The following is a 288,358-nucleotide window of genomic DNA, read 5'->3' on the forward strand; positions in this document are numbered from 1 at the left end:
GTGTGTTTGGCAGACCAGTACATCTCCCATGTGAACGCCAAATTCCCAGGCTCAGTGCATGACGCTTACATTTTGAGAAATAACAGCATCCCTTATGTGATGGGGCAACTCCAGAGGCACTGTGTGTGGCTATTAGGTGAGGACATGGACCCTATACAGTGTGACTAGGTGTCTGACAGTTGTCCCTCGACATTTGCAGGTGACTCTGGCTACCCCAACCTGTCATGGCTACTGACCCCTGTGAGGAATCCCAGGACAAGGGCAGAGGAACGCTACAATGAGGCCCATGGGCGAACTAGAAGGGTTATAGAGAGGCCCTTCAGCCTTCTGAAGGCCAGGTTCTAGTGCCTCCATATGACAGGTGGTTCCCTATTCTACTCACCAAAGAAGGTGTGCCAGATCATTGTGGCCTGCTGTATGCTTCACAACTTGGCTTTTCGACATCAGGTCTCTTTTCTGCAGGAGGATGGTCCAGATGGAGGTGTTGTGGCAGCTGTGGAGCCTGTGGACAGTGAAGACGATGAAGCTGAAGAAGAGGACATAGACAACAGGAACACGGTTATCCTGCAATACTTCCAGTGAGACACAGGTAAGAAGACAACACAGCCTGCTACATCTGATTTAATTCTACTACCTCTCATCTGTCTGTCATTTTCACCCAGTGTATGGTCACTGAGTTGTCACTTTCCCTTACGATTTCACAGATGTGGGTCCCACTGTGTGACATCTGCTTTGTTTCCACATGGACTAGTGCTGTGTGACATAGGTATGTTGACATTAAATTTGATATAGCATTTTGCCACTGTTATTGCAAGTACACATTTTCGAAAGCACAGACTGACTCCAGATTGTTTTTTGATTTAAGGGTGTTTATTTAAGTGCTCAATAGCGGAGGGGGTTGTAAAATGGTCAGGGGTGATGGTGGAGGAATGTCCATGGCAGAGTCCAGTCTATTAGTCTCACAGGTGCATTGTCCAAAGGGGCATAGGAAGTGGAGCTGGGGCAGTTAAGTATGGACGGGGTGACAAAGTGGGACAGAAGGATGACAATCAGGGTGGTCTCATTTCTTGGTGGGGGTCTTGGCATTGTTCTCTGTCTTTGTCCTGGATCTCAGGGACCGTTTGTGGGGTGGTTCTCCATCTGCAGGTGGTGGGGTGCTGGTGTGGTGGTCCTGTGGTGGTGCCTCTTGTCCACTAGCGCCGGCGGAGGTGGTGGGAAGTTCATCGTCCAGGCTAGTGTCAGGGGCCCCTTGTTGTGCCACAGTGTCCCTCCTGGTGTTGACGAGTTCCTTTAGCACCCCTACAATGGGGCCCAGGGTGGAATTGATGGATTTGAGTTCCTCCCTGAAGCCCAAATACTGTTCCTTCTGCAGCTGCTGGGTCTCCTGAAACTTGGCCAGTACCGTTGCCATTGTCTCCTGAGAATGGTGGTAGGCTCCCATGATGTTGGAGAGGGCCTCGTGGAGAGTGGGTTTCCTGGGCCTGTCCTCCCCCTGTCGCACAGCAGCCCTCCCAGTTCCCCTGTGTTCCTGGGCCTCTGTCCCCTGAACCGTGTGCCCACTACCACTGCCCCAGGTCCCTGGTGTCAGAGGTATGGGCCCGCGTGGTGGGTGCTGCGCTGGTGTTTCCAGAGGGGGCAAGCTCTGTAGTGGCCTGTGCCAGTGTGAGGGGAACCGACTGTCCCGAGGTCCCTGATGGGCCGGGCTGGTCGTCTAGATCCAGTTGGACAGAGCTGCTGTCATCACTGTGGGCCTCTTCTGTGGATGGAGTGGACATATCTGGACCCTCCTGTCCGGTGACATTGGGTAGGGGTCCTGCAGGGGTGTAAAGTCATGATTATTGCATCTGTGTGTGCCATGGTGTGCAATGGGTGGGTGATTGTGTACCCCAGTGCTTGCATTCCTGTGTAGGACCTTGTGTGATAATGGTTTAGGGGGGTGTATGGGTAGGTGTAGTGGCCATGCCTTGGTGATGGGTGTCCATGCTTTGGTGTTACATGCAGGGCTTGAGTTTGGGATGTGTGGTTTGTGATATTGGGACATACGTGAGGAGTTGGAGTGATGGGGGTGCAGGCGAGGGTGGGGGTATGTGATAGCATGCAAGTGGGTGGGGATGTAATATTTAAGATTTGACTTACCAGAGTCCATTCCTCCAGCTACTCCTGCGAGGCCCTCACGATGCAGTATAGCCAAGACCTGCTCCTCCCATGTTGTTAGTTGTGGGGGAGGAGGTAGGGGTCCGCCACCAGTCCTCTGTACCGCAATGTGGTGTCTTGAGACCACAGAACGCACCTTCCCCCGTAGGTCGTTCCACCTCTTCCTGATGTCATCCCTAGTTCTTGGGTGCTGTCCCACTGCGTTGACCCTGTCCACGATTCGTCGCCATAGCTCCATCTTCCTAGCTATGGTGGTGTGCTGCACCTGTGAACCGAATAGCTGTGGTTCTACCCGGATGACTTCCTCCACCATGACCCTGAGCTCCTCCTCAGAGAACCTGGGGTGTCTTTTAGGTGCCATGGGGTGGTGTGGGTGATGTGTGGGGTGGTGTGTGTTGTGATGTGTGGGGTGATATTTAGAGGTGTGTTGTGTGAGGTGCGTGGATGTTTTGTGAGTGATGGTGTTGAGCGCCTGTGGATGCTAGTTTGTAGATGGTGGTGTCTCTCTCTGGCCCTCAGTCGCAATTGTGGTTGTAAGGGTTTGTAGGTGATGTGGGTGTGTGTTTTATATTGTATTGGATGTGTGGGAGTGGTGTGTGTATGTGTATCAGGTGTGTGTATTTGGAATTGTCCAATGTGGTTGTGTTTTGTATATGTGTGTGTATTTTGAGCACGGCGGTGTGTACCGCTAATGGAATCGTGGATTTGTGGGTCGTGATAGTGTGGGAGTATTCCTGTTGCCATGATGGTGGAGGTTTTCTTATCACCAGTTAATCACTGACCTTTGGTGTGGCGGACTTGTGTGAGTGTCTGGCTTTTGGCGGATTCCGAGCTGTGGGTCATAATGACTGTGGCGGAATTCCGCAGCCACGGCGGTGTGTTGGCGGTCTGCTGCACGGCGGTAAGCAGCTTTTACCACCAATGTTGTAATGACCCCCTTAATCATTAAATACGCTAAAACAGAGCAAGTTAAGTAGGGTAAAAGTCACTAGGTGACAGGGGCACAAGTCTGCAAGCCAAAGGCTAAATTAACTCCTGTTTCCCATTAAAACAAACTAGGATTCCCTACACCCTCCCAATTGCCGTAACAAGAATGAAGTCTTAGTCATGACCCCACTGAAGGTGAATGAACCCAAATGCTAAAAATCGCTCTGGACTTAAGCTAAAAGCATAAAACAAGGTAAAAAAATCACATTTAAAAACGTGTTAAAACCCAAAGTAGCTAAAAAACATACAAAGAGACATAGGGGGGTCATTACAACCCTGGCGGTCCAAGACCGCCAGGGCTGTAACAACAACAGGGTGGCGGTGTTTCCCAGGTCATTACGACCGCGGCGGAAGTGCTGCGGTCGCTCCGCCGGGGCCGGCGTTTTCCCGGCTTCCCGCCACAATGGCTCCGGCGGTTGTAATCCAGGGGATTACGATTCCCCCTTCCGCCAGCCTTTTCCTGGCTGATAGAACCGCAAGGAAAAGGCAGGCAGTTCGGGGAGTCGCAGGGCCCCTGGGGGCCCCTGCACTGCCCATGCCACTGGCATGGGCATTGCAGGGGCCCCCTGACAGGGCCCCGTGCAGCTTTTCACTGTCTGCTAGGCAGACAGTGAAAAGCGCGACGGGTGCAACTGCACCCGTCGCACAGCCGCAACACCGCCAGCTCCATTTGGAGCCGGCTCCTGTGTTGTGCCCGAGATCCCCACTGGGCCGGCGGGCGGAATCCAGGTTTCTGCCTGCCGTCCCAGCAGGGATCTCCTGATGGCCGTGGCGGGAGTGCGCCGCATTGGCGGCCGCACGGTGGTCAGATCTTGGCGGGCAGCTTCAGCCGCCTGCCAAGATCATAATGAGGGCCATAATGTCGACCATGACAAGCACAGCAGGCCAAAGTAAGGGCAAGGGATGCAAATATTGAATTTGGTATTATAAGCCAATCATCAAATTTTCTAACAACAGTCATGATCTTGAAGAGCATCTTCAAAGCATTCGAATGGAAAGGACCTCAGGAAAGAGGTCACATCGTCAGATGTTAGAACGATCACAGGATAGGCAGACGGATCCACGGAGCAGTAGTGCGTAGTAGTCTCTTGTGCAGGTCCACCTGCAGGAGTGGCACTCTCCACAGTGCCAAAAAGAACCTGAACCATGCATTCATGGCACAGTTGAGCTGGTGGCAGTGGCTCCATTGCTTTGCGTAGCTGGAAAGACACAACCACTGTGAATCAGAAGAAATAGCAGCAGTATTCCACCAATCAATGCTAAAATTATAGGAAAGCTGCCAAACACACTTGAAAAGAGTGAATGGGTGGCCGATGGAATGACTCCTAAGACAGTCTGTAAGATGGACACAAATCCAGACCCAACAGCCTTAAAGAAATGGACAATCCCAGTAGTGCTCGAGGTGTTGAATATTCTGGATACCAGCTCTCCAAAGTGTCTTCGTGGAAGTTGGTATTTAATAGGGATTGAATCTCGGCTGATGATCTCGCAATCTGGAGAGCATACGACTCTCTAGCTGCTGTCAATGCGACTTTTACCTCACATGTGGGAGGGAATAAAACTAGTCCACAACACATAATTGCGGAGGCAATTCCTGGTTGAATACATCAACAGCTTTGGTCGCTTAGCACCACATAACTTCTATTCAAAAGTACATGAAATGCTCCCACTCTTCTTTAATTTAGCTATCACTCAGTCGCTCGCACCTGCCCAAGGAAAGATGTTTCAGGCATTTTGAAAAGCAAAGAGTGTAAATGGGCAGATGAATGATGTCATGTAGGAGCCATACTGTTGATGGACTTTCTACTACTGAGCGATGCCACTTTTCTAACTTCTCTATGTGAAGCATGGTGAAACTCACTTCCCTTTTAGCCATCACCTGTTGTTCCCTCGATAAATTGAAAGCAGTGAACAATTAACTACCGTTAATTTACTTCCATGGAACTCTGCCATTTTTCAAAGTCTGTAACGTCCAACCTAACTGCATGATGGAACGCAGCTGATTTTGCCCATGATATAAACGAGACATGTCTGTCTGAATGAAATCTATCGCAGACAACACTATGTTTGTCAGGGAGTAAATTCTATTAGACAGAGTATTTATACCGTTATCAAAAACAGCTAAAGCCTTTTCTAAGTTTTCCTTATCTATTTACCTTAAACACACAGCAGCTTCTATCTGAGAAAGCTTTCAGACCTCATTATACATAGCATAGATAAATCTTTTAAAGTGTGGCTTCCTAGGACCTAGCAAAATGTCCTGCAAGTCTATATCCCCAGAAAGACTGTTAAGATATTCTTTAACTGCAGCTAACGTGTAAAACTGTACCCATTGTTGGCACTGTTTACCCACACTGTATGTTGTAACTATACCTGTGTGTTGACCCTAGACAAAGTGAGGGCCTGGCCAGCTAATGTTGAAACCCCCTGAGGATTTCAAAAAACTTGCCTGACATCCATTGGTGTCTATTGGACAAATCAACCACCCTCCAGGACTGGAAAGTGAAGAGTTATAGGTACCAGCCGGAACCTTTGTATCTAGCTCTTCGTTGGTGACATTCAGGAAGAATTGCCAATTATTAAACTTTGGCAATGTGGGGATACTGGGAGTGTTCATTGTTTTTATTCTTGCTAACCCCAGACAGGATGTCTGTTGCAAGGTGAAAGATCATTTGCACAGGAACCAGGCATGCTCTAAATAAAGCTTCCCTACCTTGTATTTGCCAATCTTGTGTTCCCCATACACTTTGTAAATCAACAGTGTTCCTCCAGTATTTGCGTTAGACGCGTCTAGCGCCAAAGTCCATGGAGTTTGCGTCATTTTTTAGCGTGGACACCTACTTTGCGTTAATTATATGCAAGGTAGGCGTTCCCGTCTAAAAAATCGACTCCGAGGCATGAGCGTCGGATTTATACTCCCGGGCAAAAATCACGCCCGGGAGTGGGCGGGTCAAACAAAATGACGTACGGCCGCTTTTGCGCCGTTTTTTAGCGCCTGCAAAAGGCAGGCGTTAAGGGACCTGTGGGCTCTGAAGGAGCCCAGAGGTGCCCTCCCATGCCCCCAGGGACACCCCCTGTCACCCTTGCCCACCCCAGGAGGACACCCAAGGCTGGAGGGACCCATCCCAGGGACATTAAGGTAAGTTCAGGTAAGTATTTTTTTTATATTTTTTTGTGGCATAGGGGGGCCTGATTTGTGCCCCCCTACATGCCACTATGCCCAATGACCATGCCCAGGGGACATAAGTCCCCTGGGCATGGCCATTGGGCAAGGGGGCATGACTCCTGTCTTTGCTAAGACAGGAGTCATTTCTATGGGGGTTGGGAGTCGTAAAAAATGGCGCAAATCGGGTTGAGGCGAAAAAATTGCCTCAACCTGACTTGCCCCATTTCTTGATGCCCAAGCTCCATTTTCCCCTACGCCAGCGCTGCCTGGTGTACGTCGTTTTTTTTAACGCACACCAGACGGCGCCGGCGGCTAACGCCGGCTAACGTCATTCAATAAATACGGCGCCCGCATGGCGCTTCAGAATGGCTTTAGCCGGCGCTAATTTTTTTGACGCAAAACTGCGTTAGCGCAGTTTTGCGTCAAAAAGTATAAATATGGGCCTAGATCTTTTGTGTCATTCCCAGAAAAATAAGTAAATTTATCTGCATAACATTTTGGGCTCCCCACATGTGGTGTTGAGCAGTGTTCCCACTGTGTGTAGTTAAATATTGGTCTGGGTCTAGTGGCACAGTGCAGGTAGTAATGTCCCCAATTATTATAGCAGAACATTTCCCCATAATTCATTCTATGTCTATGTACATCATCACTTTCAAATACTGAATAGTCCTTCATTTCAGTTATCATAGAATCAACTGTCTGGACATCCCAAACATCAGACACAACAACAGGTGCAATTACATCAGTCATCTAAATTTTGAAGACATATGGAATTTGAATGACTTCAGTAGGCCCGTATATATCAAATGGAACGCTATCCCGCACAGTCCCATCAGGAATTGGTACAGCCGAAAAGTTCACAAGGAACAAGTCTTTTCAGACCTTATGTAAGGAAAGACAAATGGTTAAGACCTCATCCACAGATGCAACAGAGGAGCGTTCAGGAAGGAAATTACCATTTATGAGCAAAAAGAAAAGTGTCACCAAACCAATCCATAGAAAGAATGCAAAAAATGTCAAGCAGAACCATAAATAGTTCCATGGGTAGATTAAATAGTCATTTTTTAGCCATGGGTACAGCTTACGTGTCTTTGAAACATTTTCAATCACTGGAGTGGATGAATCTGAAGAAAAGTCATCAATATCGGTGAAATAACCATAAGCAGCCTCTGCAAATGCAGGAGCAGTTTCATTACCGGTGGATGGATCCATTTCGTGTGAAGGCTCATAGTAAACTGTGTTGTCTGTGTAATGTTGTTGTAGAAAACAGCCAAATATTGACAGGTGTTGTTGTGAAGTGGTAACTGGAATCAATAAGAGCTAATTTTCCCCCCTTCCCCCGATCGAGGAGGTATTTGTAGCATCGTTGGACATTGTTGTGTAACCCGAAGTAGTGTTGTTATTTCTACTTTGAAGAGGTATGTTCTGTTGGGTAGTGAGAGGGGACCGGGACCTACCCAAGGGACTTCTGGGTCTACTGTGCAGGATCAGCCACATGGTGAAGTTTGACGTCATCAACGGAAATCAATCTGTTCGTTTTTGAACCAGGCAGCGGTGGCAAGATGACAGCTCTAGTAACCTTGTACTCCCAGGACTGGGACAGGTGTTCTGTAGGTTGGGCTGAATTCCTTCTTCCCACAAACCAGATCCCCAGTAGAAGTTGTTGGTAAATCCCTTCTTCCTAAGGTGGCAGCAATGGCGGATGATTTATCATCACGAAATTGCTGAAGCTCCTGTAAAACAGTGAGATGTTCATTTGTGACTAAAGGTGTGTCTGCTGCCACCAAACCAGGGCCATCACGATCTGGGACATACATAGGTATCCCAAAGAGAACCTCATAGGGAGTGCGTCTCCCCAAGGACCGTCTTGGCAGATTATTCAGTGCTCTCTGGACACCAGTATAAGTGATGGAGCCAACTACAGCCAGAACCTAAGACTCTAGCTATCAAGGACTTCTTTAGATCACCGTCCACCTCTCCACGACCGAATTTCCCTTGGGATGGTATGATGAGGAGTAATGGAGTTCAACACCCATCGTCCCATGGTGTCCCTGAATGCCTTAGAGGCAAATGCAGGGCCCTTGTCCAAATGGAATGCTTCAACTGCATATGTACTGATAAAGATCAGCAAGTCTCTTATAACAGTTCAAGTGTCAGCTGACCACTGAGGCCATACCCACAGGGATCTAGAACAAGAATATTCAGCGTCTAAGATGTATTTGTATGCACCATCAGGTTGGAGTGGGTCATTTCAGGGCCCCCAATGGCACTTACATTTTTTTTTAAATACTTACCTATATTTACCCTACTTACCTGGGATGGGGTCCCCCATCCTCTGGTGTCCCTCTTGTGTGGGTGGGGTGTTCCTAGGGCTTGGGGTGGGCACCTGTGAGCTCTTTCCATGGTGTTTAACCATAGAAATGGTTCCACAGGTCCCCTAACGTCTGGTCTGACCTAGGCCTGAAATAATGGTGCTAAGCAGGCTTAGTGCCATTATTTTGGCCTGCCTCCCACCCGTGCACCTTTTTTGCACGGGGGATAAATAAGGCGCTGGGGGCTTTGAGTAATTCTTGGGACGGGAACGCCTACCTTGCATCTCATTGACGCAAGGTGGTTTCAAGCATGCAAAAAATGACGTTAACTCCAATATTTTGACGCTAGACGTGTCTAGCATCAAAATATAGATATGGTGTTAAGTTTGCACTGAATTTGCGTTAAGAAAATGACACAAATTCAGAGCAAACAGAGTATAAGTATGCCCCCAAGTTGGATAGTCACTATATTACATGCAATATGTTGCATGACAAAAATATTGCATCTACTATATCGACTACCATTACATCATCATTGCAAGTGGAAATGGAGTTAAGAATAGTTAAGAATAGAAAATATATACTTACCTTGACAATGTTAGGGCAGCCGAAGCAGTGGATGCAATGTTTTGTAAGTGCGCCATTGGCTTCAGACAGGCACAACTTAAAGCACTGCAGTTAAGATATAAGGATTGTGCTGGTCAAACACAAAGTCTTAAAAATGGCAAAAACATATTTATGAGTTACTATCATAAAAGCAAAATATGCAACAGATATTGAAGAAAAAACAACATTAGGTGTATAATTCATTAACTTATTCAACAACAACCAAAATAAATTTAGGTAAAACACCTGCTGACCATTTTAAATATTTTAAATAGACATGATAAAAAGAAACACCAACTATAGATTTTGAAAGAGGAGACAGTTAAAAAGGCTATAAAGGTCAGCTATTCCTTTCAGGTACAGTAGGCGTACTTATAGCATTTTGTGAGTGTGCAGACTTTCAACTCTGCATGCTATCACATATCCCTGCAACTGGTGGGATAAGTAACTTTCAAATAGTTCTGCTCACTAGCTAATGCTCAAGTGACGTTGGGATATTAAATGAAGCAGAGAGAGCATTCGGATAGCTGTGGAGCATGTCCGCACACTCGTTTGTCTGGCATTTTAAGTCAATGGGGGCTGCCAGCTTGTGCCATTCAAATGCTTGGCATAGTCGATGGGGGCTACAATTAAGAGGTCTGAATTTATTGACTTTTGTTTTAGGCTGGTCACCATTTGTCCAAGCCCCAAGCACACGTCTACTGTATGCAGAAGTCTCTTTCACTGCTTCGGTACACAGCCACACATAATAGTGAGGGGAAACAGCCTTAACAATGTGGGCTAAGCCACACGTGCCGTTTCCCCCCAAGTGGAACAATGCTTGCCTGAACCACGACTCTCCGGATCTCTACCTTAACCATGCATATCCCTAAACCACGCATATGCATGGTGAAGGCAGAGAGTAGACTGAGGTCTAGCTGTGCGGATGGGCGGAGAAAGACAGAACACTAAGGGGGTTATTCTAACTTTGGAGGAGTGTTAATCCGTCCCAAAAGTGACGGTAAAGTGACGGATATACCACCAGCCGTATTACGAGTTCCATAGGATATAATGGACTCATAATACGGCTGGTGGTAAATCCGTCACTTTTCCGTCACTTTTGGGACGGATTAACACCTCCTCCAAAGTTAGAATAACCCACTAAGACCCATATTTATACTTTTTTAGTGTCCCATTTGTGTCATTTTGTGACACAAAATTGGCACAAACTTCCAAAACACAATTGTATTTTGGAAGTTTGTGCTTCTTTTGCGTCAAAAAATGACGCAAATGTGGCGCTAACACATATAAATATGGGCCTAAGAATCTGAGGAGTTAAGTGGGACTGGAGCTGGGCTTGTGGGGGTAGTATTTAGTGGTGGGGTGGTTTTAGGGCTCAGGGTGTGTGGGGTGGTCAGGGTAGTTTTTAGACAGGGGGCAGGGTTTTAGGGTACAGGGTGGGGTGGTCGGTAGTTTTAAGGGTGTAGGGGCAGTTTTCAGGGGGGGCAGTTTTAGGAAGGGGCCAGAGAGCGGAGAGAGAAACAGGAAGGACTGGGAGAGGTAAGTGGGGCTGTGGCTGGGTTGGTGGGAACAGTTTTAAAGGGAGGAGTAGTTTTAGGGCCCCGGCGGGTGGGCAGTTTGGGGGAGTTTTTTGACAGGTGGCAGGGTTTTAGGGCTCAGGGCAGGGGGCTGTCAGGGTAGTTTTAAGGGTTGGGGCCAGGTTTTAGGGCTCAGGGCTGCAGAAGAAGTGGCAGGGGTGGAGGGGGGTCAGAGAGCGGGGGCTGAGGTCTAGGTAGTTTTTAGGAAGGGGCAGGGTTTTAGGCCTCAGGGCGGGGGGAAGGGAAGGAATAGTTTCAAGGGCAGGGCAGGTCGGTTGTAGGGCTTAGGACCGGGGGCTCGGGGTAGTTTTAAGGGCAGGGTGGGGTCAGTTTTAGGGCTCAGGGCAGGTGGGTCGGGTAGTTTTAAGAACAGAGCAGGGTCAGTTTTAGGGCTCAGGGCAGGGGGAGGGGCAGTTTTGAGGGCTGGGGTTGGGTGTATTGCAGGGCTGGTGTATCAGGCCTTAGGGGCAGGACAAGGGGGCAGCGGGTGCAATTTTTCAGGCATATTCCTTTACCAAACATGCTTTTACAACAGACTTTTCATTGTATAGGAATGAGTGGTAATTGCATGCATGGTAAAGATGCAGCCGTAGTTCCAACCCCGTTGTTTAGGCATGCATGGTTCAGGCCTGTGTGGTTGTGTCATACAACCAATAGTGAAGGCCAAAAGGCTCTGGTTTCTAGGAGTGTCAACTACTGCTTCTAGCTTTTTTGTTTTTCGTGGAAAATCATGTCAGAATAAAAGGCATTCTTTCTTACAGTAAAGATGAAATCTTGAGAAAGATTGAAAGGTTGATTCTCTAAAAAAAGTATGCAGTGAGACTTAGGTCCAGATGTATCAAACATTTTTGCGATCCCGTTTGCAATCACAAAAATGCATTTTGCAATGTATAAGGTCCAATTTGCGATTTGGTAACTTGTTACCGAATCCCAATTGGATTTGCGACTACATACCGATTCGGTATTAGGAAGGGGCGTGACAAGGGCGTCCCTTCTTAATACCGAATCGCAGAGGTATGTATGATTGTTTTGTGACCGTTAATGCGGTCACAAAACAATCGCAGTTAACATCAATTTCAAATTGGAGCTAACCCATTCGCAAAAAGCGAGGGGTCCCCGAGGGACCCCTTCCCCTTTGTGAATGCATGCAAAACACTGCCTACTCTTAAAAAATGGAAAGGAAACTTTTAATTTTTCTTTTTTAAATGCATCCTCTTTTCCTTTAAGGAAAACGGGCTACATTTAAAAAAAAAATTGCTTTATTTAAAAGCAATCACAGACATGGTGGTCTGCTGAGATCTGTGATTTTAGCCATTCGCAGTGGGTCACAAATTGCGACCTACCTCATGAATATTAATGATGTAGGTCCATTTCTGGGCCCTTGCAAATCGCTATATGAAACTCCTAGAGTTTCATACATTCCAATAGCGATTACTTAATTGTGATTCGCAATTAAGTAATCACCATTTGGTAATCGCTGTTGGAATTAATGATACATCTGGGCCTTAGAATCTTATCAAGGGTGTGATGGAGAGCGATATACAGAGGAATAGCATTGTGTAAATTTGCAAACACATTCTCTTCCAGTAATGGTCATTCTTCTATCAAGGAATGTTGAGGGTATGTGACAGGTAAAGGGGATCATGGGTTTAGGGGTTGGTCACTCGTATACTTTGCAAACCTGTTGCTATCCAAAATAATTTACAACATAATTTAAGAAGGAAATAGAAGTGTGCTTGCATTGTCTTTAGGAAAAGCTAGCATAATTAAAGGAAATTAAAATGCTAACAAGGATGTTTTTGTAAATTTAAAGATTTCAGATTGTTAAATTACCAATAATCTTCACAACTCAGATTTCCTTATTTCATTACCTGTATCCAACTCTCCCAACAGGCATCCTATTTCCAAAGACTCCAAAATCTAAAGAAAACACCTTCCACCCACAAACGTTGCTGTTATTCCTGGGAGATTCCATGAATGGAGGCCTCATCCTCAGTCCCTCCTGTGTAATTATGCATGAACTCTTGACGACAAGACCCTAAATTTATGAGAGAAAGTGACACCGAAAGGATTCAGATCAGGAAGAAGTACAGAACAAATGAAAATACTGATAAGAATTCCAAGCATTACCCAATGGTCCCTTTCTTTGTCCCATTTCTTACGTCTAGACCACACATCACAGCAATATGTTTTTGCCACTTTCTGACTAGATAAACAAAGAAACACACCACTGAGTTTTTGGCCGTGTGTTCAATTTGCTTGTGGGATTGCACAGTTAGGGCCTCATTAAGAGTTTGGTGGTCCCACCTTGGGACCGCCAAACTTGGAGAGAAGACACCACCACTATGGCGGTGGCATCACTCCCTGCCCTATTACAATGTTACCGCCAGTCTGACTGGCGGGAACATTGCAATGGAGCATTCCCACCAGTCAGACAAGCAGGAACAGTGCTACAAGATAGCACGTGGCTCCATTAAAGGACCCCCGTGGCCCCCGCACACCCTCACCACCAGCCTTTTCATGCCTTTCACACCACAATGGAAAGGGTGGCAGTGAGGGAAGTTGTAATCAGAGAGGTGGTGCTGAGTTCAGCGCAGCCCTGGCTGAGTACAACTCTGACTGCTGTCATGCTGGCGGGGACCATATTCTGGGTGGGGACATGTAGGAGGCTGGACTGGCTTGTAGTGAGTACCAAGGGGTACTTGCACCTTGCACCAGGCCCAGTTATCCCTTATTAGTGTATAGGGTGTCTAGCAGCTTAGGCTGATAGATAATGGTAGCTTAGCAGAGCAGCTTAGGCTGAACTAGGAGACGTGTGAAGCTACTACAGTACCACCTAGTGTCATATGCACAATATCATAAGAAAACACAATACACAGTTATACTAAAAATAAAGGTACTTTATTTTTATGACAATATGCCAAAGTATCTTAGAGTGTACCCTCAGTGAGAGGATAGGAAATATACACAAGATATATATACACAATAGCAAAAATATGCAGTATAGTCTTAGAAAACAGTGCAAACAATGTATAGTTACAATAGGATGCAATGGGGAAACATAGGGATAGGGGCAACACAAACCATATACTCCAAAAGTGGAATGCGAACCACGAATGGACCCCAAACCTATGTGACCTTGTAGAGGGTCGCTGGGACTATTAGAAAATAGTGAGAGTTAGAAAAATAACCCTCCCCAAGACCCTGAAAAGTGAGTGCAAAGTGCACTAAAGTTCCCCTAAGGACAAAGAAGTCGTGTTAGAGGAATAATGCAGGAAAGACACAAACCAACAATGCAACAACTGTGGATTTCCAATCTAGGTTACCTGTGGAACAAGGGGACCAAGTCCAAAAGTCACAAGCAAGTCGGAGATGGGCAAATGCCCAGGAAATGCCAGCTGCGGGTGCAAAGAAGCTTCTACTGAACAGAAGAAGCTGAGGTTTCTGCAGGAACAAAAAGGGCTAGAGACTTCCTCTTTGGTGGACGGATCCCGCTCGCCGTGGAGAGTCGTGTAAAAGTATTTTCCCGCCGAAAGAACGCCAACAAGCCTTGCTAGCTGCAAATCGTGCGGTTAGCGTTTTTGGACGCTGCTGAGGCCCAGGAGGGACCAGGAGGTCGCAAATTGGACCAGCAGAGAGAGGAGACGTCGAGCAAGACAAGGAGCCCTCTCTGAAGCCAGTAGAACCTGGAGAAGTGCCAGAAACAGGCACTATGAGGATGTGTGAAACGGTGCTCGCCGAAGTTGCACAAAGGAGTCCCACGTCGCCGGAGACCAACTTAGAAAGTCGTGCAATGCAGGTTAGAGTGCCGTGGACCCAGGCTTGGCTGTGCACAAAGGATTTCCGCCAGAAGTGCACAGGGGCCGGAGTAGCTGCAAAGTCACGGTTCCCAGCAATGCAGCCCAGCGAGGTGAGGCAAGGACTTACCTCCACCAAACTTGGACTGAAGAGTCACTGGACTGTGGGGGTCACTTAGACAGAGTCGCTGGATTCGAGGGACCTCGCTCGTCGTGCTGAGAGGAGACCCAAGGGACCGGTAATGCAGCTTTTTGGTGCCTGCGGTTGCAGGGGGAAGATTCCGTCGACCCACAGGAGATTTCTTCGGAGCTTCTGGTGCAGAGAGGAGGCAGACTACCCCCACAGCATGCACAAGCAGGAAAACAGTCGAGAAGGCGGCAGGATCAGCGTTACAGAGTTGCAGTAGTCGTCTTTGCTACTATGTTGCAGGTTTGCAGGCTTCCAGCGCGGTCAGCAGTCGATTCCTTGGCAGAAGGTGAAGAGAGAGATGCAGAGGAACTCGGATGAGCTCTTGCATTCGCTATCTAAAGTTTCCCCAGAGACAGAGACCCTAAATAGCCAGAAAAGAGGGTTTGGCGACCTAGGAGAGAGGATAGGCTACTAACACCTGAAGGAGCCTATCAGCAGGAGTCTCTGACGTCACCTGGTGGCACTGGCCACTCAGAGCAGTCCAGTGTGCCAGCAGCACCTCTGTTTCCAAGATGGCAGAGGTCTGGAGCACACTGGAGGAGCTCTGGACACCTCCCAGGGGAGGTGCAGGTCAGGGGAGTGGTCACTCCCCTTTCCTTTGTCCAGTTTCACGCCAGTGCAGGGCTAAGGGGTCCCCTGAACCGGTGTAGACTGGCTTATGCAGAATTGGGCACATCTGTGCCCAACAAAGCATTTCCAGCGGCTGGGGGAGGCTACTCCTCCCCTGCCTTCACACGATTTTCCAAAGGGAGAGGGTGTCACACCCTCTCTCAGAGGAAGTTCTTTGTTCTGCCATCCTGGGCCAGGCCTGGCTGGACCCCAGGAGGGCAGATGCCTGTCTGAGGGGTTGGCAGCAGCAGCAGCTGCAGTGAAACCCCAGGAAGGGCAGTTTGGCAGTACCAGGGTCTGTGCTACAGACCCCTGGGATCATGGGATTGTGCCAACTATGCCAGGATGGCATAGAGGGGGCAATTCCATGATCATAGACATGTTACATGGCCATATTCGGAGTTACCATTGTGAAGCTACATATAGGTAGTGACCTATATGTAGTGCACGCGTGTAATGGTGTCCCCGCACTCACAAAGTTCAGGGAATTGGCTCTGAACGATGTGGGGGCACTTTGGCTAGTGCCAGGGTGCCCTCACACTAAGTAACTTTGCACCTAACCTTTACCAGGTAAAGGTTAGACATATAGGTGACTTATAAGTTACTTAAGTGCAGTGTAAAATGGCTGTGAAATAATGTGGACGTTATTTCACTCAGGCTGCAGTGGCAGGCCTGTGTAAGAATTGTCAGAGCTCCCTATGGGTGGCAAAAGAAATGCTGCAGCCCATAGGGATCTCCTGGAACCCCAATACCCTGGGTACCTCAGTACCATATACTAGGGAATTATAAGGGTGTTCCAGTAAGCCAATGTAAATTGGTAAAAATGGTCACTAGCCTGTTAGTGACAATTTGGAAAGAAATGAGAGAGCATAACCACTGAGGTTCTGATTAGCAGAGCCTCAGTGAGACAGTTAGTCACTACACAGGTAACACATTCAGGCACACTTATGAGCACTGGGGCCCTGGGTTACCAGGGTCCCAGTGACACATACAACTAAAACAAGATATATGCAGTGAAAAATGGGGGTAACATGCCAGGCATGATGGTACTTTCCTACAGGACAGCAGTGTCCTGGTGAGTCTGCTCATCAGGGTTGTAATTGGGTGGTTGGACTACCTGGAGTGTGGCAGTCCAACTGTCAATGCAAGTGTGGTGGACCTCGGACTGCCAAACTTGCAATACGGCTCTTAGTTTTCCCTCTTCACATTTGCCAAATTGTCTTTCTTTTTATATGTAGAACCAAGGGTGGAACACAGGCCCCTCAACCATTCTGGGGACCCTCCACCTTCTAGGGAGACCACAATCAGTCCAAGGCCATCAAATATTTGTGAGATATGGGAGATCAGGTCACCTCCTCTCATTCTGGTGGGGGGTACTTCATTTACTATCATGCCACTGAGTACAGCCGAAGGTTTTATAGATTCTAGAGCTACTGACCTTCATGGCATCCAATCACAGATAGATAAAAAAAACATACAACTGCTGAAGTTTTACAGCTCTATGTTGCTTTTGCCTCTTTTAAAATGAACTATACGTGAATTTTGTGGTAAAGGAGCTCCAAATGCTCCTTAAACTAGAATCCATGTTTCCTCCTTCAACAGTTAGGGCGTGATTTAGATTCTGGCTGAGGGATTACTCCGTCACACACTTGATGGATATCCTCTCCGCTGTATTATGATCTCCACATTATGGAAGTGTAATACAGCAGACGGAATTTCCGCCACATTTGTGATTGAGTAATCCCACCGCCAGGATCTAAATCAGGCCCTTAATCAGCAGTGCATTGCTATGCCAAGGATGGCAGTTCGTTACATGTGATAATCCGGGTTCACAAACTGGTCTTTGAAGGCATTTTTAAAAACGTTGGTTTACTAGTACCATTGTGGCACAATTTCACAGGCCACTGGTGCAGTTTAAAGCACAGTGGGCCAGGAACATTGTCTAAAATTGACTAGACTATTAAATTATCTTTAAAATGATTATTGGAATTACACACTAAAGGTTTGTTTTGGGTAAAAAAAAATGCCCCATGCTAAGTCACATAAATAACCTTAATCCGCACAAAGGGGATATGCATGCTTGCGTATATCTATATGTGCTCATACATACACATGTGTGTGTTTGTGATTTACCTAAAGACAACTTGTCCATATGCAGCCTTCCTTGGTACTACACTCCCAGTAACTGCTCTGTTCATCAAACTCTACCTTTCAGAAGTTGTTCACTGACCTTCAAAACCAACCTACCTTGATCATAAAATAGCTTATATTGCTAAAAAGAGATCTTCCAATGCCTTTTTTGGGCCAGGCCTTCAGGTTCTTTGCTGCCTTTGCTGTTACCAGATTGGCTAGTCAAAGTTTGGCGAGTGCTATGATTCACACTATGGGCATAATTTAGAGTCTGGCTCAGCAAGGGCACTGTCTTAAATCAGCGTCCGACCTCCAAAACATTGGTCCCTACACTGTAGAATCAGGCATATTGCTGTGCTTGCACTGGCATAAGCCTTTGATCTGACATCCAATCTGTCGGATGGCCATCAGGCCAAAATGATGGTTACCCAGTCTTATTAGGGGCAGGTGATCATCATTCGTTTTCCCTCCCATAAGGCAACCATGCGAGACATGGTGGTCATGGGAAGGGAAAATGCAAAATGGTCTCAGCGTTGAAGGATAAAGCTCCTGTGGGTCAAAACTACTTTTTTCATTCAAGAAACAAATTCCTACCTTGGGAGGTTTTTGTCTTGAAAATATAAAGTAAAACTTTGCTGAACAGGTTCATCAAACAATGCCCTACTTAGCAAAGCACCGATGCATTCAATAAAGCTGCCTCAGCAGGTTCTCCACCTAAAACACAGGTATCCCCCTTTCCTAGTTGAGGGCTTTAAATATGAATTGCAGTGGCCATGGATGAGGCCACAGCCTCTACTTACCCGGAAGCTCTGCGGGCTACCTACCACTGTCTGAACGACTTTCATAGGATTTCCCGTAGCTATAATTAAAGTCAAAAGTAGCATGATTCATGAGTTGTTTCCCCACTTAGCGACCCTCCCCTCTACTAGGCAAGTGTGGTGCGTTTTAATTAATTTATTTCATTTACTATTTTATTTTGTTTATTAAAAAAAGATTATGTTAGAGAAGAAACATACACAGAATAATACTTTGCATACAGACGTTAAAATAGAGATAGAAAAGCTACGCAGTGTCTACTTTCCTCCTCATACAAATTTAATTACACATTAATGAAGGCTTCCATGCGTGTTTTAATGATGTACAAACACACGAATGTTGAGGTTGCACCAACGTCGATAAGGTTAGTTTCCAGGTGTTTTTTTTAGGCAGATAGCCACTGTACAGTATAAACGATTGACAGAATAATTTGCAGGAACTCATAAAACGATATCCATATGTCAAGTTTGCAGGATTATATTTGGAAAATATTATAAAATAGTCGTTGATAACTATAAGTATCTCCTCCAAAAATAATACCGTTTTAATCTAAACTCTAGTTAAAGGTTACACATTCTGGTATCTACAGTCCTGCAGCAGGAAGGGTTTTAAAAATCACCTGTCATAAATCCTTATCACTAATGCACAGCTTGAGATGGAATTAGATATTCAGCAAAACAGTCTGAAGAGAGCCAAGGTGAGCAATTTCAGTGTTCCGTTTTAGCCAGCTCTAAATGCAGGATAGAATTATAATGATCAGGTTTCCAAGTAGTATATGATCATCAGGGTGGTCTGGGAATAGTGACAATTTGGAGCACTGCTACTCAGCGACAGGCAATTTATTGTGAGAATTAGTGTTGTCTAAATCCTGAAAGGACACAGAAAATGGTACCACCGTTGCAAAGGCAGAGGTGCATCTCATTGGTAATATAGTTCAGTGGAGTTAAGCACTCATTGTAGGTACACATTTGCTGCCTGAAGTTTGCAGGTTCCAATTTTACAAGAGCTACTCCGACACTAATCCTTCAAAGTGTGGTTGTACCATTTTCTTTTTGCAAACGTGTACCATTTCTGCACAAAAATAGAACAAAAACATGCAAAAGTTGCGAATTTTCTATGAAGTTGAGGTGTCAGATAAAAATCCTGATTGACAGTTACTTTGTAAATGAGTGAAGTTGATGTTGAAGCAGTCATAAGGAAAATTTAAGCAACTCGCAAAAATTGCTTGTGAGTTACTGCAGCAACACAGCTTCATGGTACTAGTGAGAAAAAAAAAAAAAAACTAAACATGGTTTGCACTGGCACAAACATGTTTGGAAGTTTATCGGACCATATAAAACCCAGTAGAGAAAAGTATGTGAGCAAGTAAGAGTGAAAATAGTTGGAACTCAGTGAACTATGCGTCGGCATCTAAAGGAGAACCCCACGAGACCTTACAAAGTACTTCATCCGAGGTCAATGAAATGAGCACCAGTGGTTTAGAAAATAACGAACCTGCGGAAGCAACTTAACTAATAGTGAAGTACTCTGTAACACTTTATTAAAGCTTTTACAGACACCAGGCATTTTAAACATAGGGCCAGATTTACAAGGCCCTAGTGCATTAAGAAGCCCATCTCCTTCACCATACATTGCACCACTTTGCGCCCCCTTACACCACATTATGACTGCGGCAGGCATAATGCATGCAAGGGGGGCATTCTCCCATAGAGAGGACCATAAAAATGGTGCAGTGAAATTTACTTTTCACTGCTCCATTTGCAACATCATTTTCAACGCCTGCTCAGAGCAGGTGTTAAAATGATGTGGCCATTACTTTCAACGGGCCTCCCTTTCCTTTGTAGAATTAGCTCCACAATTTATGGTGTAATCCTGCAAAGTACCACAATGACGTCAGAAGTTTTGACGATATTGTCCTAATGTGCATATTGTAAATATGGTGTATACATGGTGTTGTTAATGGGCGCAAGGGGACGCAAGTAAAGTGGTGCATCACAGCTGATGTGCCACTTTCTTGTAAATCTGGCCCATAGTGCCCCTGGGGTACAAAGCATATTTGCCCCAGTGTTATGTTGTATTATGGTAGTCCTTATGCCTGAGAGCCTTAGGGTGGTCTTCCCCCCAAAAAATTGCCTGCCTCCCTCCATTTTTCTGATCTCATTTTTGCTGGTTTTAGGACTCTGTGCACTTTAGCATCTCTGACTAGTGCAAAAATGCTTGTGCTCTCTCCCCTAAACATGGTAACATTAGTAGAGACTGGGGCAGTGCACCTTTTATGTATAGCATGGCCCTATATGAGGTAAGTAGCAATGGCCTGAGATAAGGTCTTCAGAGAGAAGATCAAAACATTTGAAATACCCTTACTGTTTCAACAGTGATCTCTAATTATCATTTTTGCAGTGGAGCTAAACTTATTGCTTTCCATTGTTTTGGTGTTTTTTCAAAATAAAGGGTTAGGTATATGTCCTGGGGATACCAATGGAGCACAGTAAATCCTTGGCATTAGCCTTGGTGACCCATCAACATTAAATGTTTACTGCATAGGTGCCCTCAATTCCTTCCAGGAAGGCATAATTGTGGAGATAAACAAGTCTCTTGGAGCAGAGCCAAGATTTGCCTTCAATGCCAACAGTTCCTTGCATTTGAGTGTCACTCCAAAAACACATTACATCATTATAATACCTTGGCTCTGCAAGAAAAAGCCATGTGACTCTAATGTGCTCCAAGAAGGGACCACTTTTTGACCTTTAAGGGGTATCCTTCCCAAGTCATTTTGAGTCTGTGCTGGGATATTCCATTGTTTTTGCAATATGTGTTTTGCTGCTTTATTTGGAAAAGACAAATGCCTAGATGTAATATCCAGTACCACAAATATGCACTGAATAATTTGCATAGCAAATATTTTCACATAAAGCACATAATATGCCTGTTCTGCTTCCACAGACATGAACTATGTATTTTCACAGAGCGAAGTAGTCGCACACCATCCAGAACATGCCCAGCAGTGGCAGAGGGTGGACTTTGAAAGTGATTGAATGTAAATACATTCCTATAACTGGATTTAGCAAGTGAACAAAGCATACATTTCTTTCTATAAATGTTGAGAAAACATGTAAAAAGCAAGACCACCGGTACATTTTACAGCACAATTTGACATAAACTGAATGAAATAGCATTAGTGAGATATTCCAACACTTATGTGGCACGTATGTCCTCCATTCACCAAGGGTGTTGGGACTTACCTTCCCCCCAAAAAAAATGGAAGCAAAGGGGTAGTGGCTGTGTGTGTCAAGATGGTGGTGGGGATTCTCTGTGAAAGGCTGTATGTGGCCGGAGCTCCCATTAGGCACCCAGAGTCACTGGTGAGTGAGGCTGGAAGGTTTGTCACTGCTGCAGAGATGCTTATCAGCTGATCTGTTTATGTCATGAGGTTCCTTGGCTTCAAGGTAGCACGAGAATAGCAATCCAGAACTTCTGTATTTGGTGACATCAGGCTCGTGGTCACCACAATCTAGTTTGAGGCATAGAAGGCCTGGAGTCTTTGGCTGATGTGGAGTGATGTGGTGTCATATGGTGAAGCGTAGGCACTGAAGGAACAGTGCGACACTTCATAGATCATATTTCAAGAAAGGAAAGCTACACAAAACTATACATAGCAGCAAATTGTGGTGGAATAGCATTTTGCTTTATCCTGTGCTATACAATATCACTACAGCCTGTGAGATGTTCCCTGTCTGCCCAGTAAAAAGGTGAGGAGACGGTAGAGTTGCTACACTGTAGCATTTGTTAGTGACTAGCAGGCCTCATAAAAAGCTACTGTTTAATTGTTTTTTTCCTGGATTAATTGTTTTAAAATAATCATGGAGCTATCTTTACCAGAAGAGGGAGAAGACTCCAGTGTTTCATTAATATATCCTGGTGAACACGGTGAGACTTGAAATAAGTCAGCAGGCTGAGTCATAGAGTCTGGCTGTTGGGGATAAGGAATTAGTAAGTCTGCCTAATACACAAATCACTTGTGAACTGGTACCACAGTTCCTACTCTGTGCACACTTCCTATGCAGCTGGGGCAGGACTTGGGGCCCATGGGTAATTTGTGCCATCCAAAACAAGTGTCAGTAATCACAGTTATAGGCATGAAGACAAAATAGATTAGGACCAATAGAAATAGCCCCGACCTAGAATCAATGGCAGTGGAAAACCTGAGGTGTCTGGTGTGAGCTTTTGCAGGATGGGCAGGATGGATATGAACAGACAACAGGCTAAAGAAGACTTTGACATCCAATTAGTCCTAAAAAAGAGCTAAAATGATTAACTGGGCTACAACTGAAAATATCCAAATCTCAGTTGGGTTTCCTGCCACCAAAGGATGAGGAGGTGGGCCAAGCTGATCATTCTATGCTAACTAAAGAGATTTGCAGTGTGAATACTCAAATCCAGCAAATTGCAGGTGACAAGATCAACAAATGTACCAAAAAGCACTATGCAGGTTAGGGGCACACCATGAGCTTGGGGTATTTGCTGGTGGGTTGCACCCTCGCCCTTTCCAGTATGAAAAAGTTGTTCAGCAATATCCCTGACAAAGTGATTATTTGCAAGGATTCTGGTGAAACAGCTGCGAATGTGGAGGAAGAGCCTTAATCTAGCAGCAAGATGGTTGGGGGAGACTAAAGAATCTGCCCCAGTGGGGAATGCAGGATGTTATTCTCAAGAGGGAGGACACTCTAATGTGAGATCAACCGTGCAGCAGGATTTGGTTAGCTTGGGAGAGACTCTACGGTCAGGCATTGCTAACATTCCAAGCTTGATCACTATTAATTTGATTTCAATGCACCACTGCACCATTACAAGTATGCTCCTTTAGAAACTGTGAGCTTTGATCCTCAAGAAGTGGGTTCACTAGAGAATGGCTCAACCCCATGTAGTCTAAAAAATCCAAGAGAATTTCCAGCATCCAGTGGCTTGAGGCCCGACCCACAATCAGCTATGCCAATGGCTTCACCAGTGGCTGCACTTCAGGTTGGAGGTGAAGCAGGGAGGAGAGAGTCAGGCTAAGAGGCAGAGGCTGAGGCTGAGGTAGTGCTTGAGTGGGAAGATTTAGATGATAGTAAAGAGGATGTGTATAAATCACAGCCCACTAAAGAGCGGAGAGATTTGTTGCAACTAGTACATAAAGCTACACTGGATACTAACTGCAAACAACAGGCAATGGTACCAGAAATACAAGGTAGAGGAGCCAAATTGGAAGTTGTTGATGAAAGATTAGCAACATTTCACAATCGCTTGGAACAGTTAGAAGAGGAACTTCAAAGAAAGAATTAAGTTCTTGAGACTAGGTCACGCTGCTGCAACCTGCAGTTCATTGGAATACCAAAAGATACAGAATCCAAGTCTTCTCTACTGGATATTTTGAGTATACTGGTCATTGAGGTGTTTTTTCACATCAAGACCACTATTATAAGTGCACATTGTGTGCCATTCAAGAAGATTCAAAGTAACTCTACCCCACGCACTATGCTAGCCTGTTTTTCAGGCTATTTGATGAAAGAGAAGAGTCTTGCAAAGGCACAAAACAAACATAACTTTCAGGCCACAGCTAGGTTCATGTTTTCTCATTTTTAGGGCATGTCTTTTGCGACAGCTCAGTGGGGGCATATTATGCGTACTTTAATTTTAGAAATTAGGTTGCTGGGTCTAGGCACAAATTATTAAACTGACCAGTTTAAATGTCTTGTGGCAAGGGAGATACATGGTGCAGCGCACAGAGGAAGAAGCATAAGTTTTTCTTTCTAAGATGAAGAAGGATTCACCACTCAGTCTTTGCAGTAGTTATTTAAGGAGTCTGCTGGGTCCCTAACCAGGCAACACACTTACACCTGGTCATGCTTGGATGCATGCCATCACATCTGTGTGAAAGGGATGGGTCACCTTCCACTTGCAGGATGGGTTCTGCCCAGGGATCCTGGGGTTTAGCTGGGACCTCAGTAAGGGTGGGGTTTATTGTGGTGTAGAGGATTAGGCAAGGACAGAGGGGAATAAAAGAGAAAGTTGAGACATCCAGGACTGAATCATTTTGGGCTTTGACAATGAGGCCACTCTTCGTAACATTTTCATTGCGTTTGTTTCTTTTGGTAATAGTTTGTGATGTCATCATGTAAAATTTTAAGTTGGAACATCAATAGTTTGCATGCACGCAGTAAGTGCCAGCAGATCAGATCTGAACTGGACAGATTTGCTTGAAATTTTGTTTGTTTACAAGAGACACTTTTTCATTTGCAGACAAAGGGTCTGATTTAGGTCTTGGTGGAGGGGAATACACCGTCACAAATGAATATCCCATCTGCTGTATTATGATCCCATTGTATCCGATGGGGAGCGTAATACGGCGGAAGGGCTATCCATCCACCGAGATCTAAAACAGGCCCAGAGTCTGGTTTCAACAGTTAGGATTGACCTTGGCTGTATGTACTGCCCATTCCAGAAGCATGAAAGGGGTAGTTAATACTATTTAAAAAACACACACAAAGCGTGCGTTTTGGAAGGAACGTTGCTGATTAAAATGACCAATTGTCTATTTTATCAATAAAGCTTGCCCGTTGTAAATTTACTGTCTGTTCTGTGTATGGAACTAACAATATTGATATATCATTAATTAATTTTCTAATGTTGCAAATGTCTAGTTTGCCAAAACCATATATACTTTGTGGTCATCTTAATTGTCCAGTAGATAGATTTCATGGTGTCACCAATCCCTCTAAATATGATAGGCTTGTTAGGGGCTTTGGATAACAAAATGTCTGTCTGGCTAAGTGCACAGGAGGGTGTACTATTGGCTTTATATTCCTATCTGCATGTGCAATATTCTTGTACCCATTGTATCTTGGCCTCTGAGGAGCTTTAAGAGGTCCAAAGTAAGCATGCTCCTTGTGTCAGATGTGGGAGTGGAAGAGTAGAGTGAACCTCTCCCTGACGACCTCCGCTCTGCACAGGAACATGAGGAATCAGTGGACGGTGTCAATCTCTCCACCAGCCTGCCCTTCTCATCCAAGATGATCCTTTTGGATGTAGAAAAAGCATTTCATAAAGTGACCTGGATTTGTTTATAGCAGGTTATGAGACAAATGCATTTTGTCATAAATATGTCAATATGGTTCAGAAACTATATCAAAATCCCACCGCTTCTACTGGAAAGATTGACTGCTAATCTTCTGATTTTCTAAAACTGAGAGGCACATGCCAGGGGTGTGCTCTCTCATCTTTTTTATTTGCTTTATATTTAGATCCTTTTTTGGTCAAGATCAAAATGCAGGAACAGATACAAGCGACACGGCTATACTCAGTGGAGTTATGGGTAGCCACTTTATTGCTGTCCATTCTCAGGATGTCATCAATGTCATTGTTATATTTGAAAATATTGCTTTGCAAAAAGGTAGATCTCCTGAGCATGAGATGAATATTGCTAAAACTGAGGGTGCAGTAACTATGAAATTGATCACACCATTTGCAAAACAAAGGTGGCTGTCACATTTTTGGGTATTTCTATCTCTGCCAACTCACATTTGATTTTAGAGCTAAATTACAAAGCAGTTTTTGCAAGATCAGTCGCTGTAATGCCACAGTGGGATTGACTCCCAATTACCCTGGTTAGCAGGTGTCAATTTAATCAAGATGACCATTTTCCCTTAAGTATTTATTTGTTGAGATCCATGTTATATATGTTCCGCAGCCTTTTTTTCGTCATTTGGAAATGGCCATTTCTTCTCTCTTGTGGTGTTAAAAAAAAGACCGGATGAATGAGTAAATATCTATAAAATCCACATAAAATGGGTGGCTAGGCACTGCCGAGCTTCAAAACTCTACTATTGGGTAGTGATGGGGGTAAAAGAGTGGCCAAGTTGTTAAACCATTCAGCTGACTGCAGCACAGTTAGTCTATGTGAGCTCTGCCTGGGAGCAGAGGTGGTTGGTGGCTATTTTGGGTGTTTGTCCCAATTACTACAAAAAGGTCAGGTTTAAGGTAGTCTTAGATGCAAAAAGCCTTTGGGGTCAGTGGTGTAAATGGTTAGATATACCCAAGATACATCACTATCTTCCAAAAAGGTTGAGAATTATTCTACCACAAACATTTTAAGATACCAGTGTTACCTTATGGGTACACTCAGGAATTGTCCATATAAATATGCTATATGAAAATAACACCCTCCATTCTTATGAATATCTGTCTACAGCATGTTAACTTCATATGGGGGATTTTTTAAATACCTCAAAGTGTGTTGCTATCTTGCTCAGTCTACAATCTATACAGATAAAACGAGCTGTTGGAAATCTTAGGTATTCCCTCCTTGTGTAATATTAAGGTCTTATATAAATTATTTAGACAGTATCTACCCCATTGTAACGTTGCTCTGGTGGAAGGATGGACAAAGGCACTGGTTTTAACTCTCACTAGGGATACCAATATTAATAGTTTTGTGCTAATTGGCCGATATCTCCGGTGGGCGATTTCCTACTCCTGCATTTTAAGACTGTGCATCGACTTTGCCACACTCCACACTGTTTAAATAGCTGCAGTCATAAGATAGATCCTAGATGCCCCCAATGTTCAGTAGATAATGTCGATGGCGTACACATGTTCATGACGTACAATACCCTGAGGCCGTTATTGCGACATATTGTGCTTAAGAGTATTTCACTGGGAGAAAATACAGGCACCTTTGTTTAATCTGTTAGAATCCTGGAATGACACCTTGCCCCCAGAGTGTGTTTGGTTAAGTTTCATGGCAGTAACCATGGGACAGCTGCTATTGCCAAGTTAAGAAAGGATGCAAAACCACCTAGTCATGTGCTTTGGCGATGGATGATGTGCTCATTTTTAGAGACTGAGACCCAGATTTAAAAGAAAGCGGTGCATCAGTCCAGATGCAACACTTTTCTTGCATCGCCCCTACCTACCCCATCTAATGACACCATGGTTACTCTGTATTTACAATACGGCCCACCATGGGGGTCATTTCCACAATAGCATTATAATTTATGATGCTACTGTGCCGCTTTGCAGCATTAGTACCATAAATTATGGCGCTAGTGCAGCAAAGCACTAGGGAGGGCCCGTAGGTTACTATGGCCCTCATTACAACCCTGGCGGTCGGTGTTAAAGTGGCGGTAAGACCGACAACAGGCCGGCGGTAAAAAAAAATTGAATCACGACCATTGCGGAAACCGCCAAAATAGACAGCCACTTTAACACTCCGACCGCCACGGCGGTAGAAACAAACAATATACCGCCCACACTATTATAAGAGGCCAATTCGCCACCTTTTCCGGGGCGGAACCAATGTGAACAAAAACACGTCGGAAACAGGACTTGGAAGGGAAAACACTCACCTCTACACATTCCACGAGGAACCAGGACGCCATGGAGCCAGAACTCCAAATACTCCCTGCAATGGTATTCCTGCTCCTCTACCAGGAGCACGTAAGACGGTTGCGACGACCACGGTGAGTACTGCACCTACAACACAGGGGAGGGGGGAGGGAAAAGAGAGTGACACACACACGCAACCCGCAACACCCCCACCCCCACCCTCACCCACAACAACATACACACAAATACATGCTGCAACATTACATTTACAGCCCCCGCTTCAAGAACGCAAGGACAAAAGAAAATGAGTTGAAACATTGTAATAAATAAAAATCCATGAGTCAAAACTTGAAATACAGTATAAACAATTAGGTACACCAACTACAAAAGTCCAGATAGTGCACCATTCATAGTTCGTGGACCACTGGGCCCAAAATGCATGGGCGAGGCCCACATTCGATACCAGACTCCAAACGGAGAGAACACTGCAGGGGCATCATATCGAAATGAAACAGGCACCTCAGGGGGAAGGGAAAGGGGGGCACCTCAGCCGGATGAGTGCACGACACCAGCTCCACGAGGGGGCCCCATGCCCACTGCTGTATCCTGGGGAGTGCAAAGCCACAGTCTCTCAAGTCTCTCAAGTGGGTGGGTTGGCCACTGCACTATCCTGGGGAGTGCAACGCCACAGTCTCACAAGTCTCTCAGGAAGGTGGGTTGCCCACTGCTGTATCCTGGGGAGTGCAAGCCACAGTCTCTCAAGTGGATAACAGTCTCCACTGGTTCTGGAGGGGGCTTTGTGCCCAGAGTGTTTCATCCTGCCAAGGACAGAGGTAGTGGATGCTTTTCTCCACTGGTTCTGGAGGGGGCTTTGTGCCCAGAGTGCTTCATCCTGCCAAGGACTGAGGTAGTGGATGCCTTTCTCCACTGGTTCTGGAGGGGGCTTTGTGCCCAGAGTGCTTCATCCTGCCAAGGACTGAGGTAGTGGATGCCTTTCTCCACTGGTTCTGGAGGGGGCTTTGTGCCCAGAGTGCTTCATCCTGCCAAGGACTGAGGTAGTAGATGCCTTTCTCCACTGGTTCTGGAGGGGGCTTTGTGCCCAGAGTGTTTCATCCTGCCAAGGACAGAGGTAGTGGATGCCTTTCTCCGCTGGTTCTGAAGGGGGCTTTGTGCCCATAGAACTTCATCCTGCCAAGAACTGAGGTAGTGGATGTGATACTCCACTGGTTATGGAGGGGGCTTTGTGCCCAGAGTGCTTCATCCTGCCAAGGACTGAGGTAGTGGATCTGATACTCCACTGATGGTGGTGCAACATGCAAGCTGCCCAGGCTCCTGGAACTGACCACCAGCCTCGTACGACTGACCACTGGGGATGGCAGCCATGTCTGTGGAGGTGCCACTGGCTCAGGATGTCGCAGGGCTGCTGGCGGTGCTGGTGGCTGTGCCAGTGGAATCGGTGCTGGCGGCGGACTCTGTGGCATCCGTGCTGGCGGCGGGCTCTGTGGCATCGGTGCTGGCGGCGGGCTCTGTGGTAGAGGTGCTGGTGGCGGTCTTTGTGGCGGCAGTGCTGGTGGCGGTCTTTGTGGCGGCGGTGCTGGTGGCTGCCTTTGTGACGGCAGTGCAGGTGGTGGGCTCAGTGACTGCGGTGCTGGTGGCGGACTCAGTGACTGCGGTGCTGGTGGCAGTGCAGGTGGCGGTGCTGGTGGCGGTGCTGGTGGCGGTCTTGTCCGCCATGCAGGTTAGCGTCAACGTGGACCTGCCCTTGATTTTCTGGCCCTTCCCCACCTTGTATAGTGGTGCAGCTGTCTTGCCACTATCCACTTTTGTTTTGCCTGAGCCCTTGGTGGCAGGTGTTTTCGCCTTCTCCCTCCGGTATGTGGGCAACTTTTTTACTTTTGGAGGTGGCAGAATGTCCTTGCCCTCACTCCGTGGAACACTGGCAGCCCTGTTGCTTGGCCCACTCCAAAAGCCCGCAGTTGCTGGCACCACTGTGCCCGGTGATGTGGTGGCTGAGGTGCTGGGTTGGGACCTGGAAAGGTGGGCCCTAGGGGATGGTCAGGGTGGGAGGTGTAGGGAAGAGGTCAATATTAGAAAGCTTTTTAGACACATTGGGACAGGTAGATGGAGGGGGTTTGGGAGTGGAGGAAGAGGTAGTGGTTGTAGGAGGTGTACATTTGCTGACTTTGGGTGAAGGTGCATGGGCTGGAGGTGATGTGAGGTGGATGGTTGTTGGGTGGGTGTGTGGCTGCGTTTGTGTACTTTGGAAGGAGGGCTCACAGACACACTGGGAGAGGACACAGGGGATGTGTGAATGGTAGTGGGGGTGGTGAGTGCACGTGAGCGGTGTGTGGTGATGGGCGTGCTGGTGATGGAGGTAGTGGCTGAAAATGTAGTGCATGCAGGTGTGAGTGGAGACGAGACAAGGAGGGAGGAGGGAGACGTGGAGGAAAGGGACACAGGCAGTGGATGTTGGTGTGTTTGCATGGGTATGATGCTTGTGTGAGTGCCCGTGGGATGTGTGGTGTTTGTGTTTGCCAGAGCCACCCTTGTGTGTTGAGGTGTGTGCATGCTGGTCTGATGGTGTGCTTGGGATAGGCTGAGGTACAGGTACAGGGGATTGGGTCTGGGTGGAGGAAGTTGGAGGGGGGAGGCTGGACACAGGGACAATGGCTGCCATCAGTGCTGAGGCCAGAGCCTGAAATGCTCTCTGTTGGGCTGCGTGGCCAGAATGAATGCCCTCCAGGTATGCATTTGTTTGTTGCAACTTCTTCTCTACACCCTGGATGGCATTCAGAATGATAGACTGCCCAACAGTGAGGGATCCCACACAGATCAATAGCCTCCTCACTGAGGGCAGCAGGGCTGACTGGGGCAGGGCCTGAGGTGCCTGGGGCGAAGGAGATGCCCACCCTCCTGGGTGAGCGGCCACGGGACACACGCTGAGGGGCTGCTGGGAGGGCAGTGCTGGTGGGGGGGTGGCAGCTGTACCTGTTGATGCAGGGGGCACAGAGGGGCCCAACACCACAAGGTAGCTCCCGTCAGAGGAAGAGTCGCTGTCACTGATGTCACCTCCTGTCCCCACCGTGGAGCTCCCCTCGCCCTCCATCCCACTGGTGGCTTCAGACTCTGTTGTCTCACCCTCCAGGGTCATGTGGGATGCAGCTCCCTCCTGCTCCGGTGCCACTGCTCCTCCACCTGATGATGCTAATGCACACAAGAACAGGGAGACCACAAAAAGGGAGGGGGGAAGACAGAAGAAAGAAATGTTCAGTGCATGCAAAACCACTACCGTTGGCGGACACTACAGACACAGCAGCCCTCTGCACTACGCCATGCACTTAGAGTTCCCTTATTAATCACAGGGACATGGGGTACAAGGCCTATGCCCGATTGCTGCACACATGGAAGTCACAGAAGCCTGACTAGGTGTAGTTGGCTCTTACCACTGGTGGGGTTGGTGTGCCACATAGCCTGCCTCACGAAGGGACGCTCCTACAAACTCACCCAGGCCTAGGGGAACCCACAGCCCACCTCCCCCACCCAGACACCTCGCAATGCGCACAGAGTCAGATGGATGTGACTGTACTCACCCCTTGTGGCTGCTGTGATGCCCTCAAGCGCCCATCCAACTCCGGATAGGCCACTGCCAGGATCCGGAACATCAAGGGGGTCATGGTGCGACGGGCACCCCTCCCACGTTGGGAGGCCATCCCCCGCTGGGCCTCCGCCGTCTTCTTGTTCCAGTGGCGAATGTCCTCCCATCTTTTATGGCAGTGGGTGTTCCGTCTGTGGTGGACCCCCAGGGTCCGGACGTCCTTGGCGATGACAAGCCAAATATCCTTCTTCTGGTGGGCGCTGACCTAGAGGAATAGTACAGGGGAAAAGGAAAATCTTCAACCGTCTGGACCGTCACAGTCATCGACCCATGTTCCCATCCTTGCCCTGACGCACATACACTCACCGTCCACTCATGCAGGCCTCAGTCCCCCCCCCCTGTATCTTCCATCCACACCACTCCAAACAGCCATTGGCCATACAGCGTGCTCACAGAGTACTCACCTGTTTGTCTGGAGGACCGTAGAGTAGCGTGTACTGGGGGAGGACCCCATCCACTAAATTTTCCAACTCCTCCAAAATGAAAGCAGGGGCCCTTTCCCCAGACACATGAGCCATTGTCGCTTCCAAACTGAGGTCACAGCAGCACTTGCAGTGTAGGTCCTCTCCTGTCGAAGGTCAGGTATCAAGTGAGTGAACAGACAGAAAATGGTGGTCACGTCCGCGGCGGTGCGTACCGTCACTGCCCGCATACATCGTCATTGGCTCCTGGGACCCTTAGGGTCCAATGTTAACCACTGCAGGATTGTGCCGCGGTCTTCGACCGCCTACCATGACGGTGTACGCCAGCTCAGTTACCTCATATCCCCTCGTCCCACCTTACAGGTCAGGCAGCAGCCATTTCAGGGGGACACATGGCATTAATTTTAAATGCGTCACACCTATCTAGGCCTTGCATACACACAGTGACAGGCACATTGCGGATTGACATATGTGTGCAATAATAATTTTTTGAAAACCTCAGTGTTGGCGGACTCTCTGCTCGCTGTTCTCGTCCATAGGGCACGTCCGCTGAGGCAGGTGAGGAGATGGCGGCATCCTCCGGTGTACAGACTGCTGGTGGACCTGTCGACAATGGAAGAGAGATACGTAATAGTCACCTACAGACTTGATCGTGCAACAATCCATGAACTGTGTTCCCAGTTGGAGCCAGACCTGATGTCAGCAATCCACCATCCCACAGGAATCCCCCCTCTAGTGCAGGTCATGTCAGTACTCCATTTCCTGGCAAGTGGGTCCTTTCAAACTACAGTGACCATTGCATCAGGGATATCCCAGCCTATGTTCTCTAACGTGTTGTCCAGAGTGTTGTCTGCCCTGCTGAAATTCATGCGCAGCTACATTGTTTTCCCTCAGGTGGAGGATTTGCCCACAGTGAAAGGTGACTTCTATGACCTGGGACATATCCCCAACATCATAGGTGCCATTGATGGGACACATGTGGCATTGGTACCCCCCTGCAGGAGTGAATAGGTGTACAGAAACCGGAAGAGCTACCATTCAATGAATGTGCAGATGGTGTGTTTGGCCGACCAGTACATCCCTCATGTGAATGCCAAGTTTCCAGGCTCAGTGCATGACGCTTACATTTTGAGGAATAGCAGCATCCCTTATGTGATGGGGCAACTCCAGAGGCACCGTGTGTGGCTAATAGGTGAGGACAAGGACCCTATACCCTGTGAATAGTTGTCTGGGGTTGTCCCTAAGGGTTAGTGTGTGTCTAACAGTTGTCCCTCGACATTTGCAGGTGACTCTGGGTACCCCAACCTGTCATGGCTACTGACCCCAGTGAGAAATCCCAGGACAAGGATAGAGGAACGCTACAATGAGGCACATGGGCGAACTAGGAGAGTGATCGAAAGGACCTTCAGCCTCCTGAAGGCCAGGTTCCGGTGCCTCCATATGACAGGTGGTTCTCTCTACTACTCACCAAAGAAGGTGTGCCAGATCATCGTGGCCTGCTGTCTGCTGCACAACCTGGCTTTGCGATGACAGGTGCCTTTTCTGCACGAGGATGGTCCAAAAGGAGGTCTTGTAGCAGCTGTGGAGCCTGTGGACAGTGAAGAAGAGGAAGCAGAAGAAGAGGATATCGACAACAGAAACAACGTTATCCAGCAATACTTCCAGTGAGACACAGGTAAGAAGATGTCACTGGCTCACACATCTCATACAATTGTTAGACCTATCATATGTCTGTCACTTTCAGCCAGTGTATGGACCCTGACTTGTCACTTTGCCTCTCCATTTCACAGATGTGGGTCCCACTGTGTGACCTCTGCTATATTACCTCATGGACTAGAGCTGTGTGACATAGGTATGTTGACAATACAATCGACATTGCTATTTTCCTTAGTTATTGCAAATACACATTTGTGAAAGCACAGACTGACTCCAGATTGTTTTGTGATTCAAGGGTGTTTATTTCAGTGCAAATTAGTGGAGGGGGTTGTAAAATGGCTGGGGTGATGGTGGAGGATTGTCCATGGCAGAGTCCAGTCTATTTGTTTCACAGGTGCATTGTCGAAAGGGGCATAGGAAGTGGAGCTAGGGCAGTTGATAGATGGACAAGGTTGTAGAAGTGGGACAGAAGGATGACATTCAGGGTGGTCTCATTTCCTGACGGGGGTCTTGGCATTGTTCCCTGTCTTTGTCCTGGATCTCAGGGACCGTTTGCGGGGTGGTTCTCTATCTGCAGAGGGTGGGGTGCTGGTGTCGTGGTCCTGTGGCGGTGCCTCCTGTCCACTAGCGCCGGCAGAGGTGGTGGGCTGTTCATCATCCAGGCTAGTGTCAGGTGCCCCTTGTTGTGCCACAGTGTCCCTCCTGGTGTTCACAAGGTCCTTCAGCACCCCTACAATGGTGATCAGGGTGGTGTTGATGGACTTCAGTTCCTCCCTGATCCCCAAATAGTGTTCCTCCTGCAGCCTCTGGGTCTCCTGAAACTTGGCCAGTACTGTTGCCATCGTCTCCTGGGAATGATGGTACACTCCCATGATGTTGGAGAGGGCCTCGTGGAGAGTGGGTTCCCTGGGCCTGTCCTCCCCCTGTCGCACAGCAGTCCTCCCAGTTCCCCTGTTGTCCTGTTCCTCTGTCCCCTGAACAATGTGCCCACTGCCCCCAGGTCCCTGATTTTCTTGGGGTGGTGGGTTTGCATGGGTTTCCTGTAGTGGTGGACACACTGCTGCTTGACGTGTCATGGGGACAGAGGGATGGGCCCGCTGGGTGGGTGCTGTGCTGGTGTTTCCTGAGGGGGAGGCTCTGTGGTGGCATGTGCCAGTGTGAGGGGAACCGACTGTCCCGAGGTCCCAGATGGGCCGGGCTGGTCATCTTGATCCAGTTGGACAGAGCTGCTGTCATCAATGTGGGCCTCTTCTGTGGGGGGGTGGACATGTCTGGAACCTCCTGTCCAGTGACGTTGGGTAGGGGTCCTGCAGGGGTGTAAAGGCATGATTATTGCATGTGTGTGTGCCATCGTGTGCAATGGGTGGGTGACCCTGTACTCCAGTGCTTGCATTCTTGTCTAGGACCTTGTGTGATAGTTGGTTTGGGGATCTGTGTGGGTATCTGTAGTGGACATGCTTTGGTGATGGGTGTCCATGCTTTGTTGTTGCATGCAGGGCTTGGTATTGGGATGTGTGGGTTGTGATAGTGGGGCATATGTGAGGTGTTGGACTGATGGGGGTGAGGGTGAGGGGGGGTATGTAATTGATTGCAGGTAGGGTGGGGGATGTACAAGTTAAGATTAGACTTACCAGAGTCCATTCCTCCTGCTACTCCTGTGAGGCCCTCAGAATGCAGTATAGCCAAGATCTGCTCCTCCCATGTTGTTAGTTGTGGGGGAGGAGGTGGGGATCCGCCGCCAGTCCTCTGAACTGCAATCTGGTGTCTTGAGACCACGGAACGCACCTTCCCCTGTAGGTCGTTCCACCTCTTCCTGATGTCATCCTGTGTTCTTGGATGCTGACCCACTGCGTTGACCCTGTCTATGATTCTGCGCCATAGCTCCATCTTCCTAGCTCTGGAGGTGTGCTGCACCTGTGATCCAAATAGCTGCGGCTCTACCCGGAAGATTTCCTCCACCATGACCCTGAGCTCCTCCTCAGAGAACCTGGGGACCCTTTGCGGTGCCATGGTGTGGTGTGGGTGATGTGTGGGGTGGTGTGTGTTGTGAAGTTTGAGGGGATGTGTTTGTGTGTGTTGTCTAAGGTGCATGGATGTTGTGTGAGTGATGGTGTTGTGTGCCTGTAGATGCTAGTATTGTTGATGGAGGTGTCTCTCTCTGTGCTTCTTTCTCAATTTTTGTTGTAGGGGTTTGTGGATGATGTGGGTGTGTGTTTTATATTGTATTGAGTGTGTGGGAGTGGTGTGTGTATGTGTATCAGGTGTGTGTATTTCGAATTGTCCAATGTGGTTGTGTTTTGTACATGTGTGTGTATTTTGAGCGCAGCGGTGTGTATCGCCAATGGAATACCGTGGTTGAAAGACCGCTGCATGGATTCGTGGGTCGTGATAGTGTGGGCGTATTCATGTTGGCGTGACAGTGGAAGTTTAGTTATCGCCAGTTTATCACTGACCTTTGGTGTGGCGGACTTGTGTGGGTGTCTGGATTTTGGCAGATTCCGGCCTGTGGGTCGTAATAGCTGTCACGGAATTCCACCGCCGCAGCGGTGTGTTGGCGGTCTTCTGCACGGCGGTAAGCGGGATATACCACCAAAGTTGTAATGAGGGCCTATGTGTCTATTACTTTAATGCCTGCCCTGTGCAGGCATTAAAAATTGTGGAAAAAATGACACAGTGAAATCGTGTAGATTTCACTGGGCCACTTTTCTGGGCTTCCTAATGGGAGAACGCCCTCCTTGCATACATTATAACTGGTGCAGGCATAATGTGGCACACACGGTTACAAACTTTGTAATTATGGCGCTGGGGAATGTCCTCCTTAACACCACATCAGTGTAAAAAAAAAATGACGCTTGTGTGGCGCAAGGAAGCTCAAGGGCTTTGTAAATCTGGCCCTCATGGGTTTATCTACAATCCCCTTGTCCCACCATTGAGTCACTTTTTAGGGTTGAGCCTGCTTCGCTTGTGCTTGCGCATGCGCTTCGCTTGCGAGATGCTTTAGGAGTTAGAAAAGGGCTCGGAGCCCCATCCACGTCACGTCAGTGTCATTGGTTCGTGGGCTTGCTTGTTAAAATCTGCTTGCTTTCATTAGTGGAAGGCACGCACACGTCATGCATTTTCCAGTGGTTAGCCCTCTTCGAGCGCAGCAACCAAGTACTGAAAACATGCGAGGCTCGCTGTTTCCCATCAGGTTTGTGGACTACTTTTTATCTTTTGTTTGCAGCGCGATCTCGCTTGGCAGAAGTTGAGCGCTTTGCATAACATCGACCCTGTCACATAGTTAATTGCACTTTTAACGGTTACATTGCTAAATGCACTTTTGCTGATAGGTTTCATTACGAGTGAACTGTAGCAGCGCAATCGCGCAGTTTTTTTCCATTCAATGTGGGAAGAAAAATCCGGTTGGGAGTTTACAACTGCTAATAGCTCTAACTCGGAGAAATGCAACCTCGAGGAGCAGCAGAAGTAAGTGTTGTACACACTTGCCATACTGTGCGTTCTCATCCGTGTGCTTTTCTCCTCAACTTGTGCTGCTGATATTTCGGTGAGTTCTACATATCCGCTACTGTCCTTTTGTGCAACCTGGAGTCCGGTGCAAAAAGAAAGTTAGGCTGTGTTATGTATTTTGTCTTAGTGGTGACTGTTACACCCCTATTAACATTTTCATACGAACAACTGCATTTTCGTGTCATCTGAACTTTTCCCTCATGCACTACTGTTATACTATTTCATAGTTGTGTGATAAGCATAGACAACAAGGCCAACACACCTGAGATGACCTGATCTAATTATAGAGCTTCTGGCGGGGCTCCTCATGCGGGGTTCCAGTGCCATGTTCTGCAATCCTGGCATATGTAAGGAATCCTACTGACACGCCAGTAACCCTGTGCAGTCTCTGTTGTTACCGATCACTCTGAAACAAAGACACATATCTGTCCTAGTGGCTCACCCAAATAATTATTTGAGCATAATACACGTGCTGTGCATGTCCACTTTTATTGCTTGATAATTAGGCTAGACTCTTTCAAAGCGCTTTCAATGTTGTCAGATAAGGCAAGTATACACAAACACGACCCTGTCCGTTTTACATCTTCCTGCCTCACTCTATCTTGAACCGCAAAAGACATCTGCTGCAAATCATTTGGAACAGTCATCTAACCTCTCACGTACAACATTTATAGCAGGTGAGATGAGTACTCATTTAGAACAGCAATGAATTTAGGAAGGGAGTCTTCATTTTAACTCCAAAAAGTTGTATTATTTTCTATAGCTGCGCATATTTAAAGCACTCCGTTTTCGCATCCTTTCAGCTCTACATCCTAGAGCTTCTGGCGAGGCTCAGGGGCATCTTAGGCGGGTCTACAGTGCTGTGTTGTGCAATCCTGGCATGTGTAAGGAATGTCACTGACACGCTGTTAATTCTGCTCAGACACATATCTGCCCTAGTGGCTCACCCCTGTTCGAAAACAATTATTTGAGCAGAATACACGTGCTGTACAGGTCCAGTTTTATGGCTTGATAATTGTGCTAGCCTGTTTCAAAGCACTTTTAATGTTGTCAGATAAGGCAAGTATACACAAACACGACCCTGCCCGTTTTAAATCTTTCTCCCCCACCCCATTTTAAACCACATCCGCCGTAACTCATTTGGAACAGTCATCTAACCTCACGAGCAACCCTTATAGCAGGTTGGTGGGTAAGATGTGTACTCATTCAGAACAGCACTGAATTTAGGCGAGGAAGTCTTCATTTTTTTAGCCCGAAAAAGTTGTATTATTTTATCTAGCTGCGCATATTTAAAGCACTCCGTTATCGTATTGTCTCAGCTCTATGTGATTTTCTCTGAGTATACCTTCCTGCTTTTAGAAACCACCCTGGGGTATCCCTTTATGAACCACTTTTAACTCGTCCTGATTCAGTCTACTACTTGGTTGCAGGAAGTGGAAAAACCCCAACTCACAACAGTCATGATGTTGTGAAATAAACACAAAGGGCCAAAACAGGACTTCTCTCTGTTAAAATAGTGTCATCTGCTAGTGACAGCTAGATGTATGTTTTCAGGTCGAGCATTGCAGCGCACATGCGCTGCTTTTCTGACATGTTGGTATGTATCTGGGCTTTTAGCAACGCCCACCTCACGCCCATCACTATCACTCATTAGTGGGCTTGCCCTTCAAAAATCCTTTGATGACATTGGTAAATGGTTTATGTTTATCCCTCCTGGGGAGGTTTTGTGACCGCCTTGGCTATCACCCCTGTAAAGTGGCTAATTGCATTTTTGCCAATAAGTTTAACTGCGAGCGAACTTCTTTTTCCTTTTGTGTCTCTCCTTATGGCTGAGGCTCATGGCGGCCATAGCGCTGTGAATCGGCTTGCTTATATGAAACTGTTTTACTTTTGATTTTCAAGATATGTGGCTAGAAAAGTCTGGTTAGGAGTTTACAATGCTAATAGCTCTAACTCGAGCAAATGCGAGACCCATTGCATTGCAAATGCTTGTTTCTCATGTAAAAAGTGAGGAACTGGCGGCGCAAGGGACTTGTAAATCAGCCCCTAAGTCTGCAGTATACCGATTGAAGGCTAAAAGAGGGAAACAAGTTGATGTTGGAATATGGTGCTCGAATATGGAGCACGTTCCATTGACATTGTATGCATTGGTTTATTGGCAACAACTTAGCTACTAGCTATTACTTTTATTGTTTTTATATTTGTCTCTTCTCTCATGTAAAACGTGGGGGTAATGGTTACATGAACCTATATTTGAATATATCTAAAAAACAATAAAATAAATATGGAGGCAAAATAGTGGAACTTTCAATATAGTGCCAGACTGAGCTGCTACCTAAACATTAGAGATAATTCATGGAATGAGACAAACTTTACACTGGCATTGTTACAAAACCCACCGTTTTATGGATTGTATTGTTTATTTTGCCAAATTAACAGTGATGCTATTAATTTGTGAGGGAAAAACACATGATAATAAATCTCTATGTCAATGCAATAACGCAAAGAAAAAACGTATTTTTATTTTTCTTCACAATTTCCAAGTTCCTAGGAAGAAATAGCTACTTTCACTACTCTAAACATTTTGTATGCACAATTGAGATAACGCTGCATATGTTGTGTTCTTGTATATCAGCGGACAGAAAACTCGGAAGATAGGCAAATGCAAAAAGTTAATTATGTTTATACTGTAATGCCCACAGCATGTCATTAGTGGCACTTGTGGGTGCAAGACAGATGGGGACGGAAAGAGCAAGAAAGAGGGAATAATGTAGAGTAAAGGTGAATGAAGAGACGAAGAAGAAAGGGGATGATGGAGGAAAAGCGGAAGAATGAGCCAAGGTGAAGGAAGGAAAAAGAACGATTGTGACAATGGAGGAAGAGGGGGCGAAGTACAGAGAATGAAAGCCATTGCAAGAGCAGAGCAAGGGTAAATAATGGAAAAGAGAAAGTACAAAGGCACATGTACAGTGTGAAGGAATCACGAAGCACCCCTCCAGTTTCAGATTCCTAAATTGCTCAACAGTCCGAATCAGACCCCATTCACGCTGGACACTCTACAAAGACTGCCAGTTTGGTATTGACTCATATATATGGTACTTTGTCTTGCGGTATTTATCATTCTTAAGAGAATGAAAGGCACAGTGTGTTTGCCCGCGTAAGGACTTGTGACCTACAGGCCACAACAAGGGACAAGTTTACTAAAAAAATGGCGCATTGATGATGCTGTGCCAAAATTTACAGCGCTGCACCACTCTAGAAACCCTGTGTTTTACTAAAATACGACACGCCCCTGTGTTTCCCCCTGTGCCAGTGCTAAATTTAGCTGCCAATGCAAGCACCCTTGCATCATAGTGTAAGGGTGTCTGTGGTGAGGGGATTGATTGGTTATGTACAGGAAAGAGCTCTTCCTGCAAATAAGCAACCTACAATGGTGATTTGGCACTTCTATGTGTGCTGCAGAGTGCAGCACACATAGAAATAGTAAATCGTCATTTTTGAATGATTGTTTATGTGCAGAGATGGACATCTTCCTGCACATGAACATTAATTCATGGCTGTTTGCACCTTCTATGTGTGCTGCAAAATGCAGCACACATGGAAAAAGCAAAAATGAGGAGTAATAAAAGTATTCCTCCTTATTGTGCCATGCTAACACCACCCTGGTGAGATGTTAGTTTTTGCCAGAGATTTATACCTTCTCATAAATCTGGGGCAGCATCAAAAGCAATGGGGCTTACTGTGGAACAGCCACAGCAACACCACTTGCACACCCCTCTGATGCAGAAAACTATATCGGAGGGGCCCATATTTACAAGGTGAGGGTAAGCCACATAAAATGGCTTAGCGCTGCCTTGTAAATGTAATGCTCTGCACAGCATCACTGGAGCATCACAAAAGGTGTCCACAGATCAAACCCTGAGAAGCTTTTCTCCCAGCAGCAGCGATAATTTTAGTTCTCTGGCTCCAGATGGTATGAGCTCTATATTCCGTATACTACATTCCATTGTCCTCAATCTCAGCAGCACTTGGTGGAAGGGAGAAAGAGATGTAAGTCCCGATTCCCAAAGGTCCTCTGCACTCGTGGAGAAGCCCCACAGTCATATGAGGGGGACCTTGGGCGGGGCCCCGCACTAGTGAGAGGACCTCTGTACCACAGTTAGTCATCTTGAAGGTCCCACCACAAGTCCGGGGCCTCTGCCATGAGTGCAAAGGCCCTTTGTTCATTGGGCTTGTAGCCTTGGTGAGGCCTAGCTTCGTGGCAAACAGAGCTGGCCTGATTGAGAAGGCGGACAGTTGGGCATTGGTCGATGGGCAGACACCTAAGAGTCACCTGTGGGCCAGGTTTTTTTAAGCCCTCTGTCACCCAGCCCACAGAGCCTTAAAATCTTCATCAGTCCCCTAGCAAGGTCACTGTAATATGAGGCAGCCAGTCTGTCACGGCAGAGACTTGTGTCACAAGGCCTGCCATCTCAGACTTCAGATTGACCACTGTGGGGCCGAACAGACCACAAAGAGCAGTGTCCCTTCTCCCCTGAGGTGGGCTTGGAAACAGTAAAGCAACCTCTGTTGGGGGGGAGGGTGGTGGTGTCAGGTAATACAGAGGTCGTTGTGCCATCTTCACTTCAACCCCTATTGCACCCCCTCCTCCGAGGTCGGCCCAGAAACTTTGGCCCAGATTTAAGAGGGCCTAGCACCATATATCGCCACATTAGCGTAATTTTCTTTGCTAATGTGGCAATATTATGGCATAAATGGTGCATCATATTTACAAAGTGGCTCAATGCATGCGTTGCATCACTTTGTAACCCCTTGCACCACATTATGCCTCCACCAGGCATAATGTATGCATTAAGGGCATTCCCCCTATAGGGGCGTCAAAAAAATGGCGCAATGAAATCTAAAATATTTTTTTATGCCTGCACAGAGCAGGCGTCAAAAGGCGGCACACCATTGTTTTCAATGGGCCTCAATGTTCTTTGCAGGATTAGTGTAAATATTTTGGGTGCTAATCCTGCAAAGCGCCAAACTGGCATCAAAAATTTTGATGCTAGTTCCCTAACTACTGCCATGGTGCACCGTATGTTAAATACAGCGCAAACATGGTGGCGTTAGGGGGCGCTAAGGGGCATTATAAAAGTGGCACTGCATTGAATGCATCACCACCTTTCTTAAATTCAGCCCTTTGTTCTCTCCTTTTTTTCCAGGCCATAGGACTGAGGCTATAGTGGGCAGGGAGGGGTGAGTGAGAAGCGTTCACCCTGGGGCTGGTGTGTTTGCATAGGCCTAGCTTTGAGGCCACCTTGAGCAGAGCTGCCAGCTTTGGAACTCGGGAACCTAGCTGGAATTCCAGCGTTAGCTCAACATCCTGTGATTCTGAACAAATCACAATCTCTCAAGGCTTAAAACTAAAAAATAAAAATGTGATCCCCTGTAATGCAACTGATGCTCATACAAATCGCTCCAGTGCCCTTGGGAGAAGTTCACACTATAAAAAACTACAAAAAAAATAAAAAACAACTGCCCACTGTTAATGTTTTAAATGCAAAGGCCAGTCGTGATGATTAAAGAGGAATCTTTAATTATAAGAACCTTAATACCTGTCAGATCAGTTGTTGTGGGCCTTCGACCATTATGTTTCACCTCGCTCTTCTGTCCAAAATGCAGTGCTTCTAGGTTTTACCCATACTACTGGTTCTATAAGCCATAAAATTATAAACTTAGCAAACATTTCTATAAAATGAGTCCAATGACTCTAATCTATTGGTGCTTCATGAAAGGGCACATTCCGGGAATGAGGGCCACTTTTTTTCAGGAGTGCCCTGGCCTAATTGTGATCCCAATCCGACCCTGGCCTCAGTGGAAAATGAAAGAGTTCAGGGAAAGAAATGGAGGTCAAGTTGAAAGCACAGGAGAAGAGGTTGGGGGCTTAGAGTTGGACGATAGAGCTTAGGGGAGGAGGTTAGAGAATGGCAGCCAGAACCTTTCCTCTGGGACTCTGCTACACTAGAGGAGAAGGGAGGCCTCGGAGAAGGAGGCACAATGGGCTAGAGTATCCTCCTTCCCTGACCCCACCTGCTTCAAACTTGTACCAGGCTTCAATGTGGTCAGTGAACTTGGTGACTCTACCAGCCACTGACAGGTACTAATGGGTGGAGCAAGAGGCAATGATAACAGACAGACTTCCTGCTTCAGGCAGAGGTGTAAAGCCCAATGCCCAAAGCAGAACTGAAATCGTCAGCCATGGCTCCAGTGTTCCCTCTGTACTTGTGTGGGAACAGCTAAGGCTGCTCTAGACTCAGCCAAACACACATGCAGAGTGCATCTCTGCTTAAGGCCTGGAAAGGCTGAGGGGGATGTCAGAAGCTCTAAAAGACATCTCATTAGTAATGCATATACATTGCAAGGTTTTACTCAGAATTAATAAATAGTGCAAAGTGCTTGAATACAGCCCAGATACACAGAAGAGCCACTCTAACACCCTGGAGTTAAGCTTGTACCATCTTTTAAATAAATGTATACTTTGTTAGTGCCCAATCTTGATGTGATATACAGGTCAGCGCAGGATTAAAACCTCAAAAATATTCCATATTTTATTTGAAATTAGTATCCTTCATAGACCTTAGCACCCTTTGAAAATCAGAACCAGAGTTACAAATTTTGGAACTGCATTTATTTACAAAAATCTTACATCAGACAATTATTAACATGGATGATTTATACCACACTTCATCGTACACTGCCATTTATAAATGCTTTAAAGAATAACCATTTTTAGTCATGTTTTTAAGAAACATTACTTTAGCAACTAGGCCTGCCGCCTGTTCACTTTAGACCAGTTTAATTTTAGTATTTTAACATAGTTCACATTTGCGGTGCTGTTTTTTTTCTTTATCTAGGTGTTCTTTCACCTAGGAAAGCATTGCATTTCTAGCAAGACATTTTTTTCACTTTTTGCTATCCTCAAGGCTGCAGCCTGATAGAGTTGACGGCAAAGTGGTAGGCTGTGTCTCCAACATGCACAGAAACATGCACATCCTAATATGGGGACATTTTTTTCAGAACATCAGCTGTTTTATTATAAAAACACTTCTCTGTCCCAAACACGTTAGAGGGAGATTCCTGCCAGATGACCACAACAGCATGCTGATTGGTGATTACCTTCGCTACAGCTGCTTTCTTAGACTATCGGATCCCTGGCCTACATAGGGATGGTACCTTTCTAGACAACAGGCTTCCTTGCTCAGGTATGGGGGATGATGTCTTCCCACGTAGGATATCTGAAGTGGGGATTAGGGCTTATCATGCTGTGCTCTAACATAGCTTAGGTAGGAACCAGATATATTACTCCTAGTGACAGCATGGTGGAACTTTTTCTGTGTTTCACTTTTCTTGTCACCATTTTGCTTATAGCGTGTTTTATCATCCTAGTTATTGCAATTCATGCCATTTTATCTAAGATGCAGCTAATTCGATGAACCTCATTGAACCATTCTCTGTCTCTGGTTGTCTTTACATATGTGAGACTAATGTAACTGAGAGAAAAGGATGAGATCTGATCAACCACGATTTCCCTGAGAAGTCATTTCTGTCATGCAACTAGTTGCCACAATCATCCCTGCTCTTGGGCAGAGATGTGACACTGCTAGTTAGCCAGAAAAATGGATTAGGCCAACAGTTGTCACATGGTGTGGGATTGGACTCAGTTCCTCACAATTCAGGTGATTCTACCCCAGCCTCATTGGGATAATGAGAGCCTACACGACAAGCTGGCATGGGCCAATTTGAAACAGTTGACATGTCTATCACAGTAGATGTAAATGATGAACATTTAACCCACCAAACCATACTGCTTGTAAATATAAACACATTCTTCATTCACCAAGGGGCCAGCTGAAATGCTCACATAAAGCACATTCTCTTCCCGTTTCAATTTCCCTAGTGCCAGGCTACCATGTATGTGCAGATAGGGATCGGAGAGTAGCCCAGCATGCATGAAAGATCTCATACTCGGTCACTCATGAAATGCATGAATTGTGGAGTAGACGTTTACTTTTCAACTCCGAATTAGTTGGTGGTGGAAATGTAACCCAATGTATTAACTGATGTGTGAACTTTATGACCTGCAAATGTCAATGTGCTCTGATGGATTACGGGGCTGGAATTATATGAATCTGAACTTATGGTCATAAGTAAAGCCAAGAAGAGACGTGTTATTAGATACAATGACCATAATTGCAGATCTGGCAAGGCACCTTATCAGCCCACAACTTCCTCTATACCAGTGTGCACATCTTTTATATATTCAGGTTTACACCGTATAGTTATAACAATGATAAAGCCATTGCCACCTGTACTCACCATGTTTCAGACTCTTGGAATGATTGATGCCATATAAGAGCTCTCATGGTAACCGTGTGAGCTCAGTTCACTTAAAACTACAGTTACAGACAATTAAACTCCCATATACACTCCATGTAGAAGTGAGAGGTCTTGAACAGGAGAGAGACAAAAGGCGCTCTTTGAATATCATATGTAGCAAACTATTGATGAGAGACAGGTGCAAAGTCAGTGGCCTGGAGAAAAGGCAAGCACATGCAGGCAGACTGAAATAAAATAATTCTTGAAAGCTAGAAAAAACCTAGGCTTTGTAGGCCGTGCAGTATGGAACATATTGAGAACACAAAGCCTCAATTGATTATTGGACCCTAATTTGACAAAATAGATGTCACACTTGGTATTACTTTGTTCTCACATTATAGCCATCAGTGTATGGATCTCCTGATGTTTAATGGCTCAATTCCTTGGTTACATGCCTTTGTCGCAGGAGAGAGGCCTATAATGAGTTGGAGGGCCTTTAACGACTGAGGGCATATAATCCTATTACAAAATACCACCCACTGAAAATAGTCTTTATCAATTAACTTTGAAATGTTGGAACCAAAGGTATACACTAATTATTTTTTACTCTCTGCCTCTCCATTGCTTTCAACAGAGCTTTTAAAGTTCCAATATTCCACTCTGGGATCCTAGCACTTTGCCAAGGTACATTCTAGTTGTTAAAATCCCTGAACCAGACCCATAGATTGCACGTGAGGGCCTATAACAACAGAGATGGCCTTCTCAACCAATTTAGCTCAAGGAAGGAGTCCTATAGCAGTATCAGAACATTTTACACACTAAGGGCTAAATGTTCTAAAATCAAATGGAATATATATTGAAAGGATTCTTGTTACACCTGACATCCTTGATTTGGTATTTCCCCCAAACATTTAGCCTTCACTCCTCCTGTTTGATTAAATCATTTTTTTAGCTTTAGGACTCCACAGTTTACCACTGCTATTCAGTGTGCTGCAGAGCTTGTGCTCTCTCCTTTAAATATGGTAGCCTTGTCCTACGCATAATAGCCATAATTAATTTACTTGTACATCCTTAGTAAATGATACTACATGTAACTAGGGCCTGTTACCTAAATGCTGCTAGCAGACCTGCAACACTCATTGTGCCATCCGCTAAAGGATCTATTTAAAACATGTCTCAGACTTGCCATCGTAGCCTGTAGTGCAGTTTTATACTGCCATTTCCACCTGGATAAATAAACACTTTGCCAGGTCTAAGCCTTCCTTTTAAATACTTATAAGCCACCCTTAAGGTAGGCCCTTTATGTTCATAGAGAAGGGTGCACTGTATTTAAACAGTAGGGCATGTGTGCTAAATGTTATGAATGTCTTGGAAGTGAAAAACTCCTAAAGTCATTTGTCACTGTTGTAAAGTTAGGATGACCGGCCCTATTTACACTTCACTTGCCTCCTGCTCAGATGCAGAGATCTGACACCAAGCCTGCCCTACCTTTTGTCACTCCCAGGCATTTTGGTGGATTGACAGATGAAGAACATACTAGAACCAGATGTGAGAGTAGGACAGGGAGTCACCCTACATGAAGGCTGGCACCTGGTATAAATATTGGACCTTCAGACCTACTCCTAAAGAAAAGGTGAAAATTCTAAAGTTTGGTCCCCAGATCAACTCCTAAAAAAAGGGTGAAATCCTAAAGTTTGGTCCCCTCGTGATGCCGCCATTGATGACCACCATGTGAAGCTCCGATGAGACGTGCACTTTGCATTGATGACGTCCACCAGTGATGACTGGAAATGTGAAACCTGCACTTCTCATTATAGCAACAAGAGCCTGCGATGGCTGCCTACTCGAGGCTACAGCAATAACCATCCGCAATGCTTGACTGACTCTTTGTTCTACAGTAATCACCATCCATGATGCCCAACCTGCTTTTCGTGCTGCTGTGATGACCATCCACAACGATGTGCCTTCTCCACAAAGCCTCCTCCAACACAAATGGAACTCTTTAAACCAGATTTAGAATGTAACTTTTCAGATGGACTAACCTGGTCCCTATATCCAACCCACGTTCTATAACGGTCAGCCTGAACCAGTAATTTTCCCCTTGTCTAGTGCCACCAGATGACCATAAGTGACGCCTTGTGCTTTTAGATGCTATTTCCCATAAATATTTAAAACTGAGGGGCATATTTATACTCTGCTTGCGCCGAATGTGCGTCAAAAATGTTGACGCATATTCGGCGCAAACCCTGCCCCATATTTATACTTTGACGCCCGACCCAGCGGACGTCAAAATCCCACCATGTGTGTCATTTCTTGGAAGGGGGAACCAGCCTTGCGTTAATGATATGCAAGGTAGGCATTGCCTTCCAAAAAATGACTTTAAGGCCTGTGCGCCTTATTTATACTCTGGCGTCATTTTGACGCACAGGAGGTGGTTGGCCTTAAAAAACGGCCTGGGTCAGGGCAGGCGTTAAGGGACCTGTGGGCTCGGAAGGAGCCCAGAGGTGCCCTCCCCTGCCCCCAGGGACACCCCTGCCACCCTTGCCCACCCCAGGAGGACACCCAAGGATGGAGGGACCCATCCCAGGGAAGTTGAGGTAAGTTGGGGTAAGTATTTTTTTACGTTTATTTAAGTGGCATAGGGGGCTCTGATTTGGGGCCCCCTACATGCCACTATGCCCAATGACCATGCCCATGACATAAGTCCCCTGGGCATGGCCATTGGGCAAGGGGGCATGACTCCTGTCTTTGCTAAGACAGGAGTCATGTCAATGAAGGTTGGGCATAAAAAAAATGTCCTGATTTTTGCCTCAGACCTGACTTGAACTATTTTTTGACGCACAACCCCCTTTTTCCCATAAACCGGCGCTGCCTGGTGTGAGTCATTTTTTTTACACAGACCAGTCCGTAGAACCAGCTAACGTCATTCCATAAATAAGGCGCCCACATGGTGCGTTGGAATGGCGTTAGCCGGCGGTAAACATTTTAACGCACAACTGCGTTGGCGCAGTTGTGCGTCAAAAAGTATAAATATGGCCCTGAATGTCTCCAATTCTACTGATTGGATTTTTGATGTTCTGTTATAATTTTGTTTATTAAAATGTAGTCTATGGGGGTCATTACAACTTCAGCGGTCTTTTTACAAGGCCGCTGAGGGACCGCCGTGCTGAAGACCGCCAGTGGTGGCGGTTTTCCGCTCTGCGTATTATGACTGTTGGCAGCTCTCTGTCGTTTTTCCAACGGAGAGCCGCCAACAGCCATACTGACGGGCGGCGGGGAAGTGGAGGTTGCTCCACCTCCACCGCCACACCAACAGAACACCACCCACCGAATCACGTCCTGTGATTCGGCGCGGCGGTGTTCTGTTGGCGGTGTGGTGTCGGCGGAGCTGCCCCCATGGCTCCCGTTCCCCTGGAGGATCGACGGAACAGGTAAGTCGATCGTCCGTTAGGGGAGGGGGGTGGGGGGTGTTGTGTGGTGTGTGGGTGCATGGGGGTGTGCGTGGGTGTATGTAGAGGGAGTGTGTGGGTGCGTGTATGCTTGCGGGGTGTTGCGTGTTTTGGGAATGAGTGCGTGTATGTCTGTTGGTATGTCTGTATGGTTGTGTGCATGTATGTTTGAATGTGGGTGTGCGTGTCTGACTGTGTGTGTGGATGTTGGCATGTATGTCGGTGTGTGTGCATGTATGTGTGTTGGTGGTGCCTGCGTGCGTGTCGGGTGTGTATGTGTAAGGTAATGTCGGGGTCGGGTGGGGAGGGGGGTCCTGCCACCTTTGGGGGGTGGCAGGAGTGGTGGGGGGTGTAGGGGAGGGAGTCGGGTGGGGGTGGGGGGTGGAGGAGACCACTATCAGTGCCAGGGAGGGAATTCCCTGGCACTGATAGTGCTTACCGCCATGGATTTCATGGCGGTTCGTACCGCTGGAAATCCACGGTGGTAAGCCGGGTCAAAATACCGGCAGCGGTATTGTCACGGCCGCCGGGCTGGAGACCCAGGTCTCCAGCCCAGCGGTCGTCTCCGCCCTGGCGGCCGGAACGGAGAAGCGGCGGATGACCATGGCGGTAACCGCCATGGTCATAATCCTCAAAAAAAGACTGCCAGCCTGTTGGCGGTCTTACCGCCACTTTAACACCGTCCGCCAGGGTTGTAATGACCCCCAAAGTTTCTAAATTGGTTTGAGATTTTTCTTGTGTTGTGTTTCAAGTTTATTACAGTTTGTTTGCTGCACAAATACTTTACTCGTTGCCTCTAAGTTAAGCCTGACTGCTTTCTGACAAGCTACGCGAGGGTTAAGCATAGGTTATTTTATCGACTTTTATTGTTCACCCTGACAAGGATTGCGGCTGCTGCCTGAGTGGGGCTTGAAACCCGACTCAACCAATTACTCAATTTCTTACAAATGAAATGTTGGAGCAGCAGGTCTACACATGCTGTTATTGGAGCTGAACCACTCCATTATCTTAAATGAAGTGCTAAACATCCTGTGTTTTACCATAGCCTTGCAAAACACTGCCAAGGGACATCATTGTTTTCATATGCCCTTTGTCCTGATTGTAGGCCCAGGCTGAAGGTTAGGGCCTATAACATAGCAGGTGGGTTTATCTGACATTCTAGCCCAAGGCAGGAGAACTGTAATGCTAGTAGAACTTCGCATCAGCAATGGGTCAACTGTTAAAAAAGTAGAAGCAGATAGAAGAGCAGCAGAATGTTTAAGAAGAAACTCTATAGCAGTCATCATTGGCTTCAGCCACTTCATGGTCTTCAATGGAGCAAAGGAGAACATTCCAATTTTGTATTATTGTATTATGATATAAATGTATGTTTCCATTACCACAGGTCTTCCATAGCAATTTGTATGAATGTATGCATGAGATATGGATCTATAGAGTGTTGAACCAAAGGTTGTTACTATATATCTCAGTAGATTCAGGTCCATTAGTCCCTGCATTGCAGAGCATTACAATGTCACAAGAGGGCTTTTCCATTTAACCTAAATATACGTAACTGCTAGACGTTCTTAAAGGTCCCATTTTGGACTGTAACTATTGTCTGAACTTAGTTGCCTCAATTCTTTAAATAACAGAACCGGTTGGAAGTGGCCAACCCCTGCTGCAGGCAGCTATGTGCACCCTGGTCTGGATAGAGTCTTGGTCTTCAATAAAGCCCAGAGCTCAATCCACTGTGGCAGGACAACCCCTGTTCTGCATGTACTTCAGCACTTTGTAGCAGTGGATAGGCACAGGGTCTGGCCTGCAGCCAGACTGCTATAGGTGTCCAAATCACCACAGACACTGTTAAACTGCTGAACATGGGGCTTGATGGCTGAGCATGCCCTTTAGCCAGATCGTATTTTTCCTTTTCCTCTTTTTGTGGAGTTTGTGGACAATATAATAGGGTTTGAGAACTTTTGCTAACTCAAGGCCATTTCATGTTGTTTGTGGATTTGGTTTTGGGTCCAAGAAGCTCATCCAGTCGAAATCTCCCTGATGTGTAGTATGAATTGCAAAGGGAGACTGATTTGGCCCATCAACGCGGGAGGAGAAGCAAAAATCATTTGTTGCAATGCATTAGTATTTAGTACTTCAAAATGTAGTTTAGAAAATTAGGATAGGGCAATAGACCATCTGATTTAAAAAGTACAATGCTACTGCTTGTGCCTGTCAAAATATTTTGTTAGAGAGTAACTGCTATACCACTAATCTTTTTTAAACATCTTTATTTCTTACATCAGCATCCAGGGACAAGAGGGCTTCAGAGCAGAGTGAAGAGGCTGTCACCACCAGCAACAAAGTGGGTTGAACCACAACATATGGTTTTGCTGGCCTCAGTAAGTCCTGGTCAATGTTATTTCCCTACCTTTTGTCTCTCTCCACTAGTAAAATAATTTGGACTTTATTTCTGTACTGTCTACTTTGTTTTCAACTCCTCTATGTTTCCCTCTCCCCTTTATTGTATATCTTGTGGTACTGAAAGACAAAGAGAACAGGGTTTTGGTACGGTGAAGAAGATTACAGACCCAAATAAGCTATAATTCACCACACATGTTTGTTGAAAAGGCTTTCTTGCTCAAACAGTCAAAAAGAGAGAGTGGCCATAGTCAAGGACCTCTCAATTTGTTGTATTATTTATACAGTATAGCAGCAGTTTCCCTGACAGTGCAGCATGACAGGAATGAAAAGAGATCCCAGTCAATGAATAGCAAGGCCATTGGGATTAAAGTAAGTTAATAAATTATCCATTACAGCTGTCCCAAAAACATTCATGCGGTAGACTGTAGAGAGTAGCAGAGTAGACCTGGCAATAGCATGCCTTCAATAATGTTGCACATCACGAACACTACTATTAATTGTGCTGCATATAGGCCTTATTCATTAATGAGAGGTAATTTTTTCACACAAAGACTCTGTTTAGTTTTACTATCAAATCTTTCAAATGAAAACAAATCATTTTTTATTTTGGCTTAATTCCTTGCAATCAGGATGGTGTTATGGTATGCATGTGTGGGGAAAACCTGGCCCTATGACTAATCACATCAATTCTAAAGGCTGTAGGGGACCATCAATGTTCTGCAATGTTCTGCTACTGTGCCACTGTAAACAAGTATTTGCTACTACTGCTGCTGGAGCTCCACCATCCCAGCAGGAGATAGTTACCTGCATGCGGTGCCAGAAGATGAAGGCATTTTAAGCAGAATATCACCTGCTGGTGGCTTTGGAGGAGGAGGAGGAGGAGGAAGCACAATCCTCCAGTCCTTCTAACCAACTGACCCACCTTCAACTCACCCACTCCACTGGCAGAACTGCAAGCAGCTGGGATCCACCACTGCTACCACATCCCCTCCTTATCAACAATAGACCACCTCCTCTGATGCCTTCTACTTGAGCTGATGCAGATTCACGTGGGCCAACAGAATCTGGCTCTAAAGGTGGCATGCCTTCCTGCCTACCTAGATCCCCTCTGAAGCCCTTTTTTTTATTTACTTTTTGGTGGGAGGTAGTTTTGTTGTGGGTGGAGAGGGCAGGACTTGGTAATGGCAACTGTGAAACAGATTTTGGATGTACTTTTGGACATTTATGCTTGGGGTGATTTGTTTTTTGTCTGGGAAGAAGAGTGGGCTATTTATGGATGGAGAGAGCAGGTACTTCTTTGTAAAAAAATAAATGAGTAGATTAATGCATATCACTCACAATGTGTCATTTCTCTTTGCACTTCTTTATTGCAAACATTGTTTTTACAAAGCTGTCCCCTGAACAGTCACATACTATACACTGTCTTTTCCCTCTAGACTTTTCCTATCTGATTCTGAAGTCCTTTGTGATATACTTTTTGGTAGTGCTAGTTTACTTACGTTACTTATATTTAAACAATACCTTACTACCATAGTATAACAACATAGTATAGGTCAGTCCTATTGCTTGAGGAGGATAACATTTGCCACTTTTGCAGCACCCAGCCACTAATAGAAGCATATACCAATTAGCTATACCAATGTTCTCACTACACTCTGTAACTATATTGACCACTAGTGGGGTATGCCTATGCCTGTGGCCTACAACATAGACAACAACATCTTAATCTTCAGTAGAGGTTACTAACTAAACTAGTTCACTTCACTTCTCAGTTCTCTAGCCTGCAGAGATGAAGCAATGGGCTGCTACCTCTGTCAATCTTCCAAAACATCATTGCAGGGTTTCCCAAGCTGCTTTCTTACTTGTGGATGTAGTAATAGTGGACTAGCATGCTGAAAGGGAAGACATCACAAGCAAGGTCCCACTCCCACCTAGGTGAATTCTGACTGTCTGATTATTCAGAAAGATTATCCATCACAGGCAACTTGATTGAGAGAAAACACAGAGTTAGGGGGTTATTTCTTATCATAACTTATCAAAGACCGAGACCAGACCACCACCATGACACAGTGACCTGATATTACAAATCTACCAGTAGTAACTTCTGAGTAATGTGGGGCTAATATTTTATTCATTAAAACAATTAAAATGAAACTTACAAACTCCTCGAGTCAGGAGAGGACTCAGAGGAAGTTTAAGCATTTAAGCAACTCAGAGCCTGAACGATGTTCATGAATTATGATTGATGTTATATTTATCCATTGGGTGGGTAAGAGACACCTGCATGGGCAATTGGACAGGTAGGTAGATCCCACCAGGGGTCGGTGTTGCTTTCACCACATCCACCACTCTAAGTGTGTGATCAATTCATGGTGTAAATTCATAACTCACATATATCACACAACCTGGGGAAATAGTGTTTGGGGTTTGATGAATGAATGTGAATGTGGAGTTAGGTGAACGTGTGACAAATAAAAACATAACACAACAACAATATTTATCATGTTGATGAGCAGCATACTACCATCAAATCTGTTGTGGGAGGAAATGAAGGACTGTCAGTTCAATTAAATGCATTGCAAACAGTCCTTCAGCCACGGAGACCCAAGTTATCATGTTATATAGATAAATGGTCCGCCATCTAGGTTAGAAAAATACAAATTGTGGAGGAGTGAAGTGAACCCACACAGTTCTAAAAATTATGATTGCTAAAAGAAAATGATAATGTGTGCATTCCAAATTTTGAGTGCCTGGCTGAACCTGTCCAGTAAGGTAAGCAAGACTGTTATGTAGCTTTTCCCGTGTTTGTGCAGAAGAGAATGTCTATGGATGGTAAAACTGTACATGTCAATATTGTAAAGTCAAGGAGAAGATAAGCTTCATGAGGAGGGGACAAAAAGGCAGAGCAAGATTAACTGGGAAGTGAGAACATTTTTACAAACAACACTAGACACGTCAGTGCATGTACCTGGTTGATAAATCACACAAATGTCAACATTTAGCCAAGTGTGTTCATCATGTGACATCACATGTCTCTATCAAGTTACAGCTCCCCGATTACAACCACTTCATTAGAGGAGGCATTTGAATATTTCCTAAATCAATGCACCTCTCTCTAGTGAAGTCGACAGGGCTGAGCAGGTTTCTTTTAGTCATGTTAGTTTCCCTTTGAACTTGAAGTAGATTACATCCTTCATCTGGCTGCTGAGGTAGTCCCGGCCTGACTCTGTCTAACACCAAGTCGCGACTCTGTCTGACTCCAGAGTTCCGAGTCCTCCTTACCCAACGAGATTGAGAGAGAAAGACCTGTAGTAAACTGTTGTAGATGAACAAGAAGAGTAAAAGAACTTGAAAATGTTTGTGTACTAAACTGACTGGTCTCTGAACAATCAGAAAAAGGTACAGTAAAGAGTGACTCGTGCAAGTAAATTCAGCTAAATTTGAAAGAAATGTCCAACAATTACCTTTAGGCAGAATCACCCATCAGCCCCCAAACATTGCAAATATTAGAAATCAAGTTTACAAATATAAGTTGAACAACACCCTCACTGACTGCCACCACAATCAATCATCATCACCACTCACACTCACTCAATAACATCACTTATTTGTGCAGTAGTTAGTTACCTGTTTCAATCCAGGAATGGTGGTTCATAATTCTCTATTGTTGTCTCTCCTCTTTTTCCCATGGAAGCGATACAATGGCAGTCTTGAAAGTGAATGTTCTTTAGTGGGACAGGCCAGCTAAGAAATAAAAAAAGGATAGGATGTGACGAAGGCAGGCATTGTCTTCAAGTCCTTTAAATGAATGGGGAGGCTTCTTCTATGTGTACTGACCCAACTGTAATCCAGCCGTACACATGAATCAATTAGGGGGTGCATAATTCCAAAACCAAATATATAATAGTCATCTAGCTATATCCAATTTGTTGGCAAAGCAGTTCAACAACAATGTGAAAGTTCTTTCTGGCCTCCTCAGTCAGGGAAGTGGATTTTGTCTTCAAGCTCATGAGGTTCACCCAGAAGTTGGTCAGCCAGCGCCCTTGAGCCTGATCAATTACCCTCATCCTCCTCCAGGATCAGTATAATCTGAAATAAAATTTTGGAGGGACAGACCGGTCCTTGTGACTGTGACAACTGTGCAAGCTGCACTGTACACATGCTTAGCAGACCAACTGGCTACACAAAAAGCCAGATACCCTATTTCCAGCCTTTTGAGCTCTGGACATTGGCACATCTTCCCATACCAATAGACCAGAGGTTTTTGGTCCACGTTGTCCTTACATAGTCCTCTTTTGGGTCATCCAGATAGTCATCAGAGCTGCCACTTGCTCAACCTCATTTAGCTTGGCCTCTGCACTTGACTTAATGTCTGCTACTTGAAACTAAGCCTTTGCAGAGGTTGGCTCAGATTCTTTTGTTTCTGGTGTTGTTGTTGCTGGTGTTCTTACTGCTGGTGTTGGCTGCTGTGAGACAAAAGCACTGCCCCCTCTGGAAATTGAAGTCTGCATGCCAGAACTTCTGTGTGGGACTCAATCTTCCAGCCATTCTTCTTCCAGGTCTTTTGCTTGCTCAACAATCTACGACTTGTATAATGAAACGACTTCTTCTGAAAAAGGAATGGATGTGGCCAGTATTTCCGTACCATGGAACAAGTATTGTTACACAGATGTATTCTTTAAGGATATAATTTCTCTTTGCAGCCCTGGATTAACCGTCAAGCAAAGGATTAAGCTCTCAACCAACTCAAGCTCTCCTCTGAACCTTTGTGACACCTTTTTTAACTGGTCCTGTTGCAGATGTAATAATGGCATAGTTTGGCTCATTTACTGTACTCCTTGCTGACTTCCTGTGTGAAAACCTCAAAAGAAAGTAGCATTTGTGTCAGGCATTTCACTAGGCTCCATTTGTCTCTCCCCATGGTCATGCTTTTTCCAGCTACGTCCCCTCCTCTTTGAAGGTCATGGTCGGTGATGGGTCTGTACTACTCAAACAGACATTGCAACATGTAATAGGTAGAATTCCAACGTGTTGTCACCTCCTGTTTGAGGGCTTTAACTGATACTCTAATAGCATGTTGAATGATCCTCATCTGTTTCTTGGCTTTAAAAGAATGGTTGAAATGAGTGCAGATTCTTCTGCAGGTGGCCAGTATTTTGCTGACTATGGCCCTCATTACAACAAAAAATGTGATTACGACCGTGGCGGAAACCGCCCACATAGACAGCCACTTTAACACTCCGACCGCCACAGCGGTACAAACAAACAGCACGGCTGACACCGCCAATAGACAGGAGGAACACAATGTACCACCCACCCTATCACAACACGGCTATCCGCCACCTTTTCCGTGGCAGAACCAACGCGAATAAAAACACGGCGGAAACAGTACACAGAAGGGAAAACACTCACCTCTCCACACCTCACGAGGAACCAGGATGCCATGGAGCCCAAACTGTAGATCCTGCTGGTGATGGTCTTCCTGCTCCTCTATCAGGAGGTCCAACGACAGTGGCGACGACCACGGTGAGTACTGCACCTACAACACAGGGGAAAAGAGAGTGACACACACACGCAACACCGAACACCCCTACCCCCACCCTCACCCACAACACCATACACACAAACACATGCTGAAACGTTACACATACATCCCCACCCCTCCTTGAATAACGCAAGGAAAAAAGGAAATGATTGTAACGATTGTAATAAAAAAAATCCATCAGTGAAAACTCAAAATCCAGTATACACAATTATGTACACCAACTACACAAGTCCGGATAGTGCACCAATCATTGTCTGTGGACCACTGGGCCCAAAATGCATGGGCGAGGCCCACACATGATACCTGATTCCAAACGGAGAGAACACTGGAGGGGCATCACATAGAAAATATACAGGCACCTCAGGGGGAGGGGGGGCACCTCAGCCTGATGAACACACAACGCCACTGCTCCACGAGGGGGCTCCATGCCCATTGATGTATCCTGGGGAGTGCAAAGCCACAGTCTCTCAAGTCTTTCCAGTGGGTGGTTTGACCAACGCTTTATCCTGGGGAGATCAAAGCCACAGTCTCTCAGGTCTCTCCAGTGGGTGGTTTGCCCACTGCTTTATCCTGGGAGTGCAAAGCCACAGTCTCTCAAGTCTCTCCAGTGGGTGGTTTGCCCACTGCTGCATACTTGGGAGTGCAAAGCCACAGTCTCTCAAGTCTCTCCAGTGGGTGGTTTTCCCACTACTGCATCCTGGGGAGTGCAAAGCCACAGTCTCTCACGTCTCTCCAGTGGGTGGTTTGCCCACTGCTGCATCCTGGGGAGTGCAAAGCCACAGTCTCTCAAGTGGATAACAGTCTCCACTGGTTCTGGAGGGGGATTTGTGCCCAGAGTGCTTCATCCTGCCAAGGACTGAGGAAGTGGATGCCTTTCTCCACTGGTTCTGGAGGGGGCTTTGTGCCCAGCGTGCTTCATCCTGCCAAGGACTGAGGTAGTGGATGTGATACTCCACTGGTTCTGGAGGGGGCTTTGTGCCCAGAGTGCTTCATCCTGCCAAGGACTGAGGTAGTGGATGTGATACTCCACTGGTTCTAGAGGGGGCTTTGTGCCCAGAGTGTCTCATCCTGCCAAGGACTGAGGTAGTGGATGTGATACTCCACTGGTTCTGAAGGGGGCATTGTGCCCAGAGTGCTTCATCCTGCCAAGGACTGAGGTAGAGGATGTGAGACTCCACTGGTTCTCGAGGGGGCTTTGTGCCCAGAGTGCTTCATCCTGCCAAGGACTGAGGTAGTGGATGTGATACTCCACTGGTTCTGGAGGGAGCTTTGTGCCCAGAGTGCTCCACGTGCATTGTGGCCGCAACAATACACTCGCCTGGGTGTGTGTGCCACGAGATTGCCGAGGTACAGGTCGGTTGATACACCATGGAGGCAGAGACATACCCCACACTGCTGCGGCTTCGCATTCCATATGCAGGTGACAACTGTGATGACAGTGATGCTTCATGGAAGCTGCCCAGGCTCCTGGAACTCACCACCAGCCTCGGATGACTGACCACTGGGGATGGCAGCCATGTCTGCGGTGGTGCCAATGGCTCAGGATGTCGCAGGGCCTGTGGCAGCAGTGCTTGCGGCGGGCTCTGTGGCGGCGGTGCTAGCAGTGGGCTCTGTGGCGGCGGTGCTGGCTGCGGGCTCTGTGGCGGCAGTGCATGCGGCGGGGTCTGTGGCGGTGGTGCTGGCTGCAGGGTAAGTGACATTGGTGCTGGCAGCGGGCTCTGTGGCAGTGGTGCTGGCGGCGGGCTCTGTGGCAGCGGTGCTGGTGGTGGGCTCTGTGGCGGTGCAGGTGGTGGTGCAGGTGGCAGTGCAGGTGGCGGTGTTCTCTGCCGTACAGGTTGGCGTGGACGTGGACAGAAGGTGTGACACTGGTCCCTCAGTCGGTGCCACCATGCCCTCTCCTGACCTGCCCTTCAGTTTCTGGCCTTTCCCCACCTTTGATGGTGGCGCAGCTGTCTTGCCACTATCCCCTTTCTTTTTCCCTGACCCCTTGGTGGCAGGTACTTTCGGCTTCTCCCTCTGGGATGTGGGCACCTTTTTCACCTTGGCAGGTGGCGGAATGTCCTTGCCTTCGCTCCGTGGCACACTGGCAGCCGTGATGGTTGGCGCACTCCATGACCCTGCAGATGCTAGCACCACTGTGCCTGGGGATGTGGTGGCTGAGGTGCTGGGCTGGGACCTGGAAAGCCTGGCCCTAGGGGAAGGACGGGGGGAGCTGTAGGGAAGAGGTCAATATTAGCCCGTAATAGTTTTTTAGACACACTGGGACGGGTAGATGGAGGGGGTGTGGGAGTGGAGGTAGAGGTAGTGGTTGTAGGAGGTGTACGTCTGCTGAATTTGGGTGAAGGTGCATGGGCTGGAGGCTGTTGTGAGGTGGATGGCTGTTGGGTGGGTGTGTGCCTACGTTTGTGTACTTTGGGAGGAGGGCTCACAGACATACTGGGAGAGGACACTGGGGATGTGTGCACAGAATGGTAGTGGGGGTGGTGAGTGCACGTCAGCGGTGTGTGGTGATGGGCGTGCTGGTGATGGAGGCAGTGGCTGAGGATGTAGTGCATGCAGGTGTGAGTGGAGATGAGACAGGGAGGGAGGAGGGAGACGTGGAGGAGGGGGTCACAGTGGAGGCAGTGGATATTTGTATGTGTGCATGGGTATGATGCTTGTGTGAGTGCCTGTGGGATGTGTGGTGCTTATGTTTGCCTGAACCACCCTTGTTTGTTGAGGTGTGTGCATGCTGGTCTGATGGTGTGCTTGGGATAGGCTGAGGTACAGGGGATTGGGTCTGGGTGGAGGAAGTTGGAGGGGGGAGGCTGGACACAGGGACAATGGCTTCCATCAGTGCTGAGGCCAGAGCCTGAAATGCTCTCTGTTGGGCTGCCTGGTCAGAATGAATGCCCTCCAGGTTTGCATTTGTTTGTTGCAAATGCCTTTCAACACCCTGGATGGCATTCAGAATGGTAGACTGCCCAACAGTGAGGGATCCCAGGAGGTCAATAGCCTCCTCACTGAGGGCGAAGGAGATGCCCACCCTCCTGGGTGAGCGGGCAGGGGACACACGCTGAGGGGCTGCTGGGAGGGCAGTGCTGGTAGGGGGGGGGGTGGCGGCTGTACCTGTTGATGCAGGGGGCACAGAGGGGCCCGCCACCGCAAGGGAGCTCCCATCAGAGAAAGAGTCGCTGTCACTGCTGTCTGCTCCTGTCCCTGCCATGGAGCTCCCCTTGCCCTCTGTCCCACTGGTGGCTTTAGACTCCGTTGTTTCGCCCTCCAGGGCCAAGTGGGATGCAGCTCCCTCCTGCTCTGGTGCCACTGCTCCTCCGCTTGATGATGCTATTGCACACAAGAACAGGGAAACCACAAAAAGGGGGGGAGACAGAAGAAAGACATGTTCAATGCATGCAACACCACTACTGTTGGCGGACACAACAGACACAGCAGCCCTCTGCACTACGCCATGCACTTATAGTTCCTAGATTTATCACAGGCCCAGGGGGTACAACACCTAAGCCCGATTGCTGCACACCTGGAAGTCACAGACACCTGACTATGTGTAGATGGCACTAACCACTAGTGGGGTTGGGGTGCCACAGAGCCTGCCTCACAAGGGACCTTGCCTACAAAGCTCGCCCTGGCCTAGGGGAACCCACTTCCCACCTCCCCCACCCAGACACCTTGTAATGCACGCAAAGTCAGCAGAATGATAGTGTACTCACCCCCTTGTGGCTGCTCTGATGCCCTCAAGCGCCTATCCAACTTGGGATACGCCACCACCAGGATCCGGAACATCAGGGGGGTCATGGTGCGACGGGCACCCCTCCCATGTTGGGAGACCATCCCCAGCTGGGCCTCCGCGATCTTCTTGCTCCAGCGGCGAAGGTCCTCCCATCTTTTCCGGCAGTGGGTGCTCTGTCTGTGGTGGACCCCCAGGGTCCGGACATCCTTGGCAATGGCACGCCAAATAGCCTTCTTCTGGTGGGTGCTGACCTAGAGGAATAGTACATTGGAAAATTAAAATCTTTACCCGTCTGGACCGTCATCCGCTTTGGCCCATGTTCCTACCCTTGCCCTGACGCACATACACTCACCGTCCGCACATGCAGGCCTTAGTCCCCCCCCCCATTTTTCTTGGCTGACTTGTCACTTTGCCTTTCCATTTAACAGATGTGGATCTCACTTTGTGCCCTCTGCTATATTTCCTCCAGCCCTACAGCTGTGTTTCATCGGTATGTAAACAATTAAATTGACATTGCTATATTCCATAGTTATTGCAATTACACATTTGTGAAAGCACAGACTGACTCCAGATTGTTTTGTGATTGAAGTGTGTTTATTTCTGTGCAAATAAGTGGAGGGGGTTATAAAATTGGCAGGGGTGATGGAAGAGGAATGTCCATGGCAGAATCCAGTCTATTTGTTTCACAGGTGCATTGTCCAAAGGGGCATAGGAAGTCCAGTAAGGGCAGTTGATGGATGGAGAGGGTGACAAAGTGGGACAGAAGGGTGACATTCAGTGGGGTCTCATTTCCTGGCGGGGGTCTTGGCAATCTTCTCCATCTTGTTCCTGGATCTCAGGGACCGTTTTCAGGGTGGCTCTCCTTCTTCAGGGGGTGGGGTGCTGTTGTCGTGTTCCTGTGGCGGTGCCTCCTGTCCACTAGTGCCGACGGAGGTGGAGGGCTGTTCATCATCCAGGCTAGTGTCAGGGGCCCCTTTTTGTGCCACAGTCTCCCTCCTGGTGTTGACAAGGTCTTGCAGCACCCCTGCAATGGTGACCAGGGTGGTGTTAATGGACTTCAGTTCCTCCCTGATCCCCAGATAGTGTTCCTCCACATGAAAGTTGGCCAGTACCGTTGCAATCATCTCCTGGGAATGATGGCACGCTCCCATGATGTTGGATAGGGCCTCGTGGAGAGTGGGATCCCTGGACCTGTCCTCCCCCTGTCGCACAGCAGTCCTCCCAGTTCCCCTGTTTTCCTGTTCCTCTGTCCCCTAAACCGTGTGCCCACTGCCACTTCCCCCAGGACCCTGATTGTCTTGGGTTGGTGAGTTTTCCTGGGTTCCCTGTAGTGGTGGACACACTGATGTTTGACATGTCCTGGGGACAGAGGGATGGGCCCACTGGGTGGGTGCTGTGCTGGTGTCTCCTGAGGGGGGAGGCTCTGTGGTGGCTTGTGCTAGTGTCAGGGGAACCGACTGTCCCGAGGTACCTGATGGGCCTGGCTGGTCATCTTGATCCAGTTGTGCAGAGCTGCTGTCATCACTGTGGGTCTCTTCTGTGGGGGGACTGGATATGTCTGGTACCTCCTGTCTGGTGATGTTGGGTAGGGGTCCCGCAGGGGTGTAAAGGCATGATTATTGCATCTGTGTGTGCCATCGTGTGCAATGGGTGAGTGACCCTGTACTCCAGTGTTTGCATTCTTGTCTAGGTCCTTGTGTGATAATTGGCTCTACCCGGACGAATTCCTCCACCATCACCCTGAGCTCCTCCTCAGAGAACCTGTGGTGTCGTTGAGGTGCCATGATGTGGTGTGGGTGATATGTGAGGTGGTGTGTGTTGTGATGTGTGAGGGGATGTGTTGTTGTGTGTTGTTTGAGGTGCGTGGATGTTGTGTGAGTGATTATGTTGTGTGTCTCTGGATGCTGGTGTTGTTTCTGGTGGTGTCTCTCTCTGGCATGGTATCGGAATTCTGGTAGTAAGGGTTTGTGGGTGATGTGGATGTGTGTTTTATATTGGATTGGGTGTGTGGTGTGTGTATGTGTATCAGGTGTGTGTATTTCAAATGGTCCAATGTGGTTGTGTTTTGTAAATGTGTGTGTATTTTGAGTGCCGCGGTGTGTACCACCAATGGAATTACGCGGTTGGAAGACCGCCGGTTGGATTCATGGGTCATGATAGTGTGGGCGTATTCCTGTTGGCGTGATGTTGTCGGTTTTATTATCGCCAGTTTATCACTGACCTTTGGTGTGGCTGACTTGTGTGGGTGTCGGGATTATGGCGGATTCTGAGCTGTGGGTCGTAATAGCTGTAGCGGAATTCCGCCGCCGCAGCGGTGTGTTGGCGGTCTTCTACACAGCGGTAAGCGGTATCTACTGCCAGGGTTATAATGAGGGCCTATGTCTTCTTTTTTAAGAAACACATGAGACTGAAATATCCACCATCTGCCATGGACTTGACTATATTACTACCATTGTCAATGGCTACAATTCCAATTCTGAGAGCCCTGTGTCACACCCGTAAAAACACCTTGCTGTTCAAGTCTTCCAAGATTATAGCAACTGTACGGGATTTATCCATGGTAAACATTGCTAATGTTGCATTGCCCATGATCACCCTTAAAAGGTCTGAGACCTACAGATAGCTGTTGCCTAACCACCACAAAAGAGTTCCAGTGTGCAGTGATGCACATGAAATCCATTGCTTGACAACTAGTCCACATGTCTGGCTTCAGGTGGGCAGTATGAGTCACACTCTGTTGCACAGCTTGTCCAACCAATTGCAGCACATCATGATGGAGCACTGGAAGAGGAACTCTGGCAAAATAGGTCCAACTGGGAACTTTCCAATTCGGGCAGATGATCACCACAAATTCTAAAACTACCACTTCTTCCACAAAAGAAAAAGGAGGACAGCCCACGCTAACATTTTTGCCAGCTTCCCACTGTACAAATGTGCCATTGGGTGGTTGCATTCATAGGGCCCCTCCTGCCTAAACATGCTTGTAATGGTAGCTTGGATTTTTTTCTTTTGTAGTGACACTGACGCAGGTGACTTCCAGAGAGAACCAGGAGGTAGTAGATGCAATGTGCATCTTGGGGTATTCACTACATGCTGCGGTATCATCATATGAGTCTTGTGCCATTTCAAGTTTGCTGATGTGGAGATGCTCGCACACTGCATGAGACAGGGCTGCATTGTATAACGCTGCTACCCTCTTCTTCCTCACCACCTCCTGTAGGAAAGTACCATCTTGCCTGGCATGTTGCAACCATTTTTACTATATGTATGTTTGTTTTTGCCTGTGTCACTGAGATCCTGCTAGCCAGGACCCCAGTGCTCATAAAGTATGCCCTGTATGTGTTCCCTGTGTGGTGCCTAACTGTATCACTGAGGCTCTGCTAATCAGAACCTCAGTGTTTATGCTCTCTCTGCTTTTAAAATTGTCACTGCAGGCTAGTGACAAATTTTACCAATTCTGATTGGCACACTGGAACACCCTTATAAATCCCTAGTATATGGTACCCACGTACCCAGGGTATTGGGGTTGCAGGAGATCCCTATGGGCTGCAGCATTTATTTTGCCACCCATAGGGAGCTCAGACAATTCTTACACAGGACTGCCACTGCAGCCTGAGTGAAATAACGTCCACGTTATTTCACAGCCATTTTACACTGCACTTAAGTAACTTATAAGTCACCTATATGTCTAACCCTCACTTGGTGAAGGTTAGGTGCAAAGTTACTTAGTGTGTGGGCACACTGGAACTAGCCAAGGTGCCCCCACATTGTTCAGAGCAAATTCCCTGGACTTTGTGAGTGCGGGGACACCATTACACACGTGCACTACATATAGGTCAATACCTATATTTAGCGTCACAGTGGTAACACCGAACGTGGCCATGCAACATGTCTAGGTATTGGGTGAACAATTCCATGCATCCCCGGGTCTCCAGCATAGAGCCCGGGTACTGCCAAACTAACTTCCTGCGCTACCTCTGCTGCCAACCCTCAGACAGGTTTCTGCCCCCTGGGGCCTGGGCAGCCTGGTCCCAGGAAGGCAGAACAAAAGATTTCCTCTGAGAGAGGATGTTACACCCTCTCTCTTTGGAAATAGGTGTGAAGGGCCTGGGAGGAGCAGCCTCTCCTGGCCTCTGGAAATGCTTTGAAGGGCACAGATGGTGCCCTCCTTGCATAAGCCAGTCTACACCGGTTCAGGGATCCCCCCAAGCCCTACTCTGGCGCGAAACTGGACAAAGGAAAGGGGAGTGACCACTCCCCTGACCAGCACCTCCCAGGGGAGGTGCCCAGAGCTCCTCTAGTGTGTCCCAGACCTCTGCCATCTTGGATGCAGAGGTGTGAGGACACAATGGACACCTCTGAGTGGCCAGTGCCAGAAGGTGACATCAGAGACCCCTCCTGATAGGTGCTTACCTTTCTTTGTAGCCAATCCTCCTCTGAGGGCTATTTAGGGTCTCTTCTGTGGGTATCTCATCAGATAACGAATGCAAGAGCTCACCAGAATTCCTCTGCACTTCCCTCTTCGACTTCTGCCAAGGATCGACCGCTGACTGCTCCAGGACGCCTGTCTAAGCACAACAAAGTAGCAAGAAGACTACCAGCAACATTGTAACACCTCATCCTGCCAGTTTTCTCAACTGTTTCCTGGTGGTGCCTGATCTGAGGGCTGTCTGCCTTCACCCTGCACTGGAAGCCAAGAAGAAATACCCCGTGGTTCGACGGAATCTTCCCCCTGCCAACGCAGGCACCGAACTTCTGCATCACTGGTCCTCTGGGTCCCCTCTCATCCTGACGAGCATGGTCCCTGGAATACAGGAGCTGGGTCCAAGTTTCTTCGACAGACCAGTGGCCATTCTGTCCAAATTTGGTGGAGGTAAGTCCTTGCCTCCCCATGCCAGACAGTAATCCTGTGTACTTCATGAACTGCAGCTGCTAGGGCTTCTGTGCACTCTTGCAAGACTTCCTTTGTGCACAGCCTGGCCCAGGTCCCTAGCACTCCGTCCTGCATTGCCCAACTTGCTGATTTGGACTCCAACTTCGTGGGACTCCCTTTTGTTGTGCTGAGTCGGCCGCCATCCTCAGATCTTCTAAGTGCCTGTTCAGTTGCTTCTGCAGGTGCTCCCGGCTTCTGCATGGGCTCTCCGTGTTGCTGAGCACCCCCTCTGTCTCCTTCTCCAAGGGGGCGACCTCCAGGTCCTTCCTGGGCCCTGGCAGCACCCAAAATCCTCAACCGTGACTCTTGCAGCTAGCAAGGCTTGTTTGCAGTCTTTCTACGTGGAAACAACTCTACATCCTCCAGCACGCCGTGGGGCATCTTCTGACCAAAGGAGAAGTTCATGGCACCTTCCGTTGTTGCATAATCTTTGGCTTCTTCCACCCAGAGGCAGCACTTTTGCACCTTTATCTGGGGTTTATGGGCTCCCGCCCCTCCTGGACACTTGCGTGACTCTTGGACTTGGTCCCCTTCCTTTACAGGTCCTCACATCCAGGAATCTGTCTTCAGTGCTTTGCAGTCAGTTGTTGTCCTTGCAGAATCCCCCTATCTCGACTTTACTGTCTTTCTGAGGTAGTAGGGTAACTTTACTCCTACTTTTCAGGGTCTTGGACACCCTTAGTGTTTTCTTACACTCCCAGTGACCCTCTTCCCACAACACTAGGTCTGGGGTCCATTTGTGGTTTGCATTCCACTTTTGGAGTATGTGGATTGTGTTGCCCCTAGGCCTATTTTTCCCTATTGCTTTATATTGTGTTCTACAGTGCTTGCACTACTTTTCTACCTGTTTACTTACCTGATTTTGGTTTGTGTGTGTATATTTTGTGTATATTATTTACCTCCGAAGGGACTATATCCTCTGAGATACTTTTGGCATATTGTCACTAAAATAAAGTACCTTTATTTGTAGTAACTCTGAGTATTGTGATTTCTCATGATATAGTGCTAAGTGACATAAGTGGTATAGTAGGAGCTTTGCATGTCTCCTAGTTCAGCCTAAGCTGCTCTGCTATAACTACCTCTATCAGCCTAAGCTGCTAGAACACCTCTAATCTACTAATAAGGGATAACTGGGCCTGGCACAAGGTGTAAGTACCACACGTTACCCACTATAAGCCAGGCCAGCCTCCTACATTGGTGGTGCAGCGGTGGGATAGGTACTTGTAACTGCTTTATCACTTTGTCATTTGGTGCTTTTCATGAGAGAAAAATGTACCAAATACTTCAAGATATACACATTGAACTAAACAGTTTAACTGTCCTTCTCTAAAACTTTCTAAAAAGTTTCTGAAGAGTTCTGAAAACTTTTAAAAGTTTTCAAAAAGTTTGAAAACGTTTTTGTTTTCTGTTCTTTCAAAGTCCCCAAAACTTTTTCTTTCTGTCCTAAACCTTTTCTATCATGTCTGCAGTAGAGCTTACTCCCACAGTTGGTAAGGCAACATATGTGAGTTTAAACTTAAAACGTTTGAGGGGTCTCTGCATAGAAAGAGGTTTAAGCATTGGCAAGAATCCTAACAAAGACTTTCTCTTTAGCCTTCTCCTAGAAAATGATCAGAACCAGTCTGGCCCATCCCAGGAACAGGAGGTAGAAGAGGGGGGAACCCAGCCAGATGCAGAGGAGTCCCCTGAGGATGCTGGGGAGTGTTCTTCCAAAGACCTGCCAGCTAGCAGGCCACCTAGTGACACTGGTAGTGGGAGGGGGTCGCACATTAGTAGGGCACCTTTCACTCCTAAAGGCCAGGTTAATAGGGTCCAGCCGGTTAGGGACAGGTCTCTCTCTGCCAATTCCCATATTTCCTCTGTGTCTCACAATTCTCAAACCTCCCACCCTGAGGATAACATAATGGAAAGGGAACTCAGAAAGCTGAGGTTGGAAGAGGCCAGGCTGAAGCTTAAACAGCAGCAGTTGGCCTTAAACAGGGAATCTCTGGATGTAGAGAGGGAAAGGCAGAGATTGAGTTTTGTTTCCCATGGTGGCAGCAGCAGTGTTTTGATAGCAATCCTGTTAGAGAGCAAGATTCCAGAAACCTGCATAAGATAGTCCCCCCTTACAAGGAGGGGGATTACATTAACACGTGGTTTGCTGCACTTGAGAGGGCCTGTATGGTACAGTTGGTCCCTCAAAGGCAGTGGGCTGCTATCTTGTGGCTATCTTTCACTGGTATGGGTAGGGATAGGCTCCTTACTGTCTGAGAAAGAGATGCTAATAATTACAAAGTTTTGAAAGATGCACTCTTGAATGGATTTGGCTTAACCACTGAACAATACAGGATTAAGTTCAGAGACACCAGAAAAGAGTCCGCTCAAGACTGGACAGACTTTGTAGACTGTTCAGTGAAGGCCTTGGAGGGTTGGTTACATGGCAGTAAGGTTACTGACTATGAAAGCCTGTATAATCTGATCCTGAGACAGCATATTTTGAACAATTGTGTGTCTGATTTGTTGCACCAGAACTTGGTAGACTCAGATCTGACCTCTCTCCAAGAATTGGGAAAGAAGGCAGACAAATGCGTCAGAACAAGAGTGAACAGAAAAGTGCATACAGGGGGTGACAAGGATGGCAAGAAGAAGGATGGTAAGTCTTCTGACAAGGGTGGGGACAAAGATAAAAAACATTCTGAGTCTTTATCAGGCCCACAAAAATCCTCTGGAGGTGGTGGGTGCAAATCCTCTTCTAACAATCGGAAAAAGTATTGGTGTTATTTATGTAAAGTAAAAGGCCATTGGGCAAGTGATTCCACTTGTCCAAAGAAAAACACCAAACCTCTCACCACCACAACCCCAACTGTAACCTCTAGTGCCGCTAGTAATAGCAGTGGTGGTGGGAAATCTACTATAAATAGCCAATCCAAGGGTATAGCTGGGCTCACTATTGGTAGTGTAGTTGGTGTTGGTCTTGCTAGGGAGACCACAGAGGCTGTTTTAGTCTCTGATGGTGGCATTGACTTTGCCACCTTGGTTGCTTGTCCCCTTAATATGGGTAAGTACAAGCAACTACCCCTAATTAACGGTGTTGAGGTTGAGGCCTACAGGGACACAGTAGCCAGTGTAACTATGGTTATAGAGAAACTGGTTCACCCTGATCAACACCTACTCGGTCAGCAGTACCAAGTGACTGATTCTCCCAATAACACACTTAACCACCCCATGGCTGTTGTGAATTTCAACTGGAGTGGAGGCGTTACTGGTTAAAAGAAAGTTGTGGTAGCCACTGAATTACCTGTAGATTGCTTACTAGGCATTGATTTGGAGACATCAGCTTGGGCTGAAGTGGAGTTGGAGGCTCCTGCAGCAATGTTGGGCATTCCCGGCATATTTTTGCTTTAACCAGGACTCAGGCCAAAAGGCAAAAAGGACAGGGAAACTTGGATCCTGGAACAATGGACCAAGTGCTCCGAAAAGCTAGGGGTAAAAGGGTAAATCCTTGCCCACTATCCCTCCCTCTCCAGAATATTCCCCTTTTGAGGCAGAAGAATCCTCTCCCTGAGCAGAACCTACACCAGATGAGCTGGCAGCAGACACTGCTGAGCTTTTGGGTGGAGGGGGGCCTGCTAGGGAAGAGCTGAGTGTGGCACAGCAGACCTGTCCCACACTAGAGGGTTTGAGACAGTAAGCTGTCAAACAGCTGAATGGGGATGTCAGTGATAGCCATAAGGTGTATTGGGAAGACAACCTCCTGTATACTGAGTCAAGGGACCCTAAACCTGGAGCAGCCAGGAGATTGGTCATTCCCTTGCAATACAGAGAGTTCCTTCTTACCTTGGCACATGACATTCCCTTCGCTGGGCATTTGGGCCAAAGTAAAACTTGGGACAGGCTTGTTCCCCTGTTTCACTGGCCTCATATGTCAGAGGACACAAAAGAGTTTTGTTGTTCTTGTGTGACCTGCCAAGCCAGTGGCAAGATTGGTGGCATTCCAAAGGCCCCCTTAATTCCACTTTCTGTGGTTGGGGTGCCCTTTGAAAGGGTAGGGGTTGACATAGTTGGACCCCTTGACCCTCCAATAGCTTCAGGCAATAGATTTATCCTGGTAGTAGTGGACCATGCCACTAGGTACCCTGAAGCCATCCCCTTAAGGACCACTACAGCTCCTGCAGTGGCAAAGGCCCTCCTGGGAATCTTTTCCAGAGTGGGCTTCCCTAAGGAAGTGGTGACAGACAGAGGTAGTAACTTCATGTCTGCATACCTCAAGGCAATGTGGAAGGAATGTGGTGTAACTTACAAGTTCACTACCCCTTATCATCCACAAACAAATGGTCTGGTTGAGAGGTTTAATAAAACTCTCAAAGGTATGATAATGGGACTCCCTTAAAAACTCAGAAGGAGATGGGATGTCCTATTATCTTGCCTCCTTTTTGCTTACAGGGAGGTACCCCAAAAAGGAGTGGGCTTTAGCCCCTTTGAACTCCTCTTTGGGCACCCTGTGAGAGGTCCCCTTGCTCTTGTTAAGGAGGGTTGGGAACAACCTTTAAAAGCTCCTAAACAGGACATTGTGGATTATGTACTTGGCCGAAGATCAAGAATTTCTGAGTACATGAAAAAGACCAGTAAAAACATTCAGGCCAGCCAGGAGCTGCAAAAGCAATGGCATGAACAGAAGGCTGTCCTGACTTAGTACCACCCAGGACAGAAGGTGGGGGTATTGGAGCCTGTGGCCCCAAGAGCACTCCAGGACAAATGGAGTGGACCCCATCTAATTGTTGAGAAAAAGGGTGAGGTTACCTATTTGGTAGACCTTGGCACTGTCAGGAATCCCCTTAGGGTGCTCCATGTCAACCGCCTGAAACCCTACTATGACAGGGCTGATCTCACCTTGCTCATGGCAACTGATGAGGGACAGGGAGAAGAGAGTGACCCTCTCCCTGATCTTTTCCCCACCACTGAAGCTGATGGCTTAGTGGAGGGAGTAGTACTGGCAGATTGTCTTACTGCTGAGCAGAAAGATAACTGTGTAAATCTTTTAAGTCAGTTTTCTGAACTCTTCTCACTGATACCAGGTACCACTACTTGGTGTGAGCATACAATCTACACTGGAGACAGTTTACCTGTCAAAAGTAAGATTTATAGGCATCCTGACCATGTCAGGGACTGCATTAAACAAGAGGTTCAGAAAATGCTAGACTTAGGAGTGATTGAGCCTTCAGAAAGCCCATGGGCTAGCCCAGTGGTGCTTGTCGCTAAACCTCACAATAAGGATGGAAAAAGAGAGATGAGGTTTTGTGTTGATTATAGAGGGCTCAACCAAGTAACCAAGACAGATGCTCACCCTATACCCAGGGCAGATGAGCTGATTGATACACTGGCTTCTGGCAAGTATCTGAGCACTTTTGACTTAACTGCAGGGTATTGGCAGATTAAGTTATCAGAAGATGCAAAACCTAAAACTGCATTCTCAACCACTGGAGGGCACTATTAGTTCACTGTGATGCCCTTTGGTCTGAAGAATGCACCTGCCACTTTTCAAAGGTTGGTGAACACAGTCCTTCAAGGGTTGGAAGCTTTTAGTGCAGCATATCTAGATGATATAGCTGTCTTTAGCTCCACCTGGGATGATCAACTGGTCCACCTGTGGAAGGTTTTGGAGGCCCTGCAAAAGGCAGGCCTCACTATCAAGGCCTTAAAGTGCCTTAATGTGCCAGATACTGATCCCCCAGCTCTCCTCTGGCATGAAACTGGACAAAGGAAAAGGGAATGACCACTCGCCTGACCAGCACCTCCCAGGGGAGGTGCCCAGAGCTCCTCCAGTGTGTCCCAGACCTCTGCCATCTTGGATGCAGAGGTGTGATGGCACAATGGACAGCTCTAAGTGGCCAGTGCCAGCAGGTGACGTCAGAGACCCCTCCTGATAGGTGCTTACCTTTCTCTGTAGCCAATCCTCCTCTGAGGGCTATTTAGGGTCTCTCCTGTGGGTATCTCATCAGATAATGAATGCAAGAGCTCACCAGAGTTCCTCTGCACTTCCCTCTTTGACTTCTGCCAAGGATCGACTGCTGACTGCTCCAGGAGGCCTGCATAAGCGCAACAAAGTAGCAAGAAGACTACCAGCAACATTGTAGCACCTCATCCTGACGGCGTTCTCAACTGTTTCCTGGTGGTGCCTGCTCTGAGGGCTGTCTGCCTTCACCCAGCACTGGAAGCCAAGAAGAGATCTCCAGTGGGTCGACGGAATCTATCCCCTGCCAACGCAGGCACCAAACTTCTGCATCACCAGTCCTTTGAAACCCCTCTCATCCTGACGAGCATTGTCCCTGGAACACAAGAGCTGGTTCCAAGTGTCTTCGACAGACCAGTGGCCCTTCTGTCCAAATTTGGTGGAGGTAAGTCCTTGCCTCCCCACGCCAGACAGTAATCCTGTGTACTTCGTGAACTGCAGCTGCTAGGGCTTCTGTGCACTCTTGCAAGACTTCCTTCGTGCACAGCCTAGCCCAGGACTCCTGCACTCTGTCCTGCATTGCCCAACTCACTGAATTGGACTCCGACTTCGTGGGACTCCCTTTTGTTGTGCTGAGTCGACCGCCATCCTCAGATCTTCTAAGCACCTGTTCAGGTGCTTCTGTGGGGGCTGCCTGCTTCTGTGTGGGCTCTCCGTGTTGCTGAGCGCCCCCTCTGTCTCCTCCATCAAGGGGGCGACCTCCTGGTCCTTCCTGGACCCTGGCAGCACCCAAAATCCTTAACTGCAACTCTTGCAGCTAGCAAGGCTTGTTTGCAGTCTTTCTGCGTGGAAACAACTCTGCATCCTCCAGCACGCCATAGGACATCTTCTGACCAAAGGAGAAGTTCCTGGCACCTTCCGTTGCAGAATCTTTGGCTTCTTCCACCTGGAGGCAGCCCTTTTGCACCTTCATCTGGGGTCCTGCCCCCCTGGACACTTGCGTGACTCTTAGACTTGGTCCCCTTCCTTTATAGGTCCTCAGGTCCAGGAATCCGTCTTCAGTGCTTTGCAGTCAGTTGTTGTCCTTGCAGAATCCCCTATCTCGACTTTACTGTCTTTCTGGGGTAGTAGGGTAACTTTACTCCTACTTTTCAGGGTCTTGGGGTGGGGAATCTTGGACACCCTAAGTGTTTTCTTACACTCCCAGCGACCCTCTACACACTACACTAGGCCTGGGGTCCATTTGTGGTTTGCATTCCACTTTTGGAGTATATGGTTTGTGTTGCCCCAGGCCTACTTTTCCCTTTTGCATTCTATTGTGTTCTACAGTGCTTGCACTACTTTTCTAACTGTTTACTTACCTGATTTTGGTTTGCGTATGTATATTTTGTGTATATTACTTACCTCCTAAGGGAGTATATCCTCTGAGATACTTTTGGCATATTGGCCCTCATTACAACATTGGGGGTAAATGCCGCTTACCGCCGTGCAGAAGACCGCCAACACACTGCTGCGGTGGCGGAATTCCGCTACAGCTATCACGACCCACAGCTCGGAATCTACCATAATACAGACACCCACACAAGTCCGCCACACCAAAGTTCAGTGATAAACTGGCGAAAACAAAACCTCCACTGTCATTCCAACAGGAATACGCCCACACTATCATGACCCACGAATCCTCGCGGCGGTCTTTCAACCGCGGTATTCCATTGGCGGTACACACCGCTGCGCTCAAAATACATACACATTTACAAAACACAACCACATTGGACAATTCGAAATACACACACCTGATACACATACACACACCACTCCCACACACCTAATCCAATAAAAAACAAACACCCACATCACCCACAAACCCTTACTTCTAAAAATTCAGAAAGAAGGCCAGAGAGAGACACCACCAGAAACAACACCAGCATCCACAGACACACAACACCATCACTTACACAGCATCCACACACAACACCATCACTTACACAACGTCCATGCACCGCAAACAACACACAACAACACATCCCCTCACACATCACAACACACACCACCTCACACATCACCCACACCACATCATTGCACCACAACAACACCCCAGGTTCTCTGAGGAGGAGCTCAGGGCCATGGTGGAGGAAATCGGCGGGGTAGAGCCACAGCTATTCGGATCACAGACGCAGCACACCTCCATTGCTAGGAAGATGGAGCTATGGCGCAAAATCGTCGATAGGGTCAACGCAGTGGGACAGCATCCAAAAACTAGGGATGACATCAGGAAGAGGTTGAACGACTTACGGGGGAAGGTGCGTTCCGTTGCATCAAGACACCAGATTCCAGTACAGAGGACTGGCGGTGGACCCCCACCTCCTCCCCCACAACTAACAACATGGGAGGAGCAAGTCTCTGCAATACTGAATCCTGAGGGCCTCACAGGAGTAGCAGGAGGAATGGACTCTGGTAAGTCAACTCTTAACTATTATATCCCCCACCCTACCTGCATGCCACCACATACCCCCACCCTCATCCTCACCCCCATCACTCCAACACCTCACATATGTCCCACTATCACAACCCACCCATCCCAACACCAAGCCGTGCATGCAACACCAAAGCAGGGACACTCATCACCAAAGCATGTCCACTACAGATACCCACACAGACCCCAAAACAAATATCACCCCAGGACCTTGACAAGAATGCAAGCAATGGAGTACAGGGTCACTCACCCATTGCACACAATGGCACACATAGATGCAATAATCATGCCTTTACACCCTGCAGGACCCCTACCCAACATCACCGGGCAAGAGGTTCCAAACATATCCAGTCCCCCACAGAAGAGGCCCACAGTGATGGCAACATCTCTGCACAACTGGATCAAGATGACGAGCCCGGCCCATCTGGGACCTCGGGACAGTCGGTTCGCCTGACACTGGAACAAGCAACCACAGAGCCTCCCCCCTCAGAAAACACCAGCACAGCACCCACCCAGTGGGCCCATCCCTCTGTCTCTAGGACACGTCAAGCAGCAGTGTGTCCACCACTATAGGGAACCCAGGCAAACCCACCACCCCAAGAAAATCAGGGACCTGGGAGCAGTGGCAGTGGGCACACGGTTCAGGGGACAGAGGAACAGGAAAATAGGGGAACTGGGAGGACAGCTGTGTGAAAGGGGGAGGACAGGCCCAGGGAGCCCACTCTCCACAAGGCCCTCTCCAACATCATAGGAGCGTACCATCATTCCCAGGAGACGATGGCAACGGTACTGGCCAACTTTCAGGAGACCCAGCGGCTGCAGGAGGAACACTATCTGGGGATCAGGGAGGACCTGAAGTCCATTAACACCACCCTGGTCACCATAGTATGGGTGCTGAAGGACCTTGTCAACACCAGGAGGGACACTGTGGCACAACAAGGGGCCCCTGACACTAGCCTGGATAATGAACAGCCCTCCACCTCCGCCGGCGCTAGTGGACAGGAGGAACCGCCACAGGACCACACCACCAGCGCCCCACCCCCTGCAGATGGCGAGCCACCACACAAACGGTCCCTGAGATCCAGGAACAAGACAGAGAACATTGCAAAGACCCCTGCCAGGAAATGACACCTCCCTGAATGTCACCCTTCTGTCCCACTTTGTCAGCCTGTCCATCCATCAACTGCCCTTGCTCGACTTCCTATGCCCCTTTGAACAATGCAACTGTGAAACAAATAGACTGGACTCTGCCATGGACATTCCTCCGCCATCACTCCTGCCCATTTTACACCCCCCTCCACTTATTTGCACAGAAATAAACACACATCAAGCACAAAACAATCTGGAGTCAGTCTGTGCTTTCACTAATGTGTAATTGCAATAGCTATGGAATATGGCAATGTCAATTTAATTGTCCACATACCGATGAAACACAGCTGTAGGTCTTGAGGAAATATAGCAGAGGGCACAAAGTGGGACCCACATCTGTTAAATGGAAAGTCAAAGTGACAAGTCAGGGTCCATAGACTGGGTGAAAATGACAGACGTCTGATAGCTCAAACAATAGTATGAGATGTGTGAGGCAGTGACATCTTCTTACCTGTGTCTCACTGGAAGTATTGCTGGATAACGTTGTTTCTGTTGTGTATATCCTCTTCTTCTGCCTCCTCTTCTTCACTGTCCACAGGCTCCACAGCTGCCACAAGACCTCTAGCTGGACCATCCTCCTGTAGAAAAGGCACCTGTAGTCGCAACGCCAGGTTGTGCAGCCTACAGCAGGCCACGATGATCTGGCACACCTTCTTTGGTGAGTAGTAGAGAGAACCACCTGTCATATGGAGGCACCGGAATCTGGCCTTCAGGAGGCCGAAGGTCCGTTCGATCACCCTCCTAGTTCGCCCATGTGCCTCATTGTAGTGTTCCTCTGCCCTTGTCCTGGGATTTCTCACTGAGGTCAGTAGCCATGACAGGTTGGGGTACCCAGTCACCTGCAAATTTCGAGGGACAACTTTTAGACACACACTAGCCCGTAGGGACAACCCCACACCCAGGCGCCTATTCACATTGTATAGGGTCCTTATCCTCACCTATTAGCCACACATGGTGCCTCGGGAGTTGCACCATCACATAAGGGATGCTGCTATTCCTCAGAATGTAAGCGTCATGCACTGAGCCAGGAAATTTGGCATTTACATGGGAGATGTACTGGTCGGCCAAACACACCATCTGCACATTCATCGAATGATAGCTTTTCTGGTTTCTGTACACCTGTTCACTCCTGCGTGGGGGTACCAATGCCACATGTGTCCCATCAATGGCACTAATGATGTTGGGGATATGTCCCAGGGCATAGAAGTCACCTTTCACTGTAGGCAAACCCTCCACCTGAGGGAAAAGGATGTAGCTGTGCATGTGTTTCAGCAGGACAGACAACACTCTCGACAGCACATTAGAGAACTTTGGCTGGGAAATCCCTGATACAATGGCCACTGTTGTTTGAAAAGACCCACTTGCCAGGAAATGGAGTACTGACAGGACCTGCACTAGAGGGGGTATCCTTGTGGGATGGCGGATAGCTGACATCAGGTCTGGCCCCAACTGGGCACACAGTTCATGGATTGTTGCACGATCAAGTCTGTAGGTGACTTTAACGTGTCTCTCTTCCATTGTGGACAGGTCCACCAGCGGTCTGTACACCAGAGGATGCCGCCATCTCTTCACCTGCCCCAGCGGACATGCCGAATGAAGGAGAACAGCGAGCAGAGAGTCAGCCTACACTGAGGTATCACAAAATGTCATTTCCACACATTTATTAATCCGCAATGTGCCTATTACTGTGTGTATGCAAGGCCTAGATAGGTGTGACGCAGTTATTATTAATGCCATGTGGCCCCTGAAATGTCGGTTGCATGACCTGTAAGGTGGAACAAGGGCATATGAGGTAACTACGCTGGCATTGTGCACTGTCGCGGTAGGCGGTCGAAGACCGCGGCGCAATCCTGCATTGGTTAACATTGGACCCTATGGGTCCGAGGAACCAATGACGATGTATGCCGGCGGTGACGGTACGCACCGCCGTGGACGTGACCGCCATTTTCTGTCTGTTCACTCACTTGATACCGGACCTTCAACAGGAGAGGACCTACACTGCAAGTGCTGCTGTGACCTCAGTCTGGAAGCGACGATGGCTCATGTATCTGGGGAAAGGGCCCCTGCCTTCACTTCGGAGGAGTTGGAGAAATTAGTGGATGGGGTCCTCCCCCAGTACACACAACTGTACAGTCCTCCAGACAAACAGTTGAGTACACTGTGACCATGCTGCATGGGCAATGCCTGTTTGGAGTGGTGTGGATGGAAGATACATGGGGGGGACTGAGGCCTGCATGAGCGGACGGTGAGTGTATGTGCGTCAGGGCAAGGGTGTGAACGTGGGCCAATAAGTATGACGATCCGGATGGGTAAAGATCTTCCTTTTCCCCTGTACTATTCCTCTAGGTCAGCGCCCATCAGAAGAAGGATATTTGGCGTGCCATCGCCAAGGACGTTCGGACCCTGGAGGTCCACCACAGACGGATTACCCACTGCCATAAAAGATGGGAGGATTTTCGCTGCTGGAGCAAGAAGACGGAGGAGGCCCAGCTGGGAATGGCTTCCCAACGTGGGAGGGGTGCCCATCGCACCATGACCCCCCTGATGTTCCAGATCCTGGTGGTGGCGTATCCGGAGTTGGATGGGTGCTTGAGGGCATCACAGCAGCCACAAGGTGGTGAGTACAGTCACATTCATCTGACTCTGCGTGCATTACGAGGTGTCTGGGTGGGGGAGGTGGGCAGTGGGTTCCCCTAGGCCAGGGCGAGCTTGGTAAGCAAGGTCCCTTGAGAGGCAGGTTCAGTGGAACCCCAACCCCACTAGTGGTTATAGCAATCTACACCTAGTCAGGCTCCTGTGACCTCCATGTGTGCAGCAATCGGGCTTAGGCCTCGTACCCCATGGGCATGTGAATAATCTAGGAACAATAAGTGCATGGCGTAGTGCAGAGGGCTGCTGGGTCTGTAGCGTCTGCCAACGGAAGTGGTGTGGCATGCACTGAACATGTCTTTCTTCTGTCTTCCCCCCACCCTTTTTGTGGTCTCCCTGTTCTTGTGTGCAATAGCATCATCAGGCGGAGGAGTAGTGGCATCGGAGCAAGAGGGAGCTATATCCCACTTGGCCCTGGAGGGTGAAACAACGGAGTAAGAAGCCACCAGTGGGACAGAGTCTGAGGGGAGCTCCACGGAGGGGACATGAGGTGACAGCGGTGACAGCAACTCCTCCTCTGATGGGAGCTCCCTTGCAGTGGCGGGCCCCTCTGTGCACCCCGCATCAACAGGTACAGCCTCCACCCCCGTACCAGCACCGCCCTCCCAGCAGCCCCTCAGCGTGTGTCCCGTGCCCGCTCACACAGGAGGGTGGGCATCTTCTTTGCCCTAGGCACCTCAGGCCCTGCCCCAGTCAGCCCTGCTGCCCTCAGTGAGAAGGCTATTGACCTCCTGAGATCCCTCACTGTTGGACAATCAACCATTTTGAATGCCATCCAGGGTAATGAGAGGCATTTGCAGCAAACAAATGCATACCTGGAGGGCATTCATTCTGGCCAGGCGGCCCAACAGAGAGCATTTCAGGCTCTGGCCTCAGCACTGATGGCAGCCATTGTCCCTGTGTCCAGCCTCCCCCTCCAACTTCCTCTACTCAGACCCAATCCCCTGTACCTCAGCCTATCCCAAGCACACCATCAGACCAGCATGCACACACCTCAACACACAAAAGTGGCTTAGGCAAATATAAGCACCACACATCCCACAGGCACACACACAAGCATCACACCCATGCAGACATGCCAACATCCACTGACTCCACTGTGTCCCCCTCCTCCACATCTCCCTCCTCCCTCCCTGTCTCGTTTCCATTCACACCTGCATACACTACATCTTCAGCCACTACCTCCATCTCCAGCATGCCCATCACCAAACACCGCTCACGTGCACTCACCACCCCCTCTACCATTCACACATCCCCTGTGTCCTCTCCCAGTGTGTCAGTGAGCCCTCCTCCCAAAGTACACAAACACAGGCACACACCCACCCAACAGCCATCCACCTCACAACAACCTCCAGCCCATGCACCTTCACCCAAACTCAGCAGATGTACACCTCCTACAACCACATCCTCTTCCTCTACTCCCAAACCCCATCCATCTAACTATCCCAGTGTGTCTAAAAAACCTTTCCTGGCTAATATTGACCTCTTCCCTACACCTCCCCCCCGTCTGTCCCCTAGGGCCAGGCTTTCCAGGTCCCAACCCAGTACCTCAGCCACCACATCCCGAGGCACAGTAGTGCCAGCAACTGCGGGCTATTGGAGTGTTCCAACCAGCAGGGCTGCCAGTATGTCACGGAGCGAGGGCAAGGACATTCCACCACCTGCCAAGCTAAAAAGGTTGCCCACATCTAGGAGGGAGAAGCAGAAAACACCTGCCACCAAGGGTTCAGGGAAAACGAAAGGGGATAGTGGCAAGACAGCTGCGCCACCATCATCAAAGGTGGGGAAAGGCCAGAAACTGAAGGGCAGGTCAGGAGAGGGCATGGTGGCACCTACTGAGGGACCAGTGTCACACCTTCTTTCCACGTCGACGCCAACCTGTACGGCGGAGAAGACCGCCACCTGCACTGCCACCTGCAGCACCACCTGCACCGCCGCCAGCACCACTGCCACAGAGCCCGCAACCAGCACCACTGCCACAGAGCCCGCAACCAGCACTGCCGCCACATAGCCTGCAACCTGCACCGCCACCACAGAGCCTGCAACCAGCACCGCCGCCAGAGAGCCCGCCGCCTGCACTGCTGCCACAGAGCCCGCCACCAGCACCGCCGCCACAGAGCCCGCAACCAGCACCGCCGCCACAGAGCCCGCAACTAGCACCACTGCCACAGAGCCAGCAACCAGCACCGCAACCACAGAGCCTGCCGCCAGCACCGCTGCCACAAGCCCGCCGCCAGCACCGCTGCCACAGAGGCTGCCGCAAGCACAGCTGCCACATGAGCCCGCCGCAAGCACCGCCAGCGGCCCGCGACATCCTGAGCCAGTGGCACAACTGCAGACATGGCTACCATCCCCAGTGGTCAGTCTTCTGAGGCTGGAGGTGAGCTCTAGGAGCCTGGGCAGCTTCCATGAGGCATCACTTTCAGTGGAGAAAGGCATCTACTACCTCAGTCCTTGGCAGGATGAAGCACTCTGGGCAAAAAGCCCCCTCCAGAACCAGTGGAGACTGTTATCCACTTGTGAGACTGTGGCTTTGCACTCCCCAGGATAAAGCAGTGGGCAACCACCCACTGGAGAGACTTGAGAGACTGGCTTTGCACTCCCCAGGATAAAGCAGTGGACAAACCACCCACTGGAGAGACTTGTGAGACTGTGGCTTTGCACTCCCCAGGATAAAGCAGTGGGCAACCAACCCACTGGAGAGACTTGAACGACTGTGGCTTTGCACTCCCCAGGATGCAGCAGTGGGCAACCCACCCACTGGAGAGACTTGTGGGACTGTGGCTTTACACTCCCCAGGATAAAGCAGTGGGCAACCCACCCACTGAATAGACTTGAGAGATTGTAGCTCTGCACTCCCCAGGATAGAGCAGTGGGCAACCCACACACTGAAAGGACTTGAGAGACTGTGGCTTTGCACTCCCCAGGATAATGCAGTGTGCAACCCACCCACTGAAAAGACTTTAGAGACTGTGGCTTTTCACTCCCCAGAATACATCAATGGGCATGCAGCCCCCTCCTGGAGCAGTGGTGTTGTGCATTCATCAGGCTGAGGTGCTCCCCCTCCCCCTGAGGTGCCTGTTTCATTTCAATCTGATGCTCCTGCAGTGTTCTCTCCGTTTCCAGTCAGGTATCTAGTGTGGGCCTCGCCCATGCATTTTGGGTCCAGTGGTCCACGGACAATGATTGGTGCACTATCCAGACTTGTGTAGTTGGTGTACATAATTGTATATACTAGATTTGGAGTTTTGACTACTGGATTTTTATTGATTACAATCGTTAAAATCATTTCCTTTTGTCCTTGCATTATTCAAGGGGGGTTGGGGGTGTAAATGTAATGTTGCGGCATATATTTGTGTGTATGGTGTTGTGGGTGAGGGTAGGGGTGTTGCGTGTGTGTGTCACTCTCTTTTCCCTCCCCCCTCCCCTGTGTTCTAGGTGCAGTACTCACTGTGACCGTCGCGCCGTCGTTGGAGCTCCTGATAGAGGAGCAGGAAGACTATCGCCAGAAGGATCTGCAGTTCTGGCTCCATGGTGTCCTGGTTCCTTGTGGGGTGTGGAGAGGTGAGTGATTCTCCCTTCTGTGTACAGTTTCCACCCGTGTTTTTATTCGCGTTGGTTCCGCCCCGGAAAAGGTGGCGAATTGCCGGGTTGTGATGGGTGGGCGGTACATTGTCTTCCGCCTGTCTGTTGGTGGTTACCGCTGCGCTTTTTGTTTGTACCGCCGTGGCGGTCGGAGTGTTAAAGTGGCTGTCTATGTTGACGGTTTCCGCCATGGTCGTGATTCCAATTTTCTTTCCGCAGGCCTGTTGGCGGTACTACCGCCGCTTTAACACCGACCGCCAGGGTTGTAATGAGGGCCATTGTCACTAAAATAAAGTACCTTTATTTTTAGTAACTCTGAGTATTGTGATTTAGTATGATATAGTGCTCAGTGATATAAGTGGTATAGTAGGAACTTTGCGTGTCTCCGAGTTCAGCCTAAGCTGCTCTGCTATATCTACCTCTATCAGCCTAAGCTGCTAGAACACCTCTAATCTACTAATAAGGGATAACTGGACCTGGCACAAGGTGTAAGTACCACAAGGTACCCACTATCAGCCAGGCCAGCCTCCTACATCTCCCACCTTGATCAAAGCTCATTCTCCACTCTCATCACCACTTGCAACAATTTTTTAAGGTGCTCCTCTACTGGATTGTGTGATGTTTTTTCAAATGAGTTGTTTGGCTTCTAATACCATAGTGTGAACAAGGCTTACCTCAGCGAACTTTCACTGAAAATGGAGTATATTTCAATGCTCTCCTCCTGCTTGCTAATTGTAAAGAAGTCCGAAACTGAGGAAAATAACTTTTTTTGTGTGCCACAGGTGCTATTGCCAATGCCTGAAGAGCTGGAGGTAGTTGGGTGTGGACGATTGCCTCTCTGCAGTGCACCCTTTGGCTAAGGTAGTAGTGGATGCAAGTCTCAGTGGGGCCTTTACAAATATGGAAGTGGTGGTGGAATTAGTGCCACATCCCTCTGAGCAGGTTACATAGGAGGTAATGTTGGTGTCCTCTAAGGCAGCTTCTATGAGAATGACTGGCTCATCCTTCTCTCCTTCCATAATTCTAAGGCTTTCAGGAACTTTCCTTTTCCCCTGTCTCTTTAGCAAGTCTCTGACTCAGTCAGGGTCCAATCTATGCCCAGATCAACAGAAAGGGGGCTTGAAGAAGATCATAGAGTACCCTTTCTTTTTCTTGCTGGAGATCGGGAAGCCATTGGTTCAAGAAGAGGCACATCTTGCTCAGCAAGAAGCTCAACCTCCTGTTCTGTTCCTACTTCAGGAAGAACTACTGCTTGCTGTGGCTCCTGTTGACTACTTTGCACAGTTTCCTGTGATGATTGGATACTATTTTGTGGCTGAGACAAATCCAATTCATAATCAGTGGTCGTAAACCATAATTCCAGTAGCAGCCTCACAGAGAGACATGGATTTGAGATTAGGTTGGGGTGGTGCTATCATTGATTTGGTAGTGCTACTCCCAGCTTGCTGCTGGGAGATGGTGCGGCAGACCCACTACTTTTCCCTAAAAAGGTAGACGGTAGCATACCAGTGGTGTCAATCTGCTTCTTCTTCTCCACTTCATGGGCAACTTTCTTTGCATGAACACCTTTATTTGGGGACATCTTATAGCTCTGTCAGTTGTCACTTAGCTGCATCAGCAGAATTAAACAGAGGAGGTCTGAGATGGTGTGATGTGCTGTCACTTTGTGCCTACCTTCTCTCTGGCAGTACTGTAGGTAATGTCTCTTGTGCACCTAAAAGCAAACAAACTAGAAAATATGTTAGTGAAACATCATTTTTGTAGTTTGAAATATTTCTAATGCAAACAATATAATTTAGTGAGGTTATCCCAAATTCACAATAACAATGAATCAATTCCAATCAACAGCATAACATAATATTTCAATCAGGATGACAATATACAGATATCACTGTTTTTTATGTGCATCTAAGGGGAGAGGCAGGTAAGGGAGTGTGCGAAAAATAGAACAATCCTTAAAAAAAGAATGCTGGTATGCGTCCAGGAAAGGCAGGGGGTAAGAGAAAATTACATAATTATTACAAAATCAATGCTGATGTGCATCTATGGCCTGAGAGAGGAAGACCTATGGCAGGCAGGGGATGGATGGTAAGAGTAAAAAAATTGCTGATGAATCACTACAAACTATGAGAAATCCATTTGGAGACAAAGAGCTGCATTAAAAATGCATAAACTATTATAAACACTGTTTATACATATACTAGAGTATTCCCAAGCGCATTAAACTGATATCACAGAAAGAAGTAAAGAAAAATGAAAAAAAATTGGCAAATACCTCTTCTATCAATGTCCCTTGAAAATGTCTTTGAAAACTGTAAAAAAGGGATTAATACACTAGGTGGCTGGCTGAAAATGGACGCCAGCCACATGGTTAAACAACAATAGCAAGCAAGGAAGGATTGAGAACAAAGGACACATGCAGGGCTATGGCAAGAGCATACTGACTGCCTACACAAAATGGCTGCCAGCTACAGTTGAAAGAGATGGTGTTTGGAGTCCGTTTGGTGAAGAAAGTGACAAGGACATAAAAAATTGGAGAAACTAACTCAGGGTAAAGTACAAAGAATGTATAAAGGCTTAAGGGAAAGGAATGGTGGGGAGGTCACCAAAGGTACAAGTTCAAGATGCTAATGTTAAGAAATATTGTTTGGCCACATGTCAAAGGCTTGGGGTAATCCTGTCCTAATAAATGGCCTTTTACACAAAGTCTGGAGTCTGGAGTATGATTACCTCACAATAGAGGGTCGCAGGGGAAACTACACACCCCCAGGAATTTTGTGAGACATGGAGGGCAGAGGACAGGATTGGTGTGGTGTGGGTGGGGGTGCAGGTGAGGGGTCATGGGGCTTATTTAAAGTGTCAGAAGGGGAGGTGATGCCCTTTCTGACTCCAGCATGGAACGTGGATGGCTGTGGGAGCAATCAAGCCACCCACCCGCCCTACAGATTGAAGAGGGTAGGGGATGTACTGAGGATCCTACCTTCAACAGGAGCCATGCACTGCTCAAGGCAAGAGATGCACCACGTGCAATAAACTGAATCATTTTGTCAAGGTATGTCGCTCCTCCACTCCACCAAAGGTGAAAAAATCGAAATCATTTAACATCATGCGGACCCCAGAAGCACCCACTGATGAAGAAGATATGGTGGATAATGATAACATAGAGGGGGTCGTTCATGTAATACATGTCATATAGCCAGGAAAAGTTATCCGGCGGCACATTTTGAAGTGCCCAATTTGAATATTGAGTTAAAAAGGACTGGCCTTGAGTGATACAAGGGCTTCAACAAACATTCTTGTGCAGTCTCTACTGACAACTCTTCCCCTCCATCCTATCTTGTGCCTACCACCGCCCAAGTGTTTGGGTATGACTCCTCAAGTCCACTTACACAGGTGGGAGTCTTCACCACAGAGATCTCCCACAAATCTCACGCCACACGTGCCAAGGTATATGTCACCAAGAATGTCTCCGGAATGCTACTGAGCTGTCACATGGCAGAGTGACTCCACCTTGTCATGTTCGCTTTTAGTGTGCACTTGGGGAGCGTCAGAGATCTGCTGACTTAATTTTCACAGCTGTTCCAAGAGATTGGTTGTCTCAAAGACCGTTTCATACACCTTCATATAGACAAATCCATTTAACTGGTTGCACTGAAACACCACTGGGTGGCATTCCATCTGCGCCCAAAAGGTGGAGGACAAGCTGAGAAAACTAGACCAGGCGGACATCATTGAAAAAGTAGTAAAATTGTAGTCGCCTGCAAGCCAAAGCAGTCTGGTGAAGTCAGGATCAGTGTTGACATGGGGCTACCCAACATGGACATCCGGCATGAATGCCACCTGATGCCCACTGTGGATTATATCATTGTTGAAGTGAACAGTTTGAGATGGTTCTTGAAGATGGATCTCTGAGCAGGTTACCATCAAACGCTGTTGGCTTCCAGAATCCTGAGCCATTACAACATTTTTCACACACATAGGCCTAGGGAGGTACAAACACCTCACCTTTCGAGTGTCAAGAGAGGCTGAGGTCTTTCAAGACACCATCGGGAGCATGCTGACAGGTTTCGAAGGAGTCATCAATGTCAGCAATGATATCCTAGTGTATGCTCCAACTATTAAACAACATCCTGACAGTTTGAGGGCAACGTTCAAGCGACTGCAAGATGGCAGACTTAGCTTGCATAGGGAAAAATGTGCTTTTCTCCAAAAGGAAATTGATTTTTTTAGCTACTGGTTCTCTGAACATGGAGACAAGCCTGATCCGACCAGGGTTTTGGATATTCAGTCGGCACCTGCACTGAACAGCATCAAAGCCGTGCGCAGTTTCTTGGGGATGGTCACGTACTGTGACCAGTTCTTTCAAAATCGACCACCCACATGTCCACACTTTGAGAATTGACTAATGCAATCACTGTTTCAAGTGACCAAAACAAGCCCTGTCAACACAAAACACATTGGTGTACCTCCCCATGAATCTGAATTATCTGTGGACGCCAGCCCCACTGGTCTGGGAGCTGAGCTCTCTCAAAAACAGGAGGATGGCTCCAATGGTGTACGCCACTTGTGCTTTCACCGACACAGAGCACTGCTACTCTCATATCAAGAAGGAAGCTATTGCAGTCCACTGGGGGTGCCGTCAATGTCACCTTTATCTGTAATGTCAACCATTTATAGTCCTCACTGACTGCAAACCACTAATAACTTTATTTACAAGATCTTCATCAAAACCATCTCCCTGGACAGAGAAATGGATCCTTCAGTAACAGGAATACAGTTTCACAGTGATCTATCATCCAGGGTCCCAAATGACTATCTCTCGAAACACACCCTGCCAGCCACTGTCGTGGAAGAACTAGATTCTGAAGATGTCGAGGAGTATGTGCGATTGGTGGTGGTCAAGGTCTCTGCCTATACCTCTGGATGACATTGTAGCTGCTACCCAGTCTGATGACTGCCTTCAGTTAGCAATATCAGCAATGGTCTCATAAAACTGGCACACTCTCACTCGCAATGACGCCCATAGAACAGATCATGCCCAGTCAACGATATTGTCACTACACAATGTCCAACATGTACTGGCGGTCTCTCCTGAAGGGTCTCTCTTAAGAAGTCCTTTACTGGTAATTCCGGCATAACTACAAAAGCTAGTGGCTGATCTAGCTCACTTTGCACATCAAGTAGTAGTACATATGAAGTCCAGGCTGCAATGCAAGCTTTTGTTCCTAGGTCTGGATGACTGTGTGGAATGCATTGTGAGGCAGTGCTTCATGTGCCAAGCCACTGCCTGGTGGATCCACCGGCACCGCTCATCACGGAACCCATTTCCTTCGATTCCATAGCACAGAGTGAGTGGTGACTTTGGGAGTCTGCCTGATGGCTGGCACATGCTGGTGATCATAGACGATTTCTCTAAATACTCAGAAGTTAAGATTCTAGAGTCAATGACAGTGGACCAGACCATACCACGGGTAGAGAAAGTCATGGCAGCTCATGGTCGATTGACAGAATTAAAAACTGACAATGGTCCTCGTTTTTCTAATCAAGAATTTGCAGAGTTCCTTAACTCCTGAGATGTCCACCACAGGAAAATCCATCTTTGCTGGCCCCAAGCAAATGGTGAGGCCAAAAGCTATACGAGAACCTTAAATAAAGTTCAGAGAATTGTATTAGCTAGTGGTCAGACTATGGAGTGTTCACTATATGCTTTCCTTTATGAGTACCGTCTCACTCCTCACACTACCACTGGAGTATCCCTTAGCGCTTTGTGGATCAATCAGACGGTTGGAGACACCATTCCGAATGTGGTCAAACCATCTGAAATCACAGAGAAGGCTGCACAGCTGCTGCAGCAATGCCATTAATGAATGATAGCATGTCAAAGAGACGAAGGGCAAACTGTGCCAGTTTCAAATTGGTGATCTGGTATTTGTCAAAAGTTGACGTGCAGTAAGCAAGTTTTGTTTACCCTTTGAGGTTGAGCCATGGAGAGGGAGTGCTGTGAAGGGAACTATGATCACTGCTAGAGCGCAAAGAGAACAAATAACAAGGAATGTATTGTTCTTCAAATGGTATCGACAGCCTGAACCTGAATCGCCTTAGTCTGAATCGGGTCGCTATAGTGAGGTGTCTCCCGTGACTGAATCTGCAATGAGCAATGATAACATGAGAGGTCCACAAAATGACATTTGCTCCTCCCCTCCATCACCATTGAGAGGTCCTGATGCTCCCCACAAACAAAACAACCTTTTGGAAGCTCATAAGAGGGACTTCAGCAGTGTAAGTCCCAAGGCATGGATTCCTCAACTTGTAGGAGTGTGGTGCAAAGGAGACTGTCTCAGTTGGCAGGGTATGAGGAGATATGACTTAAGTACCCGACTGGTGACCTCCAAGAAGCAGAAGGATTTTGTATTAATCTGAAAGCCTTTCCATAAATATGTGTTTTTTCATGGTGCACAAGTGGTGTTTGCCTAATTGTACTAGTGATTCAAATGTTTGTGTTGATGCCTATGTTCTGTAACTTGATGACTGACAATGTCTTTGCTTGTTATGTTCACTCAGCATATTTCTCTTCTATTTGATTCTTATTTTAGGTTTATTTCACTTCTATTCCCCATGTTGTTTTTTGTTCTGTTCGGGATGATGGATGAATGTTTTTTTGGTACACCAGGTGGCCCATGCCATGAGAAAAGGAAGAGGGAAAGTTAGTTCACTCCATTACGGCATGACACAGTGGTATGGGTCATCACATGAGAGGAGAGAGAAAATAAAAGGCCTTGAGACCCACGCCTCCTGGTTAGAAAACCCACAAATACCAGTGTTAGCTGCAGTTTGTTGGTGTGTTCATCACTGCGCGCACCTGCCATCAATCACTTAACACATTCCTGGTCCCCTCTACAACACAAAAACAAATATATCTCCACAACACCTTATCTAGCAATCAACGTGAAGGTACCTGTGTCTAGGGCATAGTCCACAGTAAACATAAAAGAGAGATACAAACGTCAAACTCTCTTGAAGCTCTATTGACCATTGTTTGTAACGATCCTGTTACTCAAAACATAGCATCTGAATAATTGGTAACTCCATCCAACTCCGTATAAGTGAGTGTCTGTCTTTTTACCTTTGAAAAATCAACTGAAAACAATATATACCATATTTTCTGAAAAATAACCCATTCAAAGTTATGCGCTAGAGGTAAAAATTAAAAGAGAAGACTCATATCCCAAAGTCTCATTGAGGTATCGAACCCTGACCCTTGACGTGCATTCAAAGCAGCATTACCAGTGTCCTAAAACCTCAGACCTCGTAATCACAGGCCCGCAGTAAATATGACTAAGTGTTACCAATTGCCATTTAAATGTACTGAGAAATGTCACATGTGTATTCAAGCTTATTCTGAGACTCAGTGTATCATAAGTGTTGTTTAAGTAAAATTATCACTTGTTCCAATGTAATCTAATGTGAAGTATCTAACAGGCCTAATGTAAAATTGTAAAAGACCTCAGATTGGCATCCTCATAGATTTAAGGGATGTACATTCAGTCTACTACACAATATTAGGATTGACGGCCAATCCTACAGTAATCCTATTAGACACCTCTCCTACTGGAAAAAGATGGTAACAATAGAAACAAACTCTAAACCTTCTGCAGCAACATAAATCTATCAAGACCCTAGATATCACAAAAAAGCATATAATTCCAGATCTATATTCAAACAAAATCTTATTGTTTTGAAGCAATTGCTAAAATATTATTTTCTAACTCTCAATATCCTGTTCAGTTCTACACCCCTTCTGCATGTTTTTGCTTCCTCCAATCCAATTAATTTTAAGCTCTCGAAATCTGTGAATGTAGAGGTAAAAAATGAACCACCATAGGATACTTATTATCAAGATTTTTTATGGCCCTGATAAGTTTCTTCCATCTAACTTTCAAGTTTTGTATGGTAGTCCTGATATATTGTTTCCCACAAACACACATCATATATATGCTTCTAGAAGTGTTGCAATTGATAAATGAATACGTGAAAATGGTTACGTCCATGAACATCAGTGACCATTCTAACTCATACATATTTGCAACAAATGCAGTTTCCACATTTGAATGAACCTTTAGGTAATTGTGACAATCACCCAGTCTGTGTGTTCTTAATAGAATAATGAATTGTGTCACGAGAAATAAGCAACGTGAGCAAGATGGGTGTCTTCCTATATACCAGTTTGGGTTTGCCTGACAATATACCTCTAAGGTCAGGGTCCAATGTCAGAATATCCCAATGCTTGTGTAACCTGTTGTAAATCTGTTTATTACTACTGCTATATGTGGTTATAAATCTGACCTTTCTCCTGTGGATCACTGTGTGTCTAAAGTGCTCTTTAAGTAATTTATCTCTGGCTATTTTGTTAGCTCTATTCCTAAATATCTGTAGAGTCATTTGATCATATCCTCTTCTAAGGAACCTGGCAGTGATGTCTGATGCTTCTGTTTCATATTCCAATTGCAGACTGCAATTCCTCATAGCTTCAAGTATTCACCAAAGGGGATATTACTAATTTGCATTTTGAGATGCCAAGATTCAGTGTATAAAATGTAATTCACTGAAGTCGGCTTTCTAAATAGCCTTGAGACTAGCTTATTGTTATCATACTACATTTCAAGATCTAGAAAGCATATAGATGTTTTGCTTAAAACAAAACACAATGTTATGAGAAAATTGTTTCTATTAAGATAGCCATGATACTCAAAAAGATCCTCTAGTTGACCTTTTCTAATTGTAAAAATTTCATCCATATAGCGACCCCAATAAACAAGCTGATTATTGTCATACTATAGACCAGGCATGCTCCCTCTCATACCAACCCATGAATCGGTTGGCATAAGAGGAAGCAAACCTGGACCCCATCACAGTTCTCATAACTAATCATTTTTGATATAGAAAAAAGTTATTCTTGACCACAGTTTTCACTAAATCAATCAGCCTCTGTGAGTGTTGAAAAGGCAATTGCTGATCTAAAATACAGAAAATACTTGATAGCTTAAATACCATGTCCATGTTCAATACTAGTGTACAGACTGCTCACGTCCACAGTTGCCATGTAGGAGTCAGACTTCCATGCAGTGTCATTCATGTGTCTTAGAAACGTATTCAGTGATGTGTTCTGTCAAACTTCCTATACCAGCAATAATTGGTCTATCAGGTGGTATGGCCCCTCTTCTGTATATTTTAGGCTAGAAATACATCACTGGCATAATCACATTTTTCGCCTACAAATAAATGTACTCATCCATATTAAGAAGGTGTTTGTCAATATATATATTTGTAATCATAACCTTTGATCCTTCAAGAACACTTGTTTCAACTCTGGCATACTTTAACTTGAATCCAAGTTGTCTCTGAGCTTCATGATCATAGTCTTTAAAATTACTGATCACAATATTCCCTCCTTTATCGGCTGATAATAGATTGGTCATCCTCAAGACAACTAATGCTTAAAATTCAGCTTTATTCAGCTCAAACCATTTAGAAGATATGATGAGCAATTCTAAATCACTTATTACAAGATTCAGGAAAACATCCATAACATTGTCAGCTCTAACTGGAAGTATGAAATTGTTTTTCCTTTGAAACCACTGTCTTTGCAGTAATCAGTAGCTATACCCAATTGTGATGCCAAATCGTCAATGTCCTGATTCTGATGGTCCTCTTAGCTCATTACCAGAGGTAGATCATGTAGTTGCCTAATGGAAATATGGCTCTTTTGTTTTAAAATTGAGACATGCTTCTTTTTATTAGGCTTGTCCAGAAATAATTTCTTCCACTCTGACTGTCTAACAAACTTAACTAAATCTAACTTGGCCCACTAGTCATTACATCTATATTTGTGGTGGAGAAGCTCAAGAACAGAGGTCTCAGTAGCAGTCAAATTCCTGCCCGAAAGATTCACCACTAAATGTTTTATTGCTTGGTGTCTCTCATTCCTTTCAGTCTTGTCCTGACTGTTACTCTGTCCTTGTTTCCTCCATTGTACCCTTGATTTTCAACCCCTCCTGCCTCTAGCTCATTCCTGCGAATATCTCTTTCTAGTTCCCTTTCACCCATTTGAGTTTGAAACTTTCTTATTCTTCTGAGCTTCTGTAAAAAAGCTGATTTACTCTCATTGGATTGCCTAGATGTGGAAGGGTTATCCAAATCTGCTAGACCAGGCATGCTCCCTCTCATACCAACCCATGAATCGGTTGGCATAAGAGGGAGCAAACCTGGACCCCATCACAGTTTCTCATAACTAATCATTTTTGATATAGAAAAAAGTTATTCTTGACCACAGTTTTCACTAAATCAATCAGTGTCAACACCAGGACAGTGCGCGCTCTACGGGCATCTAGAATGCAAAAACCCAACGCTCGCAAGATAAAGTAATTTATGCATTGTGATGATATGTTATTGTTTAACCTTTTGCATTGCAGAATTCCATCCAAAAGATTCATTTTTAAGGTGCTTATAAATACTGTACATTTACAATGTGTTGCTGCAGACATTCAGAGTGTGTTAGGGTGTGGTCCCTTTCCAGGGCCTTCTGGAGACTTTCCCTGCAACATGCCTGGGCGTGGTTCTAGGCTGGGCCAAGACTCTATAAAAGAGAGTCAGCCCAACTTCCAGTGCTCACTATTCAGAGGTCCCGGTGCAGAGCAGCAGCTTCTTCCTGAGCTCCTGTCCCGGCGGCCTATTTGGATTTTCCAGTCTTCTGCACTCATCTCACATTGGTGATCACTGTTTCCAGGCGGTAAGACGGTGTTTGGACATTTCCCAACACCGTAATTGAGAATCTTCATATTCTTGATTTTAATTCTTAAATGAATAACAGATTACTTGTGCGCTGCCATTTTTTGAAATTTGTATGGTGGTTTGCAAATAGGGAGGACGCGCAATTTATTCCATAAAGATTTGACTTCGTTATTACATTATTGTTCATTGCGCGCTGATATTTCTTGACATTTACATGATGTTTTACGGGTTTGCAAGACGTGCAACTCGTTTCATGAGCATTTAACTTTGTTGTTCATTGCGCGCTACCTTTTCTTGACATTTACATGGTGCCATTCGAATCGGCGAAACGCGCGATTCACTTCTCGTGTGTAATTCATGCTGTTCATTGTGCGCTACCATTTTCTGGCATTTACATGGTGGCATTCGAATCGGCAACACGCGCAATTCTTTCCTTGAGTGTTTTTTCATGTTATTCATTGTGCGTTACCATTTCTTGGCTTTTGTATGGTGGCATTTGAATCGGCAAGACGCGCAATTCTTTCCTTGTGTGTAAATAATGTAAGTTACTGTGCGCTACCATTCTAAGACATTTTCTAGGTAGCATTTCAAGTTGACACGTCGCGTGATTTATTCCTTGAATCTACGTTGTGTGATTTCATGGTGCACAAACCTTTATGGTGTTTAATACTCATATAAAAATCTGCAGTGTGCACAATTTACTTCCCAATGTTTTTTCTGAGATGAACACAACACAATAACAGAGATGTAATTCTATGTGTTCCAGATATATATTCCTAAAAGGAGATTCATATGGTTGTTTAGAAATTGCTCAGAGTATTTCCTGATTCTCATGCTAAAGAAAGTACTTGAATCTGAAAGTCCTATGTAACTTTTCTTGTTTCCTCCTCAGGTATTCGGTCATCTAAAGCCTAGTCAGTTTTAGTATTATTCTAGGGTTGTTCATGTTTTTCGGAAAAGACGAAGCTTAGAGTTGTAGCATGGTGTCGATTTCATGAGATGTAATTTTGATGTTGGGTTTTAACCTTTTGCTTCCTGCAGGTCTCCTTCCCAGCTGTTCCCGTCCTAATCCCCTTTTCCACATTTGGACTCTCTTAGACTCTGTGATAAATCTAATCAGAGTATTGGAGCTGTCTTGTGATGGAAGTGGTGTTGGGAACGTGCACGGACCCCGAGGATCTGGCGACTCTGACAATCAGCCTCTGTGAGTGTTGAAAAGGCAATTGCTGATCTAAAATACAGAAAATACTTGATAGCTTAAATACCATGTCCATGTTCAATACTAGTGTACAGACTGCTCACGTCCACAGTTGCCATGTAGGAGTCAGACTTCCATGCAGTGTCATTCATGTGTCTTAGAAACGTATGCGTGGTAACAGCCTGTGTGCTTTTGTAAAAGATGTTTGAGATGCCATTTCCTTGAGGAAAGCTTTTGCAATATGTGTGTGTGTGTGTGGCAGTGTTTGATATAAGACACTGAGACCATTTATCAGTCATCAACTGTGAGTTCTTAAGCTCATGTGAGAGTTGCATTGCTCTTCACAGCATGCATTGTGCGATTTGATCTGTCTGGCTAGGAGGTTTATCTCGTTCATAGATACCACCTATCGGTCGTTATATCCCACAAACGTGCACTTGTGTGAGACATCAACCCACTTGAAAGCAGTTTTACAAGAGTGTTGAACCTCAGTGGATGCATTAGGGACTTGTTATTCTCATACCTTTAAAACAAGCTTCCGTGCTTTCCTTTTGACACAGTAGAGCTAGCTATAGTCGCTTTGAATTTGCGTTACATAAAAAACAGCATCTGTACCTTTAATGGAACTAAACGGAGGAACTTAGGGGTCATTACAAGTGTAGCGGTCTTACGACTGCCACACTTGTGGTGGTAATCAGGACCACAACATTACAACCCTGGCATACAACCACCAGGGAATCACCAGCTCTGCCAGGATCATGGATCCCAGCGGCCTGGTGGTGGCGGAGATCATTATCTGCCAGGGCAGCACTGCATGCAGCGCGCCCTACGTATTACGACCTTGTTCTCCACCAGCCGTTTCATGGCAGTAACACTGCCAAGAAAAGGCTGGTGGAAATAGGTGCTGGGACGACAGGGGGGCCACTGCACTGCCTATGCACTTGGCATGGACAGTGCAGGGGCCACCCTGCCCAGCACCATCACAATGTTCACTGTCTACTTTGCAGACAGTGAAAATTGCGAGGGTTCTGGTGCACCCTGCTGGCTAAAGCATTGCCCCCAGCTCAATTACGAGCCAGAAACAATCTTATAGTCTGTTTCTTGGTAGGCTGGTGGGTGGAAACTCAGGTTCCCGCCCGTCGACCTATCAGGAAACTCATAATATTGGCTGGGAGGTTGCGTCATAGGGGGTGGCCACCCTGTCAGGAGTTTGGCAGATGGGCTTTCCCATTCATCAAACATATAATGAGGCCCTTAGTCAGCTTTCAATTTAGAAGAAGATTTGAGAACTAGCTCAGGTAGGACTATATTACATGCTATGTAGTTAGAAGATCCCTGTCTCTTTGCTTATTCAGAGATAGCATAGCGCAATTCTCACTTACCTTATGACAGGCACTGACAAGGGTTCTAATCTGACTTACCACATTTTTCACATTCTTGTGTGGACCTGCTACCAATTAGGTCATTTTTTGAGGTTTTAGTGCTTATCTTTTTGAGATGAAAGACTTGAGTGGTTTATGACTTGGGAGCACACATTGACCACCAGCTGAAGAAATGTTGTTTAGGGTATGGGGTTTCCAGTTTACCGTGGGGTTTATGACTGGCTTTAAAAAGCTGTGCTGTACAATATAAGACAGGGAAATTGCTTCATCTGGTACATGTATATTTGATTTATAGTGTACCTATGATGAAATATTGATTCATCGTTGATCTGCTGTTCTGTTTCTTCTTTACATGTTTTGTAATTTCTTTTCCTTGCAGAAAGATGCTTTATAAATAAAGTACAAATATGTTAAATTTTGTTTTTTTGGATGTCTTATTTGGTTTATGTTGTATAGGTCATACAGCCCTGAAGAAGAGACTGTGGGCCTCATTACGAGTTTGGCTGTTTGACGGTAAGACCGCTGAGGTGGCGGCCGCCAAAAGACCACCATGTTGGAAGTCATCTGACCGCTGTATTAAGAGTTACACAACTCAGCCCGCCAAAAAACAGCCACATTCCCAACACCACCAGGACACTTGAGGACAGAAAAAAGGCGGTCCAACGACCAGCACCGCCAGACAACCAAAAAGCCTGCGATCAAATTACAATCCACAAATCATGAGAGCGGTCCTTCCATGGCGGAAAACCATTGGTGATGAAAAAAGCAGCGGTCTGAAGTCACATCAGTCAGAACACAAAACTACATTGGATAGTTTAAATACCCCACACCTGACACACATCCACACATCTGACACCCCTACACACTGCACTATAAAACACACCCCTGCAGAACCCACAAGTAAAATGCCACTCACAGCAGAGACTAGAAAAAGATCAAAAGAACTAGCCAAACAAACAATAGGCACCCCCACACTTTTCACTCAGCACTCATCCAACACTTGCACAACATACACAACACACAATTCACAACAACTGTCTCCCGCTCATATCACAGCACCCACACCTCATCACTAAAAATGTAAAAACACATTTCTCACTACCTCACCCTCTCTTCCACCACTAGCATGTCCCCACAAAAACATCCATGTTTCACTGATGATGAGTTGAGGGTCATGGTGGATGAAATTGTCATATTAGAGTCATACCTTTTTGGAGCACAGGTCCAGCAAACATCAATAGCCAGGAAAATGGAGTTGTGGCAAAGGATAGTTGAGAGGGTGAATTCTGTAGACAGTTATCCACTCACAAGGGAGGACCTCAGAAAGAGGTAGAATGAATTTCATGGGGAAGGTATGTCCGTTGTCCGCCAGAAACTAGCTGGCAGTCAGCAAGACTGGCGGTGGACCCCCACCTCCTCCCCTTACTTTCACATCATGGGAAGAATTAGGTCTTGGACATCCTGCATCCAGAGGGTCTGACAGGAATAGCTGGATGAGTGGAATCTGGTAAGTCACAACACCATTTGTGTCACCAAAATCTTTTGCATTGCATGCTCACTGATCACCTTTCCCCATCTCAATGCCCAAACCATCCACCACACCTGTGTACAAATGTCTAAATATCCTGATCTGGCATGCTACATATCAAATAAACTCACCTGGGACTGCAGTCTTTGTGTATGGCAGGTGGAGTTCAGGGAATGACAGCACTACAACTTCCAGCAGGCACTGTTCCACCTGTAAGAAACCCAGAACAGTGTAGTACATGTACATGTACAGTGTAGTACATTATAAAATGTCTTGCATGTGAATCTAACAATCAATGTAACCCCTCCTGAATGCCCTACTGTCTTACAGTCCATGACAATGACAGCAATTCTATGGCTCACTACCCGTACAAATACAAGCTAAACGCAGCTACTGCTGTGTCCCCTACCAAACTGGCCTTTGAGAAAACCTTCCTAACAATGTAATATACTCACTTGGGGGGAAGACTCAATGGGATACTGGATGTACTCACAGTACATCGATACAGGGGCAGGTAAAATGGTAACTCCCATACTGTATGCCAGCTCTGTCACCATTGTACTTTGTCCAGCTGTCAGTTGAATCACTTATTCCATACCCCCTACTAGGAGAGAAATGTACATTGTCATGTCTTTACACAGACAGGATATGAGGGTATAAGCAATCATCTAAAAACCAACAAACTCCAAGAGCCTGGAGCATGGTGTATGCAGTTGCAAATCTCTGGGTCCCACATTGCTCTAACCCAGATTTGGAAGCATCTGTCATTGTCATATCAGGGGAGCAAGTAAAGGCATTGTGTGCATGTCACATAGCATGTCTAGTTGTAAAATGTAAACATCATTTGTTACATCACTTACAATAACTGTGTGTTCCACTTCTCCTACAGGTAACCTTGTCATTCTCAACATGGAGAGGACACCAGACACTGACACTACCCCTCTGGATGAAGGTCCCAGTCAGGAAAACACCCCTGGATGTTTAGACACTGAGGGCGAAGCTAGCCCCTCAGGGACACCTGGTCAGTCAACAACTGTGACCCTCACTCTGCCCACATCAACTCCTCCCAGCCATATTGCATCTGCATCACAAGCAACCATTTGCCCACAAATCTATGTCCCAAGGACAGAGTCTTCCATTGTGTGCCCCCAGTACAGGTACGTGAGTCGTCCATCAATACCCCTGACAATGATGGTCTTGCCACCAGTGGGAGTGGGCACACTGTGCCATGAGCACAGGTATGTAAGGTGCATGGAAGGGATGGTGTGGCCCACAGGATGGGGCCTCGATGGAACACAACTGACCAGGACACCATCTCCCAAGTCTTGCGAGCCTACCAACATTCCCAAGGCACAATGGGCCAGGTACTGACCATGATAGGGGAGATCTGACAGCTGCAGAGGGACAACCACCAGAAAGCCATGCAGCAGTGGCTGGCCCAAAATGCCATCCTGACTTCCATCACTGAGGTGCAGAGGGACATGAATACCACCCTGAGTAGGTTTTGTACTCAACATCAGGCCTCTTCCACTAGCAATGAAACATCAGGCCCTTCCTGTGGCTGTTAGTGGAATAGAGGCCCTGCCAGAGGAAGGGAGTACCTCAGATACACCACCCTCTGTAGCAGAAGAACCCTCCGCAAATGTGAACGTCAACCCAGATATCCAGGAGGAGCAGGTGCCAACACCAAACTCACTGCCAGGAAGTGAACCTCTACTGATTGGTTCCCCTTGTGTGGCACAGATAAACCATGTTGAGTGTTCTGAAATGTAACTCCATTTTACTATGGTGCAAGGACACTGGAATTATGTTTCCAAATGGTGCAGCAGCTACCCTGATGAATTTATTCACAATGACTGAACTCTGCACTGTTATGTTTCTGTTCTTTTAGTTTCATATCACTCATTTTGCTGTGCCCTCCCTAATAAATGCAATTTAACCACTGATCAGGTGTTAGTGTGATTTATCAACCACATACAACTGTAATGTATAAAAGGCTTGTATCAAATTGTTACTCTCTAATGTAAAATATTTTTCATGGTCATTAAACATGTACTGTATAACCAGGATGCATATTGCTTTGACAATGTATTATTTACATGGCACAACTCACTTGTACTGTACATTCCCACATCTTTATTTGGAGAATGCCAATTACCACACAGTGAAGTACTACTGCCAACTCCAGTGTTGCAGCATAGGTGTCAAACACTACCAACCCACAGACTTCTGAAGTTAGGAACATGTCAGCCTTTCAGTATCCCAGGAGGCAAACAGATTGGTTCAATGTATCATCAACTAAAGCCTTCTCACATACCCATACCACAGTTCCCAAATTACCATACCCCATGAAACAGACAGAGGTCAGTACTAATGTCCCTAGACATGAAACCTCCCACTTACCATTGTCAGGTATGTGTATGCTTGCCACTCACCTATGTTAGTCTTCAGACACATGCACATTGGTCTGCAAAGTGGAAACACAGTGACAGCTACGTAAAAGCTCACATACAACACAAAACATTATGGTGTTAGAGGGTCTGGATACCACATTATGACGTGTGTCAGATACAAACGAACACATACATGGCACAACTGGCCCCACCTCAAATACCAAACAGGTCTTTAGTGTGGAAAAGGACACTACCATCTCACTGTCCTGATAGTCTGGGCATAGAACTCACACTACAAGACAAAAAAGAAGAATGCACAGTTCCACAGGAAATGCAGATCCTCACTACCAATTCGTGGAGAAGTCAACTGGTGCCTATAAGCATTAAATACTCAGAACAAGAGCCCTCACTCACCTTTCTGTGACATGGTTCATCAACTGGCTTTGCTCCTCGTCAGGCCAGCACTGCAATGCCTGACATGCTCCTCGAAGGGGCTTTTTGCCAGAGATCTTTCAGAAATATTTGCAAGTGGTGAGTGCAATAATGTTGGATTGGTAAAAAAGCTGCTAAAATTGACTAGGGGGATACAGAGGACTTACCTTTATTATGAAAATGGAGCCCCTGGCAAGGTTAAAAACAACAAAGTTGGGGGAAGTTAAGTACAATAACCCAATTGCGCCCGGTGCCACCCCAGAACTCAGGTTCTGTGTGGACTATCGTGGGCTCGACGCTGTCACGAAAACTGATGCAGACCCCATCCCCAGAGCTGATGAGCTCATTGGTCAGTTGGGAGCTGCCATCTTTCTTAGATTATTTGATTTAACATCTGGGTACTGGCAGATTGCCCTAAGTGATGGGGCAAAGGAGAGGTCAGCATTTTCCACCCCAGATGGGCATTTCCAGTTCAGGGTTATGCCCTTTGGGATGAAAAATGCCCCTGTCACCTTACAGATGTTGGTCAACCAGGTTTTGGCTGGGTTGGAGAATTTCAGTGCAGCTACCTGGATGACATTGCAGTGCTCAGCTCCAGCTGGGATGAACACATGCAGCACCTCTGTGAAGTGTTGAAGGCTATGCGGAAGGCAGGGCTCACTATTAAGGCTAGTAAATGCCAAATAGGGCTGTGGTTACCTGGGATACCAGGTGAGGAGTGCCCAGCTGGCACCCCTGCAACCAAAAGTTTATAACATTCTGGCTTGGCCCAGACAGAGGTGAGAGCTTTAAAGATCTCACCAGATACTGCAGGAGGTTTGTCAAGGGGTATGGCACTATAGTTGCCCCCTTGACTTACTTGACCTCTAAAAAACAGGCCAAAAATCTGATCTGGACTGAGGCTTGACAGACTGTTTTGATGCCTTGAAGGTAGCCATGTGCATGGACCCCATGCTGAAGGCACCCAACTTCTCCAAGTAATTTGTTGTGCAGACTGACGCTTCAGAGCATGGTATGGGAGTAGTTCTTGCACAGCTAAATGAAGAGGGCCTAGACCAGCCTGTAGCCTTCATAAGTAGGTGGTTACTTTACCAGGAATGGAGGTGGAGTGCAATTGAGGGAAAAGCTTTTACTGTGGTTTGGGCACTGAAGAAGCTGAGGCACTACTTGTTTGGGACTCACTTCGGGGTTCAGACTGACCACAGGTCCCTCAGAGGGTTAATGCAGATGAGGGATGAGAAACCAAATCTGTTGAGGTGGTCCAGATCCCTACGGGTAATGGACTTTACGGTGGAAAACCACCCTGTGCTGATGGTCTGTCCAGATTCTTCCACCTTAGCGATGAGAACTCCCATGAGGTTGAGTAGTTCTCTCCACTTTCAGCTGGCTTGTTGCCTCTACTTCTTGTGTTTTGACTGTGTGCTTGACTTTATTTTTGCTGGTTTTTGATTGTTCGTGCAGTCACCACTGCTCACCAGTGCTAAAGTGCAAGTGCTGCTGTGTAATTGTTTTTTCCCTGACTGGCATGTTTGATTTACTAATAAGTCCTGAGTACAGTACACTAGAGGTACCCATGGCCTGTAAATCAAATGCTACTAGTTGGCCTGCAGCACTGATTGTCCCACTCACATAAGTAGCCCTGTAAACATGGCGCAGTGTTTGTGTGTGCAGTTTTAAACTTCCGATTGGACCTGGCACATGGAAGTACTTGCCAGGCCCAAACCTTCCCTTTTTGTATACATTAGCACCCCTAACGTAGGCCCTATGTAGCCCCATGGGCAGGGTGCAGTGTGTATTAAAGGTAGGGCATGCACTGATGTGTTTTTACATGTCCTGACAGTGAAATACTGCCAAATTCAGTTTTCACTGTTGTAAGGCCTATCTCTCTCATAGTTTAACATGGGGAATGCCATTAAATATTTTTAAGTGCAGTTTCCCATTGAGAGTAGATAGAGATTTAAAGTTTGGGGTCTCTGAACTCACAATTTAAAAATACATATTTTGGTGAAGTAGTTTTTTTAGATGGTCAAATTGAAAATGCCACTTTTAGAAAGTGGGCATTTTCTTACTTAACCATTCTGTGCCTCTGCCTGCTTGTGGAATTCACATCTAAGTCAGACTGACAGTTGAGGAGGGTGGAGCTGACACCTGCACCTGAAAGGGCTGTGCCTGACCTCACACAATGTAGTCTCCAACCCCTGGTGTGTGTCTGGGACCAGGTCTGGGCAAGGCAGGATCTTGTAAAGAGTGACTTTTCATTGATGTTTGCCTACTTCAAAGGCAGAAATGGGTATAAGTAGTGGACCCCAAACCCCCGATTTTTAGAACACTTGTGGATCAAGAGGAACCTCTGCCAAGGAGAAGAGCTAGAAGAGGAGTACTGCCCCTTTGCTGTGTGTGCTTTGCTGTCTTGGTCTGCAGCTGCTGCTTCTGTCTTAGAGGGGGCAAAGACTGGACTTTGCTGTGTATCCTGCTTGTGAGGTTTCTCCAAGGGCTTGGACTGGGCTTGCCCCATGTTCTGAAGTCTCAGGACCATCAAAGACTTCCTCTGCCAGCACCTGGACTCTCTTGCTGAGACTCCTACCCTGCCAAGTGGTGCCTAATCCAGTCTTTGGACCCTTGAAAGGAGAAGCTGAAGAAAAACCAAGAAAAAACAAGTGGACCGTGTTCGGATGATGCCCAGATTGATGCCACTGCCAGATCCCACGATGCTGCCTGCAACTGTAGCTTTGGTCTCCACTGGAGTATGATGACCCTGACCAACCCTGCAGAACCAACACTGCCACAGCCTTGCTGAAGTCCATGACACTGTGAGTTCTGAAGTGCTGTGTCACGATGTCCGTGGCACCGACTCCCTGTGAGGTTGCCCCACTTCATCATGACTGCCGAACATCAACCCCGCCAAAAGTGGACAGAGCCAACGCTTCTCACCAACACCGCCTGATCTCCACTGCTCTGCAGCAAGGACCTGACACCTTGCACCAATGCCTCCAGTCCTCTGCTGCACAGCTCCAGTACTGACACCACACGTGATTCAGCAACGCCTCAATCCCCGACTCCGTGCACTGGCTTGGTTCCTCATTTTCACAAAAATCTGTGTGACTACATGACAGGCACCATTGGAGATGGATTGTTGGGAATGACTCTGTCACGATGCTGTGATAACACCAAATTGTAGCGTTTGTGTTTCTAAGCGCTATATTAAAATGTAGTCTTTGGAAATTCATAACTTTTCTTGTGTATGTTGGATTTTTGTCATTTTGGTCTTGTTTGATTTAGATAAATTGTGACTATTTGTCCAAACTGGTGTTGTGTCCATTTTGCAATGTTTTCACTGTGTTACTGCGTGTGTTGGTAAAAATACCTCACACATTGCCTTTGAGAAAAGCTTGACTGCTTGTACCAAGGGGATGAGCAGGGGTTCTCCTTGGTGTGAGAGTGAGGGTGCCTGCTTGGACAGAGTGCATACTGACTGCCACCCAGTGACCCCATTTCTAACAGAGAGGTATGCAATTGGGGCTATAAATGGCAGCCATCACATCAGGCTCCAACTGACGACTGAGATCCACGACTGTCTGCCTATTCAGGTGGTATATTTGGATGACATGTCGCTCCTCCAGTGTGTGCAGTTCTGCTAGTAGACGGTACACTGGAGTTTGTCTTCCTCTTTTAATGCCAGGGTAACTATTTGGGACAACACCAGAAATTTGTATATGACTCAATCTATACATGATAAGTTTGATAACACCAACATCACAGATAGCGCTACATTATCTCACATTAAACAGTGAAAATATTTGTACTCAACACATACTGAGGCAACATTTGTCTAAGTACTGTAATCAGATCCTCCTTACCCCTAGCATGTTTTTTGAATGGAGAAACATGACATCAACTTACGTAACATGTGCAACATAGTTGGAACACCTATACTATCTTCAGATCTTCATTACACTGCTGACAATACTGTTTCATCCACATAACTCATGCTACTGCATTTTCACATCCTATACAGACTACATGCACATTGCTACATGTTTGCATTAAGCCAGCAGTTAACACATTATCACAACTATGAATTTTAGTAAATGACGCAACATTCAAAACCTTAATGTACCTATATGAGCCTAAAAATGGCAGCTGTCTGACCTACTGTACTGGACATCAGGAAGTGACCTAACTGCCTGGTGGATGCCGTCATGGTGGTAGGTGGTCACAACCATGGTGGACATTGGCATTGGAACACATTGCTCCCTTTAGTGGACTTGGGCCACTTGCAACGTCCGCCGGTGGTCATGGTCCTGTACATGGCAGACGTGACCTCCTTCTCATGCTTCATGCCTCACTTGACTCCTAACACTGCTACCAGCAAGACCTCCACAACTTGAGTTGCTGTGTACTGCCTCTGGAAGCAATCATGCCATTTCCTGCAGGGAGCCTGCCTTCTCGGGTGATGAGCTCGACAAGCTTGTGGGGGAGGTCCTACCCCAGTAAAAACAGCTCTATGGTACACTAGAGGAACAGGTAAATACTATGGAATACCAATGTATGACATACTGAGTGCATGATGATGTTGAAGAAATGTGGAGGAATGAACAATTGGGATGATATGTGTGGGTAGATGGACATGTGCACATGTGCATAGATGGTTTTGATACCTGATACATAGAGGTGAGTGTGTGACGTATGTACCCCGATCCACCGAAAAACTGTATACCATGATAAATGGAGTTGGTGTTTGAAATAGTTGTATACTTGTACCATAGACATGCTTGTGGTCTTGTCATATGTTTCTAACCAAGACCTGGTATTGGATATGCATGTTGTATGCCAGACTCCACTTCATACATGGCCTGTCTGCAGATGAGCATTTCACATAGAAGGTGATGTTGGAGGAAGTGTATGTATGGCTACTTGCACAAACTTTTGTTTCACCCTTCTTGTTATGGGATGGTGCATGTGGACATGACTGTTTTTTTCTTTCCTGTGTCATCGATGCAGGTCAACACTCACCAGAAAAAGGGAATCTGGCGTGCCATCACCAAGAAAGTGTGCACCCTGGGGGTCCACAGCCGGCAGAGCACCCACTGTAGAAAGCGGTAGGAGGACCTCAGATACTGGTCCCGGAAGACCACAGAGGACCTTCTGGGGATGTCCTCTCAAGGAACAAGGGGTGCCCGTTGGACCTTGACCCCACTAATGGCCGACATATTGGCAGTGGCCTACCCTGATTTGGATGGGCATTTGAGGGCAGCACTGCAGCCGCAGGGGGGTAAGTACTAACATAAAACATTTTCTTCCCTATTGCAGGTAAATGAAGTGATAGAATCTAAGCTGTGACTGTGGTAAGTGCAAAGGGTCAAAGATCTCCAAGAAACACATTGATGTGAATTCATCGAAAAAAGTACACAGCTGTGCACATGCAATCCTGTTTAGGGACATATTACTCCTCTATGTTATCCCTTCAGTACAAAAGCATATAATGAAGCACATGTGAATGTATCATATGTGTTCCATAATACTGCTATATATAATCTGCTGTTTGTCCCTTGCCACCGACAGATTCATCCTCCCAATATCATGATGGTAAGTTGTCCAGGTTGTTGCCCTCTGTCCATTCTAATGCCCCTTCCTCCATGTCTATGTGCGACATAGAGTCTGACAAGTTTTATTCATACCTACTTTTAATGAGGTTTCTGATGAGTGACAACTTCATGTGAGGCTTTGATGTCCATCTGATATCTCACATGCCATACTTCTTAAACCTGCCCAGAGCTGTTAGGAGGTGAACCCATTTGGTAAGTTAGGGCTCTATGTTGGCCCCTGTAATGTCTCATCTGAGTGGACATGCTACATGTTGGAAATCATGGAGGTGGTGCTAGAGTACTATTGCAACACATGAATCGTCGTCAGAGCTCTAAATGTTAGTACTTTGTACATGTTAATTGAATGGTAAGTGGCTACATACCTATTTCCTTATTCATTGTGTTGTGGGCATGATAAATAGCTCAAAACATCTTATTAACAGTTACAGGGGGTCATTCTGACCTCAGCGGTAAAAGGCGTTTACCGCCGGTCAGAAGACCGCCATAACACCGCCGCTGTTGCAGTAAACCGCCACGGTCATTCTGACCCGCAACTGGCAAACCGCCAAAAACCCGACATCCACAAAAGTCCGCCACAGCAAAGGTCAGCAAAAATCTGGCGATGACCAAACCTCCACCGCCACACCGTCAGAAATACGCCCATGCCATTACGACCCACGAATCCACGCGGCGGTCTTTCAACCGCGGTATTCCATTGGCGGTACACACCGCCGCGCTCAAAATACACACACCCTTACAAAACACAACCACATTGGACAATTTGAAATACACACACCTGATACACATACACACACCACTCCCACACACCTAAGACAATATAAAACACACACCCACATTACCCACAAACCCTTACTAACACAATTGCGAATCAAGGACAGAGAGAGACAGCACTGCTTAGAGTAGACCATCACACAGAGGCTAATCACAACATCACCCACACAATTACAACGCACAAAACACCATACACCACCACACACATCACACTCCACAACACATACAACATCCCTCACCTCATCCACACCACCCCATGGCACCCCAAAGACACCCCAGGTTCTCTGACGCAGAACTCAGGGTCATGGTGGAGGAAATAGTACGTGTAGAACCCCAGCTCTTCGGGGCACAGGTGCAGCACACCACAATTGCTAGGAAGATGGAGCTATGGCAAAGGATAGTCGACAGGGTCAACGCGGTGGGACAGCATCCACGCAATCGGGAGGACATCAGGAAGAGATGGAACGACCTACGGGGGAAGGTGCGTTCCATGGTATCAAGGCACAACATTGCGGTGCAGAAGACTGGCGGCGGACCCCCACCTACTCCCCCAGTATTCACAGCATGGGAGGAGGAAGTCTTGCACATCCTGCATCCTGAGGGCCTCGCAGGAGTAGCTGGAGGAATGGACTCTGGTAAGTCAAATCTTAACTACTACTTCCTACCCCCACCCCATCTGCATGCCACCACATACCCCCACCCTCACACCCACCCCCATCACACCAACTCCTTCCAAATGTACCACCATCACAACCCACCCATCCCAACACCTAGACCTGCATGCGACCACAAAGCATGGACACCCATCACCAAAGCATGCCCACTGCACACACACATCACCCCCACAAGCCACCCTCACAAAAGCCCCCACACAGGAATGCCTGCACTTGGGTACACGGACACCCATCCATCCCACGAAATGCCACACACAGAACCAATAACCATACCCTTATACCCCTGCAGGACCAGAACGCCACCACACAGCCACGGAGGGTACAGAGATGGCCATCCCACCCCAGAAGAGGCCCCCAGCGATGACAGCAGCTCTGTCGACCTGGACCCAGATGACCAGCCCGGCCCATCGGGGACCTCTGGACAGTCAGTTCCCACACACAGCCACAGGCTACACCAGACCTAACCCCCTCTGGTAACACCAGCACAGCTCCCACCCAGCGGGCCCATGCCACTGTCTCCAGGACACATCAATCAGCGGTGTGTCCGCCTCTACAGGGCACCCAGGTTGACCCACCACCCCAACAACAGGGACCTGGGGGCAGTGGTAGTGGGCACACCGTCCAGGGGACAGAGGCCCAGGGAAACAGGGGAACTGGGAGGGCTGCTATGCGACAGGGGGGGGACAGGCCCAGGGAACCCACTCTCCAAGAGGCCCTCACCACCATCATGGGAGCATACCACCACTCCCAGGAGACGATGGCGACGGTACTGGCCAGGTTCCAGGAGATCCAGGCACAGCAGGAGGAACGGTACATGGGGTTCAGAGAGGAACTGAGGAACATCGGTTCCGAAATGGGGACCATCGTCCTGGCCCTTAACCAGATAGTCACCACATTGCAGGACCATGTGGCACCCCAAAGAGCCCCTGTCACTAGCCCAGGCCAGGAATAGCCTACCACCTCCGCCGGCGCTAGTGGACAGGAGGCCCCCACACAGCGACAGGCCACCAGAACCCCACCTCCTGCTGAAGAACAACCACCCCGCAAGCGGAACCTGAGATCACACAAGAAGACAGAGTAGGATTGCAAGACCCCCGCCAGCATAAGATACCCCCTGATGTCATCCCACTGTCCCACATTGTCACCCTGTCCAACCTTGAACTGTCCCTGCTCCATCCTTCCACAGGCATATGGACAATGCACCTGTGAAACTGAGAACTGGACTCCTCCATGGACATTACTCCACCCCCACCCATCACCGTTTTACTATCATGTACCTATATGTAGCACTTAAAATAAATCACTTATTGCACTTACAATAACAGGAGTCTGCTTGTATTTTACTATTATGTATCACACATAACGGTGCAATTATGTTCTGTTACATTGTGATGACAACATACCAATGACAACAAGCTGTAGTCCATGGGCAAACAAAGCAGAAGTCACGCAGTTGGTCAAACAGCTCTGAAAAGTGAATGGAAAGTCACAATTCAGTTAAAAGGAAATGGGGGGAAACACAGAAAGTAGAGACGCAGGAGGCCTGAAGTAAATGTAAAATGGCGTGGGTGAATCTTACCTGTGTGCTACTGAAAATACTGTTGTATAACTGTATCCCTGTTGTCCGTGTCGTCCCCGTCGTCTTCCTCCTCTTCACTTTCCACAGGCTCCACAGCTGCTACAACACCACCATCTGGACCATCCTCCTGCAGGAAAGGCACCTGGCGTCGCAATGCAAGATTGTGAAGCATACAGCAGGCCACGATGATATGGCACACCTTCTTTAGTGAGTACATTAGGGATCCACCTGTCATATGCAGGCACCTAAACCTGGCCTTCAGGACCCCGAAGGTCCTTTCTATTATTCTCCTAGTTCGCCCATGGGCCTCATTGCACCGTTCCTCTGCCCTGTTCCGGGGATTCCTCACTGGGGTCAATAGCCAGGAGAGGTTGGGGTAACCAGAGTCACCTAATAACCACACATGGTGTCTCTGTAGCTGTTCCATCACATAGTGGATGCTGCTATTTCGCATAACATACGCGTCATGCACTGACCCAGGGAACTTGGCATTTACATGGGAGATGTACTGGTTTGCCAAACAGACCACCTGGACATTCATAGAATGATAACTTTTTCTATTTCTGTACACCTGCTCACTGCCTTTGGGGGGTACCAAAGCCACATGGGTCCCATCAATGGCACCAATGATGTTGGGGATATGTCCAAGGGCATAGAAATCACCCTTCACTGTAGCCAAATCATCCTCCTCAGGGAAAACAATGTAGCTCCGCATGTATTTCATCAGGGCAGACAACACTCTGGACAAAACCTTAGAAAACATAGGCTGAGACATCCCTGATGACATGGCCACTGTTGTCTGAAAAGACCCACTTGCCAAAAAATGGAGTACTGACAGCACCTGCACCAGAGGGGGAATCCCTGTGGGTTGGCGGATGGGGGACATCAGGTCTGTCTCCAGCTGGGCACACAGTTCATGAATAGTGGCTCTGTCAAGTCTGTAACGAAGTATAATATGTCGTTCTTCCATTGTCGACAGGTCCACCAGCGGTCGGTACACGGGAGGATTCATCCTTCTCCTCGCAAGTCCCACAGACGGTGCCTAGGAAGGACAACATGGAGTACAGACTCAAGCAAGACACAGGTTCGTTCACACAGCTTGCACAGTAAATGAATCGCAATGCAGTGAAAGGCGTGTATGAGTGGCAATGCACGGCGTAGGCCTGTGTGACGCAGTAGAAATTAAGCCATGTGGGCCTTTGAAATGGCGGCTGCCTGACCTGTGAAGTGTGACAATGGGATGTGAGGTCAATGCGCTGGCGTGGCACACCGTGGCAGTAGGCGGTCGAAGACCGCGGTGCGAAGCCACATTGGTTAACATTGAACCCTATGGGTCTCAGGAGCCAATGACGATGTGCGCCGGCGGTCGCGGTACGCCCCGCGGCGGTACGCACCGCCGCGGCCGTGACCGCCATTTTCTAGCTGCTTAATCACTCGAGACCTGATCATCCACAGGAGAAGACCTATACTGCAAGTGCTGCTGTGACCTCTGTCTGGGAGATACTATGGCTGCTGCGACTGGGGAAAGGGCCCCTGCCTTCACTTCAGAAGAGTTGGAGAAACTTGTTGATGGGGTCCTCCCCCAGTATGCGCTACTCTACGGTCCTACAGACCAACAGGTGAGTACACTGGGTGCACGTTGAATGGGCTATGCCTGTGTTGAGTGGGGTGTATGTAAGATGGTGGGGAGGGGAGCGAATGAGGAGTGCAACGCACGACAGATGAGAGCATGTGCCACATGGCAAGGTTGGGGAGGGGGGACCACTCACATCTACCATGCAGAAAAGTGATGATATTTCCTTTCCCACCCTGTACATGTCAAATAGGTCAGCGCCCATCAGAAGATTGAGATTTGGCGTGCCATCGCCAAGGACGTCCGGGCCCTGGGGGTCCACAACAGACAGGGCACCCACTGCCGAAAGAGGTGGGAGGACATCCGCCGCGGGACCAGGAAGACCGCCGAGTCTCTGCTGGGGATGGCCTCCCAACGTAGGAGGGGTGCCAGTCGTACCTTGACCCCCCTGATGTCCCGGATCCTGGCGGTGGCTTACCCCGATTTGGATGGGAGCGTGAGGACATCACAGCAGACACAAGGGGGTGAGTATCAGCACATTCTGCTATCTTTGCACGCAGTGGAGGTGTCTGGGTTGGGGAGGAGGACTGTGGCTGACTTTAGGCCAGGGCGCTTTCTGTAGGCTAGTCCCCTCCTTTAGGCATGGCTCTGTGCCCCCACCCCCCACCTCTGTAGGGTGCCAAGTACAGCTATCCATGGTCCTGCATCACCCATGTGTGCATTTGTTGTCCATAGACCTGTAGGCCTAGTCACAAGTACTGAGTAGTGTACCCCGATTGCGCGGCGTAGTGCAGGGGGCTTCTGTGTCTGTCCTCTCCGCCAATGGTGTTGCCAATGCATGCACTCAACCTGTCTTTATTTCTCCCCCCACCCATTTTCTTTATCTTCCTGTGCATGTGTGCATTAGCATCATCAGGCGGAGGAGAATTGGCATCGGAGCACAAGGGAGCTGCAACTCACATGGCCCGGGAGGGCCCAGGAACAGACACCGAGTTCACCAGTGATACGGAGGGCGAGGGGAGCTCCACAACGGGGACCCGTGGAGACCTCAGCGACACCGACACGTCCTCGGAAGGGAGCTCCCTAGCGGTGGCGGCAACATCCATGCCCACCGCCACAACAGGTACAGCCGCCACCCAGCGCACCAGCCCCGCCCTCCCAGCAGCCCCTCAGCCTTCGCTCCGTGCCCGCTCGCCCAGGAAGGCGGGCATCTCCTTCGCCCCAGGCACCTCAGGCCCTGCCCCAGTTACCCCTGCTGCCCTCAGTGAGGAGGTCATTGACCTCCTCAGGACACTCATTGTTGGGCAGTCTACCCTCTTGAATGCCATCCAGGGTGTAGAAAGGGAGGTGCATCGGAGCAATGCATACCTGGAGGGCATTCATTCGGGTCAGGCTGCCCATCAACGATCGTTCAATGCTCTGGCCTCAGCACTGACGGCAGCCATTGTCCCTGTTTCCAGCCTCCCTCTTCTAACTGCCTCCACCCAGTCCCAGTCTCCTGTTCCTCAGCCTATCCCATCCACACCATCTGACCAGCCTGCACACACCTCAACACCCAAGGGCAGCTCATCCAGACATAAGCACCACAGATCCCACAAGCAACATCCAGATGCAGACATGCCAACAGTCACTACCACCTCTGTGTCCCCCTCCTCCTCGTCTCCCTCCTCCCTCCCTGTGACGTCTCCACTCACACCTGCATGCACACCACCATTAGCCAGTACTTCCATCACCAGCACACCCTCCAGTACAGTCCGCACACGTGCAGTCACCAACCCCACTGCCATTTACACGTCCCCTGTGTCCTCTCCCAGTGTGTCTGTCACCCCCTCTTCCAAAACACACAAACGCAGGCAGCCACCCACCCAACAGCCATCCTCCTCACGACAGCCTTTGTCACAAGCACCTGCACCCAAAGACAGCACACCTGACTCTCCTACAACCACATCCTCTTCCTCCACTCCCATAACCACTACACCTACCCGTCCCTGTCCTTCCAAATTGATTTTCCTTTCCAACCTTGACCTCTTTCCAAACACTGACCCACCCCCTCCATCTGGTAAGAGTCCTAAGAGCACCTCAGCCACCACCAGCCCTGCATCGAGGGCGACCATTGTGCACAGGTTTTGGAGTCCACCTTTTCCTAGTGCAGATACATCGGCCAGCAGCAAGGGGACATCCAGCCCACCCCCTGGGAAGAGAACCCAAAAAACAAAGGGCCGGCGCAAGAAGGCTGAGACGGCTGCCACCAAGGAGCGTAGTCGTGGCCCGTCACCTTCCACAACATCAAGGGGAGGCAAGGGCCAGAGAGCTTCATCGAAGGAGGGCAAGGGCAGCAGGGCGGAGAAGTCAGCCAGCAGGCGCGCGGACCAGGAGGGCCCCACGAGCCCCATACCGGGTGTGACGGAGGACACCCACGGGCCCAGGACTCCATCACAGGAGGGGCCAGCAACCGCACGGTGGGAGGGCGACTAAGCGGGGAGTCCTGGCCAGGTCTGGCTCCCTTGAAAGACAGGACAAGCACCGCTGAAGAGGGCCCCGCCGTGAAGAGCACCGCTGAACAGGGCCCCGCCGTGAAGAGCACCGCTGAAGAGGGCCCCGCCGTGAAGGGCACCGCTGAACAGGGCCCCGCCGTGAAGAGCACCGCTGAACAGGGCCCCCCTGTGAAGAGCACCGCTGAAGAGGGCCCCACCGTGAAGGGCACCGCTGAACAGGGCCCCGCCGTGAAGAGCACCGCTGAAGAGGGCCCCGCCAAGACAGGCACCGCTGAACAGGGCCCCGCCGTGAAGAGCACCGCTGAACAGGGCCCCGCCGTGAAGGGCACCGCTGAACAGGGCCCCGCCCTGAAGAGCACTGCTGAAGAGGGCCCGCCAAGACAGGCACAGCTGAACAGGGCCCCGCCGTGAAGAGCACCTCTGAACAGGGCCCCGCCGTGAAGAGCACCGCTGAAGAGGGCCCCGCCGTGAATGGCACCGCTGAACAGGGCCCCGCCGTGAAGAGCACCGCTGAAGAGGGCCCGCCAAGACAGGCACCGCTGAACAGGGCCCCGCCGTGAAGAACACCGCTGAAGAGAGCCCCGCCGTGAAGGGCATCGCTGAACAGGGCCCCGCCGTGAAGAGCACCGCTGAAGAGGGCCCCGCCAAGACAGGCACCGCTGAACAGGGCCCCGCCGTGAAGAGCACCGCTGAACAGGGCCCCGCCGTGAAGGGCACCGCTGAACAGGGCCCCGCCGTGAAGGGCACCGCTGAACAGGGCCCCGCCGTGAAGAGCACCGCTGAAGAGGGCCCCGCCAAGACAGGCACCGCTGAACACGGCCCCGCCGTGAAGAGCACCGCTGAACAGGGCCCGCCGTAAAGAGCACCGCTGAAGAGGGCCCCGCCAAGACAGGCACCGCTGAACAGGGCCCCGCCGTGAAGAGCACCGCTGAACAGGGCCCCGCCGTCTCAAGCACCGCTCCGCTGGGCCCTTCCTGTCAAGCACCGCTCCACTGGGCCCTTCATCTCAAGCACCGCTCCGCTGGGCCCTTCATCTCAAGCACCGCTCCGCTGGGCCCTTCCTGTCAAGCACCGCTCCGCTGGGCCCTTCCTGTCAAGCACCGCTCCGCTGGGCCCTTCATCTCAAGCACCGCTCCGCTGGGCCCTTCCTGTCAAGCACCGCTCCGCTGGGCCCTTCATCTCAAGCACCGCTCTGCTGGGCCCTGCCGTCTCAAGCACCGCTCCGCTGGGCCCCGCCATCTCAAGCACCGCTCCGCTGGGCCCTTCCTGTCAAGCACCGCTCCGCTGGGCCCTTCATCTCAAGCACCGCTCCGCTGGGCCCTTCATCTCAAGCACCGCTCCGCTGGGCCCTGCCGTCTCAAGCACCGCTCCGCTGGGCCCTTCCTGTCAAGCACCGCTCCGCTGGGCCCTTCATCTCAAGCACCGCTCCGCTGGGCCCGGCCGTCTCAAGCACCACTCCGCTGGGCCCCGCCTGTCAAGCACCGCTGGCCCATTGACAGTGCCGGTTCTGTGTCGAGCTGGTGTTCACGCTGCACTCTGGGCACCCTGCCTCCTCCAATACCAGTGGAGTCGGTTATCCATCTGATGGACTGTGGCTTTGCACTCCCCAGGATAAAGCAGTGGGCAAACCACCCACTGTAGAGACTTGAGAGACTGTGGCTTTGCACTCCCCAGGAAGGTACAGTGGGCATGGAGGCCCCTCGTGGATCTGGCGTCGTGGACTCCTGTGGCTGAGGTGCCCCCCCTTCCCTTCCCCCTGAGGTGCCTGTAGTTTTATCATCTGATGCCCCAGCAGTGTTCTCTCCAACGGTATCTGGTCTCCTGTGTGGGCTTTGCCCATGTGTTTGTGGACATTGGCCCACGGACTGTGGAACTTTAACAAAATGAGCTGCACTTATTGCCTATGTATTTAGGTTTCGCACTGTTTAATTTTTTTTTTAAATATTTCATATAGATGATTTTCCATGACTTCAATGAACCTATTTTATACATAAATTTTAATTATCATTTTCATTATGTCTTTGTATTTTTCTGGGGGGTTTGGGGGGTGTCACTCTTAGTTGTTGCTCTGCATTGGTGTGTAGGTAGTTGGGGGGGTGGGTGGGGGGGTGGGTGTGTCGCGTATGTGTGTGCCCGTAAGCTTTCCTCCTCCCCCCTCCCCTGTGTCGTATGTGCAGTACTCACCGTTGTCGTCTGCGCCGGCATTCGTACTCGTGGTAGATGAGCAGGTAGACAATAGCTGGTAGGATGTTTAATTCGGGTTCCATGCTGTCCTCCTTCCTCGTGGAGTGTGTAGAGGTGAGCGTTTTCCCATTTGTAGTCTGTTTCTGCCGTGTTTTTATCGGCGGGGCTCCCGCCCCGGAAAAGGTGGCGGATTGGTGAGTTTGATAGGGTGGGCGGTACATTGTCTGCCGCCTGCCTGTTGGCGGTGACCGCCGCGCTGTTTGTCGGTCCCGCTGTGGCGGTCGGAGTGTTAAAGTGGCGGGCTGTGTTGGCGGTTCCCGCCAGGGTCAGAATTCCTTTTTTTTTACCGCCTGCCTGTTGGCGGGTTGGCCGCCGCTTTATCACCGACCGCCAGGGTTGGAATCACCCCCACAGTGTTCACAGGTTTTTGACAATTTCATGTGCACATTGTAAGGTTCTGTCATCAATAAACATTGTAATGTATCTTAGTCATACTTTCTTTTGCTATATTTGATATGTTATGATTGCTTTTAGTATGGAAACCTATTGTTTGCATTGAATACACTGTGGTGAAGGTGTTGTGGTTCACTTCACATCTGGGTGGAATGGTATGTGTAGTCAGTCATTTGGCTAGCCTCAAGGTGTATGTCTCTATCATGGTATCCTCAAATGTGGTTTCATACCATTGACAAATTCCGATACAGATGTAAGACTACTCATGTCTGAAGTGTGGATAGTGATGTTGCCACTCAAACATTAGGCTATTGTTTATACCACTCATCATGATAAGTTGCACTGTACGTGGCCTGCATGCACGTGACAGGTATCATTTATATTTAAGGAGTAGTTAGATACCAGTGGTTGTCTGTGGATAAATGCTATGAGATAATTAGGCCCATGTGAGCGTGCAAGACTTTATTACAGTTGGAGAATGACTAAGATGAGTACAACAAAAAAGTATTCATCATCTTTTCCTACATCACTATTGGTACATGTGTTTAGACTCTATCATACACAAATTAGAAAATGCCAAATATAGTGGTTGAATGTTTGCAATTTTAAATTGTGAAGGATTGTGGACTCTGTGACATGAAATGGTTTGGGCTTGTCTGCAACATGCTGTCTTCCGTTTGGCATATGATAAGGTTCCTTTCCTGGTACAAGACATAAGGTAGTAATGTCATTATGTATGGACTTTCTGTATGTGTTATGTGGAAATTAATGTTACCACTATTTCCCATTGCTTGGTTGTTGGTTGATCATGTTGCTGTGGATAGGGACCCAGAACCATGTTGCCAAGTCAGGTTTTCATGTAATAGTTAGTGTGATAGCTCTACTGATATGATGGTATAGTAGGTGTGTGATAGGTGGCTTGGCTGGTGTGTGACGTTGTTGTCATGTAGGGGTGTAGATATTAGCTTGTTGTGACATGATGTTGGCACTAACCTGTTACTTCCCTGGGGTGTAGAACAACCGTATGAAATGTGAATGGTGTGTACGGTGCGATGTTAGTGTCTGAAAAGAATGTGATGACCCTACCCCTCTTCCTGTTTTCCAGCATCAATATCGGCAGATGAAGCGGACAGGGCACAGCTGAGTGGGGAAGCTGCTGGCCATGGGAGCTCCAGTCATGATGCCACTGACTCCAAGGGACCCAGTGGCCTGGAGGATGATGGGAGTGCCACGGGGAACTGGATCCACCTCATCATCTTTGGAATCCTCCTCCAGTGGACATTCCCTGGCAGTAGTGGGCCCATCTGTGACCACCTCAGTACCATCTCTGTCCACCACCCCTCTTTCTACCACCACCCTCCCTGTAGCTCCTCACCCAGTTGGCCATGCCTGCTCACCAAAGAGGGTGGGTGCCTCCTTTGCCAGAGGCACCTCTTCCCCAGCCCCTTTTAGCCCTGCTGCCCTCAGTGAGGAGGCTATTAACCTCCAGAGGTCCATCTCTGTAAGTCAGTTGACCATCATGAATGCCAACCAGGGACTGGCAACTCAAGTCCAACAGAGCAATGCGTTCCTGGAAGCCATTCATGGTGCACTAGTTGGCCTACAGAGATCCTTTCAGGCTCTGGCCTCAACACCGACAGCATCCAGTCACCATTTGTCTACCATCGCCCCTCGACCTTACTCTTTCCAATCCCAAAACCCTTTTCCCCGACCCAGCCAAAGCACACAAACAGACATTCATGCATCCACCTTAAAATCCAAGGGTAGCTGAGACAATCCGAAGCACCACAGGACACACCACCAGCATACACACAAACAACATTCAGATGCACACACAGCAACAGTCACAACCTGCCCTGATACCTCTAGTACCCAAAGCATCACAGACAGCACACCAGACACACCTGCAGACACCACACCAACATTCACAGGTCTAGCACTATACTCATCCTACCCACAGACAACACCACGGCAGATCCTCTGATATCCACCCAGTCACCTCACCTGCAGACACCATAAACACTGACACTCCTACATGCAGCACATCCACCATACCTGCAGACATCACCCCAACAGACAGCCACGCACACATCACAGCATCTCCCAGTACCTCTACCCCCTCAACCCAAAACACATAAACACTGTCACTCACCTACCTAACAGCACCCACAAGCATACCACCCACAAACAGGCACCCAAAACATCCACACCAACACCTCATACAACCACTCCCTCTCCCTCCACACCCAAATCCTTTTGCTGTGACCATCTTTGTTTGTCTAAAAAAGCTTTCTTTTCCTTTTCCCTACTGCTCTCCCCTGTGAAACCCGTAAACATGCCGTTACCCTCCCCAAGTCTATGTCTTCCACCTCTAAGGCCTTTCCTACTCCCCCTGCAAGTACCCATGTCCCTCCCCCCACCAAGAAGTCTACCCCTCCTATGAAGACACACCCTTCTCCCAAGCCTAAACCTAAATCCCATTCCCAAGCCAAATCCCAAAAGCCCCCATTCCCAAGTATAAGCCCAAACTCCCCCCTCGGCCACCCCTGAGGTGCCTGCCTGCTCTCTTGATGCCCCTAACTGTGGAGGTTACATGGCAGTCAGGAGTCAAGTTTGAGGCAACAATATGTGCCTTTGTTGCACATACCACACTGCATGGACTGGCCTATTCAATTCATTTTTTAAATATATATTCCAACCAACCAGTTGTCGGTTTCCTGGTTATACATTTGTCCTGCATTTCTTTTCCTAGATTAAAGGTGTTCTTGGCTGACATTCATTGTTTGTCAGTAATTGTGTGTGTGGTGCTTCCTGTGCTGTATGGGCATTATGTGAGGGTGTGTGCAGTGCTTTTAACCCCCAGGGATAGCGTGTGTGTTGTGTGATGAGCATGTGATGTAGGAAACATGTTGTAGTCTTGGTATTGAGTGGTGTTTGTGTTGACGTCTTTGTTGTTGTGGTGTGTGGCTTTGTGTAACTTGACTGTATGAGTGTGCGTGTTTTGTGCATATGATGACAGGTATGATGTGCTGTGTGTGTGTGAAGTGTGTCAATTGGTAAGTTGTTTGATTGTGTAATTGTGTGTGTTCGTTCCAAGTTATAGGGGGATGGCCACCTGGGGAGGATTTGTTGCAGGAACTTATGTGGCTGATATAACCTGCTGCAGTGGGCCATCATGGTATTTTTAAGGATATTCTGTCATCTCTTATTTGGCCAAATCCCCATGGCCCATGGCCTTCACTCTGTGCCGACCCTTTGTGGAAAGCTATCCCCATGGGCTACCAACCACATACTGATGAACAAGCCCCTTCTGTGCATGGTGTTCATCCTTCACAAAGCTCCTTGCAGACACCACACTCTCTCCATACACCCACGGCCCCCTTGTCTAATGCTTGTGCTTCATATTCCGATTGCTGACTCCAGTTCCCTTTAGCCCTCAAGTATTCACCAAAGGGAGGTATTACTAATTTGCCTTTTGAGATATCCAGATTCAGTGTGTAAATTGGCATTCACTGAAGTCAGCTTTCTGAATAGTCATGAGACCAGCTTATTGCTATCAACATACATTTCAAGATCTGGAAAGCATATTGTTAGACTTGGCCCTTTTTGCAGGGTCATCTCCGATCTTTTTTCCTCCTTCCTCCTATTTTTTTCTGACCTGTTTTTGTTGGCTTTAGGACTCTGGGCACTTTACAACTGTTAACCAGTGCTAAAATGCATATGCTCTCTGTGTAAATTGTATTGTTGATTGGTTTATCCATGATTGGCATACTCAATTTACTAGTAAGTCCCTAGAAAAGTGCAGTAGAGGTGCCCAGGGCCTGAAAATCAAATGCTAATATTGGGCCTCCAGCACTGGTTGTGCCACCCACATTAGTAGCTCTTAAACATGGCTCAGACCTGCCACAGCAGTGTCTGTGTGTGCCGTTTTAAACTGCCAATTCGACTTGGCAAGTGTACCCACTTGCCAGGCCTAAACCTTCCCTTTTTGTACATGTAAGGCACCCCTAACGTAGGCCCTAGGTAGCCCCATGGACAGGGTGCAGTGTATGTTTAGGATAGGACATATTGTCGTAGTTTGACTCTTGCTCTAGGCAAGACTGCTGGTTTACGTATGACAGTACTTATGTTTGTAGGTGACTATGCTAGTCCTACAACAAGTCACAACTGTTGTCGCAACCCTCATGGCTCACAAGCAGCACCACACCAAAAACCCAAACAGTAAAAGGTGATTTGTGGAAGCCTTTGTGCATGGACGCAAGAGTGTGACATCTCATGGAGTGTTGTGGTTAAATGGAGATTACCCCTTTCTTAAATGAACAATCATGTCTCAATCAAACACAGGTACTGAAGAAGATGCAGTAGGGTTTCAACAAGTTTAATTTAACAAAACTGCAATCTACAATAAGTTGCATGGGCTGTAATGATAAGGATTATCGATAATGCAAGAAACAGAATGGTAATGACAAGAGTCATTAATACAAAGATCCCCACCATCTTGCAATGACATAAAGTGACATGAGATGTGAAATATGTCCTGATACCCTAATATGATGAGTCTAATCTCTTAACTGAAAGAGAGCTAGGTGTGTTAAAACTAATCTGTCAAATGCCATGTCCATGAGAAGAGCCCTCTAACCCTCATTACCTTGGAGTGAAGTCTCTAGCTCAGATTCCGTAGGGACACAAAGACTTGCTCAGCGTCAAGGCTACGTGCCGCATCGATAGCAGCAATGGCATCTAGTATGAAGCCCTCTGACTATCTGTGTAGGTGAGGTGCATTTATACAGATTTGCTCGGAACCCTGACATAGGTCTGTTCCCAAACAATAGATAAGAAGGCCGGCTTGGGACGGCAATTTATGTAAAGAATTCCCTCGAAGGTGTGAAGAGGGAAAGTACCTAATGTGAATACCTAGTTTGTTTATCTTTGCCGCTTGATATTGGCGCTTTAGCACGGTCGCACTGATAACGTAAAACTAAAACATTGGGCTAACTAAAAACAATGCAGCAATCTTGGAAACATAAAATTAAATAAATGAGCTAAAACAGAGCAAGCTAAGTAGGGTAAAAGGCACTAGGTGATGAGGGCACAAGTCCGCAAGCAAGAAGGCTAAGCTAACTCCTGTTTCCCATTAAAACAAGGTAGGGTTCACTACAATATACTAATGTGTTTTAAATGTCCTAGCAGTGAAATACTGCCAAATTAGTTTTCCACTGTTGCAAGGCCTATCTCTCTCATAGGTTAACATGGGGGCTTGATTTAAATATCATTAAAGTGAAGATTCCCTTTGGGAGCAGATAGAAAGGTGGAGTTTAGGGTCTCTGAACTCACAATTTATAAAAACACATCTTTAAGTGAAGTTGGTTTTTAGATTGTGTGTTTGAAAATGCTACTTTTATAAAGCAGGTATTCTCTTGCTTAAGCCATTCTGTGACTTTGTCTGTTTGTGGATTCCTTGTCTGGGGCAATTTGACAATTGGGCTGTTTGCACCTCTCCTCTAGACAGTGACACAAAGGGAGCTGGAGTGTAGCCTACATATCCTGATGGGCCATCTTGCCTGGAGGGGAGGAGGGGTCACTTACACCTGAAAAGGCTGTGCCTGCCCTCACACAATGCAGTCTCCAAACCCCTGGTGTGTGTCTGGGGCCTGGCCTGGGCAAGGAAGGATCTTCAAAACAACAAAGACTTCTCTTTGAAGTAGGCCTACTTCAAAAGGCAGAAAGGGGTATAAGAAGAGGACCCAAAACCCAGACTTTAGATTACTTCAAGGATTCAAGAAGAACCTCTGCCTGGAGAAGAGCTGAAGAGCTGGGGAGAAATGCTGGCCTGGCCTGTGACTGCGCTGTGTTGGGCTATCCTGAAGTTGCTGCTTCTGCCTGTGCTAGGGGACAGAGATTGAACTTTGTTGCACTCCTGCTCGAGAAGTGACTCCAAGGGCTTGGAGTAGAGCTTTCCTCCTGTTTTGAGCCTCAGGGACAGCAAAAAATTAATCAACTAGACCTGAGTTTAGTTGCTGTGGACTCAAGCTTGCCAGAGGGTGCCATTCCAGTTCCAGGACCCCTGAAAATTAATTCCTGGAGAAAAAACACTCTAGTGACGCCGGACGACTGCATGAGACTTCCCAGAATCTTGACGCCACTTTCCCTGAAGCCCTGAATCACACTGAGTGTAAATTCAATGACCCTGTGAGCTGACGCCGCTACCCCGGAACCACAACACCACCTGATCTGAGGCTGTGGACCTCGTAGAAGTCCAACGACCCTGCAGGCCTTGCGTCGCTGATCCTTCCCGACTTCGCTGACACCGAAGTGTTGTAAGTCTAATGTCCGTGATGATCCAACGCCATTGTAGTGCCTACAGCCCTGTGACATCATCGCGACCCTGTGAGGTTGCCCCGTAGCATCATGACTCCGCCGGACTTAGCACCTGCCAGGACCAAGGGAATGCCTTTGCATCTAACGCCGATTCACCTCCACTGCCCTGTAGAGAGGACCAGACACCGCTGCGTGACACCGCAGTCCTCTTGCCCTGTGGCACTGGAACTGATGCCACACCGGACTCAGGGAAGCTGCTCTCCCCGACTCCGTGCCCCGGCCTGTTTTCTACTTATTTCTTAAGGTACTGTAGCTGGAGGTCGAACGACTCCGTAAACTGCACCACTAGCGTAGCATCGTAGGAAACGACCCCATCAAAATACCTCATTTTACCAACTTGCAGTATTTGTGACTCAAGGTACTGTTTTCTTGCTCCTAAGTGCTAAATTCGTATTTTTAACTGTATATTGTGGATTTTTATCACATTTGATCTTGTTTATTTAGATAAAATATTTACTATTTTTCTAAACCTGTATTGTGTCCTTTTGTAGTGGTTCACTGTCTTATTGTGTGCGTTGGTACAAACACTTAACACATAGAGGGTCATTACAACCCTGGTGGTCGGTGTTAAAGCGGCGGTAAAACCGCCAACAGGCCGGCGGTAAAAAAAATGGAATTACGACCGTGGCGGAAACCGCCAACATAGACAGCCACTTTAACACTCCGACCACCACAGCGGTACAAACAAACACTGCGGCGGTAACCGCCAACAGACAGGCGGAGGACAATGTACCGGCCACACTATTACAACCCACCAATCCGCCACCTTTTCCGGGGCGGATTCACCACGGCGGAAACAGGACTTCGAAGGGAAAATGCTCACCTCTACACACCCCATGAGGAACCAGGACGCCTTGGAACTGGAGCTCCAGATTCTGCCAGCCTTTATCTTCCTGCTCCTCTACCAGGAGCACGAACGCCGGCGGCGAAGACAACGGTGAGTACTGCACCTACAACACAGGGGAGGGGGGAGGGAAAAAACAGTGACACACACACGTAATACGCAACACCCCCACCCCCAGCCTCACCCACTACAACACACACGCTAATACATATTGACACATAACAGTTACACCCCCAACCCCCCGGAAGAATGCCAGGACAAAAGGAAATGAGTCGAATAATCGTGATATATTCAATTACCTACATATACAAATATATACATTTATACTATATACAATTATATACACCAAGAATACAAGTCCAAGGGATTCCATCATCATAGTCCGTGGATCACTGGGCCCAAAAGGCATGGGTGAGGCCCACACTCAATACCCGAACAAGAAGGAGAGAACACTGCAGGGGCATCAGTTGGAAATAAAACAGGCACCTCAGGGGGAAGGGAAGGGGGGCACCTCAGCCGGTTGAGTGCACAACGCCAGATCCACGAGGGGGCTCCATGCCCACAGTTCAATCCTGGGAAGTGCAAAGCCACAGTCTCACAAGTCTCTACAGTGGGTTGTTTGCCCACTGTTGAATCCTCGGGAGTGCAAAGCCACAGTCTCTCAAGTGGATAACATTCTCCACTGGTTCTGGAGGGGGCTTTGTGCCCAGAGTGCTTCATCCTGCCAAGAACAGAGGTAGTGGATGCTCTTCTCCACGGGTTCTGGAGGGGGCTTTGTGCCCAGAGTGCTTCATCCTGCCAAGGACAGAGGTAGTGGATGTGAATCTCCACTGGTTCTGGAGGGGGCTTTGTGCCCAGAGTGATTCATCCTGCCAAGGACAGAGGTAGTGGATGCTCTTCTCCACTGGTTCTGGAGGGGGCTTTGTGCCGAGAGTGATTCATCCTGCCAAGGACAGAGGTAGTGGATGCTCTTCTCCACTGGTTCTGGAGGGGGCTTTGTGCCCAGAGTGCTTCATACTGCTCGTGGCGGTCTCAGTAGTGTCAGAGCTTTTGGTGCTCATTGGCCTGCGGTGCTGGTGGCGGCGGTGTCCTGTTCAGTGGTGCTTGTGGTGGTCTTGTCCTGTTCAGCGGTGCTGGTGGCGGCGGTGTCCTTGGCAGCAGTGCTTGTGGCGGTCTTGTCCTGTTCAGTGGTGCTGGTGGCGGCGGTGTCCTTGGCAGAGGTGCTTGTGGCGGCGGTGTCCTTGGCAGCGGTTCAGCTGCTGGCGGTCTTGTCCTGGCCTGCGGGGCTGCTGGCGGTCGCCTCCTGGGCTGAGGGGCTGCTGCTGGCGGTCTTCTCCTGGGGAGTGTGGCTGCTGGCGGTCGTCTCCTGGGCAGTGGGGCTGCTGCTGGCGGTCCTGTCTTTGGCAGCAGGGCTGCTGACGGTCGCCTCCTGGGCAGCGGGGCTGCTGCTGGTGGTCTTCTCCTGGGAAGTGTGGCTGCTGGCGGTCGCCTCCTGGGCAGCGGGGCTGCTGCTGGCGGTCCTGGCTGTGGCAGCGGGGCTGCTGGCGCTCGCCTCCTGGGTAGCGGGGCTGCTTCTGGCGGTCGCTTCCCAGGCAGCGGGGCTGATGCTGGTAGTCTTCTCCTGGGCAGTGTGGCTGCTGCTGGCAGTCCTGTCTGTGGCAGCGGGTCTGCTGGCGGTCTTGTCCGCCGTGCTGATCTTCCCAGACTTGCCGGTTTTACTGTGCCCCTTCCCCACCTTGGATGGTGTCGGAGCTGTCTCCACACTCCCAACTGGACCCCTGGGAGCGGCTTTGATGGCTAATTTCTTTCTCCTCTCCTGCCGGGCACTGGCCAACTTTTGATGCTTGACAGGTGGGGGACTGTCCGTACTGTGGTTCCTTGCCACACTGGCTGCCCTGCTACCTGGTGCACTCCATAATCCAGTGACTACTGGCACCACTGGTCCCGCCGATGTTGTGGCTGTGGTGGTAGGTTGGTACCTGAAGTGTCGGGCCCTAGGAGACTGAAGGGGTGGGGGAGGTGAGGGAAAGAGGTTAAGATTGGACAGGAAAAGTTTTTGGGACACACTGGGACGGGTAGATGGAGGGGGTTTGGGAGTGGAGGAAGAGGTAGTGGCTGAGGAGGTGTACGTTTGCTGACTTTGGGTGAAGGTGCATGGGCTGGAGGCTGTCGTGAGGTGGATGGCTGTTGGGTGGGTGTGTGGCTGCGTTTGTGTACCTTGGGAGGTGGCCTCACAGACACACTGGGAGAGGACACAAGGGATGTGTGAATGGTAGTGGGAGTTGTGACTGCACGTGAGCGGGGTGTGGTGGTTTGTGTGCTGGTGATGGACGTAGTGGCTGAGGATGTAGTGCATGCAGGTGTGAGTGGAGATGAGACAGGGAGAGAGGAGGGAGACGAGGAGGAGGAGGACACAGTGGAGGCAGTGGATGTTGGTGTGTCTGCATGTGTGTGATGCTTGCGTGAGTGCCTGTGGGATGTGTGGTGCTTATGTTTGCCAGAGCTTCCCTTGTGTGTTGAGGTGTGTGCATGCTGGTCTGATGGTGTGCTTGGGATAGGCTGAGGTACAGGGGTGTGGGTCTGGGTGGAGGAAGGTGGAGCGGGGAGGCTAGAGACAGGGACAATGGCTGCCATCACTGCTAAGGCCAGAGTCTGAAAAGCTCGCTGAAGGGCTGCCTGACCAGAGTGAATGCCCTCCAGGAATGTATTAGTTTGTTGCAACTGCCTCTCTACACCCTGCATGGCATTCAAAATGGTAGACTGCCCAACAGTGAGGGACCTGAGGAGGTCAATGGCCTCCTCACTGAGGGCAGCAGGGTTGACTGGGGCAGGGCCTGAGGTGCCTGGGGCAAAGGTGATGCCCACCCTCCTGGGTGAGCGGGCACGGGGCAAAAGCTGAGGGGCTGCTGGGAGGGTGGTGCTGGTAGGGGGGGGCGGCTGTACTTGTAGATGTGGGGGCACAGATGGTGCCTCCACCGCAAGGGAGCTCCCATCAGAGGAGGAGTCTGTCTCGCTGGTGTCAGCTCCTGTCCCTGCCGTGGAGCTCCCCTCACCCTCCTTCCCACTGGTGAATTCGGAGTCCGTAGTCTCGCCCTCCAGGGCCATGTGGGATGCAGCTCCCTTCTGCTCCGGTGCCACTGCTCCTCCGCCTGATGATGCTAATGCACACAAGAACAGGGAGACCACAAAAAGGGGGGGGAGACAGAAGAAAGCCATGTTCAGGGCATGCAATACCGCTGCTGTTGGTGGACCGACAGACACAGAAGCCCCCTGCACTACGCCGCGCACTTGGGGTCCACTATTCAATCCCTGGGACATGGCTTACAAGGCTATGGTCGATTTCTGCACACATGGATGTCACAGGAGCCTGACTAGGTGTAGTTGGCACTGTACACAGTTGGGGTGGGGTGCCACAGGGTCTGCCTGAAGAAGGGAACTTAACTACCAAACTCGCCCTGGCCTAAGAGAACCTACAGCCCACCTCCCCCACCCAGACTCCGGGTACGCCACCGTCAGGATCCTGAACATCAGGGGGGTGATGGTGCGACGGGCACCCCTCCCACGTTGGGAGGCCATCCCCAGCTGGGCCTCCGCCGTCTTCTTGCTCCAGCAGCGAATGTCCTCCCATCTTTTCCGGCAGTGGGTGCTCCGTCTGTGGTAGACCCCCAGGGTCCGGAATTCCTTGCCGATGGCACGCCAGATGTCCTTCTTCTGGTGGGTGCTGACCTACAGGAATTGTACAGCGGAAAAAGAGTAGTAATTACCAACTGCACTGTCACAGTCATTGGACCGCATCCCTACCCTTGCCATGACGCACATACACTCACCGTCGTTTCATGCATGCCTCATTCTCACCCCCCCCATCTTTCATCCACCCCACTCCACACAGGCATTGCCCATACTGTATGCTCACAGTGTACTTACCTGTTTGTCTGGACGACCGTAGAGTAGCGAGTACTGGGGGAGGACCCCATCCACGAGTTTCTCCAAATCCTCTGTGCTGAAGGCAAGGGCCGTTTCCCCAGACACACGAGCCATTGTCTCTTCCAGACTGAGGTCACAGCAGCACTTGCAGTGTAGGTCCTCTTCTGTCGAAGATCAGGTATCGAGTGATTGAACAGAGAGAAAATGGGGGTCACGTCGGCGGCGGTGCGTATCGTCAATGCCGGTGTCCATCGTCTTTGGCTCCTGGTCCCATAGGGTCCAATGTTAACCAATGCAGAATTGCGCGACGGTCTTCGACCGCCTACAGCGACGGTGTACAACACCAGCGCAGTTACCTCATATCCCCTTGTCCTACCTTACAGGTCAGGCAGCTGCCATTTCAGGGGCCCACATGGCTTTATTTTTGACTGTGTCACACATTCCTAGGCCTTGCCGCAACACTATCACAGGCAAAATTTGATTTCATAATATTTTCAGAGTAAGCTGTGTTTATGTACCTCAGAGTTGGTTGACTCTCTGCTCGCTGTTCTCCTCCATAGGCACCGTCCACTGGGGCATGTGAGGAGATGGCAGCATCCTCCGGTGTACAGACCGCTGGTGGACCTGTCGACAATGGAGGAAAGACATGTGATCATCACCTACAGGCTTGATCGTGCCACAATCCAGGAACTGTGTGCCCAGTTGGAGCCAGATCTCATGTCAGCTATCCGCCATCTCACAGGAATCCCCCCCTCAAGTGCAGGTGCTGTCAGTACTCCATTTCCTAGCAAGTGGGTCTTTTCAAACAATAGTGGCCATAGCATCAGGGATGTCCCAGCCTATGTTTTCCAATGTGTTGTCCAGAGTGTTGTCTGCCCTGCTGAAATACATGCGGAGCTACATCGTTTTCCCTCAGGTGGAGGATTTGCCTACAGTGAAAGGTGATTTCTATGCCCTGGGACATATCCCCAACATCATAGGTGCCATTGATGGGACACATGTGGCCTTGCCCCCCCCCCCGCAGGAGTGAACAGGTGTACAGAAACCGGAAGAGTTACCATTCCATGAATGTGCAGATGGTGTGTTTGGCAGACCAGTACATCTCCCATGTTAATGCAAAATTTCCTGGCTCAGTGCATGACGCTTACATCCTGCGGAGTAGCAGCATCCCTTATGTGATGGGGCAACTACAGAGGTACAGGGTGTGGCTATTAGGTGAGCACATGGACCCAAATCAGTGGGAATAGTTGTCTGGGTCAGTGGATGTCCCTATGAGTTAGTGTGTGTCTAACAGTTGTCCCTCGATATTTGCAGGTGACTCTGGTTACCACAACCTATCATGGCTACTGACCCCAGTGAGGAATCCCAGGACAAGGGCAGAGGAACGCTAGAATGAGGCCCATGGGCGACTAGGAGGATTATAGAGCGGACCTTCGGCCTCCTAAAGGCCAGGTTCCGGTGCCTCCATATGACAGGTGGTTCCCTATTCTACTCACCAAAGAAGGTATGCCAGATCATGGTGGCCTGCTGTATGCTTCACAACTTGGCTTTGCGACAACAGGTGCCTTTTCTGCAGGAGGATGGTCCAGATGGAGGTGTTGTGGCAGCTGTGGAGCCTGTGGACAGTGAAGACGAGGAAGCAGAAGAAGAGGACATCGACAACAGGATCAAGGTGATCCTGCAATACTTCCAGTGAGACACAGTTACGAAGACAAACCTGCCTGCTACATATAATTTGAATCTACTACCTCTCTACTGTCTGTCATTTTCGCCCAGTGTATGGTCACTGAGTTGTCACTTTCCCTTACGATTTCACATATGTGGGTCCCACTGGGTGACATCTGCTTTGTTTCCTCATGGACTAGAGCTGTGTGACATAGGTACGTGACATTACATTTGAAAGAGCATTTTGGCACTGTAATTGCTAATACACTATTTCGAAATCACAGACAGACTGCAGATTGTTTTGTGCTGTAAGGGTGTTTATTTAAGTGCTCAATATTGGAGGGGATTGTAAAATAGTGAGGGGTGATGGTGGAGGAATGTCCATGGCAGAGTCCAGTCTATTAGTCTCACAGGTGCATTGTCCAAAGGGGCAGAGGAAGTGGAGCTGGGGCAGTTTAAATATGGACAGGCTGACAAGGTGGGACAAATGGATGACAATCAGGGTGGTCTCATTTCTTGGCGGGGGTCTTGGCATCGTTCTCCGTCTTTGTCCTGGATCTCAGGGACCGTTTGTGTGGTGGTTCTCCATCTGCAGGGGGTGGGGTGCTGGTGTGGTGGTCATGTGGCGGTGCCTCCTGTCCACTAGCGCCAGCGGAGGTGGTGGGCAGTTCATCGTCCAGGCTAGTGTCAGGGGCCCCTTGTTGTGCCACAGTGTCCCTCCTGGTGTTGACGAGTTCCTTCAGCACCCCTACAATGGTGCCTAGGGTGGAATTGATGGATTTGAGTTCATCCCTGTAGCCCAAATACTGTTCCTCCTGCAGCCGCTGGGTCTCCAGTACCCTTGCCATCGTCTCCTGGGAATGGTGGTAGGCTCCCATGATGTTGGAGAGGGCCTCGTGGAGAGTGGGTTCCGTGGGCCTGTCCTCCCCCTGTCGCACAGCAGCCCTCCCAGTTCCCCTGTGTTCCTGTGCCTCTGTCCCCTGAACCGTGTGTCCACTGCCACTGCCCCCAGGTCCCTGTTGTTGTTGGGGTGGTGTGTTATCATGGGTTCCCTGTAGTGGTGGACACACTGCTGATTGACGTGTCCTGGGGACAGAGGTATGGGCCCGCTGGGTGGGTGCTGTGCTGGTGTTTCCAGATGGGGGAAGCCCTGTAGTGGCTTGTGCCAGTGTGAGGGGAACCGACTGTCCCAAGGTCCAAGATGGGCCGGGCTGGTAATCTAGAGCCAGTTGGACAGAGGTGCTGTCATCACTGTGGGCCTCTTCTGTGGGTGGAGTGGACATGTCTGGACCCTCCTGTCCGGTGACGTTGGGTAGGGGTCCTGCAGGGGGTTAAAAGCATGATTATTGCATCTGTGTGTGAAAGGGTGTGCAATGGGTGGGTGACCGTGTACCCAAGTGCTTGCATTCTTGTGTGGGACCTTGTGTGATGATGGTTTAGGGGTGTGTATGGGTATGTGCAGTGGCCATGCTTTGGTGATGGGTGTCCATGCTTTGGTGTTGCATGCAGGGCTTGGGTTTGGGATGGGTGGGTTGTGATATTGGGACATGTGTGAGGAGTAGGAGTGATGGGGTGAGGGCGAGGGTGGGGGTATGTGATGGCATGCAGGTAGGGTGGGGGATATAGTAGTAAAGATTTGACTTACCAGAGTCCATTCCTCCAGCTACTCCTGCGAGGCCGTCAGGATGCAGAATAGCCAAGACCTGCTCCTCCCATGTTGTTAGTTGTGGGGGAGGAGGTGGGGGTTCGCCGCCAGTCCTCTGTACCGTGGTGTGGTGTCTTGAGACCACGGAATGCACCTTCCCCCGTAGGTCGTTCCACCTCTTCCTGATGTCATCCCTAGTTCTTGGGTGCTGTCCCACTGTGTTGACCCTGTCCACAAGTCTTTGCCATAGCTCCATTTTCCTAGCTATGGAGGTGTGCTGCACCTGTAATTGGAATAGCTGTGGCTCTACCCGGATGATTTCTTCCACCATGACCCTGAGCTCCTCCTCAGAGAACCTGGGGTGTCTTTGCGGTGCCATGGGGTGGTGTGGGTGATGTGTGAGGTGGTGTGTGTTGTGATGTGTGGGGTGATATTTAGTGGTGTGTTGTGTGAGGTGCGTGGATGTAATGTGGGTGATGGTGTTGAGTGCCTGTGGATACTCGTTTGTAGATGGTGGTGTCTCTCTCTGGCCTTCTGTCGCAATTGTTGCCGCAGGGGTTTGTGGGTGGGTGTTTTATATTGTATTGGGTGTGTGGGAGTGGTGTGTGTATGTGTATCAGGTGTGTGTATTTCGAGTGGTCCCATGTGGATGTGTTTTGTAAATGTGTGTGTATTTTGAGCGCGACGGTGTGTACCGCCAATGGAATACCGCGGTTGAAAGACCACTGCGTGGCTTCGTGGGTCGTCATAATGTGGGCGTATTCCTGTTGGCATGACGGTGGAGGTTTTGTTTTCGCCAGTTTATCACTGAACTTTGGTGTGGCGGACTTGTGTGGGTGTCTGTATTATGGCGGATTCCGAGCTGTGGGTCATGATAGCTGTAGCGGAATTCCGCGCCCGCAGCAGTGTGTTGGCGGTCTTCTGCACGGCAGTAAGCGGCATTTACCCCCAATGTTGTAATGAGGGCCAATATGCCAAAAGTATCTCAGAGGATATTCTCCCTTAGGAGGTAAGTAATATACACAAAATATACACACACAAACCAAAATCAGGTAAGTAAACAGTTAGAAAGCTAGTGCAAGCACTGTAGAACACAATAGAATGCAATAGGGAAAAATAGGCCTAGGGGCAACACAAACCATGTAGTCCAAAAGTGGAATGCAAACCACAAATGGATCCCAGGCCTAATGTAGTGTGTAGAGTGTAAGAAAACACTAAGGGTGTCCAAGATACCCCACCCCAAGACCCTGAAAAGTAGGAGTAAATTTACCATACTACCCCATAAAGACAGTAAAGTCGTTCCATCTCTTCCTGATGTCATCCCTAGTTCTTGGGTGCTGGCCCACTGTGTTGACCCTGTCCACGATTCTTCGCCATAGCTCCATCTTCCTAGCTATGGAGGTGTGCTGCACCTGTGATCCGAATAGCTGTGGCTCTACCCGAATGATTTCCTCCACCACGGCCCTGAGCTCCTCACTCAGAGAACCTGGGGTGTCTTTGCGGTGCCATGGGCTGGTGTGGGTGATGTGTGAGGTGGTGTGTGTTGTGATGTGTGGGTGATATTTAGTGGTGTGTTGTGTGAGGTGCGTGGATGTAATGTGGATGGTGGTGTTGAGTGCCTGTGGATGGCCTTCTGTCACAATTGTTGTCGTAGGGGTTTGTGGGTAATGTGGGTGTGTGTTTTATATTGTATTGGGTGTGTGGTAGTGGTGTGTGTATGTGTATCAGGTGTGTGTATTTGGAATTGTCCAATGTGGATGTTTTTTGTAAATGTGTGTGTATTTTGAGCACGGCGGTGTGTACCGCCAATGGAATACCGCGGTTGAAAGACCGCCGTGTGGATTTGTGGGTCGTGATAGTGTCGGCGTATTCCTGTTGGTGTGACGGTGGAAGATTTCTTATCGCCAGTTTATCACTGACCTTTGGTGTGGCAGACTTGTGTGGGTGTCTAGATTTTGGCGGATTCCGTCCTTTGGATCATAATGGCCGTGGCGAATTCCACGGCCGCAGCGGTGTGTTGGCGGTCTTCTGCACGGCGGTAAGCGGCTTTTACCGCCAATGTTGTAATTACCAGCATAGTCTCTGACTGAAGCCTGCCTGCTCGTGTCATGCTACCAAGGGGGTGAGCAGAGTTTAACTGAGTGTGATTCTCCTTTAAGCTGACCCGAGTGAGGGTTCTTGCTTGGAAACTAAGCTGACTGCCAACCAAGGAGCCCATTTCTAACACATATAGGCCCTCATTATGACATTGGCGGTAAATCCCGCTTACAGCCACGCTGATGGCCACCAACTTACCACCACGGTGGCAGATATCCGTTTACCATATTATGACACACACGCACACACACACACACCAATCTGACAGAATACTGCCACATACACAAATCCACCAGACCAAAGGTCAGTGCAAAAGTGACATACCCAAAATCCATACTGTTACGCCAACAAAACAATGCCCACCACATAATGACCCACGAATCAACACGGCGAACGTTCACGGTGGTAAACCATTGGTGGTACATAACGCAGCGTTCAGAATGGACACCCACACACAAAACAATACTAAATTGGCCAATACTAAAAAAAAACACCTGACACCCATACACACACCACACCCACACCACTATAAAACACACACCCACAGTACCCACAACCCCTTACAAACAATAATTGCCACCAGGAGACTGAGAAGAAGAGCACAGAGACAACTAGACACACACACCACTTACACCCATACACCTCTCACCACATTACCCAACACACCCTCACCAACACACATCACACAACACCTATGGTACCACAAAGGCACTGCCGTTTCACTGAGGAAGAGTTAAGGGTCATGGTGGAGGAAATTGTCAGGATAGAGCCACAGCTCTTTGGAGCACAGATACAGCAGATATCCATTACAAGGTTGCAAGGAAGATGGAGCTACGGCGGAGAATTGTGGACAGGGTCAATGCCGTGAGACAGCACCCAAGAACAAGGGACGACATCAGGAGGAGGTGGAATGACCTACGGGGGAAGGTACATTCCAAAGCAGCAAGACACCAGCTCGCCATGCAGAGGACTGGCAATGGACCCCCACTTCTTCCCTCACAGCTCACAGCATGGGAGGAGCAGGTACTGCCAATACTGCATCCTGAGGGACTCGCTGGAGTTGCCGGAGGACTGGACACTGGTAAGTCAACAGTTAAAAATCATCACCCCCCAAACCTGAATGCCATCACACACCCTCACCTTCACTTCCATCACTCCACTTCATCCCACACACTGCACCTACACATATGACTAACCACAATGCCAAGCCCTGCATGCAATACCAATGCATGGACACCCATCCCAGCCCTGCATGGACACCCATCACTAAAGCATGCACAGCATAGGGAAACTAACAATCCCACAATACAACACCATACACAAGCAAAAGCTGGCAGGGTAACACCAACCATGGAGGGGAAGCTATGAAAGTTCAAATGTCATACACTTGAAGCATAATACATCATTTACATCCCCATAAGAGCCCCAGCCAGTGTAAGTGGAGAGGAGGTGCCACCACTATCCAGTCCCCCAACAGAAGAGGCCCCCATTGATGACAGTAACTCTGAACAGGGACCCCAGTCCATAACTCACCCACAAGACAATCAGGGACCTGGGGTCAATGGCAGTGGGCACACCGTTCAGGGGACAGAGGCACAGGGCAACAGGGACACTGGGAGGACTGCTGTGTGCCAGAGGGAGGACAGGCCCCGGGAACCGACTCTCCAGGAGGCACTCTCCAAGATCCTGGGAGCCTACCAACATTCCCAGGACACGATGGTCCAGATCCTTGACAATGTGTAGGAGAACAGGCAGCTTGCAGGCCATTAACAACACCCTGATCTCCATAGCAGGGGTGCTGACAGACATGGGCAACATCATGAGGGAAGCAACAGCACACCAGCGGGCCTCTACCACTAGCCAGTCTACTGAACAGCCCTCATCTTCCACTGCCGCTAGTGGGCAGGAGACCCCGCCACAGGACCCACAGTCCACCAGCATCCCTTCCCCTGCAGAAGGTGAACCACCCCGCAAACATTCCCTGCGAACCAGACACAACCCACAGACACTTGCCAAAACCACTGCCAGGAAATGAGACTCTCCTGATTGCCCCCCTTGTGTCCCACTCAGTCACCTTGTCCACCTTTAACTGCCATTGTTCCCCTTCCTATGTCCCCATTGAACAATGCACCTGTGCTACAAACAGACTGGAACAATACCCTGGACTTTCCTTCATCATCACCCCAATCCATTGCACTTTCCTCTCAATATCTTAGTACTACAATAAACACCCTTGGACAAACTTTGACTACTAGTATTTCATGTATTGCAAATTTGTATTCATTGAAACAGCTACATCCATTGCAAATGAACTGTACATAGCGAAATCATAGAATGAATGGCTTTTTTCTGGCTGTTGTGATCACATCAGGACATTGTTGTCATATCACAAACATCTGTAAAATGACAATCCATAGGTGACAGTAAATAGAGGAAACAAGTGGGCAATGCCAGCATGCCAATGCCACACAGAATACAACAATAGTCATAGAAATGTGAAGTTTCACTCTCTCAGCTGTGTGTCATTGGAAATACTGACGGATCACTATTGTAATGTTGTCCAGATCCTCATCATCTGCCTCCTCATCCTCACTATCTTCAGGGTCCACTGCTGCCACAGGAGCATCTCCAGTCTCCCCCTCCTGCAGAAAAGGTACATGGCGTCTGAGGGCCAGGTTGTGCAACATGCAGTATGCCACCACTATCTGGCAGACCTTCTCGGTTGAGTAGCACAGGGATTCACCTGTCAGATGGAGGCACCTGAACCTGGCCTTCAGGAGGCTGAAGGTTCTCTCAATTTTCCTTCTGGTTCACCCATGTGCCTCATTATAACGTTCTTCTGCAAATATTGAAGGACAACATTTAGCCACCAGTATCCTATTTGGCCTACAGCATAGGCATACACCAACATCCACTGGGTGGGGACCAAGGCTCACCTATAAGCCACACTCTGTGCCTCTGTAGTTTGGCCATCACATTTGGGATGCTGCTATTCCTCAGGACAAAGTCATCATGCACTGACCCAGGATACTTAGCATTGACGTTAGAGATGTACTGGTTCGCCAGGCACACAATATGCACATTCATGGAGTAGAAACTATTACACTTCCTTTACACCTGTTCATTCTGCCCGGGGGGACAAACGCAACATGTGTACCGCCACTCACCCCAATTACATTGGGGATATGTCCCATTGTATAAAATCCGGCCTTCAAAGTGGTCAAAACTTCCACCTGGGGGAAAGCAATGTAGCTGCACATGTGTTTTACCAGGGCAAACAAGACTCTTACCAGCACGGTTGAGAACATTGGCTGTGACATTCCTACTGACAAGCCCACTGTCACTTGGAAAGAACCAGTTGCCAGGAAATGGAGCACTGATAGAACTTCCACAAGACGGGGGATCCCAGTGGGATGACGGATAGCTGATATCAGGTCAGGCTCTAATTGGGCACACAGCTCTGTGATTGTGGCCCGGTCCAGTCTATAGGTGAGCATTATGTGCCTGTCCTCCATTGTAGCTAAGTCCACCAGGGGTCTGTACACGGGGTATGTCTCCATCTCCTATTCATCTACAGTAGTAGGTATCTAAGGGACACAACAGTGAGTAGGCTGTCACAATTGGAACAACTATACCACAACAGTAGTCCACATCGTGCAATCATGTTTTGGGACAGTGAAATTTAAAAGTATGTGCTTTTTAACCTGTGATGCAGCAATTATTGATAGGCCTGTTCTCCCCCCTGAAATGGTGACCGCCTGTCCTGTATGGAGGGACAGGTGGAAGTGAGGTAATTCCGCCGACGTTGGGCGCCATGGCAGTAGGCGGTCGTGAACCGCAGTGCAATTCTTCATTGGATAATATTGGGCCGTACGGGCCAATGAGGATGACCACCGGCGGTGACGGTATACACCGCAGCGGACGTGACCACCATTTTATTTCTCAATCATCACTTGTTTCCTGACCTTCCACAGGGGAAGACCTACACTGCATGTGCTACTGTGACCTGTGTCTGGAACCTATCATGGCCTGTGTGACTGGGGAAAGGGCTCAAGACTTCACTTCTGAGGAGTTGGAGCAACTGGTGGATAGGGTCCTACCCTAGTACGGACTGCTGTATGGGCCTCCAGACCACAAGGTGAGTACACTGTGGGCATGGTGCATGTGGCATGAATGCATGGAGATGTGTGTGAAGGCATCGTGATGGGTAGGTGGGGGGATTTTCTCTTGCTGGTGTACATGTTTTGAGCTGGCCTATGTGTATTGCAATGGTGATGGGATCGGATATGGTGGGCCGTGTATGACAGGCTGGACTGTTCGTTTAATGGAGTTCTCCTGCATGTATTACCCCTGCAGGTCAGCGCCGATCAAAAGAAGAGATTATGGCGTGCCATTGCCAAGGAGATGCGGAACCTAGGGGTCTATGGCAGGTGGAGCACCCACTGTCGCAAATGATGGGAGGACCTGAGACGCTGGGCACGGAAGACCGTGGAGGCCCAGCTGGGGATGGCCTTCCAACGAGGAAGGGGTGCCCGTGGGACCCTGACTCCCCTGATGGCCTGCATACTGGCGGTGGCCTACCCTGAGCCGGATGGGCACTTGAGGGCATCACAGCAGCCACAAGGGGGTGAGTACAGTGGGTATAATTACAACTTATGGCTCATGGGGTGGTATCCAGGTGGTGGTTGTGTGTTAGTGGGTGCCCCTAAGGCCAAGTCAGACAAAGCAGCGTATGTCCTCTGAATTGTAATGGTTGCATGGCAAATACAGGTAACCAAGCTTGTTAGTATTCACTTCTGGCAGGGCTGCGTGGGTCCCAGGTGTGCTGCAGTTGGTGGTGTGTACTCCTCCTCATGCCTTGGTGACTAGCCATTTCACTCGTAGTGCAATGCATAGTGGGTAGGCCTGTTCCCTGTGTGTGAGGGTGCTGTGTACGCCAACAGTAATGTTGGTGCAGTCATTGACCCAGTGTATCCTTTGTCTTACTCCCCCACTTTCTTATATTGTCATCCTGTCCTTATGTGCCTTAGCATCATCTGAAGGAGGAGCAGAGGCACCGGCGACAGAGGGAGCTGCATCCCACAGGACCCTGGAGGCAGAGTCCACCGATGGCGAGGAAACAAGTGGGACGGAGGGCCAGGGGAGCACCACGGTGGAGACTGGAGGAGACGAGACAGACTCTGATACCTCCTCCGATGGGAGCTCCCTGGTGGTGGCGGACACCTCTGTGACCACCCCAGCTACAGGTACAGCCGCCACCCCTGTACCAGCACCACCCTCCCAGTAGCCCCTCAGCGAGTTGCCCGTGCCTGCTCACCCAGGAGGGTGGGCATCTCCTTTGCCCAAGGCCCCTCAGGCCCTGCCCCAGTGAGCCCTGCTGCCCTGAGTGAGGAGGCTATTTACCTCCTGAGATCCATCTTTGTAGGGCAGCCAACCATTGTGAATGCCATCCAGGGGCTGGCGTCCCAGATGCAGCAATGCAATGCATTCCTGGAGGGCATTCATGGTGGATTGGCAGCCCAACAGAGATCAATTCAGGCTCTGGCCTCCTCTCTGATGGCAGCCAATGTCCCTGTTTCAACCGTCCCCCCTCCAACTCCCACTTCCCAATCCCATTCTCCTCAATCCCAAACCATCCCAGGCACACAAACAGACGAGCATGCACACAAGGCAACACCCAAGAGTGGCACAGTCAAACACAAGCACCACACTTCATCCCACAGGCACTCACACAAAGACCATACCGTTGCAGACACGACGACATCTACAGCCTCCACTGTTTCCCCCTCCTCCACCTCCCTCCCAGTTATGTCCACACTCACACCTGCATGCACTACATCAACATCTACTACCAGCATCACCACACCAAGCAGAACACACACCTCACTAGCAGACACCTCCACAACATCCATGCACGCTTCCCCTGTGTCCTCTCCCACCATGTCTGTCCCCCCTCCCAAAGGACACAAACGTAAGCACTCAGACATCCAACAGCCATCCATCCACCTCAAATCAGCATACAGCCCATGCAGCTGCACCCAAATCCAGCAGACATACACCTCCAACAACCACTCCCTCATCCACCACTCCCATTACTCCTTCCTCCTCCCACCCCAACGTCCCTAAAAAGCTTTTTCGTCTGGTGGCAATGTTGTGCAGTATAGCACATGCGCCAACTATCTTGAAAGCTGTTATTGGGGCATACTGGAGCGCACTTCCGCTTCTGTGGAGGCATCGGAATCTTGCCTTTAACAGTCCAAAGGTCCTCTCTATGACATTTCTGGTCCGCCTATGTGCACTGTTATATCCCCTCTCATTCTCATAGCTGAGTGTTGGGTACGGGGTAAGTATCCATGGTCGTAGCGCATATGACCTGTCACCTGTTTGGCAAAAAGTAACAATGTTAGCAGGGCATGGATGGTTTCTACAGTGACCTGTGTGTTTGGCTTCAGGGTGTCTGCAGCAATACCTAATAGATATCCGTCTCTAAATTCCCCACGTTCTAGGCGTTGGTGTATCTCACTGTGCCTGAAAATGTAAGAGTCATGTGTACTCCCTGGAAATTTGGCTACCATGTCAGTAATGACATAATGGACGTCACATACCACCTTGATGTTCAGTGAGTGGGTACACTTCCGATTGCGGAACAGATATTCCAGATTTGCAGGAGGGCATATTTGTATATGTGTCCCGTCTACACACCCTATTACATGTGGGAAGTTGGCAATTCTGTAGAATTCCAACTTGGTGCTGTTGATTTCTGCCTCATTCCTGGGTAGGTATATGTATCTGGACATGTGTGTGAGTATGGCATCTAGGAAACATCTGAATAACCATGAGAGTGCACTTTGGGATACCCCACCTGCCACAGCAATGACCCCCTCATAGCTACCCGAGGCCAAGAGGTGCAGTGAGCATAGCACTTGCACATTTGTGGGGATGGCGCTGCCACGCACAGTCTGTCGTTGAAGCTGCGGATTGAGTAGATCAATTAATTCGAATATTGCTGCACTGCTGAGTCTGTATTTGTCATAAATCTCCTCCTCAGTTTGTTGGAACAGTGTCTGCCTGGTTCTGTATATCCTCTCCTGTCTCTGGCTCCTCCTCCTCCTCTGCTGTGCGGCGTGGACCCTCCTCCTCCTTGCTATCACATATATTTCAGCCATTTTGAGTAACCCAGTTGCCTTCTGGGTCTCCTTTTATACTTTGGTTCTGGTTATCACCTGCTCTGACTTAGTGGTAATTTGGGTGTGCAAAATGGGCTTTTTGTGACTAGTCGCAATTAGCGACTGGCTTTTTTATATGGTTTGCGACTCGCAAATTGCATCTACCTATTTGAGGGTCGCACAATGGGGTCGAAATTTTTGCGAGTCGGTAATGGCGCGCATCGCAATTTGCACTACGGAAATGGGATTTCTGCATCCTATTTCCAATTTTGCGGGGTCGCAAATTGCGATTCGGGCCATTTGCGACTCGCAAATTTTTGCTACATCTGGCCCTAGATGTTTTTAAAAAAACGTATTTCATGGGCAACCTACCCCTACCTTCTGTACTCTGCTTCCCTGCAGGCACAATCTTTCTGCAGTCCATGCAATTTAGCACAACACACTGATACAGAGGGTTCTGGTTATGGGTCAGGCAGCAGCAGCATTAGGAGGAGCAATGTCCTCAACCAGGACTGTGGCAAGAGAAGCTTCCGATATTGAAGCTGCCTCATGTTTGTCTCCCTTTTGATTTGCATAGATTAGCTGCCTGCTTAAACTTCCAAATCTTAGATGTTCTAACAGAATAGTCTCTAAAGTACCTCTTAAAATATCCACTCTGCAGATTTTATATGTAACAATCTGAGCAGATACTCTCTTCTGCCCCTTCGGAATGGTAAAATAGTCCCACACAAGGGACTCCTGCATGACATCTGACTGATTCTCCTGTTCCTCCTAAATGGGGCTGTTCTTCCATATCCTCACACTGGAGATGTCATTGTTGTTTAATCCAAAAATCATTTTGGACAAACCAAAAAAACAGGAGACACTAGGGAGTGTGTAAAACTTCTCCAGTGCCACTCCCATACCAGGACAAGGATGAGACCTTCTTAAGAACACATCAAACTAATGACGTTAGCCAATGGGATGGTGTTTCTCCCAGAATCATAGGTACAGTGACATGACCCTTAATAGTGCAAAGATTTCACTAAAACTTTCAGGAGACATTTCTGTTTTGGGCCTGGGATTATATCTCGGGGCTCAAACTTAAAAAACTACCCCTTAATAGTGAACACAACTTTTTAAAGTTCTGTTTCCCTATGAGAAGTCCAAAAATCGATCAAAAAGGAAACAACCATTTCATTGGCCATACAGGTGATACTAATTTAAAAAGGTAATGCCTTTTAGAAACAATCTCAAATGATTTTACTAATGGTCATTGTACACAGACAGTCTGTACTGTAGAAAGTGCAATCAGAAATCATCATGACCTCAGACAAACCTGAAGACCACCAAATTGAAAACTAAACACCACCAAGCAGCAAGTGCATCATCCACCACTCCTATGCTAGCTACCCGATTGGAAGATGATCATTTAATTATGCTCCTAAGCACTCTGGTACTACCACAAGATGTGAGGCCAGTGAAGGATTCACTGGTGTAGTATCTGTTTTTTCTTGCAGCTGGTACACCTGACGTGACAAGCACTTTGGGCCAGAAGGCGCTCCACTGAGAGAGACTACTGGCCAGTTATCAGTGAAAACCACTAGAATGTAGAAGTACTAGACTTCTACACACTCAAACAGCATTGCGCATAAGAAGTACAAAGGAAACGAGTGGTAGAATAATATCCAACAACCCTGGAAGAAGAAGAAGAAGAAGATAATGATGAAAATATGCAGCATTTCAGGATGTACTGCAGAAACTGTCAATAATTTGTGGCCTGTGGTGAAGTTAACAGAAAACTGTATACAAGGGCCATGGAAGAGCACCTGCAAACAGCATAAACAGTTCTGTAAAAAATACACTAAGTGATAAAGAATAAAAAGATTATAAAAAGCATATAAGAAATGTACAAAAACAGAAGTTAATCAAATTAAGGAAACTGTGAATAAATACAAAAAACACACACAACTCCCTGTTCTGCAGATGGAGTTGAGCGCTCACAGGCCCTGTATCCAACCCTCTGCTCACTGTGTGTGGCTAAAGAATGTCAGTGGTAGGGGGTTTATCCATTGTGGGGGGCTTGTGGCCTATTCACTGCCACAGACAGATGAAGGCTGTGCATGGTGAAGTGTTTGTCATCAACAATGGAATAGGTACAGGGCCTAGATGCAGACCACACACACTGCCAACCCTAGCCACATATAGCCAAAAGCAGGAGAATTGGTTGAACATGGTGGAGAAAATATATATATTTGTATATTCACCCCCTGCATGCCCAGTTGTTTCCTCAATAGTTGTACTGCCAATATAACACATACTATTAATGATGTTATCAAAGATGTCAGAAGTGTTGCAATATGTGCGGTAATTAGCAGTTCATAACGAGAATGCGACTTATAGTTACTTTACGGTATGAGTTATAGTTACTTGAAATAACTCTAACTATAACATCTGAATTTCTATGTTTTTTAATTCTATTTCCTAACTGTAACGTCTCTGTAACCTGTTTTTTACAGTAAATGTCTATGTTTTTAACATAAAATAATTTTAATTGCTATACGTTAATCCAACCACTGCTGTGCACGGTCTGCGGCCATCCCCCCATAATCACCCAATCTGGCACCACGCACAGCCGGGACCTGTAGTCCACCCCCTATAAACACCTAAATCCTTGTACCTCTCTGCTAAAGGGGTTTGCAGCTTACAGGGGGCAACCTAAAATGTATATATTTGGGGGCTGTAAGGGCCCAGGGCCCCAGGTACAGCACTTCCCTGGGACTACATAATAGAGAAACTTAGCGGGGCTACACAGAACACCCCCAGTCCCAGGACCACGATCTCCCCAGGACAACAGTAAAATAATATATGGAGAGGCGGCTCTCCCCTGGGGCCCACCACCTCCTGAGGGCTTCATATGAAAATAACTTAAGGGGGCCCCCACAGACCCCCCTGTGTCCCAGCTCCACCTGCCATGGACAATGTGTAAAAAAGTATATGAGGGCACCGCATAGACCCCCGTAGGCCATGGTGACCACCGCCACACTGAGGCTACAATTTTTAAGTGGGGGGCAAAAATGTCTGCCACCAATTTCTGGTTGAAGTGTTGCCAGTCAATCAAATATCAGCATGGGGACAGTTGGAACCGCTCATCCTCCATATTCCTAGATATGTATATTTCATTTTTTTTTAATATCTTAAACACTGCTGAACTGATTTACACCAAATCACAAAAAGCACACTTTCTGGATGACCAAGAGCAAGCTTTCAGCCAACTTTGCTGTAATTCCATCCAGGGGTTCAGGCTGTAGTCATATTCAAAATCGCTATGGAAAAATGCATGGGGAAAACGTGTTTTGTGACCCCCCTTTTTCTCTGCCCCACTTGATGGGCTACCCCAAAACATTCAAGACAGCAACTGAACTGACTGTCCTAGTAGTTTTGAAAATTTCATGAAGATTCATCAAAATTAGTGGCAAAATAAAAAACATTCTTACTATGGAAACTAGGTCCTAACTATAACTACCTACTGGCAACCACCAGTAGGGTGCATATATATACACATACAAATATGCGGAGGCAGTGCTGCCCCCCATGCCATGGGGACCTCCACCTCTCTGGGGAAAAACAATATATTGATAAGTGGTAGGCCCATATGGCCTCCCCAGAGCCCCGGGAACCGCCAACTTCCAAGGCTAAATGAAATAAGGATGAGGCGGTTCCCAGCCCCCCTGCAGCCCCAGGCACCACCACGACCCAGGGCTAACTTTGAATTATATGCGCGGGCAGCCCGGCCTCCCAGCAGCTCCAGGGACTGCCACCTCCCCAGGGTAAAAGATTGATTTGAATGTGTGGGGTCACGCAGTCTCAACACAGCCCTGGGGACCACCACCTCTCCAGGACAAAGACAGAATTGTATGGGAGGGCACTCCCCCCCACACAGCCCCGGGGACCGCCACCTCCCTGGGGCAAATACAACATCGGAGGGTGGTTGCACTACACCCTTCATGGAGCCATACATGGCCATGGGGACCAACACCCCTTAGGGCTGGCTCCTGCTATGTCCCAGGGTGCCCAGCCCCTGGACATAGCTGTTTGCTTTTGCTTGGTTGGAGTTCGCAGCTAAAGCAAACATAGAACTGTTTTTTGCAAGTGGGACCAATCAAACAGCTACTTCTTGCAGCAAGCCGAGTTTCCATCTGTTTCCCCAAGCAGTGAGTTGCTATTTAAAGCAGCTTCCTGCTTGTGGGAGCAATGCCGGTTCCCGCAGGAGTTCGGAGCCACCTAGGACCAGGGAGGGCCTTCCGGCTCCCCCTTCGGTCATGTCACTATCTCTCTCTCTCTCTCTCTCTCTCTTCCATCCCTTCATGGGATGGAAAAAGAGAGAGAGAGAGAGAGAGAGAGGGGGAGAGGGGAGAGAGCGTGTTATTGCAATGCTTTCTCCATACAATAACTTTAAAGTTTCACACCAGCAAAATGTTTGGTTCAAAAGCTATAGTAATGGTTTTAAAAATAAAGTCATTTCTGGCCTTCTGGTAAAGCTATTGGACTATCATTCAGGAGGTTGAAGATTCAAGCCCTGGTATTTCATGCAGCGTGTCTGTTTATTTACTATTGTTTAGCAGGTTAAACATTCTTAATGATGTATTATTTAAGTTTTTTTTTAACCAACAAAATATTTGGCTTAAATGTCAAAGATATGTCTGGGCACTATACACTAAGGAGTCATCTGCGGACTAGTGGTTAAAGTCTCTGACCCTCACTCTGAAAGTTGAGAGCTCCAAATTTAGATTGTCTCTGGTCATTTGCTTAGTTTAATTCATTTTCACTGAAAGGTGATCTCACTATTTTTACTTGACAATTACATTTTTATTTTCAATGTGTCCTAAATATATAATTCTAATTATATAATGTATTAAGGTTTAAAAAACCTCTCTGGGTGGTTACAAGGAGTTGGACACAAGGCCTGGCCCCAGGCCAGGCCTTTGCCACCAACCCCTGCCATGGGCAGAGCAGGGTTGTGTGGCCAACCCTTACTGTGCATGGCCAAAGGCTGTGCGTGGCACAGATTTGGGTGGTTATAGGTTCTTGGCTGCAGGGCCTGGCTGGAGGCCAGGGCCTGTGACCAACACCCACTGTGCATGGCCGCAGGCGGTATGCAATGTGTGGTTTGGAGGTTAAAGGAGTTAGTCACAACCTGCAGTCAACCTCCGCTGCACAAAGCCAAGGGCTTTGTGCGGAGGTGGTCGAATTAATGTATAACAATTAAAATAACTTTACATTAAAAAAAAAGAGTTCACTTAAAAAAAACATAGGTTTCAGGGACGTTATAGTTAGGAAATAGATTTTAAAAAAGACGTAGAAATTCACTTAAAAAAACAAAGGTTACAGGGATCTTATAGTTAGGTTCTGCCTTTACTCACACAAAACCAGAGAAACTCAGCAGTTATTCAAGTAACTATAAATCATGCCCCAGGTCACCATAAATTGAGCCCTTGCCATGCACTGCTAATTACCCCACAAATTACAGCACTCATAACATCTTTGATAACATCATAGATAATGTTGCTGTAGCAAATGCAGTTAAATTATTGATCAGATAACTGTACATGGCGGGGGCACAAATTATAGTTACCTTAAGGAGTGAGTTATAGTTACTTGAAATAACTCTAACTATAACTCTCTGGTTTTGTGTGAGCAAATTCAGAACCTAACTATCACATCCCTGTACCCTTTGTTTTTTAAAGTGAATTTGTAAGGTTATTTTAAATTCTATATCCTATCTTTTTTCAGTGGAGATATATATATATATATATATATATTTATATATATATATATATATATATATATCTTCTGGACATGGTTCGTGGAGTTATGCTTTGCAGAACTTCATGAAGTGACCAAAAAACTCTACCATGCTACACAGAGTTCCGCAAGCAGGGGAGTGTGCTAGTCATGCTGTTCATGCTGATGTTTAGCAACGGATGTTTGTCCCTTGGTGAAAAATCAGCACAAATGGCACCACGCGCAGCGCAAGAGGGCACTTCTTCTTTTCTGCCACTCGAGTAGATTTTCTACTCAAGCAGCACCTTCCTCAACACAAACGGAAGGTTTCTTAATGCGAGCAGTAGCAACCATCTGCGACTGCTCTTTTAGAAATCTTGCTGGGAGGTGGTCTAAGCAAGACTTTCCTCACTCGCACATTAACGTTGGCGAGCATAAATGAGGGACATAAAACTACACTCTGCTGAGTTTTTCAGAGCTCCGTGCTCTAAGCGGAGCACAGAGTGGAAAAAACTGAGCAAAATCTGTGAGCAGAACCCACTTGACATGGGCAGTGCAGGTAACCCCATAGACAGCCCGTCACATTTCAACGCCAGTTCCCAATTAGTGAAAATATTCTTAGTTCTATAGGTAGTGGTATAACTGTGTGATTTCTTTTATAAATGTATAATCGGTGTGTGACTAATTGTATGGGTAAGTGAGTCGTTGTGTGACTGGCTACATGAGTAAGTGAATGGGTGTGTGAGTGAGTGCATATTACAAACAGTGAGTGGTTTTGTGTGTACTTGTATGGGGGTGTGAATGAGTATGTGTGTAGTTGTGTAACCGTGTAAGTGGTTGTATGAGTTGTTTGTATGATGATGGGAATCAGGGGTGGTGCATGGTTAGGCGGATGATATCATCAGTGATGTCATCCGTGATATCATTTGAGATGTCATCAGTGATGTCATCAGTGATGTTACTGACTATGTCATGAGCGATGTAATATATGAGGTCATAAGCAGTGTATTATGCGATCGTAAGTTATAGTTAGGTCTAGTAACTATAACTGCTGAATTTCTGTGATTTTGTATGAGTAAATACTGACCCTAACTATAACATCCCTGTAACCCTTATTTTTTCAGCGAATTTCTAAGATTTTTTTTAATTCTATTTCCTAAATATAATGTCCCTGTGATCTTTGTTTTATTGAGTGAATTTATAAGGGTTTTAAACTTTATCCCCTAACTGTAACATCTCTATAATCTTTGTTTTTCTAGTAAATGTATATGTTTTTTTTAAATAAACTTTTGTAAGTATAAGTCTGTCTATTAGATGACACAGTGGATATGTTTTTCTCTGTTCTGAGAGATTCACAGTACTGAGTAAAAATTGCAATATTGGAAAATACTGAGTTGTGCATGTTTAGTAGTATTATACATTTCCATCATCTTGGTCTTACAACAGTTACATTGAGGCAAAGAATCTCACGCACGTAATTAATTCTACCATTCTGAATATGTTTTAACAGCAAAATTGGGCAAATGTGTTTGAAAATTAGCAAATTATATCTATGTCATTTATCTGCGATTTTGCTCACTGCAATAATTACTACTTGTGGCTCCTATTTACACATTGAATAGAGGTATGAAGTTTGAGCTGTGGATGTAAGGAGTCTATTTAATGTTCAGCTTACTCTAATAATTTTTTCCAATATTTTTTGTTATTTTTTAATTCATTGCAAAATGTTGCATTACGTAGTTCCGGTGTTGTAGATATTAACAAATTTTGCATGTTTTAACAAAATGTATACAGAATATACACAGATATTCTAATTAATGTTGTGGTCAGTAGTTCACTCATAAAACATCATAACATTACAATTTTATGTTAGAATAATTTTTTACTACATTTTCTGAATTTGCAATAATGTCTGCATTCATGACAACATTTGCATTCGCGAATATCACATGACTATGAAATAAAGTGATTTTGTCGGGCAAAGCAGTGTTCAGTATTCAGGAAAGGAAGACCCCACCCAGTGTTCTTTTCTTTACACCTGTAGTGCTGATGTTGGAAGAATTCACTGCAGTTTCTTCTTATACCAACATTTGAAACCTACTTTGCTGTTCTTTTTGAGAATTTTAAAATATAAAATGGCACCTGGTGGCAGTGGAGAGCAGGAGCTGCACCATGAGGAGAACACTTCTTTAAATGATGAACCCCCAGCAAAAAAACACTCCATTGCTTAGGACTTTTTTTACTATCCCCTCTGGGGAGAAGAAAACTGTGGTGAAACATGTGAAGTGCTCTCTCTGTGACAAAACTTTGTCTAAGGGCACTTCTAAGAAATACTCATGTGGGACCACCAGCATGTTAACCCATCTAAAAACCTACCTTAGTAAGCACTTTGCAAGATCCCATCAGAATCTTCCACTTTAAGAGCTGCACCAGTAACACCAGGAAAGCCTATCCCTGCAAAGGTTCAACACACCTGCCACAAAAGTCTCCAGAGCTTAAAAGGATTGGAACATTTTGTCTTGATTATAATACAGTCCTGAATGTTGGTGAGTAATCAGATGATGAAGTTTTGCAGACAGCTAAGGACCATAAGTGTTGATTACTTTTCCTGTTAAATGAAGTTTGTTAACCCCATTTTGAGTTTCTATAGTTAAATTATTTTTCCAATTGCAATTTTATTTTTTAAAAGAACAAAAAATTAAAATTTTACAAAATTCTGAAAAGTAACAAAAATTGTTATCGTTAGAATCACCTTTCATGGCTAAAAAAAAGCTAAACTGTATGTGTGTTTATGTATAAGAAAAGGTGGGTCTATAAATGAGTGAGTGGCTGTATGGGTGAGTGATTTGGTATGTCAGTGACCATATCAGTGGCTGAGTGGCTGTATAAGTGAGTGACTGTGGACATGAATGGATATATATGAGAGTGTGTCTGAGAGTGTAAATGTTTGTATGGATAAGTAACTGGGTATTTGAGTAAGTCTATGGGTGAGTGACTGGGAGTGTGAGTGCTAGTATGCGTGAGTGACTGTGATTGTGAGTGGCTGTATGAGTAAGTGAGCAGTTGTGAGAGCAGGTGTATGAATGACTGAGTGGCTGTGTGAGTGCTGTATGACTAACAAAGTGGGTGGGTGAGTGAATGTATAAGTGAGTGAATGGTAGTGTGGGTTGCTCTATGAGTAAAGACTGGGTATGTGAGTAGCTGTATGAGTAAGTGACTGAGTGTGTGAGTGACTGTATGGGTGAATGGGTGAGTGACTAGGTATGTGAGCAGCTGTGTGAGTGAACAACTGGGAGAGGTAGTGGCTGTACCTGTGAGTGACTGGGAGTCTGAGTGGTAGTTTGTGAGTGAGTTGAGTGTGAGTGTCTGTATCGGTGAGTCAGTGATTGTGACAGTCCTTGCATGGGTGACTGAGTGGTTGTGGTAGTAGCTGTGTGAGTGAGTGACTGGGTGGATGAGTGTTTATGTAAGTGAGTGGCTGAGAGTATTAGTGGCTGTATGTATGAGTGGCTGGCTCTGTGAGTTTCTGTATGAGTGACTGACTGGGGTGTGAGCAACTGCATGAATGAGTATTTTTAGGTGAGTGTCTGTGTGAGTGAGTGGCTAGGGATGCAAATTGGTGTATGAGTAAAAGTCTGAGAGTTTGAGTGCCTGTATGGATGAGTGACTGGGTGTGGTAGTGGTTTTATGAGTGAGTGAGTGTGAGTGGGAGTATGAGTGAGTGAATGGGTGTGTAAGTACCTGTATGGGTCTGTGGCTGGTTGTGTTAGTGACTGTATCACGGATTGAGTGGTTTTGTGAGTTCCTCTATGTGTGAGTGACTGGGTGTGTAAGTGACTGTGCGGGTGAGTGACTGGGAATGTGAGTGGTTGTGGAGTTGACCAACTTGGGGTGTGAATGGCTGTGTATGGGTGAGTGACTGGTTGTGTTAGTGTCTATATGGGTGAGAAAGTGTGTGTGTGAGAGCCTGATTGATTTAGTGGTTGTGTGACTGACTGTATGGGTGACTGACTGGGTGTGTTAGTGACTGCACGAGTGAGGGAAATATGTGATATTGTTGTTTGGTCAGACATTCCAAAGGAAATCTAATTAACCTCAGAAAACTCAGTTGCCAAACTGCAGACAACATAAACTTTTTCTACTTCGCACTTTTACAAATGTTAATGCCTTTGTGTGCCAAATCAGAATTACTAGGAGAATATGACTGCTGCAAAGACTCTTTCAATGTTATGAAAGACAGCATTGAGTGTTCAGGCTTTCCAAATTACATGCAAATGTTAAAAAATGAGATTGAACAGGAAGAAACAATTGCAGCTGAGATAGCTAAGGAGCGTTTACAAAGGAGTCAGCATTCTGGACCACTAAGTCAAGATTTTCTTAGAGAACCAGTTATTCAAAATGAAGCAGCCATAGCTATGAATGAGGTGGAGACTGCAATGCAGCAAGCAAGAGAGCAAATTGTTGATTTTGAACAGTTAGTAGTGCAACTGAACAACAAGCAGAAACAAATGTATGTCCAAATAAAAGATAAAATATAGCACCACTTTCTAAATTAAAAGAAGCAATCTGAATGCTCCTCATTTAAGCCACTGCTGCTATTCATCAGTGGTCAAGCTGGCACCGGAAAAAGCTTTCTAGTTAAAGTTCTCACCGCTTATCTACAGAAGACTATTGAATCAAATTTATCATGTGTGGTAACAACACCAACAGAACTACATTAAAGGAATTACTTTACATAGACTACATATGCTACCTGCTGAACATGACAATAAACTGGAATACCAGGAATTATCTGGTGAAGCTTGTCACGAAGAGTATTGAAGAATCTGAAGTTTGTAATCATTGATGAGGTGAGCATGGTATGAAATGTAATGCTTGCCTTTATACACCTAAGAATGCAGTAAATTTATGACGTTCCCTGACGTTCTGATTGGAGGAAAGCATGTATTTGTCTTTAGGCACCTACTGAAACTTACCCCTGTGAAAGAACAACCTGTTTTCAAGACACTTATCCATAATGAAACACAAAATTCCTTGTGGAGTATTGGCAATATAAATATTTGGTTAAGCTTTGTGTGCGCTAAAAGGGCGTCATTTTTTATGCTATTTCAACGCAAACTTAATTCCAATTTATGTCTAGCATCAAAATATTGGAGTTAAAGTCATTTTTGCCTGTGGAAAACTACCTTGCATCAATGAGATGCAAGGTAGGCATTCCCGGGCAAAAAATTACTCCCAGGCGCCTTATTTATCCTCCCATGCAAAAAAGGTTCACGGGAGGGAGGCGGGCCTAAATAATGGTGCTAAGCTTGCTTAGCACCATTATTTAATGCCTGGGTCAGGGCAGGCATGAGGGAACCTGTGGGCCTTTTTCCATGGTCAGAGACCATGGAAAGAGCCCACAGGCACCCTTCCCTAGCCCCAGGGACAGCCCCACCCACACCAGAGGGACAGCAGAGGATGGGGGACCCCATCCCAGGTAAGTAAAGTTAAGTAGAGGTAAGTAAAAAATGTTTTTTTTCTGCAGTGCCATAGTGGGGCCTAACTTGGGCTCCCCTACATGGTACGGGGCCCAATGGCCATGCCCAGGGGACATCTGTCCCCTGGGCATGGCTGTTGGGGTGGTGGGCATGACTCCTGTCTTAACTTAGACAGGAGTCATGTCCATGGGGTTTTAACGTCATAAAATTATGCTAGTCTGGTTAGAGGCATTATTTATGCCTCTGCCCATACTACCGTCATCCTTTGACACTAAACCCTTTTTTCTCCCTATGCCTCCCCAACTCGGCTAGCATCCTTTTTTAAGACGCTAGCCAGGCCTTACCGCCAGCTACTGTCATCCCATAAATATGACGCCCGGCCAGCGTCTTGGGATGGCGCTAACCGGTGGTATACTTTTTTATGCTAAATTTTAGCGTAAAAAAGTATAAATCAGGGCCTTAGAGACTGTGTCAGTAAGTACAGGGTTATGTGAGTGTGTCTGCAACTGCCTCTGATACTGCTGGATACATAACTTGTTTCAGAGAATATGACTTAATGTATAAGTGCCTCTGTTGTTGTCTAAATAGATAAGTGAGAAGCTCTATCCTTTTAAAAAAAAATATGTGGGTTGTGTTGTTGGTGGTATGCTCTATGTGGTACTGTGCATATGGGTCTGCAAGTCCATGATTAACTCAATGAAAGTCAAAAGGACATCTCTTCCCTTTTAAGGACAAAGCACCATGATTTATGGGATGCCTATAGCCTACCTAACAGACAAGTTTATGTGTAGTAAAAGGTGAGCTTAAGCCTTGACAATGGGTTTTTTCATGCCAAGGCAAGCTGGCAGTTAAACTGCACTGACAGCCTCTGCAGTAGTAGGCCTCACCCATGTTTAAAGGACCACTAGTCTGGATGTGTGACTACGTTTGTGTCAATACATGGCTACAAATCTAAATGAGTGTATGAGTCCCTCTATAGGAGTGCTATCAGATGTTTTAGAAGGTATGCCATTATATGACTCTCTCTTTTACTAACTCTGTGGGTCTCTAAATCTGCATGTACGTTTCTGAATAAATAGCATATTGCCTGTGTTGGTGAGAAGAGGGATATGTAAGTATGCCTGCAGCTTCCTCTGATACTGCTGGATACATAACTAATTTCAGAGTGTGTGAATGAATGAATAAGTATCTCTTTCACTGTCTGACTGGGTGAGTCAGACGCTATATCCTTTTGAAAATATGCCTGTGAGTTGCATTGTGGTGGTATACTCCATGTAGTACTGCACATAAGGGTGTGCAAGTGCATGACTAACTCAGTGAAAGTCAAAAAGACATCTCTTCCTTTTTAAGGACAAAGCAGCATGGTTTATGGCACACCTACAGCTTACCTGACAGGTGGGTTTATATGAAGTAAAAGGTGAGTTTAAAACTTGACAAAGGGCTTTTTCATGACAAGTTGAGCTGACAGTTAAGCTGCACAGACAGCCTCTGCAGTGGTAGGTCTCACCCATGTTTAAAGCAATTTGCAACACAAGTATTGTCATCCTTTCATACAGAGTGGAATACTCACAGACCCAGAAAGCGAGTCAGTCACCCATTAATAAATACATAGCAACATTTAAATAAACAGTAACAGATCCCATCATATAGTTACAATACTTTTGTAGATATCATAGTAATTGTTATCAACCTGAGATATGAAGTTCAATCTACTTCAAAGACCTGAAAAATGAGGGGCATATTTACAAATTGTTGGCGCAGGGTTTTTGTGCAGGAAAGGACACAATCCTGCAAAAACAACCACAAGAGGTGTTTTCCTTTGTCTATGTGTGCTGTAGATTGCAGCACACATAGTAAAAGGAAACAATGGGGAAAAATAATGTAATTTCTCACCATTGTGCCACTGTGATGCCACTCCTGAGGTGGTGTAGGACTCTAATGCATTCCCAGGCTTGTGAATATGGGCTGGCACACCATGCCACCAGAAAAAAAGGAATACTGAGGAGAAATAGAGGTATTTCCCCTTGTTGCTCCTCCCATTATGTCTTCCATATGGAGGAGTAGGCTTTTGATGCAGTCCCAGCTTTACGAAATCTCGTAAATCTGGGAATGGGTAAAATGTCATGGGTGTTATGTGGGAACACCCACCATAATGCCCATGGCATGCCTCCCCATTGCAGGGTGAGGAAAAGCAGTGACTTGCACTTCATTGCCTCAGTCCATATTTACAGGGCCATGAAGAGCCATTCAGGACAGCTGTACGTGACCTTGTAAATTTGGCCCTGCAGTGTATGCCGTCGGACAGTCATTAAAAATGATGTTCCAGTGGTGCAGAGGGGCTTGTAAATAAGCACCTGAGTTTGTTTGTCAAATATTTTATTTTCTGGTCTTATTAGATAGATTCAATTCTCTCAGAAAATGTTAAAGCTCTGTATGAGAATGGCACATCACTCTCATACAAAGCAACCATTAATGGTAACCTTTTCAACTTTACACTCTCTGATACTGCTGAAGGGAGAAATCTGAACATGCCTTTCAAATTTTAGTTGTATTACTCCACTTGTCAATGGTTGTTGTGTGTCATCCCTTTCTTCGCTTCTGTGAAGAAGCCCATTATGGTAGGCTATTATTAGTTATTTGCAAAATCTTTGCGACCTTCTGCACGAAATTCACAAACTCACAACAAATTCACTAATATTTACAGGGGTTCAAAATATACTTAGCTTACTGTTTTTTGTACATCACAATTGCCTTACACTCCTGTAAGCACTCCCCATTAGGAAAATACTTAATTAATATTCTATAATAATACTAAAGAACTCTGATTTAAGTTCAACAGAATACTATCTCTATAATATCCTTCCCCCAACAATCCTTTAGCAGAGTTTCAATAGCAATCTGCTAGAACCAGTAGGTCAGAAGTTCACAATATGTTGTACAAACTGCACATTACTATCCAACTCAGCTGCAGCAGGTGTGCTTGTCTCTTTCCAAATGTAAGCATATCCATAACTTTTATTTTATTTTAAGCACAGCCAATCATTGATGTACTTACTTGCTGTTAAACATTACAACCTAATTTTAACTATCTGCATATTAACACCATCCAATAAAATATATACTTTTAAAAAATAATCTCTGTCCTCCATTTTAACTGCCTTTAATTTGCAAAATATCTCATTCTCCTGCAGCCTTCTCCTGTGCTATTCCTGCTTGCCTTTAAAATGCTTGGAGTGTGGTTTGTTAGTCACAGCTTTTTGTTTTGGGCCAGAGAGTGTGCTACAAAGTGTGGCATTGACAGGGACCTTGGTATGCCACATGTGGACATCACTTGGATTGGCGTGAGATTGTTACATTGGGATCAATTGCTGCCTTTTAGAAAGCGTTTTGCCAAAACCCGGACTCGGTAGGGCAGGAAATCCTAATGCTCAATTAATGGTACTTTTCCCTCAGATTGCCTTGGTATTCTCCAACATTTGCCAAAGGCAGAAATGGAAATGGTCAAGCATATCTGTCCACAGATAAACAAAGCCAGGAAACATGTTAATAAAACTGTTTATGCATTGCTCGGAGAGAATAACATAGGCTCTATCTACAATAACAACTTGTGCTTTGACATGGGTGGAATCTATGGAAGTGATGGAGTTCACTTCACAAAGAAAGGCAACAAGGTGTTTCTCAGCAACACTGCATCCTGTTTCATGTGTAGATACCATTCACAGCACAATAAATACAAAGGCTCTTCTCAGAGCCATCCTATTTTCCAAACCAGTTCATTTTATTTTAAGATCTTTTCTCACATCTTTTCAAAATTTGTGAATACGTCACGAATACTCAAAACAAAAGCACACATTCAATGCACACCACTACATTTAAAATTCACAAGTTCCTAAGTGATTTTGTCTATCACAATTGATGCATCTGAGTATCTGAGTGGGTTTTTGAGAGGTTGCATGAGTGAGTGTGTGGGTCTTTGAGCAGAATCATGAGTGTCTGAGTGGGTACATGACGGTCTGAGTGGGTTTGTGAGTCGGTGCGTGAGCACCTCAGTGGGTCAGTGAGTCGGTGCATGAGTGTCTAAGTGGGTCTATCAGTGGGTGCATGAGTGCCTCAGTGGGTCTGTGAATGAGTGCATGAGTACCTAGGTGGATCTGTCAGTGGGTGTATGAGGGTCTGAGAATACTGCCACACACAAACCTGCCAGCCCAAAGGTCAGTGTTAAACTGCCGGTACCAAGGCCCATCCCATTATGGCAACAAAACAACGCCCACCACATCATGACCCACGAACCACCAGAGTGGACATTCAATGGCAGTAAACTATTGGCGGTACATACCGCCGCGCTCAGAATGGACACCCAAATACAAAACAATCACTACATTGGCCATTACCAAAAGCACCCACCTGACGCTCATACACACAACACACCCACCCACCTACAGCACCATAAAACACCCACCCACATTACCCACAATCCTGAACGATCAACAATTACTGCCAGGAGATTGACACGAACAGCACAGAGACAACTAGACACACACACCACATACACCCATACACCCCTCACGCACCCCACATACACCACCACATTACTCAACACACTCTCACCAACACACACCACACAACACCCATGTCCCCACTAAGGCACCCCCATTTCACTGATGAGGAGTTAAGGGTCATGGTGGAGGAAATAGTCTGGGTAGAGCCACAGCTGTTTGGTGCACAGGTACAGCAGATATCCATTGCCAGGAAGATGGAGCTATGGCGCAGAATCGTGGGCAGGGTGAATGCCGTGGGGCAGCACCCAAGAACAAAGGACGACATCAGGGAGAGGTGGAACAACTGACGGGGGAAGGTCTATTCCATGGCAGCAAGGCACCAGCTTGCCATCCAGAGGACTGGCGGTGGACCCCACCTCCTCCCCCACAGCTCACAGTGTGGGAGGAGCAAATCTTGGCATTACTGCATCATGAGGGACTTGCTGGTGTAGCCTGAGGACTGGACACTGGTGGGTCAATATTTACAACTTATCACCCCCAATACCTGCATGCCATCACACCCCCTCACCCTCACTGTCATCACTCCACTCCATCCATTACACTGCACCTACACATATGACCAACCCCAATGCCAGACCCTGCATGCCAAACCAATGCATGGACAGCCCTCCCAGCCCTGCATGAACACATCACTAAAGCATGTACAGCATAGGGAAACTAACAATCCCACAGTACATCACTACACACAAACAAGGGTGGCAGGGCAACAGCAATGATAGAGTTTAAGCCAGGGATGTACAATATGTCACAGACATGAAGCATAATACCTCACTTACATCCCTGTAGGTGCCTCAGCCAATGTCAGCCAAAAGGAAGTGCCATGACTATCCAGTCCCCCTGCAGAAGATGCCCCCAGTGATGACAGTAACTCTGGACTTCTGGATATGGATTAATAACCTGGGGCATTAGGGAACAGGACAGTTGGTCACCCCAGCCCACTCACAGTCTGACACAGAGCCTCCCTCATCAGTTTCCAACAGCACTGCAGCCACCCAGCGTACCCACACCTCTGTCCCCAGGACACGTCAATCAGCAGTGTGCCCACCTGTACAGGGACCCCAGTCCACACCTCACCCCCAAGACAATCAGGGACCTGGGGTCAGTGGCAGTGGGTACACCGTTCAGGGGACAGAGGCACAGCGCAACAGGGACACAAGGAGGAACACTGTGCGCCAGGGGGAGGACATGCCCAGGGAACTGCATCTCCAGGAGGCACTCACCAAGATCCTGGGAGCCTACGAACATTCCCAGGACACGATGGATCAGATCCTTGACAATGTGCAGGAGAACAGGTGGCTGCAGGAGGAACAGTATCAGGGGATCAGGGAGGACTTGCAGGCCATCAACACCACCATGATCTCCATAGCAGGGGTTCTGGCAGACATGGCCAACATCATGAGGGAAGCAACAGCACAGCAATGGGCCCCTACCACTAGCCAGTCCATTGACCAGCTCTCCACTTAGGCTGCAGCTAGTGGGCAGGAGGCTCCACCATAGGTCCCACAGGCCACCAGCACCCTTTCCCCTGCAGAAGATGAACCACCCCGCAAACGTTCCCTGCGACCCAGACAGAAGCCAGAGAAACTTGCCAAGACCACCGCCAGGAAATCAGACTCTCCTGATTTTCCCCCTTGAGTCCCACACTGTCACCTTTTCCACTATGAACTGCCTTTGCTCCCCTTCCTATGGCCCCTTAAACAGTGGACCTGTGCTAGAAACAGACTGGAACAATACCCTGGACTTTCCTCCACCATCACCCGATTCCATTGCACTTTCCCATAATTTCATAGCACTACAGTAAACACCCTTGAACACAACTTTGCTACTAGTATTTTAGGTGTTGAAAAGGTGCATTTATGGAAACAGTCACATCCATTGCAAATGATCTGAACACTGTGAGAGCATAGGAATAATGACCTGTAGCTGTATAAAGTCATCACATCAGTACACAGTTGTTATATCACCAACATCTGTAAAATGACAAGCCATAGGTGACAGTAAGTTGAGATGCAAAGGAGTTTATGCCATCATGCTACAGCCACACAAAAAACATCAATAGTCAGAGGCATGGTCAGTTGCACTTTTTCACCTGTGTGTCATTGGAAGTATTTACGCATGACTGATGTTCTGTTGTCCTCATCCTCTGCCTCCTCATCTTCACTGTCCTAAGGGTCCACTGCTGCCACAGGGGCATCTCCAGTCTCCTCCTCCTGCAGAAAAGGTACATGCTGTCTGAGGGCCAGGTTGTGCAACATGCAGCATGCCACTACTATCTGGCAGCCCTTACGGGGTGAGTAGCGCAGGGATCCATCTGTCAGATGGAGGCACCTGAACCTGGCCTTCAGGAGCCCGAAGGTCCTCTTGAGGATCCTTCTGGTTCACCCATGTGCATCATTGTAACAATTCTCAGCCCCTGTCCTGGTATTACTCACAGGAGTCAGAAGCCACAATAGGTTTGGGTAGCTAGAGTCACCTGCAAGTATTGAGGGAAAACATTTAGCCTCACACAATGCTATGGGGATGACACCTGAAGGCATACACTAACATACAGTGTGTGGGGACCCTGGATCACCTATTAGCCACACCCTGTGCCTCTGTAGTTGGGCCATCAGATTTGGGATGCTAATATTCCTCTGGGCAAAGACATCATGCACTGACCCAGGATACTTGGCAGGGATGTGGGAAATGTACAGGTCCGCCAGTCACACAATTTGCACATTCATTGAGTGGAAACTCTTACGATTCCTGAACACCAGTTCATTCTGGCAGGGGGACAAACACTATGGCCCTCATTCTGACCTTGGCGGTCGGCGGAGAGACGGCGGTCGGACCGCGAACAGACCGGCGGTATTAAAAATGGCATTCTGACCGCGGCGGTCACCGCCGCGACCGACCGCCACTTCCCCACTCCGACAGCCACGGCGGTCATGACCGACGGGCTGGAGTCTGCGCACTCCGGTCCGGCGGTCGACCCAAGACCGCCAACGGTATCATGACCCTGCTTACCGCCGCGGTTTCTGGCGGTCGGGAACCGCCATGCGAACCATGGCGGTAGGCACTATCGGGGCCAGGGAATTCCTTCCCTGGCACTGATAGGGGTCTCCCCCACCCCCCACTGCCCCCCCGAGTCCTCCCCCCACACCCTCCACCCCCCTGCCACCCCCCAGAGGTGGTACGAACCCCCTCCCCACCCCCACCCCGACATGCACATACACGCACCCCGACATGCACACACCCCCTACATGCACATATACACACCCCCTACACACACACATACACAACGGGGACACATACCCGCACACATACATGCCGACATGCGCACCCGCCGAACTACACACATTGCCCATAGGCACAGCAGCACTCCCCGCCCGCATGCACGCACTCACACACCCCCTCTACACACTCCCACGCACACCCCCATGCACGCACACATCACACAACACCCCCCCACCCCCTCCCCTCACGGACGATCAACTTACCTTGTGCGTTGGTCCTCCGGGAGGTGACAGGAGCCATGGGGAGGTGACCGCCAACAGAAGACCGCCAACAGAAGACCACCACACAGAAATGTGGGTCGTAATTCTGTGGGCGGTGTTCTGCTGGCGTGGCGGTGGAGGTTGACCAGTCTCCACTTTCCCGCCGACCGCCAGTGTGGCTGCTGGCGGTTTTCCGGCGGAACGCTCCCAGCGGTCAGAATGCGCACAGCGGCATACCGCCGCGGTCGCCGGTCTTCACCGCGGCGGTAACTCGGCGGTCTTGCGAAAAGACCGCCAAGGTCAGAATGAGGGCCTATATGTGTCCCATCAGTCGCCCCAACAATATTAGGGATCTGTCCCATTGCATAGAATCCAGCATTCACGATGGCCAAATCTTTCACCTGGAGGAAAGCTATGTAGCTGCACGTGTGTTTCACCAGGGTAGAATAAACTCTTGCCAACACGACAGCTGTGACATTCCTGCTGCCGAGTCCACTGTCACTTGGAAAGAACCAGTTGCCAGGAAATGGAGCACTGATAGCACTTGCACAAGAGGGGGATCCCAGTCAGATGATGGATTACCGAGATCAGGTCAGCCTCCAATTGGGCACACAGCTCTGTGATTTTGGCTCCATCCAGTCTATAGGTGAGTATAATGTGCCCCAGTGTAGCCAAGTCTACAAGGGTTCTGTACACAGGGGTTTGTCTTCTCCTCCTGTTCATCCGACGCAGTAGGTATCTAAGGGACACAAGAGTGAGTAGGCTGTCACAATTTGAGCAATGGAACCACCACCTCAGTGTACATAGTGCATTTATGTTATGGGACAATGGGAATGGCGAGGTATGTGCTAATTTAGGCTGTGACTCAGTTAAGGTTGATATGATCGTTGTCCAGGACCACAAAATGGGGACCGCCCATTGTGTATGTACGGAGAGGTGGAAGTGAGGTAACTCCACTGACGCTGGGCGTCATCGCAGAAGGCAGTCTTGCACTGCCATGCAATTCCTAATTGGATAATCTGGGCTCTATGGAGTACAGTGGCCAATGGGGATCAGCACCGACGGTGACGATGTACACTGTTGTGGATGTGACCGCCATTTTCCATCAGATTCTTCACTTGTTTCCTGACCTTCAACAGAAGAACACCTACACTGTATGTGCTGCTGTGACCTGTGTCTGGAACCTACCATGGCCCGTGTGACTGGGGAAAGGGCCCCTGCCTTCACTGTTGAGAAGTTGGAGCGATTGGTGGATGGGGTCCTACCTCAGTACAGACTGCTGTATGGGCCTCCGGACCAACAGGTGAGTACACCTTGGACACAATGAATGTGTGGATGATACATGGAGATGTGTGTGCAAGCATCGTGTCATCGGGGTGATGTCTTGTGATGGCGTACATGGTGTGCACTGGGCGATGTGTTTGCCAATGGCGATGGAACCGGGATTGGTGGGACATATGTGTGACAGGCTGGATTGTATGTGTAATGGTGTCCTCCTGTCTGTGTTACCTCTGCAGGTCAGTGCCCATCAAAAGAAAGGATTATGATGTGCCATAGCCAAGGAAGTACTGACCCTGTGGGTCTTTGGCAGGCGGAGCACCCACTGTCGGAAATGGTGGGAGGACCTGAGATGCTGGGTACGAAAGACCGCAGAGGCCCAGCTGGAGGTGGCCTCCCAATGAGGAAGGGGTGCCCGTCAGAACCTGACCCCCCTGATTGCCCAAATACTGGCGGTGGCCTACCCAGAGCTGGATGGGTGCTTGAGGGCATCACAGCAGCCACAAGGGGGTGAGTACAGTGGGCGTTACAACTATAATTGGTAGGTGGCATGTGATCCGGGTGGTGGGTGTGAGTTAGTGGGTGCCCCTTAATGCCAGGTCAGACATTGCAGCGTGATCCAGCTCAAGGGTAATGGGTGTATGACAAATGCAGGTTTGCAAGACTAGCTTGTTAGCATTCCATGTCAGTCAGGGCTTTGTGGGTCCTAGGAGGGGTGCAGTTGGTGGTGTGTGGTCCTCATCTTGCCATGGCATCTAGCCAAATCACTGGCAGTGCAAAGCATAGTGCTCAATCTGATGACGGTGCTGTGCATGCCAACTCTGCTTTTGGTGCAGTAATTGACCTAGTGTTACCTTTCTCTCTCTTCCCCCCTTTTTCCTTCTGTCATCCTGTCCATGTGTGCATTAGTATCATTTGGCGGAGGAGCAGGGGCACCGGCGACTGAGGTAGCTGCATCCCACAGGACCCTGGATGCAGAGTCCACCGACGCTGAGGGAACCAGTGGGACGGACGGTGAGGGGAGCACCAAGACAGAGACAGGAGGTGACAACACTGGCTCAGCCACCTCCTCCGATGGAAGCTCCCTGATGGTGGCGGACACCTCTGTGACCACCCCAGCTGCAGGTACAGCTGCCACCCCCGTACATCACCGCCCTCCCAGTAGCCCCACAGCGAGTTGCCTGTGCCTGCTCACCCAGGAGGGTGGGCATCTCCTTTGCTCCAGGCACCTCAGGCCCTGCCCCAGTGAGCCCTGCTGCCCTGAGTGAGGAGGCAATTAACCTCCTGAGATTCATCTCTGTAGGGCAGTCAACCATTGTGAATGCCATCCAGGGGTTGCAGGGATGCAGCAATGTAATGAATTCCTGGAGGGCATCCACGGTGGATTGGTGGCCCAACACAGATCGATTCAGGCTCTGGTCCCTGTTTCTACTGTCCACCTTCCAACTACCACTTCCCATTCTCCTCAACCCCAACCCATCCCATGCACACATACAGACGAGCATACACAGAAGACAACACACAAGAGTGGCACAGTCAAACACAGGCACCACACTTCATTCCACAAGCACTCACACAAACACCAGACAGTTGCAGACACAACCACATCCACTGCCTCCACTGTCTCCCCCTCCTCCTCCTCCTCCACCTCCCTCACAGTCACGTCCACACTATCACCTGCATGCACTGCATCAACATCCACCACCAGCATCACCACACCAAGCATCACACACACCTCACTAGCAGACACCTCCACTACATCCATCCACGCGTTTCCTGTGTCCTCTACCACCCTGACTGCCCCACTCCTAAAGGACACAAACGCAAGCACTCAGACACCCAACAGCCATCCACTTCACAGCAGCACACTCCCCATGCACCTGCACCCAAGTCCAGCAGACATATACCTCCAACAACCACTCCCTCAGCCTCCGCTCCCATCTCTCCTCCCTCATCCCTCCCCACCTTCCCTAAGACGTTTTTCCTTGCCCAACTTGATCTCTTCCCTCCCCCTCACCCCTGTCCTGCCCGTAAGAGACGGGTCCCAACGACCCAGCCCAGCACCTCAGCCAAACCGTCCATGAGGACAGTAGAGGCACCTCCTAGTCGTGGTGGCAAGACAGTGAAGAATCCCATTCCACCAGCCAGGAAGGTTAAGGATCCCACACCTCCTGCCATGAAGGGGAAGAAGCCCTCAACTCCTGCCATGAAGGCGAAGGAGCCTACACCACCTGCCATAAAGGGGAATAAGCCCTTGGATCCTGCCAGGAAGGGTAAGGAGCCCACACATCTTGCCATGAAGGGGAAGAAGCCCTCAACCACTGCTAGGAAGGGTAAGGATCCCACACCTCCTGCCATGAAGGGGAAGAAGCCCTAGACTCCAGCAGAGGCTGTCAGAGTGACACCACCACCACCAGTGGTCACAGAGCCCTCACCGCCAGCTGTGGAAGTGCAGTCCACTCCTCCTGCAGAGGCTGCCCAGGAGGCACCTTCACCTGCTGAGACATTACAACCCTAACCTCTAGCAAGGCTGCTCAGGAGGCACATTCACCTGCTGACACAGTGCAGTCCTCACCTCCAGATGAGACAGTGCAGCACTCACCACCAGCGAAGGGCATATAGGCCACCCTCCATGGACTGCTGTACAAGGGCCCCCTTCCAGAAGCAGAGGGCATGTTCCCCACCTGAGAGACTGTGACCTTGCACTCCCCAGCAGAGAGAAATGGGCATGGAGCCCCCTCCAGAACCAGTGAGCAAGTCAGCCACCTGAGAGATTGTGACCTTGCACTCCCAGTAGAGAGAAATGGTCAAAGAGCCCCCTCCAGAACCAGTGGGCAAGCAGCCACCAGAGAGACTGTGACCTTGCACTCCCCAGCAGAGAAATAGGCATGGAGCCCCCTCCAGAACCAGTGGGAAAGTCAGCCACCTGAGAGACTGTGACCTTGCACTACCCAGCAGAGAGATATGGGCATGGAGCCCCCTCCAGAACCAGTGGGCATGTTCCCATTTTCGGCTGACGTGCCCCTCACCCCTCACTCCTCATCCCCCTGAGGTGCCTGCCTTCTTGCAAACTGATGCCCCTGCAGAGTTCTATCCAGATGATGTCAGAATTTGAGTTGGGCCTTGGACTGTGCCCTGTGGCCATGTGGGCCCTTAGTACTTTAGACTGGGCATTGGCCCTTTGTGTACATTTGTACATATCTGTTTTCTGTACAATTAGTTCAATCAATCAAAAAAGCTTTATTCGGTCAATTAATCATCAAAGCATCACAATATGTTAAAAAAGAAGAACTCATTTTATAACCTATACAATCATTAAATTAATTAATAAAAACAGATGAATAAATATATACGTATAATATCAAGCTACTCATCTAAAATCCCGCCTAGTCAATCTTCATGAGTCATTGTTTAAAAAGCATTTACGTATATGCCATGCTTCCACTATAAACTTACTAACTGCAACAATTAACTCCTTTGAACTGTGGCTTTTCAAAACCCTTAATGCTATACTACAATTTTCAGCCCCATTTCTCGACAAGTTTTACGAATCCATTTTGAACACGGAGTAAAATAGGCAGGGCAGAAGAACATAAAATGTTCGACTGTTTCCGGGGCACCACCACATACCGGGCAAATGTCAGAAAAAGCAGTTGTCCCCCAACTGCTAGTTAAGGACAACAACGGTAAGGTCCTAAACAAAACCTAGCATATAGGCCTTTGCCCAGTAAGTCAGGTATAGTATCTAAATAAGGTTCATACTGCGGGTACCACTTAAAATTGATAAAAAGATTAGTTAATCGACCATGAGATTTGCAACAAATATAATCATTCCTTACATGGGACCAATAAACTGATTTCAGAACAGTTTTATGGGATTTTACTAAATTATGAGGATTCTCCCAATAAACTCCCAATCCCAAGGGACGAAACCAGTTGGACACATGTCTGATCCAAGAAATAGTAGCAGCATTTGGTCTCTTTGATAAGTCGAGCAATGAGACCTGAAATATATCCAGTTCAGGGACAGTCCAGACCCTTATCCAATATAATAAAGGTCTTAGAGCAGTTAAATCAGTTACTCGATTTAACCCCAGGTCGAGAAACATTGGAATCAATGGTGTACTGAGAGGGCATGCAATCAAAGCCCTCGCAAAATTGTTTTCGCCCACAGTTAACTTATTACTGTTGGATGATCCCCATACTTCCGCACCATAGACAGCAGCTCCCTGCACCTTAGCCAGGTACATCTTAATAGCTGGAGATCCAGCTTTTGTTATCAAACTTTTATAAAAGCGCAGGATTGATGCTGCTCTATGCTGTAACAGCCCAGCACTTTTACTAATCTGGTCCTCCCAGTATAATTTACTTGTTAACCTCACGCCCAAATATTCTATTGAGCTGACCTTGCTTAAAGGGACTCCATCCAGTTTAATAATGCATCTCTTGCAAGGTCCCAAACTAAACACCATCAATTTGGTTTTACTGATATTCAACTCCAACCCACAATCCCTACAGAATAAATTAAATCTCTCAACAAGAGTTTGTAGACCCATTGGTGTCTTTGAAATAAGAAGTTAATCATCAGCAAAAAAAAGAATGGGAATTTTCTGTGCATTCAAGGAAGGGGCATCATTCTGACAGGAAATCAGGGCCTGCACCACCTCATTAATAAATAAGGTGAATAATAACGGAGCCATCACACAGCCCTGGCGAACTCCCCTTTGTATAGGGATTTTTTCAGTCAGCTCACCTTGGTTACCGCATCACACTTGCGCATATGTGTTTTCGTGCAGCCGCTTTAACAATTGGATTATGTTAGCTGGGGTTCCCAATCTGTGCAGCACTTCCCACAGTTTTTCTCTTGGGACCAAATCAAGGCAGATCGTAGGTCTACGAAAACAACATATAAATGTTGCTTGGCAAGGGCTACATATTTCCAGAACAGAACAGCCAGCCTGAAAACCTCATCTACTGTGCTGGTTTTCAGGTAAAACCCTGCCTGAAGTGGAGAGAGAATCTGATGGTCTTGGACCCAACTAATTAGCCTCCCTAAAAGTTGTTTGGCAAAAAAAATTGTAAGTTATTGTGAGGGAACAGGGCTGATTGCAGAGGCCCCCAACTTTTTGCCCCCATTTCCACTGTTTGCTGGTGTTTTCCTGACTTTGATGGTGACCTGGGTACTGCTAACGAGTCTCAGGGCCTGTGCTCTGTGTAAAATCAGAATGCAAATTAGGCTAATTATAATTGGCTAAGTCAACCTACCTATAAGTCCCTAGTATATGGTAGGGCATGTAGGTTTAGGGACCCTAGCATAGGTAGTGCACCCATAGGCACTGCTGAGGTGCCCAGTGTCATTTGAAAGGCAGGCCTGCCTTGCTGGCTGCTTTTAAATTAAAGTTACATGCAAATTTGACTTTGGAATTAAAAGTAATTACAAAGTCTTAAACTACCTTACTTTTACATATAAGTCACCCCTAAGGTGTGCCCTATGTGCCCGTTGGGCTGGGTGCCATGTAACTATAAGCAGGGACCTTATAAAAATAGTTTTATAAGCCCTGGTGAGGTAAAACAGCCACATTCGTTTTTCCCTCATTGTAGTGAGTGGCCTCCGTCGGCTAGAATGGGGAGACTTTATTTTAATTTTAAAAGTCCCCTTAAGTAATAGATACAAGACGTTTGGTATCAAATTAATTGTTATAATAAATCCCACAACTTCCAGTTGTTGGATGTAATATACCTTGTTCAGGTAAAGAGTTTTAAACTTTACCTGAAAAGTTGCCAACTTCAGCCCAGCCATGTTTTTGCTTCTGTGCTCTGATTGGCCAGCCTCTGGCAGCCTGGCCAAGCTGCCTTGATGAAGTGTGTAGTGGCCTGGCTCCACACAAAAAGATGTGCCTGGGGGAGGAGATCTCACCTCAGCAGATGGTGAAGCAGGAAGGGGGAGAGCTGCCAAACGGGTCTTCAAAGGCAGAGAAGGACATTTGGAGCAACCCAGCAACACCCTCACATCCTGCAAACCCAGACAATTAGGTGCCCTCTTGATTAGATTAGGAGAGGGCAGGAGAGGGGTGTGATTAGGATTTTTAGCCACACCAGTGGGTGGGCTTAGCCTGATGTAACCTCCAAAAATCACTTTCAGCCATGATGGATTTTTGAGGAATGTTTCTCCCTGGGATTGATTTTTGCCACACTTCCCAGGAAGTGGTCATCAAAGGGAGAAGGACCCTGCACCTGTTTGGAGAACCAGGACCCCCCTGTTTTTCACCCAGGAACAGGGATAAAACTGGAAGACCTGCACCCACACATCAGATTCCTATCAGATTCCAACAAGGAAGAACTACAGGAGAAGAAGGACTGCCCTGCTGGGCCCCTGACCTGCATCTGGACACTGCACTCTGGAGGACTGCACCAGCTGCACACTTGGGCTTCATCACTAAAAGGACTTTACCTGTCTTCTACTGCTTCAAGAAGGGACTCCCTGTTTGCTACAGGTACGAAGGAGCTGCCCAGAGTCCCCTGCATCAAGTCCTGCAAGCAGAGCCCAGCTGACCAGCCCCCAGTGGCCATTTGAGGATTCTGACCAGGTGCATTCTGGGAAGGTGCATTCCGTGGTAGCAAGATACCAGATAGCTGTACAGAGGACTGGCGGGGGCCCTCCACTTCCTCCCCCACAACTAACAAAATGGGAGGAGCAAGTCTTGGTGATCATTCATCCTGAGGGCCTGGCAGGAGTAGCAGTAGGACTGGACTCTGGTAAGTCAAATCTTTACTATTTTATCCCCTCCCTACCTGCATGCCATCACAAACACCTACCCCTACCTCACCCCATCACTGCACCATCTCACATATACCCCACCATCGCAACCCACCCATCCTTATACCAAGTCCTGCATGCAACACCAATGCATGGACTCCCATCACAAACCTGCATGGACACCCATCACAACAGCATGCACACTAGTGACAATCGCTTAGCCAACCAAATCACAACTCACACAAGCCAAAGCTGCCTTGGTAATAACAACCATAGAGGGAAACATACCCATGCACAAGATGTCACACGCAGAAACAATAACACTGCATTTACATCCCCACAGGACCCCACACAACGTCACCGGAGAGGAGGTGCCAGCAACATCCAGTCCCCCCCCAGAAGAGGACCACAGTGATGACAGCAGCTCTGCGTGCCTGGATCAGGATGACCAACCTGGCCCATGAAGGGAACTCTGGACAGTTGGTGACCCAGCCACATTCCCAAACCACCACAGAGCCTCCTCCCTCTGGAAACACCACTACAGCACTCACCCGGCGGGCCCATCCCTCTGTCCCCAGGCCATGTCAATCAGCAGTGTGTCCACCACTACAGGGACCCCAGGCAACTCCTTCAAACACAGGACGATCAGGGACCTGGGGTCAGTGGCAGTAGCCACACGGTTCAGGGGACAGAGGCACAGGACAACAGGGAAACTGGGAGGACTGCTGTGTGAAAGGGGAGGACAGGCCCAGGGAACCCACTCTCCACGAGGAACTCACCAACATCCTGGGAGCATACCACCATTCCCAGGAGACCATGGGCCAGATACTGGCCAAGCTGCAGGAGACCCAGAGGCTGCAGGAGAGACAGTACCTGGGAATCAGGGAGGACCTGAGAGACATCCACACCACCCTGGTCACCATTGCAGGGGTGCTGGCAGACATGGCCAACACCATGAGGGAGGCAGTAGCACACCAAAGGGCCCCTAACACTAGCCACACCGATGAACAGCCGTCCACCTCCGCTGATGCTAGTGGACAGGATGCCCCACTACTGGAACAACAGGCCACCAGCACCTCACTCCCTGTAGAAGGAGAACCACCATGCAAAAGGTCCCTGTGATCCAGGCAGAAGCCAGAGAATATTGCCAAGACCCACGCCAGGAAATAAGACTCCCCTGAATGTCACCCTTGTGCCCCACTCTGTCACACTGTCCACCTTGAACTGCCATTGATCCAATTCCTATGCCCTCTTGGACAATGCACCTGTGATACAAATAGACTGTACTCAATTCTGGACATTCCTCCACCATCAACCCAGCCCATTGCAATACCCCCTACACTTATTATCACAGAAATAAACACCCTTGGAACTAATACAAGTGTGGAGTCTGTCAATTGATTGAAATATGTATTAGTTTAACAACTGTAAACATTGCAATTCAGATGTACAGTTGCATATACATAGGTATGACCTGTAATGGGCAGCACTAAATACACCAGGAGCCACAGTGGGACACAGATATCTGAAAATAGAGATGCCAAAGGGTACAGTAAGTGGCCATAGAAATCAGAAAATCAGGCTGCCATGTACAATGTCCAACACAAAACTGCAATGGAAGGTGAAGTTACAGTGTCTTACCTGTATGTCACTGGAAGTACTGTTGAATTATAGTAGTTCTATGGTCCACATCCTCTTCCTCTGCCTTCTCTTTGTCACTGTCCACAGGCTCCACCGCTGTCACACGGCCATCTCCAGCCTCATCCTCTGCAGAAAAGGCACCTGGCGTCTCAAGGCCAGGTTGTGCAACATGCAACGATGATCTGGCACACCTTCTTGGGTGAGTTGTACAGGGATCCACCTGTCAGATGAAGGCACCAGAATCTGGCCTTCAGGAGGGCAAAGGTGCGCTCAATGATTTTCCTTGTTCGCCCATGTGCCTCATTGTAACGTTCCTCTGCCCTTGTCCTGGCATTCCTCACTGGGATCAGTAGCCATGAAATGTTGGGGTAACCAGAGTCACCTGCAAATATCTAGGGATACCTCTTAGCTAGACACTCACCCTTAGGGCCAACCTCACACCCATATACCCACATCAAGTGTGTGGGGACCATGGGCTCACCTATTAGCCACACCCTGTGCCTCTGGAGTTGCGACATCACATATGGGATGCTGCTATTCCTCAAGATAAAGGCATCATGCATAGAGCCAGGATACTTCGCATTGACATGGGAGATGTACTGGTCCGCCAAACACACCATCTGCACATTCAGAGAGTGAAAGCTCTTTCGATTTCTGAACACCTGTTCATTTTTCCGGGGGTGGGACAAAGGCAATATGTGTACCATCAATAGCACCAATGATGTTGGGGATATGTCCCATTGCATAGAAGTCAGCCTTCACTGTGGCCAAATCATCCACATGGGGGAATACGATGTAGCTGCGCATGTGTTTCATCAGGGCAGACAACACTCTGGTCAGCATGTTTGATGACATAGGCTGTGAAATCCCCAATGCCATGGCCACTGTTGCTTGGAAGGAACCACTTGCCAAGAAATGGAGCACTGACATGACCTGCACTAGATGGGGGATATCTATGGGGTGGCGGATAGCTGATATCAGGTCTGGCTCCAATTGAGCACACAGCTCTTGGATTGTGGCCTTATCAAGTCTGTAGGTTGGGATAATGTGCCTGTCCTCCATTGTTGCCAGGCCCACCAGGGGTCTGTACACGGGGGTATGTCTCCATCTCCTATTCATCCTCAGCAGTTGAACTCTAGGGTGAAAAACAGTGAGCAAATGGTCATATTCAAACATATACTCAGATTAATATGTTTTTCTTTTTTTTACAGAAATAATCTGTGAACGTGTAGGTCCATTGATGTGCCTATGTCTGATGTGACGCAGTTAGGTGCCCTGGCCTGTGCCCCCCTGAAATGGCAGCCGCCTGACCTGTGAGGAGGGACAAGTGGAAATGAGGTCATTCCGCTGGCGTTGCGTGCCATTGCGGGAGGCAGACGATGACCGCCGTGCAACACCACATTGGTTATCATTGGAGCCTACGGGTTGCAGGAGACAATGGTGATGTACGCCGGTGGTGACGGTACGCACCACCGTGGATGTGACCGCCATTTTCTATCTGTTCACTCACTTGCTACCTGACCTTCAACAGGAGAGGACCTACACTGCAAGTGCTGCTGTGACCTGTGTCTTGAAGCGACCATGGGTCAAGTGTCTGGGGAAAGGGCCCCTGCCTTCACTTCGGAGGAGTTGGAGAGACTGGTGGATGGGGTCCTACCCCGTACCGTTTACTTTATGGTCCTCCAGACCAACAGGTGAGTACACTGTGAGCACGATGCGTGGGGCATGAATGTATGGAGTGCTGTGTGTCTAAGCCTTGTGTAGGGGGGGCTGAGGGGTCCTGGGCAGACTGCTGCATGTATAGTGGGCAATGTATGTGCGTAAGGAGATGGGAGGAATATGTTGGGCCATGAGTATAACAGTCCGGACGGTATGAATAATACCTTTTCTTCTGTATCTTTTTCTGCAGGTCAACGGGCATCAGAAAAATGGTATTTGGCTGCCATCGCCAAGGAGGTGCGGACCCTGGGGTCTTTGGCAGGCGGAGCACCCACTACCGCAAACGGTGGGAGGACCTGCGCCGCTGGGCAAGGAAAACCGCAGAGGCCCAGCTGAGGCTGGCCTCCCAACGAGGAAGGGGTGCCCGTCGTACCCTGACCCCCCTGATGTTCCGTATCCTGGTGGTGGCCTATCCGGAGTTGGATGGGCGCTTGAAGGCATCACAGCAGCCACAAGGGGGTGAGTACAGATTCAGAATCATGACTTTACGTGTGTTAAGGTGTTATCTGGGTGGGGAATGTGGGCTGTGGGTGTCCCTAGGCCAGGGCGAACATGGCAGGGTAGGTTCCATGTTGGGGAAGCTCAGATGCACTCCAACCCCAATAATGTTAATGGGCATCTACTACTGGGCAGGGTCCTGTGGGTTTCAGGTGTGCAGCTAATGCCATTAGGCATTGTACCCCATGGCCTGGTGATTAGCATTGTAACTGGTAGTGCATGGCCTAGTGCATAGGGATGTTCCCTGTGAGTTGTGTATGCCAACTGTAGTGTTGTTGCTGGCATTGACCAAGTGTATCCTCTGTCTCTTCCCCCCCTTTTTTTTGTCACCCTGTCCTTGTGTGCATCAGCATCATCTGGCGGAGGAGCTGAGGCAGTGGCGATGGAGGTAGCTGCATTACACATGGGCCTGGAGGCCGAATCCACTGACGGTGAGGGCACCGGTAGGACGTAGGGCGAGGGGAGCACCATGGAGGGGACAGTACCGAAAGCGACACCTCCTCTGATGGAAGCTCCCTGGTTGTGGTGGACACCTCTATGCCCACCCCAACTACAGGTACAGCCGCCATCCCCCGTACCAGCATCGCCCTCCCAGCAGCCCCTCAGCAAGTTTCCCATGCCCGGTCACCCAGGAGTATGGGCATCTCCTTCGCCTCAGGCACCTCAGGCCCTGCCTCAGTCAGCCCTGCTGCCCTCAGTGAGGAGGATATAGACCTCCTGAGATCCCTCTCTGTTGGGCAGTCAACCATACTTATTGCCATCGAGGGTCTAGCAGGGCATTTGCAACAAACAAATGCATACCTGGAGGACATTCACTCTGGCATGTCGGCCCAACAGAGAGCATTCCAGGCTCTGGCCAACTCACTGATGGCAGCCATTGTCCCTGTCTCCAGCCTCCCCCCTCCAGCTTCCTCTACCCAGTCCCATTCCCCTCAATCCCAGCCTATCCCAAGCACACCTTCAGACCTGCATGCACCCAAATCAACACACAGAAGTGGCTCAGACAAACACAAGCACCACACTTTATCCCACAGGCACTCACACAAGCACTATCCAGATGAAGACACACCAACATCCACTGTGTCCTCCTCCTCTTCCTCGTCCACCTCCCTTCTAGTAGTGTCTCCACTCACATCTGCATGCACTACATCCTCATCCACTACCTCCATCACATCACACCTATCACAACACGCCCCTCAATGGCAGTCACCACCCCCACATCCATGCACACGTCCCCTGTGTCCGCTCCCGCTGTGTCTGTGCCCCCTACTTCCAAAGTACACAAACGCAAGCACTCCGACACCCAACAGCCATCCACTTCACAACAGCATCCAGCCCATGCACCCAAACACAGCAGACAGACACCTCCTACAACCACTCCCTCTTACTCCAGTCCAAAACCTTCACCCTCTTCCCGCCCCAGTGTCCCTAAGAAGCTTCACCATCCTTGACCTATTCCCTGCCCCTTCCTCCATCCTTCACGTCAGGCCAGAGTGGCAAGAACCCAGCCCACCACCTCAGCCACCCAGTCCACGGCCACTGTACTTTCTGCAGCTACTGCAGGTGTGACAGGCTCCAAGGAGGCACCCGTCAGCACAGCCAGTGTGCCTGCACCATCTGCCAAGGGCAAGAATGGGCCGCCAGCTAGCAAGGGCAAGAAGGGGACACCAGCCAGCAAGGGGAAGGAGGCACCACCAGCCAGCACAGGGAAGGAGGCACCACCAGCCAGCAAAGGGAAGGGGGCACCACCAGCCAGCAAGGGGAGGAAGGGAACACCAGCTGGCAGAAGCATGGAGGCACCACCATCTGCCAAGGGCAGGAAGGGGACAACAGCTGCCAAGGCCAATGTGAAAGGAACTGACGCCGCAGGCAGGATGGATCTGGTGTTTGAGGCTGGAGCGGCATCTGGGCAAACAAAACCAGCAATGGCACTTCAGCCATCTGAGGATGCAGGGGAAGGTCTTGAGCCTCCCCCCACCACTGACAGCACCGCCACCTGCACTACCACCAGCACCACCAGCACCGCCAGCAGTACCACTGCCAGCAGCAGCAGCCCCAGTGGGCAGCCGTCCGAGGCTGCAGAGGACCACCGCCACCTGTACCACTGCCAGCACCGCCACCTGCACCGTCAGCAGCAATACTGCCAGCAGCAGCAGCTCCAGTGGGCAGCCGTCCGAGGCTGCAGGGGAAGGGCTGGAGCCTCCCCCACCACTGACAACACCTTTGCCAGCCCCGCAACTGCCATCCACTGAGCAGCCGTCACTGCCGGCGAGCAATGTGTACTTGTGACTACATGGGCTGTAGTGCATCCTGGACCCTGCAACACCGTTACGTGTGACACCCAGGTGAGAGGCTGTGACCTTGCACCCTCCAGGATGAAGCACACTGGGCACAAGGCCCCCTCCAGAACCAGTGGAAGAAGGCACTCACTCACCCCCTCCTTGCCAGGAGGCGCACTGGGCACAAGGCCACCTCCAGAACCAGTGGAAGAAAGCATCCACTCACCCCCTCCTTGGCAGGATGAAGCACACTGGGCACAAGGCCCCCTCCAGAACCAGTGGGCAAACCACCCACTAGAGAGACTGTGGCTTTGCACTCCCCAGGAGCAAGCAGTGGGCAAACCACCCACTTGACAGACTGTGGCTTTGCACTCCCCAGGACCAAGCAGTGGGTAAACCACCCACTTGAGAGACTGTGGCCTTGCACTCCCCAGGACATTGCAGAGGGCACGTAGTCACCTCCAGGAGCAATGGCGTTGTACCATCTTCCAGCTGAGTTGCCCCCCAATTCCTCGTCCCCCAGAGGTGCCTGTGTGTTTTCAACCTGATGCCCCTGCAGTGTTCTCTCCATATTGAGGCAGGAGTCAAGTGTGGCCTTGGCCTATGTGTTATGGCCTTGTGGGTCACAGACATTTTGGAGTGGGCATTGTCCCTCCATTTGTATATATTGTACATACTGTTTATTGCTTTAAGGACGTATTTATCTAAATTTGTAATATTACACTCAATTTAATCAATTCCTTTTGTCCTTGCATTATTCCTGAGGGGTACGGGATGCATATGTAATGTTGTTGCAACTGTTTGTGTATATGGGGGTGGGGGTGTTGCATGTTGCGTGCGTGTGTTTGTCACTCTCTTTTTCCTCCCCCTCCCTTGTGTGCTAGGTGCGGTACTCACTGTGGTCATCTTCGCCGGCGTTTGTGTTTCTGGTGTAGGAAGAGGTATACCAGCATTGGGAAGATCTGCAGTTCGGGCTCCATGGCGTTGTGGTGCTTCCCTGAGTGTCGAGAGGTGAGTCATTTCCCTTCTGTGTACTATTTCCGCCATGCTTTTGATGGCGTTGGTACCGCCCCGGAAAAGCTGGCAGATTAGATTGTTGTAATACTGTGGGTGGTCATTGTCTTCCACCTGGCTGTTGGCGGTTACCGCCACGGTGTTTGGTGCTACCACCTTGGCGGTCGGAGTGTTAAAGTGGCTGCCGTGGTCATAATTCCATTTTTCTTACTGCCGGCCTGTTGGCGGTATTACCGCCGCATTATCACCGACCGCTAGGGTTGTAATGGGGGCCATAGTGTTACAGTTCAATTCATTAACCTTAAAGTCCCTGAAAATCATCTTTTTTGGTATGCTACAAAAACTATAATTCATGCTTCTGATGATGTCCCTGGTGATATCATATGTGTTGTTATCAATGATTGTAATTGGAATTGGAATTGATGTAATCTGAGAGTTCTTCAGTGATGCCATGTGTGAGGTCATGAACTGTGCATGACTGCTTCCAAAGTTGTGGTCATTGTATTGTACAGAAAAGACAAATATCAGTGCTTTTAATGTGTTAAAAGCGAAATATAACATCAGTTTAACTGTGGTTTCTTAAGAATTTAATAGTTTCTTTGCCTCTGAAACAGGAATGTGAATGCACCAGAATCACCATACCTGATGTTATACTCTGTTTCTATTAATTAATTTCAAAGTTTTTTTCTAAAGGAGCACATTCATAATTTTTTTGATGTTGGTTGTTAGAATGTAGTATATTGAGTGTTTATACGTCTGCAGGTGTTGACAAAGTATCATTGGTGTGTGGATAGATGCATTAAATCAGACGTGTTGTTGATTATGATGCTGGGTGTGACTCCTTGTTGGATCAGGAAGAAATATAACATCCCAGCACTAGTTTTCACTTGGTAACTGCCTACCAACTTTCAAGCAGTTTCATCAGTGTCAATAGCAAGTAATAGTTTTTTGCCCTTCCCCTTGAAATTTGGCCCTTCAACAGGGCTGCCAGTGTTTGTTCATATTCATCAAAAGGCACCTCAAATATTAGAAAATTGAAATCTTTTTGACGCTTCCCTCATCACCTGCATCTACCTTGATGATTCTGTACAAAACCACAATATACCATGAGCAAAGTAAATATGCTGTTTGCTAAATTCCATGCTGATCCCTCAAACACCCTAAACAATATTAGAACTTAAAGAAAATATAAAACTTGTATGCACTCCTATTAAACACTGCACTCTAAGATGAAACCTGACATTCTTGAAATGGGCTTAAAACCCTGTCTGTCAACTTTCATGCTGATTGATCACTTCTCCAATTGTATTCAATAATGAATCCTGATTGTCCCACTTGGCAGATCTGCTCAAAATGTGATAGACCAACAGGAAGCTAAATTTGGTAAACATCTTCCAACTTTGGTGTGGATTGATTGAACAAAATCATGTTTACTAGAAAAGGAACACTTACTTGTCCTCCATTTAAATGTGTCCTCTTTGACTGACCTGTGTTAGGCTGAGAATGCCTAAAGCACATACTTAGCCTATGGTATATTTTGTGAAGATCCATAAACTGTGTTAAGGCTACTAGCAACTCACAACCTTTTGATCCCCTCTTTAACTTTGTACAGAATCTAGAACTTGTACTTGCTGTAACTTTCTAACTGTGCACCACTGTTCATGCCGGTTCTTCAAACAGCACCAAAGTTGTAAAAAATAGAAATGTTATTGTACTCCTTTTAACTTTGCCCTCTGTTGATGGATTGGCTCAAAGCTTGATAAACTAATAAGAAACAAATACTTCTAAATGTAAACATAATTTTGTACATTCATCATATAGCGAGAAGATTCCTCTGATCACCTTTCCACCCAAAACCCTTTTCAAATGATAGTATCTCAAAAACTACTGAATGCTTTTACACCAAACCATGAAAAGCTCACTTTTTGAGTACGGTTTCTTAGTAGAATTTCCTAAGGAAGTAAATTGGTAGAAGCACAACTATTGACCCCCCCCCTCATCCTGTACTGAACTTTTTTTTAAGCTGCCACTTCGCTGCATATGTAAAGTCAGTGTTGGAACAGAAATGTCCATCGGGGATAAAGCTACTGGCAACTGTAAAAAAACCTTTCATTGGAAAATTCCTTTTCAATGAAAAATGTGTGTCTGTGAGTATGTTGGTGGGCATGTGTAGCTCACGCTGTGAGAATCGGTTTGGTCCTCTTAGCGTGGGTAAACACTGTCAGTTCCAGACAAACACTATCTTTTTGAGGACCGGTGTAGGAGAGTCCTCTGTTTTGCCCTGGCCACTCCCAAACCTTTAGGGCAGATACTGATGGCTACTGAATCTTAGCTGTGCCCTGGGTACTGCTTACCAGTGCCAGAGCCAGTGCTCTGTGCAAAGTGGATATGCAAATTAGGCTACTTAAAATTGGCAGTGTCAACCTACCTATAAGTCCTTAGTCTATGGTAAGGCATGTAGGTTTATGGATACCAGCATAGGTAGTGCACCCATAGGTGCACTTCTGAGATGCCCAGTGTAATGTTCAAAGCAGGCCTGCCTTGCTGGCTGCCTTTAAACTAAAGTTATGTGCAAATTTGACTTTGGAATTAGGAGTACTTCTAAAGTCTTAAATTACCTTATTTTTACATATAGGTCACCATAAGGTGTGCCCTATGTGCTCCTAGGGTTGGGTGCCATGTAGCTATAAGCAGGGACCTTATACAAATTGTTTTCTAAGACCTGGTGAGGTAATCTAGCCAAATTTGTTTTTCCCTTGCTGTAGTGAATGGCCTCCATAGGCTGAAATGGGAAGAATTTATTTTAATTGACAAAGTTCCAATAAGTGCCAAATACCTTCAGTTTGGTATCAAATTCATTGTCATAATAAGTCCCACAACTTTCCATTGTTGGATTTAGTACAACCAGTTCAGGAAAGAGGTTTTTAAACTCTACATGAAAGTTGCCAACTTTAGCTCTGTATTGCCCTTCTCTGATTGGTCACCTATGGCAGCTTAGCCAAGCTGCCTTCATGAGATGTGAAGTGGCCTGGGCTGAACACAAAGAATGTGCCTGGGGAGGAGATCTGCCTCAGCAGATGGTGAATCAGGATGGGGGTAGATCAGCCAAACTGGTTTTAAAGGCATGGAAGGACACTTGGGGCAATTCAGGATCTCCCCCATTTTCTGCAGCCCCAGACAATCAGGAACCCTCTTAATTAGATTAGGAGAGGGGTGTGTTTAGGATTTGTAGCCACACCAGTGGGTGGGCTTAGACAGATCTAATCTCCAAAATTTGCTTTCAGACATGTTGGATTTTTGAAGAATGTTGCTCCCTGGGATTGACTTTTGCCACACTTCCCAGGAAGTGGTCATCAAAAGGCGAAGGAGCTTGCCTGTGATGGGACAGTCAGACCCCCCTGCTTCCCACCCCAGGAACAAGGATAAATATGGCAGAGCTGCACCCACACCTCAGATCCCTACAAGGAGCCAGACAAAGAAGAAGAAGGACAGCCCTGCTGGGCCCCTGACCTGCATCTGGACATTGCACTCAGAAGGACTGTACCAGCTCCACACATGGGCTTCACCACTAAAAGGACTTTGCCTGTCTTCTACTGCTTCAAGAAGGTACTCCCTATTTGCTACAGGTACAAAAGAGCTGCCAGAGCTCCCTGCATCAAGTCCTGTAAGAACAGCCTAGCTGACCAGCGTCCAGTGGCCATTTGAGGATTCTGGCCAGGTACATTCTGGGAATTGTAGTCCCAACTCCCAAGGAGCAGCCCAGAGCTTCTGGAACCTTGAATCAAGGTTTGGACACTTCAAGAACCCAAAAAGTACATCTAGAAGAAGATCCAGAAGTTTGGAGATGTTTGGATCAACTCCATAAGTTGAAGAAGTGCATTGTGGGAGTTGTAGTCCCAGACCCCAAGAGGCAAACCACTGCCTCTGAACCCTTGGCTGGTGCTGTGGACCACTTTTCTGAAACAAGAAACACTTCTGAAACTAAGTGTAATAGTGTCACCTCGTGAGTGGCCTGAACTCTGGACTTTGTCCCCATACAGTGTGACCTTTTTTTAACCCTTTGAGCGCTAGTTGCTTCTATTAGCTAAAAAACGTTAATTCTTTGAAAAATTCAAATCTCCTGTTCCCCTTATCCACTTTAAATCGTTTTGGTGTCTTTTTAAAGATAAAAATATAATCTACTGTTATAAATTGATGTTTGATTTCTATTTTGTTTTGTGTTTTACTTATTTACTGTTTTGTGATTTTTAAATGCTTTACACACTTGTCTCCTAAGTTAAGCCTTGTCGCTCATTGGCAAGCTATCAAGGGATGAGCTGGGTTTAATTTATTAAGACCTAACTGGACGTCAGTGGGGGTTAGTGGACTATTGCTAGGTGTAGCTACTTACCTGCCATTACCAATAATACACTATCCAACATATTTGGTGCACAGTGGTGGGATCCAGTACTTGTGTTCTGTGTCACACTAGCGTTTTCAGTAAAGCAAATTAAAAAACATTTAAATTGTCCTAGTGCAAACAAATTTTTGATTTTCAATTTGGCCTAATTTCAATTATTACATTTTTGTGATTTTTCTATGTTCTTGATTCCAATTCTTGCAAAACGTTTTTGTTGACACAAAACCAGGGAGCCATGGAGCTTGATGCAGCTAGCCTACCCACGATGACAGTAGTTCAGTTTAGGCGGGTGTGTACTGAGAGGGGGTTGCCTGCAGCCACGAACCTCAGGAAAAATGTTTTAGTTAAATCCCTGACAGCCTGGGCTGATGCTCAAGACGTAGGCACAGAGGAAGCTCCAGAGAAGGAAGCAGTAGGGGACGATGCCAGCTTCAACCACTCAGGGGATGGAGGGCATCTGAGCCTCGGCAAGGATGAGGAAGACCGGTCATCATTGCACACAGTTACTAGAGCCATTCCCAAAGTTAGTTGGGGGAAGGGGGTCCCTTCAGAAGGAGAGAACCTGTTCCTTAGAGAAAGAGAACTGGAGGCCCAGCTAGCATATATATCTTTGGCTGCAGAGAAACTGGCCCTGGAAAAGAAAGAGTGGGCAGGGAAAGAGAAAGAGATGGTGACAGTTACAGAGAAGCTGAGATGTCCATGGGTGGAGGGTTTTACCCCAGACTAGCAAAGGGGGTGGTTCCTGCCTATGTAGAGGGGATGAAGATAAATACATTATTGTAGGCATTTAAGGGGGTCCTCCAGATAAGGAGAGTTAAGCCTCAGTACTGGGGTTCACTCCTATGGAAGTTGGCCCCTAATTCTGGGAAGGATAGGCTTCTGACCATAAGTGGGGAGGAGGCAGATGCATACCCTAGTATGAAGGGGTGCTTAACTAAAACATTTGGTCCTACCACACAACAATATGGGCTTAAGTTTAGGGATACCCATAAGGCAGCTACCCAGTCATGGGTTGATTTTATGAACAGCTCAGTTAAGGCACTAGAGGGCTGGATACAGGCAACAAAGTAAGGGGCATGTTTATACTCTGTATGCGCCAAATGTGCGTCAAACATTTTGATGCACAATCGGCGCAAACCGTGCACCATATTTAAACTTTGACGCCCGAGCCCGCGAACGTCAAAATTCCGCCATGTGCGTCATTTTCTGGATGTTGGAAACCACCCTGCATTAATGAAATGCAAGGTAGGCGTTCCTGTCCAAAAAATTACTGAAACTCCCGTGCACCTTATTTAAGCTACCAAGCAAAAATGACGCACAGCTGGGAGGCGGAGTTGGAAAATGACGCACAGCCCGATTTGCGTCAAAAAATAACGCCTGGGTCAGGGCAGGTGTTAAAATGGGGCAACCACACCTGTACTTAATGAAAACACACAGAAGCAACAGCAGAGCTCCAAAAGGAAGACATGGAGGTGCTTTTTATCCAGCATGCACGCAGACGCAGAGCACAGGACCAACAACAGCAGCTTCCACAACACCAGCAGGGACCCCAAAGGCAATGCAGAAGGCAGGAGAGGATATTCCGCACCAGGACAACCCTTCTGGGACACCCTCAACAAGACATCATTCAGAGGTACAGGCTTCACTATCAAGCCATTCAGCAGCTGCTGCTCAACATTGAGCCACAGTTGGTACCCAGCTTGCAGATTCCGCCAGAAACCAAGCTGCTAGCTGTACTACACATGTTGGCAAGTGGCTCCTTTCAAACCACTGGCGCCCTGGTTGCTGGGATCTCACAGCCATCATTCTCCGCCTCCCTACCCAAGGTACTGGATGCCATCATCTCCCTCACATCCCGCCACATCAGCTTCCCCAACACACAGCAGAAGCAGTAGGAGACAAAACAGGGTTTTAACCAAATTAATGGCTTCCCACACGTCCTTGGTGCCATTGACTGCACACATGTACGCATTGTGCCACCTGCTGCAACCAAACATCTATACCGCAACAGGAAGTACACACACTCCATTAATGTGCAGGCCATTGTCGATCACCGGGGTTTGATCACCAACATCGTGGCAACGTATCCTGGGTGTGTACATGATTCATTGATCTTCCGTCACTGCACCATCAATCAACACTTCCAGGATGGACGATATGGAAATGGCCTACTTGTTGGTAAGTACAGAAACCCAGTTACATACACACTGCACAGCAACCCTCTAGGACACACAACATATACACCACAACATCGACAAATGGACAGGAATACACTGAGGTTGTGACACCACTAGGCATGTTTGATATCCGCACCCAATGGGAGACACACCTAGGGACAAATGACAGTTCCAAATAACAACAGATGCCACTCCACAGACACAAGGGAAACATTTCAAACAACACAATGACAAAGACATGGCCCCAACTGGCAGTACATTTGGGAAGATTAATCTTTCAATATCACATCCATAACACTCAATCCAACACCTTTCAAACCAATACGTACTGTGTAAGTGATGTGTAATGTTTTTTGCTGCAGGTCAAACACCATGACACACATAACATGATGATGACTCCAATGAAGGTCATGTGCAATCATTAAGGCTGTACCAATATCTCACATCACACCTGCTCTCACATTGCCCACTACCAAGAAGCAAGTGGACTGTGTGAAGAACACATATTGATTGGACAATATTGAAATTGCCCATTCCTACACATATGCATTGCAACAAATTAACACACACACAATAGATGTACTGGCATACGGACCTTCTGAAACTCTAAATGACAACCTCACAACCAAGTTAGCCATCTGAACCAGAACATGTTCAGTAGTATAGGTACACGTTACAACCTGAGTCGACTTGGCAAGGGCAGAGAAATAGGTCTGCAGTGAACTTGTCACACATGTGAAATTAGTGCATAGGCAATTGTTAACACATCAGTGCTCACAACGTATGGAGATGTTTTGCACATTGTCACCTTGCAAAATCTAATGGTCTCACTGATGGTTAAATAATTCTATTGCATATGTGGATTTGTATGGGATGTCCAGGGTATATAGATGCAACCGTGTTACCACCACTGTCAAATTGATTCTGTTTATGGAAGTATCATCTCACCCCCAGTTAAGACACAGGGACACTTATTTCACAAGTCACAATGCAAGGGAGTACACACTGTACTGCAACTCTACAAAAATACTGCTGACATCCAGTCAACAGCCAAACACCAGTTCAGATGAAGAAACAACCCAATGCTGATGGTACATCCTAGAGCCTAGGATTTCACACAATAATACAAACACCAATTAGTCACAGACAATACAAGAGAACTACTGCCATGCAAAGTGATATTTATGGTGCAAGGTACATCAACATGTTCTCACTCATTTTCTCTTTCAGCTGGTCAGGGGTATGGGATCCAGCCATGGATCATGACCCCATTGGCAAACCCAAGCACTGCAGCAGAGCGTGCCGATAATGAGGCACATAGGAGGACACGCACCATAGTCGAGAGGACCTTTGGTATTCTGAAGTCAAGATTCAGGTGCCTCGACATCAACGGAGGCAGCCTCCTATACTCACCAGATATGGTGTGCAAATTAATTTTGACCTGTGCCATCCAGCACAACATATGTGTAAGAAGGAACATTCCCCTATATGAACCCGACCCACAAATGCCTGAAGAGGAGGAAGAGGAGGATGCTGTCCACCAACATGAGGGGGACCATCCAAACACAGCCGCAGGATTGCGTTGGAGACAACATATTGTCCAAAATTTCTTTTAACTCTACTCATCCGTTACCACTGTCTTACCATATGTAAATAAACACCTATGCTAATCACTATATCATGGTCTGGATAATCATTTTTGCATAACATTATCTCTAACTATCAGAATCAGAGTGTAGCCTCATGGAGCATTGCTGAAATACAGCTTAGGACACAGAAAATTCCTAAACTAGTTTGATGCGTATGAATGTACAGCCACATTCACTCACACTGTAAATGACATATATCCTGTACATTTCACATTTGAAGGGCAATAGCAGAGGACCACACCTATTTCACACATACATGTAGGCAACATGGTTCATCACAGCATATGGCACACAACTAAGACACCATCAGTCAATAAGGGAAAAACTGCCTCATACATGAGGCAGTGGATGCGCTAATGCATTGGTAACAGGAATGTATGACCAGACCCTTGACAGAAGTAAGTCTTACATCACCTATCTTTGCAAGGACTATGTGTGACTAGATTTCCATATAAGCAGCAAATTCATAGCACAAGTGCCCCAGGTATGACTAGCATTGCTCACATGACATCCCCTGCACATGGCAGCCCATGTCCTAAGCCAGCCCCACCCATGTTCCCTGTCTCAGCCCACCCTTCTTCAGAGGTCCCTGGAATGGGAATGTGGGTCCCCAGATAATCCCTCCTCTACACACTCCCAGAATCACAATGTAAATCCAGCGTGCTTCCCTCTTTAGTATGGTATGCCATAGTCATTGTACTTTTGTCTGCATGGACGGCAGGTTAAATAATGCACTGCCTTGTAGTCTGTAGGACCTGTAATCACCTGTACATTGCTTCCCCTGTGAAAGATACTGTTGGCCCTTTGAACTTGAATCTCACCTACAGGCCTTGTGAGACACTGATGCTGCACACACCTGTGAGCACCTCCATGGAGACCAGCCATTTGAACATTCACTGCCCTTGCAGCTGCTTGGAACAGCATAGAAGCTGCCATTTTATCTATAACACTGTTATGCATTGCCGTATAAATCAGCTGTGTAACACAGCCATAGGGTTAATGTGTTACGTTCCAACACACAGGACAAACACAGTTTTCCGTTTCCACAGTCTTGTTCCACCTTTGACCAGGCTCAGTCTGACCACTGTGTATTTACCTTGTGAAATGTTTGGATCCTGATTGATCCGCATCCTGTTAGTCTGACTGGCTCCTGTATTTGCGTTACCCTAAAGGTTCCTTGTGCCTACATTTGTATCATAGTTGCTTTCCCAACCCTAAGATTCCTCCTGGGGTATTGTGTCAGGTGGGTTTACAATGCATACTTAAGTACATTGTATAGCATAATCAGTTTATTTATTGTACCATGGGGGGAACTTGTCTCCAAATAGCCGAATCATGGTCTATCCCTTGTCTGGGTTTCATGTATTCATGATTGACAAATTGTGACAGTGTACCATGGCTGTATGCATGGATTGGGTATTGTGCCTCCAGCACAACAAACAACGTTAGATAATGTGCATGACATGTCTACACATGTTAGGACCCAGACAGTCCACACGCTGATTCACATTGCTCCCAACATATTGATGGAGCTTGTGTGGTGAATAGCTGTGAGATTATTCAGCACAGAGGCACTGATGTTCCCAGATGCAGTGGGAATTTTAGAAGCCAACCTGTGTACAAATGTTGTGAGGACACCTGCTGGTACAGGAATCCTGACACATTAACTTTGTCAGCACACCAAGGTTGCCCCGTTGACAGTCTCATAACACATCAGCAGTGACAGCGTTGGACTAGCCCCATGTGTGTTCTCAAATCCTCATTGGCTTTCCTTCAATTGATCTGCAAAGGATACTTTGTAGATACAGGAAATGGCTAGACCTGCACGTAACTATGACAACATAGACCCCAATAATTATACAGGCTAAACATTGGCCCACACACATGAACCAGACACCTCTGTGCATTTTACCACTGGAAATATGTGAACATGTGCTGCTTGGTCTGCTGGTCCTCCAATGCCACAGGAGAGACATGGCTCAGTTATATGACTCCGACTGTGGCGTAACATTACAATTGTGTATTATATTTGGGACTCCGTGTCACAAACACGGTACCCACATAGTATGATCCCATGCCTGACTCATGGTGGGTAAACAAAAAAGTGCCTAGGAAGTAGTACCCAACATTCCAGGACATGTGATGGGTAAGTTTTGGAACATTGACATGATCAACCGTCTGCTATCTATCCAGTGCTTGCTTTGTTATTGGTGGTGTTTATGTTCCAAAAAGCCTATGAAGTGCACACAGCAGTTGTTGCTATGTGTATGGCTAACACAGGTCCTCTCTCATTTCCACAGTGACTTGCATCTGAGGGTTGGACACATTGACTCCACATGCATACAAGCAGATTTGCAAAAATGCATCTTGAGATGCTCACACAGTGGGTCAACAACAATAGTATTAGCCAAATCACACACATTGATCCATATGTATTGAGTTATTGTAGTGAGTTGTGTTGCCTTGCTATCCTCTCTTGACGCAAAACATGCCCAAACTGGGTAATACATAATTGTATCCCACACGTTTGGCCATCTATTGCGTCAGTGAAGAGTGAAAATCTGGTACACCAAGTAGAGGATCATGGTCCGCAGTAGTATGATCTGTCACATGTGCCCATACACCGTAATGCCCAATGTGGGTACAATCAGCCTATCTCTGTATTGTCACAACTGTCATGTCACATTACAAATGAGAAATGACCCAAACCTAGTTAATGACAGAAATTTTGATGCATACGCGTCAGAAAAAGACACACATGCGTCAAAAAATGATGCATATGCGTCGAAATATGACGCACATTGCCATGAAACATCCATTGGCCCTGAGCGGTAATTCCCACACTGTACCCCCGGAAATTGGTTAAGTATGAAATATATTTAATAATATGGATGCAGGGTTATTTCTAATCATGTGCGTAAAAAAAAGACGCACAGACTGTAAGCGTCATAATATTTTGATGCATAACAAGAAAAACGCATTTGAGGCAGGAAGTGATGTAATAGGATATCCTGTTTTCAGATTTGGTACAGTGGGTGTACTTTCACTTTCATTTTGCAGTCTGTGATATTTCCTGACTGTGTGGCTGTGTTTAGACTTGTCTCTTTGTGCATTTTGTGATTTTGTCTCTAGTGTGGTCTTTAAAGTGTCTTTTTGTGTATAATAACTGTCTGTGGCATCCTGTCTGGGTTTTTTTTTGGTCATTTGTGTTGTCAACATTTGTCTTTGTTGTGTTGGTAGTCTGTTGTGGGTAGTGGTATTTTGGGTATAGTTGGGCTGTGTTCTTAGTTATTTTGCATTTTCCTGTCCTACTTTCCCTCTATTCTCCTTTGTACCCCTTTATCTCCTCTTTATTTTTGGTGCAATAATGTTGGGTAGGCCTCGTCTTGGTAGGATGGGAGAGGAGGAGATGGGTTGGTTTATTTGGCGGGTGTGCCACTTCCTACCCTTAATGATAGAGGCAGGGGGTCGTGTGATCAAAGGCGATCACACAGAGGCAAGGAGGCTCCGGTGGGCAAAGGTGTTGTACCATCTGTAGAGAATATATAACACACCGCAAAATGACCACCAGCTGAAGCACCGTTGGGCTGACCTTGTTGCCAGGGAGCAAGACCTGCTGGACCACCTTGGGATTAGGATTGGTGGCCCTGTTGGTGAGTACAAATCAGAGTAATGTGCATGATAAATGCTCTGTAGTGACCGTAGCTGATTTGTTCATATTCTGCCGGCAATGTTTTGGAACATGTGGAATGCTAGTGAAACATACAGGGCCATATTTCTACTTTGTTAGCACCGCAATTGTGACCTGTTTTGAAGCAAGAGCGGTGCAAACTTACATAATACAATTGTATTTTGTACGTTTGTGCTGCCTTTGTGTCAAACAGTAACACAAATGTGGTGCAAAATATGTATAGATATGGGCCACAGATGCCTGTGAGGTATACAAATTTCCTTCACATTACCGTCATTTGTGGACGCAACAGCTAGACTAACTTTCTAAACACAACAGGAGCCTGAAAATGAGTGCTGACTTCATGTCAATTGATGATGGCAATGTGGCTCAAACATATGTTTCATGAGTGGTCGGTGAGTGTATCAGGAAACATATCTTGGAATTCCAGAAATTTTCAAGAAATATTGTGTCCCTCAATTGTTTTCAGATACATGTCTGAACTGGATTCTGACACATACGTAACAAGTTATAGCTTAGCTCAGGTAACATCTTAGACTGATATTTTGAGTTTGTAGTGCCACATTTCATTTAGGGATGGCTGGCAAAAGGTATGCACATGGGTTCATATCTCTATGGTTGGCTAGATTTGCTGACCCAGACATCTCCAGTAAGTGTTGATATTTCTGTTCTGTGTTGTGTTTGCCGATTATATGTGATTGACTCCTGTGTGTTGGACACATAGCAAGGTGTGATGAGCTGGTCAATGATCTGTTTTGTTCCTTGAGTGGAGTATCATTTTTTTCCCATCGTTGAGTTTGCCAATCCTTATTGTATTGTCATATTTTGGGATTCTAGGTCAGTCCTGTAGGCACGGCAATGTGAATAGTGATGAGTTATGTGGATAAAACTTGAAATCAGAAAATGTAGCAGTGGACCATATTAGTGAATTAGTCAGCCAGTCAGACCCTGATTCTCCCAGAATAGGGATGCCAAAGTCTTACCCACAGACTTCAGCTTCAGTATTCACTAATCAACATGTTTGACTGTATGTTTAACTTCCTAGCAGCATGTAGCTCCACATGTTGTGCTTACAAGTATGAGGCACTTGAGTACAATGGCCTAGGTGTGCATGCAGCTCATGGCCAGAGGTGTTCTTACATCTATCTGTTTGTTGTAAGTAATGGGTTACTGGTAGGAAATGATGTTGAAAATGGTCTGCATTTCCAAAGATAAGTGATGATGGGATTGTCCAAGGTTTGGGTGTATTCTATTTGGAGTTCCTCCTTACCTGTGGTGTGCTGGACAAACCCATGTACAGCTTTCCAAAGCTTCCTAGGTGTCCTTGTTGTTAGAAATTATTAGTTGCTTGTCCACCCACCCCCCTCAGGCACAGGCGTAGGGTTGTGAATAGTGTACCTAGGATTGACGATCCAAGTTTGGTACACAGGCATGTAAATCTGTAAATCACTTGTCCAAACCTAGGATACCCACTCATGATTAGCACCTGCATTCTATACTGGCAATTCCATTTACAATTCACAGATCTTGTGGCCCTAGATTGCCATCAAAAACATAGAAATGTGTTGGCCTGTCAGTGGTGGAGGATTAGCAGCATGATTTGTACCTGAGAAATGGCAGAACAATGATGCCAAAGTCATTCCAGTTGTTACCCATCTTGTAGGGTTTGGATGTGCTGTTTGATGATAGGACATGTGTAGGCTGGCTTGCCATGTACTTCCTCAGGGACAACCAGTGATCTGTATGATGATATGAGCTGTTACAGGTACATTAGATGTATTGTCTGATTTACTTCTTGAGCCATTTCACACAATGAAGTACCTAATGTTTGGTTTTCTATTTTTCTTAACAGCTGCCAATATGACTCCCATCCAGATTCAAGAGTTTCAGAGCAGGGCAATGCGTTACCGCCACATTCTGGATGTGGAGTCTGGGTACTGCAACATGGCAAGACGATATCGCCATGAAAGAGCCTCTGGAGTGTGGAGGGCATTTCCCCAAGGGGGCCCTTCCGTGTCCACCACAGCCACCACCACCAGCACCACCACTACCACCCAGGTGGCACCAACAGTAGCAGGGGCCTTTGCTGGCCCATCTACATCGAGAGCTCCAGGACCTGTCACAGCACCACCTGCACCTCAGCCTACGGACATGGCACTGACAAGGGCCCATACTTCATCCACTGGCACCCAGACCACCCCTGCTGTAGTTATAGACCCTGCAGCTTTTAGCCAGATGCAAAGGAACTTGGACCGTGTCCTACGTAAAATGACCAGACTGCAGCAGGAGGTGGCACAAGTAAACCGGAGGGTGCGTGCCATCAAAAAGACCCTGCGGAGGGCCAACTTGTAGGCTTATACTCTGCCATGATTCCCTCCCCTCCCTCCTCTTTCCTGGTTCTTTAACATAGTGGGTTTAGGGGGCTTAGTGTTAGGTTAGTATAGGCTGTTAGTTTAGTTAGTAGTAGTGGGTAGGGGTTTCATAGTTTTTTCTACTGTTTTTTATTATGCGTGTGGGTGGGTGGGTGTGAGACCATGTTGGGGTTTTGGGGTTTAAAAAAAAAAAAGATACAAAAAAATATATATTTGTTTAGTATAAGATAGTATGTGTTTAGGTTAGTATCTGTTGTCCTCCATGTGTCCCGTCTTATAAGGGGGGTTGATATTTAGATCTTTCGTTAAATTTGATAAGTAAGTTTTGCTCAGGTTAGTTAGGGACAGTTGTGAGTAATGTGTAGTTAGAGTAGATTAGGTTAGGTAAGGTGTTTCCCCTGGTTTTAGCTTCTGTTTTTACTGATTAATAAATATCTAGGTAACCCTTTACAGTATGTGTCAAATGCTTGTAGATCAGGGGCTTGCCATGAGTCAACAGTGTCTCTTTTGTACTAGCTTTTGTGTCCCATGCTGTAACCATATCCCAACTAAGCTGTTATATTGGCAGCTACACCATAGCTACTTAGCTAAGATTCGGCCATCCATTGCACCCACCACTCATGGTTACTATGGATCCCAAAGTGTGGTTATTTAGTGATGTATGTTTTCAATGTCACATACTTTGCTAACAGATTTGGTATTGGGGACACTGTTAAGTCTGCCTGCAGCCTGTTGTCCAAGCAAATCCTTATAAGGTGAGTGGTAGTATGGTCTCATGTAGTATGGTATACATAACTCATACCTATCATTTGTTACAATGTTCAGCACAGTTACTTATTTGTATGGAAACTCATACACATCCCTTCATGCTGTTTGGTGTGTGTTAGGTAATAATTGGGGGAAATGTCACATACGTAAGTTTTGACTTTCAGTAAAAATTTGAAGGCACTATTTTCTGGCTTAGACATCCCTTGAGGAGGCGTTATTCTGTACAACACAGCATTTTGGTTTATAGTTTATACTTTCCTCTGAAATAACCCTCAGAGACGGCAGATGATGGTACGATCGAGGCCACTGTGCTTAGTTATCAGCCAAGATTCATTCAGGTCAGGTGTATAGACAATCAATGATCATTGACCTGAGGTTAACATCACTGATGGCCATCACAGGTTGATGTGTCACATTACACAGAGACAAAGTTGTTGTGTAAGTGCTATTCATTTAAAAGTGCTGTAGTGCTATATGTACATTGTACATTAGTGTGACATCTCCCATTGTGATCCTACACAGGTGCAAAAGGACATGTCATTGGACATGCTGGGGTGAAGTTTTAGACAGTGCAGAGGGACAGGATTTGCCAATGAGTTTGTGAGAGACAATCACAGGGCAGGGTGACAAGATAAACAGTGGGTTGAAGAACAGTGCTTGAGTACAGTTGTTGCAAGACTGGCATGTTACAAAGCACAGGACCTTGGTAATAGGTGGCCATGTGGCAGGGACTAGTGCTACCGGACACTCTTACGGGTGAAGGTGATCTGTTCCACGTCTTCATCTTATGATGTGTGTGTAGTCTTCTCTGCCCTTGGTGGTGGTGGTTGTGAAGAGGCAACGCACACCTCAGTGTTTGAAGACATGGAGTCAGACATCCCGGTAGCTGCTAACTATGGGGGCCTTAAGGGCAGTACTGCAGCAAGGAGGAGCTGCTGGTTCTTAAGAACAGCAGCCACATCACAGTGGTAGGCAGCCAGGTCGGCCCTGAGGGTTTCAATATTGCATTCATGCACACATTGACAGGATTGTTGTTGTAGGTGTTGGGTCAACTCTTTTACAGCTGTGCTGATTTCCTTCAACCTTTTTTCAAGTTCCTGCAAGATTGTTGTTGCCCTTGCATAGCTGCTGCCTGTTCTTCAGTTTACATCATGCACGAACACACACCCTCTAGGCTGGCTGCCATAGTTTGCATCCCCACCCGCACCTCCTTGGCCAGCTCCCGCTGTACTCCAACTACAGTTCGCTCAAAGCTGGTGCCAGGGTCATCAGAGTCCTCAGCTGTGTTGGAGCTGGCAGGTCGTACAATTGGGGTGGTGGGTGGGTCCTCTGTAATGGCTGCTAGTTCTGTGCTCCTCCTTGTGACTGAATGTGGGGTCTGGAGGGTTCAAGGGCATCTTGGAGGGTCTGCTGGCTGATGTTTGTCAGCTCGTCATCCATGTCACCAGGGTAGTCGGGGACAGGCATATCCACAGGAGAGCCATCGTCGTCTGCAATGAGATACAGTACAATTAGTGTGTCTGTGTGGGCTTTGTAAAGTGACATGCCTGCCTTCCAATTATTTTCAAATTGTGATCTTGGTTCCTGTTCATTGTTCCTGTCTTTCATATTAGCATTCTCCCAGGCTTATGCCCCACCTGCATGTCACATGTATTGTAGTCAGTTTATGGACTTGTCAGCATCACATCCTCTAGGTGTTGGTTCAGGCCAAATTGTGAATTGCCACCTTCTTTTCCTACTCAACCCTCCGTCTACTTCCATTCTCATGGTGAGGCCTTTCACTGGCTGTGGGTAATCTGATGGCACTAGCACCACACTTAACAATCTGGACCTGCCCCAGTCTCTGATCTTTCACATCCATCTATATGTAGTTGATATCTAGCATATACTATGAATTGCTTTGTTATGGCACAATATGGATGTCAGCATTGGTAATGTGTACTGCTGATGTTGGGGAATGTGTGGTACATTGGTTTGCACTGATAGTCCTAGCAGTGTTCTATTGCCTCCTCTGACTGTGCAGGTGTATTTCTGTAACCAGTTACATGTGTCCTCCCCCTCAGTGCTGTTGTCCGAGCAATATGACACTTGGGATGTTGCATGGTGTCATTGGAGCTATTGTGACCCAGGCACAGGGTGGACCCTGACATATGTAGCATGGCTGTGGCATTAGTGCTGTGTACCTACTAATGTTAATGACAATGGCTGATGTTTGTAGCAACTTTGGACAATCACATTTGACTGGATTGGAACATTTGTCTTGATTTCAGGGGATTGATAACGTTGTCATCCTGAACCCTCTAATTTGGGTGTGTTTGATCAATGGCGATGTTACTACCATTAGCTACTTGACCTGAACACACAGCAGAGGTGGCAGTGGCAACTGTTGTCAATGTTACATTCCATTTGCAGGTATGGACAGAGGTTGTTAATTGTGCCCTATTTACTGTAGGGAGAATACTGGCTGACGTGTGACTGGCTGCCATTTTTACGTTGTACCCTGCCCTCCTGGCCTGGCTTTACTTTGCAACATCCTTGGCATGGCAGCATACCCCCATGCGAACGTTGCTAGTGTTGAGTAGTAGTGTGCCCCAGGTTTCCTCAGAACGGGCCATGCCCCCATGCCGTGCCCTTTTACCCATTCCACTCCCTGAATTTTATGACTTACATGCATTGTGTAGTAGGTATGTCCACCCCCCTGCTTACAGTTAACATTTGTGCAATTTAATTCCCCATGCGACTTACCCTGCATGTGTGTTGTCTCCTGGTAGTCTGCGCTGTCCTGTCCTTGAATCCCTGTGACGATCTCCTCTGGGATGACGGCTGCGACCATCTCCTCCATGTGGTCCAGGGCCTCCTGCGGTGCTGGACTCCAACCTCCAGTCTGCAGTGCTGCCTTCCTGTTCCTGGCCATCTTTTCGTTGGTCCTGTGCTTGCAGTCATGCCAGCGTTTCTTGCACTTGATGACTGTTCTCCGTACTTCTGCCACACTGTTGATCTTGTCAAAAATGTGTTGCCATATTGCCTCTCTCCTACTGATTGGCAACTCTGAGGTGACAAACAGTTGGTGCTGGTGTTCCGTCACCTCTTTAACCAGAATTTCCTGCTCCTCTGCACTGAAGCAACACTTTCTTTTCTTCTTCTCCCTGTCCTGGGTCTTCTGTGGGTCCTCCTGGCTGGTTCCTGGTCTGTTGTCGTCTTCCTGGGGTCTGTGCCGGCATCTGGGATCCATTGTGGCTCTGCACATTTTGTAGTGTTTGCGGTGCTTTTTGATGCACTTGCATCAAAAAATGGCGCGGATCCGGTTTGCGACGTCATAAACCGGCTCACAGTAATTTTCGCTGTGTTAACCTTGTTTTCCTTTACGATGTGACGCATTGGTTTGAGTAAAAAAAAAAAGACTCATACCTGTGGTTTGCGCCGCCGTGCGTCAAAGTATAAATTTGAGGCCCGCATTGCGCAAAGAAATGGCGCTAGCCGGCGGTAATATTTTTGACGTAAAACTGCATCGGCGCAGTTTTGCATCAAAAAGTATAAATATGGCCCTAAGTTCTTTTGAGGGGGTGTACAATGTGATTATGAAGCACCACCTTATAACTAATTGTGCTCTAGAGAAGCTCTGCCAGTATCTAGCTGACTCTAAGATGACCAACCCCAAAGAGCTGGGGGAGGCAGCAGATGACTGGATAAGAACCAGAGTTAACCAGAAACCCCTAGAGGGTGACCAGAATAAGTGAGGACATGGTTCTTCTCAGGGCAAGAACCTGGGAAAGATTAAAAAAGTCCAAGTAGTTCTCACAAGAGTCCCCAAATTCTTCTAAGGGTGGGTGAGGCCAAAGCCATGCCACTTCAAAGGGGGAGGGGTACCAGGGGAAGCATTATGATCCTGTTAAGGCAGGAAAGTTTCAGGAGCTTGCTAAGGCCAGCAGGTGTTTTGAGTGTCATCAGCCTGGACACAAAAGAGAGGATGCTATCTGCTACAAGAAGCCCCTCACCGGTGGGCAGTCCTATGGGATTCCTAGTGTAGGTGTCGGGTGGAAGTTGGTGGCCCTAGGTTGGGATCAGGCTACACAGAGGTCACCTTAGTGTCCATGGGTGTGGTGGACATTGCAACTATGGCCACCTTACTTCCTAGCAAGGAGAGGTATAGGAATAGGCCTAAAGTCAATGGGACTGAGGTGGAAGCTCTAAGAGAAACAGGAGCCAGTGTGACAAAGGTCACAGAAAAGCTGGTTTCTCCAGTGTAGGTCTTATCTGGTGTCTTCCACCAAGTGACTTATGCAGATAGCAGAACCAATCTCCATCCCATGGCCATGATGAGCCTGGAATGGTGAGGTGTGACCGGCCCTAAGAAAGTAGCATAAGCTCCTGCCCTCCCAGTAGAATGTCTGCTGGGAAATTATCTGGAAGAGTCTTGATAGTCAGAGGTGGAAAGAAGAGTCCATGCACAGATGCTGGACCTCCTTGAATGGGTGTGTGCTGTGACCAAGTCAAAGGCAGCAGAACGGGGAAGTGCTGGACAACTGGACCCTGGAACAATGGGTCAAGCCTCCAAGAAGAAGAGAAAGGGCACTAGGTCTGGCTTGCCAACCCCATCGAGTACAGAGAGTCAGGAGGAATCCAAACTTGAGGGGAAGGATCTGACCTCTGAGGGAGGGCCCCTTCCCCTGCAAGCTCTGCCTGACATGGCAGAACAGCAAAGGGCCGGTGGGCCCACCAGAGAAGAATTGTGCCTGGGACAAAGAGAGTGTTCCACTCTTGAGGGCCTGAGGCATACTGCCTTCATGCAAGAACAAGGGGAAGTCAGTGGGTCCCACAAGGTTTATTGTGAAGATGGAGCTCTCTACACAGAGGTCTGGGACCCCAAACCAGGGGCTATCAGGAGGGTGGTGGTCCCCTAGAAGTATAGAGAATTCCTCCTTAGATTAAGCCATGACATTCCCTTAGCTGGACATTTGGGGCAGACCAAGACCTGGAACAGGCTGGTCAACAATTTCTTCTGGCCCCACATGTCAGAAAAAGTCAAGGAGCTTTGCAGCTCCTGTGTCACCTGCCAGGCCAGTGGCAAGGCAGGGGCAATCCAAAGGCTCCATTCATATCACAGCCAATGGTTGGGACACCCTTTGAGAGGGCGGGGAATTACATTGTTGGCCCCTTAGACCTACCAACTACCACAGGTAACATGTACATTTTGGTGGTTGTGGATCATGCCACCAGGTACCCTGAGATAATAAACCTCAGAACAGTCACTGCTCCCACAGGTGCTAGGGCTCTACTTGGTGTGTTCAGCAGAGTGGTATTCCCAAAGGAGGTAGTCTCAGATAGGGGCACACATTTTATGTCAGCCTATCTGAAAGCAATGTGGGATGAATGTGGTGTTACATATAAGTTGACCACTCCCTATCATCCCCAGACCAATGGCCTGGTGGAGAGATTTAACAAGACCCTGAAGGGCATTATCATGGGTTTGTCAGACAAATGCATGAGGATCGGATGTTTTCCTCCCATGCCTGCTATTTGCATACAGGGAGGTGCCACAGAAAGGGGATAGATTCAGCCCCTTTGATTTACTGTTTGGTCACCCTGTAAGAGGCCCATTGTGCTTGGTGAGAGAGTCTTGGGAGAAGCCTCTCAAAGAGTCCAAACAGAATGTGCTTGATTATGTGCTGGGCCTGCGGTTATGCAAGGCTGAGTATCTAAAGAAGGCAAACAGCAACCTGGAGGCCAGCCAAGAGGTCATGAAGCTCTGCCATGACCAGAAGCCCACCTTGCCTGAGTATCACCCAGGTCATCTGGTGTGGGGTTTGGAGCCTTTGGCTCCCAGGGCACTTCAGCCCAAATGGACGGGGCCCTATCTAATTTTGGAAAAGAAAGGTGAGGTCACCTACCTGATGGACCTTGGCACCCCGAGGAATCCTTATAGGAGCCTTGCATGTAAACAGACTGAAACCCCACCAGGGCAGGGCAGACATGACCCTGCTTATAGTCACTGATGAGGAGTAGGAGAGTGAACCTCTGCCAGACCTCCTTTCCACCAATGCACAGGATGGGTCAGTGGAGAGCGTGGTACTTTCTCCCAAGTTGTCAGCCCAGCAGCAGAATGACTGCAGACAAGTTTTGGAGCCGTTTCCTAGTCTGTTTTCTTAGACCCCAGGACTCACCAATTGGTATATCCATAGTTTTAACACTGGTGACAGCTTACCTGTCAGGAACAGGTTGTACAGCCTGTCTGACCTGGTCAAGGCCAACATCAAAGCTGAGGTGGCTAAGATGTTGGATCTCAAGGTAATTGAGCCCTCTGATATTCCTTGGGCCAGTCCAGTGGTACTGGTACCCAAATCCAATCCCCAAGGAGGGAAAAAGGAATTCAGATTCTGTGTAGACTACAGAGGTCTGAATGCAGTCTCCAAAACTGATGCTCACCCTATATCTAGAGCTGATGAGCTCATTGATAGGTTGGGGGCTGCCACGTTCCTGAGTACATTTGATCTGACCTCAGGATACTGGCAAATTGACTTATGTCAAGGAGCTAATGAGAGGCCAGCATTTTCCATTCCAAAGGGCCACGTTCAGTTCAAAGTGATACCCTTTGGCCAGAACAATGTTCCTGCCACCTTCCAATGGTTGGTGAACAGAGTCTTGTCTGGGTTGGAATCCTTCACTGCAGCTTGTCTGGATGATATAGCTGTATTCAGTTGCACCTGGGAGGATCACCCGGTCGACCTGAATGAAATGCTTCAGGACCTGCTCTAAGCAGGCCTGACTATCAAAGTAAGCAAGTGCCAGATAGGACTGAGTTCAGTGGTGTAGCTAGGCCACCTTGTTGGTAGAGTCCATGTACAGACTCTCCAGCCCATGATCCAGACTATTGTGAATTTGGAGGCTCCTAAAACCCAGAATTAGGTCAGGGCTTTTCTTGGCCTGACTGGGTACTACAGGAGGTTTGTTCAAACTTATGAGACCATAGGAGCCCCTCTGACAGAACTAACCTCAAAGAAACAGCCCAAGAAAGTAATCTTGACCCCAAAGTTGCAAAAAGCCTTTGACACTCTGAAAAACGCAATGTTTTCAGCACCAGTGTTAATGGCCTCTGAATATAGCAAAGAGTTTATAGTGCAAACAGATGCTTCAGAGGAAGGGATTAGGGCACTGTTAGCACAAGTTAATGAAGAGGGCCAGGATCAGCCAAGATCAGGAGAAGTCACAGTAGTAAGGCAGCAGTGGCTAGGTTGGCTGGGGTAACTTACCAATGAATTACTGGACTGCTCTGGCTAAGTCATAGGGGAGGTGTGATTCTAGTCAAAGTGGTGCTTGTACATGGATGTGCAGAGAATGCCTGTATGAGTGCCGGGGGCTCTATAAGTAGGTAGTGAAGGGTGATGAGTTGCAAGTGTCCCTGGCTGAGTGCAGGAGTCTGAGTGTGTATCTGGTACCAGCTTTGGGTAGAGTGCTAGAGGTTGTATACGTGAATGCAGAGTGTTGAGTTGCAGTGGGAGCCTGGATGAGTGTAAAAGTGTGAGTGCAAGGGGTAACTGTAGGAAGGAGTGCTGGAGATGCCTGTGTAATTGCAGGGCATGCCAACAGGAACCGAGTGCAAGAGTGTTCTATTTGAATGCAGGGTGGCAAGTTACAGGGATACCTAGTGAAGTGCAATAGTATGGGTTGCCTTTATGGGTGTGGTCGCACCATTATTTGAACAGGGTAACAAGTTGTAGAGAGTGCCTGGTGTAAGAGTACAGTGGTTGTCACAGAGAGTGGTTGTGTGAGCAATGAGCTTCTGTGTGTGCCTAGAGTATCTTGTGTCTGTGTGTGTGCAGGAGGTGATGCAGGGAGTGCCCATAGGTAGGGAATAAAGGGTGCACTTGTTCGATTGCAGATGGTGAGGTGCAAAGTGTACTTGTGTGAGTACAAGGTGTGTGCAGGGCCTGTCTAAGTGAGTGTTGTGGAGTTATAAGTGCAGGGTAGAGGGGTGATAGTGCAGGGGAATTATGTGCCTGTCTGTAGAGAGGGTCTTGAGCCTGTTTGTGAGAATATAGGATGTCTACAGGTGGCACTGAAGGGGGCGCTGGATGGGGTTAGAGAAGTGGGTGGCTGTAAAGAGTGAGTGAAGAGCTTACCTGGGTAAGTTCAGGGTGTTGAATTGCAGGGGAGTATTTGGTTGGTGAAAGAATAAGATTGCAGAGGCTGGCTATGTGAGTACCGGGGTGGGATGCCTGCACTGGGTTTAGTGCAGAGGTTGCCTTTATAAGTGCAGGTTTGTGAGATGCAGAAGAACCCTGTGTGAGTGCATGACTGAGCACAGAGGTGCGCAGAGGAGCTGAGTACAGAGATGCATTCATGGGAGGAATGTAGAGGGACTCTATAAGGTGCAAGTGCAGGCTGTGTTTATGTGTGAGTGCAAGGGGTATCTGTGTGAATGCAGGGTGACCAGTGTATTTGTGTGTGTGCAAGGTGTCTTGTGTCTGTGTGCACAGGACATGAATGCAGGGGGTACCTGTAGGGGATAAATAAAGAGTCTGCATGTGTGAATGAAGATGGTGAGTTGGAATGTGTGTTGTTGAGTGAGTGCAGGATATATGTAGGGAATGCTGGTGTGTAAGTGGTAGTGTATGAGTGTGGGTAAAGATTGAGAGTTTTTAGTACAGAATAAACAGTGAGGCTCTGTATGTTCAGGGAGAGTCTCAAGCCTGTGCTTGAGTATATACAGTGCTGGCAAGAGTCAGTGAAAGGGGTACCTTTGTGATGGGCAAGTGTGGTAGTTGACAGTTTCTCCCCCTTGTTATGTCAGAGTGGCCTTCCCTGCTAACACCTACCTTCCCTTTGTCTCACTGTCTGGGAGCAATGCACAAATGCCAACTGCCAGCTACACCAAGTAATGTGACCCAGAATCAGGCTGCAGGCACCAAATGGTTGGGACAAGACAATGTCTATTTTCTATAAATGGTATTTTCAGATATGTGACTAAACTTCTGACTTTACCATTAAAGAGGGCTTTTGATTACAATTCTTCAGACATCAAACTCAACCTGTCTACATACTCCCAATTGAAAGTTATCACTTATTATGTGTTAAAATGTAAACAAATGTTATCCCATGAGCAAGGTGGGCTTTGCTGTACAAAATAATGAATATAGGAGTTGTTTACTACCAAGACATGTAAAACATATAAGTGCATGTCCAACCTTTTAAGTACACTGCACCCTGTCCTCTGGGTTGTGAATGGCCTACTCTAAGGTTGACAAATATTTATTACAAAAGGATGGTTTAGGCCTGGCAATTGGTTTATTTTGCCTGGTCAAAATGGTAGTTTTAAAACTGCCCACACAGCTTGCAAATGTAGGCCAGGGACTGGTTTAAAGGGTTATTTAAGTAGGTTGCATAATCAGCGCATTAAATTTACAGGACCCTGGCACCTGTAATACCAATTACTAGGGGGTTACAAGTAAATTAAATGTGCCAATAGGATGGAGGTCAGTTTCACCATTTTAAAGAAGACTGCACAACCACTTTAGCACTGTTAGCAGTTGTAAAGAACACAGAGTTCTAAGAACCAACAAAACAGGTTTTGAAAGCAGGAGGATGAAGGCAAAATGTTTGGGGATGACCCTGCAGAAATGGCCAATGGGTGTCTACTGCCAGTGAAGTGCAGATGAGTGCCCGAGTGAGTTCAGTATGCAAGTGCAGGTTGTGCCTGTGTGTGAGCGAAGGGTGTTTGTGGCTCAGGTACCTGAGAGACTCCAGAGTAGGATACACATGCAGGTAGGTGACTGTGAGTGTAGTAGCATTCCTGTAGCATGTGAGTGCAGGGGGTGCCTTTAAGGGGGTAAATGAGGGTTTGCCTACAGGAGGTGAGTATTTTGAGCACCTGTATGAGTGCTTCTATATGTCAGCACAAGGGGTGCCTGTATGGAGTCAGCACCGGAGGTACCTATAGGAGGTCAGTGAAGAAGCTGTCTGTGTGGAGCAAGTGCAGGTGGTAAAATTAGTTACAGTCTGTATGTGTACACTGGGTATCTGTGTGAGTGGAGGATGTGTGCAAGAGTCCTGTGTGAGCAAGAAGCAAGCATGTAGGAAGATGGATGTGAGTGCAGACTGAGCAATGTACCTTTATTTGTGCAGGGTGTCTTGTGCCTGTGTGCCTGCATGAGGCAAGCACAAAGTTCACTGATATGAGTTCAGTGAATGCAAAGTGTGTCTGTGTGTTAGTGCAGGGTGTGTATGGAGGAGGTAACTGTGTGAGTCTAGAAACTGTGTGGCTGGTTATATTCAGAATAAGTTTTAGGTTTGTGTTTGCAGGAGTGTGGCTATAAAAAGACCCAGGCAAAAATATAATTCTGCTTGTGGACTAGGCGGAATTCGGATAACACAAAGTTATTTGTGTAATGAGGAGTTCCTGTTGAATTCAGCTATCATATTCCTGTCGGTGCATGAGAGACTCCGTAAATGTGTGCTCATGAGATTTGCTACCCATTTGCACAATATCCAGTCAACACAGTGCCATTTTGTGATGCCGGCGACTTTGAGCAGCCACAGCTGCTTCCTGAGGAGAGTTTCTACCCCAGAAGCAGCTGAATCAGCTCAAAAAGACACTTTGAAGTTGATATTCTCCTTGAACGAACAGTTCAATTTGTTTTTTTGACGCGAAAAGCATTTTTTTCATTTTAATTTTTCTTCAACAGAAAGCACGTGCCCCAGAGATTCTAACTTCCTCTTCCTGTCCAGAAGGCTCCTCACAGCACTTCGTTCATAACCGGGTCACCTTTCATCTGGATTTCAAGGTGAAAGAATCTGCAATATCTGCTACATATATAGCATTCGATTTTAAGGACTTTGGGCTTTATTTAGAATACCATAGAATATAATGGATTTAGAATTCGGTGGACGGGATATCCGCCACCATTGTGATAGAGTAATACATCCACCAAGTTCTAAATCAGGCACTTTGGATAAGGGTGTTGTTTGATAGAGGACATGCACCAGTATTTTTATTTATACTGTTATTCACTTTTTTAATTTGATTGCGGTTGTGGTGTGTGATGTAGAGTTGCAGGTGAGACCCAGTATGTTTCCACCTGTTTTTTATCTTTTATAAGGGAAAAAGAATGTACAGTTAAGTGCATTTTGTTCATGTTTGTTACATTTTCAATATTCAGTTATTTTACCATGTGACCAAGTCTGCCCATGGGCTATCCAGACAGTAGTAATTATTGGATGTATGAAACCGCTGATTCTGTGGTGTATATTGTTTTAAATTATCAAAGATTTAGGCCATGGATGGCACAGGATTAAATGGAAAATATATATTTTTTCTATTTCACTTTGTTTTTCTGGAAAACATGTACTTTTGGTGGGACAATATCATGCCTGGGGAGGTTGAGTGTTGTAAACAAAATTCATAGCTGATTTAATTTTCCTTTTTGTACTGCTGAATTGATGGCAGTACTTTTTTCACTGTTCACCATGACTTCTTGATCTGGCCAGTATGTGTCTGTGAATTTGCCTTAGTCCATTTTGTCTTTGTTCTCCATGCTATGTGGCCAGAGGCCATTTTGTGTAGTCAATGTCCATGCATAGGCCTCCATTGTTCTTGTTCTCCATGCCCCCTTGTTTGCTGGTATTGCTTGACCACCATGTGGCCAGTGGCCATTTTGTGTAGGCAGTCAGTGTGCTTCTGCCATAGGTCTGCATGTCTTCTTTGTTCTTCATGCCTCCTTACTTGCTGTCATTGTTTGACTACTATGTGGCTGGAGGCCATTTTGTGAAGACAATCAGTGTACTTTGCCATAGGCCTACATGTTTTCTTTGTTCTCCATGCGCCCTTGCTTGTTGTTGTTGTTTGACCATGTGGCTGCTGGCCATTTTGTGCAGCGAGTCAGAGTGCATTTGCCACACCAGCATTAATTTTGTAAGGATTATGTCATTTTCCCACACCTCCCTGCCTGTGATTGGTACCTCCCCTTAGATGTATATAAAGCAAACAAATACATCTGTATGTTGTTATCCTGATTGAAATATTATGTTATGATGTGGATTTAAATTGATACACTATTGTTATTTATTTGGATAACCTCACTAGATTAGATTGAATTGTCTGTACTATGATTAATTTAAACTGCAACAATGGCACATTTCACTAAATGTTTTTCTTGATTCTTCGCTTTTAGGTGCACAAGAGACATCACCCGCACGATTGCCAGACAGAAGGTCAGCACAAAGTGACAGCACGCCACACCACCTCAGTCCTCCTCTCATTGCTTTCACTTGTGCAGCTAATATGTTTGTACATGGGAATCCAACTGAAATGTTAGCTATGAACCTCCTCCCTTTTTTCTTTTGTGGTAGTTAGGAGTTTTACAATTTGTGGTAGCTATCTGCCCATTGATCCAGGTTTCCACATGGCTCTCATGTGTGTCCTATATGTCCTAGTAGTGTAAAACTCCTAAATTTGTTTTTACACTGCTGTTAGAATTGCTCCTTTCACAGGATAGCATTTGGGCTACCCTCATATACTGTTTGAGTGGTAGATCCTGATCTGAAAGGAGTAGCCAGGTCATATTTAGTATGGCCAGAATGGTGATACAAAATCCTGCTTAATGGTGAGGTTGGATTCATATAACTATTTTAGAAATGCTACTTTTAGAAAGTGAGCATTTCTCTACACTTAAAAGCCTTCCAATCCACGTCTGGCTAGGTTTAGTTTACAGCTCCCTTGTGCATTCACCCAGACACACCCCAAACACCCCAAACACAGGATGCGCAGTCACACTTGCAAACATCTGCCCACGAAGAATGGATCTTCCTGGGCTGGGAGGGTGGAGGGCCTGCCACTTACATGTCAAAGGACAGTAGCCTGCCCTCACAAAAAGGACTGCCACACCCCCTACAGGGACTCTGGCAGACAGGATGGAACTGAAAGGGGACCTTGTGCACTTCTAAGCCACTCTTTGAAGTCTCCCCCACTTCAAAGGCACATTTGGGTTTTTAAGCAGGGCCTCTGACCCTACCAACTCAGACACTTCTGGACAAGACACTTCCTGGAGAAGAGAACCTGAACCAGAACCTGTAACCTGCCAATAAGAACTGCCTGGCTGCCCAAAGACTGCATTCTGTGAAGGACTGCTGACTTGCTGTTGCCCTGCTGCCTTGCTGCTCTCTGGCTGTGCTGAGAAGTGCTCTCCAAGGGCTTGGATAGAGCTTGTTTCCTGTTCCCTGAAGTCTCAGGACAAAAAAGACTTCATCTCTGCAAGAAGAACTCCTTGTGCAGTGAAAATCGATGCACAGCCTGACAGAAACAATGCACAGCCTGCATCGTGGTGAAAAATTTACCGCACGCCGAACTGGAAGGACGCAGCCTGACTTCGCAACAAGAAGATCGACATAGCGCCAGTGTAGCAACCAGAAATTTGATGCACGGCCCACTGAATCATCGGAACAACGCAACCCAACTTCCAGAGAGGAATCGACACAGCACCTGCCGTGCGGTAGAAATTTCCACACAACATCCACCAGATCGACGCAGCCCCTGTGACTTTGTCCTGTCAGTGCTGGATTTCAACGCATCGTCCCCGGGGCATTCGAAAACCATGCAACACAAAGAGGATCAATGACTGAGTGCCGGAAATCGATGCACAGCTGTCCCTACATGGAAAATAAACAATGCGTTGCCGTGTGCGGCCTGAGAAATTGACGCACACCTCTATGTTTTCCACACATCTCCTGCTCTGCGGTTCTTTGCAGAGATTTTTAACGCAAACCAGGTACTTTGTGCTTGCAGGAGACATTTATTGCTTTTAAGAGACTAAAGACGCTTTGGGCCTGATTACAACTTTGGAGGACGGTGTTAATCTGTCCCAAATGTGACGGATATACCACCTACCGTATTACGAGTTCCATAGGATATAATGGACTCGTAATACTGTAGGTGGTATATCCGTTACATTTGGGACGGATTAACACCGTCCTCCAAAGTTGTAATCAGGCCCATTATATCATTTTTACAGTGATATTTCCAACATATACTTATTGCATCTTAATCGTTTTGACCTGCATCTTATCAGATAAATATTATATTTTTCTAAGCACTGTGTGGTATATTTTTGTGGTGTTCTACTGTGTTATTGCATAATGTATTTCACAAATACTTCACACATTGCCTTCTAAGTTAAGCCTGACTGCTCAGTGTCAAGCTACCAGAGGGTGAGCACAGGATCATTTGGATTGTGTGTGACTTACCCTGACTAGAGTGAGGGTTCTTGCTTGGACAGGGGGTAATGTGACTGTCAACCAAAGACCCCATTTCTAACATACAGGGAGATGGGCGTTCCTGCACAGATACATCCACCTCCACAAGGCAGTTAGCCAGATTACCTGGAGCAAGTTCGGTAGTGTAGGTGCACTGTTGCACATGAGTCACTGTCAGAGGGAAACACAAAGGTCTACATAGAACCAAGTCACACATGGGACAATTGTGCATTGTCAATACTGAACACCTCTGTGCTGCCAACTCAGGGAGATGTGTTGGGCATTGCCACCAAGCCCAATTAAATGGCCTCACTTCTGGTGTTCATCTGCAATGACATATGTCTGAGTGGATGGGATGTCCAGGCCTTGTAGGGCGACCATGTTACCACCACTATGGAATCTATTGTGTGTGTGTAAGTATCATGTCCCCTCCAGTGACGGCACACTAAAACATGGAGTTCACTACACAATGCATGGGAGATACACACTGAACTGCATTTTGGAAACTAAACCATAGAAATCAGGTCCATGAGCCGGGCACAAGTTGTCAAGTCAAACAACCCAATTCAGAAAGAACCTCACAGAAGCCCAGGATCTCACACAATGCCACAAACACATATGAGTCACAGACGACACAAGATATCAACTGCCTTGCTACATGACATTCCTGGTGCAAGCAACAACAAAATACTTACTCCTATTTTCTTTTTCAGCTGATCAGAGTTACGGGATCCAGCCATGCATCACGATGCCATTCCCCAACCCAAGCACAGCAGCAGTGCGTGCCTACAATGAGGCACATCAGAGGGCACGCACCATTGTTAAACGGACCTTTGGCATCCTGAAGTCCACATTTAGGTGCCTGGACATCACCGGAGGTAGCCTCCTATATTCTTCAGAAATGGTCTGCAAGATCATATCGACTTGTGCCATCCTGCACAACATTTGTGTTAGGAGGAGCATACCCCTATATGAACCCGAACAAGAACTGCCTGAGGAGGATGAGGTGGATGGTGCCAGGGAAAATGAGGGGGAACATCCAAACACAGCTGCAGGAATGCGCCGCAGACAGCAGATAGTTCAAACTTTTTTCAACAATAGTCCCTATAAACACATTGTTACGATATGGAATTAAACACCTCACTTCATCACTCAATCCTGCTCTGGGTACTTATTTATGCATCACATGTACTTTACAAATGTGTGTATGACCTCAGGGAGCATGTCACAAAGACAAATTTGACTACTTCTAATAACATCTTTTCTATCTCACATATGAAGGGCAAAATCATAGGACCACAGCATATGACAGACATCCATGTTGCTAACATGATCTACTTTAGCACATGACACACAACTATGACATCTTCAATCATAAGGTAAATAAGCACATCATACACGAGGCAGTGGATGTGAAATAGCATTGGTAACAGGAATGTATGAACAGACCCCTGACATTAGTAAGTGTGACATTTGCTATCTCTGCAAGGAGCTTGTGTGACAAGAGGTACATCAATCCTGAAAATGGATAACATGAGTGTCCCAGGTAAGACAAGCAATGGTCACAACACATGCCCTGCACAGCCCACCCCTTTTAATAAGTCCTGCCATGTTTTAAGTCTCTGCCCTCCCTTCACTAGAGGGCACTATAAATGGACTATCTGTACCCTGGGAATCATCATCAACACTCACCCAGACTCCATTCTGACTCCTGGTTGCTTCCCTTTTCTAAATGGCATGCCATAGAACAACTACAGTAACCTGCATGGACTTCAGGTCCCATAATGCACTCCCCAGTAGTCGGTAAGGCTTGTAATCTTCTGTCCATAGCTTCCCATGAGAAAAGTCCCATTGTCCCCTTATACTGGATTCTCTCCTCCAGGACTTGTGAGAGACTGAAGCTACACACACCTGTGAGGAGCTTGTGTGACAAGAGGTGCATCAATCCTGAAAATGGATAACATGAGTGTCCCAGGTATGACTAGCAATGGTCACAACACATGCCCTGCACAGTCCATCCCTAGTAATAGGTCCTGCCACTGCCATGTTTTAAGTTTCTGCCCTCCTTTCTCTAGGGGGCGCTGTAAATTGGCTACCGGTACCCTGGGAATCATCATCAACACTCATCCAGACTCTCATTCTGAGTCCAGTTTGCTTCCCTTTCTATGTGGCATGCCATAGAACAATTACATTAGCCTGCATGGACTTCAGGTCCCATAATGCACTGCCTGGCAGTCGGTAAGACCTGTAACTCTCTGTCCATAGTTTCTCATGGGAAAAGTCTAGTTGCCCCCTTATACTGGATTCTCTCCTCCAGGACTTGTGAGAGACTGAAGCTGCTCACACCTGTGAGGAGCTTGTGGGACAAGAGGTGCATCAATCCTGAAACTGGGTAGCATGAGTGTCCCAGCTATGAAAAGCAATGGTCACAACACATGTCCTGGGCAGTCCATCCCTGGTAATAAGTCCTGCCACTGACATGTGTTGAGTCTCTGCCCTCCCTTCTTTAGCGGACATTGTAAATGGACTATCTGCTACCTGGGAATCATCATCAACACTCACCCAGACTCCAATTCTGACTCCTCTTTGCTTCCCTTTCTATATGGTATGCCATAGAACAACTACATTAGCCTGCATGGACTTCAGGTCCCATAATGCATTCCCTGGTAGCCGGTAAGACCTGTAATCTTCTGTCCATAGCTTCCCATGGGAAAAGTCCAGTTGTCCCCTTATACTGGATTCTCTCCTCCAGGACCTGTGAGAGAATGAAGCTGCACACACCTGTGAGCTCTCTCATACAGCCCAGCCATGTGACTCTGCCCTGGCCTTGCTGCTGCCTGGAACTGCTTAAAAGCTGCCATTCCCTGAAGCTCCTCATTGTGCATTGGAGTACAATACATCTGTGTACCAGAGCCCTTGTTGGATTGTGTGACAGTCCTGATTACCCCTGAAATTGCTCTTTGTTTCCACAGTGTTGTTCCTGCTTGTTCCAGTCAGACTCTGCTCCCTTTTTTCAGCCTTGTTCATGTTGGTTCCTGTCAGAGCATGCTTCCTGTTAGCCAGACCTGTTCCAGTCTTTGCGTCAACCAGAGCCTGTTCCCTGTGCCTGCATTTGCCTCCTAGTTGGTTCACTTACCCTCTGTTTCCTCTTGAGCTATTGTGTCTGGTAAGTGTACTATCAGTCCTCAACTATATAAAATTGTTTAATTTTGCATTCGTACTGGAACATGGTTTCCAGGAGGCTAATCCAGCCCTCATCCATTGTCCATTGTCTAGTTTTGCATGTATTCAGTGCCTAACAGTGACAGTGTGCTATGGCTGTATTCCTGGATTTGTTACTGTGTCTCCAGCCCAACAAACAAGGGCTAGTCTCATGTATGTAAGGCCAATCCATGTTTGTGCCCTTAGGGTCCAGACACAGATTCACTTCTGCCACCACTTTTCCATGGGGCTTGTGTGGTGACTAGCTGTGACATTAATCTGCACAGAGGCACAGACATTCCCTGTTGGTGTGGGAAGTTCAGAGCACTACCCTGTGTACAAACGCAGTGATGAGCCCTGCGTGTTTGTCCATTACTGATCCGTTACATATTTGTTCACATCAAGGTTGCTCTGTCTTCACTCTTTTGTATTATCTGCCATACCATAGCTGCCCTATCCCCTTGTATGCCTTTAGCTGATCTTTGGCTTTAGGACAAATCTGCTTTGAAAGATATTCTGTGAACTCAAGGGTTGCCCCAACAGATTCCTGACTAGACCTGCACGAAACTGTAACACCATGGAGCCCAATACTGGCACAGGGTACACATGCACACACACTTGAACTGGACACTTTTCTGCAATGCACCTCTGAAAATATGTGAACACATACAGCCTGGGCTGCTGGTCCACCACACCCACAGGAGGAACATAGTTAATTTACATTAGTCAAACTGACATGCACATAACAATTTTATGATTGGAATTGAGGCTCTGTGTCGCAAATACTGTACCTAATAAAGATGTTCAAATACCTGACTTATGGGTAGTTTACACACAAGTCACCATGAAGTGGTAGCCAACAATTAATGACATGAGAGGGGGTAACATATCCAACATAGCCCTCACCAGCCATCCTCTATCTTCCCTGTATATTGTTTGTCATAGGAAATGTAAAGTCCCCAAAGTCAAACAACTACACACAACAAATGAGTCGACACATATTAAAAACACATATCATGACTGTTCTACCTCATTGATTGCCATCTGATCTTGATACCCATTTGTAACTCATTCATACATGAACATCACGCCAAATGTATTGCATGCCATTCCATCAGAAGAACACATAAAGTTGTAACAGTCATTTCACACACAAAACACACAGGCCATGATACTTTTGTAGCGCAGCCTTGTCATCATTTATTGATGAACAATTTGTGCAAACTCACAAATTCCATTTAAATTTCCTAACTTTGCGCTGCTTTTGCGCCAGAAAAAAAAAGGGAATTCCTGTGCAAAGATAGTAGAAATGTGGGCCGCAGTTGCATGGTCTACCACATGTGGCCCAATACTAGAAAACACACTGCAGGCCATACCATCCTATCTTCGTCTAGAACCAGGCTGCATGCATGATAAATAAGGAAAAATCATGCAAACACAGTTTGAGCCAGACATTTTTATGCAAATGTGTCAAAAAAACACGCAAACGCATACTAAACATCAATCGGTCCCTAGCGTTAATTCCACCAGCGCACCCCACGCATGGGGATATCCATAAAAATAGTAGTTTCCCGGTAATACGTGGGATTTTGCCACACATGTAGCTTATGCGTCAGAAATATTCACGCAAACTACGTATGCGTAAAGAAAAATACACGCAAGCTGGAAAATGGGGCACAAACGGAAGTGATGTAAGAGGAAGAGGTGTAATAGGAAACCCTGTTTACAGACATGGTACAGTGGGTGTACTTTCACTTTCACTTTGCAGTCTGTGATTTTTCTTGACTGTGTGGCTGTGTGTTGGTCTTTCTCGCTTTTGGACTGTGTATATTGTCTCTTGTTTGGTCTATCTTTTGTCTTTTGGTGTATCCTTATTGTATTTTGTACCTGTGTAAGTGTCTTTTATTGTTGTCTGAATTGTATTTGTACTGTCGGGTGTCTGTTTGTGGGTTAGATTGGTTGAGGTAGTTGGGGTCTGTCATTGGGGTTTGTACATTTCCTTTTTTCTACTTTCTTGTCCTTTATTTTTTATTTTATTGTCAAAATACTGTACAGTACCATGTCAGAAAGGGCAAGGCTGGGGTGCATGAGTGAGGAGGAGCTTGGGGCATTTGTGTGGCTGGTGTGCCACTTCCTTCAAATGATGCTGGAGGCAGGGGGCCATGTGATGCAGGGGTATCACACGGAGGCAAGACGGCTGTGTTGGGCAAAGTTGCTCTTCTACCTTAAACGAGTATTCAACACCTCCCGGAACGAGCACCAGCTGAAGCATCGCTGGGCTGACCTGGTGGCCTGAGAACAGGACCTGCTGGACCACCTGGGTGTGCTGATCGGTAGACCTGTTGGTGAGTATCACATTGACAAATGTGTACAGTAGAAAGCTCCTGAGTGAGAGTAGCAGATGTCTTTACGTGCTGCATGCAATGTTTATGGCCATGTGGAATGCAAGTTGAACAAACTGTTAGTGTACCAGTAATGAGCTGTATTACACATGTTAATACATGTTAACAATGCAGTCCAGAGTTTCATTGAGCCATGTCCGACCATTATTCAGAGCCATATGTACCAAGCTATTTGTAACTTTCCCAAACGGCTTAGTTTAATGAATTCTTGTGTTTACTTCAGGACAAATATTCATTCAAATGCACAAACCAAAATTTCCCATTCTGCTATCGCATTGTACAGTCACAAATCAGGGTTTTCTAGTGGCATTTCGGAATAGGCGTTCCAATCCTATAACTGAGTCACAGGCTATTTGTTTTTTTCTTGGGCACAAATGCTGGCGCTAAGCAATTTCAGTTACGACCCGTTTCAAGTTGGTGCTAACCCATTTGCAAAAGGGGGGGTCCCCATAGGATCCCTTTCTCTTTGTGAATGTATGGGCAAAAAAACTTCTGAGCATGAAGTTGTGCCACAGACCACTGACTGCTTCCAAATATTTCTTACAGTAAAAAAATAGGTTTTTAAAATGCTTTCTGTTCACCCCTGCTGAAATAGGGCTGCAATTAAACTAATATTTACATTCCAATATGAAAGCAGTCACAGACATGGTGGTCTGCTGAGCCCAGCAGAACATAGTCCCTGTGAGTGCTGCCATTCCCAAGGGGTTTGTAAAATGAGACCTACCTCATCATTATTCAAGAGGTAGGTCATTTGCTACCCCAGTTTTTAATTGCAAACAGTGTCATTTTGAGTGTTCTACCTCTGATCATCCAACTTGCTAATTGGTAGTTGCTAAGTCTTGCAATGTGTAAATCACAATACCTGATATAGGTACATATGGCCCTGAGTGACACATTTCAGGTGCAATGACTACACCTGTGCCCATGCATTCTGTCAATGATGATCAGCTAAGACACTGTCAGCACACCATATTTCACAGTTTTGGGACAGCAAATTGGGCAATCCATGTTTAGCATTACATTGTCATCATTACACACACACGATCCCTGCCATCATGTTGTCATAGGGGACATATACGGCTTAGGGGACACTGCCTATGGGGCATTTGTTACCTACATACAACTGTGCCACATCTGGTATGGACCACTGAACGCACAATAATTGCTGACAGAAAATTGACACACATGTCCATCACACAGTTACTCATTGTCCCTTGATGCACAAGCCACAATGCCTGAGTCACTTGTATTGCAGTACACCAAGAAAGTGCCATTGCAATTTTCACCCAATTACAAATCATGACATGGAGTACCATCTGAAATGAATTTGCCACAAAACTTTGTAGTCAGGTTTAACACCACATGATTGTTAGATTGTTAGAGCCAGTGCATGTGTGCATATGTGTGTCTATCACTCACTGGAGTGTCAGTCTCAATGCAAGTTTGCAGTGGTATGTCTGTTGGAGTGCCTACATGCATGATCTGCAGCTCAATCAGATTAAATGTCACATACTGTGATATGTTGTTCCCACGTTTGTACAGTGATCAGACATTGAGCATATATCTCCTTTCCATGTCTTACAGGTGGACCAGCCCCCTATACCACTGGGGAAGTGGCTTGATTAGAGGAGCAAGACATATCCAGTAAGTATGAAAATGTCTGTCCTGTGTTGTGAGTGCAGCTGTTGTGTGATTGACTCTTGTGTGTTTGACTCATTGCAGGATATGATGAGGTGGCACGTGATCTGATATATGACTTGACTGGAGGTTGACATGGTGTTCCATGCAAGGGTTGAACATTCACTGGCAGAGTCATATCTTGGGATTCTTGGGCTGCACAATAGGCAGTAGCAGGTGAACAAGGTGATAGGTAGCCACATGTAGGCCCCCATTTGATTTGGAGGTGGTCCAGTGTCAGAATATTGACAGCAAGTCATACCCTAATTTACACTAGACAGTGATGCATCAGTTTTCCACTCAAAATTGCACATCCCTATATTGAAATGTACATGTAGGACTGTATGGGTGACTGTCCCCCAGCATCTAGCCTCAAATGTACTCCATGTACGTGGCACATATGTGGTATGTAATAGGCATGCATGCAGGTCAAGGCCAGATGTGTGCTTGTATCAATGTGGGTGATTTTGGAAATGTGTTGGCAGATCAGATGTTGATTGTTGTCCACAAATTGAAACATAAATGTAGATGTGATTGACCAATGGATACCTCACTCCTATTTGGCAGGCCTCCTCACATGTGTCCCACTCACTAAATCCATGTACAACTGAACATGGCTTTGTGGTTGTCCTTGACGGTTGTGATGATGTATTGCATGCCCATCCCCCCTGAGGCACAGGGGTAGGGGGAGAACATATATGTAGGTAGGTGTGATGGTCACAGTGTAGATGAAAGACATCTAATTCAAGCATGCATGTGTCCGAAAGAACACTGACCCCTTATGATTAGCAACTGCATACCATCCTGCCAATTACATATACAAATCACAGTGCCTTGAAGTTGATAAAGATGATAGGGATTAGTCGGTCTGTCACATGTTAAGTACTTGCTGCATTTGCATTGTGACACATTGCACTACATAAATGCACAGATCACTTTATTTGGTACACACCTTGTTGTGCTTTGCTGTGCTTTTAAATATGTGATGGGTAGGCCGCGTTGCCATGTCATTCCTCAGGGACAATGTGTCATCTGTACTGTGATTTGTACTGCATGTGCAATTTGATGGAGAGTTTTAGATTATCATCTGTAGATGCATCACACAATGATGACACTAATGTTTGCCTGTCTCTTTTTTACAGTTGTCAACATGAATACTGCAAAAATTAGAGAGTTCCAGAGGCGGGCAGTGAAATACAGGCATATCCTCAATGTGGAGTCTGGCTTTAGAATGATGGCAAGCCAATATCGTTGGGAGAGAGCCACAGGAGTATGGCGGGCTTATAGCCAAGGGGGCCCGGAATTGGCCACAACAGATGTTACCACCACCACGACTGCAGGCAGTGGCACAGTGGCCACCAGTATATCAGCACCACCTGCTGCACCCTCAACCTTGGGAGCTACAGCCACAACACCTGCTGCACCTTCACTTCCAGCACTCCCGACCATGGCACCTGCATTTGTGACAACATCAGGAACACAGACCACTACAGCAGCTGCTTTATACATGGCAGCAATTTGGCAGCTACAGAGGGACATGCAGAAGGTCCTGAGGAAAATGAACAGTCTCCAGCAGGACGTTGATCGAATTAGCCGGAGGCTCAAACCATTAAAAAACTCTGAGGAGGGCAAACCTCTAAGTCCTGCATTATCTCACCCCTAATTCTGTCCCCCCTCCTCTTTCCTTATCCTGTTTATTAGCGGGTTTAGGTGGTTTAGTGATAGGTTAGAATAAGCTAGTAGTTTAGATAGGATAAGTAGGTTGGGGGTGGGGTTGTGTTATTACATGTTAGTTTGTGGGTGGGTGGGTTGGGGTTGATGTTGGGGCTTTTGTGCATTCTATAATAAAAAAAGAAAAAATATTTATTTGTTTAGTATTAGTTAGTATCTGTTTAGGTTAGTATATGTTGTCCTACATGTGTCCCGACATATCAGGGGGGTAAATGTTTAGAGTGTTTAGGTACATGTGGTAAGTAACTTTAGCATAAGATGGTTAGGGCCAGTTGTGGGTAATGTATAGATAATATAGGTTAGGTTAATATAGGTGTGTGACATAGTTTTAAGTTCTCTTTTATACATAGTTATTAAAGTTTTAGGTTCTCTTTTACAGCAGGTGTCATATGCTTGGGGATCTGGGCCTTTGCATGAGTTTGCAATGCCAAATTTGTGTTGGCCTGTGTATTCCACCCTGCACCCACATCCCACTCTTGGTTCCCATGTATTGGACAGGTAAGTATGATTTTTAAGCTGTCATCGTTTGGGTCCTGTGTTGGAATCTTGGACATTGTGGGACATCCTGCCGCCTGATGTTTATGTGAACCCTGATAAACTGTGGTGTAAAGTTCTTATAAGGTTAAGTATAAAAAAATTCACGCCTATGGGTTTATATTGTATTCCAAGGTGACATTATTGCCCAAACACTCTTACACAGCCATTCCTGCTGTTTGTTGTGGGTGTGGCATGTATGTTTTGAGTCAAGTGTCACATACATAATGATTGTCTTGTAGGGGATGTGGCCAGCATTGAGTTTAATCTTGTAGATACCTTGGGCCTGACATATACTATTTTTACACAGCATTTGACTCATTTTATAATGTAACAGCAACACAAACTTACAAATTACAATTATATTTTTTGAGTTTGTGCTGCTTTTACTTCAGAAATGAGCCACAAGCAGCACAGATGATTTAAAAATCCAGACCCTTGTGCATAAATATCTGCCCACATTATGTCTGCGCTCTTGTATTGACACTCTGTGACCATTGACATGTTACAGGCATCAGAAATCTCCAGCAAAGTAGATGTGTCACATTACACACAGACACAGTGGTCATGTAGGTGCTGTTTATTTTGAAGTGCTGTAGTGCAATATTTACATAGTCCAGGTTTGTGAGTCCATTAGTGTGAAGCATTCGATTGTGAGGCAACACAAGTGCAAGGTTGAGGGACATGTCATTGGACATGCTGAGATGGAGTTTCATTCAGTGCAGATGAACATTAATTGCCAATTGGGTAGTGAGAGACAATTACAGTCCATAGTGGTAAGGTTAACAGTGTGTCGGAGAAGAGTGCATGTCACCAACTTTAGCAACACTGGCATGTTGTCAAGCACAGGACAAAGAAAAATCACTGCCCATGTGACATGGGCTGGTGCTACTGGGTACTCCTAGGGATAAAGGTGATCTGTTCCACATCTTCATCCTCTGATGTGTGTGTCGTCTCCTCTGCCCTTGATGGTGGTGGTGGTGGTTTTGAGGGGGCAACACACACTTCATTGGTTGGAGAAGTGTACTCCGAATTCCCGGCAGCTGCCAACTGTGGAACTATATAGGGCATAACTGCAGCAAGGAGGAGCTGCTGGTTATTGAGTATGGCAGCAACATCCCTGTGGTAGGCAGCCATGTCTGCCCTGAGGGAGTTCAGCTTGTTGTCATGCATGCAGCTGCAAGATTAGGAGACCAGGTGTTGTGGCAACTCCCTCGCTGCAGTGGTGAGGTCCCTCACACACTGTTGTTCAGTAGGGATTGTGTGCCTTGCATGGCTGCTGGTTGTTCTGCAGATGTCATCATGCACATGTGCATCCCCTCAAGCCTGGCTGCCATAGTTTGCATCCCCATCCGCACCTCCTTGGCCAGCTCCCGCTGTACTCCCATAACTGTCCTCTCCAAGGTGGTCCCAGTGTCATCATAGTCCTCAGCTGTGATTGAGCTGACAGGTCGTACAATTGGAGGGGTGGGGGGTCTTCTGGGATGGCTGCTACATGTGTGCTCCTCCTTGCGACTGGAGGTGGTGTCTGGAGGGTTCCCAGGCCATCTTGGAGGGTTTCCTGGCTGATGGTTGTCAGCTTGTCATCCATGTCATCAGGGTAGTCCAGGACAGGCAGACCCACAGGAAAGCCATCGTCCTCTTCAATGAGATATTATACAATTAGTGTGCCTTTGTTGAGGCAGTTGTAATGTGACGTCATTGACTTCCTATTGGTGGAACATTGTAATCTGGGTTCCCGTTCATTGTTCCTGTCATTAAGGTTTGCATTCTTTCAGGCCTATACTCCACCTGCATGTCACATGTAGTGTTGGCAGTTTGGGAAATTGTCTGCGTCACATCCTCTAGGTGTAGGTTCTGTCCAAATTGTGGCTTGTCACCTTCTTGTCCTAAACAACCATCCCTTTGCTTCCATTAGCATAGTGAGGCCTTGAAATGCTTGTTGGTGTTCTGATGCCACATGCACCACACATAACAATATGGCCCTGTCCCAGTCTATCATTTTTTGCATACACCTATAGAGTGCTGAGACCTAGGACCATACCATGTATTGCATTAGCATGACACGATACAGGTGTCAGCATTGGTAGTTTCTCATGTTGATGTTTGCGTATGTGTGCTACATTGCATTGCACTGATGGGCCTGGCAGAGTTCCATTTCCTCTTATGACTGTGCGGGTGTGTTTTCCTAGCTACACATACATGTCCTCCCCCTCAGTGCTGTTATCTTAGCACTATGACACTTGAGATGTTGCATGCAGGCATTGCAGCTATTGTGACACAGGCACAGGGATAGACCCTGGAATGTGCAGCATGGGAATGAGATTACTGCTGTGTACTTCATAATGTATGTGACAGTGCCTGATGTTTATTGAGTCTTTAGACATGAGCAATTGAAAGGAGTTGCAATTGGATAGGGATTGAAGTGGATTGATCACGTAGTCATACTGAACCCTCATTTTGAGTGTGTTGTGCCATGGGCAGCTAACTACCATTTCCTAATTTACCAGCACACACAGCACAGGTAGTAGTGGCAAGTGCTGTCAATGGTAAATGTAGCTTGAGCCAATGGCCTGAGACTTGGCATTGTCCTCTAGTTTATATTCTGACAATACCAGCTGTCCTGTGACAGCAGCCCAGTTTTATGTTCTACCCTATCCTCCTCGTCTGCTAAAGCATTTCCAGCAGCCTTGGCATGGCGATGTACCCCAATGCAAAGGTTTTTGGTGTTGTGTTGTGCTGTGCCCCTGGATGCCCCTGCACAGCCCATGCACCAGTGCCACGCCCCTTTGCCCTTTTTACTGCCTGATTTCCAGTGCTGACATGCATTGTGTAGTAGGTATGTACCTCCCCCTTCTTGCATGTGCCATTAAGGTATTTTGATCCCCCATGCAACTAACCCTGCATACGTGTGGTTTCCTGGATGTCTGCGCTGTCCTGCAATTCTTGTGACGATCTCCTCGGGATGATGGCTGCAACCATCTCCTCCATCTGGATTCCCACCTCCAGTCTGCAGTGCTGCCTTCCTGTTCCTTGCCATTTTCTCCTTTGTCCTGCGCTTGGAGTCATGCCAGCGTTTCTTACACTCAGTGACAGTTCTCCTGACCTCTGCCACACTGTTAATCTTTTCCACAATGTGTTGCCAAATTGCCTCTCTCCTTCCAATTGGCAATTTAGAGGTGATAAATAATTTGTGCTGGTGCTCCGTCACCTCTCTGACTAGTATTTCATGCTCCTCTGCACTGAGGCGACACTTCCTCTTCTTCTCTTGTCCGTCCTTGTCTCTCCCCTGGGTCTTGTCTGTGTCCTCCTGGCTGGTTCCTGGTAGACTGAGGTCTCCCTGGGGTCTCTCCCGGCTTCTGAGATCCAGTTTTGGGCTCCTTAGCACTATTTGCTGCATTTGCATCGCTTTTGGACGCTAATGCGGTGAAAAATGGCGCATATCCGTTTTGCTACATTTTCCATGTCGCAAACCGGATTAGAGTCATTTTTCCTAAGTAGCGTCTTTTTTGCCTTATGACAAGGTGCAATGGTTAGCAAAAAAAAATTACTCTAACCTGTTCTTAGCGCCACCGTGCATCAAAGTATAAATTTGACGCACAGGTGGTGTTAAGAAATGGCGTAAGCCCACGTTAAAAGTTTTTACTCAAAACTGCGTTAGCGCAGTTTTGCGTCAAAAAGTATCAATCTGGCCCTAGATCTCGCTTGTAGGGGTTAGGCAACAACTCTGCAGTTCTCATTGGTGAGGAAACTTTAATGTGCATTTAGCGGCAGTAGCAATGTTTGCCTTGGAAATATCCCATACAGCTGGAAACACCTTAGATGACTTTAACAGCACAGTGTTTGAATGGCTTCAACCCAGAGGTCTCAGAACTTGATTTGTTGCCAGGGACAATGGTAGTAATATAGTCAAGGTCATGGCAGATGGTGGATATGTCAGGTTCCTGTGTTTTGCACAATGTATCAACCTGATTGTTCAGGACTTTCTGAAAAAAGAAGACAAAGGGCCTGATTTAGATCTTGTTGCTATGGAGTAAACCCTCCGTTGAGATCTAAATCAGGACCATAGTCAGTAACATACTGGTCACCTGCAGAAGAATCTGCACCACTTTCAGCTATTCTTTTAAAGCCCAGAATCCATTGAGTATAATTCAAGATGCTAATAGAGTATCAGTTAAAGCCCTCATACAGGAGTACCATCTGTTTCAACAGTACACCCTATAACCAGAAATGTTCTTCAAAGAGAAGGAGATGCAACTGGGAAAAGTATGATCATGGAGTTGGACAAATGGAGCCTAGTCAAATGCCTGACACAAATGTTACTTCCTCTTTAGTTTTTCACATGGGATGTCTGCAAGCAGGACAGTGCAATGAGCTAAGCTATACCATTGTTGCATCTGCTACAGGACCAGTTAAAAGAGGTGTCACAAAGCTTCACGGTGTGAATGGGAAATCGCATGAGTTGCTTGAGAGGCTAATCCTTCACTTGGCTGCTAATTAAGGCTGTAAACAGAAATTGTATCCTGTTAAGAGTACATCTGTGCCACAATACTTGATCCTTGGTGCAAGAAAGTACTGGTCAGTTTCTTTCCTTTTTTCAGAAGCGGATGTTTCACCATAGGCAACACAAATTGTTAAACAGCAAGAGACCTGGAAGAAGAATGATGAAAAGATAGAGTCCTGGGCAGAGGTTCTGGCATGTAGCCTTCAGCCTCCAGAGAAGCCGGCAGTGCTGTTGTCTCACAGCAGCCAACACCAGCAACAGCAGCTGCAACAACACCAGCAACAGATAAATCGGACCAGATCTCTGCAATACCTTGGTTTCAAGTGACAGGGCTTAGGTTGAGTGCAGAGGCACAGGTAACAGAGGTCAAGCAAGATACAGCACCATTGACCATTCAGAGGATGGTCTAAGAGTATCTAGATGATCCAAACAAGGTCTACATGGGCCAAACCCCATTGGTATATTGGTATGGGAAGGTGTGTCAATTGCCAGAGGTCAGCAGGCTGGCAATACAGTATCTGGCTTTTCTAGTAGCTATTGTGTCTGCTGACCATGTTTTCAGCCCAGATGGTGCAGTTGTCACAGTCAGAATAAAATGTGGAGAGATTGACCATGATTAAAATGAACCAACACTTTATGCCTAAAGATTGAAATGGTTCTTGAAACAGCACAGGAGGAGGATGAGGGCATTTGGTCAGGCTCAAGTGCTTTAGGTGACCAGCTTCTGGAGAAACACTCTGAGTTTGAGAACAAACTTTACTTCCCTTAGTGAGTATGGCACCATAGAACCTTCAGAATATTGTCAAATGTCTTTGCGAAAAAATGTATAAATCTAGAGGAACATTATTATTGTGTGCCTGACTCATGCAGCCTCATCATTTATTCACATGTATTTCCCGAAAGAAGTTGGACCAGTGTGCAGTGAAAAAGCTTCCTCATTCCTGTCATGCAGGTACCTAGATAGCTCACACTGGAACAAACTCCTGGCAGTATCATTCACTTGACTTCCACTACCCTCCAATATTAACAACTTCCAAAATCCTCCCCATCAGTCTGACACCATGCACTACTACTTTACTCCATCAAGGGTTTCTGTTGCCCTTGCCTCTAAGGATTGTGTTGTGCAGGGAAATGTCCTCGCTGCTCAAAACCATCAAGTGTACAGTGCCATGTATGTATGCTATCTACACAGAGAATGGGAAAATGTACACAAAACTACATAGAAAGCCAACCAGATATAACAACTTTTGACATGCAAACAGTGGCCATCAAAGTGTGCTAAAATGGAGTGTACCATATGGAGACAGGCAAGACGGAAAGGGTCAGAGAATGATGAATTTGAGCATCAAGCCCATGATATGTATGTGAGATTCAGGAGTTGAGGCTACCCTATAGGAGTTTTAGATGATGTCTTAAAAAGGGCAAGAATAAGTAATAGAGAAGACTTGTTGGTGCCTAAGAAAACCCTCATGAGAAGCAATACAGGAAAAATAGCAATCAGGTACATTATGGATTTTAATGTCTCAAATAAAGAAATTAGAGAGTTACTAAAGAGAAATTGGAACATTTTGAAAAAAGATCAAACTTTGAAACCTTTGCTATCTGATTATCTGAGCATCACATACAGAAAAACAGCATCACTAGGTGATCTCCTGGTAGGGAGCTACATGATTAGCCACAAAACAGAATCATCTATCTGGATTACATCTAAAAGGAATGTTTCTTTGAAATACCAGAAATGCAAAGAGAGTTTGTTTGGCCAAAATAAAACATATTTTGAGCTTTCTGATGGATGAACAAGAGAAATTGAAGAACAAATAAATTGTGATACTAAGCATGTTGTCTATGTCTTTGGAATGTGGACGTGGTAAATGTATGTTGAAAATACAGTCCAAGGACTGAAACTCCGCATCCTACAACACTTACAGGCCTTAATGAATAAGGATTACACTTATGTGATGGCTAAACATATGTGTGAAATACACAATTGAGACAAGAGTGGCTTATTTTTTTGTGGCATACAGCATGTTCAAAACAAACCTACAGGAGGTGATCATGAATTAACCCTGAGAAGATTCTAATCATGGTGGATTATTTTGATTGTTACGAAGACATTGCTGGGCTTGAATACAGATGCTGAGCTTCATGACTATATGTTTAGATTTTTTATTCTGAGAACCATACAATGTAACCATCTTTTATTTCAATGGAGTTTTGTCTGTGGACTTGAGTGTACTGTCCATGTTGAATGCATCTGAGTAAGAAATATGTGTAACATTTGCACTTTCCTCATTTATTTTTATACATATAATGGCTTTATAAATGTGTACTGCTCATGGGGATTGTAAACCACATAATGCTGTTATCTCTTGTCCAACATGATGCACTTTATTAATTCTAGTGTTTGCATCTTTGCACTTTATAACAATCTGGATCTCCCATCTAGGCTACATGTACATTCTGATTCATAATATATTGGACTTTCATGATGACTGTCTATGAAGAGAAATAGAATGCTATTGCTCATTCCTCAACCAAGTTCACTTTCTAATTCCAATACATTACACTTTAAGATGGCATTTTACGATGAGACATTCAGCTCATTTATTTTCGATATGGTTATCCTTACTCTCTGCTTCAACAGAGTGCACTTTATACAGCCTAATGTGTTATGTCTAAGCTCATGGGGATTGCAAACCAGATAATGATGGCATCCCTAGTCCAACACGATGCTCTTTATAAATTCTAGAATTTGCATCTATAAACAAAAAGCACTTTATAAACAATCTGGATTTTCCATCTCTACTACATGCACTTCATGATTCTTAATGTAAAAGATTTTAATGATGGCTGTTTAAGAAGAGACATTGAGTGTTATGTCTCATTCCCCAACCAAGTGCACTTTCTAATTCTAAAGTATTGCACTTTAAGATGTGCATTCTCCACATTTATGTTCCATATGGTTATCTTTACTCTCTGCTTCAACTATGTGCACTTTATACAGTCTAATATTTTACGCCAATGCACTTTATAATAATTTTTATCTATGATACCATCTGTATGCACTTTATGATTTTCAATGCACAGGATTTGTGTGTATCTCCTACAAAGAGACGTTGTTTATTTCCTTGTCCCGCTTAGTGATTTTTTTTGCTTCCTGATCTATTTCAATGTAATCCATGAAACTTGAAGTATTGAGAATGTAAGCAGCATTATTTATAGTTATCTTCTTTACAAGTACTAGCAAGCATGCCACCATGTTGTACAATAGTACTTCTTTACATGGATTAAGTGTTTGATGTCAAGGGCAGCATGGAAAATGTATTACAGGATACAATTCATTAGGGGCAAGGTGTACTTTTTGTATGGATTGTAAGTGGGCAATGTCACTGACAGACCAGTGACAAACATGGAGCTGTATGTGTACTGATGTACATTACAGGGCTAACAAGTGATAAAATGCCATACTGGTTACTCAGGGGTAACATGCCGCTTAAATGTGTTCTTAGTCCTGGATATGGTGGGAGCATCTGGTCGATTTGTTTATACTTGCTTGGACAAATTTGGGTATTTTACTAGGTACATTATTAACAATATAGCAATGTCCAAAATGATTCAATTATGTTCAAAAAATGATTTTCATTGTTGCTAACAAACAGCCAGTATGAAATTCATAAGTTCTTATCAGCCTTTGTATGCCTTCCTGTGGGCATCCTAATGGAACAATGAGAATGGGGTCAAATTGGTTGGTGTCAGGTAAAGCCACATGAATGAATTAAAGTGTGGTACAGATGTGTTTCAAAGAGATGGTGGGATGATAGGCCATCCCTTTAAATTGACACTGTATGCACACAACTCTGTGGCCCAGGAGAAGGCTCTGGCTGAAACACATTGCTCATTTACACACTGCAGCATGCAGCACTTTTAGGGATTGTGGCAAATTGAAATAAAGGATGTTAAAAACCTGCCAAGCAGTGCAACCTGTTGCTTGAGCCAGCCTCAGATTTAGTGGTGATCACTGCAATGATTTGGCTTGTGTTTTTTGTGTTTTGAGTAGGTGCGACTCATATATACATATATATATACACTGAAAAAGGGAAAGGTGACAGGGATATTATAGTAAGGAAATAGAATTAAAATTGTATAGAAATTCACTGAAGAAACCAAAGGTTACAGGGACGTTATAGTTAGGCTTACATTTTAAATGTACAAAACCACAAAACCATAGAAAGTCACCTGTTTGAATTATCTCAAGTAATTATAACTCGCTCCCCCGCCATACACAGTTTTTTCATCAAAGATGTCATGAGTGTTGTAATTTGTGGGGTAATTAGCAGTGCAGTTATAGTTAGAGTTATCTCAAGTAGCTATAAGTTGTGCCCGCCATGCAGTTTTTTTATCATTAATTTGACTGCTAATACTTCATTACATTTTTAATAGAATTATAGAAGTTCTCATGAGTGCTGTAATATCTGGGGAAATTAGCAGTGTATGGCGAGAGTGTGAGTTATATTTATCTTATGGCACCTGCCTGTTTATCCAACAAGAGTTCACAGTTTTGCACACAATGTCTACTCAGCTGAAATATTTTCTACTGGTTAGTTAGTAAGTGCTACCTCATTGGGTAAATGTCCAGTGTGCATTCTACCCTACAGCTGTGTAATGCACCATGAGGAAATGTCTCCAGCGACCTTTTGTGGACTTTGCAATGTGATTGTTCCTCATGCGTCTTTCTCAAACATTCTGTAATAACATGAATCCTGCTATAGAGAAGCCAACAAGACTACAAAGACAATAATCTCCACCAAACCAGGGTCCTTCCTCTATTTGACAAAAGAACTTCTTTGTTTTGTTGAGAAGTTCTCATATTCCTCGGTATCAAGAACACACCACCAAAATCAGTGGGAAACGCACTAGGGGGCCTCTTGGTAAGCTCTACATCATCCTGTTAAAAGGCAGGAAGCCCTCTGTATACTACTAAGGTAGGCAGTGCCAGGCCAAGCAGACGGAGCTTCCAAGTGATTTGCACATTTGCATATTTGTAGCAACTTCAAGGCTCCCCCTCCATGGCGATCCCATCCCCTAGGCCTGGCCTTCCATTTAATAGAGGAAGGGGGCTATGTGGACCCTTCCCTGGGCTGATCTCAGCCCTAGGGACCCCAAACCCCAGGTCCCATCCTTCACAAAATAGAGGAAGGGACTATGCTGCCCCCTTCCAGGGCTGATGTCAGCCCCAGGGATCCCATCCCCTGGGGCCCAGCCATGTCAGCTGGGTTCCCCCCAGGGCACCCAGTGTGCAATGGGACCATGAGGTGAGCCTTAAGGCCCCCACGTTTCCAGATAGCTCCCCGCCTTCTGCGGGAGACAGCATGGCTCTTCCCCTGCCCGTATTTCTGTGGGCAGGATAAGAGATGAAACCTCCACTTCCTGCAAGACAGAGCACTTTGACATCTCCCATCCACTGAAAGTGGAGTGTTTGCTCTGGCTTGGTGGGAGCTGTAAAGCTCCCCCCAAGTCAGACCAAACAGCTATGTCCCAGGGTGGGCACCCAGGAACATAGCAAGAGGTTGGTGATCCAAAGGGCCATTATTGGCTTCACAAAGGTGGCCACGCAGCCCCCCTCCAACCTTTAATTTAGCCCCATGGAGGAGGTGCTCCTGGGGCTGTGAGTGCACCACATGCCCACCCTTAATTGCAATCAACTGCCCCGGGGAGGTGGTGTTCCCCGGGGCTGTAGGAGAGGCCATACGGACCTCCACCATTACAAATAAACATTTTGCCCTGGGGAGACAGTGGTCCCCGGGGCACAGAGGTGCATCATGGTTGTGGTGATCCCTGGGGCTAATATAAGCCCTAGGAGAGGTGGCCCATGCACCCCCTTCATTTTTAATCCCCCAATTTCCCCCTTTTTCTAAACAAAATCTCAGACAAAATCCACTGATCCGGATCTGCTGATTTTTCAGAGATTTGAAAAAAATGCTTTTTAGCCCTGGCGGGGTCCGTGAGGGACACCTTGACCAAGGGTAGGGGCTCAGGATGACCATACCCTGGAGCGAGTTATAGTTACCTTAGGCCAGGAAGTATAGTTACTTGAAATAACTCTAACTATAACTGCTGAATTATTCTGGTTTTGTGCAAGTAAATTCAGCACCTAACTGTAACGTCCCTGTAAACTTTGTTTTTTAATGTGAATTTCTAAGGTTTCCTTTAATTATATTTCCTAACTATATCTTCCCAGTAACCTTTGTTTTTGCTGTGAATTTCTATGTTTTTTATCTTACAGTAATTTTCATCACTATACGTTAAGCCAACCACCTGTGACCAGTCCCTGCGGCTAACCCCTTTAACCATTCAATCCTGCACTGCACACAGCTTTTGGCTGAATGCAGCAGGAGTTGGCATTAGGGTATGTCTCCCTGGGTGTGGAAATAGGTGTGAGAGGGTGTCTCTGGGTGTGAGAGTGTCTTTGAGGGTGTGTGTCTGGGTGTGACAGTAGCTGTGAAAGGGTCTATGTGGGTGTGAGAGTGTGATTATATTCCAAACGATGAAAGAAGTGTTCACATCTACAAATGATTTCAGACTGTTTTTCAAAATGGAATCATGGAGTAAACTTGGTTTGCCTTGTCCAAGCCCAGGAGTTAGGATGATTTGTCTTTTCCAGAAGTAGAACTTGAACTGGGGCACCTGTCACATTTATATTTGTAAGTACTTCCTGTTGAGGTTTCATTTCTGTGAAGTGAGCATCATGGTCAGAATTGATTCTCAGCTGCTCGTTTATCCAACCACAGTCCACTGATTTGCCCAAAATGTCTATCCAACTGGAACACTTTATACTGGTTAGTTAGTGAGTGCTACCTTGTTGGTTGAATGTCCACTGTGGGTGAGTGGGGCTGCGCGCCCCCTGCTGATATTTGCCCAACGGGCTGCATCCCCCGTGGCCTGACCATCTCTCCTTGGTGCCCTCCAGGGCACCCAGTGTGCAAATGGGACCGCAGGGGAGCCTGAGGGACAAGGCAGTCCCAGCTAGCTACCTGCCCCCTCAAGAGCCGGCATTGCTGTCACAGAAAGGGGGCTGCTAAAGGTCCAGCGCCGGTCTATGAGAGCAATTGTTTCCTCTGTTTCCCAGTTCGCATGCAGGGAAACAGATAAAACCTCTACTTGCAACAACTGACAACTGTTTGACAGCTCTCACTTGCTGCGAACAGAGTGTTTGCTCTTACTTGGCGGGAGCTGTCGGGTGGTGGTCCCCGGGACTGCATGGGGGGCCACATGGGCTCCCACATATACAATTTCTTTATCCCAGGGGAGGTAGCAGTCCTCAGGGTTGTGGGTGGACTATGCAGGCCCCCTGCATACTTAAATTCTTTAGGCGCATGGAGTGGCGGTCCCAGGGGCTGCGGAGGAGCTGTGCACGCCCGCATTCATAATTTCTTTCGCCCCAGGGATGTGGCAGTCCCCTGGTCTGTAGGGGCCGCATGGTGCCTCACATACAATGTAAATTAAGCCCCGGGGAGGATGGATCCTCAGGGCATAAAAATGTCCTAGGAGGAGGGACCTGTAAGCCTTCTTTTATTTTTACACGCCCACATCACCTGCCCCACCTGGGGGCTTTAATAAAACAAGCGCATGGGCTTTTTTAATTTTATTTCTTACAGCAAATTCACAAATCTAGCACAAATTTGCGGCAATTTGTTCTTCCAAAAAGTGCTTACTTGACCTGGCGGGATCCCTCTGGAACCCCTGCCCCAGAGAAAAGCGGTCATGGTGTCCCTACCCTGGCCCCTTTTCTTTTTTTTTATCTTTTTTTCTGGGACTCAGCTGAAGTCGAGTCCTGCTTAAAGTGTTGGCTGCCAAACAGAGATCTGCAAATCCCTGCATAAGCTTGTTATCATTTGCAAAGTTGACGCACCCACAGATTTACAAACTTGGGTTTCCTTAAATTTCTCAACAACTACTAAACAGATTTACACAAAATAATGAAAAGCACAATCTGCACACCGAAAGCTAACTTTGTGCTAAATTTGGAGTAATTCTGTTAGGCGGTTCAGGCTGTAGTCATGTCAAAACTCCCATTGGAATTAACATGGAAAATGCATGTTTTTGACCCCCAGTTTCCCAGCCCAGATTGACAGATCAACCCGAACATTACTGTGCACAACAAGAATCACCAGCACACTTTTTGTAATGAAACTTTTATGAAGATTTGTCAAATGGTGGCAAAGAGATAGGCTAGTCAAAAAACCCTTTTGCCATGGAAAATTGGTCCTAACTATATAGAGATAGATAGATGGATATCTATACATCTATCTATATCTATATATCTATCTCTCTATATATATATCTCTATCTCTCTCTCTATATATATATATATATACGTGTGTGTGTGTGTGTGTGTATATTTCCCACAGACACAGCATTTTTTGTTTTACTAAAGCTTTGGCACGAATTGACAAACCTTCACTAAATTTTCAAAACTTGTACTCTAATTAATTCAGTTACTGTATGGAATGTTTGAGGGTAAGCGGTCAAGCAAAAAAGTGGAGAACCCAAAACACTTTTTCCCCCTGCAATGTTTATGAGGATTTTGCAATTTTTTAATACGAATACAGCCAGAACCGCTGAACGTATTTACACTAAATTTGGCAGAAAGATAGATCTTGGTCCAGAAAGAACTCATTGTGTTATTTGGTGCAAATCTGTTTAGTAGTTTCAGAGATGTTCAAGGAAGAAGATTTACATATCTAGGGACCTGGACCCTCGCGGATCCTTGGGGACACGTGGGTACCCGCAGAACTACAGCTCAATGGGAAAAAACAAACTCACTCACTCACACACCATACCCCTGCCAAGCGCAGTGTTAGGTTGGGTGTAAGTGGGGGAGTTGGTTACAAAAACATAGAAATGCACTGAAAAGACAAAGGTTACAAGGAGGTTATAGTTAGGTTCCTGTTTTACGCATGAAATCAAAGAAATTCATCAGTTATAGTCATAGTTTTACTTATCTGAAGAATACCTTTAGGCTATGAGTTACATTTTCTTAACATATGTACAACTGTAATTAAAACTATAACTGACTGCTGAACCTCTATGGTTTTGTGTGGGTAAATGTGAACCTAACTATAATGCCTCCCTTGTTTTTTCAGTGAATTATGTTTATATATATATATCCAAAGAAATTGGATGAGAACGTTAACTTTTTAGCATAAAGAAGAATCCTGACTCCGTGGAACTTTGAAATAGTAGTTAATACAGAATTATAGGATTACAGGCTCCCACACCAATGTGTTTCAGCCGTAGCCTTGTTCACGGTAAAGGTGACAGTGAAAAATGCAAATCCATATAGAAAAAACAGACACAAATGACAGACAAATGACTTAACCAGGGCTCTGTTGAGGGCTACTATAGCGTCCATTTTAAAGAGTAGTAAGAGCTTACACATTTTCAAACCCATTGCAGGTGACAGCAATTTTACACATACATCAACCCTATTTACATCAAAATACAGGTTATTAGATCATTTTACATTTAGTCACCTGTTAATCGTCTACACTAAAACCTCAATTTGCTGTGCCACATCCAAACAATGGGTACATGATCTGAAAATCTAATCACTACAGTGGCCATTTTCAAATGTAGTCTGCAATTCGCATTTTCAAAATTCCTTTGCTAGTGCCCACAATTTTTGACATAAAAAACGTGTTATTCATCAAACTATAAATTGTCATACTATATTCACATGTATTTGCATGTGAAATTAACACATAAAATCTCAATGCATTGTACTACATACTATCAATGGGTGAAAAATCTGAACATCTAACTATTACTTGAACATAATATTACAATATTAGAAGTTTTTGAAAACAAAAATATTATTTACTGAGCCCCAAACCTCGACACCCAGAAGGATGACCTGGTCCTGTTCCTCGTCAAGGGCATCTGCCCAGTGGTTCATCAGCTGCTGCTGGGAATGAGTGATTCCAGTGCTTAGTCACACACACCGTCGCACTTGCTCCCATAGCAGCTAATGCTCCTGCAGGGCATAGCACTTGCCGGGCCTACCACTTGCTGCTAGCCTGTAGGGGAGGTGGTCCTGCACCCAACAAATGAGAAACCGGACCACAACCCTGCCATTCTGCACCACCCGCATGGGGTGCAAGTGTTGCCCATGTTGCCTGCTTCTGCTATAGAGTAGACAGTCTGAGAGAGTCTAGGAGGAAAGAAGGAGTGGGACTGAAGCAAGAAACAGAGGGCGTACAGACAGGATAGACCAGGAAAGGAATAGGGATAAAATAAAGTACAAAGAAAATGACAAAACATAAGAAACCAACACAAAAATAAACACAGGGATGCAATAACAAAGTAAGTATTGTTGGCATGGAGGAATAGAAAAGGGTATATGGGATTGGATGGACTGAGATAGATAAAGTAATGCAGTCAGCAAGGAAAAACAGAAGAAAGCAAAACAGATTGTTTTGGATTAGAGTGGGAGACATTGGAATGTGGCAGATTGTTTTGGATTGGAGTGACGAAGATTGGAGTGGGTGAGATTGTTTTGGACTGGAGTGGGGTAGATTGAAGTGAAAACAAAATGGCCATGCTCTTGAGGACCGCATAGTGCAGTCTGTGCTGATTTTCCAGTACGAAACGTGCTACTGGCCTAAAAAAGCTGCACAAATGAACAGATGAGCATTGTACCTGCTGTTCCCGGAGTTCCACAGAATCACACAGTTTTTTTGTAAAACTCTGTGATTTCCGCTCAGATCTAGCTATAAGTGATAGGTACTGTGGGTACCTGTGGGAATGAATACTGGAGATGCCTGGACGGGATCAGAGTGGGGGTGGTTATAGAAAGTCAGTGCAGAGGGTGAGAGCAAGGGGTCTGTATGTGTGTGTGTGTGTGTCTGTATGTGTGTGTGTGTGTGTCTGTGTGTGTGTGTGTGTGTGTCTGTGTGTGTGTGTGTGCAGAGTGTGTGAGTGTCACTGAGCATGGGGGAGAGATGTGTATGCGGAGGAACAATGTTAGTGCAGAGTTAACCATTTTAAAGCAACAACTATTGGTTTTTTCCACTGCTTGTTTAAACCTGATTCCAAGTTTTCCCCTATCCATCAAGTTATCACATGCAGTAATGTGGCAGTTTCTTTAGCGCTGGGGTGACATTTTAGGCAGCTGTAGCGCTTTATAAATACATTGATTTGTTCATTTATTTCTTACCTTCTGCCTTTCTGCATTTCCCTCTGTTTGTCTCTGCTTGTGCTCTCTTTCTTTTTCTTCATTTTGCTCCCTTTTTTGTACTCTGATTGTGTCAATCCCTGTCCGTCACTCTCTCACTTTCGATCTCTCTACCATCTCTCTTATTCTGCCTCTAAATTGTTCTGTCTTTGGGTCTAATTTAGATCTTGACGGTATTACTGCCTATCCACTGCAGCAAGGGCTGGCTATCAGATGGAAAACTCATTGCGGGACCATCACTGCCAAGATCTAAATCAGGCCCCTTGTCTCTTTTCCCTCTCCCTCACATGCACACACCATCTTCTGATATCTCGGTTCTTGCTCTTTCCCTGTTTTCCTCTTTCTCCCCAGTCTCTTTTATGATCTTTCTTACCCCTCAGATCTGTTTCTCTCTCAGAGTTGTCCTGTGTCTATAAACTGCTTCCTATCTCATTATTTTCATTGTTCCTCTCAGCTAGACAGCGCATGCACTGTTCTTTGAGTCTATTGTAATATTACAGTGGGCTTCAAGCCCACCCATTGCTTACCATTTGTTGGCTTGTGTAGCGCTTGTCTCTGCAGCCTTGTAATTGGTCACTGCAGGCCTAGCATAATTTCTATCCCTACTTGTGGAGAAGGGGCGAAGCAGTGATTGATTCAGCTTAATCAGTGCCCGTCCACTGTTCCCAACGTGATTAAGGTACTTCTTTTCATCTTCTAGGGCCCTTCAAACAGAAGGTGTGTGACTGCAAAACATGCTGAGCAGGACAAACAAAATTTCAAAGTTTTATTTTCTATATTTAACCTGTTTTTTTTTATTTTGCCAACTTTTTTCTCACTTTGCACTCATGTTTTGTTTTTGCTCACGGGCACTGTTCTCAAAAGGTGATGATTATCTTGTTCTAATTATTGCAAAGTGACATTGCTTCTTTCCTATCTGTAAATTCCTAAATTATGCTTTAACACACAATAAGGCAGTACACACCAATCTATACCACTCTAATCCAATCTGCCCCACTCCAGTCCACACCAATTCACTTGACCTCACCCACACCAATTCACCTATGCATCAAACCCGGATTAATCCAATCCACCCCAGACCAATCCAATCCACCCTACTCCAATCCAAACCACCAACCCCAGTCCACTCCAATCTACCCCACTCCAACCCAAAACAATCTGCATCACTCCAATCAAAAACAATCTGCCCCACTTCAATCCAAAACAATTTGCCCAGGTCAATCTGCTCCACCCCAATTCAAAACAATTTTCCCCACTCCAAATCTAAAACAATCTCCTCACTTCAATCTACACCACTCCAGTCCAAAACAATCTCACCCACTCCAATCTTACCCACTCCAATATGTCCCACTCCAATCCAAAACAATCTACCCCCTCCAATCTGCCTGACTCCAGTCTAAAACAATCTGCTACACTCCAATCTGCCCATTCCAATCTGTCCCACTCAATGCAAAACATTCCACCTGAATTCAGTCTAAAACAACCTGCCCCACTCCAATCCAAAGTACTTTGCTTCACTCCAATAAAAACAATCTGCACCACTCCATTCCAAAACAATCTGCCCTACTCTGTTCTGCCCCACACCAATCCATAGCAATCTGCCCCACTCTAATATAAAACAATCTGCCCCACTCCAATATAAAACAATCTACTCCACTCCAATCTGCCCCAAAATAACCTGCCCTGCTCTAATCCAAAACAAGCTACCCAACTCCAATCCAAAACAAATCTTCCCCAATCCATCTATAGCAATCTGCACCACTCCAATCCAAAACAATCTGCCCTGCTCAAATCTAAAACTATTTGCCCCACTCCAATCCAAAAAATCTGCCCCACTTTCATCTGCACCACTCCAGCCCAAAACAATCTCACCCACTCCAGTCTTCCCCACTGTAATCTGTCCCACTCCAATCCAAAACAATCTACACCACTCCAGTCTCAATTCAACTAATCCAGTTTAATCTGTCCCACGCCAATCCAACACAATCTGCCACCCTCTAATCTAAAACAATCTGCCCCACTTCAATATAAATCAATCCACTCCACTCCATTCTGTGCCACTCAAATTGCCCCATTCCAATCCAAAACAATTTGCTGCACTCCAAGCCAAAGCAATCTGCTGCACTCCAATACAAAACAATCTGCCCCACTCCAAGCAGAACCAGTCTGCCCCTCTCCAATCCAAAACAATCTACCCTACTCCAATCAGTCCCAACCCAATCCAAAACAATCTGTCCCACTCCAATCCATAGCAATCTGCTCCACTCCAATCCAAAACAATCTGCCCCACTCCAATCCAAAACAATCTGTCATACTCCAATCTGCCCCATGAAAATCCAAAACAATTTACCCCACTCTAATCTAAAACAATCTGCTCCACTCCAATCTGCATCACTCCAGTACAGAACAATCTGCTCTACTCCAACCAGTATGCCCCACTCCACTGCAAAACAATTTGCCCTGTTCCACTCTGCCCCACACCAATCCAAAACAATCTACCCCACTCCAACCTGTCTCAGTCCAATCCAAACAAATCTGCTTCACTCCAATCCACCCCACTCCTATTCGCCAAAGTCCAATCTGCCCCTAACTCCAAAAGAATAGGCCCAACTCCAATCCGCTCCACTCCAGTCTGACCTATTTGAACCCTAAACAATCTGTCCCACTACAATCTGCCCCACTACAATCTGCCCACTCCAATATGCCCCTCTCCAATTCACCCATTCCCATCCACCCCACTCAAATTCAATCTACCTCACCCCAATCCAATCTGCCTACCTCCATCCCAATCCACTCCACTCCAATCCAATCCACCACAATCTACTCCACTCCACTCCAAACCTCCACTCCAATCCAAAACAATCTGTACCACTACAATCCAGTCGACCCCATCCAGCGATATTACGAGTTTCGATTGTGGCGGGACAACAGTCAGACGTGTACTCGCGATCAGGACGCTATATTTACATTTGGATTTGCTTTTCGTCAATTTCATATGATCGGATGATTACTGACTATTTGATATGAACACTTACCAAGCAGATTAAATGTGGGTGTAGCTGCAACGACTTGCGCTCCCTGTATTCGGATTTTTGTCTATCTAACGATATTCACAGCATTCAGCCCTGATGAAGTGAACGAGGTAATCCCCGGACGAAACATGTGTTGGCTGCGGTAACAGGATCAAACTGAACAACACATTTGCCAAATGCCATGGAAGGATGGACCGTTTGATTTGTGATATTGATATGTGATCACGGACTTGATTGATACTTCATATGGCAACTTTTGTCAAATTGAATGGACATTGATATTACGTCACAGGATATTGACATTGATAATCATAGTATGTTTGTAGCTGTTATTTTTTCTTATTACTTTTCAGAAATACATGAGATATTGTTTATTGATTTTGGTTATTGACAATGATTTGTCAGATGTTTTTGTACTACATTGATTACTTGTAGAAATTTATCGAGTGCCTCTTGTTGTGTAGTGTTTATAGCTGTAAGGATCACCATACAGTCAGGACTGAGGGGTGATGGTCGTCAAGGGTGCACCGTGTAATTATTAGGATACTAGTTGGCTTACACCTCATTAGCTCTGAGCGCCACTTTGCTCCCAGTAGATTACACCTGCATCGAATAACCTAATCTAATTCACCCCAATCGAAACCACCTCAAACCAATGCACCTCCCTCATTTCAATCCACCCAACTCCAATCCACCCAGTCCATTCAATCAACCCTGAGCTACCCCAATTCATCCCACTCTAATCCAATGCAACCCGGCCCACTAACTCAATCCACTCCAACCGACTCCACCCTATTCCATCCCACTCCAACCTGCTCCAAACCACCCCACCCCACTCTAATCCAATCCACCCCAATCCACCCACTTCAGTCCAATCACTCCAATTCAATCCACCCACCCCAATCTAATTCACCTCACTCCAATCCACTCCGATCTAATGCACCTCAACCCATTTCAATCCACCCCACTTCAATCCACCCAATGCTCTCAATCAACCCTGAGCTACCCCAATCCAATCCATTCCGCTCTACTCCAATCCAACCCAGCCCACTAAATCCACTCCAACCCACTCCACCCTATTCCAGCCCACTCCACTTCACTCTACACCATTCTGCTCTACAACACTGCACTCTATGATGCTCTCTGCCACTGAAGCACTGAACTCTACTCCCCTCTACTCAACTCAACGATGCTCTACTCCCCTACTCCACTTCATGACCTTCTACTCCACTCTCTGCCACTCTACAGCAGAACTCCCACTTCACTTTATGACCCTCCACGCCACTAACTTTTAGCCATGCCAAACAGCAGCCACACTGGTGTGCAACACACCAAAATACATTGCTAAGCCATTAACTCTTGTAATAGTGATACCCATTGGCTTTGCCACTGCTTGTTAATAAAGTTTAATAAAGCATCTACCTATTAGAACCTAAAAGGCAAATAAGTCTTTCTTTCCACAGAGACCATTTTCAGTTGCACACCTCTGTATACGAAATCCAAGTGGCATCCTTTATTGTGTAATTATCGACTGCGCCTTTAGCAGATTTAGCACAGATGCTAACTGAAATCCAAAATGTGTTGTTACAGTCATCTGTGCATCACTGGCGTGCAGAGATCACAGATAATACGCTTCTTAAGTTAGGAGATGTTAAACCACCATTGACCGATACACTGCTTGGCATTCATTTCTAGCTCTGAAAATACACAATAAACGAGCCAGTAAGGCTGCTCGAAGGGATCATTAACAACCTGCAGCATGTTAGGTGAATTCGGTGAGCTTGTGGTAATGAGATCCAGCAAATGTTACATTAACTTGTCCATCTCACTAACAGGGGTCCTTCAATTAAGATGAATGTTCAGTACCTTTCCAGACACAGCTTGCAATCACCCAAGGTAAATGTTGCCGTCTGAGCCTCATGCACTTCTGTATAATGATCTTATTACAAGTCATTGAGTTTTTCTCAAGCAATCTGAGCACAACTTACTGCATCAAAGAGGGACCTCATTTGACATGCCTGCGCTCATGAATTGTTAAACGAAGCAAATCATCAGTGCCATCAAAACGCAAAAAATGAGGCCCGATATCTTCTGCGCGAAGACGTGATCTTTAGGTTACACATTTCGTTCAATCCACATTTTCTCTGCCTTTGCCACAAAGAACCCCATAGCTAATGTGCTTTTAAAAACAGAAAGTACTGCTTGTTAGATCATGTGTACAGATTGAAACACATTGTTGTACTGTGGTATTGAAACCCAATATACATTAGTAATTTGTGATTTAATTTGCCATACATATAATAATGATGCCTACAGTTTATCCTGTAAATAGGTTGGTAAAGGAGTGGGGAGAGAGCTGCGGTGCTTTCACTTTGTCACCTGCACACTGGTTCGGCAAGGATGTTAATGGTTCTTAATTTAAGCAAGAAAAATGTCCCCATTCTGCTGGCTTAGTAGCATAAAACAGGTGTAATTCGGGGACAGTGAGCCCCCCGGATCTCTGGGTCCCAATGCTACTGCACGTTCTACACTATTGATAGCTAAGTACATAAGTAATAGTACTTGCCCTCTGTTATAAGACAACCCAACATTATATGAAGACATATTTGGACAAGAGACATGGACACTACGTCCGGAAGCACAATGACACTATGGAAGGGATACATTGCACCTGGAACAAGCAGCTATTTACACTGTGGCAGGGAATACACTAACTCCAGGAGAGAAAAACATGATTAATGATTAGGAAATATATTAGCATTGGAGAAGGGAGATTATTACAATGGGACAGGGAATATACTTAATGTAGATAACGAAAGATGACACTGAGACCGCAAGTGCAAATAGGAAATACACTGAGACCAATTTAGGAACACACACACACTAGGATACAGACAAAAGGGAACTGGTATTAGTAGAGATTTAGATGAAACCAAGGACATGGAGTCATGAACACTTACCTTAGCAAGGTGAAGGTATTATATGGTATGTCTAGGTGGTCTTACCATAGAATACCAACACAATACCCAGTAGTGGACCTCGGATTCACTCTGAGCAAACCCTAGCTCAATCTTGGTAGTGTGGCAAAGAGCAGTCAGGCTACTTAGAGGAACATGTGTAAAACATTTCACATTACCAACATAGATGGTAAGTAAATGACACAACTCAACAGAAATCGGACACCAATTTAGAAAAATTTATTAGATTTTAATCTTAATTTAGACACCAAAACGAAATGTGTGGCTTTTGTACAACCAGAGTTGTGAATTTTTAAGTCTTTAAAAAATAGAGTACTTTTCAGATTTAAAAGGCTTCTATTGAAGTCAATAGGGAAAATAGCAGTGTGCACTAGGGGACTTGTAGGGTGAGTTCCAGGAAAGCCACAGGAAATTAAGGTCCTGCAGGGACCTAGACCAAGATTCAACAGTCAGAATGTTGTTACCTTGCCCAGAGAGTCCGGTTGCAGAGGTGACTTTGCTGTTCTTGGTGCTGAACGGTCCACAGTGGCTGGTGCATTTTGTACTCAGTTGCAATACTGGATTTGGGGTGGAGACATACTCTACCCATCTGATGTAGAGGTCTTTGGGGGGCTAGGACCAGGAATCGACACTTGGATCTTCACCACCTCGTCCGGCAGCTCTGGGTGCTGTCAATCGCAGGGCTAGTTGTGCGAAAGCTGCTTTGCTTTGCCAGTCGAAGACACTTCCTTCAGGCTGCAAACCAACAGGATGGGGTTACTGGTGATCTCAGTCCCTATGCTGGGGAAGTGCCCTGCAGTTAGTGAACATCGTGTGGCTGTTGGTTTCTGTGCAGGTGAGAGGCAAGCCTTTGTAGTTGAAAGGGTGGTCCTCGGGTTTTCTAGCTGCTGGAGATCAATTGGTGGGGAGTAGACGCTTGAAATATGGCACTGGCCTCACTCCCATTCCTTAGATCCTGGACATTGAGTTTCTTTGGGCTCAGGCACTCAGAGACCATCCGGTTGCAGTTCTTTGATCTCAGCACTTCTTTACTCCTGCAATTTACAGGGACTGATGCCAATAGTAAGGGGAGTCTTCCTTGGGGTTTCGGTGTCCATGGGGGTCCTTCTGACATCGGGCACTCAGTTCCAGTACTAGTCACTGTAGGTCACTCTGTGCCCTCTTCTTTGCGCTGAGGCTGGAGTCCAGGACCTCTTGTTAGTGCAGATGTCTCTTGGTTATGGGTGGGCGGAGCTGATGGAGTTCCACTCCATGAAATTCCGTGAAGTTGGTTAATTACTTCATGGAATTCCACGGAGATGGAGTCCAGAGCGGACCTGAATGCACACGATCTCGAAAGCACTAAGCAGGGTTGGGACTGGTTAGGCCTGACCCTCTTTAGCGCTTTCGAGATCAGGTTTGTTCATTCAGGACAGGACCATAGGCAGAAAAAGCTGCCATTTCAGGCCTCTTGTGTACCAGCCTGCATGGTGTGCAGTCAGTGCACACAGGGCAGACCGGTGCACAAGAGGCCTGAAACTGCAGCTTTTTCTCTGCCTACGGCCCTGGTCTGCATTCAGGCCAGAGTCATTTCAGGTCTTTTGTGCACCAGTGTGCACACTGAAAAAAAAAACCAAAGACTTCATTCCCAAAGGGTCCTCATTGCCACCGCCTATCTGGCTCTCTGCCTCCTGGCCCTGGAGCCAGAGCTGCTGTGAACAGCTCCACACCACATCGGGTGAGTGCGCACTGCAGCCCAGTTATGGGCTACACAGCGCAAATGCAGACTGTCTGCACTTGCGCTGTGTGGCCCATAACTGGGCTGCAGTGCGTACTCAGTGAGCTCTGCTCTGCTGGCATGGCTAGCAGCGTTTTTGGCCAAACTCTACGCTTTGCTTGCAAAAACTCTCTTACCTCCGCCAGTGGAGTGGAGCTCACCACCCAACCAGTGCTTAATTTGTGCTTGTTGTTTCCGGTGCTGAGCACCGGCACTTATTTCTGAGGGCCGGGGCTTAGTTTTGTGTCTCAAGCATTTACTGCGAGCAAAAGACACGTGGGAAAGACGGAGGAAGAGAAAAAAGAAGAAGCATCAGAAAGGGGAAAAGCAGGAAGCTGCAGGAGTGAGCTGAAGGGGCAGGGAGTGGCTATTAATGGATTTAAGAGGCCCGAGGTGGCTTCAGGATTACCTGCCTTAGTATTATGTGCTCGCACTTTTAATTGAAACAGCCGTGTTTTTAAGAGGAGAGCTTTTAGCACAGGCACCTTTTTATTTACAAATTAAGCACTGCACGCAACCCTACTCTTGGTGCTTCTTTCTTCTTATCCAGGTAAGATATATGTTCTGGTGCCAGGGGAGCCAATTAAATCCTGGGTTAGGGGATGTTTAAGGGTGTGATGGACAGTGGCCGATGGGCTACTGTCCCTGTGGCTAGTCTGCTCCTGCAGTGATGACTTCCTGTGGGGAGTACATCACTTTCTACCTAGAACTCACTATTCCTAGGGCCTGCCAAGAAGGTAGATCCCTTCCTTTGCTGTGCAGACCTTCTACCCTCCCTCAAAGGTGTGGCTAGTTCAAGGGGAGGTGTACACCTCTGGCATAGCTAATTTCCCGCCTACCTGGCCCGGCAGGACACAAAGGTCTTTGTCCTCCTCTGGGGGACAGCTCTCTGCACATCAAAGGTGGGGAAGTCTTTGAGGTTCACCGCCCTGATACTAATCTCACTAGCCATCCTGGGAGGGAGGTGGTGTGACCTCCTTCCTGCCCAGGCCTTTTGTCTTACATCCTGCCACAGTGTTAGTACCACCAGCAGGAGGTCAGACTTCAGTCTGTGGTGGCAGCATCTTGGGAGAGCCCGCCAAAACAGTACAGGACTTGGTAACTTGATGGGCACCTTCTGGCAGCTCTGCATTCTCTCTTTTCCTTGGGTCACTCAGGGTGGCACAATCAGTGCTGCAGCCCTTAGTACCCCCTTTACCACCCTGGATACCATTTACTGCAGACTTACAGGGGTAATAAGTGCTTGCGAATTGGCCTATGCAATTCAACATATCCTTTAAGGGAAAGTGCATTGGTGCTGGGGCCTGGTTAGCAGGCCTCAGTATACTAAAAGCTAAAAACAAAACCAGCATCTGATAGAAAAAGTGGGGAGTGACCATCCAGAAAGGGGCACTTACAACACTTACACTAAGACAGTCAGACATGTACAAACATGCACACACTCATACCTATATGTTTCATGCTCTCAGATCTATAGGTTTTTACTTCTAAAGAACAACTTATACCGAAGCTTCCTGGACCTGAAGATGTTCATGGTCCAATAGCAAGGAGACTAAAAGTTAATGAAGTCAGGACCGGATGTACAAAGAATCAGTTCACAATTTGCTTCTTACTGAATCACAAAATTAGCTTAGTACACTTAAAAAAGCCTTTCACAGTTGCAAGCCATGTGATTTAGCGAATAGCTGACCCTGTGGAAGTAGCGAGAAGAGCTGGTCATCATTGGAGCTTCATGTTGGTTGATCATAGAGGACAATCACAGTCGGCTTGAAGTGCAGGTGTTGCTTTGCCGGTCATCGTGGATTGTTGCTGTTGGCATGAAGCTTCATATTGGCAGTAGTCAAGGGTGGTGGATTCTTGCCACAAAGGGGTCATTTCGTGATCGCGAGAAGCCCAAAACATTTGTAACTTTACCTTTTCTTCAGCAGGAGATCTCATTGATGCCAGCCAAGGGTTCAGGACTTGGAGATCATGACTCACTCTTGAACAGGCCAGCAGCAGGTTTCAGATAGTCCAAGCATGTCCAATTGTTGGTGATCAGCTGAGACGTTTCAGGAAGGCTTCTTGAAGCTTTCTGTGCTCCTGTAGCTCACACAGGAGGCCAGTCAACTGACCCTTGGATTTGCTCTGCATAGCTTAGGTGCAAGGCAAGAAGGTTCAATCCTCCTTCTTCAGTCAGCACGACAATTTTACGTTGTCAAACAGCAGGGCAGTCCTCCTCCTGACTCTTGCACAGGTTCAGGAGTGTTCTCATGATTGGTTCTGAAGGTCTGATGTTTACACCTGATGCCGGCCTTTGTTTGGGGTACATCCTTACCTACATCCAAACCTGATTTAGCTAAGTTTCCCTTTCCCTTGGGCCTGACTCCAAACTGTCTAGGGTGAAAAAGGCAACAGTAGGACTGTTATCACATTCCTTTGTGGTTGCTGCAGTCAGGGCACTTTGAAGTATAATCAGGGCAGGGTACGGATCCTCCCTTCCTTCCTGTCAGGAAGACCCTCTCCTTTTACACCTAGAATTCCTTTGTCTCAATGTCTGGAAGCAATACACAACCCACAGCAGCAGAGCCATTCACAGTCATGTGACCCAGGACACTGACAAAAAGGCACAGATGTTTATTTGCAGAAAAACAAAAAACCTTCTAAAATTGTAACTTTACATCGACTTCACCAGAAGAAAGGAATTTAAATAACAATTCATTATAGTGCTAACATCATTTCTCTACCTACTCTCAATCTGAAGTTAACACTTATTACATGTAATAAAGTAACTCAGTGTTAGCAGCTAGGAGAGAGATTTTTATAATAGTGAACAATTACTTCAGGAGTTTTTTGCGGCCAGGGAATTTTAAAGCTTAAGCTCACATGTTCTACTTTTTAGGGTTGAGCGCGCAAAGTGCTCTGTCCCTGTTGTTATCTCTCTATGGGCCTGTAACCATGGCCATCATTTTGGTTGGCTCGTGAGCTTGCCTTTTGAAATTGGCTTGATTTGCTTAATGAAAGGCATGCATACATCATGCTTTTTCCGGCATTTAGCCCTCCTAGAGCGCACCGGCCAACTACTGAAAACATACTAGGCTCCTTTTTTTCCATATGGTTTCTGGACTACTGTTTCTTTGTTTCACATGCAGCGTGATCTCGCTGGGCAGTAGTGCACTTTGCTTGACATCGATCCTTTTACATAGATAATTGCACATTTGCCGGTTACATGGATAATTTCTCTTTTGCTGGTAACATGGATAATTGCACTTTTGCAGATACGTTTCACTGCAAGTGAACTTCTGTTTTGTTTTGTGTGTTTGATTCGCGCTCACGGCGGCCATCAACTCACTTATGTGAAAATGTTTATCTTTTCATTTTCAGTTTATGTGGCAAGAAAAGTCCAGTTAGGAGTTTACAACGCTAACAGCTCTAACTCAAGCAAACAAGAGATTTTATTGGAAATGCTTGTTAAATATCATGCACCCTGCCCTATAAGCCACTATCGCCTACCTTATGAGTGACTTATAAGTATTAAAAAGGAAGGTTTAGGAATGACAAAAGCTTTATTTTGCCAGGTTGAAATGACAGTTTAAAACTACATTACAGGTTGCAGAGGCAAGTCTCAGACAGTTTTAAAAAGGCTACTTTAGTGGGAAGCACAATGAGTGCTGCTGTCCACTAGTAGCATTTAATTTGCAAGTACATTAAATGTGCCAGTTAGGGGTAGGTCAATTTTACCATGTTTTAACAACAGAGCACATACACTTTAACATTCATTGTCAGTAGTAAAATGCACCTAATGCCAACAAAAAATAGTTCAACAAAGTAAGGGAGTGAAGGCAAAATGTCTGGGGAATGTCGCCCCAAAGATGTCAGCTCTATCACTAGGTAAACTGAATTACCATAGTCAGTTCTAGGTTGCTTGAAGGTGTTTATCAAAGAAATAATACAATTGGTCCTCAATTAAATGAAGAAGTGTTTTGAGATTTTAAGCTGCCAGAATCCTGCCTTTGCAACTTTTTGAACATCTAGGGAGAGATTTTTTTGTCATTGTTATTGCACAGATTTCATACTTAATTGACAGGAGTGGAGTACGGGTCGATTTCTATAAGCTAATCTAGGTTCTAGAGTATGACAGAATCCTATGGTGTAAGCAGTAAATCATATTCAGATTTTAAATGGTTTAATTTGAGGAACAGTCTCGACATCCATCATTTAATGAATAACAAGCAGACTTTCAGACAATATTTTGATGCATTTAATACACTGTTTTCTTAGCTAAACTAAAAACAAGCACTGTATCGTAAGTATACATATGACAAGATGATCCCAATCTGCAAAATGCCAATGCTAGAGACGTCACGAAGATGTTAAATAAAAATGGTGATGGACTAGACTACTACGGTACTCCACATTTAATAAAACTAGGGGCAAATCGGAATGAAGGAACATACATGGATCTGAATCTGTCTGTGAGAAAAGAAGAAGATGGCGAATCTAGGGCATTTATTATGATACCTATATATTGGAGTTATTGGAGTTTTTCAGCAAGGTTGTCATAATCAACTCCAACTTTGCCTCTATCTAGCATTCTTCCTAAACCATCTAACACTGACAATAATGCAAGTTCAGTGCTTTGGCCTGACCGAAAACCTGCTTGATGAAAGTCTAGAAATAAATTGCTTCCAATATATTGGTGTAATTGTCTATACACAAGTTTATTCTAATATTTTGCTTACAAAGAGGGTTAAGGAAATTAGACTAGAGATGATCCATGCTGATGGAGTTAGAGTGTTTCGTTTTTAAATATGGGCTTTACTAGGGAATTTATACAGGGTTTGATGGCTACACCTTTAGTTAAGGAACTATTCAATAGGCCTATAAAGTTCTGGAGATAATGAGATCAAAGATTCTAACCACTTAGCCAGAGGTGGATTGTCAGGCGATCTAGGAGGCGGAGTTTATGTTACAAATTCTAGAAATCAAAGCACAGAAATCTACTCAGCTTGTTCAAGCTTTAACCAGTCCGTTAAGTCTTTTCTATTTATATATTCATTGTTAAAATTGAACATATTTGTCAATTGTTTTCATTATCCTTTTCCTCTTGAAGTTTGTGGATCTTCATTTTATAAAAGAAAACAGAAGCAAGAAAGCTGTTTGTGTAACGTTTGTGAGGGACTTTTTTCAAATATTTGAGATCCTTTGAAACAGTTGGTTAAAGACAGTAATGGCATTAGGGGGTCAACTATTTCACTTTCTTTCTTTGATAGGTTCATTAATTATTTTGTTATTGAGGTTATCCATTAGCAAAAATGTGAATGGGACAGCCTATTGGTCACCCTACTCTTATTTAGAAGGTCATCAGATCAGTATTAGCAATTTCAGTAGTAGAAAACAGTGGTTCAAGCATATGGTGTACTTTATGTGTTGGTAATGAATTAGCTGAAGAGTGAAAGTAGCTTTTCTTGAGTTAGAATATCCCACAGAGCCTTCAAATTGCTCTCCTGATAGATTGAGCTCACCCAATACCGTTAAGATCTAGGGTGGTGCGACTGGTGCACTTCACCACCACTGACTTTGGGCCGGAGTGCCATATTTGCAAGTATACTATGGTTTTTAAAGCACCTGCAGTGTTCTTTGCCTCCAGCAATCTTCAGGCAACAAAACAAATGTCAAGATAACGCTTGTGATTAATGTTCTTCATGGAAAGAGGCTAGAGTTTTGTCCTGTGGAAGTTTTGATTAATTGTAAGGTAGCACAGAGGGTTAATATGCCTGCTGCAAAAAACATGTACCATGCCGATCACAAAGCGCATGTAATGTAAATAGGTCAGTGGGTTACTGCTTTTGGAAGAGATACGTTTGTTATTTGCAGTTTATAAGTTAAAATCCTAATACAGAACTTTGAGCTATTAGCTGTCATCAAAGAGCTGCACGCAAACTGCATGGTATAGATTATAGCATTATGATTTTTCCTCCAGTCTTTCATAATCTTATGTTGCAAAAAGTGTTCATTTGGGTAGATATTAATTCTTATTATTAAAGAGAATACCCAACCACGGTGTTATGTCTTTAATTCTGTTTGTGCTTCTCCCGACTAAACACTCTTAAACTAGTATGGATGACATGTGACTCCTACACCTTATAGTCGTCTGTCTTAAGTAACATTTTCTATACACTGAGTTACACAAGTATGATTGATTGTCTTTGTGTAATGTGTCTGTGATGTACAGTGTTGTGGTGGGGGATGAATTCCACTCTGCCAGGCGATTTCTGCACACTCTGTACTCCACACGGAACACAGAGTTCTCAAAAACTCATTGGAGTGGCGCAGAACAGAGTTTATCCTCTCACTTGCCAACCGTAGGTTGGTGAGTGCAAGCGAGAAAAATCAAATAATAGAACAACTCCCGGCGAGATTTCTCATCGCAAGGGGTCAAGGCAGGTCATTACCGTTCACATTGAGAAACCTGCCCCTCGCTTTGAGTAAGCTGCCATTTGAGTAGCACATCTACTTGAGTGATAAAAATAAGCAGTGCCCTCTTGTGCTGCATATAGTGCCATTCATGCTGATTTTACAGTGCAGGACGAACTCCCGGCATTAAAAATCAGAGTAACTTACTGCACTCTGCCGCTCACAAAACTCTGCATAGCGCAGCAGAGTTTTTTTCTGCACTTCGCAGAGTTCCATTTAGCAGAACTCCATACATTCTGCCCAGCCCTACTAAAGTGCTCTGACACCCTACTACACTGGTATGAATGGCACTAGAAAACTAATTAAATGTATCTGAGAGAGAGAGGGGTTATGGAGACTTGAGAGGAACTGCTAAAGGGTGATAGTGAGGGAATCAGTGGCAGAGGTGGTCACTGGGGACACCAACAAACATTGTAGCACCAGACCCCATCAGCTCTAATCCAGCCTTGTTTGTAGGCCCTTCAAGCTGATCTCATTCAGCAATTTACTCGAAACAGAATTAGGGGGCATATTTATACTCCGTTTGCGCCGAATTTGCGTCGTTTTTTTCGACGAAAATTCGACGCAAAACTAACTCCATATTTATACTTTGGCGTTAGACGTGTCTAGCGCCAAAGTTCATGGAGTTAGCGTCATTTTTTTGCATGAACACCTTCCTTGCGTTAATGATATGCAAGGTAGGCGTTCCCGTCTTAAAAAATGACTCCGATGCATATGCGTCGTATTTATACTCCCGGGCAAAAATGACGCCCGGGAGTGGGCGGGTCTAAAAAACCTGCATTAGCGCCGGATTTTAGCGCCTGGGTCAGGACAGGCGTTAAGGGACCTGTGGGCTCAGAATGAGCCCAGAGGTGCCCTCCCCTGCCCCCAGGGACACCCCCTGCCACCCTTGCCCACCCCAGGAGGACACCCAAGGATGGAGGGACCCACCCCAGGGACATTAAGGTAAGTTCAGGTAAGTATTTTTTTTTAAAAAAATGTTGGCATAGGGGGGCCTGATTTGTGCCCCCCTACATGCCACTATGCCCAATGACCATGCCCAGGGGACAGAAGTCCCCTGGGCATGGCCATTGGGCAAGGGGGCATGACTCCTGTCTTTGCTAAGACAGGAGTCATTTCAATGGGGGTTGGGAGTCGTAAAAAAATAGCGCAAATCGGGTTGAGCCGATTTTTTTGCCTCAGCCTGACTTGCACCATTTGTGGACGCCCATACTCCATTTTCCCCCTACGCCGGCGCTGCCTGGTGTACGTTGTTTTTTTTAACGCACACCAGACAGCGCCGGCGGCTAACGCCGGCTAACGTCATTCAATAAATACGGCGCCCGCATGGCGCTTCAGAATGGCGTTAGCCGGCGCTAATTTTTTTGGCGCAAAACTGCGTTGGCGCAGTTTTGCGTCAAAAAGTATAAATATGGCCCTAGGTGTCTGAGGCAAACGATAAATTAACAAGACGAAAAAAGGTTTGTGAGCAGGTCTTAAAGTTAGTCACGCTGCTTCAAGGTTCAAATCTAACTGCAAAGATTCAGACAAGATGAACAGTGCCTTTCAGCTTATAACTGCCACTCAACCTCTTTGTTTACGAATGAGGTCCACTCCAAAGATAATGCAGTCTTGAGCGACTAATAAATGTATTACAGGATTTTTCTGGCTGGCTAGATAAAGTTTAGCCATCAAAAGCAAATCATGGCCTAATCTTTCAAAGAGGTCATTCATTTCGTGACGATGTGTAACAGCTGGTTGCACTTTGCTCATCAGAGTCTTCAAGAACTTTTCAGATATTGGAACAGAGGATGGATGAGCTGTATTCGCTTCATGAACTAGCAGCAGACTAGTAGAGTTCCTGGCTGCGGGATGCAGTTGGGAGTAGACAGGCACACACGAACTTGCCTTCGGCTCATCTCTGGAGAATAGTTGGAATGTCCGCTGTGTGCCCTGCAGCCACCACAATTATATAGTTGATGAAGACTGGCGGAAAAATCAACTATGGGGTCCTTTACGGATCATCCAGAAAGGAAACTAGGAAGTGAACAGTTAAACATCCATGAGTGTACTATAATGAAGAGACACAGACTTACATATTAGAAAAGAAAGACACAGATATGCCACCAAAACTAAAATTAAAGACTCTTGGGTTACAGTAACACATTTTGTGGCATGATGGAAAACCAAGTGGTTAATGTACATTGTTCAGGTAGGTAACATTAACATAATATTACACGACATTTAAATGTTCTGTATTCATTTATGTAGTATGCATTTCTATAGTTTATCACAGTATTGAATTGCTCCTGCACTAGGCACACGCTCACACAGAGACATTCATCCATGTACATACACAAATAGGCTCATATTTTACCAGGTTTTGAGTCTCAGTTGCACCATGCAGGGGGACTCAAAATCAAAGTTAGATTCATCAAGCCACAGGAGGCCACCTTGTGTGGTTCTGAATGATTTCATAAATCTAGCGTAAAGCAAGGCAGCACAATTCGCTGCCTTGCATTACGCTGCAGCAGGGAGGCGTTCCATGGGTGCAGCATGGGTGTTCCCATGCATCCACCCATGGATTTTGGCGCATAGGCAGATCTACCATTAGTGGGAGACCTAGGAGTGAGTCAAAATGCAATGCCTCCCCAAGTGAGATGTAATTAGGAGAAATATCCTTATTTCTCCTGATTTTTTCCTCTTTCTATGTGTTCTTCATTACGCAGCACACATAGAAAAAGGAAAATGCCTCTCAAGATTGTTTTTCTACAGGAAGGTGTCCTCCACAAAACAATCCTGCCTACAATGGAGACACCCTTGCAACACGAAGCAAAGGTGCCTGCATTGGCATTAGACAGCCAAAAGTGTGCCAGTGCCTGTCCTTTCCTTTTCACTCAGAGCAGTGCATCAAGGTGGCTTGCTGTGTTGCATGAAAGAATGAAAAATCTGTCCCATAATGCGCACAAGCATCTACCAGCTGCTGGGTAGCACTTCCCGTAAGGAAGCAAGAGCAGGAGGCAAGGAAGTGTTAGACCTGTCAACCTTGCGGTGGTATTTCCCTCAATGTTTCGCTCACCTCTTTCCATTTTCTGATCTAATTTTTGCTAGTTTTAGGACTCTGTGCACTTTACCACTGCTAACCAGCACTAAAGTGTGTGTGCTCTGTCCCCTAAATCATGATAACTTTGCCCTAACCACAACTGGTATATTTAATTTACTCGTAGGTCCCTAGGAACGTGCACCACTTGTGCCTGGGACCTGTAGATTAAATGTTACTAGTGGGCCCCCAGCACTCATTGTGCCACCCACTCCTGTAGCCTCCTCACCATGCCTCATGCCTGCCATTGCAGTTTTACTGCCACCTAGATTAGGCATTTAAAACCCTTTGCCAAGACTTAAACTCCCCTTTTGTTACACATAAGTCACCCCTTAAGGTAGGCTCTAGGTAGCCCATAGAGCTGGGTTCTAGGTAAGTAAAAGGTAAGGCATGTATTTTTAAGTTTTGCATGTCCTGGTAGTAAACAACTTTCAAATTGTTTTTTCACTACTGTGAGGCCTATCCCTCTCATCGGTTAATATTGTGAATTCCTGATTACACCTTTAATCTGTAATTCCTGATTGGAAAGGAGTACCTATGTCATGTTTCATATAATTGAAATGGCTATGATAAATCCCCTTTGCCGGTAAAGTTGTTTTTAACATAACTATTTCAGAAATGCCACTTTTAGAAAGAGGACATTTCTCTGCTTTTACAACTCTGTGTGCCTGCAGCCGGTCTTCAATACTCATCTGGGGTTGGTGACATCTACACTTTGACAGCCACAAACCCAGGAAGACTAGGCATGTCTTAGCACTTATCTGCATTCTGATGATTCTTCCTGGGCCGGAAGGGAGGACTAACACCTACACCCTAATAGGCATTGCCTGTCCCCGCACAAAGGGTTGATTACCCCCTACTGATAGTCTGGAGCCAGGGCTGGGAATAAAAGACCTCTGTGCACTTAAAAAATCCTTGTTTGAAGTCACCCCCACTTTAAAGGTACAGCTATCATAAGTACTGGACCTCCAACACCACCAACTCTGTATCTGTGAGGACTCTGCCAGGAAGGACTGCTGTGCTGCTTAAAGGACTTTTACTCTGCTGGATCCCTGCCTTGCTTGACTCTTGCCTTGCTGAGCTGCACTGCTGCCTGCTGTTTCCCTGCCTAAGTGAGAAGGACTAGACATGCACCACATGAAACCAGAGCGACTCCAAGGTCTTGCTAGTTTGCCTCCTGTTTTCTGAAGTCTTAGGGAAATGACTTTCAACAATTCTGCTACACTCTGTGGACTCTGCCAACTAAGAGTTTTGCCCTTCCAAGTAAACCATTCCTGGGCCCTTGGAAGTGGGGTTTTCTGTCTGATTCTGCAAAAACAAAACATGCATCAACCTCATTGCACCAATCAGAACCAACGATTCGTGTTCGTCATTGAGCTTCACCACTGCATCACTACTGCTGCAAGGATCGAGGACACTGCATTTCCATCGATGACAGTGCACCACCGCTGTGAGAATTGAAGCACTGCATTGCCTACTGCAGGATGCGTCATCCCCTCTGTGAGGCCTAGAATCGCTTCACTGTTTTTTTTAGAATGGCCCCAGAACCAATGCATCATTGCACTGATTGGAACCGAGGCCTCTTAACGACCAAAGAACTCTTGCTCATGGGGCTTTGCATTGGTCTTGTAGTCAGCCTATGTTCCTTTGAGGTCAGCCTGAAATTTTGGGTTTGGCCCAGTTTTGCACAACTAGATAGCCCCGGTTGGCGCTTTCTGCTTCTATCCACTACAGTTTCATTTATTCTTTTAACAATTCATATGTCAACTTCTACTTATTTGATTTTTGTCATTTTGGTCAAGTTTTGTTCATAAAAATATACTTTATGGTTCTAACCTAGTGTTGAGTGTCTTTGTGATGTCTTCACTGTGTTACTACTTGTGTGTTTCACAAATACATTACACATTGCCCCTTAAAGAAGCCTGACTGCTCCTTGCCAAGTTACCAGACAGTGAGCATAGGACAATTTAGGGTGTGGTGAGACTTACCATGACTAGGATTGTGGTCCCTACTTGGACAGGGTGTATACCTCTACCAACTAGAGACCCCAGTTCAAACAGGAAGAAAATAACATTTCGGGAAATGGATGAAGGGGCTGAACTGACTCCTTTATGGAAGATATTTGCACTATGAAGGACTAAGGCAGTAATTCCTCAAACACTGACAGTCCTATAGACCCTGGTACAAGTGGCAAGAAAGAGTGCAAATATTAAGGTCACCCATTAGAACCAATCAGCAGCAGAGGGAAAACTGCACACTCTGAGTTAAGTAATGGCATCTAGCACTACGTTGTACCTGGTGATAATGGTCGGTGCATAACATTGTACAAGGGTTATAAAGATTGTAAATGTTAATCCCAACTTTTTCCACGCATATGTACATCACCTGCAGACTCCTAATCCTGTGTGCATATATTTTATCTGCTCCAGAGTACTTTTACAGCTGCAGGTTACACCTACCCTGTTGCTTGCAAGCCGATGCAAACGAAGTCAAGCATGCATATCATTAATGTTGTGTTTCAGGTGTGTTTTCCATCAGATAAATACTTGGTACGACACAGTAGAAAATAACGTGCTCGAATAGTTTTTGTGCTTGTTTTGCATATGGTATTACCATAGCAGAATTTTTTACAAAACTAAATTGCCACCTTGTAGAACCCCACATTGTCTGTGTATCATAGATGTTAACGTATTTGCACTCATCTTCAAAAGAGCACAAGTACTAAATGTGCACACAGCGCATTTTTGCCAGTCATTAGCACTCAAGTTTAGATCAATTTTTAGCACTTAAATGCAGATACAAAAGGCTCTGATCTGATAATATACAACCAAGAACATAAAATAGTTGCATATAAATTACCACAATCAATGATTGGCAGATTGCAATAAAACTTGGGGATGGTTTCCACCGTGATGTGGATTAACACTATTGGAGCAGACCGTTTCCATGGTAGTGAAGTTTAAAAGAGAGATTATAAAAAAATCACTCTATCTTGAGCACAAAATAGAAAGTGCTTTTTATTATAAGCTGTTCCGTTACCTTTAATCTTTTTTCCAAGGTATCACAGGGATGCTGGTTTAAGGACTCCTGCAGGACACCATCATGTAATTGTGAACAATCGTAGGGAGTCACAAATTTAGACATGCCTCACGAATATTAGCAAGGTATCACAGTTTGCTACTCCCTATTATTTCTTAATTCCTGAACTGAGCTATTAACACTAAGGGCCAGATGTGGGAAACAATTTGCACGTCGCAAACAGCGAATGTTTGCGACGTGCAAACTGCACTTTGCAATGCACAAAACCCGTTTTGCGATTCGGTAACCTGGTTACCGAATCGCAAAATGGGTTTGCGAGTCGCAATTAGGAATGGGAGTCCCCTTCCTAATTGCGAGTCGCAGTGCAATGCCAGATTGCTTTGTGACTGCGAAAGCGGTCGCAAAGCAATCGCAGTTTGCACCCATTTGAAATGGGTGGTAACCTATTCGCAAAAGGGAAGGGGTCCCCAGGGGACCCCTTCCCCTTTGTGAATGGAACTGCAAAAACAAATTCACAGCAGGTAGTGGTCCTATGTACCACTGCCTGCTCTGAAAAAATTAAACGAAAATGTTTCATTTTTCGTTTTTGTAATGCATCTCGTTTTCCTTTAAGGAAAACGGGATGCATTACAAAAAAACAAAAACCTGCTTTATTAAAAAGCAGTCACAGACATGGTGGTCTGCTGTCCGCAACAGGCCACCATCCCTGTGAATGCCGCCACTCGCAAGGGGGTCACAAAGTGAGACCCACCTCATTAATATTAAAGAGGTGGGCCTTTGTGACCCCCTTGCGAGTCGCAGATGGTGTCAGGGACACCATCCTACTTTACAATTTGCACCTCGCAAATTGCGAGTCGCTCTGACTCGCAATTTGCAAGTCGCAAATTGGAATCTACCTACATCTGGCCCTTAGTTCGGTTCGCAAAATATGAATTCAGTCACCAAAAGCCAGTTAGTAATTTGTGACTATTTTGTGAATCTATTCTTAGTACATGTGGTCCCTATTGTTCAATGATTCAGCACACTTCTGAGATGTAAAACAGCTCCTCATGCATTGCAATGCATGCATTCCATATGAGGCATAATGATACACTAAACAGCCAGTCGAGTTAGGTGGGAGAGAAATTCTGTTCTCGGTGTAATGAAAACTAGTTCTACAAATATCTTAAAGCACTGTTAACAGTGGGTAGTGCAGACAGGTGCGCTGACAAGCCAGGCTTTACAATAGGTCCTCTTTATTTAAGGAACGTAAAAATGCACACAAATTCAAAGTAGATATGGAGACCCCGAAAGCCTCTTGTTACAGGGACTAGGATCCATCTATTCATTGATGTTGGTAATTAATTCCATCCCTCTGTATCGAGGTTTTATTTAAAAACTGCATATTCATTCACGTGTAAAATGGACCAACTCTGTATGCTATGCAAGAAGTCACACTATGTGCGAGAAAAATCCCCCATGAGCTAATTACTTTAATTGGCTAGAAAGTGATGGCTGCGCCTCCATGGAAATGTACATTTAATTGTTCATATTTAATGGGCTTTTTTGTGGTGTTGAAGATGCAATTTTCCCGTCGCCACGCGGGAAGTATGACCGCATCGGGAAATGAAACAGTGTCATTTTTCATAGCTCAAGAAAATCCCTTGATTCATTCAAATTGGCAATCTCCTGGAATGAATAGGAGACAAGTGTACTCGGGTTTACGACCCAGCTCTGCTATGTCTAAATACAAAGACAATTCAAGATGGATGGAAAAAACAACATGTATCATTTAATCACTGTATTATTGTTAACAATTTGGTCTATGCGTTTTTCTTCTCAAAGAAGTAAGCCATTGCAATTATGGTAAAACTGGTGTTTCCATTCGGTTTTTGGGTATTTTGAGGATCCATTGTGAGCAGAACTGGGTAAAATTGTTTTTTTGCATCAAAAATTCATGACATTTGCAAATGTTGTGCTATGCAAAATTTGCAGTTTCATATTATGCAATCCCTCATAATTTTCCTGTCTTGCCTGTTGAACGTTTTTAGCTGTTTGCTACTGAAGACCGACTGTTGGCAATAACAATGCTGGTGATAGTGAGCTTTTTGTCAGCCTATTGCTTAACTTTGGTTAACATTCTTGTCAATGTCATTTGCAGTGATCCTTGTTGTGCACGGAAGGTTTTGGGGTGATCCTTGAAGCAGGGGCTAGGAAAAAGAGGGGGGGGTTAAAAAAAAGTTGTATTTCCCATGTTAATTCCCATAGGACATTCATACACGTCTATAACCCAAACCACTGGACGGAATTACACTAAATTTGGCAGAAAGCTAGCTTTCGGTTCACATATTGATCTTTTGCTTATTTGGTGTAAATCCATTCAGTAGCTTTTGAGAAATTTAGGGAAATTCAAATTTGTGTATCTCTGGTTGCGAAGTATTTGCGAAAAATGATGAGCGTGTGCAGGGAAATGCTGAGCTCTAATAGGCTGCCAACACTTCAACCAGGAAATGTTGAAGTGTTGGCAGCCATCTTGAGACTCTGCTTCAGTCTAGTCCTGACAAAAACACACAAAAAGTAAAAGTGGCCAGTGTACCGACATACTGACCCCTTAGCTCTGGTGGTGTTATTTTTGTTTTTTGTTTTTACTTTTATTTGCTGAGAAATCATGATATTTGTGAATTTGCAGCATAAAAAATAAAAAAGTGCAGGGTCCTATGCTTGTTTTTTGATAAGCCCCCAGGTTGGTCAGATCCCGGGAGCATTGGTAATTTTGAAAGTAGTGGTGCCTCACAGCCCCCCCACAGTCCTGAGGACCATCACCTCTCCAGGGCAATTTTTGTCATGTAGGCGAGGGGGCCCTGCGGCGCCCTGCACCCCAGGGACCACCAATTCCCCAGGGCAAAATGCATGAACTGTTTAGCAGAGACCTGTCAGCCTCCCCCACTGCCCTGGGGAAAACCACCGCCCCAGGGCACAGAGTTAGTAAAGAGAAGGGGGTCTGTTTCGGACCCCTTGTATCCCTGCAGACCACCACCTCCGGGGGCTATGTGCACATTGGAGGGGCTATGTGGACCCCTTTGCAGAGCCACTGATGGCCCTTGGGACCACCACCCCCCCAGGCTGGCTCCTGCTATGTCCCCATAGTGTAGCTGTAGTCAAGTCACAGCTAACACTCCGCTTTTTGACAGATGGACCTGCCTAAAAGGTCCTGCTGTCAAAAAGCAGAACTTTCATCTCTGTTCCCTGCACACAGGTATGTATGCAGGGAACAGAAGTGAAAGATTTGTTTCAGCAACCACAGAGCTGCTGTTAAAAGCAGCTCCTTGGTTGCTGAAGCAATGGGACCACGGGGAAGGCCTTGAGGGCTTCCCTGCGGTCCCAGATAACCCATAAAGGGCTAAAAAAAGAATAAGTTAAAAATAAAAACATTAGCTCAGTGTGAAGGTCGCAGACCTCTACACTGAGTGTGGAGGGTTCAAGTTCAGCTGGACTCATTTCCCTCTTATTTTTTTATTAATGTAAAAATATTTAAGGCTCATTTGAAAGGTCATCTTACTTTTTTTAAATGACAAATATGTTTTTCTTTTTAAGTTGTGCAGAAATATCTCATTCTAAGTATAGCAAAGCCCTAGAAATTCACCAGTCATAGTTAGAGTTATCTCAACTAGCTATAACTCATGCCCTAAAGTAACTATAACTCGTGCCCCCGCCATGCACAAAAATGTTACTGCAAGTATTACATTGATGTTATCAGTGATGTAATCAAAGATGTCATAAGTGCCATAATTTGTGGGTAATTACCAGTGTATGGCGAGGGCGTAAGTTATAGTTAGCTTAGGGCACGATTTATAGTTAGTTCAGATAACTCTAACTGGCAAATTTCTAAGGTTTTGTACGTTTAATATGTGAGCCTAACTATAACGCCCCTGGAGCCTTTGTTTTTTTCAGTGAATTATATGTATTTATATATATTTACTAAGAAAACAAAAGTTACAAGGATGTTATAGTTAGGTTCTCATTCTAAACACATAAAACCATAGAACTTCAGCTCCCAGCCAATTCATGTAAGTTACAGTGTTATCCAGGGTAAAGATAAAAGTGGGTTGCAACACCCATCCCAGCAAAGGCAACCTAAAGGGCAAGTTCCATTTTGTGCTTTAGTCACCACATCTTTAGAGAGACAATGAAAAGTGTCTCCAAAGCATAAATCATATAACCACAACCAGTCCCACACATTTAGCAGGAGTGATATGTCCAGTTATTGGAGATTGAAAGGATTTTCCTTCATATGGGAATAAGACCCTGTGCCTTGAGCAGATCTAAAGTGAAAGTACCACTGCACTGTATAATAAGCTCATAGAAACCAGTCATGTATTGGTGGGGGAGTGGGAATCAGCCTACACTTTGCGTTCAGGTAAAATCGACTTCAGTGTCTACCGAATAAGGTGCTACTAAAGAATTCACTGTAGTGCCCATGACCTAGAAAGATTTACCAGCACACAATCCTCACTGTAAATTCTTTCAGGCACCAATAAACAATTCAGTTTATTGCTTGCCTTATACCTGAAATGTCCCACTGTCACTTGTACACACATTTGCGTGAATGAACAGGTGAGCAAAACATTTGCACTGATCATCTGGAAGAAACAAACAAGGACTGTCCGATGCAAATTTTAAATTTTCACTGATTAGTTAGAGAAAATGCTGTTCTTCCTCCAGCTGATCTGTTTAAGTGTTGTTTTCCCTTGGGCAGTCACTGTAATCGTTGTACATAATTGAACTAAACTGTGCTACGTTAAACAATCTGAACCTTAGCCTCCGCAAATCACATAATTTTAGAAGCAGTATTCCCGGGCATTGTTAGATTCTTTTCTCTGGTTCAAAGATAAAAAGGTCTTTAATTTCAAACTCCTGTGTGTGCTTAGAACTATTATGAGATCTGTCTGTCTCCTTGTCTACTTATCTTTCTTGCGTATTAGCTATCTTTGACACCTGAACAGTTCATGCTAGGTGCTGGACTCTCTCAAGACTTATCAACTGAGGCAGAGTCACAAGATCTCCCAACTTATCCCACCAAAAGGCAAGTACATTTTTACAATTTTAAAACACTCCTCGCTCAAATTAAATATGATCTATCTTTTCAACTTTTGTCACACCACTGTAGCCAAACAATGTATTTCACTAACTTCAACAAATCTGCAATTCACATTAGTCCAAACCTTGCTATCACATGGAGTAACCTTGAAGCCACTGTGAAGTAAAATGGGGTCACTTTGTGAAGACATTTTTATGTCCTCTTCCTTCCACTACTAGTAGGAGAAGAGTTTTCCTTAATGGAATGCTCCTAAAAAATATTTAAGTGAAGTTGTATTTATTTTCTTTATTATGTTTTATTCACTATATTGATGTTAAAGCTCGCCTATAGTGATGAAGGTTTCCTTAGCACTTCTTTAGCAATGATAAACAGCTTTGCATGGGTAAACTCATTTTGTCTGCCTTATATGAAGCAAATGTGAGGCTTCTGGACAGACCATTCCATTCTAATCATGTTGTGGGCTCTCTCTAAGTAGTTTCCGACGGATAAAAGTGCACCATGGAGTCAACACCTCCCATTCCTCCTCCAAATTCTTAGCTACCTCAATTCCAGGGCTACTGAAGCTCTTGTGACTGCTGGTCACACTTGGCCCACCCACCAGAGGAATGACTTACACTAAACCCACTGATGGTTGACATTTCGCTTTTTCAAAAGATGCCAGCACGCGAAAACCTGTCCGGCCTGATTGCCAAACGTGGTAAAGCAGAGTCGAACTGGGACGGAAAATAGGCATGGGCACAAACTAAAAGTGAACAAGCTGTATAAGTGTTTTGCAAGATATGGGAGACTGCATGCATTTTTGCTTGCTGTCGGCAATGTTGGTTGTAATGTCAAAGAAACCAACTATAAACATTGGACCCCCCCAGACCATAAAACAGGCCCACATAGAGCCAAAAAAACAGCTGAGTAGAGCACCGTCAGATTATCCTATAAGCCAGTTTGACCACCAGCATCAAAGGAAGGACAACATTGAAGCACATACACAATGTTATGGTTTATATCACACACTATGGGTCACGTTTATGAAAAGTGGCACTACACCTAGTGCAGCACCACTTTTCTTGTGCCCCTTAGCGCCCCATAACGCCACCATGTGTGCACCATATTTAAACTACGGTGCACCATGCAGGTAGTTAGGGAACTAGGGTCATAATTTTTGATGCTAGTTTGTCGCTTTTCAGGACTGAAAAATGATGATGCTAATCCTACAAAGCACCCAGAGTCCCATTGAAACCAATAGGAGCTTCCATTTAACACCTGCTCTGAGATGGTGTTAAAAACTCTGGAAAAAATGACGCAAAGAAGTCTTGTAGATTTCTTTGTGTCATTTTTTTGCCCCCGTAACAGGGGAGCGTCCCCCTTGTATACATTATGCCTGACGCAGGCATAATGTGGCGCAAGGGGTTACAAAGTGTCACAATGCATGCCCTGCACCACTTTGTAAATATGGTGCCATGTGTTTGGCCTTCCAACACCACATTAGGGTTAAAGAAATGATGCTAATGTGGTGATGGAATGGCGCTAGGTCATCTTAAATCTGGGCCTATGTTTTCCTAATTGTCTCTTGGCACTATTGTTTGAGTCCAACAGAACAGACTGCTGTTTGTATGGTGAAAATGTAGCCAACTGAGCATTCTCTGTTGGTGTCACTTGCAATTGTGGCTTTCGGCTTCACCAGTGTGTGTAATCAGTCAGTCTGTGTTGTTAATGGAAAATCCTAATGGAAAACGGTCTTGAAAGTGGAACGATCTTGCAACCTTATGCTAAACCCCTGTGCATGTCACGAGTGAATCCATGGGGTTAGTTTCAATGAGCCCCTATGTTTGAATGATCAATTTGAATGAATATAATAAGCTCTACTGTCAAACCGGTATGAGTAATCGGTCATTCTGACAGTGCATGTTTTATATTATCTCATTGCATTAAACATGTTTTCATATGACATTCCGTGACAGCCTTTATCTTAAGCACGTTTCATCTCCAAGAGTGTATGGTTATTATTCACATTTTGTCAATCATTGGCTACCTCTGATTGTCCTCGTATTGCTTGTGCTTATCACCTTCTCCTAATTTTTCCGCATGTCTTCTTCCTTGTCTTGTGACCTCTGCCTGTTATTGTGTTGCCATGTGATGGTTCATATGCTCACTTGTCTATGTTTTTCAAGCTTGAGAAGGATGTGAGAGGGAGCTGGAAGATAGTGGCCAGCAGGAGGCAGGTCCATTGGCTAAGACAAGGGGAGGGAAGCAAAGGAGGGAAGAGAAATGCAGGAGGAGCAGCATTGGGTGGTGGAAGAAATGGGGTCTCTAATTGGCAGAGGTATACACCATTGTCCAAGTATGGACCCAGTCCTAGTCAGGGTAAGTCACACACAATCCAAATTATCCTGTGCCCACCCTCTGGAAGCTTGGCACTGAGCAGTCAGGCTTAACTTAGAAGGCAGTGTGTAAAGTATTTGTGCAATAAATCATAGTAACACATCAAAAACACCACAGAAATACACCACGCAGGATTAGAACGATAGATAATATTTATCTGGTTAAAATAACATCAAAATGATAAAGATTCAATAGGTACAAGTTATAATATTACTTTTGCAAGTTTAAAAAGAGTCTTAAATCATACAAATCAACAGTTGTCTTTTGATTACACAAAGTACCTGGTTTGCGTAAAAAATAACACGCACAGAGACCACAGAGGAGGAGATGCATGGAAAAATATGGCGTGCGTTGGATTTTCCGAAGTGGCACAGATGACGTTTCTTTCCACGCTGCAAGGGGATTGTGTCATTTTCCACGCTGCAAGGGGATTGCATCATTTTTTGGTGCACAGTCTTGGTTCCTCACTGCGATGCAGGAATCTTTTTGACTCCCAGGGATGATACTGGGAAATTCTGGGAACACTGGAAGAAGTCACAGGTGTTGTGTCTATCTGGTAGGGCGATGCACCTAATTTTCTGTCTCAAGGCAGGCACTGTGTTGATTTTACACTCGGGGAATCAGCTGTGGGGCAGTAGGGCAACAGCAGGGTAGCAGTCCTTCTCAGCAAAGCAGTCCAGATGAGTCCTTTGGGCAGCCAGGCAGTTCCTCTTGACAGGTTGCAGGTTCAGGTCCAGACGTGACGTGACAGTTGGAGGGCTCAGAGACCCAGTTTTTGTACCCCAAAATGCCTTTGAAGTAGGGGAGAATTCAAAGAGTGGTTTTGAGTGCACAAGTTCCCCTTTCGGTACAGGTCTGTCCCAGTTGGGGGTTTGGCAATCCCTTGTGTGACAGAAGGCCACTAGCCTTTGAAATTTAAGTGTCAGGCCCTCCACCCTTCCAGCCCAGAAAGACCCATTCAGTATGCGGATGAGTGCAGGTGTGACTGAGTACCGTGTGTTTGTGGTTGCCTGGGTGAAATGCACAAGGGAGCTGTCAACCGGCCCAACCCAGACGTGAAGTAGAGACAGGCTGTAAGGCACAGATGGATTTTAAGTGCAGAGAAATGCTCACTTTCTAAAAGTGGCATTTCTAAAATAGTAATATAAAATCCAACTTCAACAATAAGCAGGATTTTGTATTCCCATTCTGGCCATACTAAACATGACCTGTTTACCCCTTTCTGATCAGAATCTGCCACTAAAACAGTATATGAGGCTAGCTCTAATGTTTGCCTATGAATGGAGCAGGCCTCACAGTAGTGGAAAACTAATTTAGGAGTTTTCCACTACCAGAACGTATAAAACGTTGCACAGCACGCTGCCCTATGGGTTACCTAGGGCCTCCCATAGGGGTGACTCATATGTAGAAAAAGGGGAGTTTAAGGCTTGGCAAGTACTTTTTAATGCCAAATCGAAGTGGCAGTGAAACTGCACACACAGGCCTTTCAATGGCAGGCCTGATACATTGTTAAGGGGCTATTATTTAAGGGGGAGGCACAATCAGTGCTGCAGGCCCACTAGTAGCATTTAACTTTTCAGGCCCTGGGCATGTGTAGTGCACTTTACTAGGGACTTACAAGTAAATCAAATATGCCAATTGGGAATGAACCAATGTTACCATGTTTAAGGGAGAGAGAATGTGCACTTTAGCACTGGCTAGAAGTGGTAAAGTGTGCAGAGTCCGAAAACCAGCAAAAACAGTGTCAGAAAAATGGAGGGAGGCAGGCAAAAAGTTGGGGGACGACCACTCTAAGACTGTCAGGTCTAACAGGTGGGAAATAAGTAAAGGAATGGCATTGGGAGGGGACAGAGGAAGGAATATGGCAGGTGGAGGGCAGGAGTAGAAAAGATCAGGGGACGACCGGGAAAAAGAAGGCCATGAAAGTGAAGTACTAAGCAAATAAGGGATGAAAGGTAGAAGGTAGTTCGGGGGCGTGGCCTGGTGAACATGGCTGATAGGGCACAGTCATTCGAGCTCCGTCCTAACCCGTTGACTTCCTGCGGCAGCCTGCCACCCGGACAATTTATCCCAGCTGCGGCTGCTCTTCGGGTGACTCAGACGTAGTCTCTGCAAGTGGAGAGAGCCACTGGGAACATCCGCTGCGGCGCTGGAGGAACATGGTGGCCTTCTATAGATCAGGAACTGGGGAGCGGCATGAGGCCTACAGTTTGATTGCAGTTGAGGGCCCGGTGGCTGCTTTCCCCATCCTCGTTTGCTTCTTTGTGGCCATGGGGAAGCCAGCACAAACCCAGCGACAGACCGAAGACACTATATTAACAGCGGGGCAGTGCCTCACCTGGTCCGACTGTGTGGGCCCCTTGCCAGAAGGACATGGCGGCCTCATGCCACAGCAACACTGTCAGGCACATGAGGGCCATTACGTGAGCTCAGGGAAGTGGAGCTTGGGTGGCCCAACCTGTGTGGACTCCCCCAGTGGGCAACGGAGATGCGGGAGTAGACAGTTGTCCATGACCTACCCCACAGAGGCTTGCATGATGAGCACTCCTGGCCGTGGCACAGATTGCCTTAACATCATACTATACCACTTGCGGGCCCTCATCAGAAGGATGTGTGACCAGCGGGAGGCCCATCCCGCAGGGAGATAACTGCTCACAGCAGAAGCAACGCAGGTGAGTCGAGCCCTGTGCAACACCTGTGTTTGGGGGACCACCTGAGGAGCAGCACATGTGGTAAAGACAGGCCGCAGAGAGGGGCACAGCAGACCAAGAGTGACCGTTTTATGGCCACGGGGTCAAATGCAGTGCGACACCCCCATTGGAGGAGTTCGCTGACACTGCACAAGGAATACAGGGACCCACAGGAACCCAGAGTTTAGCAGCGATTTAGGCCTTTCATACTTTTTCTTTCTTTTTATTCACTAATCAAAATTGTATTGGAACATTTTAAAAAATCTAGATCATTTTGTGAGTGCACATATGAGTTGCACCTACAAAATTATGCAATAGGCTTTTTTTTTTTTTTTACTTTAGCCATGCTGCTCAGCATCGAGGACGCTATACAGCGTAGCTAAAAACCATTGACCAAGCGAATAGGTCCCAAAGGCGAGACCTATTGCTTTGCCAATTATTGTCTGACTTGCGAATATGCTATGCACAAGAAAGGCAATAACTTTTTTGATGCATTTCCCATCATCCATCTCAACAAGAAGACATCTCATATTTTCCAGCATACTTCTCAACAGGAAGAAGCATCATTGTATGTCTCAGAATCCATCTGTAGTGAAGCCAACATCACTACATTTCCCCGCTGTCCATAGCTTCCAAAAGACCCTCCCCCAAAACCACCTCTTGCCCAGGTATCCCAAGTTAAGGGTGGCCAAGTCAAATGCATCACCTGTTTGGCCTGTTTCAAACTGCAGGACCTAGGGCTAGAAACTCCTGCTGCCTAGGTAACTCTCTATCAACCTGTGTCTCTCAAACACCACATTACCTACCATTCCCATTGCCACACCAAAATCCACAGAACATACTGAACATATTAGCACATCTAACACCAACAGCTTCATTCACATGCCACTCATTATAATATACACACTAGCACATCCCTCCATTTTCAACGTATGCTCATCAATGTGCATTCAGCAATTAGTAATGCCACCAAAATCACTAACATCATCACGCCTCACACCCTAGACACTCCTGTCATTAGGGAAACCTAGTCCATGCCCTCCTCTACACATATCCTTGATGCCCTCTGGATACAGCATCTAACAATGGACTGGAGGACTCACAGTCATACACAAATCTATGTGGCCTTTCATCATTTTCAACATAGCTACATCTAAGCCTTTTGAGCTCCTATCCTGCGGCTGCCCTCTCTCAGCCTGCTTCCTTTCATTTCACCCTACTTCCTTTCAACTTTTCTATAGACTTTCCAGATCCATAATACCTTCTAAGGAGAAATAGCAGATCTTATCACCTCTGTCTCCTAGACATAAAACACTACAAATAACCAAACTCACTTCAAATGCAACATACTGGACTTAATCTTCCCTTTATCTCCCAACATTTATTGCCAGCTCCCCATAATCCTGACTCGACTGATCGTCATACCTTTCACTTCACCACCATACATCCCACTTCCCTACATGCAGGGCAGCACAAAAATCGAGAAAGTTGCCTTCTGCTTTTTCAAGAACATACATCTAGAGGACATCCAAGAAGAACTAATTAATCTGCCCAGACTCTGTAAGCCCTCAATCGATGTTAACACGCTTCTGAACATCTACTTCATCCCTCTTAAGCATCATATGGAATGCGTTGCTCTTCTGAAAAATTGTGCCTCAAAGCCTCAGCTGTCAGCACACTCTTACACCCAAGAAGTTAATAAAACAAATTGTGTAGTGTGAAGAAAGGAGAAAAATTGAGATAATCAAAAAGCCAGGAGGACTTTACCCTTCTCAAAGCACTCCACTCTAACCCTTGTTCCATCATCACCATCGCTAAAGCTACCCTCTACAGGGCCACCACCAATGGAGCAATCAACTGAACCAAAGGTCTTTTGAGGCCATCAAAAAGCCTGCCAGTCCCATTCCCGAACCATCTTTCAATCATCAACCAACAGATGCAATGCTACCAAACTCTTCTTCAAAGACAAAACCATCAAAATCTGATCTAACGCCACCAATTCATCATCATCAACTATAGCTAGCCACAACACCATTAATTGATCATCCTTCACTACTGTCACACCATAAGCGACTCACCTGAATTCATAGGACTTCTGCAGAAGCAAAGACCTACCACTGCTTCCCCCTGAGGTTAACAATTAGTATCAGAAGACATTATTGACACCAGTGACTGATCTTGGGATGAAGGGGGTTTGAGAATGAGAGTTAGAGAAAGAGGTAGAGGGAGAGGAAGAAAGAGAGAGCATGATAGAGAGAGAGCAGTGGTTCAGATGTACCTGGTGCTCCTGCAGGAAGAATGAAAGGTGTGTGTATTCAACATTTTGTAGAGGACCCTTCAAGTTCTCTTCAAGTAAGGCACACTCCTTCTGCCAGGAGAGGTACTCTGTGGCAAAAGCACACAATCAATTTAGGCAACCATACATGAATGCTTTACAATCAGCTTGTGAATGCTTTAGCTTTTCTTGCTCTCCTCCTTCAGTTTTTTGCGGCTTACCTCCACAAGCTCTAAAACCACTTGTGAAGAACACCATTGCGTTTACCCATCTACCCTCTGTAAGGTAAAGTTAGACTTAGGGGGGAAAACAATTCTTTTTTAAATAAACAAGGTTCATTTATGGGATTCTTTGACTGTGGATCCTTGAGACAATATCAAACTAGAATTACTGAAAGAAATCCAAGCCTACTTGGACATTTTGTTTTCTTCTGCTCAAACTTCCTTATTTAAATTCAAACTGTGAGGGTGCCCTAGAATAAAGGGGGAATCAAAAATGAGAGGCGGACAGCTAGTGCACTAACTTGAGGTCCATGTGATGGACTGAAGGAGCTTGAGTGTTAAGCAGTGGAGAGAGAATGCTAGTCGTAGTCAAGACAAGGGAGGTATAGCCATACTGACTTAATGACCAGGATCCAAGTTTCAAGGTTGTAGAAAGTTGTCTTGAAGGGACAGGATTGCAAGATAAGTTGAAAGCTCCCAGCTTCCAGGCAACAGTGTCAGGCAGCAGAGCTCAGAACTCACAAAGAACCAACTCTTTCTTCAGAAAGAATGACAAAGCCATGTAGGCAGCCACACTTTGAATTTGGTATTTAAAGCTCATCATGCATGTGGAATCTTCTGCCTGCCAATCAGAAGATAGTTTCTGACAGGAAACACCAGCAGGAAACAGAGGTTCATAATTAGTCAGCAGTCATAGTACAAACAAAAACAAAATACCAGACACTCTGGCAGGAAAGGAGGGCAGCAGGAAAAAGAGATATTTAAATGCCCAGCAGTCAATAATTGCTCAGAAGATGCTGTACGAAGAAAAATACCAGACATTTCATAAGGAAACAAGAATAGCAAGAAACTGAGACCTTTAATTGCTTGCTCATCAGAGCACGTTGTTTTAACAAAATTTACAGGCACTTGTACTTCATAAAACAGACTTGTTTGTAGTGCAAAGCATGCATTTGAAATGTAACACTCAGTACAGCATCAAAATAAACTACTTAGCAGAGTACATATACTTGTTTAATTGCAAAACATTGATGACAACAGGCATCATACAGTACCACAGATCGGTTCTGACAAATACTAGCTCCCACAAAGAGCTATCCAATATTCTGAACGAACTCAAAGCAACCTCCTACAAAAACACCATGCTTCCCTCCCCTATGATCAAGTCTCAGCAAGGAGAAGCCTTCACACTTCTTCTCCACATTTGCAATGCCCCCTAACCCAGGGCATCTTTTTTGACAGCCTCACAACTGGACAGATTCTTCCCCTGCTGAAAAATCCTACAGTAGATTCAGCTGACTTTGACAACTTCTCTCCTATAACCCACCTCTGATTTATTGGAAAAAAACATCAAGAAGGCAGCAGCTACTCAGATTACCAATTCAGGTTCAACAGGGGTGGAGCTTGGCTGCTGACAGAGATGGCTGCCTAAAGCCTTTTCTCCTGAATGCCGCAGGCCACCAGAGAAGAATCCAGCATGCCCTGGCTGTGAATACTCACCGGCATGGCAGAGATGGGTGAATTAGTGAGCCCCCTGGGCACAGCGAGATATCTTTCTGACCCCATTTACAGCAGGACCAAGAAGCATGAAAGGCCAACATGACTCCACCCTGCCTGCTGGCACCCGATGTAATTGAGGGGCCTCCCGACCCCATGGAGAGAAAAGGACTTGCTGAATCACCACAGTTATACCTATGTACCATGAAAGAGGAGCCTTCTTAATTCATCTGGCCTGAACTGGCTCACTTCAGAAGCAGCAGGGATCCTGAGAGTCGTCAACATCTCCTTGACATGGCTGATTGGGGGCCTCTCTCTTAACAACTGGGCATGGTAGAGGAACCCTGCCCAGACGTTTTCTTAGACCTGCCACAGCAGCTGGTGAACCTGCATTCCCTCAATCAAATGGCCCCAAACTGAGGTCCAGTGGGGGTGGGACTCCCCCTCCAACTATTGATAGCCTTTGCATACTGACTGCTGTAAAATTGCGCCACATGGGTCCTCCTCTGAGGTCCCCCCAGGGTACAGTGGCAGCGCTATACCTCCTATACCTCTGGGTGAACAATTAGGAAGGGGCATTTCCTAAAGGCTAAGGATCTGGCTTCTCACTGGGAGGCCTCCCTTTCCCTGTTGGTGAGCTCAGTCAGGTTCAGCTTGGCCATCATATTCCTCATCCTGGACATGGAGGGCATACTATTGGGGAATCATGCCTGCCTTAACCCCCCTTCACTACAGAAACACTGTCCTGGACAATTATCTACTGACTCAAGATCCCTACCAAGGACTTCTAACTGCTGACTACTGGTCATAGCCCATCCTAACCTTGGGGCCCTCCCCATCACATCTCCAGATGCTTTGTCACAAGAGTTTTTTACTAACCTTCACCTGTTCATAGATTTATATGATGTTCAATACTGTTCCATGTTGCTTACGGAGCTTCTAAGGTTTTAATTGTTGACAATCTTCTCACTATCTGTCAGGCCCTGTATCCTCCACCAACAAGCCTACTTACCACTTGCTTACAACTCTGAGCTTACCCCTACCAGGGTTGCTCGCACAGCCCCTGTCACACCTTCTTCTGGTGGCATCACAGGGTACACCTGGGTCTCCTCCCCACGTGGGCACAGTGCAGCCCTGATCCCCTCCTTGGGAGCCTCATTGCTTTGATGAAGCTGTCACCATACCCCTCTCACTGAGCGCACTGACCCAGTCTCCCCTGTCCTCCAGGACCAGGTGAGAGATCAGGACTCTGGCATTGAAGAGGTTTTTGCTCCACCGATCAAAGATATTTATCCCCTCCTGTCCTAATCTGAAAGAAGCCCATGGTTCTCTCCCTCCTTTTTTTTTTGTTATCCTGACCTCGTCCTCTCTGGAACTCATCGACTGGTTGCCTTGACCACACTTCCCCCTGTTCTGGCCTCATTTCTTTCCCCTCCCACTCTTCACCTCTGCCCCCCCAATAGGGAGACCCATAGACCCACGGACACTGGCTCTTAGATTCCACACCCTTTCCTGCCACCCTTTCTTCCAATGTGCTGCCTTTCCTGAAAGATCACTCAAACTTGGCAGGAACACCCTACTCCACCTTTGCCCCCCTCAGCTCTATCCACTGGCTATACCTCATGGCAATAAGGTTCTTGACTGTCCTATCCTAGAACATCCACAGCCTCACCAACTGCAACAAGTGTAAAAAATGATTTGCTTTCTTAAACTCTAAACATGCAGACATTGCCCTCTAATAGGAAAACCACAGCACCAGACTCGAAGGAGACAAACTTAAACACAAAAGGATTGGCAGGGTCATCCACATGTAGCCACTTATCCCAGCCAACTGCTAGAGATGTGCTTACATCATGGAAATGTGGAGTACCTATCCTTCTATGTAAATCGCTCCCCTGCACAGTACTCGAAACATGGACAGACCTTGAAGGCAGATATGCCTTTGCCCATCTTTAGATACTTGAAAAAGTTGTATAAATGGGCTCAATCTATGGCTTGTTGAGGACAAAAGTGACATTCCTCCTCCTCCACCTAAATATCATCATGACAGAACTGGGTGCCACAGCCACACTCCTTGTGGGAGACTGGAATCTGGAACCGGTTGCAGTGCTAGACCGCATTGGCCTGTTAGATAGGGCCAACAACACGGAAACAGCGATCCTCCAGGACATACAGTTGGACTAAGGATTACTTGACATTTAGCACCTTCTCTACTCGAGCAAGAAAATGCATACCTATCTCTACCCTGTCCACTGCTCTCAGTCCAGCCTTGTCTAACTTCTCATATCCCAATCTCTCATCGCAGTGGTGGAGCATGCACAAGTCCTTGATGGTGGGCTCTCTGATCATTCCCTGACAAGCTTTCTCCTTATCATGACACTGAAGCACCCTATCCAAATGCCTTGATGATTTAACACCTCCTATTACAAAATGCCTGAGAGAAAGGGCTCCTCTGATCTCATCTCAAAGTCTATTTGGACCATTATGCAGGATTGATCATGTCCTCTGGGTATCATCAAAATTCACCTTCAGAGGCCCACGCATGTATGATGTAGCTCCTAATATTAGGCAACGGGCAGCCCAACAAACCTCCCTAGAAGAGACAGATTGAGACTTGATGCCATTTTACTCATCTAGTGAAGGCGAAGATAGACCTTAATGCCCTCTTCACCTCCAAGGTGGAGTATACACTCCCCAAACTCAAATATTTCCATTATGAGCAGTGCGATAAGGCTGGCAGACTACTTGTGCACAGCTCCAACAATGATAGGCGATCTCTGTCATTCCAGCAATAAAGAACCAGGCTGGGCAACTAGTTAAACACCCCCATGGGATAGAGGATACATTCACTGAGTATTATAAAGACGTCTATGCCCCTGGGATACCGCATGATGATGCTTGCATTGACAGTTTCTTCAGAAGCATCTGCTTTCCCCAACTTAATGAAGCTGAACAGGCACTGCTCTCAGACAAGATTGCCAAGGAGAAGGTTGCACATGGACAACACCTGATGTGGTAGACTCCCTCTGTGCTGCCTACAAGAAGATGGATCAGACAGGTGGCTTGGGGCTGATATTCAACAAGACCTTAATAATGGTCCTTGATAAGCCAGGTAAGGAAACGTTGTATCGTTGCTTCTACAGACCCATATCTCTACTTAAAGGAGAAGTCAAGGTCCTGCAAGAATAATGATGACCCATCTTAAAACAGGCAATCCCCACCCTTATTCACCCAAAACAAGTAGATTTCATTCTGGGTTGCCCCTCCGGCAACCATCTACACCCTTTGGCCCATGTCAACCGACTGTCCAAGGGCATGCCAGAGAAGGTGCTAGCCCTGCCCCTCAATGTCAAAAAGGCATTCAATCACATAGAATGAGAGCACCTCTTCGTGGCCCAGCACCAATTTAGTCTGGGACACAACTTCCTCAAACAAGTTCAGTGGTTGTATGACTCTCCCACAGTACAAGAGATCTGTGGGGGTTTCTTGTTAACACCCTACCAGGTCATTGCAGGAAACAACAGGGGTGTCCGCACTACCCACCACTCTCTCTACTTACCTTTAAACCCATAGCCACAGCTATCCATAAATCAGCAGACATTGTGAGGACACCCATGCCAGAAGGCCCCTCATCCATGCTCCTCTATGCAGACAACATCCTGTTAATAGTTACTGACCTTCCTAGTTCCCTCCCAGCTCTCCTAGGCCTCATTACAACATATGCAGTGAAATTTTGCTGTCTCACCTCAAATACCCAGCAGTTTACATTATCAGGGGCCTGGAACGCCTGACACTGGATAACCTAGAACCCCTCTATGAGCCAGGGCAATCTCCGCAAAATGGATGCACCTTAATATCTCACTCAGGGGTAGGACATAAGCCATCAAAATGGTTACCTTCTTAAGATTCACTTATTTCCTCCTACTCCTGATCTCGCTATTGCACTCCATAGACAGAGACATTAAAGGTTGACTGGCAATGTCTACACTGATTGCCTGTAGGAAAAGTGGCGGTCTAGGGCTCCCCTCATTGAAACTATACACTTTGCAGTTTGGTGCTTCACAGCCCAGACATTTCCTACATGCAGCAAAGCACACCCAACTCTCTCTTTGGGTCCTGATAGAGAGAAATCTTTTCCAGATCCTACCGGATTGCACTTGCTCTACATACCTATGACTTGACTTTCCAACCCTGTGATCAAACTGATTGTCCTGTCCTGGAGATGTGCCCACACTCTTCTCTTGACTGACCCCTACTTCAACAATGGAGCCCACCTCTGGCAGAATGCCAGTATCTGCATACAAGGTACCTTACCCAATTGACCTATATGGTGACAAGCTGGTGTTAAATCCATCTCTCAGGTCATTGATCGCTATTCCCTTAAACCCCTTGAAGTCCTGAGGGAGGAATTTCATCTTCCCTCAAACCAGAAATGGAGGTTCCTACAGCTCCATCATTTTCATTTCAACAAACTGGGCACCTTCCCATGGAAGGTGATACCCTCCCCGATTGTATCTTATCTCCGCCTTTGGGGTTGTTTGAAAGGAGTGAAGTCCGATCTTTGCAGTCGCTTGATACAGCACAAGTACTCCCTACCCCAGACACAATGACTGTGAACCATATAGCAGGAGAGACTACAAACAGATTACACTGAAGTTTACTGGGCTGAAGTTCTGGAAAACCTGGATCAAGAGGTGAGGGAATCCAAGATAAAATTCTGCCTTTTCAAGACAGTGTAGGATTAGTACTGGACACCTACAAAGTTAGAGTGCTTGGGATTCCTTCATCACTTGTGATTATTGTGAGGCAAATGTCCTAGCTATGACACAGTACACATCCTATATGACTGCCCAGACATACTGTGCTGGTGTACTTCAGTGGAAGGTACATAAGCTGTACCCTGCTCCTCTCCAACCCATATCTTGACACGAGGTAATATATGGTAATATTATTACATGGCACAGTGGACATCTCTCCACTGACACACCACAAACATTGCTGGTATTCCCCACATACAAGCACGCAGAATGGCTAACTGAGATGTTCAAGACAGCCTTGTATGAGAAGCTCATCTACAAGATTTCTATTAATCGTGAGACCTACCAACAGATGTGGACACCATTCCTAAATGATAATCTGTGATCCTACTTCTCCCCCCCCATCCCTGAGAGATACAGCCCTCAGCGACAATGCACTGCAACCCCTTTCCCTGTGACTGCAGAAATACCCATTTACACAAACCACCCCTACATATACTCATCTGCTCTTGGAACTGAGACCACGCATCAGCCCACAAGGACACCTCACTTTTGTGAGCTCAAATATTACAACCACAACAGGCATGCTGTGTACAAGCATCGCTTACAGTACACCCCAAGTCCTCTTCCCATTGGGCATAAGAGGCACATCCACTACTACCACCACTCTCTCCCTTGATTATCCCACTAACCCCCACCCCTATGGTGTGCTCTCTCCCAGCCTCCCCGTGACTGTTTCCTCAATTGCTGATGAATACTAGAAATAGACCATTTCAGCTTAGGCTGCCTAGTTGTTATGTTGTGTTGTATCTTGCTACATTGTTTTGCTGGTCTAGTATCTCACAATTATAAAAACTTAAATAAAGATTTCAAAAAGCAGTTGGAGTCCAGATGATGCTACAGCAATGTGTTGGAAAATGGGTTATTGGTAGGGCAGGTAGGTACCTACACCTAGCAACAAGCCACTAACCTCCACATAGGTACAGTTAGGTCTCAGTAAATTAATCCCAGCTCAACCCTTGGTAGCTTGGCAACGAGCGTCAAGGCTTAACTTAGGAGACAAAGTGTAAAGCATTCAAATATCACAAAACAGTAATTAAATAAAACACAGGAAACAGTTTAAAAATCCAAAACCAATTTATAAAAATAGTTTATATTTTTATCTTTAAAATGACACAAAAACGATTAAAATCGGTTCAGGGGAACCGGAGATATGAATTTTTAAAGAATTATTACTTTTCTAGCGCTTAGAAACAAAAAGCGCCAATCGGGTCATCTGGTTGCACCTCGACCGGGGCAAAGTCAAACTTTCAGGCCGACCGCGATGGAGCCCTGCTCGGCTACAGGTCGCGGGAGGCCTCGGTTAAAAAGTTACCTTCTGACTTAGTCTTTATTTTGAAGTTTTTCTTCACCGGGACGAACCTGCCAGTTGAATCCGACCTCCTGGAGCCCTTGTCCGGATACGCGATGTGGGTTTCCTCGGTGGAGACTTTTACCTTCGGACTTAGTCGTTTTTTCGAGATGAAAATCCTTCGACCGGGGTAAACCTGGATCTTGATCCGACGTCCATGGAGCCCTTCTCGGATACGATGGCTGGGAGGTCCCGGTCAACTTTTTACGTTCGGACTTAGTCTCTTTTTTGGATGTTTTTCTTTACAAGGACGAACCACGAAGTCAGGCCGGGTCGCGGTTGAGGCAAGCCAGCTAGAATTTCCGCGGCGGGTCGGTCCCTCTCTGGAGCTTTTTTCCAAAAATTCTCAAATCTTTTCCAAACTTCTGGGGCTTCACCCAGATGTTCTTTTAAGGTTCTTTTGGGGTCCACAGCTCACCCCAAGGGTCCAGAAGTTCTGTGATGGTCCTTGGGGGGGTGCGGACTTCAACTCCCAGAATGCACCTGGCGCAAACTCCTTTTTGGCCACTGGACAGTGGTCAGCTGGTCGCTTTCTTCAGGAGTTGGTGCAGGGGACTCTGGTTTAGCAATTTTTCACCTGTAGCAAACAGGGAGTCCCTCCTTGAACGAGTTGAAGCCAGGCAAAGTCCTTCTTGTGGTGAAGCCCAAGTGTGCAGCTGGTGCAGTCCTTCTGAGTGCAGGGTCCAGGTGCAGGCCAGGGGTCCAGCAGGGCAGTCCTTCTTCTTCTTTAGTTCCTTTCTTGTTGAATTCTGGAGGGGATCTGAGGCGTGGGTGCAGGTCTGCCAGTTTTATCCTTGCTCCTGGGTGAAAAGCAGGGGGGCCCTGGTTCTCCAATCAGAGACAGGGTCGTCCCCCTATGATGACCACTTCCTGGGAAGTGTGGCAAAAATCCATCCCAGAAGGCAACAGTCTCTAAAAATCCAACATGGATGAATCTGATTTTTGGAGGTTACATCTGGCTGAGCCCACCCACTGGTGTGGCTAAAAATCATAAACACACCCCTCTCCTGCCCTCTCCTAATCTAATCAAGGGGGCACCTAGCTGTCTGGGGTTGCAGGATGTGGGGGTGTTGCTGGGTGCTGCAAATGTCCTTCTCTGCCTTTGAAGACCAGTTTGGCAGCCCTCCCCCTTCCTGCCTCAACATCTGCTGAGGGGAGATTCTCTCCCACAAGCACATTCCTTTGTGTGAAGCCAGGCCACTTCACACCTAATCAAGGCAGCCTGGCAGAAGCTGCTGCAGGCTGGCCAATCAGAGCACAGCAGCAAAAACAATGCAGAGCTGAAATTGGCAACTTTTTAGGTAAAGTCTAAACTTTTTACCTGAACAAGTTATATTAAATCCAACAACTGGAAGTTGTGGGATTTATTACAACAATTAATTTGATACCAAATTCTTGGTATGTAACATTTAAGGAGACTTTAAAATTTAAAATAAAGTCTGCCCATTCTAGCCTATGAAGGCCATTTACTTCAATGAGGGAAAAACGAATTTGGCTGTTTTTACCTCACCAGGGCTTATAAATCTATTTTTATAAAGTCCCTGCTTATAGTTACATGGCACCCAGCCCTAGGGGCACATAGGGCACACCTTAGGGGGGACTTATATGTAAAAATAAGGTAGTTTAAGACTTTGGAAGTACCTTTAATTCCAAAGTCGAATTTGCATATAACTTTAATTTAAAAGCAGCCAGCAAGGCAGGCTTGCTTTTAAAATGACACTGGGCACCTCAGCAGTGCACCTAGGTGTGCACCACCTATGCTGTGGTCCCTAAACCTACATGCCCTACCATATACTAGGGATTTATAGGTAGGTTAACTTAGCCAATTATAATTAGCCTAATTTGCATATTGATTTTACACAGAGCACAGGCCCTGGGACTGGTTAGCAGTACCCAGGGCACCATCAAAGTCAGGAAAACACCAGCAAAAAGAGGAAAATGGGGGCAAAAAGTTATGGGGCCTCTGCAATCAGCCCTGTTTTCTCACACAATGAAAACAGCCACCCTCTAATTAGACAGTGATATCTTCTTCCTCATTGACATGAACAATCCTTGTCTCCTACAGTTGCTCGACTTCTTCTCAACTTCCAACCCTATCGACCATCTTTTTTCTACTGAAGACCTCCATGTTCCACTATCAATTTTTATTATTAATTGTTGTGCCATACATAGTTTATTTTAGAAGTCCACTGTGGCCTAATCAATGATCTATCATCAAAAACAGTGCTTTTCCACATTACACATAATTCATAAATCCAGAACATTGGTGGCTTGTGCTTAGCAAAATCTGCAGCATGTGCTTCACCTTTATAAGGCAGGGTGCATCACAGTGATATTGCAGGCACTCCTCTTAATTCACACGGTTAGAAATGGGGTTTTGGTTGGCTTTCAGGTTACCACCTGTCCAAGCAAGGACCCTCACTCTAGTCAGGGTAAGGAGAATCACCCTCAGTTAATCCCCTCTCTCCCCCTTGGTAGCTTGGCACGAGCAGGCAGGCTTAACTTCAGAAGCAATGTGTAAAGTATTTGTACCAACATAAACAGTAACTCAGTAAAAACACAAAAAGATTACACAACACAGGTTTTGAAAAATAGGTAATATTTATCTAAACAAAACAAGACCAAATCATTTAGAAAACAGTGAGAACACTGTTAGTATGAAAAAGTACCTGGGTTGCATCAAAATAACACCGTACGGGCGAGTGTGCGTCGGAAAAAGGCCATCGATGCATCCATTCCTCACTCGTAAGCGAGACCGTGCATTGTTCCTCCTCCGGTCAGGTCAGCGTGCATCGTTTTTCCTCTCCTCAAGAGAGCAATGCATCGATCCAGAAAGGCACCTCGGGTCCGGGCAGGCTTTACATTGATTTTCCGTGCCCAGCGATGTTGCGTCTAAATCTGGTCCCATCGTGTCAAGAAACCGCACTGCGTGGAGCTTGCGTCGTTAACAGCAGCCGCTGCGGGTGTTGCGCGTCATTTCCCCAGCCACGTTGCATCGATCTCCCAGCCACGATGCAGGTGGAGCGTCGATTTCAGCTGCGAGGCCGGTGGCGCATCATTTTTCAGCCACGAAGCGGGTGGTGCGTCAAAAGTTTCCCCGCAGGGCCGCCTTTGCGAGGATTTCTGTCCTTTTACACCAGCTGCACCTTTCAAGGGCCCAAAGACAGATTATGGCACCACCTGGCAGACAGGACTCTCAGCAGAAAGCCGAAGTGCTGGCAGAGAGAAGTCTTTGCTGTCCCTGGGACTTCAACAACAGGAGGCAAGCTCAGTTTCAAGCCCTTGGAGAATCTTCACCAGTGGGAAGTCACACAAAAGTCAGTATTTGTCCTCTCTCAGGCAGAAGCAGCTACTGCAGGCCAACCCAGCAAAGCACAGTCACAGGCAAAAGGCCAGTACTCCTCCTTCAGATTCTCCAGCTCTTCTCCTTGGCAGAGGTTCCTCTTTGTTGCAGAAGTAATTTAATTTCCAGGGGTTTGGGTGCTCTTCTTATACCCATTTCTGTCTTTGAAGTATCCCTACTTCAAAGAGATGTCTCTGTTATTTTCAAGATCCTGCCTTGCCCAGGCCAGGCCCCAAACACACACCAAAGGGTTAGGAAAATGCACTGTGTGAGGCCAGGCACAGCCCTTTCAGGTGTAAGTGACCACTCCTCCCCTCCCCTCAGCCCAGATGGCTCATCAGGATATGCAGGCTACACCCCAGCTCCCTTTGGTTCACCGTTTAAAGGACAGGTGCAAACAGCCCAACTGTCAAACTGACCCAGACAGGGAATCCGCAAACAAGCAGAGGCACAGAATGGTTTAAGCAAGAAAATGCCTACTTTCTAAAAGTGGTATTTTCAAACACACAATCTAAAAACCAACTTCAATAAAATAAGTATTTTTAAATTGTGAGTTCAGAGACCCCAAACTCCACATGTCGATCTACTCCCAAAGGGAATCTACACTTTAATCATATTTAAAGGCAGCCCCCATGTTAACCTATGAGAGACATAGACCTTGCAACAGTGAAAACTGAATTTGGCAGTATTTCACTGTTAGGACATATAAAACACATTAATACATGTCCTACCTTAAACATACACTGCTCCCTGCCCAGGGGGCTACCCACGGCCTACCTTAGGGGTGTCTCACATGAAAGAAAGGGGAAGGTTTAGGCCTGGCAAGTGGGTACACTTGCTAAGTCGAATTGGCAGTTAAACCTGCACACATAGACACTACAGTGGCAGGTCTGAACCGTTTACAGAGCTACTGATGTGGGTGGCACAACCAGTGCTGCAGGCCCACTAGAAGCCTTTGATTTACAGGGCCTGGGCACCTCTAATGCACTGTACTAGGGACTTACTAGTAAATCAAGTATGTCAATCGTGGATAAGCCAATGTACACATATAATTTATACAGGGAACACTTACACTTTAGCACTGGTCAGCAGTGGTAAAGTGTCCAGAGCAAACAAAACAGCAAAAAATAGAGTCCAGCACACGGAAACAACCTGGGAAGTACAGGCAAAGAATTAGGGAGACCATGCCAATGATAACAAGTCTAACACACACCAATCTCTAGACTGAGAATGAGCTCAGAAAGAGGTATGTCAGCACAGTGTTTCACCCTTTCCAGTGTCTCTTCAGACATGTCTAGCTGCTTCTGCTCAAATTGTTCAGTGAAATAATGTATTTTTTACAATGCTGATTAGTTCATTAGCAGTGGGATGCTCACATTTGCATTTGAACGGTTATCTCTCTCCTCTCACCTACTATGTTATTTAACCTGTGATTGCCTAAATGAAAAAAGGCAGACTGTCAGAAACGTTGTTTTTGCATTTCACAAGTCTACCAAATGGCACTATGACATCTGATACCCTCAGTCATTCCTTGTCTTTCAGTGAACAACAAGTTGAACACTTTATTTCTGGGCTCTAAACCTCAGCATGCAAAGTGCTGAAGGGCAAATGCAAGGATTGACTGAAGGTGCTATACATAAGAGGGAGCCACTTGTCACTGAGGTTTCAATTCTTTACAACGTCATATAGTATATTTCAAAAACTGGTTGCTCCACATGTATAACCAACAGAAAACTGTTCACATGTTTCACATGAAGCATTAACACAGCCATTCTCTAAGGGACTCGCTTTGTCTTCTGTGTAGTGGAATGTTTTACACCTAACTTCACAGCATGATAAAGGTACAACATGGACTGTAGCAGTGCAAGTTTGTCTAACACAAACAACAAGTAAAGACAGGTGGAAGAAGCAGAAGGAATGTCCCTCAATTATCTCAAACATGCAAGATTGTTACAACACAGATAGCCTACACACTAATAAGGGAGTGAGCATCTGAGAGTCCTGCTGTTCACTGATTGTACGGTCTCCTAATTGATGCTTCCCTAGTTTGAGTGAGATTATGTCCCTTATGTCAACATTTATGTTTTCCTTTAGTTAAACTGTCAACCAATATTACAATTGTATGTGGGTAAACTAAAATATTTTTTGCTGTTGTCTCTCTATCACAAGATTAAAGACAAGGGTCAGGGACCAACCCTGCTTCTTTTCTCGATCAATATGTTTTGTTTCATCTATGTTTTCACTCCAGAGTCAGGCACTTTCCTCAGGATTGCAAGGGTCTCACATCAAATATTGTGAAATAGTCCCTTGGTGATAGTGCATGCTGTGTGTTAGATCTGGCATCCTTGGTGTTTTTTCTCCTGACTTTTTGCACTCTATCCTCTTGTTTTACCGACTCAATGTTTGCTGGCTTTGGAACTCTGGGCACTTTATCTCTGCTGGCCAGTGCTACAGTGCATGGGCTCTTTTCCTAAAACTTAGTAACACCTGGCTTATCCATAACTGGGATTTTAATTTACTTATATGTTCCCAGTAAAGTGCACTAAATGTGCCCAGAGCCTGTGAATTAAATGCTACTAATGGGCCTGCATCACTGATTGTGCCCCCCACTTTAGTAGCCCTTAAAACATGTCTCAGACCTGCCATTGCAGAGCCTGTGTGTGCAGTTAGTCCTCTTGGCAAGCTCAAACCTTCTTTATTTAATCCATATATGACCCCTCATGTAGGCCCTGGACAGCTCCAAGGACAGGGTGCAATGTATCTAAAAGATAGGATATATACTTTTGAGTTTTCCATGTCCTGGTAGTAAAAATCTATTAACTTTGCTTTTCATTACTGCAAGGCTTTTCTTCCCAAAGGTTTAACATTGAGATTATCTTATTATATTTTAAAATTGTAATTTCCAATTGGGAAAAGACAGATATCTCATGTTTGATGTCTCTATACTCACAATTTAGAATGATAACTTATGATAAAGTTGGATTTTAAGTTGCAAGTCTGAAAATCCCCCTTTTAGAAAATTGCCATTTTCTTACTTTAACCATTCTGTGCCTCTGCCTGTCTCTGAATACATGTCTGAGGTGGGTGACAGCTGGGCTTTGTGCATTTCCTCTAGAACACCACACAGTAGGTGAGCTTAGGTATGCCTGATGGGCCATCCACATCATCATGGCCCATTAACATCCTGATGGCTCATCCTGAGCAGGATAGGAGGAGGACGCTGACACTTGCACATGAATGGGTTGTGCCTGTCTCCACACAAGGAGTTGCATAATACCCTGTTGTGAGTCTGGATCCAGGGCAGGAAGGGCGGGGACTCTGTGAATTTCAAAGGCCTCACTTTCAACACCCCCACCTCACTTCAAAGGCCCCACTGTGCATAAGAATTGGACTTCTGGTCCCACCAAATCAGTACGCTTCTGGACCTGAGGATATTCTGTCAGGAAAAAGAACTGCTGTGCCGATGAAGGAAAGGTCACTCTGCTGGATTCTACTGGACCTTGCTGGACTCCTGCTCTTCTGTGCCTGCCCTGCTGTCCGCTGCCCTCCTTGCCTGGTAATGAGAAAGACTGGACCTGCATCTCTACATCCACAGAACCAAAGTGACTCCTAGAGCCTGCTGGCTTACCTACTATTCTGAAGTCTCAGGGACATCAAAGACTTATTTTCCATCTACAATCAGCACCTGGACTTCGCTTGCTGCAAGTCTTGTCAAGTGGTGCCAACCCAGTCCAGGGCCCTTGGAGGTCATTATAAAGTGCTGCATCTGTCAGAACCTGCTCATCACCTCTATTGAGCCAATCAGAACCAATGCATTGCCTGCTGACTGGGATTGTCCAGATGGCGTGGAGTAGCGTGCGGAGATGATTTCCCGACGAGCGACCCGGTACGAAGCCAACTTGAGTATGATGAACCAGAGCGGGGATGACCTTCTTGAGACTGGTTGCCAAGATCCCTGCCAGGATCTTGAGATCTCCATTGAGGAGAGATATGGGACGATAGCTACCACAAAGAAGAGGGTCCTTACCTGGCTTGGGCAGAACAACAATGGAGGCCTTGTTGGAGAGAGGGTGTAAAGAACCTATCTGATCAGCCCCCCGAAATGCCTCATAGAGGGCATCTCCGGTATCTGCACCTGTCCATTTATAGAATTCTGATGTGAACCCATCTTCCTCGGGCGCCTTGTGGTATGGTAGGTTAGATATCGCCTGTTGTATCTCTTCCTTGCTGATGTCACCCTCCAGAAGCGCTCTACCCTCATCCAAAAGGCATGGTATATTTGCCCTCTCGAGAAAGGCGTCCAGGCGATCAGTGTCTTCCGTTATTTCTGGGGTGTATAGCATTTGGTAAAAACACCCAAACTCCTCCATGATGTCCTGCGGATGGGTAATGAACGTGCTGTCGGGTCTGCATAGGGCTGGTATGGCCAGTGCCACCTCCCTTTGACGGAGCTGAGCGGCTAACAAGCGACCCACCTTCTCCCCGTGTTCATAATTGCAACCTCTCAGCAGCTGTAAGGCATATACCGCCTCTGATGTCTGAAGAGAATTGAGCTCCATTTTGGCTAGTTCCAGGTGGCGGCGGACGGGCTGGGTGGGTGTTTGGGTGCACTCCTGGGTGGTCCGGGCAATGTAGTCTTCCAGCTTACTCTGTTGATCCCTCCTTTGGGCGTTGGAGATGGCCGCATCTCTCATCGGTTGTCCTCTAATCGTTGCCTTCACCGCCGCCCAAAGTAGTTGGGATGAGGAGACCGAGCCTTTATTGTTCTGAAGATATGTGGCGATGTGGGATCTAAGTTGTTCCTTACTCTTCGGGGTTCGGTATCTGGGGTTTGGGAGACACCAAGGCTTACGACCAGGTGAGGCCAGCCCCAGGGCCATCAACACGAGAGAATGATCACATAATGCTGCCAGAAGAATTTCAGACGTTCGAATCGACTGTAATAACCGCTGACTGATCAAAAAGTAGTCCAGTCGGGATTAAGTCCCATGGATTGTAGAAACAAAGGTGTATTTCCTATCAGATGGATGGGAAAGGTGCCAGTGGTCTAACAGACCATGGTCTGATAAAATGTCGCGTAGGAGGGCCCGATCTGCGTTGTTGCCCGAATCGAGCCTACTTGACCGGTCCAAGATGAGATCCTGCACCAAGTTCAAGTCCCCACCCAGCAGGTAATGGGAGGCGCTTATCTCAGTCAACAGCCGATTAAGAGAAAGGAAAAAAGAACGTTAGGAGCCCGTGACAGCGTAGATAGCACTAACACAGATTGTAGAAGAGCCCAGTGCAAGCATGGCGAGGACATAATGCCCCTCTGGGTCACACCATGACTTAAGAAGTCTGAGCTGCAGGGATCGGCGTATAAGTATCGCAACCCCGCATTTCTACCCTGAACCCTGCGCCTCATTGTGCACGGATGGTGTTCTGATGAAAAGCACCTTGCCCACCCAATCTCAACAGAGTTTTTCAGATTCTGATGAGGAGAGATGTGTATCCTGTAATAAAGCAATGTCAGTTCTTTAGTCCGGAGATAAGAGAGGATCTTCTGCCGCTTGATGTAGTGCTTCATACCATGTACATTCCAAGAGAGAACGGTACGCGGGGTCGTCAACCCCATTATGAAGTGTGGTATGAACCTATTCAAACGGGGGTGGGGGACCACGTGATCGTTGATACAATGAGTGGGAGAATGGGCTAGGAGTAGCGATGCTCCAAGCTCTTGTGCACTGGGAAGGAACAAATAGGTAAGATAAGGGGGAAATATGGGGAACCCTCTGACACAAAATAGAAGGGATTCAGACAACCAGAAGAGCAAGGAGGGGGTGATATAGAAATGCGAGAGGAGTAAGGAAAGAAATAGAGAAAGAGAGAAACGAGGCACCTAGGTAGAAAGAGGAAATGTATAAACGGACAGGCTCAGGAGAGAGAGAAAGGGAGATGAAAGGCTAAAGAGAGAGGAAAAGGGAATAGATGAATATAAAGAAAGTGAGAGATAACGAAAACTACAAAGAGTGAGAAAGTATCTCGCCACCTAAGGTCCTGCTAAACTGCGGGTCGGGACCTGTAAGATCCGCGCGCCGGGCGAGCAAAGGGGAGGCAGGAGGGGAACAGAGGGACTGGTATGTGACTTGATCGGGCCACCAAGAAGCTCCACCGACCAATAATGCTGAGCGGCTGGGAGTGAGACATAGAGAGCTTGAAATAGGAAAGGGCAGGATAGGACAGGACCTAACGGGAGACATAACTACGAAGGTATAGGAGAGAGGGCTGTAGTCTCACCTTCCACTCATATAGGTAGGCGTGAAATAGTTCCCTGCTCCCACCTGAGTAAATAGAGAGGGTGAGGACCTTGTTATCTCATAGCAGGGCCCGCATCGCCAACAGGACCCATCTGGGGGACCGTGGATGGCATGGCAGCCACTGTCAAAAGCATCAAAGGGGGGTAGAGCGAAAGCCCCAAGACCACAGGGACCGGGACATCCACACAACGCGTCCTGGGGAATGGCTGGGAAGAGGAAGATGGTCATCAGAAAAAAAGGACGAGGAGTGAGAACAAAGGTCCCATGGCTTAAGCCTTCAGAGCATCCCCTCAAATTGGCGAGTGCGGGAGGATAGAATAGGAAGAGGGGGCACGGACCTCCCCAAAGCCCAAGGCACATAGATTACCTGAAGTCCTTTGAGGTCATGCCTCGCAGAGCACCCCCAGGATCATGTATCCACGAGGTAGATGGAAAGAGAGGCACAGGGGGGATGGGGTATACTGAAAAGAGCTGGAGGTGTCTGATGGTGAGATCACATCCCATGGCCTGAGGTAGAGCATATGAGATGCGTAATGTAATCGGTACTATACAAAAAAAGAAATAACGGATAATGAACTCTAAACAGGCGGCATCACAAAACATACAGTATAGCCCTATAACAAATCCTTAATATGCGCTGCTACTCAGTGTTTCTTACTATGATGTTGCCCCCAAGACGGCAAAATGATTACAATGAGGCTGGACGCGCAGTAGGCCATAGAACAGAGGTAAACCAGAGCAATCACAGCCTGAGCATGGGAGCGATGTGCTGGCCCAGACCCCTAAGTGGCTCCTCCCAACCGAGGAGAAAGACAATGACAGTGAAAGTCTAATATGACACTTAGCTGTCCGATGAGGAAAACCCACTGCCGGGTATGGAGCAAGAAGTCCTCAAAGCACCATGTGGTCCAACCTTACGTGTGCTCTTCAAGTGTTGGCTTCCAGGGGGAGCGGGACTTGTCTCTGCCCTGGTCCTGGGCATGGTCTATCACTGCTTGGAGGGCACGATCATGACCTTCCTGTGATTTGAGCGAGCGGTCATAGACCCTGTCTCTCTTTTGCAAAGCTGCGCGCTGTGGTTGAGACAACGGGGGCGATGCTGAGGAAAGATCTCCAGGAGCGAAGGCATCCGGGTCTGAATGTGTTGCGGCGAGGTCCATAGGGTGTGAAGCCAGACCGTCCAGGAAGGAGCTGAGGTCCGCAGGTTCAGTGAAGTCTCTGGATTTGCCGTTATATGTGATCCACATGCGAGCCTGTTCAAAAAGACCATATTAAACATCCAGGTTCCTGAGTTGCGGGCGGTGGGCCAGGAATGCCTTCCGTTTTTCATTTGTTAGTCTGGAGAAATCTGCCGCCACCCTAATCTCGTGACCCTCTAAAGAAAACGGGCCTTGGGACTTAGCTGCCAAAATGGTTTGACGGGCCTGTTCATGGCGCAGGAAACAAGCGATGATGGGACGAGGCTTCTCTGGGTCGCTCTATGTAGAGGTACAATCCTGTGGACTCGTTGGAACTCCAGTGGTGGTGAAAAAACTAGGCCTGTGAGCTCGGGCAGGAGATTTTTGAGATAAGGTTTAGTATCGGAGCCCTCCTTGTATTCCGGGATGTCAAAAAGGCGTGCGTTGTCTCTACGACTCCTATCCTCCTAGTCAGTGACCTTCGCTCTCAGCGATCTTAACTCTATCTCTTGGTCAGGTCCTCCACCGTCATGAGGCGTCGGTCCAAGTCAGCCGCTGTCTCCCAGAAACCGGCAATGTCATCCCGTATAGAGGTAGAGGCCACTGTCAGGTCTGAGATCTTTGCATCCATTGCCTCCAAACAACGCCCCACTGCGGCGATCTCCTGCAGTGTGTGGTCCGTCACCTCTATTGAGGGGGAATCAGCTGGCAAGGACGTGGGGCATGGAGGGGCCATCTGCGCTGCCATGATTTTTGGTTGTGTAATGGCCTCGGAGAATAACAGTTGACGGGAGTGTTTGCCGGAGGACTTCCCGCTTGGCATTGCCCCAAGGTGGTGGAGTTCCTAGAGAGGAATCACCTGGTGAAGATGTGGCTGCTGAACCCTGATCCTACTGAAGGAGCGTTAATGATTGTGGTGTAGCCATCAAGGCTTCCGGTGTTGTGGCTGTCTCAGGGGATCAACCAAGAAGGGTGGGTCCAAGAGAAATGTTACCCTCGATGGAGGAGTCATGCATCTACAGATATAGTTCCCAACACGAGGTTGCACCCTCCCCTCCATCCACAAGCAATCCGGTGGTGAACCCTTTTTCAGGGTTGTTTGGGTCAATCCGTCCTGATACTGGGCCCAACTCCAGTCACCAAGCTATAATTGGGGCTGAGGAAGAGAGGGCTGAGATGTGGCAGCTTCAATAAGGAACCCCGATGGGCCTGACTGACTGGGACCTCAGGCACCTTTCCGATGTAGGCAGGTAGGTGGGCCTCACCCTACAGAATGCCCCTCTGGAGAAATCAGCCACGTCTCGGCATGGACACCCTCCTGTTGGATCTCCCAAGTCTGGTCCCGGCCCCCGTCTGAGGGACCCTAAACAAGGTAGTGCCCCTCACTCCTGCTCACCTTTTCTGAGATGCGCCCCTTCCAGTCACTGAGGTAAGTCATTAAAACAGGGGCACCAGCACCTGTAGTCCGTGAGCGGGCCCTCATTCATTCCAATGTGCTGGGTATGGCCGATAGCGTCCTTCTGCTGGGTGTCTGGGTACCCGCTGAGATCCCTCGTCGGGCCGTGGCTGTGCCCGGCTTTAATTAACAATGGCCGTTGTGGCAGCGCGCAGCGCCGGACCCCCTGGCAATCAAGCCCAACACTCCCAAGGGTCTCCGGCATGGTGAGAGAGGCTCTCGGTGCAGGATAGCGCCCCCTCTATGGGCCCCGACTCGACCAGGTGCACAGAGCTCCTCGATCAGGCGGCCATTCAATTCGGCACCCAGACCACGCCCCTCGGTGCTTCATGCTTTTAAGTACAACATTGCATTTTAGTCTTTTAAAATTCATATTCATATCTCGGCTTCTACTTATTGGATCTGTGTCCTTTTGGTCTCATTTTGTTAATTAAATTGAGCTCTCTTTTTCTAACCAGGCATGGTATCCTTTTTTGTGGTGTTTTCACTGTTTTAAGTGTTGCACAAATACCTTACACATTGTCTCCAAAGTTAAGCCTGCCTGTTATGTGCCAAGCTACCAGAGGGTGAGCAGTGGTTAATTTATGGTGTGCAACTCACTTAACCTGACTAGGATTGTGGTCCCTACTTGGATAGAGCGCATACCTCTGCCAGCTAGAGACCCGATTTCTAACACTATGTAAGTGCAATCAATATGGCCATTGTTTATTTCATAAGTTGGACAACAGCACTGGAAACATTCCTTCTTCATAGCTTAGGAACGCCTTGGCCAGAAACAGTGCAAGGGTCCTTCCTTTAGAGGACAGGGACAGCTATGGCACTAGCAGCAGAAGCTTTACCCATCACAGATTATGTAGAAATAGAATACCAGAACTGCAAGCTTTGATTTCTCACAGAACAAGTTCAGCATGCGTATGTGACATAAAGTTTGAGAACAAAGGTATAAAAAATTCCTGCTATTGATCATTTGCATGCTTAAAATGTTCATACTCCAATATTTTTCCCAGGGCTAAAACTGAAATTAATTCCCCCAGTCTTCTTAAAAAAAATATTATGCATTGGTCACCAAAGTCAACTTTTCATGAAGAAATACTGAACAATTTTGTTTGCAATAAATGGGTTTTGTGCACTTCGTGTTAATTGTGGAACGGGCCTGGAGGGAACTGGAGAAACGTTTCAGCATGGGATATACTTCTGTTGGTTTGAAGAACCAATCCAGCAATCACTGGAATGTTTAATAATAAAAGCAACTTGTTTATATAGCAACTTATTGTTTAGGAAGCTGTGTTCCAACCTAATAACCTTTCTCAACCTACGATGCATGCTTTATCCCCTTCTGTGCCGCAGACGTAATGGTTACGTCCTGCAGCACAGTGCTCCTTTGCCGAGGACGTAACCATTACGTCCTCGGCACGGAGCCCGTTTGAAGCGCTAGCGCTCCCTCCGTGGGGTTCTCCGCCACCCCCCAAGGCGGGGATGGAAGGGGAAGACCTTCCCCTTCCACCTCTACCCCCCCAAAATGCTTTTATTTTCCCCCGGTGTCTCTTTGAGCATTCCTGCTGCCCGATCGCATTGCGATCGGGCAGCAGGAATGGCCACTGAACGCCAGGGATTTTTTTTTTTTATGATTGAAATGTTTCGTGTTTGGGAGCGACCCCTTGGGCAAGGGTCGCTCCCTTTTGGGGGCATGTTTATGTTGGCCATTTCTGCCACCCTTGGGGGCAGATCGACCTATTATTTTTAGGCCGATGGGGGCAGAATCCAATAGACGCCAGGGATTTTTTTTTTTATTATTTTTAAAATGTTTGTGTTTGGGAGCGGCCCCTTGGGCACGGGTCGCTCCCTTTTTTTTTTTTTTTCTTTTTTTTTTTTTGTCCTCATTCACCCTAGGCCATATACAACCTCCTTCCCCTTTTCAACCGAAGCGCTGGAGATTTTCCTCGGCCAGGGGTTGTTTATTACTCTCCAAAAATTCTCAGACTGTTCCAATTCTGTGAGGATTTCGGAGCAGGGTGTTTAATCATTGGACAGATATCACAAATACAAATGCAATTCTACTCCAACATTAAACACACAGACATCTATACATCAATCTCCTGATTTCCAATTCATTAATGCTACCCAAAAATTCCCTCGCATCCTTTCCTTTCCCCCCATCTTTTGATCCAATTCTGCTATAGAAAAAACATCCCTAAGCCATTCTGAATGATCTGGGGAGGTCTTTAAAATCCATTTTCAACAAATTTCTCGCCTCCCCAACAGTATTGCATAAAATACAAACTTTTTATCTGCAATAATGTCCCGACCTAACCACCCCTGCTGGTCTTGAACTTGGCCAAATATTATTAACTGAAGAGAGGGTTCAATTCCCCGATTTAGTATACATGAAATTGTTTCGCATACTCTTTCCCAGAAGAATCGAATATCAGGGCATTCCCAAAACATGTGAACATCAGTTGCTTGTAATAAACCACATTTTGGACATTCCACCTCTTGCCCTCCTTTCATTTTTGATAATTTCTCGGGGGAAATATACACTCTATGTAATGTGAAATAATGATTTTTCCTGATATCAAAAAGCATTTTAATGACTCTTCCCACCCCCTTTTAGCTACGTCTTTTGAAAAAAAATTCCTCCACAAATCGGTAGGTAATACAAACTCACCATCTACCCCTTCCAGGATCCCCCAATACCAAGTACACACTCTGTGAGGGCCTCCTAGTGGGCTCGGGGTGATCTCACTCAATGGATTAGACATACCAACACCTTCCTTTATCCCCTGAGCCCATTTTCTTATTTGTAAAAATTTCCATCTGGACAAAGCACCACCCATCTTTAACTGTAATTCCTCCCACGAGAGAAAAGCCCCTTCCGAAAACAACTCTCCCCAATATTCTAATCCTGCTTCTCTTATCGGTAATGCCAAAACATCTTGAAAACATTCCGGGGTTCCCGGGGAGTCCCAGATAGGTGCGTCAATGTTATAGTAAGTAAGATTCGCAGATTGCCTAATATGATACCAACTTTCTGCCAGCCCTCGCATAATTTTCAACCTTATCTTTTTGAAAAACTTAGGGTCCCCAAATTTAAACACAAAATTGGTTGAAGCACCGTTAATTCTAGAGGCCATTATCTTAAACATTAGACCCGTTGTTGTGGAATCTGACGCAAGAGACAAAAGTCTAACATTTTTCAAAAGAAAGGCCCATGCATAATATTGCAACTCAGGTAATGCCGAACCTCCCTGAACCTTACGCCGACGCAACTTCTTCTGAGAGATTCTAACACCCTTAGATCTCTAAATAAAATTGCTTATAAGGTGCTACATTTTTTCTATATGAATTTTCTGCATTGGGAGTGGAGAAGTAGAAAACAGAAAGTTCCATTTTGGAAGAATGGCCATTTTTACCAAGTTTACTTGACCTATTATCGTCAGGGGAAGATGCATCCAACCTTGCAATAAACTTTTACATTCTGCCAACAATTTTTCCTGGTTCCTCTCCGCTAACTGATTAATATCTTGAGGTACCAAAATTCCCAAATATCTAATTTCCTTTTTACGAAAAGCAGACTTATATTCCATATTCCAAGCCATAATCTCAGTTTTTTCAACATTCACTTGATAACCAGACACCGTCCCAAACTCTTCGGCCAGTTTAAAAATCTCGGAAGATGCAGTACCTAAATCATCTGTATATAACAGAAGGTCATCAGCATACAAAGCGAGCTTTCTTTCCCAGCCCTGACAGCTAAAAGGAGCAATCATCGTATTCCACCGAATTATTCTCGCGAATGGTTCGATGTATAAGTTAAATAGTGCAGGGGACAGTGGGCATCCCTGTCTGGTGCCTCTAGCTATAGCTATCGGCCCTGTAAGGTTCCCATTCACTAATATTCTAGCCATAGGAGCCCTATATATCTGGTTCACTACCCCACAGAAATTATTTCCCAGTTTAGCTTTTTTTAGCAGAGTTTTTAAATAGACCCAGTTTACCTGGTCAAAGGCTTTTGCAGCATCGACCGTTATAATCCCCAAAGGGGATTCCGATTCTACTGCCATATCTATGGCCCCTATTAATTCATATGTTAACTCATGCAAATACCTCCCCTTCGAGAAGCCCTTCTGATCAGGATGAATTAAGCTGTCTACTACCTTATTTAACCTATCCGCCACTATTTTCGTAAGCAGCTTATAATCGCTGTTCAATTATTAAATAGGTCTATAGGAAGAGCAATAAGATGGGTTTTTCCCGGGTTTCGGTATTAATGTAATAATTGCTTCTTTCCACGTAACTGGCATACTTATATCGTTAAAAAAAATCCTACCAAATAACTCAGTCAAGAACGGAACAATTACCTCACCTAATGCTTTATACAACTCCACCGGAATACCATCCGGACCCGGGGCTTTCCCTTCCTTACCCTTAGCTAAGGCTGCTCGCACTTCTTCCACCGTAATAGGACCATTAAGAAATTCCTGATTCTGTTGCGAAATTTCTGGTAATATATCCTGAGCTAACCAGTTCTCCACCATTCCCTCTCGCATCTCTGCCTGTTCCGTATATAAAAATGTAAAAAAAATCTTGAAACCCTTGATCAATGTCTTCTGCATGAGATAATTTAACACCTGTATCTTCAATCACTATTTCCTTAATATAACTCCTAACTTGATCTGTTTTAGCTTTCCAGGCAAGTAATTTTCCTGAGTTTTTCCCATATTCAAAATGTTTTAACTTGCTAGCCTCCCATTTCCTAACCATACGTGTCTGTAAAATGTTTGCTATTCGTGTTCTTAACTCAGTCATTTCTGTTCTTCCTATTTCCTCCTGGGCTCCTTCTCCTTTACCAACCAGTTTCTTACATTTCACTGACATTTCTTGCTCTAACATATTTATTTCATCTCTGACTATTTTATGTTTGTGACATGCAATACTCCTAAGTTCCCCTCGTATTACCGCCTTAAAGGAGTCCCAAACCGTTGATAACGATGCTGAACCTGTTTTATCTTGAAAAAAATTCCAGTCTCTCTACGCAGATGTACCAAAACATCCTCTTCCAATAATAGTGCGCGCTCCAATGTCCACCTCTTAAAAACTATTCTCTGTGGGAGCGTCAAATGCAGCTTTACTGCAGCATGATCTGATAAATGCGGGGGTAAATATTCAATCCTGTCAACATTTTCCAACAACCTATCATCCACTAAAAAATAATCAATACGTGAAGCATGACTATACTTCTTATTAAAGAATGAAAAGACCTTAGCCTCCCCTTCCCTCTTCCGCCATATATCACACAGGCCATACTCCTTCATCATCTTCCTTAAATAATATTGTGTTTTTGGCGTGCCTGAAGATCGACAAGTATCTGTTCTATCTAATCCATTGTCAAGCACCACATTAAAATCCCCTGTCATGATAACTGCATCTGAAAAATCGATTAACTGAGAAAAAACTCTTTAAAGAGGTTCAATATCATCGCAATGCGGGCCGTAGAATCCAACCAAAACCAACCTTGCCTCACCAATACGTATTCTTATTATGACCCAACGACCAGCGTGATCTGCCCTTGTTTCTAAAATCTCCAATCTAGGTTGTACTCCCTGTTTAACCACAATAGCTACTCCCCTTGTGTGAAAATTGTTGGTAGTGCAGAAGCACATTTGTACCCACTTTTGAGCCTTAAATAACTCCTTACATTCTTCTGCAACCCAATGAGTTTCCTGTAAGATAAACATCTGCGCCGGAGAATCTTTTAAATATTGTATGATTTTATTACGTCTTGCTTTCGTCCTTAGACCGTTAATATTCCAGGAGAGTAATTTAATCGTAGATTCCTCCAACCCCTGACCTTTATTTAATCTAGCCATTCCAAAGTGACCCGCCTTCCCTCTGCCTCGGTGAATGAGGAACTATTTCCACACAAAACTCAAAATCAAAAAACCCAAAAGTAAAAATCAAAACCCTCCTAATTAATAATCCCCCCTCCCAACACCCTCCCATAGGGGACCCCCCCACTATATCAGCCAACTTGGGCCTTATTTTAAAGCACCCCGCCTGCCTGGGAGCTTTCACAAATAAAAATTCATTTTACGTCATCAGTCTGTTCCTTACTTATAAGTTCTAACAGCTCGTCCGCCCTGACTGTCTCTCTTATATTATACATTTTATTATTATACATTACTCGCAAAAAAGCTGGGAACTTCAACTGTGCCGTAACCCCTAATTTTTTTAATTCATCTAACCTTTTCCCCAACTCCCACTGCCTATCCATTATTAATGTTTCATGTTTGGGCGCGACCCCTTGGGCAAGGGTTGTTCCATTTGGGGGGCATGTTTATGTTGGCCATTTCTGCCACCCTTGGGGGCAGATCAACCTATTATTTTTAGGCCGATGGGGACAGAATCCAATTGACGCCAGGGATTTTTTTTTTATTATTATTTTTTAAATGTTTGTGTTTGGGAGCGGCCCCTTGGGCACGGGTCGTTCCCTTTTGGGGGCATGTTTATTGTGCCCATTTCTGCCCCCCTTTGGGGCAGATCAGCCTATTATTTTTATTATTTGCGTTGGGGAGCGGCCCCTTGGGCAAGGGTCGCTCCCATTTGGGGGCATGTTTCTTGTGGCCATTTCTGCTACCCTTGGGGACAGATCAGCCTATTATTTTTAGGCTGATCTGCCCCCAAGGGGGGCAGAAGCCACTTAGACACCAGGGATAGTGTGTGTGTGTGTGTTAGTGGAGGGGGGGCAACTCCTTGGGCAGGGGTCGCCCCCCTTTGGGGGCACGTGTACCAAGGCCATTTGTGCCCCCCTTGGGGACAGATGGGCTTATTTTAGGCCCATCTGCCCCCAAGGGGGGCATAAGCCACTTAGACACCAGGGATAGTGTGTGTGTGTGTGTGTGTGTTAGTGGAGGGGGGGCGGCCCCTTGGGCAAGGGTCGCCCCCCCCTTTGGGGGCATGTGTACCAAGGCCATTTCTGCCCCCCTTGGGGACAGATCAGCCTATTATTTTTAGGCTGATCTGCCCCCAAGGGGGGCAAAAAGCACTAGAATGCCAGGGATTTTTTTAAATATGTTTATTTATGTGGGGGTGTCCCCTTGGGCAAGGGGCACCCCCCCCAAGGGGGGCATTGAACTGTTGGCCATTTCTGCCCCCCTTGGGGGCAGATGTGCCTATTTATTTTAGGCCCATCAGCCCCCAAGGGGGGCAGAAGCCACGTAGGCACCAGGGATAGTGTGTGTGTGCGGTTTGTTTTTTGTTTGGGGGTGGGCCCTTGGGGACACACTACTAAAGGTATTTTCTGCCCTCCTTGGGGCAGATAGGCCTATTTTTTAGTAGGCCCAGCTGCCCCTATGGCAGAATCCACTTAGGCACCAATTTCTAAATGCTTGATGGTGGGATGTTTGTCAACTGACGAAGTATTTGCATTTGTGATCATTTTTTTCCTCCTTTTTGTTCTAGTTCAAAGCTTTTGCTTTCTTTGCTGTGGCTCCTTGCGGATTTGGAGGTGGTTGACCTGCGGTTTGCATAGTTGCATGTTTTAGGTAAGTAAAAACAATTTACTCCAAAGGAGTATCGTTGCCATGCGTGAATGACATGTTTGTAGGTGGTGTACTAAATGCAGGTTTGTGTGAAATTGTCCTTAGATTTGTGCACAATGATATTTGTGTTGTCTTATTTCTAATTTGCTTTTCTTTCTTTTTTTTTGTGGGATATCATTGGTGATTGCTGTGTCTGTGCAGAGTAGTTGCTGGTGAATCAAGCTTTTTCAGGCAAGTGAGCGGTATATTTTTTGAGTTTATAACTCTTACTAATAAAGCTACACTTTATTACTTACCTTACACAGTGCTGGTTGTTGGTGGTGCATTTGTCCAGCTAATTTTAGTAGGAAAGATCATGACTAGCTGCAGGATGACTGCTCAGCAGGTGGTTGGAATGTTTTTTGAGTCATTGTCTGATCATGATTATGAGACGGACTCTGCAGCTGAGGCAGAGGAGGAAGTGAGGGATTCTGGCAGTGAAGTTTCTGTCGGAGAGGAATCTTCTGATGAGGAAGTCACACTCAGTGCAGATGAAGGGCCTGTTTCAGAGGAGGACACTGATGTGCCATTAGTGCAGCAACCTGGGGCTGAAAGGTTTCCTGTTAGAAGACCTGAACTCTGGGTTGCCCCAAACATGGAGCAGCCAGAGTTGCCTGCCTTTACTGGTCTCCCGGGGTGTAGAGTCAATACTGAGAACTTTTTGCCTGTCAATTTCTTTGAATTATTTGTGGATGATGTGTTTTTGGAAGAGATTGTTGAGCAGACTAATTTGTATGCAGAGCAGTATTTGAGGGACAACGCTGCTAGACTTAGGCCGCATTCTAGAGCTGCCCAGTGGATTCCCACAAATTTGGAGGAGATGAAAGGGTTTTTAGGTTTGACTCTTTTGATGGGGTTGATAAGGAAGCCGTCACTGGCTTCTTATTGGTCTACTAGTC

The sequence above is a fragment of the Pleurodeles waltl genome, chromosome 8 (genome assembly GCF_031143425.1).
Source record: "Pleurodeles waltl isolate 20211129_DDA chromosome 8, aPleWal1.hap1.20221129, whole genome shotgun sequence".
NCBI lineage: Eukaryota > Metazoa > Chordata > Amphibia > Caudata > Salamandridae > Pleurodeles > Pleurodeles waltl.